This window comes from Coturnix japonica, chromosome 2, assembly GCF_054131305.1.
Source record: "Coturnix japonica strain WE chromosome 2, WE-NBRP24, whole genome shotgun sequence".
Lineage (NCBI taxonomy): Eukaryota > Metazoa > Chordata > Aves > Galliformes > Phasianidae > Coturnix > Coturnix japonica.
The window spans coordinates 32,896,820-33,185,177 of NC_140664.1; the positions used below are offsets into that span (position 1 = coordinate 32,896,820).

At 42.0% G+C, this 288,358-nt stretch overlaps 2 protein-coding genes and 1 long non-coding RNA gene across 15 annotated transcripts; all 3 read right to left on the reverse strand.

Annotated features, from left to right (window-relative positions):
* Positions 1 to 28,740: 28,740 nt before the first annotated feature.
* LOC146761761 (uncharacterized) lies at positions 28,741 to 48,192 on the reverse strand. Its single transcript, XR_014942522.1, has 2 exons — positions 48,013 to 48,192; positions 28,741 to 33,225 (listed from the first exon to the last, which is right to left on the reverse strand). It is a non-coding gene; the product is annotated as an uncharacterized LOC146761761 (long non-coding RNA).
* Positions 48,193 to 78,326: 30,134 nt separating this feature from the next.
* Positions 78,327 to 201,341, reverse strand: CHD7 (chromodomain helicase DNA binding protein 7). Of its 13 annotated transcripts, none has more exons than XM_085539533.1 (39): positions 199,567 to 200,009; positions 197,921 to 198,025; positions 161,614 to 163,468; positions 134,733 to 135,154; positions 126,523 to 126,661; positions 123,889 to 124,026; positions 122,776 to 122,841; positions 117,490 to 117,545; positions 115,965 to 116,079; positions 114,110 to 114,193; positions 113,063 to 113,200; positions 112,845 to 112,966; positions 112,180 to 112,423; positions 106,678 to 106,854; positions 105,700 to 105,843; positions 103,504 to 103,759; positions 99,087 to 99,297; positions 98,352 to 98,547; positions 97,982 to 98,149; positions 97,112 to 97,291; positions 96,724 to 96,834; positions 96,434 to 96,639; positions 95,288 to 95,487; positions 94,529 to 94,688; positions 91,056 to 91,145; positions 90,440 to 90,543; positions 88,891 to 89,020; positions 88,535 to 88,607; positions 88,270 to 88,324; positions 87,302 to 87,530; positions 86,929 to 87,137; positions 86,112 to 86,789; positions 85,495 to 85,652; positions 83,653 to 83,880; positions 82,980 to 83,423; positions 82,191 to 82,412; positions 81,721 to 81,858; positions 81,127 to 81,231; positions 78,327 to 80,338 (listed from the first exon to the last, which is right to left on the reverse strand). In XM_085539533.1, exons 3-39 carry the CDS (start codon positions 163,291 to 163,293, stop codon positions 79,385 to 79,387), a joined length of 9,030 nt encoding a protein of 3,009 aa, XP_085395659.1. In that variant the 5' UTR covers positions 163,294 to 163,468; positions 197,921 to 198,025; positions 199,567 to 200,009; the 3' UTR covers positions 78,327 to 79,384. The 13 variants fall into 13 exon arrangements, with proteins under 13 accessions (XP_085395659.1, XP_085395657.1, XP_085395660.1 ...); XM_085539531.1 differs by having other exon boundaries at positions 81,721 to 81,861; XM_085539534.1 differs by having other exon boundaries at positions 81,721 to 81,828; positions 85,495 to 85,655.
* A 12,222-nt stretch (positions 201,342 to 213,563) lies between these two features.
* RAB2A (RAB2A, member RAS oncogene family) lies at positions 213,564 to 253,666 on the reverse strand. Its single transcript, XM_015855618.2, has 8 exons — positions 253,334 to 253,666; positions 242,644 to 242,715; positions 239,734 to 239,801; positions 231,043 to 231,125; positions 229,556 to 229,648; positions 226,376 to 226,487; positions 217,393 to 217,461; positions 213,564 to 215,185 (listed from the first exon to the last, which is right to left on the reverse strand). Exons 1-8 carry the CDS (start codon positions 253,377 to 253,379, stop codon positions 215,090 to 215,092), a joined length of 639 nt encoding a protein of 212 aa, XP_015711104.1. The 5' UTR covers positions 253,380 to 253,666; the 3' UTR covers positions 213,564 to 215,089.
* Between the last annotated feature and the right edge of the window lie 34,692 nt (positions 253,667 to 288,358).

The following is a 288,358-nucleotide window of genomic DNA, read 5'->3' on the forward strand; positions in this document are numbered from 1 at the left end:
AGTTTACAGGCTGATGAAGGCAAACGAAACCATAAAGTTGGCCGGGTGAGCAGGGTGACAGATTGAATGGTAACTTCTGGGCTTGGGAGGAGCACATGTGTGTTGGGGAAGGTGTCCTTTAAAAAAAAAAAAGCACATCCTGCACTTATTCACAAAGAAAAAAATCCAAGGGGAAAGTTGCTGTGAGTGGAAATGAAAGCTCAATGAAGTAATTTTGGGGGCAAAGGGACGCCAGACAGATGGAGATAGGGAGATGGGTGGGTGGGGAATAGCTCAAATAGCTAATCAGTAAGGGGGCAAAGACACCCAGACACCCTGTGAAGATACTCTCATAAAGAACCAGAGACAGATGGAGCCAGAGCTGTGTACAGCCTTTGAAGGAGCAGATAAGCAGGTTGAATTTAATAGGGGAATGTGAGAGGTTGTAATTGAAGAGCTCAGGATACCAAGGATCATTAAGAATTTGCAAGGAGAATTGAGCACTGCATGAGGAGCTTGGAAAACCTCCACATTTGAAGGCTTTAAGAACAAGCAAGATAAACATCTGTTGGGAAGGCTGTAAGATGTAGCTGATCCTGCCCTCAGGCAAGTGATAGGTCCAATGACCTTTTGAGCCCCATTCCCATTTTCTGTGTGGGTGTGGTAAATGAGGAAGATGATCTGCCAGATGGCAAACACATTTTTGCCTGAAGTCGACTGACGAGCACAGATTCAAGGTACGGCAGGATCCCAGTCTGTACAATGCAAAGGTATCACAGCAACTGGGAGTGCACATGGAAGTGAAAAAGGAGGAGAAAGAATGAGGTTACTGCACTGTCTTTTCTGCTGAGCAGCAGCTGAGTGTGTTGATGGAAGGGAAAAAGAGAAAGAGGAGATGAAAAGTGGGTCAAAGATTGCCAGTGTAAATTCACAGTTGTGTTCGATATGATGAAATTGTTCCTATGAAAACTATTGTATCATTGAATCACAGTGTGTATTCACTCACAAGGCCATAAGTATGTCTTTCCCAGACTGGATATAATAGAGATCTTCATGTCTCTACTCTAAACAGACAATGCCAGTGGGGTCAGTAGAAGCAAGGAGAAGCACTTTCCTCCAACTAGTCTACAGGTGAAGTGGGAAGGAAAGAAGAGCTAGCAGCAAAACAAAAGAATCAGGTATTGGAACACATACACTGGAGATACTCACAGAGATGGCAGAGAGAGAGGGTTTAAAGTAAGATAAAGGAAGAAAAAGACATTCTTTTGTTATAGAAAGACCCTCTTTTCTGACAGGGCCAACTATACTAAACTGAACTGAATGAAACTTTTGCTTAAAAAGATAATTCAGTATTGAAAGAAAAATATTTTGTATGTTCTTAAATAGCTCTGACTACAGCCTAAAGACTGTATCCAGAATGAGGAGAATATCAAGGCAGGGCATGGACAAAATGTGCGATGGCTTTATGACTTCATAAACTTTACCTAGACTTATGTGCTTTTTGTATTATTTAGACAAGATCAATCAAGTTTTAGACTCTTAAATGTATGCACACATTTTTTTCTTTTTACGTGCAACTATCATGTGCCCTTGAAGAAATGTGCAAACCAGATGAAGGCAGATATTCCTTTAGAGGGATAAGAGGATACATAACAACTGAGGAGTAAACTTGTCCAGAGAAGGAACAAGTTCCAGAGTTAGACTATTAGACTGAGTAATTCCTCTTGTTCACTCTGGTGTCAGGCTTGCTCCTCAAATGCGGGTTAGATGCTGAAGGCCACAGACATTTTCTAGCCTCTTCTCAGTCCCAGTAAGATAAGGACATTTAGGCTACAGAGTATGGACACAATTAGGACCATCTGCTAAGAGTCCAGTCATGTATTTTACCAGTTCTTTCCCAAGGAGCCACGGCAATGGAGAAAAAAGTAAAATAAAAGGTAAAAATATGATCCAGATGACATAAAGCTGAGTTTTAATTGCTGAAAACATCATAATAATGTCTGGTCCATGGAAGAAGACATGAGGCATAACTACTAGGCAGTAGGTATAGGCAAGGAGATGGTCATCATGTGAGCTATGTACGTAGACAGGGAAGTGGGCTGCCAAGGTCCCAAATAATGAAAAGACAACATGCTAAACATAGAGCCAAAACAACAGGGGATTGCTGAAGGACTGGTCCTAAAAGGAAGGCTGAGAATTGGGAAAGTGCTCAAGGAGAGAGTAATCAATGAGTAATTGATTATTTGAGTTATCATTGGTAACTCGATAGTCACAGACAGCCTGGGGAAGATGAAAATAGAAAGGTGCTTTGGGCAGCAGCCAGGAAAAGGTCATGATAGCCTTGACAAACACCTTGTTAGTGGATGAAGGTGCCCTATTTCAGCCCTATGACAGAGTAATATATGGGAGATGTAATGGAAGTCAAGTTGTGACAGTAGGAGGTACTTTCATGATTTGAAGGAAGACAGCAGTTGCTGAGAAAGGAAAAGTCTAGAGTAGATTTTAAAAGACTAAGGAGAATGAAGAGATGAGTTGTGGGTCAGATGAGAGTGGGACAAGAAATGTAAATGTTGGAAAAGTAAAGTATCAGTGTCTTGGAGGACAGGGAGAAGACCCACACTTTCAGGTCTTTGATTATGGCTATGCATGCTGCCTATTAGCATTTCTAAAACCAAGAGCCCACTCACACAAGGTAATGAAGAATGATGGATGGATGGATGGATGGATGGATGGATGGATGGATGGATGGATGGATGGATGGATGGATGGATGGAAAGAAAACATGGGGCTCCTGAGATGACCAACTCATCACACCAGACTCACACTTCTTGAGCATGTTTGTGTGCCCAGCTTCCACATCTCATCTGCACACCCTCAGAAAAACATATGGAGTCAATCCAGGGCAACCCTGAAACTACATGAAAGCCATGGCCCTGCTTCTACACCAGTATCCTCTATCACACAAGAAGGAAAGATCATAACAACAGTGACTCACCACCCCCACCTGGATGTTATTTCAGCCAGTTTCTCTGCCTCCATTTTGCCAGGTGGTAGTTGTAATACAGCACTATGCAAACTGAACAGCAGTAGGAAGTCTGTCACAGAGAGCTAAAAAACATGATCTCACTCTTCTGTGCGACAGCAGAAAATTTGCCATCCACTGTGTGTACGAATGTCTCTGCGTGTATGTACATTATATATAAGTACACATATATATGCATGAATCATAAATGATCTATCATCATTAATTCATTAGATATTCATAGTAATTACCCTACTTGTGATGAATTCATTCGGTATTAATTTAGATGTCATATGTACGGTACTTTTGTAAGGATTGCCATATGATTCAGCCTTAATTAATCCATCTTTAAAGCAAAATGCTAACAATCAATTCACATTACTGGGATGCTTAGGCTGTTGGCAGGAGCATGTTTATTATGATTATTATTATTTATGGACACGAGGAAGAAGACGTAACAATATCTGCAATCGTTTATGTGCTATATACAGTAGGATATTTTAGTCCTAATACAGCTATATATCTGTGTGGCCTTGCTTAACTGATTTGTCTAATCGATTTGTGAATGTCCTTATCTTTAAAGATGTCACCTTGTATTTACAATCATTGGCAGGTCATTATCCATAAAGATCTCTCAACTCATTTTTTCCTTCAGCAATGAACCCTATTAGATATCAACAATATACCAAAATCATTTTTCACTCCCAAGCTTCTTTCTGAGGTAGAGAAATTTTTAAGTAGACATCAGAAGTTTAAAAACAATTCATGAGTCACTTGTATTCCAGAATGTAATGAAGTGACATTCCATCTACAGCAGGTTTTATTAGAAAAAAAAAAAGAAAATTTTATTTTAATCACATCTTGTTTCAGTTCAAGTCCGGTATTCAAACTATGAATTCTGTTTAAATTAAAGGTAAATAACTAAAACCAAAGTAAAATTGTAATATGTAAGTAATGAACTGTAGGGGAAAAAAAAATCAATTAAATGTATACTTCCATATTATTCTTACAGTGATTTTGGATACATGATTTTGGAGGCCTTTCTTTCTATTTCCAAGTCCTGGGAACAGGCTACTTATGCCTGCTATTTTTTCAAAGTTTTGTTTTCATTCTCCTCTGATGCAATGTTGCATTTTGTGTAGAGACAGTGAATAGCTTATTGTAAAATAGAGGATTAATATTAATGCACATTCTTAGCAGCTTTTATCAGGAATACAGTGTGAACCTCCTTGAAAGATTTTTTTTGTCCTTTTCTTGGGGTATGACAGTATGATGTATATGATCTATCATGCTCATTTCCTTCACGCATTCTTAGCCCTACTAGAGCAGCCCTGGAGTGATGGTAATCTTATGAAAACTCAGAATGATTTGTTTATTACTGAAGGTTTATTTAAGGCTGTCACCATGACCTATATCCATTAGTAACCTCAAGAATTCTTAAAGGGACACCGGTCCCATTACCTGCTATTTTCAGCCATAGTCCACGATAGTAGAAAGCTAAAGCTGTTGCTTCTAAGAGCTTTTTATAAATTATATTGCTATCCTTTCCTCCCCATCAACCTTCTTTGTTCTATCTCTCGCCTGGAAAAATGTTTAATTCGTCCCATATCACTCAAGCAGCGCATATAAGCACATTGAAAGGAGGGAAATGAGGTGGCTACATCCATGTAGTGTATTGACTTGCAGCAATTTGCATCTAGTGGCAAATCATTTTGAATAAAAAAAGAACATGAGCCCAGATTCACTGGAAGGACACAATGACCTAACAGTGGAAGCAGGGACACGTAACCTGGTAAGAATTCAGAGATGCTATCCAGATCTACCACGCAGAAATGGGATCAGAAAATCCAAGGCACATATGGAACTGAACTTGGTGAGGGATGTGAAAATTAACAAGAAGGGATTCTACAGATACTTTGGGCAGAAAAGACAGGCAAAGAAGAGCATACCCCGTATGATAAAGGAAAAAAGAGAACTGGGCTCAACAGACATGGAAAAGGCTGAGGTTCTCAGTGAATTCTTTGCCTTGATCTTCACTGGCAATCAGGCTTCCCATGACTCTTTTGTCCCTGAATTTCTGAGCAAGGATCAGGGGAACAAAATCACTCTGAGTGTAAGAGCAGATCAAGTCAGAAAATGCCTCATGAGACTGAATGTGTACAAGTCTATGGGGCCAAAAGACATACATCCCAAGGTTCTGACCGATGTGGTTGTTGGGCCACTCCCTATCATATTTGAAAAGTCATGGCTGTCAGATGAATTCCCCTGTGATTGGAAGAAGGGAAACATCACTCTCATTTATAAGAAAGGGAGAAAAGAAGAGTCGGGGGACTAAAAGCCTTTGAGCCTCACCTCTGTGTCTAGGAAGATCATAGCGCAGGTCTTCATGGAAGATATGTTAAGGCACATGCAAGATGAGGAGGTGATCCAAAACAGCCAGAACATCTGTGCTTAAACAAATCATGCCTGACACCAATGTAGTCTACTAAGAGATGGTCTCAGTGGACAAAGAAAGGGCAACTGACGCCATCTACCTGGACTCTCTACCAGGGGTTTTGACGTGGTACCACACCACATCCTTATTCCTAAATCTGAGAAATGTGGGTTTGAAGACTGAACTATAAAAAGTTGGTTGGAAGGTCACAACCAGGGGGTTGTGGTCAATGGTTCTATGTCCAGGTGGAAGCCAGTGAAGAGCAGTGATTCCTAGGGGTCTATCTTGGTACCAGTGCTGTTCAACATCTGTATAAACAACATAGTGGGACTGAGTGTATCCTCAGCAAGTTTGATAATGACACTGAGTGGTGCAGCTGAAGGAAGGGATGACATCCAGAGGGATCCAGACACATTCAAAAACTGGGCTCACAAGAATCTAATGAGGTTCAACAAGGATAAGTGCAAGGTATTGCACTTGGGTCAGGGTAATCCCAGGTGTGTATACAGACTGAGTGAAGAGCTCATGGAGAGCAGCTTTGCATAGAAGGACTTAGGGGATGAAAAGCTGAACATGAGCTGGAAGACCAGCTGTATCCTGCGCTGCATCAAAAGAGAGGTGGCCATCAGGGAGAGGGAGGAGACTGTCCCTCTCTGCCCTGCCCTCAAGAGACTCTACCTAGAGTACTGCAGCCAGGCCTGGGGCCCTCAGCATGAAAAAGATGCAGAGCTGTTGGAGAGCATCCAGAGGAGCACCTTTCCTATGAAGAATGGTTGAGGGAGCTGGTCTTGTTTAGTGTGGGGAAAAGGTCTCTCGGGAGACCTCATTGAGGCCTTCCAGTACTTAAGGGATCTTATAAAGAGGAGAGTGACCAACTTTTTACATGGTCTGATGTAAATGATGTCTTACAGGACAACCGGGGAGACGGCTTTAAACTTAAAAGCAGAGTTTATGTTTTATGTTAGAAAGAAATTATTTATTCAGAGGTAAGGCAATGGCACATATTGCCCAGAAAAGTTGCGGATGCCCTGTCCCTGGAGGTGTTTGAGGCCAGGTTGGATCGGTCCCAGACAGCCTGATCTAAGTGGGTGGCAATGGTAGGTGGATTGGAACTAGATGATTTTTAGTATCCCTTCTAACCTATGCTATTTTATAATTCTATGAACTCATAACAGTGATTTACTTCCTATATAGCTTTCACATTTACAAGTTTCCACCCTACATTGCTTGCAGATAATTCATCTAAGGTACACCCATTTTTTTTTTCAAGAGGAGCCAGGATCTCATTCTGGCTAGCTTCTATACAGTCCGTCTGATAACAATACACTTAGGCTGGATTTACTGTTTCACTCCCCAGTATAAGAGGTGTAAGTGAGCTGTTTAATTCCTGAAAGAAAAGGGCAAGAGATAATCCTGGAGATTACATCATCTGAACTTCTCTTACTTCAGCATATGCCCACCACTTTTCACCTTCTGTGTGCACACCTCTGTAAAGAGACTGCCTCTGTCTTAATAACATCCTGATAGGTACTGGCAGGCTGCTAGGAAAGACAGTTTTGCTCCTTCTGTCCAGGTCTCGGCTGCAGTAGACAGGTTCCCTTGAAGCAACTCCACATCCCCCAGTCTCACACCACAAGGTAGGAGCTCCAAACCCCAACCATCTTGGTGGCCTTCAACTCATTCCATTTTAGTATCTTCTATGAGGCTTCCTGAAAGTATTCTAGGTGCCATGAGAGGAGTGGGGAGAAAGGGTTATGATCATTTCCTTCTACATACTAGCCATGCTGCTGTTAATAAAGCCCAGGACACTGTTGGCTTTCTTTGTTGCTGGAGCATACGACAGGCTCTTGTTCAGCTTGCTGTATGCTACAGTCTTAACAGAGTTGTTCCCCAGACAGAGCAACACTAACCTGCATCACTGAAAGGTCAGCAGGCATCACCAAAGATAGTCAGCCTTAGGTATGCCTAGCTGTTCAGGATTCCCCAATGATTCCTAAATGAAGTTCACAGTCCTGTCTGCTCTACATCTGGACCAGGCTGGAGCTTGCACTTCTTTCTATAGAAAGGTGAACACCTCCAGAGAACAATCACTTCTGAGCACATAGGGAAATCAAAAAACTTCCAGGTAAAGTACAGGCAGGATCTACCAGCATTTCACATAAATTCACCCCTACAGCTTCCTGCTCTGGATGCTGCTTTCTGTATTTCCTTTTGTCAGGCATCTAATGTTTCTGCACTAAATACAGGAACATGTAATCTAATTTGGGCTATGAATTCCTCATAGGATGTAAAAATGTGAAGGTTCACTTTATCAGTTCACCTTTTGTTCAGAATTACAGGGTTTACCTCCATAATCCAGGCTACCTCAACTAATACATCTGTTTTTCTTCCCTGGCTAAATCAATGTCGTTTCCTGTAACCTCCCTTCTTGCCAGTATGGCTTTTTCTTCTGAAACTTACCAGTGTATTTTATTTTACCAATGGAAAAGGATATGTTGAGTTCTGCACATAATCTGCTGAGGAATAAAAGAAGTGGTATTAACCTACAGGAGAAAGCAGAAACCTCATTCTCTTGTCAATGGAGAGAAAAATTTCTTGTCACCTCATTGATCAGCACCATACATGATGACCCTTAAGTCCTGGTCTGAATGTTCAGACCACTGGCCTAAATGATCCCTTTGCTCTGTACAGTGGTGTATTTCATACAAGACAAACATGACCAAGCTGTGACAAACTGCAAACTGCAGACAAGAGACTAGATCAGTTCAAGGCTGTAGGCCATAAAGCCAGTCATAAGGAAAGACCAGAGACACCTAAAACAGTGAATAAAATCTCTTCTCAGACTCAGTTGAGAATGGACAGGCTCAGCATAGCTCTTTGGGTCTGAAGCCATCCATCACTTCTGGTATCTGACTTAGGACAGTGTCCTTCCCTCCCTGTTTCCTCTTTCCATGCCTTCAACTGTAGCTGCTCACCTGGACCTGCTTCCTCCCACTGAAGCCATGTGCCCATCGATCATTTTTCTGTAGAGAGCAGCAGATAGCGTGGCTGGGCATAATTGTCCTCATTTGACAGTCTGCTCAGAGCAGCATCTCAAGTGGGAATGCACATCCTTTTCTGCCTTTGCTTTGGCTCTGGTGCACACCAGACAATCACTAAAGCCAAGTCCCTGACTTCAGAGGTGTCCTCCTGTCAAAACCAAGGACCCTACAAATGCCCAGCACTGCTTCAGCATGTGAAGCCACTACATCTCTACCCAGATGAAGTCTAGATGTTCACTGCACTTTTCTCCAAATCCCCAAGGGACCAGCATGCAGTGAGCCCACACTCCAGATATGAAAAGCACTGAGAGCCACACAAAATGTTTTCTCTGTAGGAAAAGGAATTGGAGTCATGAACAGAAAAGCTTTATTTGCTACAGCCTTCAACCAGAAGATGGGATTTCGAGTCCTGTGCATCCACATAGGATTCAAACTTACATCTTCTATACCCATAGACAGTGCCGTGAAGTGCTGAATGACACCCATGCATCAAGCATAAAGTACTGATGTGCATCCACATCATGAACATCATCTGACCTCAGGGTGCCCCAGGGAGAGGTCCATACTGCAGAATTCACTTCAGTTGGTCCACCTGGGAAAAACTACACAAGTATCATGAAGGATCAGTGTGCCTGACTGACATTTCCCAAAGGTTTATGAGTGCCCAGAGTATGGACACAACCTATAGAACACCTTTGTGCACTGAGGTCACTGGAATAAGATGTTAAGCAAAATATGTTGCAGGTCTTTAGGTCTACAGAACAGTAATAGTGTTCTATAGACAAGTAGAGTTCTATCCCATCTACAAGAGCTGGTCCAAATAATTTCATATGTGATCATAAACTTTATTTAAACCCTCAGAAATATTTTGTATTCTCCCACAACATGGAACCGTTTGCAAAACTTGAGGAATAATTAAAGCAAAGTCTTTTAGAGAGCATTTTTTATTCCAATCCTTTTTTTATGCCAAGATACAAAACTTTTGGCTCATGTAATATCTGTGCTCCTAAGATGTATCTCTACAACATACAACTGAAGTTGGACTCTACAAATGCTTAAGCGTGCCAGTGATGTCAATAAATAATTAGTGGAGAGGATGCCTTTAAATGAGTTATTACGTCTGCCATGCCAAGTTCAGGATCCATAGGCACAGAGACAATAAATAAATAAATAAATAAATAAATAAATAAATAAGAGGAATTAGTTGTACTGGACCTACAAAAGCTCCATTCTCTATGACTGTAGGTGTATGCTAATCCTTATGGTGAAAGATGATTTTTAAAGTTTGCAGATTTCACCCTTCGACTGTTGGCAAACATATGTTTTCTTTTGTAGCGAGGAAAATGGAGCACTTATGTGGATTTCTTTCTGGGCAAGGAAACTTAGGCTCATTTTTAGCTATAAGAAAGTGTCCCAAAGAAGGACACTACAATTCCAATCAAAGCAAATGACCTGCAAGGACCATCTGTTGCTCTGCTGAAATGCCTGAATAAGAGGGTGAACTGAGAGGAGAGAGATGATAAATCAGAACTCTCTGGAAACATCCACATGCATAGATGTTACATAAAACAGTGCATTCAAGGGGAAACAAGGAACTCTGCTGATAAGGAGGGGGAGGACTTCTAATTGGATGCCAGATTTTGAAGAAAATTTCAAATCTGGATTGGCATTTTGGAGTGTTACACAGGGCTGTGTGCTTTTTTTATGCTTTCTGTAAGCTATGATTTAGCTCAGCTGCAAATTGCCCTCGTAGATGAAGAAATCACAGTGTGAAATTGTATGCCCTGTGTTGTGCAGAAGGTCAGAGCAGAGGAGCAAAACGGGCTCCTGTGGTCTGAGAATCCAAGGAGTCTGTTAGGTCTTGGAGAAGGTAATATTTGTGCAGACAAGAAACACAGGTACAATGCATTTTAAATGGAGATCTAAATTTAAACATGGTAAATTAGTCAGAGGGGTGGGGGGGGGGTTATTTATTTATTTACTGAAGCACTTCTATTGTTCATGTAAATGATTTGTAGCTTAAATCACTTGCCGTACGTGCCCAGATGACAGACATTCTTCTATTGAAACACTGTATATTTCCATATTGGTGGTTATTAACACGGAAAGACCTTCTCATATCACTTGCATCTGCCCCTAAAGGCCCTCTGCCTTGCTGACATCCGACGGGCACGGAGGAAGGGCTGTGCAATCAGAGCGCCCAGCTCCGTCGGCCACCCGTTGCTGCGGCCATCCCCACCCGGCACGGCACGGCCCGACAGGAGCCCCGCGGAGGCAGCCTGGGGTCTGCAACCGGTAGGTGGAGCACAAGGCCAGGGCTGGGCTGCGGAACCGGCGTGTTTTGATTCATAAAATGCATCAATCCTCCGGGATGAATAATAACAGGAAAGCGCAGAGACTGCGCGCTTCCTCCGAGCTGAAAATTCTCAGTGTCCCAGCGCTCGCCTGGTTGCGCTGTGGGTGTTTGTGGTCTCCCTGGGATTTGGCGGGAGGAGGAGATCTGTGCACCTTCTGAAGGTCTCTGTCTGGGTTTCACTCACCTTCGTGCTCCCAGAAATGTGCTTCCACCCCCGTCCTGCACCTGAGCAGTTTGCAATGGCTGCTGTCTGGCACTGTCAGGCTTAGAGTGCATTGTATGGGGAGGAGATTGTAAATGCTGAGAAGCAGAATAGTTCCATTTCTAAAAGTCTATTAGGAAAGAAAAGGGAGGAGAAAAAAAAAAAAAAGAAAAGAAAGAAAAAAGAAAAACGATGAAAAACAAAAAGCACACTCAAGAGCACTTTAAAAAGTTTTCAGCTAAATGAGCCTTAAGCAGAGAGAAAGGCCTGTATTTCAAGGTCCTGTGAGTCTTGGAGGAGCTCCATCATCATTGTCACAGCTTACGTACAACATTGATTTTTGTGTTATTATCCAGAGCAGACAGGACATAATGTGTGAACATCTACCATCTATTTTTCTGCTGGCTTTTATTTCTAATGTGCCTCAGTCTCTGAGCAAATGCGAATCTGAGCCCCTTCGTTCAGTAGAATTTATTATCCTTCGGGGAGGGGGACCGAAATCACAATTGTAAGTGCTCCCTCCACTCACACACGCATGCACGCACACACACACTAGATGTGCTGTCTGTGCACCACTCCCCTATTGTTTTCACTGTAACTGATTTTGGCATCAGCTCTTTAGCACTTTGGAAGGGCCTTCATTAGCACTGGGACACTGTCCAAAAGGAATCCAGAAAAATCAACACATGGCTGCTCTTGTTCTCATGATAAATGACAGCTTTGGCTGAAAAACAACAACAGTAAGGAAGCAAAACAAAACCCAAAAAGCAACAAGGGTAGCCATAATGTGAATAGGAGAAGTCAGACATGACTAACTCAGCCTGGATGGGGAATGGGGTTGACTGGGAGGGGGCAGGGGGATTCCTCCCTTGGTACAGGATTTTAAAAGTGGTTTGGCCTTTCTGCTGACATGGGGGGAGGCTCATTCTCATAGGGGAGAGATAGAGGGACGTGGGGAGGGGCAATGAGCAGACACCACAGCTTTGGTGGCACGAATGAAAGGGCAGTGGTTTAAGGACAATAAAATGTCTGCCATCCTCACGGGTAAGAGGGATCCACGTCCCTTCTATACAGAACAGCTTACGAATGCAGGGAATGTATTCGGCTGCTGTATTAACCCATTTATTCCCCAATGGCTGTGTTTACACTCGAAACCTGAAGTGCTTACTCAGGCAAAACTCCCAGTTGACCTAGTCCTGAAGGCTTTAATCAGGAAGTATGCCCAGTGACTTCAATGGGAGCTTTGTCTCAATAACTATTCAGGATAAGGCCCATAGGGATCTTGAAACTAGAACTAATTGAATTTTTTGCACGGCATGCCTTTTCACTTGAAAAGAACTCCTTTTACCCCAAAAACAATTCTTCACAAAATATGTCAGTCATTTTTTCTTTATTATTTGAAAATTTCTATCATATTTTGCCAGGATGCTCACAGACTTCTTACTTTGTACAGGAATCAAAACATAACAAAATCATTACCGAGATCTTGATTCTTTTCCTAAGGGGGGAAGGAAAAAAGAAGAGAACTAATTTTGAAACAGTGTTGGTAAAAACTTTGGAAAAGACCTATAGAATGTCAGAAAATTAGTAAATGTCTTTATAAAAGCAATAAAAATGGGTTTGCTGAGATTTTTTTGGTGATGGTTTGTTATATACTTTCCTTGCATTCTGATGTTTTTCCATTAAGAATGGTGGCATACTATCAGAGTATACACAAGCTTGTATATCATTGTTTTTAATCACCACAACCAATGTTTAAATTCACTGTGGAGCCTCTAAAGAATTTTTAAAAGTCAGCCCTGACCTTCAGACTTTTCTGTATACTAAAATGGGTGAGTTCTGAGGAATCCTTCAACTTCAATAAATGTTTACGGCTCACTTTCCACATGGAGGACAAATATGGAAAGAAACACCTGAAAGAAATATGCCCAAATCTGTGAAAAGGTGTACAAAGCCATGACAACAGCAGCAAAGATGTCCTGGGACTGTTTACAAAGTGGGGATTGTGCCTTTATTTTCATGCCTTAATCATAGAATCATGGAATCATAGAATTACCCAGGTTGGAAAAGACCTTGAAGATCATCAAGTCCAACCGCAGCCTAACCAGAACCCTAACTCTAAAAACCCTCTGCTAAATCATATCCCTGAGCACCACATCCAAACGGCTCTAAAATGTATTTCAGAGAGTCTGGAGTCCAATCCAGGAGAGCTATGTTTTTAAAACATGTTTTAAATCTATCTTTTCAAATGAGAATGTGTATTGAAATTCATGGAAGGGGGAAATAAATACAAACTCTGAGTGCAAATCTGCTGTAATTAAACAGAAGCAATGTTTCCCGCAAATTGTTGGTGAGCTTTGCACACTGTGTGCCTCATCCCAACTTGGCACATATCAGATGGCTGGTCAACAGCGACCCATGAGAATACACACAGGGCCCTTACACATCAGCTGCATTACAACTTGTTCATTACCACGCACAGCATCCCACATTGATCATGAATACATATCATTAGAAAACAGCCTGTACGCTGATGAGGAGTTTGGAAATTCTCCTGCTTGAAATTCACGTAAGGTGTGCAGCTTTGATAGATTTTTGGACTGCTCACTTAATAGGTTTAAAACACAGAAGAGTAATTCATTGGAATTTGTACTATCCATGCAAAAACATTTAGAAAATGCCCTATACGCTGACTTTGTTTTTGCTACAGCAGAGGCCTGATGAGGCTTGCTGACTGATCCTCTCTGGTCTCTGAATTTGTTTCAAGGCTTTAACAAACTTGGGTCAGGCCACTGTTCTGAACCCACATGAACTCACACCTCCCAGAGCTTTCAGATGAGCTTCATGTAAAGCTGGATCTTTTCAGAGCTGCCGTTCAACAGAAATTCAGGGTCACTATTGGATTAGAGCTGATCCTTTCCCATACCGCCCTTGCAAAGCTAAATCACTGAGAAGAATCAGTTGAGAGATTTCTAAATTCCCCTTCACACCCACCCAATTAAACTTTTATCATATGGGTTGATCCTGTGATATAAAACACAAGTGCGTCTTAATGCAATTTGAAGTCACAGGCAGCCTTCTGGGAGAAGGGCAGATGCCTGATGTACCTTAAGCTGATGTATTAGATGCTGTTTTTTCCTGCTTTATGCCATTAGTACACTTGTTCACCATCTCCCCTACCACACTGCCATCAGGGAGATCTAAGCTTGGCAGCAGGCTGGGATCCCTGCCTCTGAGCTGAAAGAGGTTGAGCTATTTGCAGAAATAATGCTTTCCAGACGTACTAAACAGCACTCATCTTTCCAGATGGAGGGGCATTAGTGTTGCTTCCAGCCATCTCTTCACCTTCTGGTGTACTTGCCACTCCTCCCTTATGCACCACGAGCCTTATGCTTCAGATACCTCTCTGCATGCTGAGAAACTCTGCGATCCACCTGCACCTTGCAGCTTTGCAGCCAGCTGGAGCAGGGATAAATCTCATCCTATTTTAGTAAGGGACTCTTCTAATAGGAAATGGGGCTCTGGAAGGAGCAAGACATTCAAGGACCTTTTTTTTCCTCCCACATTCTGTATTTCTAACAAAAGGTTTGAAAAAGGAGAGGATTTAGTGGGTAGAGAGTCTGCTGAAGATAAACTCTGATGGCAGCCAATCTAAGGGGGAAGAGAAAGTCAGTGATGAAGAGGTAACGGCCTCAGTGCTTAAGCAAAGCTTTTAGTGGTCCCAGAAGACCTGCAGGCTGCCTGGTCCAACGACTAAGGGCTAAGAGCCAAGCCTTCAACATGGAGATCTTGGGTCTGTGGCACACCAGGCTACATCAACTCTGACGAGGTCGTCTGGATCACATGAATGCTTCAAGTCAAGCAACTGAAAAAAAAAAAAAAAAAAAAAAAATTATTATGTTTTTCTTTCTCTTCTTTTTTCCCCCCTTTTTTGTTCTTCGTGTGAATCCCCAGTGGAAGAAATCCACCGAACAAGCATGTTGATTTTGGCAAAGGCACACACAGTCACTCTGTTCTAAAGATGAGCTGACACGTGCAGATTCACAGATTAGCCATTTCTAAAGGTTAATTAAATATTGCCATTGTTTTCCAAGCTATTAATGTATGTTATTCTATTTTTCTCTGTTTAAGAACATCTGGGTTTTGGAGTTAAAAAATATGCAACCCTCTGCCCCCCTTCGAAAAAGGTCTTAAAAAACACACACAAGGGTGTCCCCTTTACAAATAAGGAACGGTCATCCTCAGAGTCACATTACATTGTTGAGGGGAAAAAAATCTTAGAAAAATATTAAGAAAAATGTTCTTCCATAAATCAAAACATTTGATGTGCATTCTCGTCTGCTGAGGGTGTCTCAGGACTAACTCACAGCAAATGAGCTGTAAGAGAGACTCCTGGTGTTAGTCAGCCCTTCTTTATTTGCTGAAGTTACAGAAACTTATTACATGTAGACATGTTCCTCGCTCCATCCTCAGTGCCAGGATGTATGACAGCCAGTTTTGTTTGCAGTGCTGGCAACTGCTGGGTAAATGGACTGGATCTGCACAGCTCTCTTTGTTTCTGTCCTGTGTTCCTTCTCAGCATTTTGGACTCAGCTTATAGACAGATGTGAGGTGGAAGAAAGAATGAGTAGGATTAAAAGAGTGCATCCCTGTTTACAAACTGGGGGTGCAGAAACCTAACCCCTTGACCTGGCAGAAGCAGGGAAGTAAATGCCTACAAAATGTTCAAGGCAGTCTTAGCGCCAGTAACGGGATTTGGCAGCAGGAGCCAAGGAAAGGTTGGCTTTGCCTGCAGCTTTTCTGCACCACCGCTGTAATACCTGCAACAAAGCAGCTTCACTCCTTGCATGAAATCTCCTTCTCCAGACCCAGCACGTAGGTGGTACAAAATCCCAACCTGATAACATTTGTCTCCCCTTTGCACAGATGAAAATAACTGTTCAAGATACACAGGAAAAAAAAATAGGAATCTAATCCAGAATCTCCCATGCCTTCATTTACCCTTCTGTCAAGTGGTGTTATACAGCTAAATTTCAGCTGTGTTACATTACTAGTACAAAAAAAATGCTTGGAAATTCTTAGATTAAGGAACATAGAAACATAAAATATTGTCCTAAGACTCAAAATGTGGTTTTGCATATTAGATGGTTCTTCCACAGCAGCCAGACACTGAGCTTCAGGACCATGCAAATTCCACAGACATTCACCTTCCACAGTGCAAATTCTGGCCCCAGCACATTTCAGGCCCAGCCATCAGCTAGTGTGTAGTTCTGCCAATGCAGTGGAACTGAATTAAATAAACCTACTCAAGAAGTGTCTAAATAATGTTCTCAGACGTATAGTCTGATTTTTGAGTAGTGCTTTATGGAGCTGAGAGCTGGACTCTATGATTCTTATGGGTCCCTTCCAACTTCGGATACTCTATGATTCTATGATTCTACTCATGGATGAGCTAGACCAGTGGTGGACTAACTTATGTCTTTCTGCCTCACCCTGCCATCTCTGCAGCCACACTGCAGTTGTCACTGATCCCTTTCTCACCTCTGATCTAGGATGGCAAGCCATGGTGTGTCACTTCCCTTATTTTACCAGCTCATACTAGCAGAGGTGAAGAGAGCTCTGCACGGACTTCTGCATCCCTCTATAATGCATCCAAGGGCAAAAAATGAAGGGTGCTACACTGCTGTTATAGGTAAGGTCTGGTGTGGATCAATACCAACCAGCTTTGGAGTGCCTACCATGTCCTGCGCTGCCTTGCACTCAACTATTTCTGCCCTATACTGCCATATGCAATGTGTTTCACCAGTGTACTCCTTAATGCTACTGTACTCAGCCCTTCCTGATTCTGCTGGGACCCCAACTGTCACTTGAAATGAGGAAAACTGTTTTTTATTTCTGTCATGTTCCACACAGATGGTTTGATGATTCCTCCTAGCAAGCATTTCACTAGTAGACAAAAAGTTACCATATCACAGTGCCTGTTCTGGCCTGCAGGTTAGCAAACAATAAATCTTAATTACACTTAAGTGCCAAAAATCTGAAAAGAGTGAGGCAATGTTAGTCAGCTGTGCATTGGTCCTGACTCCTGTCTCTGCTTTGGCTGGAGATGCAGCTACATGAACACATAAACTAGTTTTTGATTTGCTTGTTCCAGTACAATCAAGGGTAGCTGCTCTTTAAGTGCATTTCCAGTATTAGCGGGCTTACTGGAATTCATCCTATTAGCATCTCAGATGCAGGTGGCATCTGGAAAGTTTTATTTTAAAAGACTTTTAGAACTGTACTTTGGTTAATAAGAAGCACTATTTTGGAATATCTCGACAGTTTTCCAGAGAGTCAGAGACCCTAAGTCTCATGACATCTGCTCAGTGGATACTTGTTACCTTTGGGTTTATTGAAAGAAACCCTCTGAATAAAGTTTTTGTTAGCAATCTGCTTTATAGACCCTGCAACAGAATAATGCTGCACTGAAAATGGAGTTGCTAGCAGAGAGGATTTTCTATGCTGTGACAAACTGGATCTGTAATTCTGGAACTTGCATGTCATAGCATTCAATAACTGCCTGGTTTTCCTTGTTTCCTTCTTTGAGAAGTTCTACCGTTTTTATTCAAGCACTGGGGCTGCAGATCTCAGCTCAGTGTGGTGCAGTAAGGTTTCCACTTTGGAATGGGATATCTGCTCTGGTGAGGGTTTTACCACAGAGGTGCAGGCAGCTCCAGCACATACAGTTGGGTTTGCACTTCTTTCCATCTTGCACACTGAAGTGAGCCAATCTTAAGCAACTGCTCCCACTGTTCAGGAGTGCTGAGAAATTATGCTGGTTGAGTAATGGCTCATTCATTATACATAAAAGGAATCAACAGTTCATCTTCCGAATTTCACCTATTCCAATATTTAGTGTTCAACAGGAAAATGATTGAATGGAAGTCCTGCTAGTGAACAAGAGGATTTCATTTATAAGGAGCAAAGTAAGTCCTATTGCCAGAAAAAAAACAACATACCTTTAATGAAATTCACCTTTATTAACAGCTGTCAGAGCATAACTGGTAAACCAAACCAGCTATTCAGCAGCTCCCATAAATTAAACCAAAGCAGAAACTGCTTTTACAAAAGGATCAGCTGCAGCTTGGGCTCCTGTTTGGTGACATCACTCAAGCCAGGTTTTGCCGATTAAAGTTCAATAAAACTACAAATGTAAGCCAAGAAAAAAGGAATTGAAATGAGGTTTATCCTATGAAATGCAAGCATAAGAACTGAGCATCACTCTGAAGATGCAGCTGGGACCAAAACTCTGGCTGAGTTGGTCCTGTGTGGCTCCACTGAAATCAAAGTAGCAAAACTGCAAGCAGAGACTGAGCTGATTCACAACCCCTACATATTTCAAGGTTCTGCATGGTTTCTGTTCCACCTTAAGGCCTGGATCTCCCTTTCATAAGAAGGCAGATCACTCATTTAAAAAAATAACAAAATTATATTTACAGAAGTTCTGTCATATCTTCTGCAAGTGCCAGGAAAACACAACCATTCTCTTCAACATCGTAGAATCACAGAATCATAGAATAGCTCGGGTTGGAAGGGACCTCAAGGATCATCAAGTTCCAGCCCCCCTGCCACATGCAGGGCCACCAACCTCTAAATCTAGTACAAGACCAGGTTGCCCAGGGCCCCATCCAACCTGGCCTTGAACACCTCCAGGGACAGGGCATCCACAGCCTCTCTGGGCAGCCTGTGCCAGCATCTCACCACTCTATGAAGAACTTCCCCCTGACATCCAATCTAAACCTTCCCCCCCAAACGTAAAACCATTTCCCCTTGTCCTATCACTGCCTATTACCTGAGTAAAAAGTTGACTCCCCAGTAAAAAGTTGTTTCCCCATCCAACATCCAAACTGGTAAATTCAGATTTGTGAGGGTGTTTCTAGCAAACAAACTGCAGAAATCAGTCAAAGTCGTAGAGGCTCATAAATGTGTGCAACCTTCATTGAAATATCAGAATAACACAGGAGACAATTAGGTGTTGGTCAGAGCTCTAAAATAATTAGATTCTGCTTCACTGAAGTATGCAGACTAAACTCAGAAAAGCTACTTTTGGAAATAACACTCAGTAGTTTCTGACCAAATCATGGACTTCAGTTCATTCCTAAATTAAATACAGTTATTAAACCTTGGAAGAAGAACTTCACCAGCACACTGACGCTACTGTGATGGTGCCTTTTTTTCTCTTCTTTTTTTTTCTTTTTTTTTTTTTTTTTACCATGAATTTTGGGACACAGATGTGGAGTTGAAACAAGTGGAACTCCAGAACAATTAAGTTGCAACCATATGAAAAAGCACACGTCTTGATACCATTACCTTGTAGGGACCTTTTTGTGGTGTCAAACCTGGCTTCAAGAATGTTTTAGATGACAGAGAGTGTTTAGAAGAGAGAGTTGAGATCACCCCAGAGGTTTAGGTGACAGCTGCTATAAAGATGGACTTGAAAATGAAGTAGTATATAAGATATTCAGTAAGTATTCCAAGAGGTATTTTAGGAGTCCTGGGAACATTAATTCCAGATACAAATCAAAAGTTTTGTCCCTGTCCGCTGGGCAAGAGCTCTTAGAAAAGACTGAGAGTAATTAAATAAGCAGGCAGCATGTGCAAATCAGTTCAAACCAATATGAACAATGGCAACTTGTTTTAAATATAGACAAATGCCTTTGATAACAAGGTCAGATTAAAAACAAAAAATAAAAAACATAAAAATTGGACTGCTTATAAAGAGAACTTTCTCCACTTTGACAAATATATTTCCTCCTACGTTTCTCTGCACTGTGTCAGGATCCCTGCATGCAGATGTAGGGAACTGTTGTCTCTGGGTGCTGTTCAGCCAAGCAACAGCAGCATCATCAGGTGCAGTGGTGCTGGGTCTGTGCAGCATATCTGGCTGCAGGGATGAGATCAGGTCCAGACAGTCCAGGAGCTGGATCAGAGTCTGATGACCATCTGCACTGAGTCTGTCAGCCAAAACTGTCTTGGCCAGTACAGTCCTGGGGAATGATCGTGTCTTTGTCTCTTTTTGATCTTTCAGATTACCCTGGGAATCAGAGGAGCTACTGGAAAGGCATAACACAGGGCTCAGCAGGAGAATAACTGTCCTGGACCTGGGCCTTCTTGGAGCAGGAACTCTTATTCTTGGAGGTGAGCACATTTATTTTGGAGTCTTTGCAGTGTTGCCTCCATATACTAGGTGTGCATTTACTACTGATAGATTGCCTCGATGGGGAGCTGTTGCATTTTCCCCAGGCTCTTGGAGATGGATGACAATTTGGATTCCCTAGGCACATGACAACCAGATTAGAGTGCAAAGCACTCATGGAGATAGTCTTTGTTGGTGTAAATCCATCATTACGACTCTGACGAGTCATCCTCTTGATGTTCAAAGTACAGATCAGAATGCTGCTCAGGCCACTTCCCTATCTTCCACCTCCAAGATATTTGTATGTAATTTTGTAACACAGTTCCTGGGCCAGTGTTCCCTGACTACAAAGGTGGTAAAAAAAAATCCGTTCCCGATGTGTTAGTGATGCAGCTGTGATTAAATTCTTTATCAGGGGAAGCTTTCTCATGTTTTTGTGTGTTCAAGCCACCAAGCCAGTTCTGCAACAAGATGTGGCACCAAGATTTTCCTGTCCATCCAATGTCTTATCTGTGAAGAGACCAACTTGACTCACAGCTAATGAGGTTGCAGACTAAATCCATAAGGCAAATTCACATGTATTAGGCTGACAAGAGATCTAATTATGGGGTGTCGGAATCATTTTGATACCCACAGGAATAGAAGCACTTGTAATAAAAGGAAATCTGCCAACAGGGAGCTAAGATTTTACTGATCAGGAGTTAGTGATTAGCCCCATAGGCTGAGAAAGAATTAGCAACAACTAATGGGATGCAATGAGATGTGCATATTTATACAATCTGAATGCCATGCATTCTTAGATGGCTAACAGCCACTGCTGAACTTTTTATGAAGATCATCTTGCTCATGAGGGGGCAAACGGTAGGATTTTGTGCTTGATGTTTTTGATCCTGTTTGATCCAAACTGCCTTCAGTCTACTCTACTCATCACTTTTTTTTTTTGTGCCACATGCTCAAGAACTGACAAAAGTTCAGTACAAACAGTAGAAGAGGCAATCTCTAGTTTTTGTTTTCATGTCACCAATAGCCACTGAAGGTGAAGAAACCAAGAAAGAGCCACAAACATCCCTAACATTTTTAACCATGGATAGCTAGAAAGGGAAGCAGCCTAGAACTGTTGCTTTCTTGGAAAAAACTTGCAGGTGGATGTATGTAACTTTAGTGAGATTCACTCAGAGATTCATTCAATACAGACCTGAAGAACAGCACACTTAAAACTGCTCCTCCTGCTTCCCGAAGGAGGAGAAATGAGAGGCAGCATGTTCTGACCTGCTCTAGGAGCAGAAGCTGGAGGCAGTTCACAAAGATACCAACAGGGCAAATTGGAAAGGTGGAAAGGAGCATACCCATGTATTTCCTAATGCAGAGCAGCTTCTCCCAAAAGCAAATCCTTTGAAGAAAATGTGCAGGTAAGAACCATTAAACACTCCTGGGAGAGAAAAGGTTGACATCATGTTTTTTCTCTACATAAAAATGTATTCCTACATACCTTACTTTGTAAAGCATGCCTAGGAGTCCAGCTCTCTTATTATCCTCTAGTGTTATTTCCCTCTTTTCTTATGCTAAGTCACTTCTGGGGGGAAAAAAATAACAGCAAAGCACTCTATTAATGGAAAACCACTTCAATGGAGCCAAGAAATGCAAGAAATGCACACTGTCCCTGAATTCAGCTCAAGGGACTGAAGAATGGAAGTAATTCACAGCCATCTTATACCCGTCTAAGTCTCTCTCTCTCCATCTCATCCTACAGGCTTTCATCTTTAGTCTCAGTGGCACAGTGGCAGATGTCACTTTGGCACTGCTTCTGAGCTGTTCTCTGTGAATTAACAGTGGAATTCAATACAGGATCAGGTTCGAACAACCTCACTCAGCGACCCAGTGCCATCTAACTACCAGAAATACTGTCAAAATTAAGGGCTCCCACAAGCTGTTACTGGTGATCCTACCAGTGTGTCAGCTGGAGTCCCCACCATCTCCTCTGACCACAGATTTGCAAGCACATCTCTGGGTGTGGCTGGAATATACTCTCAAAAAATATCAGGTAGGCACTTGGCCTTAGGAGACTGCACACAAGGTGGCTATGGAGATAGCAGGTGGGTACAGTACAGCATGGGCCATGTTTATGGCAGCATAGATATTTTTCACAGTCCTCTGATACCGTCTAGTCCAAAGGAAGGCTGTGAACATTCACCTCAAAGCAAGAAGGTAGCACTAAGTCTCTGTTTAACTCTTCATCTGCAAGTCTGGTACAACACACCACCTAAATCATTTCTTTTTTCTTTTGCGCTTTATTTCCTATGCTGATTTCCAGATAGATTGTGGAAACTGTAACAAAGGAACACTACTGCACTCACCCACTGTCTGCTGCTGGTGAGTCTCGCTGGTGTACTGAAGGCTTGACCCCTATCTCTCTTATACAGCTGCCCCCAGCAAGTGCCATGCCCGTTGTATAGATGTGCTGCTCATCAAGATAAAAGGCATAAGGATCTCTCTCAAAGCACTTAGGTATGATTAAATAAAGGAGGCCATTTCCTGTGCTGCTAATCTGGTTCCTTTCAAAATCACTAACTTCACTTTTTGAAAAGTTACCATCTTTTAATTCTCATGGGTCTCCTCTGCAGTTCTCCTCCTCCTTCCTGAGAAGGGGTGATCCACTTCATGATACAACAGGAGCTCACAGGACTGATTAAAGTGAACTCCATGCAACACAAACAGTGATTTTTCATGTACAAAATGAAAGAATTGAACTGCTCTCTCTTTTGAGTTTTGTCTGGGTCAGGATACCCAATTAACCTGCAGGTTCCTGTACTGGCAGTTACCTGCTCTTCACTTTGAAATCAAGTCACTCTCCTGTTTTGGGAGCTTGCCTGCTCTGAAAGCCTTCCTGTTCTTTAATATGATAGAATAAAGCAGAAGCAGCTACTATGAAAAAAAAAAAGAAAAAAAGAAAAAAAGAAAGAAAGAAAGAAAGAAAGAAAGAAAGAAAGAAAGAAAGAAAGAAAGAAAGAAAGAAAGAAAGAAAGAAAGAAAGAAAGAAAGAAAGAAAGAAAGAAAGAAAGAAAAGAAAGAAAGAAAAGAAAGAAAGGAAGAAAGGAAGGAAGAAAGGAAGGAAGAAAGGAAGGAAGAAAGGAAGGAAGAAAGGAAAGAAAGAAAGGGAAGAAAGAAAGGGAAGAAAGAAAGGGAAGAAAGAAAGGGAAGAAAGAAAGGGAAGAAAGAAAGGGAAGAAAGAAAGGGAAGAAAGGAAGGGAAGAAAGGAAGGGAAGAAAGGAAGGGAAGAAAGGAAGGGAAGAAAGGAAGGGAAGAAAGGAAGGGAAGAAAGGAAGGGAAGAAAGGAAGGGAAGAAAGGAAGGGAAGAAAGGAAGGGAAGAAAGGAAGGGAAGAAAGGAAGGGAAGAAAGGAAGGGAAGAAAGGAAGGGAAGAAAGGAAGGAAGAAAGGAAGGAAGAAAGGAAGGAAGAAAGGAAGGAAGAAAGGAAGGAAGAAAGGAAGGAAGGAAGGAAGGAAGGAAGGAAGGAAGGAAGAAAGGAAGGAAGGAAGAAAGGAAGGAAGGAAGAAAGGAAGGAAGGAAGAAAGGAAGGAAGAAAGAAAGGAAGGAAGAAAGAAAGAAAGAAAGAAAGAAAGAAAGAAAGAAAGAAAGAAAGAAAGAAAGAAAGAAAGAAAGAAAGAAAGAAAGAAAGAAAGAAAGAAAGAAAGAAAGAAAGAAAGAAAGAAAGAAAGAAAGAAAGAAAGAAAGAAAGAAAGAAAGAAAGAAAGAAAGAAAGAAAGAAAGAAAGAAAGAAAGAAAAAACAGGCTCATTCCATATGGCCTCTTACTATACGTTTTGAGTATGACTGTCGAAAGTTCAATAACATCTTAACTGCTTGGCTACTAAGAGGCAAGCTATTTTAGGACTTTAATATTTGGTGCTTATGTATGAAGTCAAGTAAGGCTCTAGGTTATACATTCCCACCTATAGCACTTTAGACTGCACAACCTCTCTGTGTGTGTTTTCTCGTGCTATTCTTATTTGCAGAAGCCCAGTCAGATTACATACCTCTGTGCTTTCCAGATTAGGCACTACATGCAACACAGCTTCATGCAAAATGCTCTAATTTTCAGTAGTCCAACTTTTTCTTCACTACTTTTTTGGCTTGCAGGTTTTGTGCTGAAGTAGAAAAACAGAGGACTTTGTATACTTATTGACATAAGTTCAAGCATGTGAGAGTGAAGCTGAGAGTGTGACTAAGCAGGCTCTTACCTGCAATAACCATTCAAAATGTCTATTGAACATATGAGGAAAGACTGCGTAGGCAGTGAAGCCAAATCTCTTCTAGGCACAATGAAACTCCAAGGCTGCGACCATGGTGCTTGACACGTGAAGTGCAACGCACATCTGACCACACTGAATGCATCACATGCCTCTACTTTAGACAGCTGCTCTATGAAAGTGTGTGTTGAGCAAAGCCATAGGCAGAAATGAGTTGGATGTTTCTCACACAGGGGCATGTGCTGCATAAATCACAACCTGTATCTCTGCTTCAGCCTATCTGGGAATGTGACTGCCGTGACATGTCAGAGCCCATCTCTGCTCACACTGCCTAGGTTCATCGATAGTATGCTAGTAATAAAAATCTGCAGAGAGCCATATACAACTGATGTCTCTCTGCTGCACAGTGTAGCATTTAGAGAAGTAAGTTATTTATACACTGAGCCTGACTTTCCTTTATCCTATGTCATGGACAGAATTTCATGTTTGTGCAAAAGGATTACAAAGTCAGCATGGTAATAGAAGGTGTAAGAAAATGGAAAATAGAGTTTGTGGCACAAAAGGATCTACATATTTTTTTCTGTAAATACAGGCTTTGGTCAGATCTCACTGGGCTATGATTTTAAACTGAATGTTTTGGAATTGATAAAAATCAGTGAAAATAGTATTTTTAACTTTCTCTCCATAAGATTTTCCTCAAGGTGATCTTATAAAGTATTTATTTGCACTGTTTTGGAGTGGACCTTTTTGCTCCAACTTTAATTTCACATATGTGCCACAGATTGTTAGGCACTACCACATCAAAAAATTAAATGGTGTGTGAGAGAAAGTCTTGTGCTAACCACATGGATTTTTACCACTATATCTTCAGAAAAGTTAGATTTTCTGCATCTCGTCATTACATTTCTGCTTCTTACCATTACAGTTCCCTTGGTGCCCACCTCCTTCCTTGACAGTCATTTGACCTGTCCAGCCTCCAGCTTCAGTCAGGCTTCCCTCACCACTTACACTTGATCTTTTGACTCTGAGCACCTGAAACAATTCTCACACAATCTACTAAGCAATATAAAATGAGATATTCTACAAAGCTTTTCCAAAAACTATGAACAAACTGCCCACTTGAAAACCACCACTCCCTTTCCGCAGTACCTTGGGTAGTATGAAAATCATATGAGAAAACTGAACAGGGCAAGAAAGTGCAGGGACATTTCAAAATTGCAGTGCATCCTGATGGAATAGTGTTTATAAACATGTGTGTCTTTGTCAGTTGGTTGGTTGGTTGGTTGGTTTTGTTTGGTTGGTTTTTTATGCTTCCTGTTGGTATATTTGGATGAATAAGTCAAGAATTGCCTCCCATCAGTTGACAGGTTAGAGATGAATACAAAGTTGAAGATGGCATCATCTCTGAAGGGCAGAGTAGGAAGGGAGAGCAGCATGAGTAGTGCTCAAGTGGAGGGCATGGGGTGCTTACAGACTGTCACTAGAGATGGAACATAAGGCATAGGAAGGTGCTTCTGAGCCTATCTTGGTCCATCCATTGCAACAGCCATGCTATAGCACTGACCCTTTTTTCCCCTCTTGTTTTCTCTTTCTATCTTTTTCAAACAAAATTCTGGGTCGAATATTTTGTCCACAGAACATCTGAAAAAAAAATCAACACCAAAACCTCTTCCTTTACATATGCCTTCTCAAGATCTTCCATACAGTAGTCATTTGTTGCTTTTGTTATGTTAGAAGAAACCATTCAATACCAGCGGGAAGTCTGCTATGGGACAGATGCCAGCATGTTTGCAAGAGATGGTAAACCTCAAAAAGCTTGAGATTTGGTTTGGTTTCCATGAAGCTGAACCTCTGGGAATCATGGCTTCCTGTCTGAGGATCTGCTTTTAGAAGCAACCAGATAGGAATTATTATTGTTTTAATGTCATTTTCTGCTGCTGGTTTTAGGCCAAATCTGGGAGCACAGAGGTGCTCAATTACTGTAATGAGCAAATACAACAGTTTTGCTGCCTGGAAATACATTTGTTTGTGGTTTGTGTTCTGTATTCGATTTTTATTTTATTATTGAACACAGTGGCCTACCTCTAGACCTCTGTTCCAATAGGTATACCTACTGGAGCTTTCTAATTCATGAAAATATGCCTGCTGTACTACTTTTGTTCCTCCCCAGCAACCACAGAAATATACTTTGTGTTAATAATTTTTTGTACTTCTCATTAACAACCAAAGTCTGCTCCTGATCCCTGCTAGACTGCCATTGACTTCCATGGAGCAAATCCAGATTTACATTGATCATCATTAAGAGTTGTTTTACCACCAGGCTCATAGCAGTAACTTAATTAAAATTAGTTTTGCTGATGTTACTCCTCGATTTTCCAGTCAAGGGAAACAAATCATCAAGGAGATTTCTTCACTGGTCAGCCTCAGAGCCTGCAAATGCAGCTCACATCCTTCCCCCCTCTACCTCCTGCCCAGTCTCACCAGACCCCTCTTGCACGCACTGTTTGATAGCAACGGGGTCAGTAGCAAACGTAGAGTTCAGCACTATAGAAGTGGAAACAGAAAGCAGCCATGGGCAATTAACCAGGGCTGTGACTGCTTATGTTTGGTTCCTGCTTCCATTTCTGTTTCCATGGAAATGGACATCAGATCATTGGAAATAAAGTAAATTTTCTACTTCCCCTCACCTTAATATCAGTTGGGCTATACAATCCAAATAAATCTGAACTTATCTAATTAAATGTGATTATGCAGATCTTTTCGTCTCATTGAAATAAACTGACAAAAGCAACATTTCTTTTGAAGTACTTGGAGGCTATTGGCTGTCCTTTGGGAAAGGAGTAGGTAAGCTTGCCCACCCCTTTTTGCTTTGTAAGGTATCGAAACATGCAAACATCCATCCTACCCCTTGCTCTGTGTTCTTGCCTGCCCATTAATATTGCGGTTCTGAACAGAACTCATCACTTGCCCATTAGGGGTCATCTAAGCATAAATGACCTCCCTTACAGAGCCTGTGTGGGTTAAAGACCTCTTCTTTGTCTGGCTGCTGAGGCTTTGAGGTTCATTTGTATTGCAGAACAGCTGCATAAAAAAAGGTTCAAGCCCACCTTTAAAGGTCATATGGTCTCAGAGGAGGAGCTTTGACCTAGAAGGGCTTCCCAGGTGAAAAGCTCAGGGTTTGGGAACAAAGGGAAAAGTGTTTTTTTAAGCTTTTGCATTCCTGTGAGAGACTGAGAAAGATGAAACTTCTGTCTTTTGTAAATGAACGCATTATAGACTGAACACTTGATTTCTCCCTCTAGATGTCAAGCTGATCTGCAAAACTGTTAGACCTGTAGAAGAGTAACAGTAATTTTTGTTTTGGCTTATGACACAACAGATCAGGCAAACAGAACCACAAGGGCTGATTTCAATAAAAAATATCCCATGCCATGAGTCAACACTCTTCCAGTTGTAGAAGCAGCCTTTGCTTCAGCACATAAAGGCAAAACTGGAAATGACCTGTTAGTCCAGATATGTACACCACCCACCAGAAGATGCTGGGTAGTTTTTCCGCACAGCACCCCTCTAATTCTGTTAAACCAAAGTGCTAATAAAAAATTCCCTTCAAAATAGCACCAAATAATATCTCTGCATGAATTGTCGTTGCACTTTGCAATTCAGAGTTATTGAAAGAATAAATACCATTGTTGTATTAATGTAAATTCAATGCCAATAAGCAGTTTGTTTTCTAACGGGGCCCATTTTATAGTAGAAAGTTGAGGAAAACACAGCCTGGCTTTCCCTGGATCTACCGAAGTGTTCATTTCTGGTGCCCACAGATGAGAAGGGTAAGAAAGAAAGCAATCAAAGTGGATCTATACAGGATGGAAGGTTTAAACCATTTAATTACTGTAGCTGTAGCACATTTTTGCTAATGCATGGATCACAAAAGCTTCACTCCTGTGGAAATCAGTCATGCGTGGGAGATCAGGAATTACAGATACTTCACTAGTGTGAGGGATTTGCTTTGGTTATTTAAGGAGGTTTCCTCCAGTGACAAAAGCTTTGCACCTGACGCTAATGCACAGTATATAACAAATTTACTTTAAAATGACCTATAACCTAATCATATACTGTCCCAAAATATTCTTCTTTAAATGATTCACATCAAATTCTTCTGTCATAACACAGATCTCTCTCTTTTTTTCCTCTCTATCCTAACAACAAGCTTCAAGCTCTCTTTTTCTGCTACATCCCATTATGCTGGTCACTATCACAAGCATGAACACATGAACACAATCTCCAAGACAAATCTATATATGAGTTTATTTCCCCAGAAGCTATTATACATGCATTTAAAGCTAAGGACAAACACATCAGCCACTGAAACTGCTCAGGTGATCACCTACAAATAAGGGTGGATCAGGATCTCAGTTCATGGTACTGGAACCATTCACAAAATACCTGGAAATTAGTGTACTAGAAAAGTGAATAAGGCAGAAGCCTATTAAGTATCATCATTCAGACAGCAGTACAAACAAAGGGCAGGAATCAATGTGCAGGATACTTAAGGGGCATATAAAATAAAGTATCTGGAATTGTAGATTGAGGTCTAGTCTACAGTGGAATCACAGTTTTCCTAGATTTCCTACACTGGATGTAACATCAAGAAACATGTAGATGTGATACATGTGGAACATGGTTTAGTGAGCAACACTAGTGATAGGTAGATGGTTGGACTAGATCTTTGACTCTGCCTCCCACAGTATTCTTCTGGCAAAGCTGGCAGACCACAGCTTGGGCAGATACATTCTTTGCTGGGTAAAGAACAGGCTGGATGTCCAGGCCCAAAGAGTGCTAAATGGCTATCAGTCATGAGTGGTGCTCCTTGGGGATCACTATCAGGGCCTGTACTGTTCAGTATCTTTACTGGATGTGGGCACTGCGTGCACCATCAATAAGTTTGCAGGTGACACCATGGCTGGAAGCATCAATCTGCCTGGGGGTAGGAAAAACCTACGGAGGAATCTGTACAGGCTGGATCACTGGGCTGAGTCCAAAGGGAAGAAGTTCAACAAGACCAATTGCCAGGTCCTGGACTTCGGCCACAACGACCCCAGGTAATCCTACAGACTTGGGGCAGAGTGGCTGGAAGATTGTGGAGAGGAAACAGACCTGGAGGTGTTGGTTGACACTCAGCTAAGCATAAGCCAGCAGTTTTCTCAGGTGGCCCTGGTTTGTATCATAAATAGCGTTGCCAGCAGGAGCAATGAAGTAATCAAACATCTGTACTCAGCACTGGTGAGACTACAACTCGAGTATTGTGTTCAATTTTGAGCACCTCAATACAAGAAAGACATTGAAGCCCTGGAGTGTATCCAGAGAAGAGCAACAAAGCTGTGAAGGGTCTGGAGCACAGGTCTTAGGGGGAGCAGCTGAGGGAGCTGGGATTGTTTACTCTGGAGAAGTCTCAGGGCAGATCTCATTCTTCCCTACAGCTACCTGAAGAGAGATTGTGGCAAGGTGTGCAACAGCCTCTTCTCCCACGTAGCGACAGGACTAGAGGGAATGGCCTCAAGTTGCAGCAGGGGAGATTCAGGTTGGATGTTAGGAAATACTTCTCTGAAAGAGTGGTCAGGTGCTGGAACAGGCTGCCCAGGGAGGTGGTGGAGTCACTGTCCCTGGAGGTATTCAGAAATGTTTAGATGTACTGAGGGACATGGTTTAGTGGGAAATGTGGTGATAGGTGGACAGTTGAAATGCATGATCTTGGAGGTCTTTTCCAACCCTGTTGGTTCTATGATTCTATGCTCTTAGATGTCTTTTCCTACCTTAGTGATTCTATGATAAGCTGATAAATAGGTTAATATGCTGGTACAGCCTCTATTTACTCTCTAATTCTTATAAAACTATAAAAGGCAAAATATACATTTTAGATAAAACTGCACCAATGTTTTAGCTTTTATTTCAATAAAAGTACTATTTCAAAGAAATAATCATATCCTCAGCCTATGTTAGAAGCAAGCTCCTAGTTTAGATCTTGTCTAATTGTCATTTTGTAGAATAGATCCCCAGAGCCTCTTCTGCTGTTCATATTGGTTTTGGTCATATCTCAGTAGACTTTTTTCAAGTACTCAGAAAGATTTAAAGTGAATGAATCTTAAAGGCTAATAAATACCAGATGAAGAATGAGGAAATACATTAAAGTTGAATTACAATTTTTTCCCTTTTACTCTCCAGATTCCACTGAAATCAATGAACTTACTTACAGTTACTTAAAGCTGTAGTATTATATGGGTGAATCAGATACATCATGTTGCAATAAATGACCAGGACTTGCTGGCAGACTTTCTCAAAATCAAACATGCACCCTTAAATTTCACACTATTTTCACAATCTTGTAACAGCAAAGCAAAACAAGAAGTTCAATGTGCAGTCAGAACAAGATCTTCTTTCTCCGGTCTAAGTATTTAGCCAATACAGTATCACAGAAACATTGATTTCTGTTCTCAGCCTAAGAATCCTCCTGATAGTCTCATGCAGAACCAAAGACCCAACACAATCTCTTCTTTTATGGCTAAGAAAATGCTAGGAGAATCATTATCCCTGGGAAAGATTTCTCTGATAGACGAGGAAGGACTGTTCATTAGTGTCATGAATGATGCTGCCTCTTTTTTATGCAACTTGCATTCACTGATGCTGGCACTGTCAGAGCCTCCAACTGTGTGCACAATTCAGTTCATCGAACAAGGCAGCATCCTTTCCAGATACACTCAACGTGCGGTATTATGGTTTGGAAATTCATTCCACAGAAGAGAAACACAAATTATTTCAGTTCTCAAAAAAGAAAGGAAGAAAGGCACAGTCTGTGCCTTCTTTTTCCATGCTATGAGAGAGATTATCAGGAAAAAATAAACACAGCAGTTGCTCATACCCACAGAAGCAAAACAAGGGCTTCAGGCCACTCCATACATAGCATGGAGCCATTGCTCTGTTTACTTACAAGATGTAAAATAAAACATTTTTCAATTCTTCCTTTGAAATAATTATTCAGTGATGGCAGATAGATTTTACAAAATTTTAAATGGGAGAAAAGCCCTAAACCTGCACAGTTTTCAGTCCTCTCTGCTCTGAAGCCATTTCTTTTTGGTGCATTTAGCACAGCAGCGCATCAATGTCTGCAGGGAATGGCTGTCTCTCAGTGATGCTGAACGGAAGCAGAGGTCAGCTCCACACTCTTGATTCACCTGCAGAGCTCGAGGTGCATCAACAAATGGCATGTTATCCCCGAACAGTAAGGACCAGGTCCAAGAAAGAAGCTGTGCCGGGTGCACGTATGTGCCTTGGTGCTTGCCATATGAGAGAGCCTCGAGCTAACAGCAGGAGTGCAGATACATCTACTTGGAGAAGTAGAGAGCCCTGTGGAGATAAAAGCTCATGGCCCAGGAGATGGGTAGGCGCTTTACATCAACAAATCTGACACAGGGATGAAAGCCCAGTCTTCTCATGGGTCTGGTACAAGCAGGGATCATCTGTGAAGGGTATGTAGGACTTGGGGCTGCTCTGATTCCTGTGCTTCGTTCTTCCTCACCTCATCAAGCAGACAAGGGAAATGTACAGCTGGGCCCACAGTTTTTAAGATCATGGCATTCGTCCCTAACCCACACACACCTCTGAGCTGCAAAAACCAGTGTGCTGAGCAAGCGGCCATATGGAGCCTGCACATGGGAAAATCCTGAGGATGGAGCATAGGGGTGCATTTAAAATCCCTCTTCTCTCCAGAGCTTGGATATTTTACATTGAGCTTTTTTTCACTTTGCATGCTTCTTTCTGGCAGAACTGAGCATGGTTCCATTTTTGTTCCTTGAAAAAGGAGATGCATCTCTGAAATCATTCATTTTTCATATCAGCTAAGGAGTCTCACCCAAAGTGCTCTCTCCCCATTTGTGCCTGAGGAGATTTGCTACTCCATGCAGAAGGCTCTTGGTCACCCTCTCTGTAAGGCATATGAGTTGGAAATATCACTCTTCACTTCTCTTTACAATCCAGTCCTGTTTTCCAGGAAAAAAAATAAGATAAAAGTATATATTTATTGAATGAGAAAGAAGAATCCTAACTCTAAGGCCTGGTGGTCTAAGAGGTGACTCCCATGTAGATATCTCTGGCACTGGTTTGTACATTTTGCCTTTGGAAACAGAGGAGGCTGTGGGAGCAGGGACCCTTGAGCCAGTCCAGGGCAAGTCCAAGACACAGAGCTGCTCCTTCTAGCTCCATGAGCTGCAAACATAACAATTTCTCCCCACTTGAGTGAGGCAGTAGAGCAAGGGGCTGGTCTCTCAGGCAGGACCTTATAAGAAGGCGATTGTCACCACAGCCATTCTTGTGGGGTTGGATCTGGCAGAGCAGCAGGTAATTTGGAAGTGTCCTTGTGAGGCTGAGCCCTGAAAGAAGATAAGTAGATGAACACATAGTTCGTGGTTTCTAATCCAGCTTAAATGTCAGATAAGTACGCCCTTGCACAGCTTGGTCAAGGCAGGAACACTGGTTAGCATACTCCAAAACAGTGTTAGATGCCTTGGGAGCTTTAATATCAAAGGCTGAAGGATCTGCATAGTCTAAGTGCCAGTAAGACCAGACGGGAGCTTTACACTTAGGCATATGATTTCCTTCCAGTTACATTTAACACGCGTGATTTTTTTCTCTTTCAGCTGGTGTGAGATGCAGCTTCATTTGGGATGCAGATCTTGACACAGGCCATGTCCCCCAGTCCTTTCTCACAGGGAGTCCTAAAGAAAAAAAGAGGAACCTCTGATAAACCAGAAGGGAATCACTTGAAAAGGCGTTGTGTGGGTCCTCTGAGATAATTGCCAGCTTTAAAACAAACAGACAATCCAATAAACATGCAAACAATCCATGGTAGAAACAGAGCATTTCATTATCAGCCATCAAGGTAAAGGGAAAGAAGGGAATAAAGTCTATGCCTGAAATATTTGTATGGAAACACTTTTCAGGCTGGATATAAAGAGCTATTATTTATTACTTCAGGAAGTACTCCAGTATCAAGCAATGACCCCGGGTTGGTGTCAATGCTTATCCAACAGGATTACTGTTCAGAAAGCTTTATGGTTACCACATAATGTTTAATCAGCACATTAAAAATAAATTAAAGATTTGCTAATTGTAATGTAATTAGCTTAATTTAATTACATTGCTCAGTGACTGAGAATTTTATTGTTATTGTGAGATCTTTTCTCATTTGGGGCCTGAAGTTAAGTGGTGCAGTATTGACAGCCATTTCCTCCCTTAATATTCTGCTTCAGGAATGAGTGGTGAAATTTTTACCTGAATATTGCAATTTATCACAATCAGTATCATCACAAATTACACAAAGCATCCAGTAACATGATAACTTCTAAATGAAGTGTCTGTAACCAGGGCAGTAGCAGCCTTGGCTGTTAATTTGTCATATTTCATAGCCAGCCTGACACCCTGTCCAATTTGCTTGTAAGCTTTATCACAAAGACAGCTATGTGAGCTGCCTCTGACTATAAGCAGAATGGAGGAGATAGACAGAAATTCACTGAAGGCAGCTTGGCTCTTCAGGTTCCCTGATTTTGCACACAATCCTGCTAAAAATCAACAGCCTCATGTCTTGGTGATGTTTGTTTTCTCCATTAAAATCCCCCTCCCTCTTCCTCCTCCTCCCTGCTTCCTCATTAAGGCAACCAATATCTTTTTCTTCAAGACTCCCTGCTGACCATAATCCAATGGTCAACATAATTTATCAGCGGTTACAGAAGTTAAAGGAAACAAGAAGTACAACAGCATCAAGGAATCACCATTACTTATCTTACACAGGCTCTCAATTTCAAGGCAAAACATGTCACCTACTCCAACGACCTGTGGGTTTTCCCTTTGGGGAAGAAGTTGTGTGGCAACTATAAAAATGACCATGAATATCCCTTTAGGAAATTTGTCTCTCTTCTGCAGTTATCTTCCAGATGCTCTGAGGCCCTCAATCAATTTGCATTGATTTAAGCCACGTCATTCAATACATATTATCATTCTGATTTAACAGGAATTGTGTGAAGAGTAAGTCTCCCTTTCTGTTTTTGACTTGCCAAGCACAAGATGCTATAAAATCTATAAAACGGTCAAGATCAACAGGTGTCGAAAGATGCCCTGACTTAAAAAATGCAGGGGACTGATATTTTATCTTGCCTAAAACACTAGAATCAGGTTGGTGTTTTGTTTTGTTGTTGTTGTTATTGTTGCTAAAAAGAAAAACAAGCCTCTCCAATGAGGCAGGAAGTGTGGTGCTCCCTTCTATTACCTGCCCCAGAGGATCAGCCCCCAACAAAAGAAAGACACAGAGCTTTTAAAACAGGTCTGAAGGAGGGCCACTAAGATGATCAGAGGGCTGGAGCACCTCTCCTGTGAGAGGGTGAGGAACTGGGCTTGTTTAGCTTGGAGAAGAGAAGGCTCCAGGGAGACCTTCCAGTACTTAAAGGGAATACATAAATAGGAGGGGGAACGACTGTTTACATGGGTAGACAGTGACAGGACAAGTGGGAATGGTTTTAAACTGAGACAGGGGAATTTAGGTTAGATATTAGGATGAAGTTTTTCACACAGAGGGTGGTGGAACAATGGAACAGGTTGCCTAGAGAGTTTGTGGATGCCACGTCCCTGGAGGCGTTTGAGGCCAGGCTAAATGTGGCTCTGGGCAGCCAGTGGTTGGCAACCCTGCACATAGCAGATGATTGAAACTAGATGATCTTTGAGGTACTTTCAACCCAAGCCATTCTGTGATTCTATGATGATTCTATGATCAGCCCAAACCCCCACACTTCTCCAGGCTTGCTGCCTGCCCAGGCACTACTCACCGGCTGTAAACTCCACCAGAAGACCCAACAGCTGGCCTCTGCAGCTTCTAAGTGGTTTTGCAGACCTGTGCCTTATTACACCAACAACCAAGAAAGTAACCATAAAGAAAGGAACAGAGAGCATTCCAGTCTTTACAGCCAAGCTTCCAAGGGGGCTATAAAACCTCAGATACTGCTGGAGAGTCAAGAGAAAACAGAGAGCTTGTGGAGCCTGCTACTAACAGGAAAGAGGAATTTGAGAATGGGGACTGACCGAGAGTTTGAACACACTGAGATGAATGGAGGTAGAAGAAAGAGAGGACAGAGAAGAACAAAATAAATGGTAGGAACTGGACAAGAAGCGCTACAATTGTCAAAACAACAGAAAGAAAGAGGAAGAGAATTTAGACAAAGGCTAGATTTATTTTCAAGTCTGAAGGAGCTTATTTGAGCCAAGTGACCATATGTCAGTCTCCTGAGGTTTTGCCTGTCATGTTAAACTCCAGGCCCACTGATTCTGTAGGATGCAATCTTCAGCACACGGCTACCACTGTGAGTGAGTCATTTGGTACAGTTCCTGTGGCAGAAATCCCAAATGTGTCAGGCCTGGACTAAAAAGCAAGATGGAGAGTGAATACACCTGAAGGCACATTTGGCACTTTAATTCTGAGCAGATATCACTTCTAATTATAGCCAGCCTCATGCCAGCTTACTACCGTTCAAGCGCTTGTGGGTTCACGCATCGAGTGCCAGATTTAATCCATTCAAGGTAAAGTGCAAGAGAACCGACTGCATTTTGCATGCCTTCTACCTGAATGATTTGCTTTGTTGTTCCCAATTTGCAGTTTGACTGGAAGATTTGCACCCCTCTGGTTAGTTCTGGTTGGCTTCTTTGCAGCCACATGGGTATATTTTTCAGCTGAATGAAGCCCAGCTGGCAGGCTCAATTTGCCCCACAAATGAGTCATATCTTTCTCTCTCTAATTTCACCTGCACAAGAGAATTGTGGGTTCCTCTCATAATTCTTTTAGTTCAAAAATCTTAATGCCAAATGGTGGCTCATGCCTGCCCTAGCACTTGGAGCCTTCACCTTGCTTGCCTTGAAGACAGCAGCAAAGCTCAAGAGAAAGCCATTAGTGAGCATTACTTAAATAGCAAATTTAGTTAAGAAAAGCATTTCCATGTCTGATTGTGTCAGATCTTGATCTTATATGAAGCCTAGTGCTGCATAAGGACTAGTAGTTACAACATGTTGTTTTCCAGTATGACCTAGGGCCTGGAGTGGAAGGAAGGTTTACCATAATTATGCATCCGTTTCCTTTCAAAACAGAACTGTAAAACACAGAACAGAAGGAGGATTTGCCTCTTCACCCCTTAAATCCATTTAATCTTGGATTATGAGCCATATTCACCCAATTTTTGCTGGGAGCTTAAGGCAGTACCATGCTGCCTTTGGAGCTCCGGGGTGCTGGGTAGCTAGAGCAGGATCTGAGAGTCTTTCACCTTCTATAAGCAAAACAGGAGCGTTCTGACATGTGTAGAACCAAATAGTGCAGGTCTGTGATCAGCCACACTCTACGTCTATGTATGGAAGTACCTGAAGTATACACACAGTGCAGCCAGAAAGAGTTTGCTTTAATAACTCCTCTCGTGCTAGTAGCTTCCACAGCATGTTTTTTGCAGCAGTTCTGCCACACTGAGTTGACAAAGAAATAAAAGGAACACTTCCCCCCACACAAATCTCTATTGATCCGAATATGGATCTTATTTCAAGATAGAGAACAACTAGCACCGACACTGTCAAATACAGCCTTCTGCCTTCTGGAATTAGTTCAGAACCTCCATTTTCCACCCATATGCCTTTTTCTTGTTCTGCTAATATGGAGAAAGAAAGGGACACAGGGTGTGGGGAAAGAAGGAGGGGGAAAAGAAGGAGGAAAGAAGAGAGAAAGTAAGAGAAGCTAACAAGAATGAAAGAGAGCAAGTGAGGAGAGAGTATGAGAGGGCATGAGAAAGGGAGAAAGGAAGAGAGGAAGGAAGAAAAGAAAAAGAGAAAAAGAAAGAAAGAGAGAAAGAGAGAGAGAAAAGGAGAAAGAGGGAGAAAGGGAGAAAGACAGAACCAGCATGGTCACTGGCAGGCTGCACATTGCACATCACCTGCTCCCAGCATCGTCCTTCCCATCCCCATCCCTGATGAGCTGGCTCAGTTGTGCAAGGTAGCTCCTAATTACCTCTCTCTTGGTTTCCCCCTTCCCCCAAGGACGGCCTTTCCAAGAAATAGCGCACGTGCACACACCTGACTCTGCGAGATAGGGAACCTCACCATGGATACCAGGCTCCCATTCCCAGCGCAACCCATGCTCCTGGGATTTGAACAACCATCTTCAGGATGCTGCGAGCTCCAGATGTGCCTTACCTACTGCCTGGAGACACTGCGAGCAAAAGCTGCCTTCAACGGTTATTCTGCACACACACACACACAAGTTCTGGTTATGCATATCAAGCTTTGAGAAACAAAATAAAGCAAAAGAGTAATCTTAATCTTCCTTTTAATATGCTAACCCATGCCAGATAAGAGCAGCTGGGCTCACACAATGTGTCCAACCGGACATGATAAATAGCTAGGGAGACAGAGAAATGCACACACACACACACACACACACACACACACACACAAATACATACGTACATGCAAGCTCTAAGGAATTTCAAATATGTTTGTTTTCAGAAGTGGTGGCCTTCGACTCACACCTTCCCTGATTAATAAAAGTGTTGATTAGAGATAAATACAGCCTTCCAGGGTTGGGATTATTAATAAAATCCTAGGGTAAATATCTGCAAGGGTAGCCCAAAGGGTTAACCTTACAAAGGCACAAATGCTGTCTCTCCTCCTGTTACAGTGTAAATGCTGATTGGAAGGAAGAGATCATTCTAGGTCAGTATGTCCTTTACATTGTGAATAGCCTGACAGGGGCTAATAAACTCCACCGCCTATGGCACTGATAATGCATTATATATTCCTAGGCATCACATGCGGCTTTTTACTTATATATGTATGGTTTGTTGCTTTGCTTTTGAAAAGGTGAAGCAAAGCAATGCAGGTCATGAAATACGCTTAAGCCAGAGGATGCACCACAGCTCTGGGAGGAGGGTCAGAGCCCAGCGGCCCAATGCTCCTCACACAGACCCCACAAAGAGCATGGCCAGCACGGGACACGCACCTCACAGCACGGAGCTGGCGGAAACCCCACACACACCCCCATGCCACACAGCTGATTTATGTGGAACCTCTTGCGTTGAGATAATTACAACACTAACAGATATCCAGTTTGCTTCCTGCACAGCCAGGAAGGCCAGCTCCTCCGCAGCTCACTAACAAGGGAGCCATATCCCAGAGGGCTGCCTGCCCTGCTCCTGCCTTGCACTCGCCGCATTTCATACTGATGAGGTAATCCGGCTGCCGATGAGGTAACCCTGTGAGTTGCCCATGAGCTGGAAGAGGTTACCACATGATCACTCATGTAAACACATGGCTTCATCCCCCCTCTACGCTGGCTGACAGCTGGCCTCTGCCACCCAGGGGACAAACATAAAACCTGGGCTTTCATGGGACAAGGACATCATCCGCTTATTGGTTTTCTGCTCAGGAGGTCCTCACCCACTTCCCAGACAGCCCACCCCACCCACAGCCTCTCATCCTGCACCCTGTACCAGGGCCACAGCCTGGCCACTCCATGGCCACGAACTCATGTACTTCTCACATTTAGGTGTGACATGCTACTTCCTTGCCAAGCACTGGGGAATGACTTCCTCCTGCGGCTGGAGGTGTGAGCCATGGGGCAACCCCTCTGTTCAGGGTGCAGGACTGAGAGGGAAGGTCCCATCGCTTCACCACACCAGCACTGATGCTGTTTATCTGAGCTTTGCACAGGTGCTGTTCTTAGAAAGTCTAATTTGCAAGCAGTGAGAAAACCGACTTTTGTGGTTAGACAGCACTGCACCCTTCTCCCATCTGTTTCTGCAGGCTCAGGTGGTCCCGTCAACTCAGGGCCAGACTTTTCCCCAAAACCCCCTGCAATTAGTGGAGCAGCCAGGGTTGAATCACATTGCTTCTCTCCAGAACTTCCTGTACCTCCATAGGCTCACTTTAGCCTCATAACACGAATCTGAGAATTTTGTTTTACTGAGCCTCATCTCAGCATCTATGGCCACTGAGCTGGAAATCTGTTCTGGGCAGACTTCAGCCCAGACAGCATGTGACAAGTGGCCCAGGAGGACCCAAGGGCTGATGTGACATTAGGTGTGGGAAAGCCTACAGCTCGAGCAGCTCTGCCCAGCTCCCAGGTCTCAAAGCCAGGCTGCTCTGCAGCAGATCCAACTAGGTGAGATGGAGCCTGTGTCAAGCACCCAGTGGAAGCAATTCCCCTGGTCCCAGGGCGCAAGAATCAAAAGGCTCCCAGAGGGAGGGAAAGGCTTTCCATCACCCTCTGGTGAGTTTATTTGGTAGAAAATGAGCAAAGCCCAGAGGAAGTCGTATCCTTCCTTCCCCCACCTCTGGGAACAGCTTGTACAAAGAACAGGTCAAAATGGATGATTGTTATAATTCGAGGATCTCAAGAGATGCACATCTCTGCTGTCAGCACTGAGCTCACCTCACTGGGCAAGGATTGAAGACAGGACTCTTCTCGTAGCTCCTTCCTTCTCCATTTATCTGGGCTCTACCTTGGCAGCCCAAGCAAGGCCATAGTCGTAGCCAAGCAGCCAGCCCGGGAATTCATCAGTACAGAGCTCCAGACACTGCAGATAGATTTTTAAAAGATGTGACTAATTTTGTAAGCTTTAGCAGTTGCTGTCAGGTGTAATGAGGTGCCATTAATCACGTCCATGCCTCATGCTATGGATGGCTCATCTGTGCAGTCTCTTCTCCACATGTGATGGTCACTGTTCAGTGGAACACTATGTGGGGGGCAGGGGAACTCAGCCTCTTGTCCACGCGCCCTTAAATCATGCTCTGGGCAGGGGGCAATGCAGGGCTGTGTTGATACAGCCCTGAGCAGTGTGAGCAGCTTGGGTGGAACACACCTTTCTAAAACCTGTGTGCAATGTGAACATGAACATCTGAGCTGATCACTTATTTCACAGTTCATGGGGACAAACAAGTCATGTTTGAGATGGATAGTTACGGCCTGGGAGGAGTCCTCTGAAGGTGCCATTTCCTTCCTGGTGGTCATAAAGAGTCTCTAATGTTGTTAGACACCTACTCTAAAGAAGAGTATGCTTGTTCAGTCCCACCATTGGAACAGGATCCCTTGGGTAACAGGTCCCCACCCCCGGAAGCAGAGCTGAAGCCACACTCCCATTACTGTCGTGTCCTGGGACACAGCTTCTGCCCCACAGTACAGTCTAAGGACTGGAAAGCAAAACCAGAGAGGTGAAAGCAATTCAGGCAGGGCACTAATTACTGCAGGAGTTGATGGAGAGCCAGCAGCAAAAGAGTTAAGGGAACCAGATCTCACTGCTCTCCAGGAACCTGTGCTTCCTCACCTCCAAGGATAACAATCAGCCAGCCCTTTCTCCAGCATTTTTTGGCACACTGTGTTGTCAGAAAACCACCTGTTACTTGGGAGGGATTCAAATGCATAATGAATTAAAAGAACATATTGTGCGGTACTATCTAACCCCCCAGACAGATGTGTTATTTAAGTGTGGTTATGATCTGTGCTGTTAATTTTAAACAACATATGATCAAAGATCGCGTCTGGCTTTGTGCTTTGCTTTCTTTCAAATTCTGGCTTGTGTGTCCATGCCAGACAGTTGTGGTTTGTGTCATATGGCAGGAAAAGCTTATTTTATGTGCTGCCTAAATTTGTGTTTTATAGCACACTAAAGGACCATAGTCAACCCATCAGAATTAAGTTATCACATTGTTTATAATGGGGAGTGAATTGCAGCTGTGGAAAATAGGGCACAACACGAAGGGATTTTTTAGGCACCCGTGCTCCCTGTGCTAAGGACTTTGAACCATTAAAGTCAGCAGCAGGCTGAAAAACAGCCTGAGACGTATCTGCCACCGCACCACTCCTGTGGGAAGGCTGGAAAGCTGTTAGAAATGGCAGCACTGCCAACCAATCAGTCCAGAAGCACCAGTCAGGCCTCCTGCAGACAGGGAGACATGCTTTGCAGATCATGAGATGTATTTTATTTTCTTTTTAAATAATAGAGTTGGAGTTCCTTTTGTTTGCTCCCTGGCCTGAGTCTTCAAGCTTTGCTGCCCAGCTAGAACAGCTAGAAGACATCTGCTCTAAACAAGTAGGTAAGTAAATAAACAGAAGAAAAAAGGAATAACAGCCTCTTGTGTCTGCATGGCTGAGAGGTGAGGTTCTGATTTAGTGACAACACACACTTGAAGATTTCAGGTAAAGCTGGAGGTGATTTGTCACTTTCCAGTTGTTAGGGGGGCAAATCCTCACGTGTTGCATATTGACTTCCAACAAGTTATGCGCTTCACGTCAGTTGCACAGCAAGCGTCAGCCCTCCTTTAGGCATTGCTTCTGCTCTGCCATCTTCAGGTTTGGGGGAGGATTCCTGCTCTCTGCCTGCTCCCTGTATTGTAACACAAGGCAAGCTGCAATGGAAACAGTTTGGGGAGCACCACATCCTTCATATCTGTGATAGTTGGGATACTCAGAGATGTTCCGACACCTCTGGGCATGGAACGGGGGCAGCTGTGGGAGATGTCTGCCACTGTCGGGGTGCTGCTTCAGGAAAACCTGAGAACACACACACACGCACACACGCACGCACACGTACTGTGTTGAGTAGGAGACAATGAGTGGTAAGGGGCGATGTCTGAGAGACAAGACCAGAGCTAAAGAGAGCACATTAAGGAGTACAAACTCATTTCATGTGCCTGAGCACCAGCAACACTCAAAGAAATTCAATGGATTGTGTTGCACCAGGGGTCAGAATGTAATTGTCCCTCCCGGCCTTTAAAACCTGTGAATCTATAGGGGAACCTTGAAATGACCAGATGCCTCAGGAGTGGGATTCCTATGGTTTGTTTTTCTCTTCTTTTTTTATTGCCAGCTACTGGCCCTAATGTGCCCCCAGACCAACAAGGAGGTGGCAACCAAGGAGTTCAAGTGCTGGCAGTGCTAAGCCCTGCCAGGGCTTCCCAGTAGAATTTCCATCTCCCCCAGAGGAGGCGGAGTTAAAGGATGTAAGGCAGTTTCATCTGGAAAGAGAAAAAAAAAAGAAAAAAAGAAAAAACGGGCTATTTCAGAGGTGAATAGACACAGAACTAAGCAATTTAGTGCATTAGTGTTTTCCTAGCAGATTTTTTAAATCAGTGCTTTCCCAACCCCATATTAGGTAGTTCTCTGTTGTCCTTGCAAAGGACCAAAGAGCTAAAGATAGCTCCACTAATTGCTACTTCTCTCAGTCAATTAGATCCAGAGATTCCCATCTTCTGTATTATTACTTCATCATTTTAATTGTGCAAGAAGCTTTTATGCATCATGGTGTTAATTAGGATAAAATAATAAATAAAATAATGTAAAATCCAAAAAAAGAAATGATCATCAGTATGTCACTTCAATTGGTACTTTTGCACAAGCAAGTCAGACAACCTTCTCTCTGCATGTGCTTGTGATGTGTAGCCTCATTCTGCAAACTGGAAACCACCCTGTGACCCGGGCCAGCACGAAGGGACTATATGCAACAGCTGCTCCCTCCTGAGATGTGAACTGGGGAAAGTGGGCAGAAGTAAGTCACTGGTGCTGCTCCAGCTCTGGCACAGCCAAAAATATTAAAGGTGGCTGAGAACCACCACCTTCCTCTTTATGCCCCAAGAGGGGCAAGAGTCTATAACTAATATTCTCATGGGGATCCAGCTAGGAAACATCTGGCCCTCTAATAGTACGCACAGACAGTCAAGCAGACCAAATTAGTAGCGTCATTCATTTGCACTTTTCAACTTAATGATACCTTACAGGGAAGAAAAATTCAAATTAAAAATTGAAGCTATTAATATATCTTTGAAAATGGTAAGGGAACAAGATTAAGACCAATAGGAGGCTACTAATCTTGGCGTGCTAACTTGTACCCTTTAAATCACTGTAATGCCTTGCTTAAATTCAAACACGGATAGGATTTTTTATAAGGATGTTAGCACTTCTGCTGCGTCAAAAGCCATATTATATTTTGCAGTTCCAAGAGCTGAGAATACCTGAGCCCAAAAGAGAAGGCCTCCTCACCAGGTGACAAAATAACATATTGAAAAATACAGATGTAGAAAGTGAAATGCAAAGGCAGAAGTAGAACATTTCTCCCACAGCGCTGGGCAGGGCTCAAGGGGCTCACAGTGTAGGTGCAACTTTCTAGCGGAGATGCAGTACACTGCAGAGTAACCACATCCTCTTTGTTCAGCTGCTTCTCCCTTCCTGGCACCTAGCTGCAGCTCACACGTATGTGACAAGAGATAGACAGGCAGCACAAGGGAGCTGCTCCCAGCCAACTAACTGCATTTCTAAAGCTCTGTTTTTCCCCCTCTCCATCTTTCCTCACATCATTTGTCTCTCCCTCAGTGAACGCCAGATTCCCTGGAAAGGATTCACGGGACCCAAACAAACACTGCAATCCCAGATTTCATGAGTAGGGCAAAAAAATATTCTGCAGAGGCCAAACCTCGAGTGAATCATTTTCCACCATTCTGACATGTCAAATACTCCAGTGATTCACCCGTCGTGGAGCTCTGACTCACCCGCAGCAAACAGGGATGACTGCCTCCCAGCAGCACCGGTGTGTGCAGTGCCGGTGAAGGGCTTCTCTTCCTGCAAACCATCAAAACAGCAGCAGCAAGGGCAGCAATAAAGGGCAAAAAAGCTGCAGTTTGGGGGGTTCTGGTTCTAGCTGCAAGGGGCTGAGAGGAAGAGCAACCACGGTACTTGATAAATAGATGGTGAGAAGTTAGGGAGGCTCATGGATCCTCCTTCCTCCTGTTCAAGCAAGGAAAAGGAAAGGACAGACAAGAAAAGGCAGGAGGTGCTTGGTGTTTATTTGTGACTCTCAGGTTCACCTCCCTGCCAGCGCAGGATGCAGTTTCTCCAAGAGGGAGTGTCAGAAATAGAACTGACATTACATCTAATGAGCTTTTTTTGGTGGCATATTCATTAAGCTCATAGAAAGGGTAAAGAAACGCAGGAAGCTTAGTCTTGGACAGACTCCAACTGGACCCCTTTGACTCATTAAAGAAGAGAGTAAAATGAACCGTGCCTCAGGGCGACCGCACAAGGACAAGCAGGAAAGCAGGAAAGGGTCAATTCATTACGAACCAGGGGACCGGCAGCCCGGCTGGGCAGCACAGCATGGGGCCAGGAGCACTGCATGGCTGGTGGCATGCTGGAGCCCTGAGTGCACTGATAGAACCATCTGTGCTTTGCTCTGGCAGAGCCCCCCAAAAGCAGCAGGCAACACCCCAGCATTGCTAGGAACCCTTGTTTTAGTATAAGAGGTACCATTCACCTCCTGAAATTGCTGTGAGTCCACCACCAGCAAACACAAGCATCCCCATCTCCATCCAGGGCAAGCTGGCCTTCCTCACCACTGTGAGGAGGGGGAAAGGGGAAGTCAGAGAGTCACTGCTGAGCCTGGCAAGGGCAGGGAGGGGAGGCTGACCCCATTGAGCAGACTTGCAGGGGGGCTGCTCTGCACAGCCCAGTCACGCCAGCTGCAGCGATAAGAAAGGAAGGGAGATGGCATGGTAACAGCTCCCACTGTCCCCAGGGAGGAGGAGGGAGGCCTGGGCTGTGAAGCTGACACCAGGCAAAAGTTGGCCACGTTTTCCCCAAGCCACGGAGGAGCAGCAGCGGCAAGTCAGATGTGACTGTGCGATGGAAGTCCTGAGAAAATAAAACCAAGTGACAGCTGACTCTGGAGGACTTTTGCAGGGGGTGGAGGAAGAGGCAGTGAAGAGGGAGGGGGAGGTGTACAAATAAGGGGGGAAGGGCAGTGCACAGCCCAGGAGCCTTCTGCAGTGGCAGATGGAGAGGGGAGCGACCGCTGATTCCTGCAGAGTCAGGGAAGGAGAGAGACGGCATCGCACCGAGGTGATCACATGAATAGGGAATGAAGCGCAGAACAAAGGAGAGGTTTTGGGGAGACGGGGCCCATGGGCAGATCCCCGACAGCCCCACTATCCAGGAGCAGTGACATGGAGTGCCACAGCCTCCAGCCAGCCTGCATGGATCCTGAACATAGCCAGCCCCGGCTGCCCCAGGAAAGGTCAGGGGCAAAATGGAGGAAACATTTGCTTGCTTGTTAGCTGCCAAACACAGGAAGGGTTTGTCACCGATGCCACAGAGTAGCTAACTCCTCAGAGAAGTGCCGGAGCACATGGTGGGAAGGGAATGTGCCAATTCCATGTCTGCAGGCTGAGGGCTTCCCCCGCCTGCTGCAGGAAGGCTGCAGGAGGCCGCACGCAGCACTGCTGCCTTGATGCGGGCCCGCGGCCCCCAGCGTGTTGGCTGTGATGGCTGTGACAGTCATTCCGGCTGTGATTGGCACTTCCCGGTTAGACCAAGGTCACTGCTGGAACACGGCTTTTCATTAAAATGGCCGAGAGCCTGTCAGCCACCGCAGGCCGGGGCTAATTAAGGGAGGACCCAGCGCTCCCGTGCGGATCAGTGGCTGGGGCTGATGCTGAGCCGCCCGCCCTGTGGGGCAGCAAAGGGACCGATCCTGTACCACAGTGCCTTCCTGCTACAAACAATCACAATTCTCCTTCAAAAGGGACATCGTGGAAATGAGCCCACAATGCTTGCATAAATTAGCAGTTCAAGCCCCCATACAGGTGCGATGCAATTACACTAACCCAGGAATTCTTGGCACCAAACACTGATGTAAAACAACATGCTGCCAGGAACCCCAGCAAATATGAGTGTCCCTGTTTTACACATTTTGGATAAATCTCTCTTGAAAAATAAGGAAATCAGCATTTATTAAGAAAAACAGCATTATTCCAAATGCTACTTGTGTCCCTCTGCCCTGTAGCCTCACTGTTATCCAGATCCTTTCCAGCACTCCCTTATCTAATTTCTCACTGCTGAACGATAGAGCAGGAGCTCCTTGCATTCGTCATGGAAAGTGATCCTCCAGGCTGCCTCCAGACCACCACGGATGTCATCAGCTGATTTCGGCCATCCAGGCACCTTCCCCTGCTCACACTGCGCTGTGTGACTAAGCTCCACCCAGCTCAACACTGATTACCCTCACTGGCCGGCTGTGTATCTCCCAGGAGCATTACACAAGCCTTCAGTAAAAAAGAAAAACAACAAAAACCTCAGCTCTCTTTTGTTTATTCTCCCCTATTTTTTGCCAAAGATTTTCCAGAATGAAAAGACACGCTGGCTCATCTGGCAGCTCCCTCATTCTTCCCTTGGTTTGCACCAGTGCAGGCTTGGTCCTTACTGAGTGTTTGATAATACAGACATGAAGGACCACGTACAGCTTTCTTCCAGTCAATATGGAAAAGCAATCTGAATCTCTAAAAGTCCTCTGATATACCAAACAATTTTAGTGAATTCCCAGTCTAGAAGGAGGGTAGCAGGAGCCCCATGCAAGGGTCACTTGTTCCCGGCCTTCACAGATGCTTTGCTCCCTTTCCATCAGTTTCTCCCAATAGCTGTGGTTTCTATCTTACATTTTAGGCCTTTAGGCTTGAAGATAATATTGCAGAATATCCGGTGCAACTGGAGGCTGGCCTTACAGAGGTTTCTTGGCACCAGGTAATTAAATAATATCAGTAATAGCATTTACTCTTGTCTGTGACTGTGAACAAATAAGCAGACAGGGATCTAACAGCAGCTTACTGCCTCACACACTGACAGCATTGGCCAATGCAAATGATTAAAGACATGCTTCGAAGGATACAGACTTTTTTTTTCAGAATTGCTATGACAAAAGGTAAGCTGCCTGTAGTGCACTCAGCATCTCGCTGTGGTCTGTGGCTGCTAATCCAGGCCAGGACTTAGAAAAACCCATTAGAGTGACACTAGGCACCCACTGTGAGAGTCAGTCTGGGAGCTAGACAGCAAGGAAAAACCACAGCTTTGGTCTGTGTCCAGCAGTCTAAATAAAAAGTTTCCTTTGCATTCTTTGCATTCATCACAAATGAGGGCTCTCTCTTTTGCACAGTAAATATGCACAGTCATAGAAACATGTCCCATTAAAGTCACTTTGGTAAGAGCTCGAACACAGGACATGAGAAATAAGGTATTGTAATAATGTCATCTCAGATGAATTCCTCCTTTTTATGACTCATGTTGTTCACGCAGAAACGTCAGTCCCAAGCATACAAAGAGCACGTGTTTCTTTCCCCCCTTCCCAGCAAAACATCGCACAGTTGGATTAAAAAATGACAATTCAGGTATAGATGGATACAATTATGTATATAGGTATATGCATGAAACTGTGTTTCTTTATTTTACCTTTTCTTTTGCACTTTGGTGATGCCCAGTGTGCTTTATCCAAACCTCAAGGTGCTAAAACGAACTTTTCTGTTATTCACAGGCCTCCCAAGGCTTGGGCTTAAGTAACATATCAAATGTTATGATTTCATGATGAATCTCAAGAACTGCCACCATTAACATCTTGCAGTTTAAGCGATACATGCTAAACCAGAAGAAAATTGAACTTGAAAACACAACTTACCTCAAATATCTCTGCTCTAGTATGGCTAGGGATCTAAAGGCTGCATTTCCTGACTTCGGCACTAACAGTGCTTTTCTAATAGCTGCCTATGCATTCAGTCTTCTCGGTGCTGTTTAAAAAGGGAGAGGGAAAGAGAGAGAGAAAATTTAATGCTGTAGTTCAGCACTCTCAGAGGGGAATACAGTGGGGAGCAGTGAATTTCTAGCACTGCTAATTCCCATGCTGCTAATTGGACAGAGGCCATTTCCTGCGTGATAAAGTCAAACAGGACAGGAGCATATGGGCTTTCAGAGAGATAGCTAGGTCTTTGCAATGGAAAAGAAAACACACATTAAAAACAAGCTGTAGAATCCCTGCAGAATAGTGGTGATTGCAGAGAAATTACAGACAAATCACACTTAAAAGTTGCAAGCACAGACGCTGTTCCTATTACTTCTGTGAGAACTGCACCTTTGAAAAGCTGGAGCTTGCTCCTGGGGGAGATGCCATTTGCAGCTCCCAGTATTTTCCCCTGACCCTACTGTTCAAAAAGGAAAAGGTTTTATTTATTTTCTGATGTTATTTACTTATTGTTTTTTGCTTTTTTTATTTTTTTTCTGTGAACATATGCATTTCAGTGGCAGGATCAGAGCTTCCTTTGGACTCTGAGAGTGGCTCAGGTGCTGCTCAGACTGAAATGAGGGCTGCATACTCTGAACATCAGAGCAGGGACAGAGCTTCCCTCCAAGACTGAAAGCCTTAGCAGCCCACATCAGCCAGCCACAGAGACCTTTTTCAGCTGATTCAAATGAAGCCAAAGAAAACATTTGTAGTCAAAGAAAATCCTATCAGGGCACATTTTAAACATCACCTGCTTTCCTTCAGACATGTTCATTTCAGCCCTGAGAGCACAGGAGACTCAACACTTCCCAGAGTTTGGGATGGGAGTAGTCAAGTCATGCTACCAGGACCTGGCTAAGCCGTGCTGCTCAGATTGAGAAGGGTGCTGCTAGAAATGCCATTAGCCCACTTCCTTGCATTTGCCTGCAAAGAGATCGGTATGGGACAGGGTCAAAACCAGGGCACTGATAGAGCATCGTTCTGATCCAGTGTGGCAAGGTTGATGATGGTCCCAAAAGAGTTGATTTTCCCCTATTAGCTGCTAATCAAAGTTGTCTCTTTTACTTTGTTTGCCAGTTTATTCTCCCTACAGCAATCTCTCTCACACAACCCCCTGCCAAAAATGGATAGAGGGAGGGAGTTGTGTGGGGACCGAGTGTGGAAAATCACAGCTGCCAAAGTGAGTGGTTTATCAAGTCTTGTCCACGTCAGGCCAGAAGGACACAGTGGCTCTCCCGAGCACTGTGGTCACACCAGGCAGCACAAGCAGCCATAGCATCTTCAGAGCTGCTGCATTCATCCTCCACTCTCAGCTCTCAGCCTCCAGCTGCTGGCTGAGCACCTGGTTTTGCCTGTGCTCGGCTCCCTGGGTGCTGTCACACCTGCTCTGCCCACCCCTCGGAAAGCTGCCAGAGGAGAGAGCAGACAAAGGACGAGCACACAGCTGGAGCCTCTGGAAGCTGCACGCTATCCGGGTGCTGGGTTTTCTCCCACACTCCGACTGCCGCCTCATATCCCTCTCCATGGGAGGCGCCTCTCCTGCTGCCTCACAGCTGCACCACTTTGGGCTTCGCTGTGTTTGTGCCATCATTATTAAGGCCTCATTGCAGAATTCCTTTTTTTTCTTTTTTTTTTTTTTAAGCACTATTTTCCCTTTTTCAGCCACCAGAGTCCTTATGTTGTCATTGCTGGGTATGCTGCCAAGCACAAAGAGCACCTTGATGTATCCACTTGCATGGATGCCCCAGGGCACTGGAGCCCTATCGCGGAGCCCATGGATACCAGAGCAGAAGAGAAGAGGTTAACAAAGGATTTCCCAGCAAGAGGCCAGCGGCAAAACCCAGGTTAAGGCCGCCTGCACCCCTCCCCCGGCCTTCCCCTGCGGCAGGAGCCCTGGCCATGCCACTCAAGTGCTTCTGTCCCCACCAGCTCCTGTCCCACTTGTGTGATGTAAAGCAATCCTTTTGTTTCCAATTTAAGACATGAGCCTCGGGGGCCATTATAGGGAAGAAAGGTAGCTGGGGCCCTTTTATCTGAAGGAATCCATTAGGAGTGGGGGGTGCTTTCCTTCCTCCCTGCCTAGGGATCTGCCCTGCTCCTTGGCTGTCTCCTCCCTGCTCCAGGGCCACATCCCTCTGCTCCAAGGCCATCTCCTGAGTGCTCCAGGGACAGCTCCTCACTGACACATGGCCACCTCCTTGCTGCTCTTGGCCATTACAACCCAAAAAGTGGGTAAATGCAGCATCGCCACCAGACAGAAGCATACAGAAAGCCTGAGTCGGCTGCTCACCTCCCAGTGAAGTGAAAAAGATAGCATGTGGTTTTAGCACACCTCAGACTAACACAGTGGCTTTCTCCTTGCTGACAACTGGGACTGCTGAGGGATCTGTCATGTCAGTGACTGAAGACTCACTCTTGCTTTGTTTATTCTTGCCTTGAAAACAGCAGTTCCCATCATCCGCATGACTCCAGGACGTGAAACTTTAAATAATGACCCCAAATGTTATGAGATTTTTGAAAGCACCAGAATAAAAATAAAGAACTGGACAAAAACAAAAAACCCCAAAACAGAAAAACAACATTGACAACAACAGGAAAACCAATGGAGTTGTGGAGGGGAGGGGCTCTTTCTGAACATACAGTTTGCACTTTCCCCAACTGTGAATCACAAGACAAACATTTGCTCTGTACAGTGCATGCCACCGAGACCAGCAAGGACATATCGTAGGCTCATAGAAGTTGCCTAGGTTGCAGTGAGACATTAGCAGCAGATAGAAGCTCACCAGGGACGAAGCGCGCCTGCGGTTAGCGGAGCAGAGCCAAGCAGGCGAGCCGTGCTGAAGGGCAGGGAGTATTTACCTGGGCTGGGTGCTAACTGGTAACAGCACACCGTGGCTCTGCCATAGATAGGAGCTGGCTTGCACATCAGTGACTCAGAAGGCAAAGCAGGGTGAGTGTACTGAAATAATCTCTGCATAAATACAGCGTTCAGCACAAAAGATGCAGATGGGAGTGAAAAGGTGCCAGCGTGCCTTGCTCCCATTGAAGTTGGGAGGGATGTGGTAAAAGTCGTACTCAGCAGCTACCCACTTCCCTCCATGGGGAAACCCCACTAAAACCCCACCACAGCCCCAAGAGAGATAGGGCACGGCAGCCTAGCCTAACACAGAGGGGATAAACAGGAGCTACTGCTGTGTGTGTGTAAAGGAGAGGGAATAACTGAGAGGATCAGAGACAACAAAAGGAATCCTTTAAAACTTTACACTTTTTAGGCAGTTTTGCACAACACATATGAGGAAACAGTGGACAGACATGAAGCAAATCATCAGCAAGTAATCTAATGCCTATTAATTATTTAGCTCGGGGCTACATAAATCCCCGGGGGGCAGGCTGTTCCCTGGAGAGGTGCTGGGCTCTCCTTGCAGAGAGTGCCCACATGGCCATGAGGAATGCCATAAACCTGCCCAGCACTCCCCAGGGTGACCCTGTGCTCTGTCGCGGTGCTGAGGACATGCTGCCCTGTGCTACACGACCCTCCCACGGACCCGCTGACACAGTTATGCTGGGCCTCGGGCAAGGGGAAGCGGGGGCCCGGCCTGCACAGTGGTGGGGGAGGTGGCAGCCATGGCTGGGGGACAATGTCACTTTTCCTGCAGTCTCCAGCCTCTGTCGATCACTAGGGAGATAATTGACCTCCAGCTACTCCACATAGCCAATAGAGAGCTGGAGTGGGGATGTATCCAGCTGTCCTGGGTGTTGTGCTGGTAAAGTACACTTCACAAGGGAAAAGCCAGGCAAATCTGTGTTTGAGAAGGTTGTCCTCTGGAGAGAAAGCCTTGTGCCGAGCTGAATACACTGTTTCAGGGACATTCTGTGTTCCCTGTCACACCCCGACGGCCTCATCTCCCAGCTCTGCACTCGCAATGATTCACAAAGTGCAATTCAATTTTCAGCCCCAGGCTGGATTCTGGTTTTCTTTTTTCAGATGCGGTGATGAGCATGCATGGATGGCAGGCTGATGTGGTGCCTGATTTGCAGGACGTGGCCTTGGAAAGGAAAACTAGGGGGGGGAAATGAGAATGCCCTGTGTCAAATCCCATGGAGGGATTATACAGTCAGGAGAGGCTTTGCAAAATGTCTGTCTTGCTGCAGACCATCACCCTTTGGTGTGATGGCTTCACTACATTATAAGTTAGTCTGCTGCTGATATAATGATGGAACACAAACACCAACCTCAGCAGCCTCACAGCTTGGGCTTAGGCATCAAAATCCACAGATGATAGAATCAAAAGAGAGATCCACCAGCAAAATGCCTGGAAAACTTCAGAGCAGCAGAAGTGGCCGTCTGCTGGCATGGAGATATGCTGGCAGGATTCCCCAGGAGCTGCACTGGTGATGTACGTGGAAAAGATGCCTTGCTCATCCCAGCTCATGATCCTAGCAGGGCTAGTCAGCAAGGAGAGGCTATTGCCTACCGTAAGTGAGGATGGCTCTGCACAGCTTCCTGCCCAGCCATGTAGGCATGTGCTCCTCAGCCCATACAATGCTAAGAGTCAGAAACAACTGCAAGGGACTACATTTTGCATCCAGGCAATGCAAATAAAAAGAGTCATCTTTACAGGTACTGCAAATGAGGCTCATCCTCCCCTGCTCCCCTACTGCAATCTCTGAGAAAGAGTCCTAACAAAGATTTCCTATTAAGTGGTGGAGGGAAGTGATGGAAACCCCATGATTTAAGATGTGATTGACTGGACAAAACATTGAAAATATGATGGCTATTGAGCTGCCAGAAAAATAGACCAGAGCGGATCTCATCCATGACAAGTGTATTATGTACTTACAGATGGGTCTATACAAAACCCCACATCTGACCTGGGGTCGCAGGCATAAAACAGTGGGAGTCACTGCAAACACACTTATAATTATTTGGGAACTTCCCTCCCCGCTGTTCATTAAAGGAAATTATTTAGTTCCTACTTCCACTTCTTTACTCCTGAAGAACTTGAACTGCATCCTATTGATGTTTGCAGGACTTTTCTGGGGTTTGGATCAGACTTTAAAATTCAGGCCAATTGTTGTCAGCCAGCTCTGCCAAGATGTGGAGAAAATATAATCCTTATCCTTGGTAATTGCTCCTCTATCTCATTGGTATGCAGACAATACACAAATAACAGTGATGTTTCTGACAGCTCACTTATGCCAGGTGCCTGTTACACATTGCCATCCCAATCCTACTGCTACACGTGCAAGTACTCAATCTTGGTACACAGCAGTAGTGTTTTTGTTGAGAGCAGCTCTTAAAAGAGCCAGTGCTACATGAAGAGGATGCTGGTGAAGGCCACTGAGGTGTGTCAGATGCCCCCTGTCCCAGTTACAAGTAGGGCAGGGATGAGCCACTTGGTGAAAAAGGGCTTATGCAGCCTTGATGGGATCTGAACAAGAAACAGACACTGGCAGGGCAAAAAATGGATGTTCCCCAGGCTGAGAATCTAACATTCTCCTTGGACTGTCACATGTTTGCAAAGAGACAAAAAATAGCACTCAGAATAAGTTAACGCAATATATTCTGACCTGCTTGGGTATCTATGCAGAGATCCCTCTGTCTGTAGGGAAAGTGGTACCCTCAGAAGCAAGTGCTCAAGCCTCAGGGGATGTGTGGCAGGCAGATTAGCACCCCTCAGACCTTCACTCTCACAGAGTTTGATGTTCAGCCTGATCTCTGGGCACTAGGCTGGGTTGGAGCACCTTGACATAGACTTTCTGTCATTCATTTCTCCTCCACTGCAAAAAGGCTCTCCAAGGCCCTGGACATCTGCATCTGCTCACCTGGGCTGCAATGCTGGTAATGGAGTTGGCACTGGTTCAAGAGTACAATATTTTATTGTTGTATCACTAGTGGAGAAGGAGGAGAGGATATCTTTCTTGTCTCTAGAGCCAGCACTGAAGGCTGGGACAATCACATCCTCCTGTTCCATCTAGACAACCCCTCTATCCTTGCCTACACAGTTTCCCACTATCTCCCAAAAATGCACCTATAATCAATTGCCTGATCATGGTGAAGAGTGAGCAAAGCCTCAAAATGGTGGTAAGGTAACACTGTGCTATAGAAAGGGAAAGGGGAACTTCACAGAAACCAAGACAAAGGGTAACTGTACATTTAAAAGTGCAGGGAAAGGGGGAATTACAGACACTTAGTCAAAATAAAGCCAGAGAAGAGGGCAATAAAGATAAGAAGAAACTGTCCGGAGACCTCTGACAAGAAGGATTAGATCCCCCCCCCCCGGGCAAGATGATGCCAACATGGGAGAACAATAACAGCAGATAACACCAAGAAGAAAACAGAAGAAGAATTTCACCCCAAAACATCGGCAAGGGTCACGGGGAATGGTGTCAGGGGGAATGAGGGAATGGGGTCGCAGGGAACGGGGCCATAGGGAATGTAATGAATATGTAATCAAACTGAGGAGGAGACTATTGATTATGTATTAGCTTAACCTATATCTGTAACACACTTTTCTCTTTACGGTGTGCAAGTTTGGAGGAGCTATCCCCCTTGCACCCGGCGCTGCGCAACGCTGGAATAAACATACCTGCTTTATAACCCATCTCTGGATTATAGAGTTTGATTCCGCAAGTCAATGGAATTCCATCAAAACTGTCCATCATAACCTCTGTTTGGTAGGAGAGTGTGAATAACAGATGAACATTTTCCTCACTTTAAGAGAAGGGACAAATGAGCCCTTAGAAGGAAGGAAAGGCTTTGGGGGCTCACCTGGGTGCAACCTGGTGCCGGAGGGCCGGACACAGAAGTGGGAAGAAACTTTCCAGGCAGGCAAAAGAGCAGGAAGATAAGCAGGAAAGTTCAAGCAAGAGTGTAGTATCAACAGTTAAATACAATCAACATAATAGAGGGCACCTGTTGGAAAGGTTCCAGGAAATCTCTGAGTCATCTGGGGAATCAAGAATTTGCTGAGTCAAAGTGCATTGTGAAATAAATCTGGTGGGTGGAGGTGGAGGTGTCCGCATGTATCTCACCCTCAGAAATACTTTAGTAAGTGCCAGATAGTGATTACCTTGAAAGGTCAAGAAATGAGCTCCTAGAAACTTATTCCAAATTGCTGTATGACACCCAGGGTAGGGACTCCTCAGCCAGGAATGGTTTATCAGTGTGGAGACAGCGATGGCTGTTACAAGGGGCCACAGATGCCCCCAAACCCAAGCAGGGAGGTTTTTCCCAGAAGGGTCTTGATAGCCCCCAGAGCAAAATGACTAGTACAGGGCTAGGGATGTGATCATTTGCCCCATGAGTGCCACAGCACCAAAGAACAGAGTTTTCCCAGCATTTACAGTCTCTAGCATAAGACTGTGCAGTGGGGTGAAGCTCAGTCACGTGGGAGCAAAGTTGTGGTGCCAATGCTCATCTGCTTGGTCATTTTTCAACCCGCACTGTGCTAGAAGAAAGTAAACGTTCTCTCAGATGAGGTTTAAGTGCAGTATGACCAAAGAAACATGAATACAACAAGAGGTGGAGATGGATCCATCAGTGTTACTGAGCCTTCTTGTGCCCCGGGGGTTGCTCTGCACAAAAAGACAATAAATAATAATAACAGATAGCAGTAACAGCATGCCTTTCCAGAGGGCTCTGTCAGAGAATGCCAGTAAGATATGGAAAGCAAAGGTTCCTGCAGGCAAGACCCCAGTTTGGGGCATCCAAGTGGTGAAGGATATCGGTACCCAGCTCCACATTCAGCAGGCAGACCCCACAGCCTGCAACCACAGCAAATTAATGTCCTTTCTCACTCCCTCCCTCCTCCCTCTTACCCGCCTCTCACACTGTGGTGGTGGTCACTGGGGAGGGGACCAGGGCGCACACCCGGTGGGGGGACGCAGGTGCCCATCACCTGCTCTCTCCTGCATCAGCTGGGGAGAGAGAAGGCTGGGGAAGGGCGGCCTTGTCCTAACCCTGCTTGAATGTGGGAGGGCTGGGACCCAGCAGAAGGGGAAGTGTGTTTCTGAAAACCACAGCCATTTGCAAGGCGAATCAAGCAGGGTCCTTGAAATCCTTTTTAAAAATAAAGCATCCAGCAGAGCTGTGCAGCGGTCCAGGTGGAAAGCAGCAGGAGATTGGTCTTGGTGGTCGCTAAACTACGGTGGCAGGAGACAGATCGACCTGCCAGAGCCCTGCGGCAGACACAGCCACACCAGCTGATACCCACTGAGAGCCTTTCCCACCCTCTGGCAGCTCCCACCTCCTGAAAGCTCCCTAATTTCATCCAGTGCCTTATTTAAGGCACTGAGCTGGGAGTAAATAGGGCTTTCCCCACACACCCACATCTTTGCTCTGCGACAGAAAGAACACATCGATTTCAAATAAAATCCTTTTTGTTGCTCCTCAGTCCATGCCTCCCTTTCCAATTTCAGGCCCCTTTTTCTTTCGGATATAAACCCATTCTGAAATCAAGTTACAGGAGGCCTGGGCTTTTCCTTTTTAAACAGATGAAGTGGGATGTGTGGGGGGGGGGGATGCTATAATTGGATCACTTACTGTGTGACTAATCACAGCCACCGGTAACCACAGTGACTGTGGTTTTAACCTTACTTGGTCATATGCAAACCACCCGGCTGACCCAGCCATCTGCAGCAAGGCGGGGGGCTGCCGTGCCGGGCGCTGGCACTGCACAGCAGGTCTGTCCCCATCCCCGTCCTTGAGGTCGGGAGCGTGGCTGCACAGCGGGCAGGACTGATGGCTGCAGCCAGAAATCCGGATCTGAAATTAGGGTCTGAGGATTGGCCTGCCGGAAAAAAAAAACACCAAGCCCTGCCCGTCCATGTGTGGCTTCCTCTGATGGCACCCACACTGCGGTGCATCTATTCCTGGCCAGGGAGCTCTGTGACAAGGGATCAAGCAGATTAAGAGTGGATTCCTTGTTTATTTGAGGAAGGACCATCCCTAAAAGCCATTATTAACCTCCTTGCCTCCATGCAGCCTGCACCAGCTGACCCACCTGCTCAGGACTGCAGCCAGCATGGTGGGTCAGGGAGCTCAGGCAGGGCAAGAGGTGCCAGCTTCTTTCTGTGCAATGAATTAAAAGCAGCACAGTAAGGCCAGAGAACCCCACCTGCCCTGTGCAAGCTCAGACACCCGCACAGTTCAGGCTCATTGTGAGTCCAGGTTTCTTTTTCACAGAGCAAGGACGGAAGGAAGCAACAAATGGGAAGGAAACCGTCCTGCTTGTGAAATCCAAAACCGGATCGGTAAGAAAAACATCATAAATTATGGATCCCTTGGAGCCGCCGGCAGCCTGTCGCTGCGCGCCATCCATCTCCATTGTACTTTTCTGTGAGGGCGAAACTGTTGCCAACTATCAGTGGGCAGGCTGCTCCCGTCGGGATCCCCGCAGCCTTCAGCCCCATAGCCCCTCACCACCCCAGCGCTTCATGTGGTGACAGCAAGGCCTTCAGCAGGGCCACCAGCTGAGGGGCAGGGCCGCACAAGGCCACCCATTGTTCACCAATGGCTGTTGATGAAGAGCCACGCGTGGGGCCGAGGGGCTGCTCCTGTGGCTGAGCGCACCACATGGGTTAAGGGCCACAGGGAGGGGGCTAAGTCCCCTGCTAGCCCTCAATAGATGGCAGATGTAGCAGGGCAGGGGAAGGAGAGGGGAGGGAGGGGCAGAGGGAACAAACTGAAGGTCAGCGGGGAGGAGCGGGGGAGGCAGCAGGGGAGGAAGGTGTCCGCAGCACCGCGCAGAACCGCTCCTCATCACCGTCCTTCTACTGCCCACACACAGCCCCTCCTCGGGGTGTTTGTGAACACGCGTACAAATGGGAAGCTGACAGAGTGGTGTGGGGGGTGGAGAGGGAGAAAAGAAACACAACACCCTATTTTCCTATTTTGTTCCTTCTCTGTCTTCAAAGAGCAGATGTGCCGCGGCCTGCAAACTGAGAAGGACACTCCCTCGCTGTCAGCTAATTTAGGCTGACAGAATAGGTTTTGTGGTTTAAAAGGAGAAGTTTGGCGATTGGCCACAAACATGAAGCAGCACACCTTCCACTCAGCTGCTCTCACCGGGCTCCCCGCAACCAAAAAATGAGAGCTGGGGGTTTCTCACTAAAAGGAAAAGCCTGGGTGGTGGGGAGAAATGCGTCATAGCCAGCACGGCATCGTCACAGTGCCTGCAAGCCCCCAGCACACCTGTGTGGTGTGCAAAATGTCTCTAGCAGGACTGTATGATTTATAAGGGCCTCCCTTTTGTCTTTAAGCCGCTTTCCCTCATATTCTCTCTCTTTTTCTGGCACTCTCTCAGCAGCCCATCAGAAGGTGGGCCAGTCCCTCATTGCGGATTCAGGCACAACTCCACCAAATTGACCTGCTGTTATCCCCCCTTTCAGCTACTGTAACCAACACCACACAAACAATGAATTATGAGATTAGAGTTACAGAAAAATGGCCTCATTCCGCAGATGTTGTGTCTGGGAGCGGGCTCACTCATGGTGTGTCATCTCCCTCCCTCCCCACCCCATCCCAACACCAACTTTGCTGGCTGCAATGTGTGCCAGCAGCCTATTTAGGGAGGGGTAATTAGCCGCTTCCAACCCCCCTCCCTCCCCCCCCCTCCCCTCAAGAAAAGGATAAGGGAGGGAACAGAGAGAGAAAAACCCTCCGTGATAAGAGAATAGCCATTGTATAGGCAGAAAAATACTAACATGCAGAATAATTGATTTGTAGTAAAACCAGAGGTGACAGAATTATTTTAGAACTATAAATATGCTTTCATGGATAATGGGATTTGGGTGCAGGGGCTGCAGGGTGAGGCAATGGGGTGCTCTGAAAGGAGCTCCAGTGGAGCAGTGGCCTCAGAGAGGGTATGAGGCTACTTTGCTGTGTGTGGGGGGAGCGTATGGGTCTGTACATATGTGTGTGTGTGTGTGTGTGTGTGTACTCCTCTGCATACACTGGAGCTTACTGTCAGCAGGCAGCTCCTGGTACCTGCAGGTGAAGTTCTGTGCTCAAAGCAGCAGCAACATTGGATGGCAGCCTTCAGAATGCACAGGCTCACTGAGGAGCTTTGAGACACCAAGGAGTTATTTTAGAATCATTGAATCATAGAGTCATTAAGGTTTGAAAGACCACTAAGATCATCTAGTTCAACCATCAACATATCAAATACCAAAAGGGAAGACACCAAAAGCATCTTCCAGGCTGGATGTGGCTCTGAGCAGCCTGGTCTGATGGTTGGCAACCCTGCCCATGGCAGGGGGGTTGAAACTAGATGATCTTTGAAGTCCTTTTCAACCCAAGCCATTCTATGATTCTATGATCTCAGATACCTCCCTTGGAGGAGGCGGATGATCACCCTGGGGTGATTCCACACCTAGGGACTAGGACTGGGGCTGGTGGCATTTTCATGCTTTTAGCTGGTGGGTGCAGAGCTTCCTCTTGCCCCAGCTCCAAGGTGAGTGTTCCAGAGGGAGCTCAGCCTGAACTGGATCCCCACTGCCTCTCCAGGAGGAGCCTGCAGGCCACCTTGAAGGGGTAAGCTGGAAGTCTCTGTATCTAGGAACAGATGGCTCCATGCCCCTAAGTGGGGCAGTCCCCTGTCCTCCAAGGCAAACACAAGTGTGTCTTTGAATTCCCTCAGGTTGCATCCATCTTCCCTGCTCTGGCGTGCTGCGGTGCTGTCATGTGCTGTTTTAGGAACCGGGACTGCTGCGTCGCTCCAGAGGAGACAGCACAAGACCCAAACAGGAAGGGGGTTGCCAGAAGAAGCCCCACGGAGATGCAGCATCTGTTCCATCTTTTTCTCTTTTTGCTCTTGTTTTAATCCTTCAGCTGAAACACTTGGGCAGCGAGATGCAGAATTCAGCTCAGTCTGTAATGTTTTCTGCAAATCCTCAACCTAACATCGTACCCTGAAACACTTCAGGCAGCATATATATTTCGTAGATTTTGCTTGACACCAGGCTGTAGTCAGAAAGTATAGATTTAAAAGTAAAATATAGGTAGTATATAGGCAGTATATTTGATATATTAAAGTATTTAATGCATTAAGAATACTTAGAATTCCCTGAGAAACACAGCTTTCTGAGCTGCAGTCCTGGTGGGCAGCAGCAAGCTCATTTTTCCCTCAGTGTCAGGCCTCAACTTCTCATCAGCAGCCTGTTCCCACTATATGTTTCTCTGCATGGTTCCTTACTTCCATTTTTTAAATGATGTCACATTGGAATTCTTATCCTCACCACATGCTTGTTATAAACATCATTTTCCCTAGCAGAAAATCAAGCTAACAATAAGACAAAGCAATATTTGATAAATATCAGTTAGTAAGATTCATCAGTTGGCACAAAAGGCCATAAAACCTCAGCCTGTGCTCCTTGCCCTCCATTTAATTAATTTGGCCATGTATACAGCAGGCGTCCTCTACTGTGATATTAAGAAGTTTGGTATCCTCCAAACCCATTTCCACAGCTTACGCTTCTGCAGGTTGGTGAGCTTCATCCTGCTGGGAGATGCTCCAGAAGAAGTTGGGGACAAAATTAGGAAGGTCCTCAGGAGTAGAGTAAATGCACAGCTGTATGTCGCCTACTCTCTGGCCTATTAATTCAGTCATGCCATGCCTATACAAGAGAGTTACTTCAGTGTCCTTAGTACTTGGATTGATCCACCAAGATCTGTGAGCTTGTGCTATGGCTGAACAGAAATGGTTTGATGTTTTGGGGAATACTAAGGTATAATGGTTTTGTGTGATTAAAACCCTCCGTAAGAATCAAAAAGGAGAGCTGACTTCTGGTTGCATTTCTGCCTTCTTCCCTCTTCCTTCCCTTCAAACAACAAGTCGTCCCTCATGAGAAAAGCTCCAGCAAGGAAACCCGGAATTAATTTGAGAAACATACGGGGAATGAGAAAAAGGCCTAGTAATGGATATCGCATTAACCTGAGTGCTCAGCTCTACCATTACTGCAGTCATGATGTTAAGAAGCCATCAGCTGGTGCTGCTGTGCTCCCAGCAGTACCCTCTGGCAGGTGGGGGTTGGGGGTCATTTCCAGCATGGGAATGGTTGGGGGCAGCAAGCACTGTGTGCAGACAGTGCCATTATCCTCACCCACTTTGTTGCTTTGCCATTCTGGACAGAGCATGTTTTCCCTCTTTTTGGTGGCATTCAAGAAATGAGGCACCTGAGCACAGAGCACATCCATCGCTTTATTTTAACTCCATACAAATGTGACACCCCTGCTGTTTGGTATTCGCTCTCTCTGTTGCTACACTTCTTAGTCTCTCTGCTCGTGTTGTCCTTATATTGATGCTGCACTGAACTCCTCCCCATCAACTACAGCAGTGAACACCTGTTCTCACATTAACTTTACGTGCTTGAATTCTTTGTGAGCATCTCTCCTGCCCTACAGCCCTGCTGTGTGCTGAGCCCTGATAGATAATACCTATGAAACCCGCAAAATAGCTTTGGGGATGAAATACAGAGGATGCTTCATCCAGATTTACTTGCTGTTCCCACCTGTCCCATCTGAATTATTAAATATGTGCTTGTCTGTTGGGGAATACATTTATTAACCATCTGGGGGATCAAAACCAAAAAACAACAAAACACACACGAAAAAAAAACCCCAAGCCTGCTTTATTCATCCATTATTCTTCTGGCTTCAACTGGTGGTAAATCAACAATCCTAAGAAAGAGTTGCATTTCACTAAGTGAACAAAAATCCCTCTTGGGCATCGGCAACAGCAGAGTTACCCATCCTCCTGCAGCCCCATTCAGCTGGTGCTGACCAGCTCCAGCACCCTCAGCCCTCTGGTTTTTCCTCTCATGCAGTAACTGGCGGAGAACACCTGCACTTGCAGCCCGCCCCTCACCTGCCCTATCCGCTCCCTGCCAGCAGCGCTGCACCAGCTGGGCGCCGCCTCCCCCCAGATGACTGCAGGAGGTTCTGGGGAGCAGCTGCGCTCCTGCTCCCCCTGCCGCAGCTGCAGCCCGTCCTGCCAACAAAGGGCGAGCAGCAAACTTGTCGTGGCATATGCTGCTGCGGTCGGTTTTGCTGCGGCTTTTGTTTGGATTTGTTTCCTGCAGAACAGCTCAGGTCCCTTTGCTTTCTCAGCGTTCAGTGAGCACTCTGCATTTAGCCGGCAGACACATTCGTATTTTGTCTCCGTAAGCACTCACGGTGATGCTAAGAGTCCTTGGGCTTGGGACACAGCAGCCCTGTCTCTGATGCAGATACCGCTTTGGTCCCACCCATCTTCCTGCCTGCCCATCCTTCACAGTGCAAGCAAACATCCCAGAGATGGCCACATCCCCCCTCTGCAGCTTCACCCCAAACATCACAGTGTCCCTGTTCAGCCTGGCTGGGTGCAGCTGTATATTTCATATAAGTGCATGCCCAGTGACTTGAGAGCCTCCCCTTCTAATTTTCTTCTAAACTTTGCCCTCACTGCTCAGCAAAGGCACACACACACATACAGAATCACAGAATCACAGAATGACCCAGGTTGGAAGGGACCTCAAGGATCATGTAGTTCCAACCCCCCTGCCTGGCAGGGCCACCAAACATACACCTTTACTAGATCAGGTTGCCCAGGGCCCCGTCCAACCTGGTCTTGAACACCTCCAAGGACGGGGCATCCACAACCTCACTGGGCAGCCTGTTCCCATTCCTGTTTGTAACTGTGTGATCCCTTTAAAGGCACAGTAAGCCGTGTCTGGGAACTACTTAGGAATCCCTTTTTTTCGGAATTACTTGGGAGCTCCATATTCGGGTCTCATAGGCACATCTCCACTCTTCCCTGGGACATGGAAACCACTTCGTAGGTGCTCCCAGTTCACTCCCTGCACTCATGGTGCCCTTAGGCACATGGCTGTCCCTACACCAGGCAGGACATGCTTTGCAAGCAGAGCGCCAGCCCAATTAACTCCAGGGTGTTGGGAGGCTCACGTGGTGGTAAAGCTCCCTGTGACTGCAGGTGAGAGCATCTGAAAGTATAGCCTCAAACCTTCCCACGTGCACGAGTATTTTTTAAAGCACACAACCTCTTTTTCTAAACACACACAGTATTCAGAATGCAGATTATTGCTTCTTTCACATCTCTCTCCAAGCCCAAAGCGGGCGGGAGCACTTCCTTATTTCCGCAGATAAACGTGGCTCGTGCGTAGGAGCAGAACAGCACGGAAACACCTCGCACGGTGCTGTCACATGCAAGAATGCAAACGCAGCTTTGGTGCAAAACTCCTTTGTGCTGTGAGTGTGGAGGTAGCTGGTGTAGATGAGTGAGTTTCACAGGCAGCTAAACGCACGTATATTAGGTGAGAACTTGTATGCTCAGGAGAGCGTTGCAGCGCTGCACTGCACACATCAGCAGCTGCAAAAATCGTAGATAATCATTTAAAAGCAGGAATTGGAGATAATTATGTCCTTTTCTTAGGCTTTCTTACAGGGAAGTGAGCATTTTTCCTGCAAACTTTTCACTCTGTGCCTTTTATTTGGCGTATTCTGTGCATGACACCGGTCTTATTAACCTCTGCCTCCCGCACTTGCCCATCAAGTGCAATAAAATGGCTCCTCAACGTCCTTGGTCTGCAGGGAGTTTCCAGAAATGGCATCTGTGCTGACACTGAAATAATCTGCTGGCCGAGGCCAGTGTGCATTTATTGACGGGGCTGCCTGGCAGCAGTTCTGCGAGCCGCTCAGATCTTGTTTACTTAAATCCTTTTCCTTCCTCTCTTTATTTGAGAACACAGCACACCATGCAATGATGCTATCTGGTCGTGGTTTCACACACATGAGCTGGCTGGGGCCAGGGTGTGGAGGAGTCAGGGTACTCAGCACTGCCGGCACTCACTGCCTCCAAATGTAGCTTTCTTATTCTTCCTTCCTGGCTCTGGGCCCACAGCAGGGTCACCATGAGAGCAGTTCTGCCCACCGCATGACTTCCATCAGCTTGCTGCTAATTACACTGGTTGAGGTTCTGCCCCTTTCTCCTGGCACAAGAGTGGTGACACACTGGCACAGGCTGCCCAGGGAGGCGATGGAATCACCACCCTTGGAGTTGTTCAAGAAACAAACAGATGTGGCACTGATGGGCATGGCTAGTGGGCGTGGTGGGGATGGGTTGGCAGTTGGACTAGATAATCTTAGTGGTCTTTTCTAACATTAATGATTCTGTAATTCTATGAGAGGGAGAGAGGGTCCTGTGGCAGATCTGGTGGCTCTTGCACAAGGAGAGGGACACAGCTGGTCTGCAGGGCAGGGATGAGATGAGAAGAAAATACAGTGAGTTATGGGCTGGCATATAGAATCATAAAATCATCAAGGTTGAAAAAGATCTCTAAGTTCAACCTAGTCCAACCATCGGCCCATGCCCACCATGCCCATTAACCTTGTCCTCCAGTGCCACATCTACCCTCTTCTTAAACATCCCGAGGAACAGTGACTCCACCACCTCCCCGGGCAGCCTGTTCCAGTGTCTCACCACTCTTCTGAGAGAAATTTTTCCTAATATGTAACCAGAGCCTCCTGTGGCACAACTTGAGGCCAACTTGAGGCCATTACCTCTCGTCCTATCTCTGTCATCTGGGAGAAGAGGCCAAGCTCCACCACACCATAGACTCCTTTCAGGTGGTTGTAGAGAGTGATAAGGTCTTCTCCCCTCAGCCTCCTCCATACTGAACAATCCAAGTTCCCTCAGCTGCTCCACACAAGCAATTGAGGGACACACAGGTAGTGTGAGGATGCAGCCCTAGGAAGGGCAGCACTGCCTGTTAGTAACACCCTGCACTCAAAACAGGAGCACTGATAAATGTGTCCATGCATTGGTACCAGTGTGAGAGAAGAGTGAGCAGTGCGCAGCCTTCCTATTTGAGTCCGTTGAGCTGGGAAACACAGAGTGCTCAATTTTACCCCACAAACCTCACCCCAGCCTGAAGAACACATTTCCAAACACCACTGTCTGCCCCTGAGTTATCCCATACAGAAATCAATGCAAACATGGGACAGAAAGCAGAGTTTGCCCAGATCCCACACAGACACTGCTAAGCTGTGAAACTCCCTGGCTCAGACACAACACATTGAGATAAATGTGGAGCTCTGGCTTTGAGTCTTTGATCTTCAGTTTGTTGAAGAGAGAAAAAGTTTAATAACAAACAGAAAAAGGTTAATAGCAAACAGCTGAAGGAGAAGCCACTGAGATAAATGTGGATCTGACCAGCATCAGCTTCTCTGGGGTGCAGGAACTGCCCTGCAGGTATTTTTGTGGGCAGATGGCACAGGCTTTCCACCTAACGCAGGCACATATTTTTCAGGGATGCTGAGGAAGGAGGCACAAAATGACCCGATGGGTACAGTGGGTGCTTGTGCTGCATGAAGAGGATTTTTCCATCTTACCCACAGTTTGAGCTTATACCCTGAGAAGTTACGTGGGACAGTGAGAAATGTACAAATATAACATGTGTACTTTCCCCCTCTGCTCTCACACCCTTTCTGTGTCTTCTTAGGGCTCAAATGAAACCTGTGTTCCTGCCACGGCCTACTGCCCATCAGTGTATCTGGGAGAAGGCAACCATCAGGTTTCAGTGCCCCCCAACACACAGAAACAGCAGGAAAGGCTTAGGGCTGAGGACGTGGTGGGGGACAGGAGACAGAGCTGCCCTGTTCTGGGCCTGGCACTCCCCACTGGTCCTGCTGGGGTGGAACAGGGCTGGGATCTGCGTTGTGCTCTGGGTCTTGTGCCCCCATCTCTGTTAGTCACCAGATAGGCAGCACTGGCTGAAACAAAGAGGGAGTAAGAGCAGCTGCTGGAGGCTTTTCCAGAGAATAAATATTTCTATTATTTCCTATGCTGACTGGGAGCATTCACAGGCTGCGGAGGATGGGTCCTCCCTCAGCTGCCTCACTTATCTCAACCGCTCTAGGTGGTGGCTGTGGCAAGCGGCACGCTCGCCAGATAACAGAGGCTCGGAGGGCTGCTGTCTTGAAGAGAAAGGGAGATGCTGACTCAGCTGCTGGAAAAATGAAGCAAAACATGCAAAAGGCACAAAAGTTTGCTCTCAGCCCGCTCTTGCCCAAAGAGGAGAAAATAAGGGAGGGTTTCTGCAAATAGGAAGACATTGAATTAACGGCGCATCCGCTGCTGAGGCAGGGGGAGAGGCTGGGTGCGCCAACAATGGAGCAAAACAAAACAACACAAAGGCAGGAAATGCACAAGTTCAGGTTCACACAGCACAGCTGAGGCAGGTGCGGGAAGCCCTACCCGCACAGTGCTGCTGCTCACCGGGCTTAGTCCATCAGGACCTTACGCTGCGTTAACAGGAGGGTCTTCACAGGCTCATTCCCTGGCAGAAACTGGTGTCATTAGATGCTGAGCAAGACGATGGAGAAACAACTGAGGGCACGAAGGAGAAAGCTGTGTAAAGCTTGGCTTGGTTAGCACATGTTTATAGACTCAAAGATGAGATGATTCATATAGACTTCAAATCAAAATATATTTGGGAACCCAACTTCTCTCTGGTGACAGAGACAGGACCCAAGGGAATGGCATGGAGATGCGTCAGGGCAGGGTCACGTGAGGGTTAGGAAAAGATTCTTCACCAGAGGGCAGTGACATGGAACAGACTGCCCAGGACAGCGGACGTGGCCTCAAGCTGCTAGAGCTCAAGGAGCATTTGAACAGTGCTCTCAGACATAGGGTTTGGGTTTTGGATGGTCCTGTGTGGACACTGGAGTTGGACTTGATGATCCATGTGGGTTCCTTCCAACACGGAATATTCAACGATTCTGTGACCCAACCCAGCCACACGACCCAGCTACACAACCTGGAACCAAGATTTTCCTAAGTGCTGGGCTGAGGGGGGAAGCAGCACCACCAGCCTTCCCATGTCACTGAGCAAACCATGCTGATCTTTCTCCACAGTGTTTCCTGGGGACACAGGCTCACAGTTGGCAGGGTGGGGAGGACAGGATGGTTGCTGAATATCCCGAACCCATCAGGATCTGCTCCAGCAAAGTGGCATCTCCCTTGCTACCATGGAGGAGGACTGCAGCTTGCAGAGGCGAGCAAGGAAGGGCTGTGCTCCACCAGCCAGGCTCTTTTCCATTCTCTTGGCAAGGCCACTCCCGGTGTTTTGGATGGAGCTCACCACACAGCTTTTCTGCTGCCAGAGCAGCTGCGCTCATTAGCATGTAAAGGACAAGGAAACTGCAACTCCCAGTCTGCTTTAGGTGCAAAGCAGGAGATCAGAAAGCCACACGGAAGATGCACAAATCCCCTTGCATCCCAGACCCTTGCAGAGAGGCAGAAGGCAGCAATAATTTTTGACGCGCTGGCACTGTTTGCTGACGGTACCTTGACAGAAGGGAGCTGCCTGGCTCCCATTTGGCTCACGAGATGCTGTCTCAGGGAGAGATGAGAAGGAGCAGTCTGCAGACTGCTGGGCAGCCACGATGCCTTATCTATCTAGTGGCAGTAAATCTCCTCGCAAATTTATAGTGCTATATAAAAGTTGAGAAAGAAGGAAGAGGCCACTGCTCTGTAAGGATAGGAAGTGGTGGGGAAAGGAGAAGAAGCGGGAGTAATTTGTGCAGTAGCCTGGAAAGAGTCCATGGGGAGTTTAAAAAGCAATTTTATTTTGGATGCTGAAATGAAGCAGTGAGCCACTGGCTGTTTGGCCGAGGGTGAAGCGGTCAAATGTCACAGCCCGGGAGGGGAGACAGCAGCTCTTCATCCCTCAGCCCTGGAGCGAGGTGTTCAGTGGAGGAGGGGAGATTACTACACTAGAGGAACACACAAACACAAAAGCAAACCAAACCAACAACAATAAAAAGAAAACAGGAAAGGAAAGCATGGACGGAAATTTCAGCATAAGGCCAAAGAGTGTGGCAGCAGTAACACACAGAGGCTGTAGTGTGGCTGGAGAGGGGAAGAGGATGCACAGGGGTGGAGGTGAGAGGAAAAGAGGGACGGGGATTATAAACCATTGTCAGCTTAATTTCATTTCCCAGGAAAATAAAACAAAAACTATTTGTAGGCACAAGGATGAGAACAAGGAGATGAGATTCAGCCAAGACTGGTTTGTCAAGAATATATTGCAGCAAAACAAATGAATTTCCTTGTGTGGTAAAGCAATAGTTTTCATGGATATACTTGAGGTTAGCAGGGCTTTTGACAAAGCCTTCCATAACATCCTCCTAAGTAAATTGGGGAAGCAAGCTCTAGCTTGAAGTTCTGCAATACAACTGAAAATCGGATTGGAAACTGTACAAAAGGATTTAGTTTATGGCTAAAATCAGATTCCACAAGGCCTCCCAGGACCTGATGTGAGCAGTACTTAGTGGGGAGCAGGGATCAAACCTTGAAATCTATTGAACGGCAGCATTCATGCTTAAGAAGACCTTGACTTGACGTGATGAAGAATTGCTCAAAGAGCCCAGTGGGATGCAGCACGGTGCTCACGGACCAGACCAGACCAACAAGCACAGCCAGTGCAGGACTGATGGGGCCAGTCTGAAAGGCACAAACCTCAGGGAATGGCCAAACCACAAATCAGTCTGAAGACCAAAGGACTGAGGGGGAACACAATTGTTGGCTTCCAGTGTGGAAAACTTTGCTGCAAAGGAGAAGGTATTATTGGGTTCATGGAGCATGGTAGTAACACCAATAGGCAAAAATTACAGCAAACAAGAATAAGTCAAAATGCAAGTAAAGAACGACATGGTTTGTGGGATTGTCGTCTCCCAAGATCCTTAGGAACAGTCAAACAAATAAAATCAGAAGAGTGCTTCACTCCCTTTTAGGGTGATGGACTTGTTAGATGTCCAAATGCTGCTGTCAGGCCAAGGTCTTCTCTTTCAGTGGAACAGGAGAGAGAAGGATGAAGACAAAGACAGAGCTCTGGGCAGCAGGGCCTGCGGAAGGTGCCCATCTGAAAGGCTTTTCCGTGTGTCACTAATTATTCAAATTTTTTAATGCAATCTGTCACAGCTGTCTGGCCCCCACCAGCCTAGTGCATATCGGAGGCACACAGCCAAAGTCTGTGGATATAATTTGGAGCTATGAAAAAAAGCAGGCCTTCTGTTTTCGCCCAAATATATTGTGCTTTGCAAGGGTGACAATCCGCACAGCTTTCTCTGTATGCCCATCACTCTGTATTCACAAATGGCCGGAGGTTTGTGTCTTCACAAAGAGGCAAACATGCACTGATAAACTGGTGAAATACAGTGCTTGAGGATCGACCCCTCAGTTGTAACTCAGGGCACACAATCCAATAGTTTTAGAGGATAATGTAGGTTATTTTGTTTAGGGCCTCGACTCTCTAAGTTCAGAACCCAATGCAGGGATAACTTTTACTATTGGCTTGGATGTGGCCAACTTTCTGCCCTGAGATTCCAACACCAAACACAGCCTCTATTAATGATATTTATGACACCCACTTTTACTAGCTGTTCCTCCACCAATGGTTCTATGAAATGCCTAAGCCATAGCCTGGCCTTTAAAAATTGCACACAAACACGTGCAGGCTCTGGCATCCTTTCTGTGTACCCACAGGCTGTGCTGCCTACACACAGGCCAACGTGCTCTGTTATCTTCACGTTTTGCTTTGCTGACATTTATGAATGCCACTGCTGAGTTAAAGAAAATTTTATTGGGCTAAGAGAGCAGGAGATGGTGATGTTCATTACTGGTGTAACTCCTCATTTCATTCATCTAAGCCATAATTAATTTTCTAGCGCAGGTATAGACTGAGATTTAAAGCCATCCTCATGAAATAAATTAGCCCCTTTCCTCATCATATTTGGAGCTCCCTATTGTGAATGCACTCCAGGTGTAATAGAGAGGCAATTTATGAGAATGAAATCTCATCTGCGTGCTATTCCTTGCCCTCTCTCTGGTGATTTTATTATGCCAGGGCACCTCTTCCCATTTGTTTAGAGGGCAGGCTGCTTTTGTTATCCTAAGTTCAACAGGTTGTTTAGCATAAACTGATGCATGGTGGGGCTGGAATGCATAGTTACCAACAACCAGAGTGTGCAGTTGAGGTCTGCGGTTGAGGGATGTTTCAGCACATAGCATCTCAACACCAAGGAAATCCTTAAAGCAGGGCACACCATGGTCAAGGACTCAAATCTAAACCCCAGATCAGTCCTGGTGGGAAGCTGGGCGCAGCAAGTTGGGTGCGTGAAGTGTGGTCTCATCCAGGTGCCAGCACAGCTCCCTGCACCTCAAGACCAGAGGGCGTCACAGATGGAAGCATGAAGAGGGGATGGATCGATCACTTTCACCCAAACTGCTGTGGCTGAACTCATTCAGATGCAAAGCCATCCCTGTGAAATGAATCTGCCCCTTTTCTCATCTTAGTTGGAGCTCCCTATGGTGGATATAATCATGGCAATGTGTGAAGAAAGCTGCAGACTTCTGGGGATGAGCATTCAGCTTTGAGGGAGCTCGGGAAAGCAGAAAGGAAGAGGAAAGGTTTTTACAAAGTATTGCAATGCAATGGCAATACACGGAAGCCCTGTGTGGGGACAGCCCATAGGAGAAAAGTTCCCACCTTTTGGTTGTGTCGGAAAACTCCAGTTCTGAACAGATCCCTGTTGGAGGGACAGAAGAGTTTTTTGCACACCACTGGTCCCAAAGACTTTCATTCTGGGAGGGCTCTGTTCTGGGAAAACCTCCACCCGCATCAGTGCCGAATCTATGATGCACAGTGACCACTGGGGCAGTTGCACACAGACCTCAGATGAGACAAGGAAGACGTTCTGCTCTTTCAGTTTCAACTGAGTTGAAAATACAAAACGACGCAGGTTTTCCCTTTGGAAAGGGGAACTGCTTTTGGTTTTCCAGCAAGAGGGGACGTAGCTAATTAAAACAGTGCCTATCATCCTCACATCACATCCTCACCGCTGAACTTCTAACCTGACATAAATACATTGCATACTGTAACGTGTTTCTCCCAATTATTAACCTTGAACATGGCAACCTATAAATCATCAGCGAAACAGCTGGTGCTCAGCATCGCCCCAAAGGTGTACGATTACGATCACTTTATATATATCTTGGTATGCAGACATGAAAAATTCATTGAAGAGCTCGGTATCGTAAGGCTTATTGTAATGAATTTTCATAAAAACATAGATCATGCTTAAAATAGGTGTCCGCTCATTATCACGTCGCCATTTATATCTTCCTGAATTACGTGCGCGTGGCTTGGCTGATTTCTTAGAGTCAAATATGATTCCTAAGCCAATTTAGAGCAGTTTGCCGGTACTTCAGGGTGAGATTTTCATCTTTTGCTTTATGCCTTTCATTTCCATGAGGACCGGGACTCCAACTTGCGGAATATCAGATGGATTAAGGATTGTTCCCAGCTGGAGATCTCACCACAACACTTGGTGTTGCATCCGTCGCTGCCAGGATTTCAGCAACTGCCTTCAGCACTTAAGCTGTGGGGAAGATAACTGCAGTCACATGAGATCGGTGCCAGCAAACAAAGGAATGGTGTGACTGTAAACCAGTAACAAAAGCAAGGGGAATAAACATACCAGCAAACAGGATGTAAATCAGACCTTGAAAATGAGCTTGCACAAATCAATGGAGTAAAACTGTCAGGACGGGACTTTTAGGAACACAGGAGGCAGGAGGTCACCTGGAAACATTTTGGTCTTCAGGACAACATCCTCACCTTCCCAGCAGCCAAGCACATGCATGCAGTCTGCACCAGCTGGGCACACACTCTGATTTAAAGCTAAGCAGCACCTGTCCAGTGAGCACCAGAAGGTGACACATTCTCACCCTACCCACACCTTGCAGGGATGCTCCAGCTGCCCGTGTGCGAGGCTGAGTGGCTGATAGCAGGTCATGTCCCATCATGAGGGAGAGGCCCCACATTTTGCTACCAGTTCACACCATGAAACCATTGTTTCCTTATTGGCTACAGGAGGCTTTTGTCACTTTGGCTCCCTTCCCACCCTCCTCTGTCAGAAGACATCAATTTTGCCTGTGGTGGGACAGGGAGAGCTTTGTACCAGCACATTCAGCACCCTCTGGATTACAGGGAAGCAGACAGGGAAGCTTCTCCCACCACTGCTGCAGGCACCCAGGCACCAGTGCAGCAGGCACAATGCACTGGTGCAAGCAGGGCTCCACCAGGCCTTCTTGCATCAGCCCTGTGCCAGAAGGGCACCATGGCCACCTGGAATGAGGGTGGTACATCACGGGATTCCTATGCAAATCTGGTTCTGTTTTCCTCCATGGTGACTTTTGTTTGCTGCAAGCAGCAGACACAATGACTTCTGCACGCAACCCCATTGCTCATTGGTCATCAGTGAGATCAGTGCAGATTTAATTTGCTTTAGCCTGCTTACGCATATTCTGCATCACCTATCAGGAAGAGTGAAGATAAAGGAAATATCTTGCTCCACAATAGCTTTCAGATTATTTCTGTAGTGCAAACAGCAAAGGCTCAGCAAGAAAATCAAGTGATCACTGCATGCAAACACTGCTTGGGTCACCACAGGCACTAAGGAGGGATCTACAGTGTGACCTCTATGTGAGGAATAACTGAAGCACATAGCAGAGACACACAGTTTGTTCCAATTTAGTTGAGATTCTCTTGGCACGTCAGCTTGAAACTGCCTTAGGAAGACTTTATTGAATGGCGTGCAAGAGAACCCACTCATCTTCCAGCCTGTATACAACCAAAGCTGCTGATGTAACTGCTTCCCAATTCCCATCCCAAGCCAGGTAAGAAAACACCCACCTAGGAAATAGCTGCAGTCAAATGCCACACATACTCAGATGCTGTCGCTGCATCGCATGATCCCTGCTCACCCCAACAGAGGAGCTGATCCAAATTCACTAGAAGCTGTTCTGGGGAAAGGATGCCAGGAGGAGCTGACAAACATGAGCTATTGAGCAGCGTGTGCTGAGGAAAGGTGGAAAGCTGTTTTGGTGTTTGCGCCTCTCGCAGCTTCCCGAAAATTGCTGTTACTCTCCGGGTTAAATATAAATATAGGTAAGAAATGATGGCAGCTCTTCACGTAGCAAGGAATGCTAACAGAGCAATGGGAAAGCTCACTCAAGTGAAACACTGAGTGGTTTAAAGCCAGCAGATGCCTTTTTTCTTTTTCCGAATGCTCCTTTTTAGTGCTGCTGTACGGAGCCAACAACAGAAGGTGCTCCTTGGTAGCAACTGGTGCTCAGAAGGCTGGAGGGAAGATCTTTTATTAAAAGAAGTGATAAATAAATGAAACAAATCCTGCCACTCCACACCAGCACCTGAGCTTCGGCACCTGATTTGGGTGCAGAGCCTTTGTGTCTGACCCAGGCATGATCAAAGGAGCACTGAGAAGCAGCGATGATGATCAAATCCAGGGCCTGGGTTTACCCAGGGGCAGCGGGTGGCACCCAGCACCTGTACCCAGGGAACTGGGAGTGCTCGAGGCACGCTTGCCCAGGCTTCGGGGAGCTCTGCAGCCTCACAAAGCGGGCACAAAAGAGCAAGCATTGCTTGCAAAACAAAGCGCATACCCCACTGGTCACTGGAGTGCTACAAGCTGGAATCAATGCGAGGATTGTGACAGCTGAGAACAAATTCAGCTATGTTTGACAACTTCCAGAAAATATTGGCAGAGGACGGGGAGCCTGCACTGCCCAGCAGCACCTTTGTGAATTGATTAGCCATATAGCAGATGGCAAGCCTGCTGCAGACTGAGACAGCAGAAGATGGCCAGTCTGGCCGAGGAGAACTTGAAGAAGGCTGGGAGGAAAAGCACGTCCTTGTGCTGACAGCCCCCACCGTACCTCACAAGCGTCAGATGCGCGGCAGATGAGGAACAGGACTGATTTTCAGCATTTTCTTCTGTTCTGACTATTCATCACGAGCACCTGCCCGGCGTATAAAACAGAATTACGCAGCTCAATTTAAACCCTTCACTCTTTCCATTACAAAAATCCTTCAAGAGAAAACACTTATTTTAATATATCCTTCCGAGCAGTGTTTGTGCAGGTCCGTTTGGAATCAGCTGGTACGTGTGGCAGAACTTGTTACACGCTCTCTGACAGTGCGCGCTTGCCTCAAAAGTTTGAATATAGAAAAGAAGTTCTAGACAAAGAGCAAAGGTTTTGCTTCCCTCCTTCTGCTACATGTTTTTGGGAGGGATTTGGCACACGTTTGGGGCAAATTCATAATTCTAATGGTTTTAGGAAATGCCTGGGGCTATTCAGAGCCTGCACAGCTGCTCATCAGTAGCCAGCCATGGCTGAAGGAGCAGAAACTATGGATGGTAGAAATATGCCATCTTTGTCTGGTGCAGAACAATGCCTCTGCAGTGAGATACAATGGATGGCTCTTATTTTCCACTAGCCCTTAGGAAAAAAAAAAAATAAAAAAGTGGGGGGAGGGAGAGAAAAAGGGGAAATGAAGGATCCCAGTTTCCTTGCAGGGCCTCAGAGCTAAGGGATCTCCATTGGCTTTGTAGGCAGGGAAATGCAAATCCTGCTTGGGCCCACAGCAGCTGGAGCCCAAGGGAGGGAGCTGACAGTGCAGAGATCCCTCACTGCCCTACAGGTGCCCATGGGCACCTCCACCCAAAGGGATGGGGAAGCACCGAGAGCAGAGCTGGTCACTCCTCACTCACAGCGTGCATTGCCTCCAGCACCAGAGGGGTTAACCTCATGGCCTGCTGCATTCAGCTTACAGATGTGAATGCCCAAAAAACCAACAAAGCCAAAGCTTGAAGTCTGTACACTGCTTGGGCCAGTAGACTCACATAGAAAAAGTGGGAAATATGAACAAGATAACATAAATGTACCTTGCAGAGCAAGTTGCCCCAATACACTCTTGTATCTCCATGCTCTTAGCAAGGATCCTAAATGGGTGGTTTGTGTTCTAAAGAGGGCTGCAGTTAATGGGATTTGAATGAATTCTCTGACTCGTGACTATCACTGGTGCCTAAGTTCTAAGCAGACTGACTGCAAGTAACAGACTGCAAACTACTGGCGTTAAGCTACTGCAACACCAATGGCTCCAGCGATTAAGATCTGACGGTTTTACCAATGTCAACAGCAATTTTATGCAAGGTGAAAAACCTAAACTAATCATTGATATGGACTTATCCTCCTTTAGAAAACATGTTTCTGTAGTATGTTATGTTATCCTAAATATTTGCTAGTTTGCATCAAATCTTTATCAAATGACCCAAGGTTGCAGGCAGACAGCATTGGATGTTTACTTCCCATTTGAAAGTGTTTCGATTGCTTCCAAAACACTCATCAAACCTCTCTCACATCAACTGCCAATCCATAACAATCCATTTCCTTTGGGAATTTTAATCAGAGCAGCTGACTCAAGCTGGTGATTAGAATATCTGCCCCAAATGCCACATTTCAAGGCCTCTTGAAGCCATCGCTTCTGGGTAAAGCCAGCATTCCCCCATCCAATGCAGCCAGAAGTGGTGACAGAGCTGCAGCTCCCAGCCCTGGGAAGATCATGGGGATACCAGGGGCTCAGAGCTCTGGGTGCCTCCTGCTGACACCAGAACCAGTCCCAGCACCAAGGGGAGAGCTGAAGCTTGTGACGTGGGGCAGCTGGGGAGCTCTGCACTCACAAGCAGTTTGGTAGGCAAGATGAAACTCAGTGGGAAGCTCAGCACAGGAAATACAATTGATTACCTCTCCCCATCCCCCGAACTCCTGTCTCTCAAATGAAAGAGTGCTTATTTTGCTGTACTGAATTGGAAAGGCCCTCGACAGAAGAAAACTACGTGCTGTTCCAATCAGAGATACACTTGTACATGGCACAGTTTTTGACATTGACATGAAACAAGAGACCAAAGCCAACAGAAGATACTTTGGAGTAGTTTAGGAACTTGTCTGCTACGTCATCAGTAAATTTTCAACCAGTTCTCAGCAGCCTAGGTTTACAAGTAGGATCATAAGATTTCTCTTGTAAATTCTGAGAAAATACGTCCTTAGAAGCCTGAGCAGATTTGTTGCTGTTTTGCTGTTTCTCTTGGCAGGGCTGCACGCCACGTACCCAAGAAAGGCTGCGTCAGCATGCAGATCATTCTATACTTTGCCACAGATACATGCTCATCCAAAGTCTCTTGTACTCCTTGACATTCCCCATTAGCAATTCTTTGACCACAAGGGAGGGGTCCAGCAACACAGGGGTACTGGCAGGAGGCTTCTGAATGAGATGGGCAGGAAGGTGCTCCGCTGTGAATCAATTTGAGAATAGCATGTTCTAATCATCTTAACGCACGTAAGCTTTTATTCATTTAGACACACTTTAAAACTTTGTGAGAATCACTGCAATAATTAACATATTAAAAACTCTGTCTTATCAAAGAAAAACCTTCATATTTTCATGTAATACATTTCTTGGACATTAGATGGCAATCCCCCCACTTCATTTTTCATGCCAGGGGCCCATATTCCTTCCAAAACCAAACACCACCTTCTATCCAACAGGTGAGCAGTCTGCTTAACCCGAAGGAGGCGCGGCTGTTGGAAAGCAAGCGGAGGGCCCAGAGACTCCCCCACCATCACAGCATCCATGCTGCTACAGCAGTTCTCCAGTTTCAGTTTTTGCTTTGAACAGGAAACACAGATGAGTAATAGCTGCATTGAGGAATGCTTCTAATAGGGAGAAGATATACTTACTATGTCCCTCGGATAACCTATGTTATGACTTGGATGTTTCAGTGCCAAAAACCTGCAGGCAGAAGTAGGCAGTTACCTGAATTTCCCCCTCATTTTGTCAGAGGAAGAGTTACGAGAATGAAAAGGGTTCGTGTGGCATTTAACAATATAATTTCTATTCTTGCCAATTAAGAAGGGGCCTCCCAAGGGATATCATTAGTCTGTTTAAATCTTTGCTGGGAATTATAAAACTGAATTTAGAAAAGGGCTATTTTGTATCAGTACATGAAACACACACAACAGGAAGCACCTAGCCACTTTGAGAGGGGAAGTTCTAGAGACAGGAGACAAAATAAGACACCAGTCATTTAAACAACATAAATAACAGATAGAATGGATTCAAAACACCAGATCGAGTTAATATACCTTGGCCTTCAGCCTCTCATTTGTTGTCATGGTCTATGTGCATTGTTTTAGAAAGAAGCAGGAATAACACACCTCAACAACTGTCCAGTGATGGACACGGCGGGAGGAAATCCTTCCTGACCTTCATTAACTCCATGTGATCTATTTTAGCGGCAGTACAAGACATTCTGCCACCTATTCATTTCTGCAGTGCACGTCTGTGATTCATTCACACCAAATTCACTTCCTAAGCTTTCATTTCTCATCTACTTTCACTGTTCGTTGAACGCTCCTTTCAGGGCAAGCTCACCCCTTGTAACAAGTCCTCCTCACGGCTGAGTTCTGGCCTTGCAGTACTCCTTACTTCCAGCTCTTGTGCAAATTCACAGGGGATGTGAGAGGGCTGCAGCTCTCCAAAAGCACAGGTAAAATTAATCATAAGACAGGGGTCCACCCACAGCTGGCGACTCAAATTGCTAATTTTTCATGTACTCTACTGCAGGCCTAACCTTTTATCCTCTCTATTGAGACGGTTGTGTACGTGTGTGTCAAGGTGACAACACTGTGAAAACAGAAGTTCTCAGATGGTACATTATCTCCAATATCAAAGGTCACAAAAGGGTACACGTCGGTAGCTCTCCAGAAGAGACGCTGGTTTTTATGAAAAGTGGGTCAGTTTTAGTTTCATGTAGGTTGTTTGACACAGTGGTTTCTGGCATCACAAGCTCTGGTCTACAGGATACCACAGAGCCTTTGTATCCCTTGCTGTCACTACAGCATTGTGTTTTTCTACCCATTAACCAAGGATAAATGACCTAGATATTGTGCCTATTAAAGCCTCATTTTTCTTTTGCCCTTTTGTTCTTTAGTGTACCATATTATCACATGCTGAACACATTTTAAAGTATTCTCAGTCTCTCGTGCCCCTTTTGAAGGAGTAAAGTAGGCTTTTTAGTGTGCTTTTCTGCAGAGTTACTTAGAGTGGAAAATATGAAGGTAATTCAGGGTTTCTCTTCCTGCCTAGTCCCATGAAGACAATCAGTTCAGCATTTACAGCTGCTAATCTATTGGGGAGCATAGCAGAAAACGCTGCAAAAAGCCACAATGCAAATATAAAACATGAACACCAGTTGTGACGTCCCTAAACGCTACGTTTTATAATTACATCTCTGCATATCATGGGTCACTTTTATTAAAAGCATCATTACTACAGTTGGCAGCAATTTACATCTTATCTTACATGATAGCAGTTTCCAAAGGGAAAAAAAAAACAAAAAACAAAAAACAATAATAATAAAAAGACATCACAACAAAGAAAAACAATACATTTACAAAGTCATGTCTGTAAACTTCAAGGCTAGTTTAGAGTTGAGGTAATGCTGTTTAGCTTTGTGGCTAAAGTAACAAAGTCCTTTAATTTAAAAAAGGTACCTGATTTTTATTTTATTTTTTATCTTTTTTTTGTTTCTACCAGTGCATTACAAAGATCACGAGACGATTAAACTGTAGCTTTATCCTGTAAGGACCTTCTCCGCGGGTAAATTTCCAAAAGGTACTCTTCACATTCAACAGCTGCCTTATTATTGCTGCGTCTCAAGACAGAGACATTCACACTATCATGAAGATTGTCAGAGAGAGAGTGTGTGTGGGTGTGTGCGCGCATGTGAGCGGGTGAACTCCCATACAGTCAAAATGAAGCACGAGTACGATATGTATGGTAGATTTCATCTTGACCTTCACAGCAAGAAAAAAAAAAAAAAAAAAGAAAGGAAAAAAAAAATTAAAAATTAAATATATAACTTCATCCTTCCTTGAAGCAGCACTTCCTTCTATTAGTGCCACTTGATTACAAATTGCTGCTTTTCATAATACCAATGGTACCAAAAGAAAAAAAAACAACAAAAAAAAACCCAAAAAAACCAAAAAAAGAAAGCAGAGCATTATGTCGATTTCCTTAAAAAGACATGATCACCTCTCAAATTTCATCTCTCCTAGGGATAATAAATAATGCACTGCACAATACTTAATGACCAAGATACCTTTTGACACATCTGTATAACATGACTTGAACTTTTTTTTCTCTTTTCTTTTTTTTTTTTTCTTTTTTTTTGCTACACTATGTTACAGAACAGCTTATAAAAACTAAGTATGGACATTAACTGTGAGTGTAAACAGTAGGACTACCACTTGTCAAAAGTTTAAAACACTTCAACTGTAACTGGTACTGGTTATTCATCATTTTCATTGTTTTCTATTTCTTCTCCCCCATCAAGTGAGTCTAATTCTTCACCCTGTGCTATTTCATCTTCTAAAACAGAGGAATCTGCAGTTTTATCAAGGCTCTCCTCTGCATCGCTGCCTTCCAGGTTTTCTTCATCTTTAAAGGCAGTTCCTTCAGTTTTCTCAGTAGCCTTCTCTTCGTTGGAGCCCACTGCATTCTGAAGTCCTGCTAGTGCTGGGAAACCAGGCAGAGTCAATCCTCCCAGTCCCGGAGGTAGAAACATAGATGGATAGAACAGGCCAGGAGCCATGGTAGACAGCAGGAAAGGATTGAAGGCCAGAGGGTTTGTGGGCAATCCAGTGTTGGTGGTGGTGGTAGTGGTGGCAGTGGCGGTAGTCGCCGCAGTAGCAGCACTGACGGATCCATTCGCAGAGTCAGTAGCAGAAACAGTGTCTGTGCTTTTCTCAGAGTCTTTGTTCTCCTCTTCATTCTCCTTCTTCTTCTCTTCAGCTTTTGAAGCGCCATCCTCAGTCTCTCCTTGACCGGAAGCAGTAGTGGCATTTCCAGTAGTAGCCGTTATTGGGTTATTCAACAATCCGCTTAGTCCAAACATATTGGGCAATCCTGCCATCCCTGGCAACATCAGAGGCAACATGGCAGCCGGATTTTTAGCATCCCCCCCAGCAGCAGCAGCTGTTGCTAACCCTGGCGGAAAGCCCATGAGGCCTGCGAGCTGGAGAGACTGCAGGTTCTGTAGATTCTGGAGGCTGGTGAGGTCCATTCCAGCAAACAGACTGTTCATTAGTAGTGGGTTGATTCCCGAAGTTGATGCTACAGCAGCAGCTGCTGCAGCTGCTTTGGCAATTTCACTTTTTGGCCTTCTTCCTCTTCTGCTTGCTCCTTCCTCCCTCACAACAGGTCCAGTGAGAAGACGGTCAAACATAGACTCTGGAACAAAACCCTGAGAAAGGGATGCAGAAAAATAGAGATTTATTCTCTATTAGCTTTTGTAGTTTTTAGCAGCTAACTAGCTACAATGGAAGAAACTGAAGGGATTTTATCACATTATTTTTTTAATTCGAAAAGAAGTTTGTTTTTCAGCCCTGGTAGATCATGAGCAGCTAGCTACTGAAGTGACAACACTAGAACACATAAGAAAAACTGAAGAAAAAGTCACATGTATTGCCTATTTAAACAGGGCAGAAGAACAAATAAACGCTGAATCACAGTAGCTTGTACTTCCCAGTGAACTCCAGTATAGGGAGTGGTATTTTAAAAAGTATTTGTTGAACTGCACACTCTATTTCAAATAACAGTTATAAAATAAAAGGCAGCACAGCTAATTCTTTGATGCTACAAACTACCAAGGTGATTACTGTTTCTGCTGTGCACATGAAAAATACTTAGTTTAGTAGTTATATAATATGCTACCACCTGTATTTATTGAGAATTGCTGCTTACTAAATGAAAGAAATACAAAATAATCAACAGAAACATAACTAATGTTGAAGGTTACTTTACTGTACCTGATTTTTCCAGTGTACTGCAATCCCACTCTAGAGAAACCTTCTATCACCTTTGCCCTTAGCTGGATAACACCCATCCTGACACTACAATTTCCTCAGCTCAGAACTACTAGCAATGAGATAAAGAATTTAATCATCAGTGCTTGCCTGCAAAAATTTACGCAACCTTCAACCTTCCTGTGCTGTAATCTAGAGAGAAGCATGGAATTAAAGTTTCACTTACAGACTGTTTAACAATGTCAGTCCAATCTGGAGCAACAGCAAATTCAGGATTTTCTTCTAACCATCTTGGCAAGTCCTTCATTGGAGGGGCCATAGCTCCACCCATCTAATGCAAAAGGTAAGGTAATACTTAAAAACACAAACAAAAAACAACTGACCAAACAACCCAAACCAAACTGCTACTGTTCATTTGTACATTTTCTATCTGTGCGCTTTCATCTATGAAGGATGACAGTAAAGAATTTCAGTTCACAAGGTGGAAAAATGAACTAAAACTACCTAATGATACAAGAATTGAAAAGACCATGTTTAAAAAACACAGCAAAATGTCGCAGTCCAGGCAGTGCTAGTAATTAATTTCATACCTAATGTAAGGAAATAACACGCTAGACAGTTTCAAAAAATAGGAGTTACACAACTTAAATGACTAATATGTGCATACCATTAGTAAAGGAGGACTTATGGGTTCTGAGTGATAGTAAGAATAAATGTCAGTATGAAATTAAACTTTTTAAAGAAGAAAGTTTGGAACAGAAAGCCTCATGCAAAGGCATTATTACACAATTTAAACAACTCTATTGAATGAAGTTTTTACCTTCTTCCCATTTCGCTTATTTACAACAGGTACCCTTTCTTCTCCCGTCAAGGTGTTTATATCCAGTTTATTAGGGTTTCGACATCTGTGTCGCTTTTGTTTCGGCTTCTGAAATGAGGAAAACAGCACATCTGCACTCTTCTGGAAAGAAGAGAAACGTGTTGCTTTTTAGTTTTTTCATTCACTTGACCAAAATCAAGAATTATGACACCTCTTCTAACAAAAATTTTAAGAAGGGGCCAATTACTCTACCCTCAAAAAATGTTTTTCCTGAACATACATAGAAATCCCAGTGCCTCCTGAGTGTTTAGATATTGCAGTAAATGTAGCTAGGATGGAAAGTTCCGCTGAAACCCAGACAGCTGAAAATCCAATGACTACACCCAATATGAAGAAAGTTATTTCCATGTCTGTAAAATTAACTTCTATACTATTCTAATACAACTACACTTTTAAAATCACATACTTACTGGTACATAACTTGGCATATCTACAGTGTAAGTAGGATGCAATTTAAGCCATTCAACTAAATCCTTGTTTTTGGGAGCATCTTCTCCCACCAGCCTGGTCCCATCCTCTAGACTGATTACAGGGATGCGAGTGTCTGGGTCCAGTTGACCAGGAGATGGAATGTTCCTTGCTGGTAGGGCTTCCATATCTTCTTCAAAAGCTTTGGTCACTTCTGCATCCTCCTGAAAACATGAACACCAGTATTAATTCTCACTCTGAGGCAGCAGTTTCCTGGGGAAAATTATTTCAGGGACTAAAGTTAAAGGCTCAAGGCATTAGTTAATAAGACATAAATGTTTCCATTATGTAAAGCAGTCAAGTTAGGGGATTTTTAAATTTACACTCTTTGAACATTAAAGAACAGACAGAGCAGTTTTCATGCATTATCAGTTAATGGTCCCTAAGACCATTCCTTCCTTCACTTCTGCCAGAACAGAGAGCATAAACTTAAGCCTGGTATGGTATACCACATATATATACATATAACTTATGTTATACCATACTATATTTCAAAGGAAAAAATGTCTTTTTGAAATTACATACTAGTTAAAAGCAAGTCACAATCTGCTATAGTAAAAACTTGATATAAACAACATTTTATTGGGTTCAAAATTAAATTCAAAGCAAAAGCTGGCTGGGTAAGAACCATACATTATCATTTACTATAGGATAACAACACTGTAAACTCACATTCAGAAAGTACTAGACACAGAAGAACAAATAGGAGACAAAAAAGGTTGCTGTCTTACTACAGTCAATGATGTCCGTTTGTTGCTCATAAATAACAGATCAAGCCCTTCTACATTTTTCCTCCTTCCTCTCCTCCTCTTCATGGGTGGTTCTCCATCTATTAAAGAGCCATTTAGTAGATGCCTTGTGGGTGTGCGTGAAAGACCTGCTTGCAGCAGCTCCATTTGAGTTTTAAAGGCATCGGACACGGGTGTGGAGACATTAGGCAAGATAAACTTTGAAGTAACAGATGAAAAATTTGAGGTAGAACTTGTTGCCTCTCGTGAGGCCTTTGATAAATCTACAACCTTTTCTTGTCCATTTTCTGAGACCACCTGAGACTCACGTAACTGGGCAACCATTTCCATAAGATTTCTCCTTTTGGCAGCTCTCTCAGCCTCTATTTCAATCTTTCTTCGTCTTCGCCTCCTCTGACGTGGAACCGATAAATTGAGTGCATCTTCCTAATGAAATATTAAGATTTCCAAACATTAACACAGCTCTGTTAACTACACTGATTTTACAGCAGAACAAACATGTAATTTGAGAAAACAAAGCCTTTACTGTACACAAGGTAACACTGCCTTTTATTTTTCCTGTTTTATTCAAAGGAATGCTATTTTTTTCATATTATGCAAAATAAGTGCACAAAAGACAAAGTTTTCTGTAAGAGTAAGAAAGATGCAGCCTTGCCTTTGACAACTGAGGAGAAGCAGTGATGTCTTCACTGCCACTGATGCTGGCTTGACCAATCATGGAGAGCTCTGCAAAGCTTCTTTTTTGCAGAGGGCTGTCCACAGCTGTTGGAGTATACCCAGGTATGAGTCCCTGGAAATCAAACATCTGGCGCCTATTTACTGGCCACTTCCCTTTCAGCACTGCTTCACAGATGTTGTCTAATCGGTTGATCATTACTCGATCCTGTGTAAAGGAAAAGTACATAATGAACCTTTAGCACAGAGGTTGCCTGTTAATCTCAAATGAGTATAACTACTCTGTCTAGTTCGGCACAGCTTAAGAAAGACATGAAAAAACTATTCTTCCAGGCCAGGATAAACTGATTGCCTGAACAAAGCTAACATATGGGGAATTTTGTAAAATAGAGCTAGAGTTTAAAAACAGAATTTATATTGAGGTGAAGGAAGAAGACAGATCAAATTTTCTGTTGGGCAGTGCACCAACAGACAGATTGTAGCAGAAACTCACAATTATTTTACACTTCTGACTTGAGCAGTTAGCAAAATCAACAGTTTGGAAGGGAAAAAAAATCAAAACATCTGCAATGAGTATTTTAAAACTGCAGTTCTTGAGATCCAAGACGCTGGATCTGCAATTCTGTCGTAGGAAGTGGATCCTCATTAGCGTCACTATTAATAAAGTTCAACATTATGAAACAAGCACCAACCTAGGGACATCTAATGAATGTCAATTTTCATTCCACACCCATTATCACTTCAAATTTCACTGAAGCGTGTACACTAAAAATCTCTGATTATGTGTATTAGTCTACTTATGCTGAACCTACATAGATTAGGGATTTGTTTTTACTCTATGACCAAAATAAGATTTTAGTTCATGTTTCCAAAATACATACTGAAAGCAAAGAAGATGAGTATAATTCTTTTCCGTTTCAGTATTCAAGTACATTCCACGCTAGCCTGTCTGAAGTAGTAGAAACTTCAGAACTATGAGAAATACTGCTGATTAGGGAATATGAGCATCAGTTAGCTTCCTGAACAGCATAACAGCGCAAAGGCCACTAGCAAATCTCAGCAGCTGCAACAGACTGCTTGCTTTCTCCAGGAATAAGCCTATTAAGAGCAAGGTCCCCCCGCCCTACCCCGCCCCCTCCCAAACCAGATGGCCCTGTTATGGTGATTAGTAAGCTTAAGACTATTACTACTTTATTTCTCTTCACTGCCCTCACTGCAAAAGACAGTACTAAATTATGCATGGATTTATTATGATGTTACAGTTCGATATTTTTCCAAAAAAATTGTGTTTGATATATTTCTGCACTGTTCCCAAATTAAGATACAGCTTTTATCCTATGTAAAACTGCTGCTTGTATATGCAGGACACCTTAATACAATTACATCTGTCAACATTACATAATGGCTTAGATCATGTAGGTCACCAGTACCCTTTTCCCCATCCCAAACCGAAAAGGTGATCTTACAGAATATGTCTGCTCTCCTTGCAGACTGCTCTGCAGCTGAAATCTAAAATTCAAAGTCATAAATTTGCTTCAATCAATGACGGTGTAAGAGGTGTGATCCTACATTCAGAAAGTTACAAGGCCTATAAGGAACTCACATCTGTCAGCAGTTTGCTGTTTTACAGTAAAGCAATTCTGTTCATTTCCTCCACTAATCTGTACACAATTGAACAATAAAAAGCCATTTCAAAAATCATTCTCAGAATAAAGTCTCATGTTCACTATAAGCACAGAACTGTACAAAGCTCTCTTTGCAGCACACTTCTCAGACATTATCTGTATTGAAAACAACACATCCCATCCTACCCCCAACCAACCTTAGGCCAGAAAGAAAAGGCAAAAGTTCTCTCATGAAGCAGCTGGACCACAGAAGGATCCCCATCTTCCATGTAGAATCCATCGCGTGTTTCATCCCTTGCGGTACTCATAGAGGCATTGCTTTCTTCATCAAAATTCTTACCCTGAGAAACTGCTCCTGCTGAGTAATAACCATGACCAAGAATTAACTGCAAAACTTCGGAACCATCCAATGTCAGCCTCAATAGATAGATTAAGACAAGAACATTTGATACCATACTTTTAACTCTGATGTTCCATTATTACTACAACAGAGCCTTAGTCTTCTGCACTTGGCACAGAAATTGTACTTTTTAGATCAATAAATTATCCGGGAAATCATTCCTCACAGGGACAAAAAGACCTGTTAAAGCTGGATTGTTTTAGCTTCTATGGTTTGGTGGTGGTTTTTTTTTTTGGAAAGTTTATCTACCCACCTGATACCTGGAAAAGGTGAGCAACTGCTAAATGCAGCCTATCCATGCTCCAAAACAGCTCCTTGTGTGCTTGTGTGCCACTTACCAGCTGGCACAAGTCAGAACAACTATGGGACTCATGCTAAACTAAGTGCATAGGACTGACCTGACCAAAGCGTTACCTTCAGGTTGGGAGGACTCTTCTGATTTGTCATCATCATCCAGTTTCTCCTCTTCATCTTCTTCTGAACCTTTTTCCGAAATAGATTTTGGGTCTACATCTGTACTCATTTCTATGTCTTTCAATTCACATTTAACAGAGCCAGTCTCAGCCTCAGCATCGCAGTCCTGTTTAGTGTCTTTATCTGCAATATCCGTCTCTTCCTTGACATCGGACTTTTCTTTGGCTGCTGGATTTTCAGATCCTTCAACTTTAGATTCCGTTTGTTCTGTACTTTTTTCTTCTTGTACTGGTGTGGATGGGACAATAGGTGGTGTTTGACTGCAGCCAGCACCCACAGGGTGTAGAGAAGAGACAGTATTTGCATTACCCACCCCTCTGTTTTGAGCAAAGTTTTTGTGTGCCTCAAGAAAAGACAGTTCAGGATCATTCAGAATGTGATAATCTGTCCTACTGACTCCATGTTTAGCAGCACCAATCAGTAAGTCTTTGTCATGTTTACCACACTCCCACCACTCCGGCAGATCCAAGCTCGGTTGGCAAAGTTTTAGCCTCTCTCCCAGCTGTGGGTGATGAAGAACCTGTTCACGGATTTTCCGTAACAGCTCTATGCGATATAAAGTTCTGGAAGCACGTTCTTCTGTGATCGGTTCAATCATAGTAGAAAGATCAGGTGGCTCTGCAATGACATTGGTTTGTACTGTTTAACACTGAATAGATGTATGCCCATCTCTAAATCATTGCACCTAGGAATTAAGTTTCAACAACGAAACTGTCTATTAATAGTCAAGTCCATTTCTGCAGTCAGTAAAACTTACCATCATCTGGCTTGACTGGCATTCGGCACACTCGTCTACACATATTCACAAAGCCATTAAAATACTTCTCCAAGCTTTCATCGGACTTTTTATCAAGCCTGGCAAACGCTCTGAATTGATTCCAGTCAAATTGATGTTTTATAGGATCAAAAATAATTCCAAAAGTAGACACTACACGATAAAAATCGGCTTCTTCTCTTCTTGTCCATCTATTCAAGAAGAAGGGGAAAAAAAAAAAAAAAGAGGCCACTGAGTAAAGGCGAGCTCAAACAGTTTGGATACCCCCAGGCCCCAGTTTATACTCTCAAAGCAGAGTACTGGCAACACACAAACTTAATTGAGATTTAAAGGAAAACATCATTGAGAAACTCACTTTTGTCGTTTTTCAGTTATTATAGCCTCCCTTTCTGCTTCTAGTGCCCTCACTTCTTCCCGAGGCCGACGTCTCCTGCGGTCAGTCTTCATTAGTGCCTCTTGCCTCATTTGTTGCCTTTTATAGCTGCGCTGATAGGCAGTAATGAGGCGACGCAGACGGGTAGTCAGGGTTGAAGTGTTGGGCCAGTAGAGTTGGCCTAACTCAGAATTGCTTTCACTGTGCTTGTCTAGAGAATAGAGAAGTATTTGTGCACTGCAAAACCAGCACTAAGCATTTCAAAGTTTCTAAGGCTAAAACTGGATTCCTGTCTGATCAGATAAGAACATACGCTTCATTAATATTGGTGCAGAACAAATTAGAAACAGGATAACTACACTGGTAGGAAATAAAAAATAGAATAAAACCATCTGACTCCACAAACTCAAATGACTGTGAAGCATTTAGAGATAGCTATCAGGTATTATTATTCAATGTTATGAATGCAAACATATTATGAATACCTTTAAGTATTTAAATTAATGCAGTAGAGCTTTAAATATGTTACTAAGAAGATCATTCCATCTCAGTGAAAACACCTATGCTTATGATTTCCCACTTCATTATTTTCACTTAAACTTGGCACTTTTCCTCCATACCAAGGAACTTATCTACAGCAACTTCAAGATTATCTCGGCAAAAGCATCAACAGCAGCATAATGAAACATCTAGTTTTTATCATCACAATTTCTACCATGTAATTAGAAACCCAGAAAGCCTTAATGTGGGATTATTCAAACATGGTAAATAATTGTTTTGAAACACGTGAAGCATGAAGAGATTTGGCACCAAGAAGTTTACCGTGATGTTTTCCCAAAACACAGCCCATTTTTTCATGTGCTAATAAAAACAGTCCACCTTTTCCTAAATGGTCTATTTTTGCCTTAATTTTTTTTTTTTTTTTTTTTTTTTTTTTGGTATAATCTTACTTGGGTGGATTTCAATGGACTCTTCTTTGTCTTCCGGAGGTGAGTTTGCAAATTCCTTTGGGAGAAGACAGAAGTTATTTTAGTTTTCAGCTTTGACCATATGTTATTGTTTGCAGAAAAAAAGATGTTATCTTTCAAATACAGGAGAAAAGTATCTTTGTAAGGCGAGTTTATCTGGTGGCTCACAAACTACACATTAGGATAAACATGGTGTGTCAGTTATGTTTACAAATACTTGTAATTACAGAAACTTGGAAGTTCTTACATCAATTTCATCCTTGAAAGGAATTCTGGTTGGCTTATATTCTGGATCTTCATCTTCTCTGTCGAATTCACCTCTAAAAATATTTAAAATAAGCAATTTAAATCAATACTGTTTTTGAAAGGTTATTTTTCTGGAAAGAAAAGCAAAAACAAAAAGCTACAAAAGCCGCCAGAACGGTGTACCAAGCTACACATTTATATTTCATGCTCAACTGTGTAAGCAATTTTACATACTTTTTACATTATGTGATCACTTCAGATCCTCAGGCAAGAGATGTAAGCAGAATATGACACATGAACTCATGCCAACATATACAATGCTGATAAAGTTTATTAATTTTTTCATGTCGTCCTTACCCATCACCGCCATCTGCTAACATGTCTGTCCCTCTCTGTTCAGCAGCTATGGCCTTTGCATCAGGCATGCCAACTCGTTCCAGAAAGCACAGTGTTGAATCAGCTCTCATGGAATTGTACTTCTCATAACCTGGGAAATATTAAAAAAAAAAAAAAAGCTATGATCAACTGTAAAAAGAACAGTTCAGGTAGTGAAATACAGTTTTCTGGGTTCATTTATTTATTTTTAAATAAAATTAAGGAGCTGTATCTGTGATTTTAAAGGAATTATTTACTAAAAAATTATGCATTTTTTACTATTTTCCCCCGTAGTTTTCATTTGTGGAATAACAAATTTTTTTCATACTGGAAAATCTCATCAGCACAGAAACATCTAAACATCAGTAGCATTATCAAACAGTAAAAACTGAATAGTTTTTTTCAACATAATCTCTTTATAAAGCGACAATCTTTCACCAAAACTAACCTCACTCTTCTCTAAAGATTCCTACGTAACTTTTGCAGTAGTTCCCCATATCCAGCACTCCCTTACTGCAAACATGCAGATGTGAATGGAAACACACACACACACAGTAGCTCTGCTCTAGCCTTGCTGGAACCCTCAGTGTAGGCTGCGAAAATGCTGTATACATGGGTTATACGTAAGGCCAACGAACCTGTCTTATTAGGTTTAGGATGATGCATGTCAGTAAGATGACACTGTTCCCTCTATGGTTTTCAAACTGCTGTTTGCTTTTTTTACTGCCCAAGTTGACTAGATGGAAAATGGCAGATCCCAACAGTGCACTGCAGGAAAATGATTTTTAGACTAGACTTGCCTCAGCTGAGCCCACAAAACAGAGCTGCTGTACATAGGCAGAACAGCACAATTCAATTAGGATTTGTACTACAACACACTGCTCCTAACTGCTGTAGAGCCTCAAGCCAAACTGTAATCATGAAAGGTTTTATAAGCCATCATTCTCCCCTTTAGTCAGGCTGGGCTGCTGAGAATACCTCTGCGACCTCCAGAGAATTGGGATTATAATCAGGAATCGCTCACTGTATATATCATGCCAGCTCTGCATCCCCAGCCTTTCAAAGTTAACAAGGCTGCATCCCACTCAAGGGAGCCGGGAGTTCTCAACACTGACATTTGTGAAATATTGCTTGGAACAAAGCCCAGGAGGCACTTGTACAGATTAATAGCAGAGGTTAAGCCCACCGTCCACTTTGACACTGGTTGGCAGAGTTAGCAAGTGAAGCAGTGCTGGAAGCAAAGTTTATGGAGATCTATCTTACTATTTGGCTATTATTTAAACAAATATGGCTTTGTTTTATTTACAGCCAAGAAAGTAATGTTTTCTTCTCAAATGTTCTGCAAACATTTAAAAACAGCATCTGATATTTACAGCTCATATTAGGTTTTTAATGCAGGCAAGAAAAAAAAAAAAAAGGGAGATACAAGCCAACAGTTCTTTGGAACAATACTTGTTAATATTATGACTGCACAGTCCTACACACAGAAAGCGTTACAACTGAGTTTTGTTCAGAGTGAGACACCACTTACCGTGTTTGAATACTCCAATTAAAAGGGATTTATCCGCCTCCTTATCCCACCAGTCTGCAGGAACTTCAGCGTGGAACGGCTCAGGTATCCATACATCTACTTCACTATAAAGACAGCATTATGAACATTCACAAAGATGATCGGACAAAAACGTTAGGAAAAAAAAAAGAAGTGGTTCACACCATTTTGTAAATAAGCTTCTTGAGGGGGAAAAAACAACACAAATTAGAACACGTGGAAAATTAATTAGGATTGTTTAAAAGGAAATAATGAAAAAATATTAGTCTATTTTAGGAGCCAAATGCCAGTGGTTACCCAAACGTACTCATTTACAGTCTTAGTATTTAAAAAAAGAAAAAAAGAAAAAAAGAAAAATTAAAATGGAGTTACAATAATCCTTCAATATTAACAATACTGAAAAAACATTTCTGTTATTTCCCATACTGTTCCCTCCTCCAAGAAAACTACCCACCTCATTTGATAAAATAATAATGTGGCTTGGGAGCACATTTAACAGAAAGCACAACAACCTTTAACTGCTGAAATTATTATAATACATGTGCTTTACATAAGCCAGCATCATAAAGCAAAAAAATAAACCTGCGCTTGCACTAACCTTGAGTCAGCACCCTCTAAGATCCTGTCTGCTTGGTCCCCTATAACTTCTTGTCGTAGATAGTACAGCATGCGGACACGCAGCAGGACCCTGGAGAGGAAGGCAGAGGGGGGAAAAAGTTCTTAACTTCAGGACTGTTTGCCAACAGTGGCTTTTGGCAGCTGCTGCTGTTCATCCATCATCCTGCCAAGGCTGATTAGCCATGCTGTATGGTAGGCTTGAAGCGTGACAGATGGTGGCACATAATCACCTCTGTGTGGTGCTTTCTGCTGGCTTCCAACAGGCCTGCCTGGCAACCGCTTACACTGCACAGAGAGGGACCGAGAGCAGCCCGGCCCCGGCGCATTTCATTTAGTTCTACCTAGTGCAGCTTGTGAAGTTTAGACACGTACTCTACCACTGCCTCTGAAGTATTGAAGCAAGTTTGTAAACAACTGAGCAGATGGCTTTCAGTAACTGTTCTGCTTCATTATCTCATAAAATTTCCTCAGCTGCTGCCTTAATACCATTTTTGGAAGCACATCAGAAGTTGTAGGAATAAACGAGATATAAAATCTGGTTTTACTACCTTACAATAAACCCTCAATATGGAATGTCAGGTTTTTCAGATTATACAACTTTTTGCTTCCGAGAATGGGAGGGAAAAAAAAATAATCCCCCATTTCCCCTAGGAGATATTAACTATTTTTAATCTCTATAGCTCAAATTGCTATTTAATTTTACCTGTACACAACATAAGCACCATAAGGAAGTGAAGTCTTCCTTGCCTGTGTTTATTTTTTCCCATCCCTGCAACACTACGGTCGTTTTTGGGACTGCTGTCAGGTGTTGCAGCAGCAGCTTAAGCTGGCAGGAGAGAGAATGGCAGACTCTGGATTTTCAAGGAGACTAGAAAAGAGGTCATCGCTACAGAAAAAAATGTCTCCCTGGAAATAATCAAGCTCTTCCATGTTTACCCAATTCAGGGCACCCCCTGCTGCCTAGTTCATGAAGTAGAATCAGCACCAGATAAAATGGAGACTCTTCTCTCTGCCTTCTCCCTGTATCCAAATCCATTTCAGCTACAGTTGAATTGCTGCTCTCTTGGAACAGAGTAAGGGTAACTGGGGAGGCAGTAATCTGATCACCCAGTTGCATGAAAAATTTAGACCACCACCAGTTTTGAGAGCTCCTTGTTAGGGATCTGATGCAATAGGAGTGATTTCCAGTTTTACATGTGTTACCCGAGCAGTCCTTGGATGAATAGGGATTTGAATCAAGGTCATTTCTACATTTCAAAACATGTCAGACATGCTTTTTTTGTGTGCTTGGTAACCGGGACCAGTAAGGGACACCTTTTCTCTATGTGGCTATAGAAATAAGCTGTGGAGGGTCTCTATCATCTTTGGATTAAGTAATACCAGATACTACATCAAGCCAAAAGAAGAGAAAAAGATAAAACTAAACCAAAATGCAGAGGTCCTTTACACCTTTCAGGAGCCCTCCACATTAAAGCAGCATGCACGTTACACATGAGAAGAGGACACCCTGCTCTTATTTATCCAATAGATATGGCTATCTGATGAAGGAGATTACTCATGCTTCCAGTTGTCTTCTACCTCAGCTTGATTTTACCTGGGCTGAACATGTTGTTTCTACAATTCACTTAGCCCTGGTGGGTCTAGGAAGTGAAGGAAAAAGCCAGCAACTGAAAATACTCTTGTACAGTGATACATCAGGCTTTCCAATCCTTCTAATTGTTCTGCTGTATTATTTCAGCAGCAGTATTTTAAAAATGAGTTTAAGGCTGATCTGCAAACTGATATAACAAGTAATGAGGACATGTTACCTGGGAGAGCAGAATAATGTTACAAGGAAAACTTTAATTACTTTATGAGGAAGTGAAAAGTAATAACCAGACTCAGTAACAGTTTAGGAAAAAAGCAAAAACCAGTTCACTTGCATGTACACTTGCCAACATAATTCTCTAAATATCCGTTCTCATCAGCTAAGTATTAAGCTTCATTAGCATCTAGAAATGAACTAATAAACCTTTTAAATGTCTTTTCTCCTTCACACCCCCTGTTGACAGGCCACAGATACTTTTGAAATCAATAATTTCTTTCTAAGAAACAGTTCTAATAAGACACAGTACATATTAAAAGCACAAAGTAATGACAGCTTTTCAGCAACACCACTTTACACATGTACGCTATATAGCCAATGAAGAACACTGTTGAAAGAAGCTGACACAAAAATAAATCAGATATTACATACTAAAAGCAAAGAAGAGATGCACTTCAGAGACATTCATTCAATAATTAAGCAAAGTAACACACAAAACAGAATGATCTTTATCCCCTTAGGTTTTCATTTTAGTAAGATGTTCAAAATTGCAAACATCCAGTCAAGGCAATGATTAAGTTTAGAGAATATGGTGAGAAATTCAGACAAAGGAGAACAGGAGAAGAAACATTCAGTATCATGTGGACAGCAGAAGAGGAAGGAAGAAAAAGAACGAACAGATATATCCATGCAGAGGTGAACTACTACATGCAATTCAGGGTAACTAAGATTTAGAAATCTGAATTTAAGATCTATGGGAGAAAAAACTCTACAGATATTTGCCTGATAGACCTCACAAGAAGATAGTATTAACAAATAGCTTTTGTTTAAAAAGATCACAGAATATCCCAAGTTGGAAGGGACTTACAAGGATCACTGAGTCCAACCCCTGGCTCCCACACGGGACCACCCAAAATTCAAACTCTATGTATAAGAATCATTTGGACAGTGGTCTCAAGCTCTAGCAGCTTGGGGCAGTGACCACTGCCCTGGGCAGGCTGTCCCAAGGCCTGACCACCTGCTGGTAAAGAACTTTTTCCTAACACCCAACTTGACTGTTACCAGAGTGCAGAGATCTGAGCTGCCCCACTGCTCCCCTCATGAGGAGCTATAGGCTGCTACAAGGCCTCCTCCTCTCAGCCTTCTCCTCTAGGCCAAACAAACCAACAGACCCAGCAACTCCTCCTGCACTTTGCACTCTAGACTCCTCACCATCTTCACAGCCCTCTTTTGGGGCTTCTAATAATTTCATTTTCATCTTATATTGTGGTACTCAAAATAGCTCACAGTGCTCAAGGTAAAGCCACACTAGTGCAGAGCAGAGCAGGATGTTCAGTTGTCAAGAGAAACAGATTTAAGTGAGGGTATATTCTTTCCCTTATGCTAATAGGAATAATCACAGATTTGATTTCATTCTTATTTACCAAATAGAAAACACATTTCTTCATAAATGTTTTAAGAATGGATCGATCATAAAGAGCTTACAGAAATATCCAGATATCTGTTAAGATGATTATACCCCAAAATTAGAAGTAATAATGTTCTTTACATCCTATTAAATAGCCCCATGTTCTATTAAAAACATTCCAAAGTCACAGACTTTCAAAAAAAACATAATAAAAAGCATTAAATGTAATAATAATACTTACTTATTACAATGATGTTTGAGATGTTTTCTATAGCTGTCTTCTTGAAATAATACATCCGGATTACAGGTGGTGAGCCAATCAGCATCTTGAAGCATTGGCTGTGAACTCTGGGCTTTTACTTTCTTGCCCTTCCTCCCTCTGGGCACTGGCGCAGACAGGCCTACACAAATCCCCAATTACTTCTCATACAGTCTGAATAGAAAAGCTCTCACACCAAACTGCATTACAAACACACATTTACAGCTAAGTATCACTGCTGTATTAATTCCACTGTGGGCAACGAGACAACCAAAAACTGAACAGCAACATAATTCATCTGGAAATTGTGAATAACAAAATCAACCAAAACTTCCATGCTAATTTAGGTGTGAAGATTTCAAAAATTCAGAGAACTAGCCAGAAAATGGTGTTATACAAATATTTCTTCTACAAATGTTCATGAATCTGAACAGCCATAAAGAAACAAGCTTTATGGTTTACAGTCATTTGAAAGAGATTAACTCTAGCAGTAGGCGACACTAAAAATTATATTAGAAAATTTGTTCAAACTGCTTTATGAGCAAGAGCACTGCATTCTACAAAGCATCTAAGGGTGACTTCCCCTTTAAGTACTGACCCAGTCAAAGCCCACCTTACTCATAAAATCTGACAAGATCCTACAACATGTCAGAACAGCTATAGTTTAAACTAAAGACATAGCATGACTGAAGCAATTCTTTCCTATTTACTAGCATCATTATTTGATTGTGGTAGACATACCGGAATGATTAACCAGAGCTCGAGTTTGCCCATCTGCAGTTGGAGTGATCAGATCCCAGATGAAACTTTTGATATTTTCATCCCCTTTGTAATGATTAAGGCAATATACCAGGATAGTCCGGCAGATGGTTTCCACATCTTGTTCTGTTAGCTGACGTTTATAGCGCCCATGTGAGAGGATGTCAGTCCAACGACCCCAGCTACAAGAAAAATATGTTCAATACAATAACCAGGGCACTGGTAGTTTAATTTGTGACTTTCAATTTAACTCCTGGTGCCACGCAAGTTGGGACCTCCTGTACTACTATCAATGCATTTTGCGTTTGTGTGCAGGTTACATCGGGGAATCCTGCTTACAGCACCAAAGAGTTAAGAATGTTTATTTTACAGAACAGGCAATAAGTTCACTGCTCGTAAAGCTGCAATTGAACTACATTCAAAATAATAAAGTACATATGTTTAACTCTAATGGTCCCAGTAAACTACGAACAGGAAATTCAGCCAATTCCTACAGTCATAGGATTTGGGGAATCAGTTTTATTTTGATCCTGAAATTCACTGTTAGCGGCTGTCGTACATAGCTTTCTAGAAGTATAGCCAGTCCTTCTGAAGCCTATTGGAATAGTACTTAAATACAGCTAACTTGCTTGCAAAAAGAAAAAAATTCAGACTGGTATATCCAATGGGAAAAATTATAAGGCATCAATTAGTTGAAATCAAGTAGTATCAAAGCACGAGAATTATGCTAAAAAGCTCTGAATTGACCTGATTTCACAATCACACCAGTCTTTATAAATGCACTTTGTTATTCTTCACAATACTTAGAAAAGAGAGACTAAGTCTCAATAATTATGGTATTCTTTATAACACAAAATGCGTGGTATTTGTTTCTGGTTTCCTATGTGTGAGCTCATACCCATCTGTGGCACACTGGATGCTTTAAGCTAAGTAAGAAATACATATATACGGAACCCACAATATAAAGCAATTTAAAATCTCACTGTTAAGTATATACAGAAATGAAGTAAAAATCACACAGAGTGCATGTGAACATGAAAAAGAGAGGAAAGAGTATTTACTATATCCTATTTACATATATTTTCAGTTTTTATCCACAGTCACTCTATTTAATCTATATATCCTTACCCATAAACCAACAAGTTCTTCTCTACCCTGAAACATTCACTTCTTGCATAACCCTGTGATTTGTCCTGAGGTCTACGGGGCTTTGTGCTGGGTTTTTCTTCGGAATCACTTTCCAGGTCTGAAAACTCCATCAGTTCATCTTCTTTGACTGCACTGTAGAGTCTGGTTTGCTTCCTTACTCTTGGTGTATCGATAACTAAGTTATTCTAAAATGAAAGTGAAAATGTAGAAATTAAGGAGGAGAAAAATCTTCAATTTAAATGAACTGAGTACCGTCATAAAGATCTCACCCTTCCATTTAAAGCATCAATATCCAGTTCAGCCTTCTTTGCCCACTTCTGCCAAAAATTAGGGTCATCCAAGGAAATGTCCGTCCTGTTCCCAGATGCAACAAAACTAGCCTAGAAGACATGAAAACACATGCATTGGTTTCTTAACTATATATCTATTTTCGTTGGTAAGTACAGTGTCTAGGACTTACGAAACAGCATTGTCAAGGAACGAAAAAAGGAAGCCTATGAACTGTCTAACTGGAAATACAGACGTCCCAACAGTTTTGAGGAAGAAAACTGAGAAAAGTATACTCAAAAACTAAATTGACACTGAAGGTAATTCAGTATTACTTCCATCTATTCTGGTCACAACTCTGTTATTTTTCCTCTGAATGTCAATGCGCACCTTTGCAAATGTAGAGCCTTTTCCTTCAGATTCAATAGTAATTGTGTGTGTTCGCCTTAAGAGAATTTGATCAATATCTTCTTCACAAAACTTAGACCCTTCATCTTCCTCATCCATCAGAGCACCGTATGCTCCCTTTCGAAGAAGATCTTCTATTTCTTTTTTAGAAAGCTGTTGCACCTGTAACATGCAAAAGAGGTAGTTGTTTTGTTGTTTTTAACACTAGCCAATGTTTATATCTGACAACATAATGACATCAATTGCCTTTTTACTTAGCATTTTAAGAACTGTACTCCTAACATAATGTGGTGCTGGTCAATTAAACATTCATGTTAAAGTCACCTTTAAAAGAAGAATGCAAACAACAACATTCTTAGGGTGAAGTTATATGAGTGGTTTAAACGATTTAATAATTCACTGTCACTGAATCCCCTTACTTTAGCTCCGACTACTGCTAAACTCCTCCCAGGAGCATACTTAACTTACTAACCTGAGAAAAGGCCCAAACAAAGAAGTCCAAAGGAGAAAAGGCTAAAGCACACAAACGTGCACACAGAAAACCTAAAGGTGTATGGGCAGCCTGCAAGAAGCTTGAAAACTGTAAGAATCAACACTATGTAAAGGGCAGAATAATGAGAATGAATGAGGACTGAGGAAACATGATTCTACCTGTGAGCTTTTGGCAATTAATGATGCATGAGATAGGCTGAGCCAGTTCATGTAGCCTTGCCCTTAATTAACCCCACTTTAAAATACATGCCATATTCTACCTGAAAACCATCTTTCTCCAGCTGAGCTATAAGCCAGAAACAAAAATATTATACATTCATATAATTTGCTGATCATGTATCACAATATATTAATTCTTACCCCATTTGTAGCATTTTCTCTTCCACTCATAGACTGTAGCACAGCCTTATCAAGGCCAAGCTTCAGGCTAGCTTTGTCAAACATTTCCCTTTCATAAGAATTCCTTGTAATCAACCTGTAAATTTTCACTGATTTGCTCTGTCCTATTCTGTGACATCGTGCTTGAGCCTGATGAAACAGGACAGATATTCAGTTAAAAGAAAAAAAAAATAAATATAGAAAACTTACTTTAAATGTTACTGCTTTCAATATAAATAATAATCTTTATGTTTTTTACTGAGTGGACAACAGTAATTTCTCTTGCAAGTCAACAGAATTTCACAGGAAATAAGCAAGAAGCTTTCAACTGAATCATTTCTTGTAATATTACCTGGAGGTCATTTTGAGGGTTCCAGTCTGAATCAAAAATGATGCAGGTATCAGCAGCAGTAAGATTAATGCCCAAGCCTCCTGCCCTTGTACACAGCAGGAAAACAAACCTATCAGAATCAGGTCTTGAAAACCTGTCAATAGCTGCCTGACGCAAGTTGCCTCTTACTCGGCCATCAATTCGTTCATAAGGGTACCTGAAATAAAGATGCATTGTAAGGAGAATTTTACTGCAAATATTCTTACTTTTGGCATTGTTTCTTTCAAAAATATACAATTAAAAATTACAAAAAAATAAAGCAGGGGGGGAGGAAATATACCACTCTACTTTCAAAGTAGCTGCAACGAACAGAGTGACTGCTGTTGTATCCAACAATTTCATCAGTGGAAGATTGTGGAACCTTGTCTCCTGCTTTGTACTCTTCAGTTAAAACCAGGTTCTCACTCCAAGGAATTAAATAAATACTTGGGATTAAGCAAAAAAACTCCAGAGTAACTGAAACATTTACCTAACTAGAGTAAACTAGGAGGACCTATTAAGGCCCTTCTGAGGTCATTTTGCACTCATCTGAAAGAAAAACTTCAGCACTTGCAACTTGCAGTCAGCTGACACCAGAAAATACAGTAACACGTTTGAATTTCATCCCATTACAATAAAGATCACTCACAGGTTAAATACTGTGGCCACTGAGGAACGCACTGTTTATTTAGAATTGCATTATATTGTTGCTCTCACCGTCTTTGAATGAGGTAGTCTTCCAGTATGTCCAAGCAGCGCACCATCTGGGAAAAGATAAGCACCCTGTGGCCACCAGCCTTCAGTTTTGGCAGCAGCTTGTCAATCAGTACTAGCTTGCCAGCAGCCTGGATCATTGCCTGGAGCTGAAAATCTGGAGAGTCGGCATTGTGTGTTTCTTTAAACTCTTCCAAAATTTTCTCTTCAGCACCTGCAAAGATTGGACAGCAATACATGAACACAGCAGAGGATTTTATCAATAAACAATGAGCCTGCCTTCAATACCCTATAGAAAGCACAGGAATGTTTTAAACACTATGTGAATAAACACTTATAAAAAAAAATACTAGTCTTAAATTTAATGCAAACATATACACAAACACAGTATAATTAAAAAGCCACTTCGAGTATTCATTCGATTTCTTTTTTTAAGGGAGCAAAATCTTTCCTAAATAATTTCATAAAATCATTTAATGAGCACAATTTAATGAGATATTAAGAAAAAAAGACATGAAGGTAAAAACCATTCCAACTGTTAAATGGACTCTGTCCTCTTTGAAATTCAACATGGAAGAAAATTCTTGTTTTCACAGAAAAACGCAAGGAACACAAACCACATTTGATGTCCAAAATGAAAGTCAATCACAAGCATGACTTGGACCTACCCCTTCCATTACTATCTAGAGAATCAAAATCCAAACAGTGAAAAAGCTAATTTCCTTGGGGGGGGGAGGGGGAAAAAGCAGTATGAAATTGTATTTTATTGTCTGTGTAGATTTATTCCCTCACTGAACACCTCATTTCTCCTCAGATAATGAATCTATTCAATGTATATATTCTTTCGAGAACTAGTCAAAATTTCCTTCTTGCCCTTCCCTTTTCAAGTGAAGTAAAAGCATAGAAACAAATATTCCTTGTGCTGCACATTACCTGATAAATACAGAACAAGTTTATGCTTTTCTTGTGCTCATATGCTTTAAACCTATTTTAGTGACACTTCTACACAGAACATATTATTCAAACATTATCAGATAAATATTCTTGGCTACACAGAAGTCTGGGAACCTTCATCCCTAAACTTATTTCATATGTAGATAAACCTTTTGAGAGGCTGTCTTTTTCAGGTCCTCTGATTTTTATTTTTTATTTTCTTAAACAAAATGTAGCTCATAACAACCAACTTCAACATTACTTTTGAGTAACACAAAGAAAGGTGGGAGGGCAGAGAGGAAGAAAAACATATTGCCAGGCTTCCATTGAAGATATCTCCATTTCTAGATGCCTGTAAGCAAACAGGCAAATGCATCCTCACTGTGTGATCACTGGTTCCCTGCCTACTGTAACGTGGTGTCTTAACTAGATGCCACCCTATGCAGGCTGACAACTTCATATTACTTGCACTGCTCACTTCTGCAAGATTTAATGCTTTCACCTAAAGGTACTTTTACAACAAGGATTCCCTATGCCCCAAGTATTACTACTCGTAATAGTTTGCACGTAAGAAAAAGAAACCCATATGAAAACAGATTTAAACAATCCTTCAAGCTATTCTTATTCATATTACTGCCCATTTCGCAAAACAGGAGAAATTAAGGTAGCAATCTCAGGTAGCTTAGTCAATGTCAGAATATAATAGGCTGTCAAGTAGCTTGTATACATTGCATACTCAGTATCTTCAGAAGCAAACCAACTAATCCAACCACACCACAACAAACCAACCAATAAGTCTTATGAATGACAAATTTTCAGTTTCAGCATTTTTTCCCGGCAATATTCCCTTCCATAACAGACCACAATCTCCAAAAATCTGCTAGTTCAATCATCCTATCCCAGCTAAGACCCATAAAAGCCTGCCTTTTCCTTTTCACTCCTACTTCAATTGCAACTACGAGATGAACATGTAGTACCTGTTACCCAAGACACTATGCCTGTAACACTTCTATTCTTTTTGATTTTTATTAGTGAATGAAAAGAAGTCTGAATGTGTGCTTTCCTGATATCAGGAAATCTTCTAGTTAAGATAGACTCCTTGGGCTCAAGAGAGCATAAGGAACAGAGCAAGAAACCTTTCCAGTGTTTACCAGAGTACTCTGTAGCATGTGCAAGTACAGAGGCACTCCCTGCTGTTGCGTCTTGGAGTCAGAGAAAGAAGTATGATGTATAAATACTTGAGTGGTTGCTAGGGGGGTAACAAGGAGTCCCAGCTCTTAGAAAACCAAACGGACAATGCTTTGCCCATGTTGGCTGGAGAATACACAAAATGCAGCAGCTCCTTCTAGAAGTCTGGGTCAAGGACAGTTCCAGCAGACAGCCATTCTCCTCTCAGCACCACAAAACTACTGATCAGGAAACAAAGAACCACATTCAACCCCTGTCATACTACTTCCATGACACAAACTGCTGTGTCTTAACTGAAGATTACCTAGTTTTATGTGAAACACAACAGTCTTCTACTTGGTCTACATATGCAAATACACATATACTGCTGCTTGCTTACAAAACCTGTAGACGTAGAAGAAAATGAGAAGGATTCCAAGACCTTATTTATAAAAGCCTTAAGTCTCCAGAGCTTGCTACAGGAAAATACCATTCAACGTTATTCCACTACAAGGCTTCCTGTCAGAAATAAACTTGTGTCATCATAGTAAATACAAAGATGTTAATTACTGATCAACAAGATAAAACCTAGGGCTCAGACAACTACAGGACATAAGAGTATTTTCTCTCCTGGAATTAAAAAGAACTTAGTTGCTTAGATCCATCCTTCACTCTAATAATAGTTGGGATTTATTTACTTCTCCCTTGCAACAGATCTTAAGGCTTGACCCACCTGCTGTTTTGCTGCATCCCACTAAGCAAGTCCAAATGTTCAGAAGTCACAAAAACATTAAAAAGAAAAAAGCTCAAGAGACACCTCCACCTCCCTTTATTAGGGTTAAGAAGCAGTCATTCAAAAATACTTGAAATTTTCCATACAGCTACCTGAATTTAAGCAGTCTCTAACAGACATTAAATGATACAAGAGGAGGAAAAAAAAAAATCATTGTTGTAAGCAATGCTGCAAATGCTACTCGTGAACTCTATTTAACAAAACAAAATAGGAGAAAAGCATTCACTTTATTCCTCATAACATGAGGCAAGGAAGAACAATCACTAAGTTAAAATAAGCTGAAAACCAAGGAGCATTAAATGCATTAAGTTCAGAAGCTCATAACCTGACCATTCTGAACTGCTTTCTGGTAAACCCACTTATGTAATAAATTAACTTTGAAGCAAAGAACTAACAAACAAATTCTAACAGAACCACAAAGCTTATTTAATTGTATGTTCATCTGAATTTAGAAACTGAGCAGCCCACCAGCATGGTTGAGTTCAGGTACTTTGGAGCAACTCTATATTGTGCCTCTGGAATAATTACTTGCAGATGAAATATAATGAGATATCATTTGGTGAATCAGTTTAAGCATAACAAAAAATGTCAGAAAAATAAAAAAATAAAAAAGCAAGCACTGCAATATGGGAGTCACACAATAAAAACTGCAATCACATATGGCTCATGATAAAACAGTCTTTCACCATGAAACTGGTAACAAGCATGAAACCAGTGACAGCATAAATCACATACAGTTACAAAGAGGAGTTGGAAAACGAGGAACTAGTAGCATGCAACTATGTACAGAGGCTTATGTTACATCTCCAAAGGGAAGATTTGATTTGGCCAACACATACAGTTCAGCATGCTTCAGAGAGATAACTACAGTTAGCTGGTTCATCACCTAGTGCTTGCCATAGATAATCCTGATTGAAAACCAATAGCATCACAATGAAACAGAGTATTCACTGTTCAAATCTAATATGACATTCATATAGATCTTTTTTCTAGTCCAATTAAATTACGAAAATGAACTGAATACACATGTCCATAAAAGCACATCTCAGTCACTTCCTGACCCACAACTTTTATTCAGAAATGTTTAGTACTATCTCATAATACTCTGCAGCAAGAAAACAAGTAGTAGCTAACTAATTGTGAAGAAGCAGAACCCACATCATAACTGAAGTATTGTTTGTAAAAATAACAGAAAGAAAAAGCTCAATACTAACACAATACCAATACTAACTCTGACAGGACTAGCAAGCCTTGACAAAAGCAGTGCAGATGTTTTCAGAAGCAATGCAGCCCTGACTAGCAGATTCTAAACAAGGGAACCTAAAAGGTTATGTCACTATTCTACTTTAAAAATACATAAATAAAAAGACACATAGTATATTCACTCGGTCACTTACTCTGCTTTCAGCATATGAATTTTACGTAAAGAAGAATTAACAACTAACCCTCTGGAGAAACTAGAACAGAATTTTTAACACACTGAGCAGTCTTAAAAATACTTCTTGTAAAGAAGATGATGTGACTTACCATTAATAAGGTACGGATGATTGCAGCATTTCCTTAGTTCCATCATAGTGTTTAAAAGATTAGGTACATTTGCCTGACCTCCACCCTTTGAGAGAAATGCAAAATTCTTCTCAAGTATAGCACGATAGTATTTCTTCTGAATATTCGTCAGCTCAACTTCAATGATGGTTTCCTCTTTGGGGGCCAGGTTCTTTTCCACATCCTCCTTGAGACGTCTCAGCATCATCGGTTTCAAAATAGCTTGCAGTTTCTGCACCTAGGAGACATTAAATGAACAATAATCAAAGCTCTGAGTCTTCACATATTTATTTTTTTACTTCTAATGTTTGCTTAATTCTAAGGTCTCCCTCTGTCACAAATAGACAGGTTCCTCAAGGACCTAGAAACTGAAATTTCCTTGTTAACATTATGATATAAATTTCTGAAGCCAACTTTTAGTGTGTACCACTTCTGTTTAATGCATGTCATTAAATGATTTCCCTTAGAACCATCCCTCTAGACAATGGTAATACCGCACACCAACTGTGCAGAGCTAACTCTAAGTAGTCACAACACAGCTATATGAGTAAGTCTGACTGTGAGATCAAGTTTTAGAGCAACTTCTATCTAACCGCTATTTCACTAAATACAGTGAATTACGCTATTTTCCCCTACAAATGTCTGTTCCTAATTCTTTTCTTACTTTCTTAATTTTGATATTTGCCAAAGCAGAAAGCTATTGAGATATGTTCTCAAAATGAAAATCCCATATTTCGATATGTTCTCAAAATGAAAATCCCATATTTCTGTGAATTATTTAATTTTATTTATTTATTTATTTTTTTTTTTTGTGGTCTCCGGGTTTGGCAATATATGCTTTATTGAGGCAGAGGGAAAGCATCTGTTTTTTCCTTCTAAAAAGTTTGCTGAGTTTGGTCAAGTGTTTATGATGGCCCTTATACAAAAACCTCAAGCATACTCCATACACATATAACGAGCTGGCATTAAGGTTATTTTTGAAGTTCCATCTCTCATCAAACTACAAACCAGCTCTGATCTAAAGAACTGACAATTTACCCTGAAATTGGTCATTGCCTCCTAGTAGGGTGCTGTGTAACAGACACAAGAACAAAAGCAGCTTTCTCCTGAATTCACATCATTTCTACAGTAATAGCGTAACTTTAAGAGAAAGGAGATAAATTAGTCTAGAGAGATGAACAATGAAAAAATTACATGGAATAGGACTGCAAGGAATGAAGGAGAAAACTTAAGTCACTAACATATCATCTCTTCCACCATTTGAAATAAAAATCAAATTTCAGAAATGATGTATTCACAAAGACAACATATCTTCCAAAACTTGCTGCCCAAGCAGTCCAGGTTCCAAATCTGCTGATGAATGATGGCATTATTTTAGTTATATTTCCACACAGAGCATCAAAAATTTCCAGTTTTGCCCCGCTGACATTTTGAGCTGGCCAGACAGAAGCTATGTTGAGAGTTAGGATATATTAACTCCCTCTCAAACACTATATTAACACGATCACAGTTGGCTCACTTCCAATCAGGTCAGAGTCCAGGCTGACATGCAACTGCCTGCACAATCTGTGGAAACATACCCTATGATTCCCGCAGGACACACAGCGGTTGTGCAGACGGTAAGGGGCTGGGAGAGAATTGGGGTTTTTTTTTGTTTCTTTGTTTTATATTTAGACAATTACCTATAGTAAAGATAATATCAAAGGAAGTAAACCACTTCAAGCACTCAAAAGTCAGAAATTCAAGAAATTGGGGAATTTTCAGACAGAGTCAAGACAAAGTTGTACAAAAAAAAAGCACGTAGTCGTGAAGTTAGATTACCACAAGGTGCAAAGAGCCACAATAAGGTGCCTAAATTAAGATGTCATGCCTCAGCTAAATCTTATGTGTAATTTTACAGTAGTTTCACTTTAAAGTTCGTTTTGTCAAAGAAGACAAACAACTCATTTCTGTATGACCAATTGTCAAAGCAGCAAAAACAGTTACACAAGTTAAAACAAATTTTGATGAAAAGCAAATAGAACTCAAAATGTACTTCAACAAAACAAAAACTCCACTGTGGTCACCTGGGAAGAAAACAGGTATTACTTGTAAAAACAAGTAATAAAGTTCAGATACAAAAGAATGGTTAAATTCACAATATCTGAACAGAGAACTAAGTATGCAAGGGCAGTTTACCTGTTCTTCAGTTTTCAGATCCCCAAATTCTTGCATGAATGTCGTTTCGGATGGGAAGCGTCCTGGTTCCAAAAAATGAAGCAAGCTAAATAGCTCTTCTACCGTATTCTGCAAAGGAGTTCCAGTAAGCAGCACTTTATGTTCCTGAAAGATTAAGAAAGATTTGCCTTGAAATCCATTTAAATCCATTCTTTTTTTTCATACATATGTATTATCTCTGTTTGCTTCAATTTATGTATAGTTCTTTTCCAGACATCTATAAACTAGTATTTTGGTCTTCCTTCAGTTAGCCCAGAAGAATACTTCACCTCTTAAGGTGCTCACAAAGCAGAGTACAAAACTACAGAGATTAAAAGAGAAGTTTCATGCTGCTTTACAGGAGGTACGCAGAGAGGTTAAGCAACAAGCCCAAGATCAAACATGAATTTAGTAGCTGAGAAAGAACTGAAGTGAGAAGTCCTCCCTGGCTACATCTATAGCCATAAATGTAAGCTCAGCTCCTCTTTAATGGTAACAACACAAAGAAATTCTATGCAATATTTTTACAAACTTTCTTTCATAAAGCTTCGAGACTACTTCAAGAAAAGTATTATTTAACAATGAGGAAAACATAATCTAAAAGCAATCACTAGTCACTAGTGCTTGTGTAAGATAATGCTGATGCCACTATTTTTACCAGGAGTTTTTGAACTCCAGGTATAAGCTTAGCTTGACTGCATTCCAATTACAGTTTTTAAAGAATATTCGGACCAATAAAACTGTAAATAGCTTTAAATTCCAGGTAATTTAAAGATTCTAAAGATGCAGTCTTTCTTCTTGACATTTAATACTTTTACTTAAGAAGCAATACTTTTACTTTGTGGTGAAACTGCAAAATGGGATGAAATACCAAACAAATACTAAAAAAATAAATAAAATAAAAACAAACGAAAATGCAGATCTATTTCTTTATTTATTTTAAAAGATGTACACACTTACCAGATCCATCATCTTTAGTCCTTCCAAAAGCTTACAATTCCTGTTTTTCAGCCTATGTGCCTCATCAATTACCACACAACGCCATGGAATGTTTCGAAGCTCGGGGCAGTCAGTCAAAATCATTTCAAATGTTGTGATAATAGCATGGAACTTGTAGGACCCCTTTATCACACGACCCTAGAAAGAACAGAAGGTGTTAGAGCTAACTGACTGTCCAAGAAAAAAAGGTAGATTTGCCTCATCTTCAGAATTCACTATTTAAAGAAAATCCAGAACAGTACAATGGGCAAATTATTTTAAGTAAATGAAGTCATTATTGCTGACTCATGGAAGAAGAACAAATGTTTAAGTTCACTACTGGTATCAAGCTAGCTACATTGTTTTTTCCTGCAAAAAGGCTCACAGAATCACTGCATATTCATTATACAGCTAAGACCAAGGGGATGAAGTTCTTCAAGACCAAGTGCCTGGTCCTACACTTTGGCTACGACATCCTCAAGCAATGCTACAGCTGGAAGACTGTGTGATGATTACATGATTACAAGTATTTCAGCTAGAATCTGAATGAATTATACTAATGTCTGGAAGCAATAATGTATTTCTACAAAACTCAAAATAAGTTTTGTCAAGATAACTCTCTTCTTCATTAAAACTAAGGAAATACATCACAGTTCTCCCAAGCAATACAAATAACCTTTAAGTACGCTAAAGACTCATCATCCTGACCATTAGAATATTCAGCTATCAACAGCATTTTTTTTCCGATGGACGTCAAGTTTCACCTACAATTACAGCAAGCAGATTTGAAAAGAAGAAAAATGCTGAACTTATAAACATTTCCTCAATACTTTTGAGAACTTGTTTTAAGGAAAGTTCAACACTATGATTTGTCTGATGCCTGGCATCTTCTTCATTAATTATTGCTAGTTAAAGGTCTTATTACGGCTAATATTACATTTCAGAAAGACGCTGAACAATCTTCAGAAAAGATCACAAAATGAACACTGTACTGACATTGTATCGTATCTCTTCCTAATCTTGTTCAAAGAAATACATAACCAGATATCTCAAGTGACACATGGTCTGCACAGGACACCTGTTTCTGAAAAGACTGGCATCATACAAGTTCAAAGCCCGTCCTGCTTTGAACACTGTAGGTTGTACATCCAGTACATTTCAAAAGAAACTGATATTTTACAGTGAGATGGCCAGTGACCTGCATATAATCCTCTCCAAGCTGCAGTGATCAGAATTGGCTACAGACTCTTTGAAAGGACTAGAAACCTGGTATCTTGAACTCAACATTCTATCTGAGTATGCATATCAAGAGTACCTCGGAGGTAGAAATGATCTGTTCAACAATGCTTTTGTGTGGCATATTCCAGAAACATTTACCTTCTCGAGGGAAAAACAGTTGTAATCTAACAAACAACAGATGAAGATACACCAAGCAGACTACTTAGAAAGCCACAAAAGTGAAATATTGTGATCTTTTCAAGAACCAAGTATAACAGCAAGGACATGAAAATGCAGCCCAGGAGATTCTTTCCAAGTAGTGGGAAAGACTGCCATAGGCAACCTCATGACTGGCAGAGTGTGCTACAAAAATCATCCTATATAATGCAATAAGAGGGACCCCAATTACATATTTAGAACTCAAAGAGACAGCAAAATGCTGTACCGAAGTGAGTGATTATAAGAGTCAGCTACATAGAAACAGATCCTCAGAAGGTGAATTTTACTGTTTGGGGACTCTAAGACTTAGGATTCTTTTTCCTTACTTTCCCAAGTAATGCTATTCCTGCCGCATTTGAGAAATGTAAATGTAGAAGTTATCAGGCAGGTGACCTACAGCTTTTTGACTTCTTAGACAACGAAGAAGTCGGTTTACCCTGTTTCAATCTGGCACCCAAAAAAAGTCTTCTAACAGCAGAAACAAAGGAATTTCACACCAATTTACACAGAGAACATATTCCACTTGAGGAAGTCAGTCCTCTTAACAGGAAATAGTTTACTGTTCTGAATGGAAAACTCTAGAATTAACTAAAGCAACAGAGGCAGCCCAGACATGCAACAAGTAGATGTGAATATAAAAGTTGGGTTATGCTTTGGTTGTATTACCTCTTTGAGGACACAAATAGAGAAGTATCAATGGCTGTGTATAAGAACACAACTACTAAAAAGATGCACATTCCACTAGAAGTAACACTAAAAGATTAACATGGACTTTTCTCACTAACCTCAGACTCCCATGTTGATGAACTGCAGAACAGATGCGAGGAACATGCATATTTACTAATTATAGCAGTGAGGCATCTGGAAAAAAGTCTCACTCATTCCATAAAACACACTTTGACATCTTCAGTAAAAGACCCTGTAGGTGAAATATCACCTTACACTGCTGTCTGCTAACCATAGATCTGTAGCTTCTCAGCAAGGAAGAAAACAATGCAGGCAAGAAAACACTCTGTTAAATCAACACACGCCAAGTCCAAAAGGAATAAATCACATAAGCTAGAAAAAGTTCTGAACGTCAGTAGCACTATTTCAAGTAAAATGAACCACAGACATGGTATCCTGTCTCCACAAATGAGCCAAATGCTTTTCAGCCCTCATTACACTGCAAAGCAAAATCCTCTCAAAAACACCTCAAACTCTATTGCAGGGCTCTGCCCTTAACTCTATTTGGCATACGTAGTTTTCCCAACCTTACAACAGAACTTTCAGAGGTACCACAGAATAAGAATTCCTTCTTTCAGTATTTCAGGAAGGCCTCCAGTTGGACCTGTCAGTTTTACTGCTCAAGAATATCAGAATAGGCTTCTCTCCATCAGTGTCACAAAAAATAAAGCAGGAATTAAGAAAGTATTTCTAGTCACATGATGTTCTTAGCATCGAAATAACACCACTGAAAAAAAATTTGTTATCAACTGCTCTATAGGTTTTCACAACATCTTGATTGGCTATCGGTGCTGATTCCGAAATCCAAACTACTGCAGATAGGGTAGGGGCTTCTCATGCATGCAGGCTTTTATTACTGTCCTTCAAAGTCATTCAGATTTTCAAAATATTCAGCTGCCTTTTTGAAAATCTGCTCAGCTTGAGAGGCCTCTTTTCACGCTAAGACCTAAAAAGCCAAAGATGCTGAAGTTTGAGTTGATGCACTTGGCAAAAGGACCAGAAATGATACTGCCAAAGCCTGCCTGCCTTCTCTCTCTCCTCATCCCCCATCAAATGCCCACTGGTAGTGCCTTAGAGGATGCCAAACTGAGCACTTCATGTGGATTCCTTTTGTCAGGATGCAGAGAGACATTTTTCTCCTCATAATTCAGTTTCTGCTGTGCATTTCACAGCTGATGGAGTCTTACAGAGAATGGAACACAGAGTATTATTTTATAATACATTTAAGCTAACTGCCACCAAAAGGAAGAGTTCATTTCTGCCCCATCCCCAACCATGGCAATTGTTTGACTCTCAACTTAAACCAGTAAATAGAGCAAAGGTAGCAGAAATACATTCAATTCTTTGTGCCATGAGTGCTTTGACATAGTACTTGACACGAGGTCAAATGACTTCCATGGTCATCACAGGAAGAGTAACTGCAATATGGAAAACATTCTGGCATAATAGAGACAGCTGTAATTGAATAAAAACAATTTAAAAATGATCTAAAATATCATGTTTGCTATGAAATATTTTTAGACAGATAAAATACAAAATAATTAATTTCAATTAATTTGTATATAATATATCTAGGTAAGAAACTAAGTGTGATTATTATCCTCAACTTCAGGGCAGCAACTGCTATTGAAATTAATCATCTTTTACAACAATGTATCTGATTTTGATTTGGAACTTTCTTTGATAAACTGCTGAAAGAACGGCTATTTCCTAAGCCAAATGGATCCAACTTTTAGTTCCTATGATTTACAGTGCTTCTGCACTAGATTTGAGTACCTGTTTGCCCTGATGCTATGTCAAGTTGTGCCACAGTTTTGTCTTCAAAATAGAAAACATACTTCAGAGGAGCCAAGTAAAAACTATCTTGCAACGATCCTCATAGTTTAAGGATATCAGTTTCTCAACACTTACTGAGGAAAAGACAAGAGAACTAGGCAGAACTGGACTACATGCTACATTAAGAACAAACAGAAGAACGTTATAAGATGTTTACTCTTAATAAAGATTTCTTTCCTCCCACACACTTTTCACTTGCCCTTTCAACTACTGCCCCACAGTAAGAACTCATGTTTAACTGGTTGTGTGTCAAGACACTAAAGGATGTGCATTTGTCTTACACTCAGGACAGAGCTCTCCCTACTATAAGAATGAACTCTGTTCTCAGACCATAGATAACCGTATATTTAGCTGTTCTGAATATTGTTAATTTGAATCCAGTAACACAGCTTACTCTATATCCTTGAACTGCCTTATTTATTTACCCCTGTTGCTATCTTTGTGTCATTTGAAAATTTCTTCAGTAATGATTTTATGTTTTCTTTAAGATCATTGTTAAAAGTGGACAAAAGCCAATCCCTGAAGAACTACACCCGAAATGCAAATAATTTCTCATTTACAATTACATTGATAAACATCAGTTAGCCAGTTTTAAATCCACTTAATGTGTGCCATATTGATTTTATATCATTCTAGTTTATTAATCAAAATATCTGGTGGCATAAAATCAAATGCTTTACCGAAAATCTAAATATATGAATTCACCACTATCATTTTTTAAGTTCTGTTGGAAATAATACTCCACAATATTTCAAATAGGGTTGAACTTCCACTTTTTTTTTTCTTCTTAAGTGAGGAGACTTGTTTTGCAATAAGACTGTAGGAACGCACAGTTTTCCCTCATCCTTTTTACTTAACACTGAGCAAAGCCATGTGTTTAAATGTAGAGAACTGCTGTTCTTTATAGCTTCACTTTCCCACATAATTGCTTGTTTTCACCCTCCTTTTCAAATTTGTTCTTCTTATACCACAAGGACGATTCAACAGGAATGTGATAACACAGATTCAAAAAACATCTGACTTATACAATTCGATAAACAAGCATCAACAAGTTTGTTTCTACACCTCTGCATGCTGGTCTTCCCCTGGAATGGTAGGCACAGATGGGACATTTAAGCTTAGTTTGGGTAAAGCAGTTTCTCTGTTAAGAATCTTTTCTGCCAGTTTTTTCTTAGGAGTACAAAACAATGAAACCCTTGCATGTAACAATAAAAAAATAAAATCTGAAGAAGTCTTACGCTATCCCAGTAACTCCAGTCCTACTCTAATTTCAACTGATCTACTGGCTGCTACTAAATGTCTCTTCACACACATACACACTATTATTAATTGAAACCTACTACACAGAACCAAAAAACCTAATTGGTGTTTGTAACCTAAGATTAATTAGCTATAGTAAAGCATATATCAAAAAAAAACAACAACAACAAAGTCAACCAAAAAGAAACAAACAAAACCCAGAATAACTGCATAAAGAGCTCTTACCTGTGGATCTTTGAAATACATTTCATACAACTGAATGGTCCGCCGGCTTGCTTGACTCCCATGATACACAACCACATTCAACTCTGTCCAGGTGCGGAACTCCCTTTCCCAGTTGGGAATTGTGGACAATGGTGCAATAACCAAGAAAGGACCATGGATTCCTTTCAAATATATCTCATAGAGAAACGTAATGGACTGGATAGTCTTTCCCAACCCCATTTCATCTGCTAAAATGCAGTTTCGTCTGAAAATGATAACAAAACCAAGGTCTTACATTAAAACACAGACAAATCACTACATAATTAGCTAAAGTGAACAAAACATTTCTAAAATGATAAACTTACACTGAAAGCACACCACAATGTTTTTGGATACACATAAGTACTACAATCTGTGAAGCACTAAACAGGTACCTCCCAGGCTACAGAGAGACAGTGTGGATATACATGAACGCCACAGGAACCTATCCAAAATTCTTTGTGTTTTATGAAATGTTATGTTACATCCCCATAAGTAGTTTATATACAGTTGCTGCAGTAGAAAATGAAAGACATAAATAATTCTATATTCTCACTTTAGAAGGGTACTTTAAAAGGTTATAATTGCATATAAACTATAAAAGCTTTTCTAAAGGAAGATTGAGTAATAAGCAGTATTTTACGTACGTGTTGTACCAATTGAAAAGAAGCCAGTTTACTCCCTCCAACTGGTATTCCCTGAGTTTGTTATTGTTTTTATACTCCCTGGAACTCTCCGATTTCTTCCAGTCATCGGCAGGAGGTCGCTCCTGTTTCAAATACAGCAAATCCCATTAGTGGTTTCTGAAAGACCACATTACTTTACTATTTTCAAATAAAACCCTCTATATGCAGCCAATTCTTACCACACGCTCCATTTCTGGCTCTCTAGACATCAGTTTCTCAAATTCTTCAATCTTAGCTTGGTCGATGTCTTGCTTGAGCTCCCAAGTGCTGTCTTCATAAGGAAGTGAACACCACTTCACCAAATAATGCGTTACAGGCTTCAACAAGATAAAAAAAGATCAGATCACAATACAAAATAATAGAACTTTTTTTCTTTTTTTTTTCTTTTTTTTTTTCTTTCTTTTTTTTTTTTTCCCCCTTTAAATGAACAGGAGATCTGCAAGCTAGATAAAATTCAAAAAGCATTTCAGGACCTAAATGTATGAACCAGCCCAAATGACAAGCAAACAACAGGTTGATACCTTGACAAGTTAACAAAGTCATATCAGAACGGAGGAAATTCAGGTTCACCACCAAAAGGAACGTAACACTTTCTTTGACATCATTTGCATTAAACCCATATTTTAAAGTAAAACAGTACTAGTTTTCCAACTTTTACACTCACAGATCAAGCAACCCAACAACCACCAGTCATAGATCACCAGTATAAAGACACTGACTCTGTCAGTGACTCCGACTGCTTTATATTTTCTCAGGATCAAAAAGGAATCTCCTGGGAAAAAAAAGCCATATTGTTCTGCAGAACAGATCATATAAAGTAAGAAACAGTAAATTCAGAACCTCATCTGCGAAACAATGTCTAAACAATCATTGCATTGTTAATGTCCGTTTTGGTAGGGCTGTTGCAATTTTCATTTCAGTTCTGTTTTGCTTGCATGGACATCATATTCCTAGCTACAAATCAGGGTTAGTTTGTTGGCTTTGTATTGTGTTGGGTAATTTTGCTCTATTTTTAAATATAAGTAACATAGAAGTTTGATTTCCCACTTAAACTCCTTTATTCTAGGGAAACTGCCACATTAGCCAATGCTTTTTCAAGTGCCTTCACATTTTCTGCAGAAATACAGAATGGTAGCTTCAAAACTGTTTATATATTCAAATTTATAAAGAATACACTCTAAGCACAACATCCAAATAGCCACAAATACACTAGAAGTTCTATTTACCTCTCCATTATCATCTGTGCTACGTGAAAAATCCAAGATTCGATCGATTTCCACATAATCTGGATTAAAAAGCTCATCATCAATCTGTTCAAGGAGAGAAGCAGAAAAATATATAAGATATCTTTATTAGTCCTTCCTGAGAGGAGAAATTATTATATATTTCACCAGGCAATAATATTTTGGGTCACGGTGACACAGAATTTATATTTGGCAAACTTCAACATGTTAATTGAAATGCTACAATTCAGCAAGATCATTCCCCATGAGGGAATCAGACTTCTCAGACTTTGTTAACTGGGCCTCTTAATTACTGTGTGAAACCTTTTACTGTGAGAGAATGTTTAAGAATATTTTAAATGAAGTGTGAAATTACAATTCACTAATGAGCAATCGAAAAGGCTTATGGCATGCAATGCATTTAGCATTCTTGAAAACTACAGCTCGCAATAAAGAAATGAGAGCCTTGTACAATAAGTGCCTTTGGATTATTTTAACTACAGGAATTGTCTAACTGCTTTATAACGTTCCAAAATCATTTCAAAAACAGAAAAAGCACTTCATGTGTGCACATATTGTCCAAAAAATCACATTTTGTTATATTCTCTCTTATCCCACCAGAACTTAAGGAGTTCACTATAGTACAGAAGTGCTATGGTTCATTCCACACTTTTAAGATCCCCTCCAATGGAAAAAACAGACAACAGAGGTAAAAACCATGCTTATTTTCATAGTTAGGAAAAAAAAAAAAACACACACACACACACAAAAAAGCCCACAAAAAAACCAAAACCCAAACAAAGCAGATTCCAAGTACTTAGAATAATCTGTGACACACTTGGAAACATTTAAAACAAAAACAGTTTACAAAGAAGCAATTGCGGGCTCCTACACTTAAAAAAGATGTTAAGTCTCACAATTATGTTGCTCAATATATTGTATTGACCTTTTTCGTTTGTTTGTTTTTTTAAATTTTCATGTATTTACTGACTTCTTAAAATATATATCAGGAATCTTGAGAGTCTATTTAATCCAGTTCCTCAGGTATTAGCGTTATACAATGTTTTTAATTCCTCACAGTTGCCACCACATTTTATAATAATCTCAAAGCATTCTTTGGATGTTCTGACAGCGCTGAGAGTTGCCCTCTATTCTGCCCTAAAAGCATATTGCATCAATTCCTCCTCCCGTAAATTCCTTCAAACTTTATAAGAATATATCAACCAGGCACACAATCAGAAACCTGCAGTGACTTTATGAAAGGTTTCCATTTCCAACAGATTTTGTTCAACTTGAACTACATAGTAACAGTAAATACAAATAAATAAACAGGGTACCATATAAACCTGTTTTTCCCTTAAAAAGAAAAAAAAAACCACAAAAAACACAACAGTGTTTCACTGAAAGATAAGCTTTCAGAAACAAATCAGCAGATTTGGTTGTTTATTGACAGGACCTCTACCACATTATTGCTTGCGGCTCTAAGTGAAATTAAATTGACGATAAAAAGCTTAGAATCCCTAGTGAGCAGCAGTTCGTAACAGAGAAAAACGTGATGCATTTTTCTGGCATATTCAGCTCCTGACAAGAAAGACCTTGTACTGATTCAGTAAGAGACAAGCTTACATGACGAACAACTAAGTGTTCACTTTAAGCAACAAATATATGGTAAAAAGTATCAAGTCAGAATGGATCACTTGAATTTCATACACTTGCAAGACTTGGATCACTCGTGGGTGTATCTCATATCAGAAGAAATGCTGATATATTACAGCCGTCAAGTCTTCTGCTCATATAAAGAAAAATAATTCATTAGAATATTCCTTAATCATCTAAAGGAAATAAAAAATCATCATACTTCTGAAAGGAATTTGTTCTGGCCCTGCTTTGCCTTAAACCGCTTAATCTTCTGCTGAATTCTCTTGTCTTTGTCCAGCTCTTCCACAGATGCCCACTGACAATGAAGGTAAGAACTAGAAGACAAAACAGAAAATCTTAACTCACAGCTGCATTTTATTGCACGCTCCAACATATCCTACCAGTGCAACTAAACTTTCCAGCACAATGCCATGCTATACTTGGAAAACAGAACACTATCAACTCCCCCATACAAGACACAAACAAATCTCCTTTACTGGAAGTAACTTTACTTACTAATGGAGTAACTGATCAGTAAAACAACTCCTTCTCAAATAAAGCATATGTACATAACACATGTATTTAGTGTTTCGCAGTAAGATAACGTTTATGGGGCATAATCAAATATAATTACTGCAAAATGTTTTAATATCATACAATAGAAAATAGTGGGATATTTAAGTTAATGAGAATATGTAACATTTTCAAATGCTAACATGCTGTACACTACATTTTTGGGAACAGCGCTATAATTGGAAACGGCACGCTGGTCACTGAAGTTTCAGCATTTATAAAACAGAAAAGGCCTTGTAAGCGCAGTTCTGTAATATTCCATCTTTAAGAACACACACAGTTTCAACTAAGAAACAGCATATCTCCTAAACGATTAGTCCCACGTCATACTTTTAGCTGTGTAACTTTTGACAGACTAAGAAGTGTAAGACAATATAAAAAATCTGCCAAAGTAATAGCACTAACCAAAGCATAGTCAGACTATTAAATATCATGCAATAATCAATATAGTGCAAAGGGTGCAAAGGTGGTAGCATATTTAAAGTGAAGTCAACTAGCTGCAAGAAACTCAGTTCAAGTAAATTTCTGTCCTCCAGGCCAAAAAGTTGGTAAAATTAAACAAGATAAGCTATTTTTCTTGAAGAAAAATGAACTTATCCAGTTGTGAAATATTTTATATTAAATACTGATGGCACTGTGGTTTCAGAACGCAGAAGTAAAACACTGTGCTCTTCTCATTCCTACCACACCTGTGTAATGGAGGGGCAGCTACCTTCTGGAATTCTGGAAACCATCTCATCGTTATCATAGCAAGTCATTTTGTTGAACACAAATCTTGTTTTTGAGGCAATGTTATGGGTTATTTTTGATTAGTCTGCAGGCACATTAGAAGATTAAAACACTATGGTTGCAGTTAGATCTATAGAGATAAGTGTGTGTGCTCATGAATTTGCGTGTATAATTGGGCCTTAAATTAAAGTTTAATAGCAGAGCAATTTGACCTATGTATTTCATTTTGGAGAGAATACAAATTAAGGAGACATTATCAGGCCCTGCTACCACCAAGACAAAGTACTTCCTCATTTAGTTGCCACTGGTCTGGGTTAAACATTAGTAATATTTAAAGTTGATTTAAAGTTGGATAGTATTGTAGACAAATGCTATAATGTAACCATTACGTGAGATTAAGTGAACTTAAAAGATATGAACCAAACCGGTAACGGGTTACTTACAAGTTTTTGTACTTTACATAGAATTCCTCTATTTCTACCTCCTCTCCATTCTCCATCTATAAGAAAGGCATCATTGAAATATGAATTGAAAGACTGAGCAAGCTGATTTATTTACCGGCAACAGAAATGCAGAATATGGCGCCTATGTACAGAGCAGCAGGGACGAGCAGAGGGGCAGGAAGGTGTAGGTGGGGGGAGGACACGGGTAAGGAGTTTCCTCCAGCAGCTTACCCAAGTACATACTGCAGTGCTTACTACAACTTCCAAGACATGAATCACTTGAACTCCTCCCTAACCACATGCAGCTTCATTCACAACCTCACCCCAAATCTGGCTTTCTGCCAAACCCACAGTGTTAAGTAGAAGCCAAGTGTACCATTTTCTCAGGCAGCAGCCAATTAGCAACTGCACTCCTGAATGCCATATGTATTATTTTTGGCTGGCTCATGGCAACTCTACATTGTGGGTTTTGTAATGTTTTAAAAAAGAGTTTTAAAAGGGGTTTATTCCTCCATATAGTTAATAACTCCAAACAAGAAGCCATATAAAACTAAACCTTATACCACTGCTAGAATTTTAGTGCATCGGTGTTCATGGCTTTAGTTTTACTCAATGGTGCAATTAAATTCACTCAGGCAAGATGTCTCACATACAGAGCAGCCAAATTAAATTAACACCCAAAAACTACATTTAAAGCAAGGTTAAAGTTGTGATATAAACCAGAAAAACCAAGGGCATTCAGTGCGAAGGGTTCAGACTACCTTTAACTCATCCCTAGTGCCAAAGTATTGCATAACATATGGCATGTAATTCAACAAAGTATTACTCCTGAACCTTGCCATAGGACAAACTAAGGACAGTGCACCAGGCACACGTTTAGAATTCAGTTTATGTCACAACATTAACGGTATGTTTGCTAACGAACTTTGGAACCGTTTTAAAGCAAAGAGGGTTTTCTGTTTTATGTGCTTCATCAGGGACAACAGCACCGGCAACAGCAACACCTGCAATACTGTACGTAGCACAAACAAGATGAAAACATTGACCCCCTGTTTAAATCAACATCTTCCATTTTATTTATATATATTTATATTGATTAAAAAAATAAAAATTAAAAATAAATTTTTAAAAAGTGAAAAGATTACTCTAAAGATAGAGAATAAATTAGAATCTTTCAGCATCTTTCCCAAAAGAAAGTTAATAGGTAGATATTACTTCCACAGCAGCACAGCTGAAAGGCAACACTAGTAGCTGCACCAAACTCTGTTCTAAAGAAAAATTTAAATAATTCCTAGTCTCTGGAAGGCCGATGGTATCCCGAGGTGCATTAAAATGAGAATGACCAGCAGGGTCAAGGAAGGTTATCCTCCCCTTCTACTCTGCCCTGGTGGGGCCACATTTAGACTACTGTGTCCAGTTCTGGGCTCTCCAGTTCAAAGACAACAGGAAATCCCCCAGAAGGAGTCTGACCAAGGACCACAGAGATGATGCAGGGTCTGAAGTATCTCACTTATGAAGAAAGGCTGAATAATCTGGGTCTGTTCAGCCTGGTGAAAGGGAAACTGAGAGGTGATCTGATAAATCTTTATAAATATTTAAAGGGAGGTGGGAGGCAAATGGATGAGGCCAGGCTCCTCTGGGTTGTACATAGTGATAGAATGAGGAGTAATGGCCTTAAACTTTAACACTGGAGCGGGTTGCCCAGAGAGGTTGTGGACTCTCCTGTGAAGATACTCAAGACCTGTTTGGACGCTGACCTGTACGACCTATTGTAGGGTATCTGATTTAGCAGGTGGGTAGAACTCAGTCTCCTGAGGTCCCTTCCAACCACTGCAATTTTGTGATTCTGTAAGTAATCACCTTCAAGGCTATCAAGGGACCTTATCGTTTTAAGGTTTATGTCTGGTACAGTTTGCTTACATTCCTCTCTAAGAGACCGTGGACACCAGCTTCCACGTAGGTCTCTCTGGACAAATGGAAAATGACAAACTATTCCTGGAGCTACTTCTTGATGTTCTTGAACCCTCTGCTGAAGAAGATAAACTATTCTTTAACCCTAAAAAAATCAGGGAGGAACCTTTCAGTCACTTACAAAAAAAAAATTGGCAGAAGAAGGAATCTGAAGACCATAACTTTTAAATATAAACAAATGAGAGTATACCTGACAAAGATATTCATTTGAGGTCAAAAGGGAATAATATACATATATTTAGAGACCCCACTGTTCGAACTCTGTTCACTTACTGAAGCAAAATTATTCTTTAAGAAGTTTTCTCTAATCTTAAGAATCTACCTTTTTATTTTTTAAGCACACTGTGGCCAAGTCCTTTTGATTAGTTTTAAATCAAAAACTTTGAGATGTATCAGTCTTATAAAGACAATGTGGTTAAACACCTTCTTATAGAGATTTTGTATTAATCAATTTAACTCCTTTTTGCAGCATTTCAGCCAAGTATACTTTCTGTCACCTGCCAATGTCAGAACAATAATTCGTGAAGAAAATCTTGATAAATCCTATACATCTCTTAAGTAGAATGCATTACTGTGTTGTTTAATAGGCAGTAATATAGACCACTTATTATACGTTTTATGAGTGTGCATCAGAGATTCAACTAAAATATTTCAGGAAGAAAAAAAAAGAAATTCTGGTACTCATGTTTCTGGCGAAAATAAATAAATAAATAAATTCAAGTCAAGTTACAATTCCAGCACTCACATAGAGTATATTTGTACATCAGTTAAGGACAAATGATGTAGAAGCTTATGTGCTCTGTGTTACCATCCAGCCCCCAGCACACATGCTTACAATAACCAGAGAACAGACTGCCCAAGGAGGGTGTGGATGCCCCATCCCTGGAGGCATTCAAGGCCAGGCTGCATGTAGCTCTAGGTAGCCTGGTCTGGTCATTGGTGACCCTGCACATAGCAGGAGGGTTGAAGAAATAAATGATCACTTCCTTAAAGCAAATACAATTTTGCACTGCTTTTGCCACAGAAGTGATACAGTAATACCTCCTAGAACAAAAGTTATTTAAGCAAAGTGCTGAAGTGTAGAGAAAAGTCAGAGCTTTAAAAATAAAAACTAACAGGAAGATCACCTGCTAGAAAAATTTCAAACAGCTGGCTGGATTTTAATCTAACCAGTTTGTGGAATAGATGTAAGCAGTTGTACACAGTTCTCCAAGATATAATTCTTGTTGGGCATTGGTAGGCAGAAAGAGAAATTCAGATATGCAATACATAGAGTGTTCTGCAGACTCCACAGAACTTCCCTGATACACGTGATTGTGCTAAATAGCATCTTTAGTTCAATCCAGGCTTTTTCAAAGCTAAGTATAAGGAATGAAAAGGGAGCTGAAGTTGGTTAAGAAACGAATTACAGAAATGAAAGACGTGAACATACAAACTGTAGGCATCGGGACAGTGAGAGTTTAAAAAGAGAACATGTAATTAGCACTTTCAGCAAGGGTATTAACCAGAAATAAAAATTCCATGTTAAAAACAACAGGGAAAAACATTGTCTGTTGTACTTGAAATGTTCACATCTGTAGTTCTGTATCTGATCTATCTAGTAACTCCAAAACTAGACTAAGGCTGTATTTCAGAAAAACCAGCATAATGTTAGGAATACTGTTTCAAAAGTGTACTCATTACCTAATGTCCTTTACTCAAACTAAACATCTTCATAACAACCTAATTCACTGAAAGGTTTCCCAGTGAAGCCTTTGCTCATGTTTATTTTATATGCAGGTCCTGATTGCAGCAATTTTACTTTGATTAGTAATCTAACAACCAGTGTTTTGATGACGTTAGTAAGAGTGTAAAAGACCTTTAATAAAAGCACAGTTGGATACTTCAGATGTTAAATATTAACATCCTGAAATCCATTTTTGGGGGATAGAGAGGAGCATTGGGAGGAAGAGCAGGAAACAAGAGACACCCCTCCAACCTGCAAATACAATCCATAAAAAACATTAAAGAGCAGGCTCAAAATAGAGCTTGCCTCCAGCAGAGCTTGCAATCAAAGACACGTAGGCAGCAGACCAACCACTTCCCACAAACTGCAGTAAAATACACACTCCCCATGAGTAATCACACCTTTATTTGCAGGAGAGAAGAAGAAGAGAAGAAGAGTTGGTGAAAAACAGCTTCAAATGTAAAGACATTTATGAATAGATCACTTTCTCCTCTCCTCTCTGGTAGACCATCAGGACAACTAATTATTAGGTTTATACTACAAGAAGTAGTATTTGTTCTCAGATAAAAGCTACAGCTTTAGACTTAAATAAAAGAACACCACAGTAACCCTAGAGATCTTGTACCATATAAACTGGAGAATCAAACTCAACCAAAGCTAGTCATGACATTGCATGGATTTAGGTTTACAAAGCTATTAATGATGTTATGCCAGTAGCAGTAAAATAAAAACAAACCAAAACAAAAACCCACAGCAAACAAATCCATGGGTAAGCACAACTTTCTTCATTAGATATGAAAAATTAACTCTTTGAGGGAAATATTTCTGCTCAACTAAGTTCAACGTGAGTTTTGTGCCTATGTTAAATAAGACAGGCTTTTCTAACTGTAAGATGAGTGAGAGAATTACACAAAAGAGTCTTTAAAATATAATGCCCTTTTAGGATAAAGTTCTTGTTAGCTTCCTACTCAAAGTATAATAGTTTGGAAGTGCGAGGGCCGATCAAGTTCTAAAGTATATTAAGGGAAACTGCAGCAAAATATGAGCATAGCTGGCAACAGGGAAGAACTAAAAGAGAACCACACTTCACCAAGCAGAATGCTTTTTTCACTGTCTCAGCATAGCAACAAGAAGCTCTCTGACCACCTCTATATATAACTTCCTGGATCACAAGTAAACGTGTATGGGCTGCTAAGAACACCCACTGTCACAAGATGTAAAAATTACGGGCAAGGATCTTTCTTTACTACAAATAAGGCAGAAACCTAGGATGTAGGAGAGGTCTCACTCCTCAAACCTCCCCTAAAACATCACTCTGAAGCAAAAGACACCACAAATATATTTGCAAAATTCTCATTTGAAGAAATGCAAGAAAAGACCTGAGCACTAAACAAACAGCATGTTTTGTACGTTCCTATACAAAAGAAAGTTTCATGTTCTCTAAAGACATTCTTAGGGAAGCTCCTATATTCAGCAAAATATTTTTCAATTAAAAACATCCAAGCATTTTTTTGAGAACTTAATAGGGGTCTTAACAGAAACATGCTTGGCTTGTTTAAAAATACGGAGGGAAGAAGTTTCGTTTTTACCTTTTTCTTGACTGAGCGGCTACTCATGATTTTCTCCACAACAGGACCTTCAGCATCAGCCGATTCCTGCACCACAAATATAACACAAGAGTTATGGCTGTGCAAATAGTAATTTTATTTCTTTCTTCATTAGAAAGCTTCAAATATTTTTTTCCTAGTAAGAGTTTAATACAAAAGATGTTTTTTTCCCCCTCAGCATGAGAACTGACCAGATTCAAATGTATATAATGCCATAATAAAAAATTGAAAGATACTTGTTTAAACACATTTTTAAGAGCTAATGGAACTCCAGCTTTCCTACAAAGGCTGACAGTACACACACAGATGAGTTCACCTCTCCTAAAATTATACATGCTTTCAGCAACGTACAATCGAGACATTAGAAAACATTCAAGAACTCTGGTTGGCTCTGTAAACATCCACATGATAGCTATCAAAATTACATGTGATTCCCCATATTACAACGGCAGGCAAACATAGAAAATTCCCCTTCTGATAAAACACAATTAACAATGGAGAACACATACAGTATTTCATAAGGCTTAACAAATTGCCGGATGAAATACCAAAGAACACGTCTACGTTTTCCAATAGGTTATCAGTTAGTTAAGAGAAGTAGTACTCTGAAAAAGCACTACAAAACAATGAGATTGTTACAACAGTCATTCCTACATTATTACCCCTCATCTTATTCAAACTATTTTATCCGTCATTTACATTGCACAGAGAATAAAGTGTACCCTGCTGGGTACTACAAGGCAGTAATTTCATAAAGGGGTTCTTATGGTGCCTAGCAGCAGGGGACAAGCTTGAGTGGTTTATTAAAGTCACAGAAGCCAGATCACTGAATTCAGAGAAGTAAATCCGGACTCCTAGCAGTCAAGTTTAGGTTTCCCTTATGTAGAAGCCACTAATTTCAAAGAACTGTGTCAAAATACATATCATCAGCTTGTAAACAAAGTCATGAATTAATATTTTCTTTAAGAAGGTAAAAAGCTAATTCCTTCTGGCACACTGTGCCAATGAGGGTTTAATATCACTGAGCAAAAAGGCCCATATTTGAACTTTGAATTTTGCTGTTGCATCCACCTTTCCATTCCATTCAAATCTGACCTGTTGCTCTGACTGAGAAGTGTTTGAAGGAGAGTCTCTTCCAGCAGCATCAGCATCATCCGCCTCCTCATCTGAAATCTTGAACTCCAGGTCTTCTGTGTAACGCTTCCTCTTCACCTGCCTGCTGGAGCGTCTCTTCTAAACAGAAAATTAAAGTAAAAACTGTATCTCAGAGCAATTCAAAAATCAGAAGCTGCCCCTCCCTCTCAACCCACGTGTACTAGGAACATTGATAGACAGCTTCTGTAAGAACCAAATACCACCTTTCCACAGCATGGCTATAATGCTGCTAAGCACAACACACTTTCATGGTCTTCCCATCTCTCCAGATTATCTTGTAAGAGAAATACAGCGAAACATGATTTCCTCACTCCACCGACACAACATTGTTCAAAAACGCATCCTGGAGCACAGCATAGGAAAAGACCCAAAACTTCAATAGAGAATGAAAAACCTGAACCATCCACAGACAAGAAACATAATTCCTGTATCTCCCACACCCTCTACACCGGGGTGAGAGAAAATTTCAGAGAAGATGCAGAAAACAACCTGTAAAATACACAAGCACTCATTTGACAGAACTCGAAACATATCATTCAGTGTGAGTTATTTTCCACAACAATAAAATTCAAGTTCCCAGACATTCCGCATCACATAATACACTTCCAAAAGCTGACAGCATACACTGTTGAAGGAAACTGTAAAGTCATCATTAAATGTCTCAATGGGCTCACGCAGATATTTATTTTTAAGATGCTGAATTTCAACTGACAAAACATATTTTTATGAGTTGATACATTGCTTATTTTTCTGTCTTTCTCAGCTCAACACACACTGTCTCTGGTACATGAAATAACTTACAGAGCTTGTTCAACAGATCTATAAACCCAAGTCTCTAAATGTGCATAAATGAAGTGAAAATTGTATTTTTAGACACTTTCTAAGCACAAACATCTGAGGCGCTTCACAAAATAGGAAATTGCCTTTAACTGCAATTGAAATTTTTCAGCAGTGCCACCCCTTCTAAACAACTCTGATGCTATTTAACATGTAGAAGCCACAGCTTATAGGAGTTCCCATGAAACTGTAACATAATATCAATATTGTTACAGCTGAAAATAGATGCTACTTGGCAAATATACACCCTCATTTCCATAATCACTGATGGGAAAATATCCATCTTCTTTTGGCTCAGTAGGTAAGCCTTACCACTATTCTTGGTGCCAAAAGTCTTATATTTCTCTAATGGAAAGGAAGCCTAAAACGTAATGGTAGACATCCCTCTGATGTTTATCAGCTTGGTTAACTTCCCATTTCTTCTGATATCCACAAGAGGCTTTGCAAATATTATGCATTGTCAGAAACTGTGCATACGTTTACTGGCATTAGATTATCCTTTACTCTTTAGTTAATCTATATGTGAGAAGGCTTGATAACACAATGCAAAAAAATCTGTACGATAACACAAAATTAAGTGTCTCTAAAGAGAGCAATGCATCATTTCCTGCATTACAAGACCTTTTTAGGTGAATCGGTACCATGGAGTTTTAGCCAACTGCATATGAATGTCAGCATAACGAGTTCATTAATCCTAAATGTCCCAGTATATACAGACACAGCCCTCTATATAAACCTTCCTTAAGTTTATATGAAGATGCATGGAGTTGGCAAAATATGCAGTATGTGAAGAAAAAAAAGTATTAAGAAAGCAAAATTAACACAAATACATTAAATTTAAAAAGCATAAATTGTGTATGCGTTAGGATATCACTCTTTGCCAACATTCTTACCAGGCTAATTTGACTACTGATCACTGAGTTCAACAGCTCTGATAACCAGAAGCAAGATATGCAAGCTGACACACAATAGTCAAATGCAATAGACTTCAGTAATATCAGCATGACAATTTAGGAGTGTCATACTTCCTCCATCACAATTTGCTTATATCCTTTAATAAGGGAATGATTATTTCTAATGCCCACTCTGAGCACTGCCAGCAGAAGGAAGCCAGGAGCTGGCCACTTTTTAATACGATAAGCAGCAGGACACACAATAATTCTCATATGCACTCACTCCTGTGCCAGATTTTCTTTATGTTAAAGGAAATTTAGAGATATATTAATAGGTGAGCAGTGCGGAAGAAAAACGAGCTGATAGCTGGCAGTTCTGAAGAAAGGCCTGTCATACATTAAAGTGGTACAGTTACAAGCCTCCGACATGCAAATTTCCCTCATCCTGCTCTGTCACGTTTTATGCTTGATTTCAGAAGGCTTCTAAAGCCGATGCCAAGAAGAAACAAGATGCTCATAAGAAAAACCTCATAATGCCACGTAGAGTTGAGTGATCAGAAAGTGAAGTGTCCTAACTGCAAGTAGTAATGGGAGGAAACATATGAAAGCTCAGCAGTGCCGTGCATACATCTAAGGATAACAAGACTGTAAAGCAAAATCATGAAGAACGACACTTGTTTCAGTAAAATATTCACCACAGCAACTTCCAGGTTTCACCTTCTTGGTATGTCATTCTAATCAACACACTTAATACTTACATATCTCCACTACACGGAGTGAGAGAACTATCATTTCATGCAACTCAATTGCCAAAGTCTAAGTTTGAACTTGAGAGATGTATTACCTGAACTCCTGCATCATCTTCATCTTCAGGATGAGGCGAAGGTGGTGGGGTTTTATCCAAATCTGAGTTTTCAGAACCTTCCTTTCCCTTGTTAACCTTTTTCTTCGCAGCACTAGTTTCTGAATCTGTTTTCTTGTTACTAGAACAAAGGTATTTTCAATCAATAGTTGTATTAAAAAGTAAGTTAAAAGCGCTTAACAGAACAGTTAATCAGTGAGATATTTATTTTCAGTGACTTTATTATTGTCAACTGCCGCCTTGCCTTATTAAAGTATTTAAATATAACTGTAAAACCCAATGATGCAGGGGCTACAGCTGTATTTTTCCCTCTCCTTAACAGCAGAATAAGGAATCGCCCTTCCTTCAGAATCTTAGTGACAATGTCTTGAACAAGAAACAAGAGATGAAAAGGTAAAGGAAGGGTTGCTCTGTTGAAAACCTGCAACCTCTGAAAACAGCACTGACACACGTGGATACAAACAGGGTTACACTTGCACTTTTTTTTGCCATTCCTCACATCAACTTGGCAAGCTGAGCCAGGGGAAGCGGTACCATCACTAATGGCAAGAATTCTGCACTTGAGCCTATAGTTCCAAGCAGTGGAACAGCACGTGAGATTTAGTGCCAACCCTCAAGGCGTGCATGAGGATGTGGGGCATGTGAAGGCTGCGTGTAGCAACAGAGTGAGGTGTACACAGAGGGTTCAAGGCACTTGTCTGATAAGCCTCATTGCCATCAGCTGCAGCTACCTGGACTGGTCACCTTAACACAGGTTTTCTATCTTTCTCTGGTGAGGGGGAAAAAACAAACAACAAACTGATATCTCAGCATCTGCAAGCTACATCCACCGCTGACAAGGAGAGGTTTAGAGTCCATTCCTGTCACCCTTTGTGAAATCATTCACCACCAGAGGAGCTGGGACTACATCTTTCTGACCACACCACAACCTTAAGAAGCTCCGGATGCCCATATCACAGCCCAGCTTCTAACACACTGCCACCAAAACAAGCAGTGAGGTGATCTCCAGCAACAGAGACACAACGTTTAGATAGCAAAGGATAAGAAGTGATGCTGGAAGTTAAACATCACCAGCACATTCAGTTCCAGAGGCTGGGTGGGTTTCTGCAGTCCCTTCAGGCCCAGCACTGCCCTGACAGCTGCTGCTTGCAGAGTTGCTGACATGTTGAAAGAAAAGCTGCTGGTGTACAGTTGTGCACTACTACCTGGTGACCGGGAAGTGCCAGCCCCAAACATTATTTCAGCCACTACAATGCAGCTTCTCATCCCCTCCTGTATCACTTCCACATCCTGGACACGCTCTGCAGTTTGTTTCCCCCGCACATTGGTCAACCAGAGGCACGCTCTGGAGTGGTAATTTGAAGTTTCTTAATATAGTTTTATATGTCTATGTACTTGTGTGCATATATGGGGGTGGGGAGGGGGTGACAGTGTTTCAATGGACACTGTCAATAGAAGAGTGGACACAGTTCAATAGAAGAGTAAACATAAAAATGGGAATTTCGAAAAGAAATTCTTACTACAGTGCAATTACAGGGTGCTGAAGGTTTCCTTTTAAGAAGGAAACACCTCAAAATGTGAGTTTTCTACCCAAAAATAAAGGGGGAATGGAGTGGGAAGGGATAAGTTTGACACCGCCACCCAGAGCGTTGCCGTCAGCGCAAAGCACAGCCCACAGCTCCTGCCTCCCGCGGCCGCCCAGCGTAGGCCGCACATGGCCGGGAGTCTCCCCTGCTACGCGGCTCCATTTCCAGCGTTTATTTCCGCTCTAACTGCCACAAATTACACAATGCTACAGCTGAAGCGGGGCCCCCGGCCTTTCATCTGCGCGCCGAGAGCGCTCGCATCGCCCTGGCAACCCGCATCCACGTGACCAGCACCTGCTCCGCTGGCTGGCGGCCACCGACTGCAGCCATCTGCTTCTCTCAATCAGCGCCCAACGCTCCGACACCTGCGCGGCCGCGGGTTTTTGGGGTTGGCTTTTTTTTTTTCCCCTTTTATTTATTTTTTTTTTGTTGTTGTTGTTGGTTCTGCTTGCTTTTTTTTTTTTTTAATGTGTGTGTGTATATTCCCCTTTTATGAAATCACGGCCGAGCTGCTTCCAAAAGGAAAACAACCAAAAAAACAACCAAAAAACCCTAAATAAAACGAAGGAAATCACCCAAACACAACCTGACAAACCCCCACGATCGAACTTTCCACGTTTCTCACATGTACTCAAACCAAAGGTGGGCCTGCCAGGGGGTTGGAGGGCTGTTGGGTTGAAGCGAGCTGACAGCCTGGTGCTTTTTTGCAGGCGACCTCCATAAATCAGAGCAAAGCGCACAATGAAGTTCAGTGGTAGTTGCCATGCCCTGGGTGCGCCAGCACCTATGAATAACAGGCTTAAAGCCTGGCAGAATAGCATGGCCCAGGTTGGATAAGACATCCTCCCTGCTGCACACCGGCAGCGCTCGGCTGGCACAGCCCGGCACGGCCCAGACAAAGGCCCTGCCGCAGGCTGGAGCGCTTGGGCAGATCCACCCCGACAAAGATTGCTTTCTAATGCCTGTCAGACCTTCCCCCGCTCCTGGTGGCAGAGCTGAACGCCTTCCCGCGAGCATTCCGTGACCTATATATACCCACGGGTCGTGCCTCGGCAGACTGAGTCACACTCGTAAGGGAGCTGCGCGCTAAGTCATCCGGACACCATTTCGCATCGCCCCTGACAGGCCGGCTAACAGCACACACACACACACACACCAGCCGCCAACTTGGGAGAACAAAGCCCGGCCCCACTGAGAAATGTAAGCTCTGAACTCGGGAGAATTGCCGATGTTAAATACACAGCCACAGCTTCTGTCATGAAAAGTAGGGAAGGCGAAGAAGAAATAAAACAGAGAAAAAGAGTGCTGTCCTTGTGGGTGAGGTGAGGCTTCACCTGGCCGGCAGGATCTGCTCCTACCAGCCACGCTGACTTGGCCCACCTAACCTCCCAAGCAGGGCACACACTCCTGCCTTCAGGGACGCTGTTCAGCTGGGCCAGAATTACCCATCCACATCCAAGTGCAGGCAAGTGGAAAGCGTTTTTTAGCATTACCATTAGCCTGTGTCTCAGTGTGCTAGGGATGCACATCAATAGAACTTTACAGATGTGGTACTGCGGACAGCAAAATATCATAGGTGCATTTAGACAACTATATTTAATATGTGTTTTCACACAACTGAACACAGGATTTAACTAACTCCCACTAGAGACAAGTCTACAAACTCCAAACAAGAACTCAAAATCTGGGAGAAACTGAGGAATTATTTGTATCCATACAAAACACAAAACACCAACAATTTCAGTTAGCCAAAACTAGACCTTCTATTCATAATTAAAATGCAGAGACATTTCAGATTAGAAGTCTCACAACCAAGCTGTCCAAGTACTATTCTCTGCTTTTATCCTCTTATCCTTGAGGACTGTACAGCATACTGACCAAAGGGGATCAGCGAGAAGAAAACCCACAGAAGGTCAGATGAGAAAACACCATTAAGGAAAACAAGGTCTGAAGAGGAAAACTTAAGTAGGATAACAGAGAAGAAAGCATGAATTACAACTTGAGAATGAGCACACCAACTCTGACAAACTGTGCTTTGTGTCACTTAGTCAGCAGCCACCTACAGAGTGAGGTCAGACAACAGGATCTTAGAGGGCTGAACCATCTGACCCCAACACACCCCAAAAAGCATGGGATGTTTCACAGGATTAAGAGGAAGTAATTAACCCTTTTCTGTAATCTAAATATCCAAGGTAAGTCAGACACACTACTGATCCCTATTTTTCCATTTGGGAACACTATCCCATGACAGATTCCTGACTAGAACCTGGATTAGAAAGACATTGTACGTCCACTGTGGAGCAACAAAACCACAAACCCTTAAACACTCCCAAAATGTTAGGACTGACAGACTTTCTTCACTATCTTACCTAACATTAAAACGCCCTTTATATAACGCTTTCACACATGACAGAAGTAGGAAAAACAACAATGGGAAGGTTTATTCTAGCCTGACCACTCCACTGAATCATTATAAAGTGAGTTTTGGTAATGGTGAAGCGCACGAGGCCTGTCTGCAGGGAAGACAAAGGTAAATATTTGGCAGCTGGGATAGTTCAAAAAGAGAGAAGAGGACAGGTGTGAAGAGGAACTGCCTCGGTGGACACGTGCATGGAAATCTTGCATTATTTCCTGTCCTTTCCCACAGGCAGCCCAGCCCCCTTCCTGCCTTTCGCAGAATGATCTGAGCTTTGGAGTGGAAACAACCCGTACCACCTAGGGACCTCTCTCTTCCTGTCCCCTATCTCCCTAAGGTACTGCATCCTGCTGCTCACACCACTCCCTCTTTGCAGCAGCCTATTCCCACTTCCGCAGCCAAAAGCCATCCCCTTTCCTACACAACAGATAGCTCATTTGCACGCCAAATAAATCAGTCTCCACCTCTCTCTAAAAGAGGTAGCTATGCTAGTGCTCTGCTAGCAGCAGCCTGCCCACCCACTCGCACCCTAACCTCCATCCCAGGCGGGTGCTGCACGTGTGGGAAGGACAAGAGCTTCTCCTGCTGCAGGGTGGGGAGGAAGCAGATGAGAGAAGCCCTGCAAAGAACAGCGCACTGTTTGGGGATGGGAAAAGGGACAAGCTCTCACAAGAAGCTGCCTTCTGGCCCTTTCAAATTGTTTCCTTCTTCTCCCACCTTAGTAGGTGGTCACTCTCTAGGGTTTCACAGGAAGCAGCAGGAGAGCTATCAGCTGTGCTGCAGCATGATCTTCTCAAACAGGTGCTCCACATCTTCTCCAGGGACAGGCCCAGGAGGAACAGACATCTGAGCCATGACTTTGCAATTTAGACAGGGAAAGGCAAGTAGTCCTACTATCTACCACTGCAAATAACCTGCATGCTTTGCACGTGCCTGAAGCTGGCTCAATAACATGAAAAGGCCACATAATACTCTGCACTGAGCAATTTAATGAAAACCCTTCATTGGTGATTTCAGGTATACCTGCATTTTTCTTTGATCTTTACTAGTTTTGTCTACAGAAGATTCGTAGTTCTTTTTTGTTCGTTTGTTTTAAACCAGCCATTGCTTTTTCTGGCTTTCAGCATTGGCAGGATTGGGCTCATAGCAACAAATTAATGTGATCTTTCTTTCCAAATCGCCAAATAGACAGTACAACATAGTAGCCTCCAATTTTAGTGCTCACTTTCTTTTTAAGATGTCATAGGACTCACAGTTCAAACAAGCATGCAATTAATCAGCTTCTTCTGTTCCTCCCATCTGACCTGTCCATCACATGAAGCTGCTTTTCAGTGAGACAGGCTGCTCATTTTGTCACAACTTACACCAAATATAAAAGAGAAACGAAGGACAAAGTTTCTCTCCGATTCTTGTTTGTTTAATGAAAGGATTATACAGTTAGTCAAAATTTAAACTGAAATGACAGACGGGGCTAAGTTATAAGCTGTACTGCATTACAAAATGGTTAAGATGCAGCCTGTGTCAAATAAGTTACCTGGGGCTTACAAGTCTCTATCCAAAAGAAAAATAACACTCTTTGATAAATACACGCATATAGCTGACTTTATTTATCTGAATTTTATATGAGCGCAATTCTGTTCTTCCATTTAAACTCATTAGCTTATTCAGGAAGGAAAATCATTTGGTTTTGCACAGCACTTAGAAATCTAAAATAATAATAATAATAATTTTAAAAAATTACACTATTCTTTTCAGTGCTTTAAAGTATAAAATACTGAGCGATATTATTAGTAACTATTAGCAAACTAATGCCAGACATTATTAACTTTCATCATCATATTTCACTCGTAATATAATCATACCATAATCTATGCTAAGTTGCATGAATCTTACTCAGCTACTGTAGAGAGCACTGCTGAAATATTGCAGCTCAGACGATTAATCTTTTGGGCTGTTGATTTGTTTAAAAATTGGATACGATGATCTGTCACTTTGACTCTCTGGTCTGTGATACTGCCAAAGCAAGCAAATTTCCTTTCACTGCATTAAAACACTACAAAAGCAGCACAGCATCCCAACACAGCATCAAGAGTTCTCTGAAGAAGTTTGATACTGAAGCCGACAAAACGAGAACAACCTTGTTTTCAAAAGAGCAGTTGGTAACACCAAGACAAGTCCATTAAGAGAGAAAGTAAACTTTCTCAACACCTTTGAGCAAGCATAAGGAACAACACATGTTCTTCAGTGCTGCTCCAAACACATTTCTCTCACAGGTAAAAACAGGGCTTAGCAAATAGCAGAAGACTGTAGTCTCCTAGCTGCTCACATACAAGAGTTATTGCATGGGAAAGAAGATAAAGCCTTTCTGCAGACACAACTAAGAAAGCAGTGATTTGTTCCATCAAAGGAAATACTGCTCCTTTAATCTGCACAGCGTGTCCCAGGACTTAGAGTAGGCGTGCAAAGAGATGTGAAGATTGAGTGGAGAGGACAGACAAGTTCTGAGGTCTGATATCCAGCAGAGCCATAGGAACCCAGGCATGTTTCTGAGCTACTCTTTCTAACCGTTGCTTATTAAACAAAGCTTCATTGCAGGCAGGTCCTTGTAAAAGTACACTAATTGAGCAGTCCTGCAGTAAATGTTTTTCTACTTCCTGGTGCAAAAAATTGCTAGGAGATGCTCAATACCATACATTAATACATGGCCTGTTCAGTCTTTAAACCTATGAATATCTGGAAATGGAGCACAAAGGTTATTTTACCTGATGCAGTATTTTGGTTTCAAAAACATACACTGACAGAAACAGTTTGAAGCATTCTTTCTAAGCTGTGACTTAGGCTGTATATAAAACCCATCCGTAGGACAGGCTGGAACGTAGTCTATAGGACTTGTGCAATAGGATAGGGTAATCAACTGTAATTTATTGAACAGTCCACAAAGCCAGTTCAGGAGCACATCATTTGATTTTACAAGCCAGTATTTCTAAATTCTTCAGGAAACTTTGTCTCCACCAAGAAAAACAGTTCATTCTTGCCAAAGGAGCAAGTAGTTTCATACTATCTGTACCTCATTTAGCTGCATCAGAACTAACCACTGACAGTCAGTCTTGCAGAATATATGCAAAGCTGATTCATTAACTGCAATTTTAAAGCCCTGATACAAATGGATTTTGCAAACTGATTCGGATTAACCAAGCCTGGCTGTGCTTCCATCTGGAAGTTATATTTTATAACACTAGCCACATCTTGAAAAACAGATTCAGATGTTTGGAACAAATTCAGAACAGTTGTAAGAAATTCTAGATACAAATGAAAAAAAAATTGAGCTTTAATGTCTTTTTCCTCTCAGTTTTCTTTCAAGTGAGCATTTATAATCATGGCGTTTAGGGAGTTGAGGGGTAAGGAAAGAATCTTTGTTATTATCTATGACGTATTTACTCATGTGTAACAGCAGTTTGTTCTCTCATACTACTCAGTAGTACTTTAAGCCCATTCTCGTAAAGGGACACGATGCTGAGTGAAAACAGTGGAGAAACAGGGCTGAAGAATCTGGTCTCTCTACAGAGACTTTCTGCTAGAAAAGCTGCCTTTGCATGAAACAGTAAAATGAGTATAGCCTCTAGAGTGAGGGACATATTCAATCATCTGAATATCCATACAAAAACAGTTCTTTTTTTAAACAGTAATCTTCTAGCCCATGGCTTGTGTCAGTATGAAATAAGTGTTGTACAGCTTGCAACAAGTGCTGAACTTCCTTATTTAGACAAAAACAAACTTTTTTTTTTCCTCTAGGCCCCTCATCTCTGGATTTTGGTCAAACCTAAATTACTGTTGAAACATCTCTTAATACACAAACCACACGGAAGAATAGATCAGCATCAGAAGCAAATGAGTTAATTTTGAAACCTAACAGACCCAGAAATGTTTATGCCTTGAAAAGAAAAACTGACATTGCTTGGTATGGCAAATACTTCTCCCTTTCCTATGTGTTTAGAGAAATTGCATAGCCATAAACAGGAAAGCCAAACAAGAGAAATGTGCCTGACGTTTTCTCCAAAAACATGATACTGCAGATGACTGAGGACAAAAGACAAAACAAGATTTCTTCTCCACTTACTCCATTTAGTGCAGATCATCTAGAAATCCCACAAACACCGTTCTCCATAACATACAGAATTTTCCTGACTTACCTTGTCTTTTTGCTGGTCTTGGGTTTTGGCGTGGTGTTTTTTGCTTTCTTTTCCTTTGGCTCTTTAGGGGTCTTAGGGACTTTGGGGGTCTTGGGTTCCTTCTTTTCCTTGGGCTCTTTAGGATCCTTCGGTTCTTTTTTTGCCTTGGGCTTTTTCTTTTTCTTTTTATCTTCTTGGGAGCAATCCACTGAGTTCCTGCTTAAATTCTGGCTGTCAAGTCCCCCAGGAAAGTCTTCCTTACCAAAACTTTTACTGGGACCTTCTGCAGCGATGTGATTGTTTTTCTTTTTCTTTTTCTTTTGCTGTGGCTGCGGCTCAACTGATGGCAGATAATCATCACTTTTCACTAGCTGGGTATTCGGTCCACTAACCTGAGTCATATCCGGCACTGGTTTCTCTAAAAAAGGTTCCGATGGAGAATGCTGAGAGAAACAAACAGAAATAAAATTGTAGATTTGCAACTTTGATTTCTAAAACTTTGCTCTTTTGGAGCAAGAGGGAACAGTGGGAGAAAATACTAAGCAGGAGGTTACATTAGTAGCACATCTGAAATACTGCACAGCAAATCAGTAAAACAAACAAACAAACACCAAAGCTTTCTGCAGTTAAAACGGTGACAAAGTGACCAGAAATTCTTGATGCAGCAAAGGTAAAATTATTCTGTAATCAAGCTTTTATATGAAGTGGAAGTACAGAAAACATTTAGGCTCTTCAACTCTTAGATGCAAAAGGACAGCAATTGTTATTTCAGACTCTTCTGCATTCAGAGCAGTTGTTAGTAGAATAACATGTTGCAAGTGATTCTGTAACACTGCGATCTTATCCTCCAGAAAAAAAAAAGAAAAAAAAAGTTGAAGTCTGATTCTAGATGTGCAGTAGAAAAATAAAGACATTCGCAGGCTATATTTATACAGCATTAATTTCCCTCAGTTCATGCTGTGACAGTAGGTATTTTGATCAGCGCACGCAGGTTTAAGTCACTTTAAAATGTAATATACGGTTTATTTTCCTATTGCATGTCAAGAACCACTGCTCCCTACTTGTAACTTAAACCTGCTACAGATTGGAGAGAGTATTACCTTAAATACTTGTGAAACTGCAAAAGCATTCTTTTTCAAAGTCCACATAGTGTATCACGCTTATATTAGACCTTCATAAAGTATAGGAAAACCTTTGCATAATTACACAAAGTGCCTAGACTAAGCATATTGGATACACTTGAAGTTCTCTCTTTAATAGTTCTATTCTACCCAAATATCCACAAGTCGGCAAAGAAAAAGCATCTAAGCTCTATCTTGACTTTGCAGCATATCCAAGCTCTGACCTTCTTCTCGCTGCCTTCCTGCTGCTATACATTCATGACCATGGTGATTTTCAAGAACAAAAAAAGAAGTAATAGCATGACAACGAAGCGATGCTTTTCTTAAAACTGCATATAGGATCAGACCATCTTCTCATCCTCTTTATCTGTTTCTCTTACTTTTCCCTAGAAATCAAGTCAGCGTAATTCTTAGTGTAAGAGTTCTCCATTAGCCATGGTCACTAAGTCTGGAGCAGAAAAGTCTATAGCAAATAAGAATGTTAATTCTAGGAATAGGACAGCCTGTTTGTAAGGTTATTTGTCACATTTTCTCTTTTCTTCCAAATGGTACTTGAGAACAGCAAGTATAAAATAATGGTTACAAATCCTGTCTCCTAAGATCTAGGAAAATAATATTCTTAATCATTGCATGAGAAAGCAAATGCATACATATTTTTTCTAGACTGTAGACAATTTTCAGCATTTTCTTCCAGTAGAAAGAAAAAGAAAACCACTATGCCCTTTGTATACCTGCACACTCAAAAACCACCCAAGCAGCAGAAGGAGCAGACCTACCAAGGAAGGGAGGACACACACCCCTTCTGCTGTCTGGGAGAGTTTGACTGGTATGAACTGGGCATTCTGGTTTGCTTTGGAGAAGACTCCAGGACAGAGGGAAAACCCAAGCAGCTGACCAAAGATATGGGTCTGCTTGGCTTACCCTAAATTGATTTTTGCAGGTTCCCATCCTCCTCTTGTTTATTAAGATACCATTGAGCTAAACAGGGTCTTAGTCACAGTGGAAGCTCAGCTACACTGCCAATCTGATGCACCCATTTAATTACTACCACATCTATCAGCTCCACCTCAAGGCAATCTCACATTAGGCATCCTGAATCAACACGTCTTCTAGAAAGCTGTGGTCACAGTAATACCTGGATAACTTCATTCTGGAGAGTTTATAAAATTGGGTATCAGTGATGCCAATGAGTTCTACAGCCCAGTTATGCACTGCAGAAAATACATATACTTTAGATTTCTTTTTTCAAATGGTCCATTTACTGAATTGAGTTGAATGCCTCCTCGGATTTGTTCCTTCTGTGACATAGAACAGAACTGTCTTCTCTGTACCTCATACCATTACGTGCTTGTACTGCTTAACATTTATTTTTATGTTGGAGAGGACAGGAATATCACACAAATCAACAATAACGTTTGTTATCAACAGGCTTTCAGAGCAGGATTTCTAACCTATATTTCCTAATGCACACGTCTGTCTCTTATTCATTTCATATCTCATGCATCCTCAGTTTTCCAGGTTTCACCACCACCTTCACTGAGCTGTCCGCTACAAACCTCAGTCCTCTTTTTGAATACTGCTCACTTGCTATGTCTAACATATGAGAAATGTTAAGTTTCCCATTACTTGTAAAAATTTGTATTTAATGTGTGTTTGCTGTTTGGTAATACACTATTTGTTTGCCACCTATAAGCTTATGCGTGGTACACTTTCTAGAATAAAATCAGTCAACTGTTTCAGCTTTTTTCTTCCTCTTTTGAAGCATGCAAAGCAGCCAAGCCAACAAATACTAAAACCTAAACGAAATCCATCAGTGCTGCCTAAATTTAGTTCTTTAAAACTTTCAAGATTTTACCTGCATCAGTAATAGGGCTGTGTCACCGAAAGCAGTATGAAGTTTTATATATGCTTGATAATTCTTGTTACCGTTTTAATATAACTCAAAAAAACATCACTGTCTCCTTTCCAGGCATGGTTTGAGCAACAGCTTCCACCCCGGTCACAGCCAAATTTGAACATGAGGTAGGGAGCTTTCCAAGGTTCCACAATAGCAACGACAACCCTTTATGATCTGACATTTGCAGTTCTATGGCAAGGTCCGTCCATAAGGTTACATAGCAGCAGCTGTTTCCATGCTGTAGTACTCAGCGCTCCACATAACTGTGTTCAGCGCACACCATGAAAACTCATATTCTTTCTGCCTCAAAAAATTTATCCACAAGGAGCCATTCTCAGACTCATAAAACTACATTATATTATGCGCAAACTTTACATGTGAAATAAATGCACAGTGCTCACAACCTTTTATTCACCATGCCAAGGAAGGTATATAAGTATACAAATTAAATCACTATGATTTTATTTTATATCACTCACGCCCCCCAGACATTATAGCTACAAACAGCCATCTCTAATAATGATTTGGTTACATTTCCTTTTACTTGAAAATACGGTGGTTCTGGTTCTTGCCGCTCCCTCCACAAGTTTGGCATGTTTTTTAACTCACTTATATGCGACCTTCTAAACCATAGCAGTCTTTCAAAGAAACGGGTGGGATAACTTCTCTTTTCTAGAAAGTCTGTGCCTGTGCTTTAGCAATATTCTAAAACAGCACATCCCTTACTGACAACCCCACATTGCTCCCTAGTGTGAAGCCGTGTAGGAGCAGCACAAGTCTGGTGAGCAGAGGAGAGGGGAAGCAGCTCAGGAGATGCGTTTGCACCCCAAACCAGTTGTCTGCTCTTTCTTAGAAGGGGAGGAATGGGAAGAAGAACAGGCTTTCACTAGTAAATATTAGTTTAAGCCTACCACAGGGAATTATTTCAAATAGTTCTCCCTTAGATCTGCAAAGGATTAATTTAGTTACAGGGTCATAATTTCTGATGAAAGAACACCATTTTCCATTTACAAATTAGGGAAAGATGCACATTGTGAATTTTTACCAAAAGATTGAAAAAAATCTGTGTATTTGACAGAAATCACTTCTCCTCATGCTTTTAACCATAACAAAGCCATAATTTAGCACGTTGGTACAGAATTTAATCTTCCACAGGAGAGAAATCAGTGAAGATTAAATATAAATAGGTATTAATCCTATTTGATATTGCAGCGGAATTTTGGGGGAGTATTATTTGAAATAAGGTGAAAAAGGTGCTCAAAAATATTGGTGTGTTTACTAGACCCACATCTCTTTAAATCTTTTAGAGAAAAGCTGTTTTTGTAAACATTTAACAAAGAACAGATGGCCTGTTTTAATCATGCGAAAAAACCTGGAGCTCGCATTAATACTCCTAGCGCAGCCTATTGGGTCTAGTCACCTCCCTAACCAGCAGCACGAAACAGGCTTCAGTAATACCATTTAATTCTTACAGTGGATATTTTCTCATCAATTCCCCACGCTTGACAGTCAATCAATGCTATTAATGTGCAATATCACAATGCAGGACACTACTAAGGATCACAGCTTATTAGAGCAAAACAGTGATTCTTCAACAGCTCTGAGCATTCAAACCGCCAGCAGCTCAACAGGTTACCAGGGCACTAATATACTCGTGCATTATCACTGAAAACCAACAACCTCAGAGCCAGTTTTAAAAGGAAACAGTATTTCAGGTATTGTTTCTGGAATACTAAACTTCCCTTTTCTGGACTGAAAACTTATTTTTAAACTATTTCCAAACATACACGACCCAAGATTTGGTAAGTTAAAAACTAAGCTGCCCGCATTTCACAGCCGCTCACATATTTAGATCTAAGCTCATTCTCTGCAGCCCAAAGAAGTGATAGATGTCTCTAACCAGGCCTGTTACGTAAAGTAGCAAGATGGACAGGATGGGGGGATTAACCCAGTGAGGGTTAGTGGCACTGAGGGAGGCTAAGGAGAATCTCTCTGTTGCTTGAACACGGATTGAACCACAATCAACTCTGCTTAAGTGCTGAAAGTAGATGAGTGGCAGCTCCCCAGTAGAGCAGCAACTTGAGCCAATATTGAGCTTGTAGGATGGTGAAACAAGAGCAGCAATGTATGCAACGTGACTCAGCAAACCTTGTGAAATTTAAACATCAGCATTAAACAACAGAAATCTCTCCCCGTTTTGTTTTGTTGTTGGCTTTTTTTTGTGCTTTTTTAGTTTGCATTTAAATCAGGACTGTTCCAATATCCACTGTCCTGATCTCCCCCATCATTTTTAAAAAGACTGCCTGTAATCAGATGGTGCTCATATTTTCTTAGAGTCTGGTTTATCAAGTGAGTGTTACAGCAGAATGAGCATCCAAACACTTCCCACTGGTTCCAAAATACAAGACTATCCAACACAGTACATACAACAGAAATGTTTCTGTTAGGTAAATTAGCACTGAGTATTCTCTTTTGCAGCAATTACAATTTAGTTTAAATTAGCACCTTCACTTGGGAAAAGTTAAACAGAAACCTGTGACCAAGAGAAGTTCTTTTAAAACAAAGGAAGAACTATAGCAGCACTTCTGGAAATAGCTCTGTGGAGAGCAAGAGGATTCACATCCTTCCTGATAACACTGTCCACAATGTTTAAAAGTCTCTGTATGTATCAATTGCCCCGTAATTCCTTCCTACAAAAATTAATGAAAGGACTCGTCATCCCTCTGGATTATTTAGAGCAAACTGCTCATCTCTAAACAAATCATCTGGAAAGTTTCCTCGTGTGTCTGTATGCATGACTCTGTCTCTGCAGTTCTCAACTTGCCCCCTCAGTGCCTCCAGCACCGGGCCTGCCCTGCTGCTCCCTCCAGCTTAAGCTTGCTTTGGCTCTTCTAGCCCAGCAGAAGCTTTTCAGACTCTGTCCTCCTGTGAAGTTCATGTGTCAGTACAAACTGCAGTGCATGCAGGTATCAACACAGCTTCAGAAATTTCCTTGTACAAATTCCCATAGTAGAAGTCCAGAAATATCCTCAAGAATATGCTTGCGCGTAATTCTTCTCAAGATCTGCTTTACCAGTTAATTTCTCCTCCTTTATTATGAGAATATTCCCTATTCTGTGAAATGCCTGTCTTGAACCAAAGTCATATTTATTTTTTTTTAATTTCTATTTAATTTATGGTATGAAAATACTTAGGAGAGACAACGTGATGCTGAAACCTGGTACATCGCTAGTTCAGAAACCCTTCTATGCAGTGTAGTTCTGAGGTGACAACTTGCATTTTTAAGCCTACCAGTGTTGTTGTCAGTAATCTTTTCTGCAATAAAAGAAAGACTCTATATTGGATGAAAATGGAATACATCTACTTTGCAAACAGAACAGGAATCTTCAGGTTTACTGAATTTCTTCCCATACTTCACAGAATCACAGAATGACCTGGGTTGGAAGGGACCTCAAGGATCATGAAGTTCCAACTCCCCTGCCTGGCAGGGCCACCAAACTTCCACATTTACTAGATCAGGTTGCCCAGGGCCCCGTCCAACCTGGCCTTGAACACCTCCAAGGATGGGCCATCCACAACCTCCCTGGGCATTTTGTTCCAGGACCTCACCACTCTCCTAATACATAACTTCTCCCTAACATCCAACCTAGATCTACCCTCTTTCAACTTAAATCCATTTCCCCTTGTCCTGCTATTATCAGCACTTTCAAAGTGTTTACTCCCCTCTTGGATATAGGTTCCCTTCAGGTACTGAATGGCTGCAATGAGGTCAGTGAGTCATACTTCTACAAGATATGGATGAAAACATACCAAAAAGAGGGTTCAGTTAATCCCTTGGCAAGAAATACTTAAAAATCATCTGTATTAAAAATATTCAGGTTTTGTTGCAGAAGCACTTCACTATCATTTGATTTCTTACGCAATCTTTCTACTCTGTTATTGCTACCAGGGAGTATTTTTAAACAGATGCAACTACTGACAAGTTAAAACTTACTGACCCAAAGTTTTCAGCAAATCTCTGAATGAAGACACCTACGACAGCAATGCCTGCAGCACCCTAACAGTAGATCGGAAATGTAAAAAACCAGTCTTAATGCTCTCAGCCACCACGGCAAGAGCACACTCATTGCTGATTTGGTGCAACTGACAATATCAACCAGTTACTCTGTAGGAGAATAAAGATATGCTATAGAAAATGCAACATTCTTAATTGAGTCTCAGCATAACTATAGCATTAGAATTCTTCATTTTCTGGTCGTGCCCTTTATAGAGTAATACAGATTACAAATGATGAATGACCTCTAACATAGCCATCCAAAAAGCAAACATTCCATCATATTTATCAGTAATCACATGTAGCAATGCTGTTTTGAGCTCAAGAAGTGAGAGATATTATTCATGCCATGATTGCTGATGAGTCCACAGCTCAAAAATGACTAATTTTTCCCAGAAGAGAGCTCTCTTTGTTGCTGACCATGGATCAAAATCACCAACATAGATAAGACAGTATCAGACAAGTGCCACTCCTAAGGCAATGAAACGCATTCTCCAGGTTGGCCTTTCATGTAAGAATCTACAAGAGCTACCACACTTATAGTATATAACTGTTAATGGAACGGGCTGAAAGATGAACATTTTTAATACTTTTATGTGACAGGTTACTCCTTAGTATATCCTAGCTTAGAAGTATAAGGCTGCTCCCACAGCAAGCAGGGCAGAAGCCGCATGTAATACAGAAATAGCTGCTAGCACAGGACCTACTATCCACTCTCCATCATCACAGTGTAAGACAGGTCAAAGGACATGGGACTTTTGTGTATTTTACTTATTTTTACTAGTTTTGACTGCAATGACACACAGCAAGAGTGGGACAATGAGGCACAGAATTCTAGCAGCAAAACTTACATTGCTGATGGTGGTAACTCACATTCTGCCTTAGCACTGCTTTCCCTAACCAGCCACACATTTGCATACACTCCATTAGCAAGCAGTAAACATGTCAGAAACATGGTGACGTGTGTTTAACCACACAAGTTCTGCAGAGTTATGTTATGCAAACTATGTTGCAGGTGGGAAAATGAGAGGCAAACCAGCAATGGTTCTGGAATACTACCAGAAAATGGCCCATAAACATCTTTTTCTTAACACCTTACCTCTGCCAAGTAAGAACTGTACTGAAAAACAGATTTTCATCATCAAGTTATGTCTGTTCACTACCCAAGCACAATCAACAGACTTAATGCTTACTAGAGAATTCTTTGGATTAAGATACCCCTAAGATTCATCACCTGTCTTTTCCAAGCCATCCAAAACAAGATGCTGTCTGTATAACTCCAAGCAAGAGAGGGAACTCACGCAGTAATGGGCAAGGCTGCCCCCCACCAGAGATCAGGCTGCCCAGGACCCCATCCAACCTGACCTTCAACTCCTTCAGGGATGGGGCATCTACAGTTTCTCTGGGCAACCCATTCCAATACCTCACCACACTGAATAATTTCTTCATGATACCTAATGTAAATCTCCCTTCTTTCAGTTTCAAACAGTTCCCCCTTGTCCTATCAATATCAGCTGTATTTAATAAAATACATCAGCCTTGGAAAGACAAACTTAGCCTAAAAGCATATATAGAGGCAGAAATGCAGTTCTTGGGCTCGCTTCCACATTCCAAAAAGATGTTCACTGTGAAAATGAAGCAGTTCCTCTGAACAGTTAACAAGCACATCTGCCCTCTCCAGGGCACATTTCACAGCTATGCTTTGAAATGCAGGTTCCTAAAGGAAGCCAGGAAGCATACCATCCTGCACACAAGCTCTCTCTTCCCTCTACCAGCAGATTTCCATCAAGGAAGTGACTGGATGCCACATATGCAGCCATTCGACCCTTCTTCTAAGTCACCAGTTTCTCCATCACACTGCATTCTCAATATCACAAGTAGCACCCCTATCTATCAATTGCAATTTCTACTTAACACCTCCTCCTCCAGAAAGAGAAAACCCACCGCCACAGTCCTGACTTGGTATGTAAGAATTTGCAGAATAGTGATAGTAATTAAAATAATAAATGTCCCCTACAATTTTGACATTCCACAAGAGAATTAGAATCACCGTTTTGGTTTTTAAGCAGGACCTTAATCACCTCCCAGTCCCTTCCATCAGGATGCCTCTGTAGAACTACCAAAACATGAACAAACACGCCATGAGCAAATGGCCTCAGGTTTATCACTAGGGGGAAAACCAGAGATCAGCCGATTAGGTATTTCACCTAACAGTAAAGGACAAACAAAGAAATTCTGTCCAGGTTCTCACTGTGGCAAGCAGCAAGAGCAACAAAAGCATTAACACATCACCCAAACAATGGAAATTTACATGAGAAAGTATTGAACAGGCTATATAGGTTACACACAGCCCAGGCACCAGAGCACTTTCCAGCCCCTCTTCCAAGGATCTCCAATGGGATTAGCCAATATCAAGAGATGCCTAGGTTTTGGGAGGCAAGCTAGGGTTCTCCACTGCCAACCTAAGCCTTCTCTTGCAGAAATAAATGAAGGCAGAAACCGAGTGGCTGAAGATATGATTGTTGCTGAAATGTTCATAAAACAGCATGATACTGCAGTCACAAACAAGATGGTTTTGTATTTACTTCTAGAAAACTGGTGTATGCAGTAAGACTTCGGGGTAAGATCTATCACTTTTCTAGCACCTTTCTTACATACCTAGAGGGGGGAAAAAAGACCAAATTCTGTGTTCTAAAGTTACTTTAAGCCTCCCTTCAGATAAATGTGCATTTAAGTCAACCTATTAAAATATATATATATATATAATTAAATTGTTGATCGATAGAATTCATAGGGAAGCTTTAGTGAGATCCTCATCCCTACTTCCACCTGTAAGCTCACATGACAAAAAGAGCAAGTTTTCCCTATAAGTATAAATATCATGTTCTACTAGCACGTGAAATGAGGGAAATGGCCTCACATGTTCAAGAGTTCAAACATGACAAAGGACTCAAGTCTGAGTTGTATTCCTGTACACAGAAAGGAAGTCCTATGTAAGTATACCATACACACAATACGCACAATAACATCCATAAGTACTTTCATTAAGTAGCAAACTACCCTGAATTCTCCTATTGTTTGCAGCAAGATTTTTCAATTTTGGCAGGGTGTCTTGTAAATATGGCTTACCAACTTAAGAAAAACGAGTTTAAAGCACCAAAGGAAACACTACCACCACACAAATGACAATTTGGGTCGTTTGGAGCTGAAACATTTCTTATTCATCAGTATTTGGATGACTTACAACAGACCCTACTAGACAAGTAAGAAAATATCCCTTTTCTTCCTTTTGCCATTTCACTTTTCCCCAAGGTGAAAGTGCATTGTATCCACAATCAAAAGACAAAATGTTCTAGATTCAGAACTTGAGCTAATGACTTCTTTTTTAGAGGAAAAAAATAGCGAAAAATCCCACAGCCGGCATGCAAGGCTTTTCTGCTACACATTAAAGGGAAAAAAAGACAACAAACAATAAAAACACTCATACAATTCATCCCATCCCATAGATTTGTAATACAGTAAAATCATACGGCATCACCAAGGCGACAGAAGTTAATCCTAGTAAAACTTTTTCCCTCCATTTTCCTACTTCAATTTACTGACATATCCTGATGAGAAGGTTCTGATCTCAGAATTTCCCAAAAAAGGCCATACTTGGTGAATGTTTTCTGATATACAGTGACATCCACAGTAACTCAATCATCCTGTCCCTATTGTTTATGTCTCCTCCAAGTTTCAAGATGTTTTACTTGCTGCTATTTCAATCTCACAGCACATGTGAGCATGCCTGCTACTAGGAGATTCACTGCTTAAAATGATCTAAAAGTTAACGTTTTGTTGTTCAAAATGCCATTTCCTCAGTTACAAAGAAGCTTCACCTCAGAAAAGAAAACCCAAAACCTCACTACGCCTTTTATTCCTGTTAGTTGTTCTGTATAACTTGGAATAACTTTTCCAACCCACTTTTATGTAGATATTCAAAGGTTTCTCCAACAACCAAACGAGTCACGCCACAAGCGTGAACATGCGCTGCTGTCTTGAAAAACCAATAAAGTTAACTCTAAGAAAAACAATTACAGTTTACAAACATGCTTCAAGTATTTTTTTAATGTATTTTAAATTTTTAATTAATTACTTCAAATCCTTCAGAACAAAGAACTACCCTAGTTAATGTACCTTATGGAACACGTTCTGCTTCTGAGTACGTTACTTTGACAGCAATATCTCAAAAATACAAACTTTTCCTTGCTATTTCTAGGCTTGCTGTTTTGTTCAGCACACAGGGTGGATGAGGCTCCTAGATTAAATCAGCTCTGAATGACTAAGATAATATCCTGAAGAGAAGACTGAGGTTACCTTGAAAACCTAAGTTCAGAAAAGGGAAAGACTGCAGAGATGGTTTGTGATCAAAGCAATGAACATCAGGGAAGATAACTTACTTTTTTTCTGCACCAGTCCCAACTCACAATGATACTTTTCTATTTCTTTCAAGAAAGGCTTCCTGGCTTATTACCGTTGTTGTTTTGTAAAACAACACTTTTCTTGCTAAACATGAGTCTGCAGCAAAGGGCTCACCATGGCCCCTCTTCTTGAAAAGTGCTCACCAATCATGGCCCCAAGCATCTATTCTATTTAGGTAACTAGTAGTTACAGCATCAGAGCTATACAGCCTGGCTGTGTGCTAAAAAGCCCCACATCCTACATCTATTGCTCTCTGGCCTCAGGGAACTCCCTTGTCTTTCTGTCTGGGCTTCCTCATGTAAAGTGAGGAAAAAATACTACAGGAGAGTTTAGAAGGTGAATTCACTAGTAGCTGTTGAGGTTTTTCTTATGATTAAAATTACCAGAAAAGAGCTCAGTTAGCAATTAATTCTTCAGCAAGATATGAAAAGAGAGAGTCTGTGGGAAGAGTTAGTCTTTTTTACGAGATAAAGTGATATTCACAACGTTTACTGGATATAGTAAAGAAATCATCAGGCGGTAGCTCAGACAACACGAGCAAGTAAGTTAAACAGCAATTTATATCACAGCAGATCTGAAAGAAGGGGAGCACAGAGAACATAGCTGCAGACTGCACTCTGCTTCACAGGCACAAGGAATGTGTTGTGACAGTTCTACTTCTGACCTTTCTGAACTCTCAGTTTTGCAGTTTGCCATCATTCAGCAAGCTCAATCAGCTGAAATACATATACTACAATCACACTGACATTCGTATTTCCTATAGCTTACTGTTGCTTCATGAAACTTACTTGCAGCAGACACTTAGAATACATGCAAACAAAACAAACTACTGCCATACAAACAAAGCATCATATATTAAATAAAGATGTCATATGCTAAGTATGCAGAAAGACAACAACAGATGAGTTAAAAGCTATCATTTTTAGAACAAAAAGATATATTTAGATACGAGCATTTAATTTTCACTGTGTTCCTTAAATTATCTCCCCTGACTTTTATTTCTCTTCCCAAAACAGAGTTGTAGAATCACTAAGATTGGAAAGGACCTCCAAGATCATCCAGTCCAACCAACCATCTACCATCAGTCTCTCCCCACTAAACCACGTCCCTCAGTACAACATCTAAATGTTTCTTGGACACACTGAGAGACGTTGACTCTATCAGCTCTCTGGGAATCCCATTCCAGCACCTGACCACTCTTCCAGAGAAGACATTTTTTCCTAACATCCAACCTGAGACTCCCCTGGTACAACTTGAGGCCATTTCCATGCTCACTTTCCAAAGCATGCAAAAGAGAAAACAACAGAAAAAATTCAACTGAATCACCCACAGTTCGTCAACTCACAGAAATGTGAATGCAAAAGGTACAATATATCTTCAGCAGCAATTCATTTTACACCAACGATACACATTTTATGAGAGGAAAAACTACTAAAGATTTAATGGTGCCAATTAAAAAGCCGAGAATTTGAATGGTTCGATGGCTGAGTCACAGACCTTTGCCTATAATAGGTTCCATTACAGCCCTGAGCTCAAGATGTGGGAAGCAGTTTTCAGATGAGTAAGAGGAATCTGTATTTCTAAATGTTATTGCAAAGGGAAGGTGTCCTTTAAGCATTGCACAGTTGTGACTGTATCAGTTTGAGCTTATCCAGATTCCTAGCTTTACTTCAGAAGTTCTGCAGTGTGCAGACACAACTGCAAATACTTTGATAGAAATTAAGCCCATCAGTGTGAAACCCTCACAAATTTAACTATGATTTCATAAACATGCCCAAATTTGAAACACTTGAATACTTATAATTTTTGTTACCAGCCCTGATTTTTGGTATTCATCTATGTTTACAGCTAACAGGATAAAACCAGATAGCTCAAGACTAAATAAGTTTGTACTTAACCACAGGATGTCTACAAACAACACGTGAGAAGAAAATTAAAGGTTAATATGTGTCTCACAATGACTTCCCCTAAAATCAGGGCAGTATTTGTCTAATGGCACAATATTGTATACAGCTCTGATAACTCACATGAACAACTATTATCCTTAAAACAGACATATGCGTGGATTATCTTAAAGGGGAAGAGTAGAAACGTCAGACGTTGCTCTTTAAGGAAACACCAGCTGATCCTACTATAGCAAAGAAAATGAATCAAGATGAAAGGTAAAACACAAAAACAAACTGAATATAAAACTAGTAATTAATATATCTAGCATAGTTAGTCTGATGCATGTTCCAAGGATCAGAGTAATCAGATTTGGATCAGGACCTCCAAAAGGGGCACTGAAAGCAAAAGCCAAGTGCTCTTTAAACTGAAGTTTGATAAGGTTATGGAAAGTACTTCATAAGATGGTAATGTGACAGGTGGAGGCACAGCTCAATGGCCCATGCAATCTTCACAAGTAACCTTCTTCGAAATACCAGTTATCGTTAACAAACAAACAAACAAACCAAAACAAGATCTTGTCTGGGTTTAAAAATTATGTTTGTTTATTTTAACAAACATAATTTGGAATGTGACAAATATTCATAAAATATGCTTTGAGTACCCATTTAATATTCTAGAGAAAGCACATCTTGATTAAGCAAACAAGGCGGATGGGTAAGCCGCGCTTACCAAATTCTACATTCAAACCTGAAAAAAGAGGCTGATTGCCCATAAAGGTTCCTATAGTTAGGCTGCGCAATATAGTCAGAAAGAAAGAGCCATTACCTCTTTTATAAGCCTTACTCGTCTCACATCCTTAAAGCCTCCCAGCTATAAATACAAGTACTCAAACACCATAAGGAAAACCCCTGCGATTTCAGATGTTTGTATTTAGTACATCTTCCTCTGACTAATAGTTGCCTTTGTTCATACGACAGCTGATGTACAAAATGCAATAGTGCTATATGACACAGGAAGGGTTACTTTTTAAAGGAAGGTACCACAGTTGCAAGGCTTGGGTACAATGGCTTTTCTATTCCTTATTTGAACAACTTTCTGAAAACATTGCAGAAGTCCTTTTTATTTTGAGGCATTCTAGACAGTAAGTTTCGAGAAAAGTAGAAGTAAGCAATTTATGAAATTACCAGAGAACAGTTTCTGATTTACACAGCTACAGTATTTTAGCATTAGCGATACACTTCTAAGGAGTGGGTGAATACAGGAGATGTTGGTATCCAACTGCTGCACATCTTTAATTCGCAAGAGGAATATAACCAAAAAGGCTCCTGAGAGAATCTCACTCCTTTCTTTTTCATGTTCTGTTGGAAACCTTGTTCCTCCTCAAGAGCATCCTGCACACAATGTCCCTAACAGACGAGATGTGAATCAATGAGTATAAAAGACGACAGAACAAACCCTTCCTTTAAAATTGCTTTCCAAAGAAACTGCACCAGGGCTCGCAGAGCAGAGCCCCCAGCCTGCCTCGATGGCTCCCAGACCTGTTAATCACCACCTAACCCCTATGCCCATCTCCACCCATGGAAGTAATTAAATGGTTCACAGCAGAGCCTTGGTTTTGGCTGAATTCCTACAAATGAGCGTAGAGATGCCCAAAAGAGATGGAGAAAAGCAAATTTTCATCTTTTGCACCTATATGTAGGTACATTAGAGCTAAACAGGTAAAGTGGCTGAAAGAGGAATACAATGTTCGGGTCAAGCTTAAACTACTCACAGCCCGGGTTTTTCTGTATAACTTATTTCTCCTCACAACTTTTTCTTTGCTTTTGAACACGAGCATCTGCTCCTTCAGCATCTGAAACTCAGAGGATGTGTACAGAAGCTAAAAGAAAACCATAATGATTGATTCTTCCACAGCTCTATGTCTGTGGCTTTCCAGTCATAAACTGGTGTTTTTGTGAGACTGACGTAAAGTAGATATTTTCACATGAATTGTGTCCTACAGTTCTGCATAAGAACCTTTTAATACCCAATCTAAACATACTAAAAAGTCCCTTAAGTGCAGAAAACTACATTCTGAAGCTTCATCATTAGAAAATAAAGCAGGATGCGAAACTACTGCCTCCAGCCTTTCGTCTTTTTAGGACACAAGCATGTAACAAGCCAACCTGGCATCCAAGCTCATGCAACTGCTAAGGACAGAGCCACGTGTGATCCTGCTGCTGCCGCCACAGGTGCCCCTCAGTCAGCCAATGGCTGAGCCCGGCTGCAGGCAGAAGAGGGCGGAGGAGCATGGCCTGCGTGACAGCAGGCATACCCAGAACAACCCGTTTCCACCCTGTCAAATGGAAACACTGATAGGGTTTGCTGGCCCTGTCAGCCTGTTCCAACTGACTCACGTTACTCATGTGCTCTCTGGTACAAGTCAGGAGAAGTGCAGGGGACACACTGCAGGCTACAGGCATTATACGCACTTACTAACACCGCCCTGTGAGACAATTCAGGTGGCAGCCTTCAGACTTCAGTCTAACCGTTGACACCAAGTCCATGCCGAAGTGAGGTTTAACTTGCAGCTCACAACATTCCATTGGCAGTTTCCCCTTCATCTTTATTATTATTATTATTTTTAATTTGTAAGCCTCCAGGAGTTTCCCTACAATAGTACCGCAACTCTATTTAGAAACCACCCCTACGTGTGCTGTTGTTTAGCACATAAACCTGCCTTCTGCCATCACCTGTCCCAGGCCACCAGGTCTCTGGAGTGTGTGGACAGCATGCTGGAATTGCCAACTTGAGGAGACCTTAATGGATGCCCATGAAATATAATGCCAGAAGAGACTGACAGGAATCAATTCTGTTTTTCTCTTGAGGTGGGAAGACAGAAGTTGTGCAAATGGCTTTCCCATTGCAGTATTTTATTAACCTTCAGCATGACAAAGTGGGCTTGAAATCATAAACTTCATTGAATGTAAATCCTTTGATGTTATGTATGCTGCCCAAGATCCATTTACGTCAAAGAGCCCAAGACTTCTCAAGCTTTCACTCTTTAGTCACAGCAACAAATAAAGAAAGTCTTTGAATGCATTATCTAATATGCATATGATGACATGTCATAGCCAGGCCTCTTTCCCGCTCCTGGAGTAATTGAACTAAAATAATAATTAAATCAGAAAATATCATTAAAACTAAACTTACCCCCTGCCTGCAAAAAAATACACTTCCTTCTCTGCAGACAAACACCTCATTTAGAGATACCAATTGAGATAACTCTTAATTATAGCATCTAAATCACATTTTAGTTATCCAGCCAGTTTGATTAACATTGTTCTATGAAACACTAAGCACCTTATCTTTACTAAAAGACCACCTAACAAGCTCCAGCTGTTCCTTATAAAACCTATAGTAAGATGTAAGAAACCTCATATAGTGGGTCTCAAATGCAATGCACCTATGCAATATTAGGTTTTAATTTTGTTTTATTTTACAACTGGAATTCTATCTAAAGCAACGCATTACAATCTGTCCCTCTCCGCCACCAAATCTGAGGCACAGCTTGGAACACAGCTCCCTACTTTTAGGATTGAGCCCATTAGGGTTACTCTCTGCAAGCCACAGCAGCCACATATTGATTACAGCCTCACCCCCAACTACACAACCTTTGCCATTCAGCAGCAGAATCTAGCAGCAGAAATAGCTGATGGTAAGCTGAGCTTTGGCCTTCAGTTTGTGGCCGTTGTGACAGTTTCTGGCTGCTACTGCATGTCTTCCTCCATTATCCTATCCAGATGCATATTTCTGACAAAGAGCAGCCAAGCAAAATATTTCTGTGTTACATGACATAGAAAAGAAGTTCTTGATCTGCATGGGGCTGTGTATTACAGACGGGAACTACAGAACTGTTCTGCAGCCTCATGCTTAGCACTGCTACGAAGCACAAGTGATCTATCTCGAATAGCAAGAACCCCATAGATCCCAAAGATCATGTCAATGTCAGAATTATCAGCTTTCCAACAAGTTTTCTTGAAGTATTCCAAGGGACAATAGCAGAGAAAAAGACCTAAGAGCTAAATGCTCTTCCAGTATTATAGGCATTTATCCATATTTCCACAAATGTCAGTCCTGGCCACCGTGAATACTTACAATATCCCATTAATAAACTGAGATATGAAAAAGAAATATAAAGCTCAAAATTTAGCATGGTTTTAGTAACTACTGTGCTTCACACACAGTTCTCTATGTAAAAGCAGAGATCAACACTTTACAATAAGCGCTGCTTTAAGTTCAAACATGCACTACATATTACAATCCTCCCACTATATTTAGCAACAATTGGCTGCTGGAGAAAGATTTCTTCCAAAAATAAAGGACTTCGTATCATTAAGTGCTCACATGTAAGGAAAATTACAGCATTATCACAGTTATCAGAGTCTTGCAGGGCCAAAAGAGATATGAAGTACCAGAATGCAAGTGGATAGAGGGCCATCTGGAGAGGGGGAGAGATGGAAAAGAGGAGTGTAAAGAATGGAGTTCATATTGACAACTTGATTTTGGGAAGTTAGCTATGAAGCTTGTTACTCACCCTCTCTAAGAGCATTAAATTCAAAATCTATGGAAAATTAAATTCTTAATTACAGTGATCATTATGTTCTTTGGCTGTAGCAGTTACATAAGACATAATAAAATACCATCTAAGAACAATTAAAATTTATTAATGTTTGTCTAATTCCACTGATCTGAGGCTGGCTTTCTCTAAAACATGCTGTATTAATGTAAGTAAAGAAACATTTTGCACTATATACTGAAACACTGCATTCTTGAAGCCCAACACTTTCAATTTCTTAAAATTAAAACATTCATAGTGTTTCATAAAAGCCTGCCAAGCTCCAAAAATTAAGATTTCTCAATGTTTAATTCCTACAAGGTTAATCCATACATTGTGAAGCCACTCCCAGAAGTGTAAGCCTGCTCAGGATGAGACAAGAGGTGCAGAAGTGGAAGAAACAACTGCTCCCAGACCATTGGTACTGACTCAGAGGTGCACAGGTGATGGAGCAACAGAAGCAAGAGAACAATTCCTACCAATAGCAGCAGATCTATCAGAGAATGATCCACTTGTCACTTGTTTGCCACTTTCTTCCACACCTTGTGCAACTTCTCAGCTCACAGGCCAGCCTCTACCACTGCTAATTTCCCACACAAGAGGCACTGACATTTTGTTGCCAGAGTTTACTCCCTACCACCTCACCTCTTAAAAGCCTATTTCTTCCATAGAAGTCCAAAGAAGAGAAGGGAACTGACATGTTTTAGAGTCCTGGATATCTGAATAAGAGCCTGAATCAGGAGTTTTAAGACTTTGCATTGTGAATAAATGATTTTTATACCATTCATCAGTATTTTTCTCTTTATAAGCAGGAACCACATTGTTACTAACCTTGTGCAGCATCTGAGAGAAATCTCACTGAATACTTTTTAAGATAATGTATCAAGATCAGTGAAAAGCAGTAAGAATGTTGATTCAGGAGTTTATAAATCAAACTCACGCTCAGATCACTAAGCCATCCCATCTATCACTTCTGTTTCACCATAAAGAAGTCTCAGAAATGAAGTTGAGTTTCATTTCTAAGTTTTATTGCTTCTAAATGATTACGTTGAAGGGAAAGAAAGCAAATGAGGCATTCGTGCTCAAGGAAAACAATTCACTGATAGATACTGGAAGCATCTTCCCTCATTCCAGTGCGCATGATTTACACATAACAAAACTGTGCACAGTCTCTTTGCTGGAAATTCTTTCATCTCTTCAGTAACAAAATAGCTGCAAATATCTCAGGTGGGAAAAGAGTTCATTATTAAAGAAATAAAATTCACTTCTGAAAACAAATCACATTTGCGTGAAAAGGTACAAAAGGGGAAAGCAAAAATAAACACGCACACACAAGTTCAGATCTGATCACTGCTGTAGTTCTATAAAACAGGACCAAGCTTTGGCTTCTAAGTTGTCTAAACTGAGGGGACACTAGAGCTGGTAAGTGAGAGCAAGTTCTCCAGAGCCCTGTGCTCATGTAAGGGTATTAAAGGACATTCAATTAAAACCCAGAGGAAGGGGCAGCCCCTGTCCTCTCATGCATTCCCACTCCTGCAGCACCAGCTGGGCAGTTCTGAGGTCAGCATGAGCAGATGCTGGAACATGACCCAGCCAGATGCAACCCGGCCAGAGTAGTATCCCTAAGAGCAGAAGGGCTCACTGAGCAATTGTGCGCGCTGACATAAAGAAGGAGTAAAGATTCTCCATCCCAAATTTCATCCAGCTTTTTGTGAATTTAGTTTTATTTCAGCCTTGACCAGCAAGGGCTCAGGAGGCAGGTGGCTCAAGCAGTGAGCACATGGAAATGTTCAGGGAGTCACCACCCATCTCTACTTTAGTACTGGCTGATGGCCATTTCCTCCCTGTCTCTCCTGCTTGGTGCTGCTGCACTGCTTCCTGTCCATGCTTCCTACCACACTCCCCAGAACCAGTTTGCTTCCAGCCCCTCCTGTGAGCCTCTGCATTAGTCAAAAGGAAGATCTGCACAAAGAGATGATGTAATTACAGAGGCTGGGGGGCGGGGGGGTAGAAATTCAAGGATGTTTCTCTCTCCTGAGCTGCTAATCTTTAAACTGTTGACAATACATGTATGTATATATATATATATATATATATATATATATCATCTCAAATGAAAAACCTGGAAGTTTGTACCCCAAACCCAGACCACAGCACCACTTGTAAAATGCATATCCATAGAATTAAAAGAATGTAGACGTCTAGAAAGATGAGAAACATAGGATCATAGAATGGCCTGGGTTAAGAAGGACCACAATGATCATCTGGTTTCAACCCTCCTGCTATGTGCAGGGTCACCAACCACCAGACCAGGCTGCCCAGAGCCACATCCAGCCTGGCCTTGAATGCCTCCAGGGATGGGGCATCCACAACCTCCTTGGGCAACCTGTTCCAGTGCATCACCACCCTCTGTGTGAAAAACTTCTTCCTATGAGCATAAAGAAAGCAATGGAAGGTACAAATACAACATATTTAATGTGATTCTGAAATGCTGTTCTTTCTTAAAAAAAATCTCATTCCAGTGTGTTAACTTCAAAACTAACTGAATTATCAGTTCTTTCATTACAGTTTGATTTAGAAAATTGTGAAGTCTAAAGCATTGTCCCTCTGAACTGAAGGAGGAAACAGTCTCTGAAGGCAAACATTAAAAATCCAACTTCAAAGGCAAGGTTTCCACCAGAGTGGAAACAGGTACATCTACTGTAGTCAGAGGATAGAAAGAGGGGGCACTTATGCCAGTAAAGGCTGGTAAGTGTAAAACCAATATGCCTCAAATTCCACGTGTGAAAGCAAGATGGATGAGCAGGAGGACCCATAATAAAATCACAGGAAATTACTAATTCAACTGCAACTTACTCCTTACTAGAATTGTCACTGCATTTAAAGAAAGAGAAGAAAGCCAAGTGTTTCTCCTTTCATTTACTCAAACTTTACAGTGTTTTACGTTATGTAAGCTGACAATGGTTCAGATAGGAGGGTTCTTTCTACAATATCAGCCTTCAATCATGAAGAAAGCTTCCCTGAAACAACAGCTTTAAATTTGTTCAAATAAATATAAAACATACGAACGTGTTCAGTCATGGAAAAAGAAGCTGATTGCCAAATCCCACTGGAAGCGACCACCAGCAGATGAAAATACAGTATTTAAGAAGTGAAGAGCAGCACAATTTAAAAATATTTCTAGTTAGGAGATTCCCCAGATAATCCAAATGATTCCAAATGAAAAACACATTCAAGTCACTGACATATCATAGAAAGTTTCAACCTAATCATGCTGAGGAACAAGTCTGGTAACTCTTACGCCTTCAAAATCAGTGTGCTGATGCAGACTTGTATTTTTATGCTAATGATGCAAACTAGCTCTACCCAAAACTCCAGAGCAGATAATTTCATGGCACAAATTATTCTCATTCCAGTCAAATCACGGCACCTGAGGGAACAGGTATTCCTGAAGCTGCTTGTACCTCCTTAACACTTATAAAAACAAAAAGAATCTGTAGCAAAACTATCTCAAAACTACAAATCTTTGGCCCAAAGGCCTACTTCACTCCAGAACCACTCTAACCTCCCACATCTGAAAACACACAAAGCCTTCTGAAGGCTGAGGAGAAAATAAAGTTTTTTTGATCTCTTTTGATCTCTTAATACCAATTATTAGACTGGAATATATCTATGGAGTTTCATAACACCAACTTTTGCATCTTGGCAAAAGCATTAGATAGCAGTTACTACAGACTTTGAGAAACCTGGATGTGAACCAGCTCACAGCTGAAGTAAGTTATCAGTGTTCCAAGATACCAACAACAAGTGAAAGAGCTTCTCTATCAAAATAAGAAGTGCCCATCCACAGGTTTTTCTTTTAAATATTTTGGAGCTGTTCTCCTTATTTACAGGAAAACAGTAAAAAGAAAATTCTGAGCATTCAATACCTGATCAAGTTTTCTCTGGAGAGGTGGGATATTGCTTATGAATATTCATTTATAGGAAAAAACCTAGACATCATTCTTTACTAAACAAAATTCCACAACACAGAGTGAAAGTTAATTAGCTATGCAAAGGCAATAAGGATATGAGGAGTCCTTCTCCTGACTATTCCCAGGCATTAGAAAAATGCAAGTACTCAGGAAAATCAACTTCATTTGAGCGTGCCAGTAGTACTGACTGAACATGTACTCTCTGCTGAGTTAGAATATCGCTTCAGATCACTCCAGTTGATAACAGTTTGCATTAATACCCCTCTCCATTCTGGTATATCCAAGTATACATTACGCTGAGGCAACGTAAGCACAAAGTTTTAATTGCAGAAAGGCCCTGTAACTGGGATGAGTCTGCTGATGACTCAGCTGGACTTTCCCTGCCTCCTCCCCTACAAGGAAGGGCAGGAAATGTCAAAAGAATGCATTTATGCTGAAGAGAGCCAAGAGTTATCACGGAAAGCCAAGTCACACGGCCACAGGTAAACAAGACAGAATGCATCTGGTAGTGAATGGGTAACACAAAACAAAAACCTTCTCCAGAAGAGGCCAGGCACCTTAACAGAGTATTCTTCAACCCTGGCAGTGCTGCTGTAGAGTCCTACCATTTAATCTAGTATCGAAGCTATTACCATAACTGTTTGTTGTTTAAGTATTCCTATGTTTGACTATAAATAACATAGATCACTTCATGTTTATGGTACGCACTTAATGAATAGGGCTCGAAACTCCAGCCTACACAGTAGCCAGCAGCTACTATAAATAAAAAGTTCCGTAGAACGAGACGCCCAACGTAGTTTATTCTTGGCAGAAAAAACTCTTACACTCAAATACTTACAACAGTGTTTGAAAATGTTGATGTTTAAGAGCAACTATGCATTATCAGAGTCCCCCTCCCCAAAGGCCTATCTAACCTAATATCCCATCTCTGATAAGTTTGTGGAAGAATAAAAGAACCAAATACACACATACAAGAGATGTATCCTGAGAATGAACTCTGTCACTCATTTATATCACAGGTATGAAGAGCCAAATGTGGCGTCTTCACATTTATCCAACCCTAATGCATTTTTCTACACAACACCTCTGAGATCAGCATCTTAATGCACTGTTTTGAGCTTGCCACCTGACAATTTGCTGAACACCCCTAAAGTATCCAGGAAACAAAGAACTTTCTCCATCCATCTATATTGCTCACGGTTTCAAAACTGTATCTTCCCTTCTCCCCAAACCATCAATCCCTTCGCATTAAGTGCTGCTTATTTTCTGAGGCCTAAGGAAGGGACCCAGAGATGCACAGCACTTGCCACATAGGCATACCATGCACATACGCACCAACACCACAGCAATCCATGTTTTGCTCTGTGCTACTTCTATAGCAATGCCTACTGCTCTGCTTCTTTGACTGTCAGAGCATTTTCAGACAGTCATCCAACAACCAGGATTCTGTTCCCAAGCAGAGATCTTTGTTAGACATTCAAATTGCCCAAGCATCATGCCTTGATTTGCACTGCTTACAGCCAAGCAATTGATGTTCCTGTCATATTTCCAATCATTTAGCTTCATTACTGCATGCTCCACTTCACTCCTGCACTTGGCACTCAGCTTTGAGCACGTTAAAGACAGCAGCAAATTTTGCATTTGACTTTCCACTCCTTTCCACGTCATTTATGAATGTTTTGGAGGGCAGAGGCTCACCAGCCCAACACAGATGCCTCCCCTGTGAAAACAAACAAGCTGCTCCTACCCTCTGCTTTGTACCTCGGCCAACTAACTGGCCATCACAGAACCTGTCTCCCCACCCCACAGCCTTTGCTCAAGTACATTTCCAAAACAGGACTTGAAAATCAAGCACATCTACTCAATATCCCAACACTGTGGTGGTGCATTTAAATACCTATAACTCAACTGAAGCCTGGAACTCACTGCTAACAAGGTCCTAATAACCACATCTAGCTGTCAGCTATTAATCTAGCCCTGCTGAGTTGTCAATCACCAACTGTACCTCTCAGCCAAAATAAGTAGCAGTTCTGTACACACAGAGAAATAAAGAACTCCAGAATCGACACAGCAATTCTTTTCAAGTTAAAAGCAAAAGAACTTCACTTTCCTTCCAACATATCTAAAAACAAAACAGTAATTTGGTTAACCACAAGTATTACAGCCTTCCCATGATAAGGCTAGCTTCAAATCACTGAAAAATAATTACTAAAGATGGCTTCTGTTGATTTAAAAATACACAGTGATTTTCATTTCACCACCTAAATTCATTTCGTTGATTCATTTTATACAAATGAAATCAAACCAGACATTTAAATAACTGTTGCTCACCAACAGTTCTCTGCCAGCTGACATGAAGGAGAAACCACGACAGAGGCAGGAGAGCTGCAGATTCCGCATTCAATCTTAAGAGCGGGGTTTTTACACATCTGCATTTCTTTTTTCCCCAGGGGGTGAGGAGGAGCCGGGTTTTCATTGACTTGAACAATTTATATTTGATCCAAACAGTTTTCCAGGGGGAAATGCCTGCCTGTCAAGTGTTTCATTACTACAGTCAGATCTCAAACTAATTACTTAATGGGAAGGTATGTTAACAATAACTTTTACCAAATGAAAACTTAACAGAAGTAGGCTAACAGAGAAGTTACTTGGCTGGCTACAACTGTTTGAATTACTGATTTTAATCAAGTAACTTGAGTTATAGTGTGGTTTTCCTCTAATTATTTAGTTTCAGCACTTACCTTCAAGTTATTCATCTGCAGTTCAAAACTCTGAAATAGTTTGCACAGCTCATTTAAGAGTCGAGCTGTCTGTATTTTACCCCGTCGGTTAAAAGGAAATGAATGCCCCAAGAACATTTAAAACACGTTCCCATTCTACAAGCAGACGTTCTCCTCCCAAACCATCTGCTGCTGCTAAAAAGAAGTTTACTGGATGATCAGATGAAATCACAGCATTAACTCCTCTGCTGAAGATGGCAGCTTTAGCGCACAGCCCTTATTACAGTCACCTTAAGTCTTCCCACTTCTCCCCCATCGCTAGTTGTGAAAGATACCAGTAATGCTGGGTTTTGTCCCCTTAGTTTTACAAGTCTTATATATTACCATTTCCACAATTTTCTTTCAAGTTTTTTTGTTTTGTTTTGTTTTGTTTTTTTTATTTTTATGCTGGACATATCAGCTCTCTTCAGGATAAAAAACCAAGCAGCCAATCTTGTACACCTTGTCCTGCACCCTAAGCTTTTTTATCATTATAATTATTATTTTTGCACAGATTTCTCCACATTGTCATGGATTCTTTTCAAAATTTCTGCTAGTTCTCTTGGATTTTTTGATGCAGTCTTGAGCACTATCCAGTTCTGGGTTGCTTAGCCTTGCAGTCAAGAGGAACCATTAAAAACTAACCAGCCAAGAACACATCAACCTATGACCATGCAAGAAGGGTTATTTACAATCTCCAAACAAAATGTGCACATGGAGAGGGGGAGGGTAGGGCAGGGGGGAAAAGGAAAGGCCACCATATGTACAACATTTCACACCTATTTTACGGGAGGCAGGGGAGAGAAAGACAACCATGAAGCCACTATGCCCCCTTTCAAGGGCAGATCTTCCTCCTCCTTCCAAAGAAGATTCTGTCCTTTCCCTCACCCCAGGGTACCGCTATCTCCCTCCCCAGGACTGGAACACCCTACAGCATGCCCTGTGCTACCCCCTTGGAGAATGTGGAAGCCTCTCCCAGCTGTTGAGCTGCTCCATCCACCACTCCTCGTCAGCTGCCTCTCCACAGCACATACATCTGATTCCCAGACCCACCTCATGCTGTGCAGAGCAGTGAACAGAAGCAGCCGGCAGGCAGCAGAGGAGGGGACTGCTGAGCAGCTGCCTCCCTCGCAGTCCTGGGACGCTGGCTAGGACAGCTGTTTTTATGATTTATTATATATTATTTATGGCCAATTGTAACATTGTATCATTATGACTGCATTCCAACAATTGTGTCCAAATATTTACGGGCAGAGCTACTTGGCATTAATTACTTAGTGGCTTTAAAAATAATTAAGCCTCTGATAACTTGGCCACCTTTTCATTCATTACCAAAACCTCTAGAATGATTGACTGACAGAGCCAAAGGCAAATCATGGCAAACCCAAGGATCCCAAAAGGCAGCTCAAGCTTAACGTACTAACATGCAGTCAAAACTCGCTAAGCTACAGAGGGATCAAGATGTTTTAATTTTTCTAGTTTTTAATTGAAAAATAACGTGGAAACAATATATTTTTCATCAAAACCTGACGGATCACAGCCTCAGTAAAACAGGACTTCTGTCTTACTTGTGATTTTATATAAGCCTCAGAAGATTTGATTTTAGACTGATTCACACCTGCTACGTAAACTGCTGCCCCATCACTTTTCAGCTGCATTACTTTGTGATGAAACTACTTCATCTTGAATGTTTTTACACATGTGAAAATTTCAGTTTAAAAACAAAAAATAAAATGAAAGAACACTTAGTACTTAAAGAAAATCCTCAGTTGGACCAAAACAAACCCCTTATAATGCACGCTCCTTTTAGCACGTTGCAAATATAGAAATATTACTAGCTTAAATTAGAGCACGCACACATGCTTTCCATTTCCCCCTCAAAAGAACCAACAAGAAATTAAAGAAGCAGTCCTCAGTCCTGTTGCTATATCATATTTCTGACTATCCATAAAGCCATCCTGTAATAATTACTGTAAAAACATTAGCAGGTTACAGGAACCTTATTTTACCTTTAGCTTCCGTGCACCAAGAAAGCCACATAATGAGCGAAAAAACAGTGTAGTCAAGCAAGAACAACTGCTTTGAAGCCACAGATCTCGTGCATACTCAAATGCATTTACAGTAATGCAAAACGCTTTTTTATTCATCTTACCTGAAGGACAGGCACTTTTTGCGGTGTGTTTTGTGGTGACTGGTGAAGCTGTGCCCAAGGCTGATGATGAGGATGTGGCGGTGGTGAAGACTGATGATGTATCCCTGGATGAGGCTGCATGGGAGGACAGGTTGGCATTTGCTGCTGAAAAGACTGTTGTTGACTAGGAAGCTGCTGGCCAGATATTAGTCGTTCTTGTATTGCTTGTGGATCCGCAAGGCCAACGCCTGGACAACCATTTGGTCTCATGTGCCCACCCATCTCCCGTGTTGTTGAAGACATACCCATAAAAGGACGATTCTGTTGCATGTTTCGGGGGCCCATATTCCTTTGTCCAATTCCCATGGCACCAGGGGGCTGATGTGATGGCTGAGGATGGGGTATATTTGGATAACTGCCGACTTCCATTGGTATTCCAGCACTACCGGGCCTAACCTGTGGAGGAGGCGTACCTGCTGGATTACTCATTGCTTTCATAGGTGACATGGGAGGTGGAGAGGCATAAGTTCCCTGAGGTTGTGAAGGGTGCATAGTTTGCGTGTTCATTTGGTTAAGTGAGCCACTAGGGTGGATGGGTTGCTGGTGCATTAGTCCTTGACCACTGTTTGATGGAAATCCTACAGCATTTGGGTATCTTGGTACAGACTGATTCATTGGAGTGTTATTTGTAAGGCCTAAATTCTGATTCATCCCTGTATTATTAACTAATCCCTGATTAAGGTTACTGTAAGGATATCGAGAATACTGCCCTGAGTTGTTTATAGTAGGTGAGGGTACCGTCTGGCTCCGAGAACTAAAATTAAGTGTTTGCGGCCTAACAGCACCCTGCTGGGGAGGATTAGGGGAGAATCTGGGGCTGTGGGCTACTGATTCTCCATGGAGAGCAGTGGGGGGATGGTGGTGAAATTGCTGGACTGAGTGTCGCAAAGAAGGTGCCATACTGGGATTCTGCTGGGGCACATGAGACAAGTGGCCAGGTCCTGAGGTGGCAATGAAAGGGTTTCCCTGATTGAGGCCTTCTTGGCCTTGAGAAAACTGGTTCATCCTCTGCTGTTGCGGCTGACCGTGCTGTTGCATTGAAAAATCACCACGAGCCATGTAATTTCCCATCTGCTGCATGTGCTGAGGATGGCCCTGCCCCGGGGGTCCAGAGGGTGCTTGTGGAGGCTGTGTCGGTTGCGGCTGTTGCTGCTGCTGCTGGTATGGTGCTCTTATCTGGTCTGGCACTTGAACTGCCCGCGGCCCCCACATCGAGCCACTGTCTACGAAGGGTTGCCCGTGTCTTTCGTTCTGCATGCTGGGATACACTCCCATCTGACCACTAGCACCACTGCCATGAGGAACCTGAGGAACGGGAGGGTTGTGATACTGTGAATGAGGAGATGCTATACCATTCCCAGGGGCACTGCTTATCATTCTGTTCGGCTGATCCATCAGGTGCATTTTCTGCTGTTCGTATTGATTATAGTGATCAAAATGGGTCAACTTGGCTTGATTTTGATTTGCAGGAGGATGATGAAGAGATGACTGTAAAGAGGGAAATCCTTGATCCATGGGCATTTGCTGCCCCATAGGATTGACTGTGTTTTCAGGATATCCACATTCTCCGAGACCTTCCAGCCCTTCACTGAAAATATTCCCATCTTCTCCAAACAGACTCATCATTCCTGGATCTGCCATCTTTCTGCAGCACACAGCTCCTTGGAGCTACAACTAGAACGCTAGTCTGTGCTTCACCTCGGCGAGGTGTTTTGTCCTCAAAGCCTTTAATCCTTAACTAATCTCCTTCATGTCATTCCATATTTCCTTAATTCTTTTGGACCACGCAGTGTCAGGCAAAGTCTGGTTACTGCTCCTAGAAGTGGGGGAAGGGAGAGAAAGAAAGGAAAATATTTCAATAAGCAACATCGGGCAACATAAAGAAAACACAGTTGACTGTTTTCTGTACAATGACAGCTAGTTTCAGCCCCCAAAACACAGCTTAAAAAAAAAAATCTATTTCACTTTAAGAAGCTCGCATCGTCTTTATCAGAAGCTTTATTGTGACATGGAGTTAGGAAGCAAGCAAAACACTACCCTTAACCTTAAATTAATCCATTCACTACACTTCCTAGCGTTCCTTTCTTGGGTGGAATAGAACAAAAGAACACAACGTGCAGCAGCAGCAGCTGCCACAGCAGGTAGGCAGATGCATGAATATAGCCAAGCAGCCCATCTGCCCAACTAAAGCCCTGAAAATGCTCTAGTTACCAACAGCATGTCCTTAACCTTATTCCCTTGAGCTGCGTAATCAGATGAGCAAGCAGAAGCACCGTGTCCTGCGACAGACTAAAGTTAGTCATACGGAGAACAGATTTTTCAACACGCAGAGGTGACCCTTGAAAATATACCAAACTCCAAGTCTCAACTTGATGTTTAGGGGAAAAATACATATACTTTACAGGGATTTTATTTATTATTATCTTATTATTATATTATAAACTTGAAGCTGGTAGCCAACAAAGCCCAACTATACCGCAAATAAAACCAAAATAACTACTGCTACTTTGTTGTCATTATTTAGTAGAGACTGTACTTGCAGATATTGACTTGCCCTTAATAATCAGCACTCACACAAAACAAGGTCTACCTACATGTACATTCACATCTCACATTTTGTCGCAGAGAAGAGATGCTTTCTGTCACTTCGGATGCAAAATGCCAAGCTGGACTATTTCAACTGGATGCAATTTGTCCCAAACGAGTTTTAGGGAGAAAATATCAACACATTCATTACACTTCTTGCAGTCATTGTCAAGAGGAGCTTCTACAGCATGAAGCAGAGGGCACAAGGAAAAGCACAAGCATTTATCACTCCTCTTAAAATAGCATTTGAATGTCACCTTTAAAACTACACTCTTAAATCTCTTTAGTGCTCAGCTGGGATATTAACACTTATATTTCTAAATCACTTGAGGGTAAATTCCTACGAGCCACCTTCATGTCTCTTAATAACTATTTCTTTTGATTTCATTTCCTTTATTAAGCAAAAGCCATCTGTAGCATTTCTCACCTCAAACAGTTTATTAAAGCACAGCATAAGAAAGCTCCAACAAAGCAAGGAAGAGCTTCCTTCACTGAAGTGAGCTTTTTGCACGAAGACTGCTGCAGAGCAAGGCATTTGGTCACGGAGAAAATCCCTGCAGTGATTCAGAAACACCCAAAGACCTGTGACACTACACACTGCAGTCAGGAGCTGGCAAAGCTGGGCAGTATCACATACTGTGGGTCTCTGCCTAACGAAGAAGGCTCTTTGCTTGGAGGGAAGGTTTAGATTAGATGTCAGGGAGAAGTTCTTTACTATGAGAGTGGTGAGGTGCTGGCACAGGCTGCCCAGAGAGGCAGTGGATGCCCCTGTCCCTGGAGGTGTTCAAGGCCAGGTTGGATGGGGCCCTGGGCAGCCTGGTCTACTATTAAACGTGGAGATTAATGGCCCTGCCTGTGCTGGGGGTGTTGGAGACTCATGATCCTTGAGGCCTCCTCCAACCCAGGCCATTCTGTGATACTGTGAAATACTAAGCAGCACAGTGCACTGCTCCTGTTACCTCCCAGCCTCTATTTGAGCAATATCAAACTTGAGATCAATCCCCCTAACAACTAAGCCTGCACGCATTCACAGAATTTTGGTCAGGTAAGAATCTGTAGGGATTTTGTTAGGTAAGCCACTAAAATGACCACTCTTAAAGGCAGACATGCTCTACCTTCCTGAAACTCTAATGAAGTTTCACAGTAAAACAAGTGAATTCCACAAGAAGAATTCTCACTTTGCTACTTGTCACAGATAAGCTACCAGCATCTCCAGAAACACAGATACACAAATAAGACACACATCTGAATTTGCTTTGCTTACTGTTTGTCAGTTGACAAGCTTCCAATAAAACTCAGGCGCTAGTCAGCCACCAACATCAGCAAACAGTAGTTAGGGCCGGCTACTCTACCCACAAAACTGAGTTAAAGTAGGGTAAGGGTTGTGTTTAAACAAACACACCTCAGCTCTGCCCAGCTGACTCCAACACAGCCTGCAGATCTGCGCTAGGACCTGTATGGAAGGAGATGTGTGTTGTGTTCCACAGCACATCTGCTTTCCTCAGCACTGAGTCTTTAGAAGAAAAGCAACTTTTTACAGTGTCGTTTGTATGCAAACAAATCCATCATCTAAACTAAGAGAGAAAACACTGTTTGCCACTATGATTTCAGCTCTGCATTTTTATCTGAAGTGTGAATTGGTTTCATGCTTGTGTTGTTAACGCTAAAGCTATTAGGTTTGGAACACAGCATGAGAACGCATCTGAGAAGTTGCCTCCAAGACATAGCAGTATTTCTTAAGTTTGGCTTTAGATTTACGGCTGCAGTCCTTTACAGTCAGCTGTGCTGTCACCAAAACTTATTCTACTTCTCCAAATAAAAACAGTCGTGCCTCTGATGTGATACAGCTAACAGTGCATGTTTAAGAACCAACAACAACAGCAGCTACAGTCTGATCAAAACAAGTTAAGCACCTTTTGGTAAGAAAACAGTCAACCTTAGAATTCCCTAGTAAGCTCTCAACCTTTTATCTTAACGGGATAAATGCCTTCTAGATAGTTAAGCAAGTCACAAGAGTCACAACCTTATCACAAGTTACGATCATTTCTTCTCTTTTTCCACTATAAGCAATGTTATTTTCCTGCTTAAATCCTCGAGGCTCATAAAAATAAAAAAACCAACCACACCACAGACGTACACAAAGGTTAGGTCCTCTACCAAGGTGTAATTCTAGCTCATATGTTCCCCAGGAAAAGCTTCAGGAGGAAGTTTTTCACACAGGGTGGTGACGCACTGTAACAGGTTGCCCAAGGAGGTTGTGGATGCCCCATCCCTGCAGGCATTCAAGGCCAGGCTGGATGTGGCTCTGGGCAGCCTGGTCTGGTGGTTGGTGACCCTGCACATAGCAGGGGGGTTAAAACTGGGTGATCATTGTGGTCCTTTTCAACCCAGGCCGTTCTATGATTCTACAATTCCATGCATTACAGTTCACTTTCCCATGAAGGTAAGCATACTAAAATCAAGACTGGATCAAGACTGACCACCACGTAAGCTCAGCCCAAAAGCGATGCGAGATTTTTTGTTTGTTTGGTGTGTTTTGTTGCTGTTGTTTTTAATTATACAGTTTAAAAATACAGATTTATGCATTATCTTCTTGACTATCCCATAAGTTAAAACTAACAGAAATTCACAAAACAACATCTATTTTCCACATACAAAGGAAAGATCATCTGAATCAGGTATACTGCCAAGTAAACATATGAATGTATAACACGATATTAAAAAAGAAAATCTTAACCAAACTCACAGATTTTGCTATGAAATTCTATAGCTTTTCTGTTCCTGAGCATGAGTTTGCATCAACCAGACCAAACTCAAAGAGTTCCTTATTTCCTTATATATTTCCTTAATGCTGCCCAGACAACCTACTTCTATTCAAAGCGATTATTATGATCCCAACCACCAAGACACAGCCGATTGCTTAACAACCCTGTTGTCTCAGCAGACAAAGCTTACATTTACTCTAGTCCACAGCATTCCAGTCCTAAACAGCCAGACTTCACATCTAAGTCATAGTTAACCATTGCTTGACTTAGTATTTCAGAGCCCAGCAGCCTTAGGCAGCTTCCCACTTTTATGAGTGGAACAAAACTGGCTGCTGCATAATCATAACCTGATCTAGTGCTGAGGACACTAAAACCTGAATTTCATTAGCCTTGTTCCCAAGGCAGAAAGCAGCAGGTCCCAGCTCTCAAGAACAGGAAAAGACAAGGGCAGCATACAGACATGCCTGCCTTCCACAACGCCATCTGCACATTCTGTTCAGGCTATTTGTAAATGGGCAGGTCCCTCTACATCCTTCTACACAAGAGATTCACAGCACCATTTCTTGATAGCCATAAAGCAAGTAAACAGAATGTGTAAAGGCAGCTTATACTGACTGCTCAAAGTTCCTCTTCCAAGTGAGACACGTCCTACAATGTCATACACAGCTGATACGTTTACAGCTATCAGTGGTATCTCACACAGAACTCTAAAGTACTTGACAGACACAGGATTTTTTTATACAATGCAACTACGTATGTAAGTTGTAAGTGCTCTGGTGAGGGTGACGGAGCACTGGAACAGGCTGCCCAGGGAGGTGGTGGAGTCTCCTTCTCTGGAGATATTCAAGACCCGCCTGGACGCCTACCTGTGTGACATGGTGTAGGGAGCCTGCTTTGGCAGGGGGGTTGGACTCCATGATCTCTAGAGGTCCCTTCCAACCTCTACAATTCTGTGATTCTGTGTCCATAATACAAGACAATAAATGCTGAAAAAAAACACGCTGTTTTGAAGAATTAGGCCAAAAAGACCTCTCAGGCTAAACACCAAAGCCATGGCAAAGGTCATTTTGAGACTGGAGCCTCAAAATGTAGGATTAAACATTAGGCTACTAAATCTGCATTTAAATATTTCATATTTAAACTGCTTTTCAAAACCACTAAGCTCCCACTGGCTGTCAGGGGTAGCAATCTAAGTATTTATTACGCAGGAGTAGGTGGCAGAAATAACAGTAAATAAGGAGATCAGCTTATGTTTGGAGGAAAGCATTCACCTAAAAATTCATAAACACACAAAACACCTTGATAACTCCACTAAAATTATGCTGAGAAATGACAGTTAAGGAAGACAGCTGATGAGACTTCTACCTTTCAGCTCATCTACCTACAAAGCAAGCAGCACTTCTGCCTGGACAGTTATGCAAGTGCTGAACCATGCACGTGGGAAGCACACCTGGTCTCCTGCTTGCTTCATGTTTGAGCGAATGTTTAGTTCTCACTCTATCACAGACAGCTCTCCACGCATGGTACATTCCTCTGGCATATAGATTAGACAAAAAATAGCAGATCTGTAAACTGATTACAATATGATTTTTGACTGTAACTTCCAAAGAAATCGTTATGACTGCCTAAAAGACTTTCTTTTTTCCCCCTTTATATAGTAAACACTTCAGAGAGTACAGCTGTGTTAAAAATCAAGTCCATATAGTTTGTATCAGATCAAAGGATGCCAGGAATCTCGTTCCTCCCCTGCCCCAGGAAAGAAAGAACGGACTCACAAGGATGAAAAGAATGAACTCAGGCGATTCAGAAACATTCTGTCTTCAGTGGGAAGAGCCAGCAAATACAGTATAAGCATTTCTGAGGAGTTTAATTTCACATCTGTCTTAGTAAAACCCAGTTAATTAGGTCTTCACAGAGAACACATCCACAGTGCCAAGTTTAAGGCAGTCAGTATCTCCTGTTAAAGCAGGAAGGGAGGGCAGGGAAGGTGGAATGAAAACTTCACGTGCCTCCCCTCAGAATCAGTTTTTGCATACACAGAGTCACCTAAACAACATGAATGTCACTCAGTAACATTTTGGGGTCAAGAAATCCATTAAATGTAAGTTTCCCATACAGCATTTAAGTAGAAAGTAGACTCTATTTTATTTCCTTAACGCATCACGTACTTTGGCAAAGAACATACTTTTACAGAGGCAACTGAGGGCACAACAGCCTTAGAATATTTGGCAGCTTGCTGCTGTCAAGCAGCTGATGCAGGAATGACCAGCGAGAGTTCAGCCTGTGCCACACATTTGGAAACAATATCCTACGTCATTCAAGTTCACAGCAGCTTTGATACAAGAACCACAACAGCATCATCGAGGAGGAGGATGATGCAAACCCGTCCGGCCTGGTGTTACAACACACACTGCCAGCGAGTTCTGCATTGCAACGCCAGTGGGGCTGCAAACGCTGCTCCCAACATGGGGCATTGCTAATTTTAAACCAGCACCCACAGCGTGAAGCAAGCAGCCACCAGCACACGCTTCTTTTTCAGTCTGGATAAGAAGAAAAAAAGGAAACGTGTTAAATACTTGTATTTAAAGTGTGCATCTGGGGGGTTTTAATGAGGCAACCAGGGCAGGGGGAAGAAATTGTTTTTACGTTTAAGTACACTACAAACACGAGGTGGGGGGAGGGGGGAGTAAACGAAGCCAGAAACACTTTGGTTTTAGCATGACGGGGGTTGGCACTTTTAAAGGACTTCTTCGGCCATCCAACCACCAACACAAGGTTGAAATACAGATGAAGGAGAAGGTGAAGGAGAATGAGAAGAAGGGAGAGGTTTATCTAAAAATAAGCCCCAAAAAGAAACAACTGCCGCCACAACAAACCATTCAGGAATACTTTCATAAACACTCGATAGCCGCGTTATCTACTAAATAACGCCGTTTAGAGGAGCAGCTTCACGTTAACACACGGTTTTCGGCGTGAACAACTGGAAGGAGAAGCGCTGAAACCGCTGTGGACAGCGAACAAAAAGCCCGAGCGGGACCCGGGGGGAAGCCTGATATTGCTGCCATCAGTCACCAGAAATCTCCTAGCAATTACGTCCCCTTATAAAGCTGACACTAACCCAGCCGAGGATCCGAGAGGTGGAGCCTGCGGCGACCCGCTGAGGCGCTGAAAAAACACCCGGCGCAACGGATGCCTCTTGTTAAGGGCCGCGCTTTTTGTGCGCCCACTGCAGTTGTCACTGATTAACCAACTGATCTGGCAATTTCCTACATTCTTTTGCATTTAAAAAGGATCAGAGAGGGGCTGTGAGCCGTCCCCTTTCATATTCCAGGAGAAGCTGAAGACGGCAACGGGCCGGCCAAGGCGCGGGGCAGCTCCGGCCGCCCTCCTCGCTCTCCTTCCACCCCCCCCCGCCCCGAGCCGGGGCCTGCAGCTGAAAATAATTTATCTGCCGGCTCGGCCGGAGCCCGGCATCTGCGATTGGGAGGGAAATGTATCCATCACGAGTAAACTTGAGCACAAAGACAGGCGGGGTGTCACAGGATACCGAGGGGCAGAGGTCACCGAGGCGAGCGGGAGGCTTAGAGCGGGCGGGCAGGCCGCAGCCATGGCTGCCCGGCGTCCCTGGCCTGCCCAGCCGGTCTCGGTGTGCTGCTGCCGGGGCTCCGCGGTCAGCCAAGCGGCCCGCACCGCCATAGAGGCGAAGAAGCGGCGGCTGGAGGAAGAGGGAGGCTCCCCGCGCTGCCCCTCGGCTGAACGGTCGGAATAGAGCGGTTGGAATTGGCTCCCCGTGTTGGGAAAGCTGGGAGCTGTAAAAATTCATGAGGTGGATACTTGAATGTTTCCCAGGGTTTCCGAACACGTGATTTTCACCCAAATGTATTTATTTCTCCTTTTCTTTTTTAATCACAGGCAGGTTTTAAGACTTAATCATTATCCCAAAAGGCTATTTCCAACTAGGGAATTATGAGCGCTTTAAAGTAGCCAGATCCCGTGTTTTACTTTACCTGTTATAAGGCCAATACAATCATGTTTCATTCATAGTTTATGAAGTCTGAAAAACCACTTGATGAAATTACAGTCTGCCCGTACCACACATGGTATATTTGTCCACGTATATTCTATAATCATTTCAATTTATGACTTGTACTTAAGAGTCATTTTCCTGTACATGTGTTCTTCATAAATACTGGGAGATCACAGCATGCATTTGTACAGGAACCACATATCCACACTCATTTCTGTGAAGATAAATACGCCTTATATATCCAAAGTGAAAAGCCACAGTTTGCACAGAACTAAAGGGAACATATTTCAGCATCACGGAACAAAACTGTAGTTCCCCTTTATCCTCTTTACTTGTAGCAAGATGAATCATCTTACATCTGAACTCAAGCCCTCATTCAGCTTCTAGCCCTGATGGTAATTTTTGCCCAATACATTCAGCATATTGCCTTTGAACCTTTCAGCAAATAGGAAAAATACATATTACATTGGTTAAGGACCACAAATCATCAATTTTTCCCCCCTAAATAACATCAATATTTTATAAACTAAACACTTAAAATGAAATCACATACGCTCTATTGGATTTTACAAATCTCCCTTTAAGATATTATCCAAATTTAAGCACAGGACAGTTCACAGAGTGCATATACACGTGGAAAAAGGTACCTACATAGCACAGGCAATCCTGGCAAGAAGTTACACAGCTAGAATGGAGACTGCCAGATCAGTGCCATCAGGTCTTGTATCCACTGTAATTTTTCTCTCTTTGCAGGACTGAAATACATTTCCTAGATATAACCTGAGGAGATTCCAAATGAAGAGAACCAAATCATCTCGTGTAGATCTCTAATAGGTCTCCAGTTTCTTCCTTATAAAGAACTGAGGTGCTTTTAAGTGCACTGTGTAAAATGATTCCAATGTATTTCTACTTTTAGAAATAGTCTTTTTGGGGAAAAAAGCCTGCCTTCTGTACTTTTAGAACCATGCTATCGAACTCCCATTTTCACCAAGACTAGGAAGTAGTTTGCAAGTCAAAGATAATTACTGACCCAGTCTCCAGAGCCACAGTCATTCAAGCTATTGCAAGGACTAGAAACAGCTGACATTCATCTGCCACAACCCCCAACAGGAAAGTTCTTGAGTTCTCCACAGGCTTTTCAGAGACTGACGACAATACATCAACAGTGCTACAAATCCAGTCATGGATAAGATGGTAAAGGAAGTTTTTACTCATCTGAAAACAAACATGGAAACTGGTTCTGTTTCTCGGCAGGTTCTTCCATCTTCTCTCAAAAAGCTAAACTCAATTTTAAAACTAAAAGCATCACCTTCACTGTTCCTAATAATTTCATTTAAATTAACCTTTCAAATTTATCAATCTTGCTGTTTCATTTGAAGATGATTATACGCTTATAAGACCTCTTAAAAATAAACCCATTCCCACAGTGCTCTCCCTTCAGCATGAGCAGATTTATTTCTACTCATTGAAAAACTTCTGTGAGATTCAGATTTAGTGCAGAGGGATTCTTTTTTGTTTCAGTTTGCTTGCTATGTGTTTTAAAGTAGGAAATGCAAGTGAATTAAAGGCTGCATTCCCATTTCTCTGAGAAACTATTCCACAAACATGAGAAATAAGAAGGCTTAATTTTTGATAGCGATAGATGTGGAAGAGGTTTGGGGATCAACTTTGCTGGACTAGCAATTCCTTTAGGGAAGAAGTCTGATTCATGAAATAGCCTCAATAAAGAAAAACAAGAGGAAAAACCACTTAAGCAGCACAGATCCTAAAACAAAAGGATTCAGGACTCAAACATGTAAACACGTATTCCTTTCCTCACAAGCTATTAAAAATTACAATTTGATTTTTTGGCCATCAAAAGACCAAAACTATGAGCCCTTACACTGTGTTTCCCTTAAGAAGCAAACAGTAAATGGCATTCTCATAGCATCCTTAGCACATCAGGAAGTGGCCTCTCTCTCTCTCAGCATGCAAAGACTTACATCACCTTGAACCCAATATACACTGCACAGCTGAGGAAATAAAATGGATGAGGCTCTGCTAGAAATCAATTGATTTAGGAATCACAGGCATTGGTGTCAGACAGAATGCTTGTGCTTGTATAAGTAGATGCTACTTGGATTTACAGCTGAGATTCAGGTAACTGTTCCATTAATGATGTTTACAGAACAAAATTTAGCTCCTTGTCCTCCCCATTATGTAACCCACACTAAATATTTTCATTTCATCATCAGTTTTAACCTAAGAGACAATAAACTGCCTGATGCCAATAATAAAGCCTCCACAGTGAGCTTTCCTGACCAACTTTTTACACCACCTTTTTAATTATTGTATCTAATCATGGAGTATTAACCAGAAACCTAAAGCACAGATGACTGCGATTCCTCCCTTCATTACCCTGCACCTGAAATCCTCATGTCCTGTCCGAGAACAATCATTTCTGTACTTAGGTCTTGAAATAGGAGAAGACCACCTCAGAAAAATCACGTTATATCCTCAACAGAAACTACACACTCAAAGCAAAGCAAGCAATGAAACATATATATATATATATATATATATATATATATATATATATATATATGACAGTGAAGTTTCTCAGATATACATATATATAGATAGACAGATAGATCTGAGAAACTTCAGTGTCTTATCACTCTAAACATACAATGACTTAACCAGACAAACTGACTTTATGCCACTTGGACATAGGTTCTGTAAAAGGGAGATGCTGTTGTTCAGCCCTCAAACCCAGCTCTCGTGTCACAGAGTAATGGGTGCTAATGGAGGACATATCACCAACTGCACCTACCATAACTTCACAGGACCCAATACATCTCACACAGTTTGCAAATTACTCCAGCTTGGTTCTGAGCATCCAGGTAAGACAGCTGCCACCTTCACTTTCTAAAGCATCCCTCATTAGTCAGCCAAGCCCCACTGCAAGCTTGAGTGACACCAGAAGCTGGATTCTCAACTTACTCAAAGGCTGCTGATAGCAAAAACTAAAAGTATTTCCTTAATATTAAGGTTGTTGGTAATTTTTTACTCCTCTGGGAAACTGTATTTGTGCTTCTGCCCAGAGAAGTTGTAGATGTCATATCCCTGGAGGCATTTAAGGCCAGACTTGATAGGTTTCGCAACAAAGACAAAACTGTGTTCTTCTCTCATCTTCTAAAGTACTAAATGAAGTAATGGCATCAAAACTGGAGCAAATTTACAGCTAAGGTCCAGAGCAGAACTGCAGAAGCCTTTTTTCCCCAGAGCTGAAGTCAAACAAAACAAGTTTTAAGGCAGGGTTTCGTTTGAGAGGAAAGGAGAAAATATACATCAACAAAGCACTGATGCAAGGAACATATATAAGATAGAAACCTATGTAGCACCTCTATTTCAAATCTATGACAGTAATATAGTCCAATCATTTATACTGCTGCTTTTTAATACTGTCAGAAAAGCAGCATCCATCTGTTATTTCACAAAAGACTTACCACCCTTTATGGCATCTGTTAGAAATGAAACCATGTTACAGAACACATTCTAGTACCTTTATAGTTTTGAGAACTAGGCTAGAGACGACAGAGCATACTTCAAACCTCAGATTTCATAGGAGCCCAGAGACTGCCCGGCTTCCCCTGCTTCTTTTTCTGACATCTGCATCTTTGACTGAATGCAAACCCAAATAACTACTAATTCAGTCATTTGAAGTAATTTCCCATTTCTGCTGTACCATACAATAGCTGATTAACCAAAGAGCCTGTTGGCTACAAAGACTAGCATACCAGATAATCCAACTCTCAAACCATCAGTAGATACACCACTGTTTGTTGTTCCCAAATATAGGAAAAAAAAAATAATCACAAGTTGGCTTCTCTTTGACCCTGACTGCATCTTTTCTAGTAATGCTCATAAGAGGCTAAAAAACATTGCAGAGCCCCTTACCTGATACCTCCATACCCACTGTCACTGCTTAGCTGAACTACGAGTCTATTAACAGCGTGAGAGTTGCTCGTGAGTGAGCGCCCAACTCAGATGGTGAGTCACGTAACTACTATCCATCAAGAAAAGCATTCCTGTGTCATCAAGTCCTCTCCTCCTTGGTTACCGTTTCATTCACTCCATATTTTTCAAGAAGGCGGCGCATTTCATGGGCACAGAGCTTCTCTTTGCACAGAACAATGTGTGACAACTGCATGGATGGTCATGCATTAGCACAGAAAACCATTCAGAACTGTATTACACCTCCAGTAACACAATACGCTCATTCTCCCAAAAAGCACAGTATTTATTTCTATATTACCCGTTTCCACCAACATCAAGCTAATAAACGCACGATCCCCAGCTAGAGAGAAACCTGCAACACAGTCACACACGCACGTAGCTGCTACCAGTGCTAATTTGAGGGATATGTGGAAATCTTGCTTTCTGGTGAACGAGCATTAGCACTTTTAACGTGCTCTGGGATTTCAAGTTGAACGTAGGAATCATTAAAAAAAAAAAACAACACACATCACTTTACAGTAATTTTCAACTGGTTGCCTAACACCCATCTCCTAAGTGACTATCATCAAAACACAACCATAACACCAGTGACAAATTAATATTAAAACCCTTCAGTGAGATCACAGAACTCCTCAAAACAAAACAGCCCAAGCTGTCAGAGCACACTTCTCCCATATGCGGTGTAGCAGCAAGGGTCTGGAAAACAAAAGCTTTGCTCAGTTACAGAAATGGGTAGTAGGTACATTCCTCGTTCACATGCAGCATTTTGAAATCCAAACCAATTTGCCAGCGTCTGAAGAGAAATCAAAGGCCAACAGAAAGTTCTTCCAAAGGAAAATCACCAGAAAAAGGGAAGCTGTTTGCACGCTTGGCCAACTTGACAAGCCAGGAATGCACTCTGATGTACATGGGCAGGGATAACTAACACAGTTTTGCTGCGTTTCCACACACCAGTGGGTCCGAGCGGACCCCAGCCCTCCTCCTGGGCAGGGGCAGCTGCTGTGCAGGACAGGCCTCCAGCACTGCTCACACAATGGAGATAAGGAAGCACGTTCATCTTATAGAAATGAAAATATACCTAACAAATATTCATCTATCAGACACGTGTGCCATGATTGTGGAGGCAAAGGAGAAGTACGTGAGCCATATTCTCAAAAGCCACAACCCCTAATTCCCCAAGGTCAGCATGGCGTCTGGTCCTTAAGCATGTTACTCAGCTCAGCAGATGAAGGAAACAGTTGCACCAGCAGGCCTCAGAACAGATGGAAAGCAGAGCAGCTGAGGAGAAGGGAAACGTCTGTGTGGGACGGAGGTGGGGCATGCGGCCCATTCCTTCTCCCAGCTCTCGAGCTGCATGCAGCCAATACTGAACTTCTAGCTGTGCTTGGGAGAAAGCTGAAAGGCAGCTGTAGGTGGCCGGGTGATTTACTGCTCCCTGCTTCCCCATTCAGAGGACAGGGATGGCAACAGAGCCACACAAGGAGGACCTGCAAGCACTGAGTGCGAGCTCCTCAAGGGTGGCAGAGGAAAACAAGCTTGATGATGGATTTAGATCAAAACAGATCAAAATTTGAGGGCTGTTTTTTTATTTTTAAAGAAGATGTATTAGAGTAGCAAAGCAGCACAGAAATACATACGCAGAAATAATGGAGGAAGAGGAAAAAACAAAGAAAGAGAGGAAGGATAAAAAAAATGAAGAAGAAAATCCTGACATATGGTACAATTATTCCACTACAGTTTAGATTCGCAGCTTTACAACACCTGCACAGTTAATAACCATATTAAGTCATACATGATGTCACCACTATTTCCTTTCTCAACTTAGTTAACTGTTAGGGGAAAGCATCTAACGTGGGTTTCCGCACTCTTGGAAAGATAAATGACTGTCCAAGATGAAGATGTGCGTCCCTGCTGTTGTCTGGAATGCAGCCTGCACCAAGTCCTCAGGAGAGACAAATGGACCAAGGACACAGAAACACTCCATAGATATGGTTTTACCATGCAGAAACAATAGGGTTTGGGTTCTTTTTCCCCCCCATTTGATTCTTTTAATCCTGGTCGGAAGCATCTCCTGCAACCCTTTATGCCTCCTCAAGTCAGGAGACAAGTAACTAAACTGATCTATGAGTAAGACGGAAGCCCTCATATCAGAGCAGCAGATTAGTGTTAACCTAGATAATGCAAACAAGGTCATTCAGTGCCTGCAGAAGGCACACATAAACACTCCATTATATTTATATAAATAACTGTTCTTCACCCGGCCTGCCATGTAGTTTTAGACTTTGAACACTGATTATCAGCAGCAAGTGCAGAACCAACAGGGCAGCGGAAAGTTTTTCATGACAGTTTTTCCTTCTCACTTATTTCTGTTCCTAACCACAAACAAGATGCCTTCTTTCTACTGCTTACCCCAAACATCTCAATATAACCATTAGAAGAATCTACATCACCCAGAAACCATAGCACAAGGAAGAAGCAAAAGCAGGACAGCTGCTTTCAAGCAGCACAACCCACTGGAGCAGCTTAAGTCTACACCACTCAAACAGTTCATGCTACAGTCAGGTAGGTGGTTCAATAATCCAACTTGAAAAGCACGGCCTTAAAATAAGCCAGGCATCTGCTGTGTGGAAACACGAGAAACCAGTGTCTGTGCTAAGACTTCCAGAGAAAAAAAAAAGGAATTCTAATTCAATCAAATACGTGGGAAAAAAATATTTTGCACAGAACTGGTTGGCCATGCAGTCAAGTCAATACTGAAATACTATTCCAGACATGGAAGGTTACCACTCTTGCTCGCTTGCAGGGAAAACCGCTGACTTGGAGTTGCTTCATACCAATGTAAAACTGCAGCAAAGGACGCACAGAGGTACCAGGATTTGACAGTAGGTTTTCTTTTAGACAAGGAGTGCTATACCTCAGTGCAGTCTAGGAAAACAAAGGTCATTTGTGAACGCTCAGGCTATTTGTCAGGAGAGTAAAAGAACAGGTTTTAGTTTAGGCCTTCCAAAAGCAGTTAATTCATGGTGCTCAGAGGACTGCCTCCAGCAGCTCAATCCAAGCGCACACACACACACACGCTCCCTCAATAAATGGCTGTTTTGGATAAACATGCTACTTGAGGGAAAAATACTTCATCGACATCAAGTTTATACCAAGGAAGCCTTCTGAACACAGAGAGGTAAAACTTTCTTAGATTTCTCATAACATTTCCCTTGATCACATTGTGCTTGTCTGCAGTCTTCCCTAAATCCTCCATATTAAAAGCCCGTTAGCAAAAGATTGGGTTTTATGTATTTCTTTCTAAAATAACATATTCACCCCAACATTTTTTAAAATATATCCCCCTGTTTGAAACACTTTTGTTCCAAGAGCTGACCATTACAGACTCTTTTCTAGATATGGCAGGACAAATTCCTTCCTGTCTGAGAGTTTCCATGGCAATAAAAGTCCCCTTTAAACACATTCACGGTGGTTTGGGCAGGCCAAACAGGCAGCCTTTGTACTGAAAAGCTCCCTCTTTGTACTCCTCTGTGCTGATCCTGCACAAACTACCGTAAAAGTGTATTTTAGTGGAGGCAGAGTAAAACTAAGGCTCACATCAGTTTCACACGACAACTGTTTATTCCACAGCACAGACACAACCCTCTAGAAGATTCCCTTCCCATAGAATTTCAAGTGGTTGAAGAAAGCAAGATACAGGCCAGTCTATGGCAGCCCTAACCCAAGCAATTTTGCCACTATTAGAAAAGAAAGAAACAAGGCAGAAGTGCAATGACAAACCTCCCTTTCTCTTCCCCGCTCCCCATCCTACAGCCTCATTTCTGCTTGGAGATGGCACATTTACACCAGTGCTAGCACCCCCTGTTAAAATGGGGCAGTCTTGACTGATAACTCTGCACTAGCGTGCCATGGAAAGGGACTGGGAGGATGACCTGAAAACGTGCTTTAAAAACACTATTCTGAGAGAGAAATAAACAGGAATACAAACTGTTTTAGGATGTCCAAAGAGGCTCCCTTTCTGCCTGTTCACATTTATACTTCAACACCTCTGAGTACTGGCACAACTTTTGACACAGCTAGATCTTGCAATTAAAGGAGCATTTTTTGTGCTTCAAGTGTACATTTCTGCAAGTGTCGTGGTATTTCAGATTTCAATTTCTTTTATCCCCCCCCGTATCAACACAGCAGCCCTCCTATAGAAGCTAGACCAATTCTACAGGCAATAGAGTTCTCTTAAAGAATCAAGTCATCCAGCATACATGTGCAACTTGAATTCACTAAGAAAAAGATTCCAGCTGTCCTTTCAATTTTCCTTTGTTAGCTTCTGAAAAGTCAGTATGCAGATTTCATTTTAGATAAAAAGCTTGTACTTCCTGATGAGTTTGTTCTCTAGATTTCAGATGGTGTATGTACCTTCAGACATCTCCTCAAAACTCTTAAGTGCAGCTCAGTTCCCAAGCTGATCTTTCACAGCTCGTGTTAAAATAAGGCAAACTGTAGGGATCTGAGTCACACAGTCAGTTTTTCCACCATTCTAGTTAAAACTGAGGCTTTTTCTTCCCCTCACCTTGCAGAAGTTTCAGCACAGCATATATACAGTCTCTAGTCTAGGATGTCGAGAAAACACATGAAGAAAGCAGCAAGATCACGTAGAGCAGCTCAGAGATCAACATACTGCTTCATCTCTCATCTTAGGTGCTCTAATATACTCACCACCCCCACACTCCTCTCCATCCTCTCTCCTGTTTAACCCATTTCCCCTGGGGTGCCTCCATCCCCAAGAGGTACAGCCTTGATTGAAGAGCCTCTTTGCTTCCCCAGAACTGAAGCGGTTTGTATGGAAAGCATTATACAGATGAGTGAAAAATCTGTCTCTGTAATCACTTTCACAAGAGTTAAGAATGAAAATACCCAATCTTTGTCAGATCTAATTTAGAGACATTTAACTTTCCTTTTTGGCAGTAGAGGAAACAGCCTTATAACAGCAAGTTTGAAATGATGGGAGGCAGTCCACTAACATTTAAGACAGACTGCAGAGAAAGGAGATGTTATGCAGAACTATATGGATCCCAGAAAAGCAAGCTATAGCTGTAACTGTCTAGAGAAGCTTTGGCTCAGGCAGGTTTTAAGAGGACGCTCATAGCAGGTACAGGACATTAGAAGTAGTCACGAAACCTCTTAAAAGAGGTCTAGTAGCTGAGCTCACTGACTACTTGCAATTGAAAACATATATATGTGTTTTTGCTTAAGCAATAGCCAACAGCCTTTTTTTTTTTCCAATAGAAAATTTCAGGAAAAGAAACCGAACAGAATTTGTTTTGGTTGCCAGCAAAACCCAGTCTATCGCTTTCGTTGAAACTAGTCCAATTTAAACAAACATCAATAGAACATCCCACATTTCTCATGCTAACAAATCTTATTAAGAATATTTCCACAAACACATGGCGTTGCTCAGTTATTAACAAATAACATTTCTTACGGGGTCCTTAAGGATTATTTATAGTAAATCCATGTACTTCAGCAACCCAGTTCGGAATCTATCTCCTTAACAGATGCAACTTGTTAGGTGATTCTCGCTGTAGGTTGCAATGTCTGTGAGTGTGTTTAAATTGCCCTCAGATTATGCTTTATCAAGCTATCGTGCTGATTGCAAGATAACTGAATATAATCAGAAAAAGGTAAACTGTAGCCTCTATTTCTTATGCATCCACTTCTTAGAATCAGTCGTCATACAACAGAGATTTCATTACCACCCTGTTCTGACAGAAACCAATATTAATTATTATTTGAATTAACCTTTGAGCCGTAGTTTTCATCAGTACTCAGTAAAGACATGGACAATTTCTAATTACATTCTACCCTCATTATAAGTCACCAGGCTGTAAAGCTGTATCTGACAAGACTACTATTACTTGGCCTTGAAATGCTTTGGACTTCACTATAAATCTTTCAGAAACACCTAAGAACTCATTGAATATAAGAACTATCACACAGGATGCTTCTCCAAGGAGTCAGGAGTGTTTTTAAAGAGATACCACCTATGAAAGCACAAATCTGCAACACTTTTGCTGAAGGAGAATGTGCTATTGTTGGCTCTATCATTTAACTTCATTAAATAGGGGATCTTTTACCTAAACTTAAGTGCAGTATATCCAGTCTGTCTACCAACCGCAATTAAGTAGCAATCATCAACTGAACCTAAATTATACTATGCAGGATAGCAAAAAAAATGAGGATTTAGCCTGCACTGTATGCTATACTTACTATAGGCCAGAGAGAGAAAATGTATTCAGAAGAGTTTGATCTCGAATAGGAAAGGTGGATTTTTCAAGGTCATAAATGGAAAATACCCATTAATCAATACACAGAGATTGGTGCAAGAGGATATTTTTTCTTCTGTAAGTTTTCTGCTTTTCCTCACACAATCATTTCACTACAGTCTGTTAGTTAGCCAAAATATACTGAAATATATACAGAGGGAAAGCAAATGCTGTTTGGAAAACCAGTTTCCACCCTTGGCTACACCAAATCACTTGAATGCATAAGTTAAACTTCCAAATGAGTTGCCTCATTTACGCAACTTCCACAAAGCTCACATTTATGACTAACTCCAAACGTTCCAACTCTGAGCAGAAGATGGCTTCATTTGAAAGAATCCCAGAGGCTGGGATCTATCAGGCTTCAAAAGCAGAGCTTGACTTAACCACTGACTCTAGACATGCTTCAAGATTCTGTTTTCAACCTTCCACTGCTGAAAATGCTTATATATTAAAACAGAAACCTTAACATAAAATTAGTTTAATTCCAGCGGATGACATTTCATGTTTCAGAAACCTAGAACTGGACTACATACCACAGATATGAGTTTTAATTCCGTTCATTTGCAAGCCACTTTGCAAACATGTTTAATCACACCAAGGACCTAAGTAACATAAACATTTTAAAAGAGAAATTACAAGCCATAAGGAAATCCAATGTAAAATCTGGAATTACATAAAAGCACATTTAATTGCACGCACAACTAATTACTGACTTCATATCAGTTAATGCCCAGCAATCTTGTAATCATGTAGGGCAAGTGATGGTCCAGGACAAGAATAGTTACGCACTATAGGGCTTGTCACTAGGCAGAACAAACTAGCAGATTTTAGATCTCTTGGTATTGAGAAAGGCCAAGGACTACGGATGGGACTTCAGTCAATGAAAATGCACAGTGTTTGTAAGGTTGCTGTTACTAGTATTGCCAGTTCTAAAAACGCATCTCTTTTAACACAGGAATTGCGTTTTTCTTTCCAAGCCGGGTTACCAGGATCACTATCTTCAGCTGTGCCCACAAATTCTCAAACTACCCATATCATTTACCTTAAAGCCCCAAGTTGTCCATTCAAAAGCACAAGAACTGACCATAGTGATTGTGTTGCTTGGTTTTTTTGCCCTTGACGTTACTTGTTTTCCAGAAGTTACTGCAAGTTCATAGCATCTCTGTGTTACAGCAGTACCTGGCTGAATATTCAGATAAATATCTTTATTAATCCTGTCACTTAATATATAGCAAAAGAAAGAGATGTTATTACAATTATAATTCTGCTCCTTCAGCTAAAAACACATAAGTAGTACCTTGGCTATTTATTTTCTAGATGTAAAAAGGAGGAAGGGAAAAGAGAGGAACTGCAGCTTTTTCAACCATGAGAAACCATGCCTATTCAGGGACAAATTATCTGTGTCCTTTCACTAATCCTCACCTATCCTGTTAATAGGAAAGTGAGGCTGAGTGATGGGCAAATGTAAATCAATTCACACTCCAATCACATATGCCTGACTCATATTGATAATTATATGGGGGGAAAGGAAGCGTGAGAAGCACTGTAGGATATTCAGCCTCCATGAACATTTTAAAGTACTTTCCATGTCAGATTTCCAAGAGCTTGTTGTTTTAGCTGACTCAGAAAAGCTCTGCACCCCATTAAATTTCAGGGTACACCAAAAGGGACAAATATGTATATAGACCTACAAAAAAAGCAAGGAAAATCAACAACTTGCTGTCAAAGAGCCAGTTTCGATTTTATCCTACAACAAAGCCAACGTTGGGATACTATTGTGCTATCACGTAACTGTTCTGCAATCCTCTAATGCACGGATATGAAACTTACAGCACATGATTTCATCCTACCCATTGCCACATAGTTCTTTTTTTATTAAGAATGAGATACCGTGCTAACACCACCAAACTTATCTGGAAGACTTTTCTGGCCCACAGAAAGGCTCTCCTGCCTTTTAGTTTGATCCCTTATTCATACTTCACCCTTATGAAGCTGAACTTCTAGCGTAGCAAAGAATAAAGCAACCGACCATCCAACTGCCTCAGTTTTCAGCAATTCAGAGTTATAATTCAATAAGTCATTGCCAGTAATTGCCACCCATCTACTCTGTTAGGAACATACCTGGTGGAACACAGACTATTAAAAGCTTGATCCCAACCCAAAAAGATGCTGCCCTATTGATGGCAGGGGCAAACAAAAGCCATACACATGCCTTGAACAAGCATTACAGAAGCAGCAGCAGGTACCTGCAATCTATAGCCTTGCTCATGGTACCAGATTTAAGGGCGACTTCCTCCTCCCAATGCCACTTTCAAGATCCCATGTGTGTGGGGGGATGGGGAGGTGAGTAGAGGAAATGACAGAGCTGCAGCACCTCGTTTTGTTTATCAGCTATTCATAGACCATGACGAAATCTCCTTGAACTGTCATGTCATTTTTTTCTTAACAAATATGCTTCTGCCACTTTTAAACAAGCCTGCAAGCAGCGTCTTCTAATAAATCAGCCCATAAAAGCCTCGATTCCACTTTAAACACGGGCAACAGGTGACTGATAGCTTGTGATCTTCCACTAGAAGGGCTGCACTGTACTAATGTGGAACAACCATACAGCTTTTGGATGAACAAATTTCAGATTTTCCTTCTACTCATGAAGGTTACTCAGGAGGAAGATCTCAAAATGCATTGGTTTTGGAAGGGGCACAAAAAAAACCATCAAGAACACCCCCATTAAACATCATCTCACAACCCACTTTTTCCAGTCATGCCTTGTGTGGATTCATTTCAACCCCTGTTACTTCAAATCGTGCTATCAGCCTACACTGCCATCAGACGTAACAGCACCCCTCCACTTTGTGCTAAGGGCTTTGCCGGCGCTATTTTAACCACAGAACAACCCCAATCTAAAATTCTTACAAGTTATTTCGTAAACCAAAAAACCTGTAGTCCTATACAAAATTTATTTCCTGCTTCCCCCCAACAAATCCAAATGACCTACAAGCCCATTCATTTCAGCTTCACTTCAGAATTGAACAAAAGCAGCCAGTGAGCATATTTTATACATCTAGCAGGAGATGAACAAGGTTTCATAAGAAAGCTTAAAAATTAACTTATCAAAGTACAACCATAACTCCTCAACACCTGGAATGAGCACAAGCCCTTCATGACACCTGTGTTCTTGGCAGGAAGAGCCAGAACAACTCCATAGGCTCTCTCTAAAACCTCCACCTCTTTGTTAACTTCTGTGATCCCACAATTGCTGTCTTCCAAAGCATCCATTTTGCTGCTCCTTCACAAAATCAGCGAGTCCACTCTCATGAATAAGCAGTCCCAAACAGCTCGCGATCTTTGCAGAATAAACTTTTAGTTCCATTACTACAGAGCAGAACTCCCAAAATTCAGTTGCTTATGCAGAAATACTGCATGAATATCAATTTCAGACTACTTTGGGAGTCTCCGTCACTTTCAAGGTAGCCTTTTCTCTCACAGAAATTATCACATGAAACACCAAATAAATCACAGAATCATGACATGGGTTGGAAGGGACCTCAAGGATCATGTAGTTCCAACCCCCTGCCAGGCAGGGCCAACAAACTTCCACAATTACTAGACCAGGTTGCTCAGGCCCCCATCCAACCTGGCCTTGAACACCTCCAAGGACAGGGCATCCACAACCTCCCTGGTTGTGACTTTATGTTCTCAGTTTAATCCTACAACTTCTCAAGCATACGTCAGCTAAGCAAAGCAACATAATTCTCAAAGGCCCCCACAAAGAAGATATTATTTCTGCAAACCTTTTTTTTTTTAAAGGCACCAGTCACATCTATACTCGAATAAACTCTTACTGTTCCACCACGGTTTGAAGCACCAAAGGTTTTTATACAGAGTGGTACTGTAACATGTCACATACTATGATAAAACAGAGAGACTTCAGTGCTAAACAATTAAATACTATACTACACTAGAGGTTTTCACATAGGAAGCAAAGAAGAAAAACCAAAGTTATGGGTCCCATGATAACTACAGCTAGATTATAATGCTGCTTTATACTGCATATTTGGACAAATGCATCAATTTACAATTGATGGGGAATTATCATCCAAGGACACAGTCACATACTTTGTCTCATTCTTAAATCCATGGCATTCAATTCAGGTTTCCGTGCTACTTGTACAAATTGGCAAGGTAACTGATTTGCTGGCAAGAATAAAACAGGTTATTAAAGCAAATTAAACCATCCTTCCCCAACACTTGTCTGAAGTTATGTTGAAGCACGCATTGTTACACTGTTGCTTTTTTAAAAAGACTATGGGCTATTTCAACACCCAGCAAATTATATTACATTCACAATTTCTTCTTGGAATTTTTCCTCACAGAAAGCCTCAAAGGTAGTTTTGGGTCAAGCTAAAGCAAAGAGTGACAAGTTCCCAAAACAAGATGGTACTCAGCCAAGAGTTCTGACAAGCTCAATGATAAAACAGCTTATCTATTCACCATACCACTGGTGTCAAATACTGCTTTCATGTCCTGAAAGGCAGTCACACATTTAGGCTGCAAAGAACCACAGGCCAGCAAGTCAAGCTTCTCAATGAGGTGAATAAGGAGAAGATGCAAGGAGTGACTTCCATGGGAATATGGGTAAACACAGACCACAGAAGTGATGATGTTGGTGCCTTCCTATAGAAGAGTCCTGTGCTACTAATACATACAAATTCCTTGAAGCAATTGATAAGAGGTCAAAGTCTGAGCTGACTTGTATGTTCAAAATACATCCCAACTTCTGACCAAAGGTCCTTCACCACAGGTTCTTAAACTACACCATAACTGCAAAAGAGGGAAGGTGTGCCCATGGGTAAGTAGGCTTGTTCTAAAACAAGAGAAAAGCACTAGGAAAGATCAGTTGAGCGTTCTCAGGTCTATGACAAGACCCGTGTTGTTTAGCATGCACATAAATCATCAACAGGAGATGAGCCTTAAAGTAACCTTGCTGGTAATAGCAGAGTTCATGTTGTTAACAGTGAAAATCAAAAGCAGGGAGTGACAGATCTTCACCATACCCAGCAAAGGTGAAATAAAATGGCGATGAGAGTCAGCGTGGGTAAATACAATGCAACGCATCTGGAAAAAAATGGAGTAAAATGCCTGAAGGACCACAGACGAGTGATGGGCACTGGATACCTTCCAGAGTCTTCGGCCCAGATAAAGGACAAGTGAGGAGAGAACCAGAGAGAACCTACAGAACCACCAGCAGCACGGGGCAGGTAAGTAGGGAGCCATTGTTCCCCCTCTCTTAACAAGGAAACTAGAGAACATCAAACAAAACTAGCAGGTGGTAGGTTCAAAATAAAACAAATAAAAGGAAGCAGTTCTTCATACAATGTGTACTTAAGCTGCAGAATTCATTGCCATGGTCTCAATGGAAGCTAAGAGTTTACATAGACTGAGAAAGGACTGGACGAATTCATGCAAGCAAAATTCATTAAGCGTTACCGATCTCTTTTTCCAAGAAAATTCTGAGCTGCAAAGTTGCAGAGGCTGAAGGGCTCACTCTGCACCTGGACAGCCTCCACCAGGGCACTCTACCCCCAGCAGGGCTGGGGATAACAGGGATCCTTGGGACAGCCCCTCTACCACTAAAAGAAGCAAGATTGTAACACAACTAACATCGCTCTTGACAAATATGCTACTTTGATAACAGGCAACTTTCAGTATGTCGTTTTGCTTTCCTCACGCAAAGAAGTTGTATTTCAGTGCCTGTTATTGCCACTTAAGTGTGATCACAACATTTGGGAGCTCACAGCATTAATAAGACAAAGACACCCAAAATAATGAGTATCAGACTAAGCTGAAAGGCTGCCATTTTCTCTCATCATTAAAGACCATTCCTATAAGAAAAAAAATAAATAAAAGCAAGTTTATAATCTGGTTTTATCCACCTTGGAACAGAGGTGAAGGAAAACACTGGATGAAGGGAGTAACAAAAATGCTGGCATTACTAAACACTGCAGCACAAGCAGTGCTTCTCTATATACTACCCAATGGATCCTAAGTTCAGTTTCAGAATAAATCAAAGGCAAATTGTGTTACATGTTGAAATTTCAGAACACTGGACTTAAATATATTTTTTTTCAAATCTGAAGAGGAAAGATTTAAGACAATATAAAGTGCTAAAAAAATTAAAATGTTCACATTTTTTCCCCCTGTTTTAAACAGCAGCTGTAAGAGATAATATCAAGTCAAAGCACTGGCTTGAAGTTTTACTACCCTTATAAAAAGGTACTTAAAATAACTACAACATATTTAGGTTAAGCACTTAAAGGAATTACTGAAAGACTGAATTCAATCTTCAGCTCCAAGCCACAAGTCATTGTGCAACACCTTAGCTGCTGAAAACAAAACATCTCTGTTACCTATTAAGCAGGAACTCTGCTCATCGTTCTAAACCTGGGATGTGGATTCCCCCCCCCCCCGAGAAATGCAGAAGATGCAACCATCACCGCAACAAGCTCTTAAGGGTTGTGCCTCTCCACAGCTTCCAGCCTTTGCCACTGCAGGAAGAAGTGCAGCGCTGTGTGCCCCATACAGAATATCAAGCCTTCTGCTAAACCTCCACCCAACACAAGGCAGCTTAAGCCAGTGACTGATTTCTCCAAGGCTCATAACAATCAAGGGTTTCACAAGTACAAGAAAAATGACCGTAAGCCCCATATTCAGATCATATCCAACACACTTGTGTTCAAAAAGATTGGTTGGTTCCTGTTTGGTTTAGTCAAGGCCTGACTTGAGATGGAAGAAAACCCTTGCAGAAAACATGAGAGAAACTGGCTAATAATATAGCGTATGATAGAAACTACGTTCCTTCTACTTCTAAACTTCACAAGGGATTTCTAAACACACTTAAAACTAGACCAACTCTGCTCTTAAGGACAGTCTTCACCTGCTTCAAAAGAGCAGCATCAAGACAAAATGAACACTGTGTAAATAACCACGATCACATGATGAGAGCTGGTGCATACACAGCAACTATTACCAAGCCCAGCATGGCAGACCTCAAAAAGCATCACTACAAGCCCAACATACCTGTTGGGAACATCATTGGAGTCCCTGGCTCACAGCTGCCTGCTGAGCCCACCAGCACTAAACACAAGGAAAAGAACAAATGGCACCCAAACACCCAGAGGGGCAAGTGCTGAGCAGGTACGTTGCCTTATAGCTTGTTGATGTATATACATCAACATACATCAGCAAACAGTGCCAAATTCACTCATTAGAAATGAATATACTTAGAACACAGCAGAATCATGTCCACAAAACCCCCCCAGCCTTAAGTAAGTCCCACACTGCTGCATGGACCATACATTAGCAACATCCATCCACTGTCAGCATCAGCGAGTAGGAAAATACCACCTCCTTCGTTTTGGGGGCTTTTTGAGGCTACACGGTTTTTTAGTTCCTCTTAAGCACTTCCTGTAGCAATGCCCACCACTCAGACACCTCCAAATTTGATCCAGTGGAATAAGTAGCCTTTAAATTAAGGTGTTATAAGGTCATATAGCAAGCAAGATGATCGGATTAAAGAGGAAGTGGAGTTAAGTTAATACTGAGTCACTATTTTAAGTTCTGTGTTCAGGACAACAGCACGATAGCTTTTCAAGTGTAACCCAGTCTTCAAGCAGGAAGTCTAAGAACTTTCCTACCAAAAAAAGGTTTATTTTTTAAATCTGAACGTGAAATACGGGACAAAAATTCATCAGACAGGCAAGACCTGGTCCCAGAGACAGATGTTTTACAGCTGTGCTTTGGGCTTCCTAAAGCCCATTAGAGCCAGCACACACAATTCCTAAAGTAAACAAGCTGCTTTTAGTAACTGCAGTATTCGCTCTGAACACACACAATGTGAGTCAGAGCTGCCACTCCTCAGAGCTTTCCCCAAAAGCAGTGTGTAACATCCTCAGGTCCCAACTTACAAGTCCCCTCTGCTGCTCTACTGCCATCCCTACAGCTCCTGAAAGGGCACTTTCAGATTTAGAATGCGCAAAAAGGATCCATCTACAAGGCACTACCTTCCTTCCTACGGAGTAACATGGCAAGCTTTCACCTTCCACTAAACACACACGGTCAGCCGTATACTGAGAAAAATGGAAAGGAGAATCCACTCTTTCACTTGTGTGGTACCTTTCTGTCATATAGAAGGTAGCTTACACAGATAACTACGAAATAACCGTGGCTCTTCAGAAGCAAGCAGCTTCTCCTAATGTATTCCTGCTGCTCTGAAAGTCACCTAAGATTGCTAGGAAGCCTGAGCATGAGCTCCTGAGACAGAGCTGCCAATTTGCTGTGACATGTCTGCTCCTCATGAGAGCTACACAGTGTCAAACGCCCATTTGTCTCTGAAGGGCAGCAGAATCATTGTGAAACAAGTACCTAAGCAACATGCTATTTTACTTGCAATATATTTTTCACCCATTTCAAACAACTAAGCACAGTGTGATTGCAAATAACCACACGTTCATTTCACTGTGGGAAAGCTTCAGACCACCATCTGAACAGCACAGCCATCTACTGAAGACCAAGAAATCTCGCACTACCTCAAACTAATGTAAGAGTAATCCAGATACTTGGGATAAAGTTCCGAGTAACCAAACCCTCCGAATTAAACATTGATTTGATACAATTTGAGACATACAATTTAGCTCCGTAGGTTTATGAACCTAATGGAGAACTTCAAGATTGGAACAGAGAATCAAACATGCAAAACCAACACAAAGTGAGGAGAATATGTAGAACAACGCACTTTCTTGTGAATCGAGTGTTTTGAAGGTGAAATCCTCCAAGTGCGAGATCTCCAACAAGCCATTCATACATCAGTAAATCTCCTCAGCTTTTGTTCTTCTACCTCAAAAGGAAAAAATCGACTTCTGGACAGTGGTTTATTAATTCTAACAAACACTTTAGAACACGCAGTCCATACCATTGCTAGAATAAACAGATTTCAATATCAGTTTGAACTCAAGCCAGCACATTTTCCTTTCGGTGTTCTTTGCTTCGCAAATGATTATTCCATCCCTGTTTCACCCAGGAAGGTTCCCAGGCAACTGATCCAATCCACTTGCTCACTGCCACCAAAATGAAAAGATGAAAAGGGCTTGCTGCTCTCCAAGACACAGGCCCCCCTCGTCCTTAGTACCAGCTCTGGTGTTCATCAGATCCTTTTATGAGCCAGTCTGATTCATTACAACAGCAAACTGCTCTCCATTTTCCCGGGTTATTTTTCTGCCATTTCAGTGAACTAAAGTGGTTCCCAGAAGGACCTGACAAGCGCAGCTGCTATAGAGCTGGGCGCCTGGGAAGAAGGGTGCAGGGGGACAAAGGCAGAGTGGAAACTTCTCCTCTCAGAACAATATCCTGCTAAATTAGCTCACTGCGTTCCCCAGCTCACACCCTGACTTATATGTGATTAGATGGACCGCAAGGCGACACTCAATACTTTCCAGCTGTCCTAAGAGCTACCAAGTAATTTATTGTACAGGAACTATTACATGCATTCTCTACACAGATTTACATACAACACTCCAGCAGAGAAAAAAAAGCGCTCTCACAGAGATAAAAGATGATGAGCAGAACTCAGATAGAAGAAGATACGTGAAGAAAGCTGTGGAGATTCTACTTCAGTTTAAAAACAACCCACTGGAAAGTGACCACCAATCTCAAGAAGTCATCTGACAGAGAAAAGCTACAAGAATTTATGTTAAGGAGAAAACAGCAAGAACTTGGCCTTCTCTTCTGGGGCTGTCACCAGGGCTCAAGAAGACCTATTACAGAAGGCTGGCATCCCTGTTTCCTTAATATCCAGGGGGGAAAAAAAGGCCCTGAGGGAGGCAGTCCAGCCAACAAGGCGTTTCACCACATGCCAGCAGGCTTTTGGAGCAATGCTTTTTTCCTGTGGGTTGACTGACCTCATTCTTTCTGTGTCTGCCTTGCCTGTGCCACCTTACCCAAATGGTGTACGTTGAATCAGTCACAGCACCCCAATACTAAGAGCCCAGCCGTGCCCCCCAGCCCCACACCAACCTCAAGACAAGAGGTTGGCCACTCCATCCAGAGAGACAGACAGCCTCGTCTTCTTTCCTCAGAGACAGAGGGCAGCGAAAGGAGCAAAACGTCTCAGGAAGAGGGACTAGAACATCCCTGTTGTGGTAGGGGAGTTTCTTCTGAGAAGAGAGGTTGGAGCAACACCCTCCATCTGCCATTTTTTGGGAGCTGAGGTGGTCATTTTCAGTACCCCAAAGCCAAGCAATCATTTGCTGGTGGCTGCAGGGAGAGTGGGGGCATGAGGCGTCCTCTTTTTTCCTTGAGAAGGAGCCGTTTTAGAACTCGGTCACTTTAAACATAGCACTTCTTTAAACCTAACCATGATTAAGTGAAAAGGCACAAACCACTTCCCCCCCTTCCACTTTTCTTTTCTTAAGCTTCAATGCAACCATCTCACACGCATGACTTTTAAGACCGTCATCTGCTACACCAATGATCAGAGCCAGGCTGAGAACTGCTCCTGCACTGCCCTCAACCAATTCTACCAAACAACTTTTTTTTACCTCTGCACAACTGTCACAGAGCTCCAGTCCTGACAGCAATAAGGTAAGTGCAATCCCCAACAGCTGCTTGGGCCTGACCATTGCTGCACAGCTGTAGTACAGCTACAGTACTGTAGTGGTAGGTGATGCCAAGTTTTCCAGTAGCCTCTCTGAAGATATGATGGTATTAAGGAATTGCATAGCTGCTGCCTGTTCTTACTTCTGTGCAAACGAATGGCCCACAACAAAGCACACCTCTGCACAGATCACTTCCCCCTTGCTTGAGGCTGAAGCCTGCTCGTTCACTTCCCCTCCCAAGAAAGGATGATGACAGCAGGGATGAGTAAGGCTGCACCCCATTCACAGAGCTAAGCAAATGCAAAGCGTGGCAGACACCTCATAACAGCACCGATAAATGCAGTGAATTACTTAGCAGGTCTTTCCCAGACTTGCCTCCTCAGGCATGTAAGAAGCCCCTATTTAACTCACTTCCTGAATGATTCCTTCCTAAATCAAGAGATTAAATTGCTTGCTGTAAGCTCTCAGTTTAATTCTTCATGGTTAGAACAACTCAAGGCAAGAATTACACTGTAACAAGAGTCCCCTACTGGAGTTCAAAGGACCTCTGAGCTCAGGTAAGCGGTGGCTCGAATGGCACAGGGCCTGCGCTGAATCTATTCTGACATACCTCCCTGTGACCTCTACCAGAAATCTGGACCTGAACCATTCCAGGGAGCTCACAGCACAGCCCAAGTACCTCCCAAACACACAGAGACCAGGACCTATCTGCCTTCTGCCTGCCAGCAAATAGCATCAACAAGCAGCCACTGCAGACCTAAGGTAGCAGAACTCAGCACACAGCCTCAAAACACCACAGGATTTGCACCTCAATGCATGCCAGGCAGTTCATCGTAACATCATCTTACACCTTACTTCAACCTAATAACCACAGTTACAGAGCTATTTCTGATCCCATATAAACACCATACATTCAAATATGAAACTAAAAGGCTCAAGTTACCAGGAACACCAGATTTCTGGATTTGATGCTCTCCTCTCCACTAACACACAGGTACAAGATGCTGAAAACTGGCACATCCCAACTACTAATTAAGACGCATCCCTGAAACTTACCAGTCTCTCACCTACATGCAATGCCATCTCAGCCTTATCAGAGCAGTTTTCGAACATCTGTTAGCCTCACCATTACCTTCCTTTCTTTAATCCTCCTTCTATCGAGCATTAAAAACAAAGTCAGATATCCACTCAGGTTGTCTTATTTCCAACTCTACGATTAAATACTAAACTGCTGCTCTCTACAGTCCAAGCTGACAAGTAGCATTTCAGCCTTGGATTTCTATCTCGGCAGCTCTCTAAGCAAGGAATACGCTGATACAGTACGTCACCACCGGCACGGCCTCCCCACTCACCAGCCCACACAAGTTGCCAGAGATCAAATCCTGAACTGAGTTTCCCGTTCCTCTCCCGCAGGGGTTTGTTCCACGTCCCACTGGGACAGCGCTGCCCCAACACTTTCTCTGAGGAAAACCTTTTCTCCTTTTTCTCCTGACACTGATCTCTAAACTTCTAAAGTTACAGATTTCCTTCTGTTTCTCTTTAGTTCTCTCTTAAACCACTACCCCTTAGCACCCAGAACCTACGTATTTAGCAAATACTGTTCACTCTCTGAATAATCAACCTACAGGCTTCCTTCTTATACAGAGATTCAGGACAAAAATGTGCCTTTACTAAGTCTTGACTTGATTCGGGTTCAGATCCACACCACACCATCACAGCCTTCTGTGCTGCTCTAAGCAGTGTCCAGCCCCCCACGCTCCTCCACACACACCCCAGATTTCACCATCTGGATAGAGCTGATCTATAGCTTTCGGGTTATCCAGCGCACAGAACAGGTGAGAGGACCAGGCTTCTCACCCACACACATCCCACATCGTGGAGCAAGAAGAACACACCTTACAGCTGTTTGCTAACTACTGAACCATGCAAGAAAGCAGTTTCCACAAACACAAAAGCTGAAGTGACAGAACTACATGGGGCTCAGGGCAGCTCCCCAGCTCCTTCCATATTGGCAGCAGCATCACCTGCACTGCGGGCAAAGAGCAGCCCTATTAGAGCTGAAATGCTGTTTATTCTGCAATGTGTCCTAATAATCTGGGGCTAGCAAGGAAAACGCAACTCCGCTAAGCAAACAAAGAGCAACATCAATTGGAAAGAAGATTAAAAAGGAAGTAGGAAAGGCACAGGCTGAAAAAAAAGGTTATGGGAAAGCTGGGAACGAACAGGGGGAAGAAACACAAAGAAATAATGTTTATATATCAGAGCAAGACTGGCTTTCCGACTTAAAAGAAATGATGCTTTGTGCATCTGATGTGCACCTCTACAAAGTGCTCTGAGAAAGAAGGCTGACAGAAATCAGGACAAACTGCAGGGTGGGCCTGCAAAACCACAAAGAAGAAATTCTGAAGCCAACGACCTGTGGAAGTTATAGCAGCAAACTGAAAGCTCAAGTGAAGAGCTCAAGTGGCTCAGTCATTAAAATTAAGGTGCTTCTAAAACCATTTGGTGCAACTTCCAGCATGCTGCCCAGGCAGGCAAAGTCCTCATGCTGCAATGACCAAAGGGAGCCCGAGCAAAACAACCCCCTAGGATCAGGCCTTATGATGTGAAATCCAATTTTCCTCCTAGAACCAACAGGAAAAAGGCAGATGTGTTGGCTGCAACTTTTTCCACACAACTGTTTCCCCAAGTTATTTATCCCCCACCATTCCCCTCAATGCCCTCTCGTCACAGCAGCCGCCCATGGCACAGGCAGGTTGCAGGCAGCCCAGTGGAAGCCCAGCAGCACCACACCCCACTGCTATATAGGTCATCACAGAGCCCTGTGCCACGCCAGCCAGGCCTCTCGGGTTAGCTCCTATTTGCCAATAAGCTTGCAATGTCACGTGCTACGGCACCGCGCTAACACGGCGGCTTATGCGATAATTAGCAATCTTCTGCCAAGCTGAACTTTTAGATTAGGATGGTTACATTGAGTGGTATCACTTCTTGCTCTTCAGGCCGGAGCTGCCCCAGCAGCAGGATGCGCAGAGCAGCGGTGGCTGCACAGGAGGGTCTGGCAGCACAGAGCAGGCCGGGCTCCTTCAAGGTGCGTGTTTACATCTCCGAAAAGTCACAACGTTGGAAGCTCGCGGTTAATCAGCTTTTGTATACTTAAGAATATCCTTAAGAGCTTTGTTGTCATATTCAGGCGCTCGGAATGTGTCCTTTAGGTCACAGAGGCTTTTTTTTTTTTTTTCCCTTCTAACGTGTCTCTCGATTTTATCTTCCAAGTATTTTTAAAGCTGAACCATGGGGTGGTATTTCCACAGCCCCAGAGAAGCCACGGAGAGCAGGTCCCAGAGATGGGAAGGAACCAACAGGGGGAAACTCTGTCAGCATCCCAGCAGAACCCTAGTAACAACATGGGATGTTTCTGCACGCCGTGCCTTGCCCTGTGCTCTGAGAGACTTCTCAAATAATAATAATAACTGCATTGGAGTTTTCCTTTGCCTTTTCATTCATACACAAACAATACCCCAGACTTCCCTCCATCAAAGCCCAGCGGGCTGTAACCGAGCAAACAAGCCGTTTGCATAAATAGGGAACGATGGGAAGGGAGAAAGTTAAAGTCTGTCCTAACAACTAAGCTAAATCAACGCACTACATTAATCTAATAACTTTTCTACCTGAAAAGTGAGATCTAAGGCTTATCCTGCACACAGAAGACTCATTTGTAAAAAAGATGGTTTAATTGCTTACCAGCACGTGCTATTTTCTCACGCAGACAAGGAACATAAAAATAAGATAAAGGTATTTATGATGCTTATGGGCACCAGCAAGCCAGACCCCGACCCAGTTGCTCAGCAACCTGCTTAACACAGACACACAAAGAGGTCAGGATTAGGGGAGCGGAAAGTACCAGGCAGGTGCCAGAAGCCTGGTCTGAATAACACCGGGTTCCCCATGGCCAACACCACCCAGCAGGCCCTCAAGGCTTCCCAACCAAGAATTAATATCAAAGTAAGATGAAAAGGAAACAAGGGGCGGAGGTAAGGCACACAATTTAAGGTGACTCACGTGTTTATTTCTGCCCTCTTCTTTTCCTTCCCAGCTACTTTTCCCCCTCCTCCCAGCTGAGCGACCTTTACGCGCCACACCATACGCTGGAAACCAAACAAAACCAAGCAGCCAGATGCTCCAGGATGCTCAGGATATGGCAACCTGCAGAGCCTCGGCACAAGGTTATAAGAAGCACTGGTAAACCCGCAAAGTTCCTGCAACTTCGGCCTCGCACCTCAGCAGGAAAAAACAAAAATCCCATCTAGAGGTTCAGTTTGTCCTTGCTTTAAAGCCATGCTGCTCCCTGGCACCAAGGGCCACCTCCAGACATAGGGTCAAGCCCTGGTGCAGCACCTGGGCGAAGCTTCTCTGTGCCACCCTCGTTGGCACTCTGCTTGCTTCACACGTCACCAAGCCCCAGTATTATCTGAACGTTAATGAGAAATACCACAGACATTAATCAAAAGCTTCTCAGTGGCCCAACAGTAAACAGCTCACCAAAAGAGCCCAGGCTCAGCCCTATGCACAGAGCCGGAACTGTGATGCTCCTGAGAGCTGGAACCTCCCCAGTGTCTACATCAACCACATTCAGAAGAGAGTGGTTACAGCACCCACGTCCCACCAGCATGCCCAGTTCTGAGCGCAGAGTGCTGCTATATCCCATTCTGGTCAATATTTTCACACCATCGCATCCTTAAAAATTATTACTTTCCCCAAAAGGACCTTCCCTTTTCACAACTTCTTTAATTATGGAAGAGGCAATGAAACCACTGTACACTTCTATCTGAGCAAGTTTAAAAAGCCCAGCCAGAATTGATAAGAAGAAATATCATTACGCTGCTAAATATTTAGTGAGATACTTGGCCCAATACGGTGATCCAATTAGTATCAGGGAAGCACTAATTCAGTTAAACTCACAGCCACGAGCATTTAACACTCTGCCGTGCAGCTTTCAAAATGATCTTTGATCTATTTCTTATCAAAAGAAACAAACTTAAGAATCCTGGAGATAAGCAGGTTGGGTTAAGAGAAGAGCAGGACAGACACTGTGCCAACCTCGGGCATTCTGCACTGCTCACACGGGGGAAATTTTGTTTCATGCAACTGTTCCAAACTTCCAAGGGTGCCCAATACTGAACACAATGACTTTTCCCAGGCAGTTGTGGGTTTCTCCCAAAGGAAAAGTGCCCACAGACCCCACACACCCATAACCCCAGCGAGAGGGAACGGGCAGCGCTCCCAGTTCCAGCAGCAGGAGATGGGAAAGTGTTGAGCACGTCATTGTTCTCATCACCTGTTACGGACCCCAGGAGCAAACGGTGAACGTTCTCAGGACCCCATCTGACGTTAGAAGGCATCATGAGAATGTTTCTGCTGCTGTTACAGAGGCAGAGCCCTCAGAAGCAGCCCCCTGACAACCCGAGCGCTGCCAAGTTTACCAGTAAGCCCGATGCCTAGCAGGGGCTGTAAGCACAGCACCACGGTTTTTTGTTCTTTCTTTCTTTCCAAATAAAATAAGATAAGCACAAAAAATGCACTGGAAACTTTCAGGACGGAGCAGGAGAGCTGTGAAGTTGCTCCCAGTGCAACGCCCGGCAATGGAGGGGGCTCTGCAGGCTCGCTCCCAGCACCCGGCCACATTTAGCTTTCAGCCTTTTTATTATCACTGTCAATGAATGGGCCCCAGTCAAATTAAAGCTGCCATTTTAGGTTAAAGACTGGAGAGCCTCTGTTGTGCAACAGCGAGACAAAAACACTCCGAGCGACAGATGCGGCATTCTCATTGGGAAAAGACGGATTTCAACTTTCATTAAAAAAAATAATAATAATAATAATAATTACGGATCATGCTTTTAGTATGAATTATATATTGATACTCACACATTACCGCAAACTAACGGGATTTATAATTGGGGGAAATCAGCTCCCCATGCTGCTAAGGTCATAGTCATTAAGATTTTTTTTGCCGTCGTTAGAATGGATGATCTGTGAGGAAATGAACAGAAACATGTTTTGTTCAACTTGTTTGTGCCTCGCCAGTCCCGTATAGCACGAGAGAGAGAAAAAAAATAAGGGGGAGTGTGAAGGGAGGGGGGAGGGGGGGGAGAGGAGGGCGAACACATTCTCCCGAAAGCCATCTTCCGTATAAACACAGCCCCACCGCCACGGGAGCAACAAAAACCGGGGCGCACATCGGCACGGAAACAAAGTTATCGCGCTGAGGTTACGCCGATATTCCCCGAACCGGGAACCCGCGGAAAGGCGAGCGGCCGCGGATGGAAAATGGCCCTTCCCGAGGAGTCGGAGGGCACGCTCGGCTCTTTCCCAAACGAAAACAAAGGCGGAAAGTGGGCAAGTGCGGGGCGAGTTGCGCGGCGCATCCAGCGGCCCCGCGGCGGTGCCGAGGGAACTCCCCGAGCGCTGCTACTTTTCTTTTGTCCATTGTCTGTTTAAAAAAAGAACTCCTTCGGACCGGGGACGAGAGTGACCGAGCCGGGGAGGGAATAGATAAATAACAAGAACAATAAAAAATAAACAAAGGGAAAAAAATAAAACGCAAATTAAAAAGGAGGGGGTGGAGGGTGTAGGGGGGGGGAAGGTCGGGGGGGGCGTCCCAGCGTGGGAGCGCGTCCGCTTCCCTAAGGCTACCGGGCCGCACGCCCGCGGTGGAATGATGGCTGCTCGCTGCCTGCACGGACGGACACACGGACGGACGGACGCGCGCCCCGTCCGCTTCCCACTTCCAGGCGCACGCAGCCGCTCCGCCGCCGCCTCGGAACAGCCGTGCAAAGGGCTCCCGGCGGGGCGGCGGCGGTGCCGCTGCGTGCGCTCCCCCCGCGCTCCCCACCGCCCCCGTTCCACGACCCCACAGCGCGGCCTCCGGTAACCTCCCCCCCCCCCCCCACCAGCAGCACCACCACCCACCCCCGAGCCCCGCGCTTCTTTCTTTCCCGCCGCCCCCTCCCCGCTGCCCGCCTGCCACCGGAGCAGGACAATCGCGCACCGGCACCGCGTGCTCCTTCCTCCTCCTCCTCCTCCTCCCTCCGCCCGCCTTCCTGCCTCCCTCCGCTGGGGGCTGAGCCCCATGTGCGGGGCCGAGCCGGGCCGGGCCGGGCCAGGGCAGCGCCCTCACTTTGTTACAGCGCTTCCCGTGCCGCCGGCAGCGTGGTCAAGCGGAGGGGGGGGGGAGGGGGGGAGCGCTGGGGGGGGAGAGCTCCCGCCGCCCCCACCGAGCACTTTGCGCTTAACTTTTCCCGCAAACTTAACGAGAGGAACCGGGGCGAGTGGGTGGGGGGGGTGACGGGGGGGGAGGGAAAGGGGAAGGGGCGCCGCCGCTCCGGCTCCCCACTGCCCTCCCCTCCCCCGAGGCGGCCGCAGCACAACAAAAAGCCATTTACACCGGGGGAAGCGCCCCGCTGGGACCCCCCCCCGGCCCCGCCCGCGGCCGCGCAGCGTCCCCCTGCCCAGCCCCGGCCCCGCCGCCGCCGCTCCGCGCCCTCCCGCCCGCCCCCTCCTCGGGCACTCACCGGGGCCGCCGCGGGGCCGTCGGGGGCCGGCGCCCCCCGCTCGCTGCTCGCTGCCCTCCGCCGAGGGCCGGGCGGGAGGGGGGCACCCGGCGCGGAGTTGGTGCCGCCGGCCGGGGGGGAGCGCGGAGCTCGCACACGGAGTTGCTCGCTCGCCCCGGGGCCGGGCTAAGAGGGGAGGAGGGGGCTCCTCGACCGGGGCGGGAGGGAGAGGGGAGGGAGAGAGGAAGGGTCAGCGCGGAGCTCGGTCAGTTTCGGGCTCTCCGCCGGGTCCCGGCTCCGCTCCGCTCCTTTGTGTAATTTCACTCGATTCAAGTTTAATCCGATAGTTCCCGAGCGAGCGAGCGAGCGCGCCCGCAGGAGCCGAGCCGAGCGAGACACCAGCCAGCCAGGCGGCTGCCGCGGCCGCCCCCTCCTCCTCCTCCTTCCCCTCCCTCCGCCGCCACAAGGCGCGCCCCCGACACCGCCCCCTCCCCGGGGGCGAGCGCGGCCGCGCGCTCCGCCCCACCGCGACGTCACGGCCCCGCCCGGCATAATTTATGCAACAACAAAAAAAAAATAGAAAGAAAAGGAAAAAAAAAAAAGGAAAGGGGAAAAAAAAAAAAAACACAAGAAGAAGAAGCGGCGGTGGCGGTGGTGAAGAACCGGCCCCGAGCGGGGGAGGGGCGCGGGGTCACTAACCGCCCCCCGGCCTCGGCCTCGGCCCCGGAAGCGCGGCGGGGCACGGAGCCGGAGCGAAGCGGCGTCCCCCATGCAAGTACCCCGGGCGCTCCGCCCTGTCCGCCAGCGGGGCCGAGGGGATCGGGCCCGCAGCCCCGCGGGGGTCGGTTCCGCGTCCCGGGACGCCCCCCGCGGCCGTTCGGGGGCCGGACCCGGAGCTTGGAGCGGCTCCGCGCCGCATCCCTCGGACCGGACCCGGGGTCACCCCGCCGCGCCCGGCGGACTTTGTCCCGGCGGCCATCGGGCGCTGCCCGCCGAGCTCGGCCTCGCCTCGTGGGCACGGCGGCGGGCGGGCGGCTCCGCGCGGAACGGGCTCCGTGCGGGGGAACAGAGCGAGTGTCGTCGGAGCGCGCGGTACTCAGTCAGAGCCGCTCTGCCAACTGAGCGAGTCCGAAAAGTGCGAGGGGCTGAGCTGTAAAGTAGCGCCGGGACGCCGTGTGCCGCTCTGCGGGAGCTGCGAGGCGGTGCTCGGTGAAGCGCTGCCTTCTCCTCGCTGCTTTGGGGCAGGTTGAGAGGGAAACCGAAGCCCCCGCCAACGGAGCGCACGAAGCTCCGCTCGCTCCCGTCCCGCACGCCCGGCTCAGCGCTGCACCGAGCCGAGGCGGCAGCGCCTGGCCCGCTCCTGGGCCCGGTGGCCGCATAATCACATAATGCCTCCCCTGTTCCTCACAGTGGTCGTCCGTAAAGTTAAAAATAGCGAGTGGAAACGGGGTTGAAAATCACTTGAAAGCAGCACACGCCCGGAGTACGGCTCCACCAAATCTGCTCGGTTTACGACGCTGCTATTTTTAAAACGCTTCTCTCTTGCTGTGTGAAAACAACTGCACCAGAAGCGTCCTCCCAAACTGAATGCAACCGGTTTCAGTTTACTCGGTTTTCAGCTGAGAGCAAACAGTGCTTCCTTACCTGGCAGCCCGTGTTGCTGCGTTGCATCCCCACCCCGGCACTTTGGCACGGCTCAGGAGCTGCCCCTGCGTTCACATTGGAGTTCCCCAGGAGTCAGGGCCGGGAGAAGCTCACTGTGAGATGACCGGCAGCAGCCCCGCGGCTCCCCCTAGAAGCTTGTTTCAGTTTCTTGTTGAGCAGAAATCAGATTGCAGAGCTTCCGAGCATAGAAAATGCCTGAAAAGCCGTGTGGTGACAGGATCAGGCAATAGCAGGAGTGCGGCCGTTCTTCAAAGCGTGTCACTGTGTCACCGCAGTGAGAGGGAACGCGGGTGGCAACCTGGTTCAGTAGTGCCTTGCAAGGTAAGAGAAAATACCCGCAGCCCTCGTGCATATCTCCTTACGAAAGGAACTCCTTCTGAAAGGAACAGAGCCAGATTCTCTCACCCGTATAAGGCAGACCTTCAGCCAGACCTTCAGGTCATGCGTGTGGAAAGCGTCCCCAGACCTTCCTCAGAGCCAGAAGGAAGAGCTGTGGGCGCTACTTTGACAGAGCAGGTGGAAGCGGGGAAGTCACCACCAGTAAGACATGGAGAGTTGGGGAAAGCACTCGAAGGTGTGAGTCAGCCCTCACGAGGCAGGCGTTAAGGCACCATGTGCGCTACCACAGCAAGACACAGACGAAATACATCACTGCATTGCTGCTATGGAGGAAAAGTTTTGAAACTGACTCATCCATCGGCCTGTCCCCAAAGAGAAAGCCAGAACGCCCCCGGCTGCCAACACACACCGTGAGGCACCGTAGGAGAGCGAAGAGACGGCGAGGTGGAAGTCTTGGTGATTAACCTTATTGGTAAGAGCTCATTAAAGTATCCAGGAGATGACAGGGATGAAAATTCCCTTGTAGTCACCCAGCCCTTTGTGTGCTGGCGAGCAGGGTAATCCACATGATGCAGGCAGCCATTTGGCTAGCAGATTAGACAGAATTTGCATTAATGGCTGAGAATTTCGACAGCAGTTGCCAAGCGAGGCTGTGTGCACTGACAGAGCCTGAACTCAGTGCTGCATTCACCTCACTGGGTAAGGCTTCCAGGTGGGGACACGGTGTGCACAGCCGGGCGAGTCACTGGCTGAGGCAGGCATCGTGACGCAGAGATAAGGTAATGTGCTCTGCAAGAAGGGAGGCGCTGAGATTACGAGGCAGAATTTACATGTGTTCTGAAACGCGGCTCTCACGACATGCAAACGATTCTGCGTCACCTGGAAATACCAAGGAAGGTTATTTATCCGGAGGACTTTGAAGAACCAGCATCTGTTTTAAAAGGCAGCTATAGTGAAATGAAGATCTGAAGCCCGGGTATGGTTGTTCAGAAGGCAGGACATCTGGCAGTGCCAAGTCCCCAGATGTGACTCCTTCCTAAAAATTCCCTTGATGAAGGAACCTGCAGTTCCCAAGGAAGCTCTGTACTGAGGTATCCAGCTTTTGGCGCCTTCTTATTCCACAGCCTTTTACTTTTCTCTCTGTGAATCTGCAATGGGAGCTGGAGCACCCAGAGCAGGAGCCCTGTGCCAACCAGACAGTGTTTGAGGTGCAGCCTAAAGCACCGCGCTTTGTCCTGCAGTGTGTGGGGGGGAGCATCTCCTCAATTGCACAACCCTTACGCTCACTCATGCTTTATTCCTCTCTGGGTATTGCTGCAGAGAAGTGGAGAAGTTAAAAAAAAAAAGACAAGCGCTTTCTCTTTCTTTCACAACTGAAAGTTTTACTCAGAGCTTCTCAGAAATTGGGCAGCAATGGAGGAACAGGAGGCTGAGGGGGTTAAAGGCACAGATGGTAATGATGTGCCATACACTAAAAGAAAACAAAATCCCTTTCTCTAGAAGAAATTGCTCACCGATGTACCGCAGGCTGACATGCCGCATGCACCCAGAGCTCGGTTAGTGGCAGGAAGTGGCAGGCTCGTACCAGAGTAAACTCCGTGAACATCTCAGGGCATCAGGAGCGCGGTGCTGCACAGAGCCACCCTGTGGCACCAGCAAGTTAAAGGAGCGAGGGCTGTCAGGGGACAGACACCGCGGTGGCTTTTTGTTCGTGAGGAAAGCCAGGCAGGCAGGAGTGGCACGGGCTGGCACCAGCCCAGCAGCCACAGCTACGTGGGGAGCTCCTCATCTGGGGAACGGGCACTGTGTGCCACTGGCCCCAGGACACAAGCCTCACACCAGGAGTCCTGCAACAGCAAGCAGCATCACTCTCACTATTTGCTCTACTCTCTGCAAGTTTTCTGGTATAGCAACACCAGTTGGGGTGCAGCACCTCGTGTGCTCCCACTACAGAGGTGATAAACCCGCTCTCCTTCTCCAATAGGCTTAAAGTTGTCAAAATCAAGATTTCCTCTTATCTTTCCATGAGGCTCTCACTGCCTCTGAACACCTTTGGTGGCAGGAGGGGATTCCACGGGAGCTGCTCTCTCGAGCTGTGTGCTCATGGGCTGTGCTGCTCTCTGCCATCACAGCCGCTCTCTGCCATCACGGCCAGCTCTGATCTCAGCGTGGTAAAGGCTCCCACTTCCATCTCTGCTGGCTCAGAACACGCCTCGTCTTATATGGCGAGCCACAGCTACCACTGTGTTGACGGCTTCTGACCTTTGTCCTTAATAAATGGAACGCATCATATCTCAGAATGAAGTCACACACCTGACACATGCATCAGCTGACAGAAAAACACAGCGGCCTGCCTGCTTAGCAACACACTGCTGCCGCCACTTCCTCCTCCGAGCAGGGTGCAGCACAAGGGCCGGCTCAGGGCACCCATGTCCTGCCGCGGGGTCACGTCCCCTGGCTGTGGGCAGCACATCCTGTGGCAGCCACGTTTCACTGTGGTGGGCAGGGAGCTGCTGGTGTGGGGACACTGTGCAGTCACTGAGCTCGCCTGTGTTAAAGGGAGAGGCTCGTGTGCTTCCTTCAGCTTTCCTTACACAGTTTTCAGTGAGCAACTTGTGCTGGGTTGGACTTGTCACCATTATTTTCTGGCTTGAAGCATTCCAGAAACACCTGGGTGCTAAATTCCGGGCTATGGTCAGAAATACCCACAGAAGCTGTGGTCAGTACAGCACGATGTGATTTAGAAACCTATCCAAACACCCTTCATAATAGCCTTGAGAAATAATTGTTAACTTGTTACTTTCGCTACTTATGTTCATTGAGGAAAAGATACATTTTAAATGGTTTCTTGAAATGCCCGAGGGACAGCTTAAATGTGTTACATGTAACATCTTTTCCATCTATTTTTTTTTGTAAGCGCTTCATAAAATTGCAAGCCAACAGCAACAATAACCAAATCAATTCCTTTCAACAGATAAGTGAGATGTGCTTTCCTCGGATTCTTTTTCTATCCCGAAAGAGGATCAGCTAAATCAGATGACACCGCCTTCTCACTAAACTCAGGCCCAGTCCACTCCCTGCTCGCTCAACTTCCAGAAAGAAGACAGTAAGGATCCGGGGAGACCATCTGGTCACAGCGGCTGCACAGAGATAGGATCAAGTGTGCAGACAATCCCCAGCAGATGTTTGTCTAACCTGTTCCTGGAAGCCCTCAAGGAAGGAGATGCCCCGACTTCCTAAGCTGTTTGTTCTGGTATTTTACTGGGCCAACCTAAAAGTTACTGCTGCATCCCCTCCCACTCTCCTAACATCCCACCTAAACCATCCTCCCACCCTTCCCATACCCAATCTAAAGCATTTTCCTTCTATACAGATTAGTTTAACTCAGCTTTCCCCCAGCACTCAAAGACCTCTCTTCTTGCCTTTTGCACTCTGGGAGAATTTACCCAAATCCCTCTAATGCTCTACATACTTATTTCCTTCACCATGTACTTCTATACTCTACAACACTTACTTCTTTTTGCCCTGAGCTGTACTTATTTTTCACCAGAGAAGACTAAACCAAAGGCAGTGCTATAGCTGAGGCCTCGCCAGCACTTTGTGGAGTCATCCCTACATCTCACTCTGTGACTTACATATGCCACCTATTGATAAATCCTAAGAGAGCATTGGATTTTACAGAAGCAAAGTAGTTGTCAGTTGCCGTTTAGTTAGCGATCCTCTCCGCACCCACGTAACCATCCAGCTTGTTTTCTGCATTAAACTGGTGATTGTTTTAAGTGAATTTCACTTCTCCGTTGTTAAGTTCATTTTGATTTCTGAGCTGATCATCCATAGTGGTCACCATCCGCCCAGCTTGGTGTAATTCAGACATTTCATAGGCACGCTCTGCATTACGGCAATCCATATTATCCTTTGTGTTTTCTCACACTGCACTTATCACAGCAGTATGTCAGTGCCTTACAGCAGAGCAATCCGTGACATCTCTTCTGTCTCTTTCCCTCCCTATCTCGTCCTTTCCCTCTCAAGAAGGGCGGGCATGGAAATATTGTTTCAGAAAGTTATCAGACACAGATGTAAAAGCTCCGTACACTTGTAAGGAGGAGATAAAAGACATTGTTCCGTCCCCTGTTTCAGACTTGTCCCTGAGCATAAAGTCTCAAACACAGTTATGTTTAAAGTTTATCACAGTTCTGCTGTGAGGGAGTAGCAGAGTTGTCAGCTGTGATCTCCAGACCATTGGCTCAGGATGGTCCCAAACAGAATACGAATCAGCACCGTATGGAGGACAGGGATAACGTGCACACACACCACAGCCTGCATCAGTTACAGTGGCCACTGGGACCATAAAGAAATAAATCCAGAGTCACTGGTGAGCATATAAAGCACCGCACCCTTCCAACATCTCACTTTGTGTCCCTCCATTCTGCTTCTTTTCTGTTTCTGTCGTGAATCCAAAGCTTGCTCTGTGTTTAAATACCCCAGCTTTGCAGCACTGCAAACCAGCCAGAAATTCACCTTTTGCATTTGTGCTTGTTTATACTATGTGTATTACCAGAAACTTGCACAATCATCATCATATTGCTTGTGGGTTCTCAGCAGATGGACAGAAATTGCTGAAATGCAAAGGCAACCAGACTTCGTGACTTCATCCTGTGGTTGCAGAAGAGGGAGGAGATGTGCATTGCATGGGTAATGCCACAGGTCACACTTGGTGAGCTGCGCAGTATCGCTGCACCGGATGACACAACATGTAAGCAACGGACCTATTGTTTTCTCTCTTAAAAACTGCAAGCCAGAACATGCTGTGTAATTAGCAGTGAGAGCATGGAATACTCCATTACTTCTGAGCAAGCAGGATTTGACTTGAAGTTCTCGTACGACTTATTAGTAAAGCAGTGGCTGGAAGATAGAGGCACAAGATACAACATCGGCACAAGTGATAATATACAATAATAAGACAAGGGGGAATGGTTTAAAACTGAGACAGGGGAGGTTTAGGTTAGATATTAGGAGGAAGTTTCTCACACAGGGGATGGTGACACACTGGAACAGGTTGCCCAAGGAGGCTGTGGATGCCCCATCCCTGGAGGCATTCAAGGCCAGGCTGGATGTGGCTCTGGGCAGCCTGGTCTGGTGGATGGTGACCCTGCACATAGCAGGGGGTTGAAACCAGATGATCATTGTGGTCCTTTTCAACCCAGGCCATTCAGTGATTCATTCTATGAGCTCAGATAAAGGCAGATGTACCTCAGTCAGGTGGCCATGGCTTTCACAGAATCACAGAATTATCAAGGTTGGAAAAGACCTAGAAGATCATCCAGCCCAACCATTTGTACTGGACTTTCTCACACTTGCAGCTCAATCTCAGTTCACAGGGACACAGTGACTGTGGGTTGCAGCAGATCAGAGGGAGGAGCAGGAGAAGGCCTGCTTCCACCTGGAGTTGCTGTTCATAAGCTTCCTGCCATCAGACAGGCAATCCCAGTGCTTACAGGGACTGCCCATGGGAGGCTTCCTGTTAAAGGCACATTAGTTTATTCCTGATCTTGAGATAGAAAAGAAAAAGGGAACTGGGCTGGCTTGGGGAAGAGCTGGCTTGTTCAGCCTGGAGAAGAGAAGGCTGCGGGGTAACCTCGTTGCAGCCTTTCAATACCTGAAGGAAACCTACACCCAGGAGGGGAGTAAACTCTTCAAAAGGGCTGACAATAGCAGGACACGGGGAAATGGTTTTAAGTTAAAAGAGGGAAGATTTAGGTTGGATGTTAGGGGGAAGTTCTTCACTAGGAGAGTGGTTAGGCCCTGGAACAGGCTGCCCAGGGAGGTTGTGAATGCCCCGTCCTTGGTGGTGTTCAAGGCCAGGTTGGACGGGGCCCTGGGCAACCTGATCTAGTAAATGTGTATGTTTGGTGGCCCTGCCAGGCAGGGGGGTTGGAACTTCATGATCCTTGAGGTCCCTTCCAACCCAGGTCATTCTGTGATTCTATGATTCTGTGGGAACCTTCAGAGAAATAAAGAGAGGGAGCATAATTATTACAACGTGCTGAAAAGGATTTTACTGTTACAAGTCTTCTCAGAGGTCTAAGGCCAGCAGGCTGCAGATTTCCCAGTGCAAGGAGTAGCAGTCAGCACAAGGAAAGGGTCGGTGTAGGTGGGGCCTTGGGTCACTGTCAGGCAGAAAACAGTTACACTCCGAATTTCTCCAGCACCAAAGACAGCCACACATCAGATGCCTTATACTGCCCTAGGTCTTTTTTATTACTTTTTCATGCAAAGGCACAACGGCATCATAAAAGTTACCATCAAAGGCAGTAAGTCCTTAAACTTTCATACCAAGCCCTAGAAACAATTCTTTGAAATACACAGACCTCCAGTACACAAGGGAAAAAAGAAGAGGTGTAAAACTTACAGGCAGTAAGTATTTATTTGAAATCCTTGCTGTTATCTCTCCAAGTCTAAGTGCCATAAAACTCCAAGAGCTGAAACTACTTGTGGGGGTTTCAAACGCATCCCTTACCTCATACGTTTCACTACACGGTTTTACCTCTTTTAAAAGCGAAACCCCAGATCTTGTGTTGGGCAGAATTGAGACGATCGCTTCACCAGGGTCAGAGACAGCAAAGCAAAACAAACAAGCCAACTCGGGGCCGAGTGCTGTCAGCATCGGTTCCATCCACAGCGCTCCATTCAGTGCCGCCCAGCAGTCACACACATGGTAGTTTTTGCAAGATCATGGCCTTGTTTTGGTATAACACAATCAAGATAATTTTTACAAGGTCAGAAAGTTGGAATAAGAGGAAACAAAATCCAGGCCGGTTGGGTCTGGAATCAATTAGGCCTATGTGCTTCTCAAATGCTGCTGCTTGTCTCGCCGTCAGGGAGTTTTCCAATGCATAAATACTATCAGCGAGTACCTAGAAACACACCTGAGCCGGGATGTCGGGAGGTGATGGAGAGTTGTTCAGCTGTGTGCATTCACTCCAGGCTCTCAGGTGCAGTGCTCTGGAGCCCGGTGTCTCAGCATGCCCCCATGGTCTTGTCTTGCCTGCTACAAGAGCACTCCCCAGGCCAGTGCTGCTTCACCTGCCCTCAGCTCTAAGCACCTCCTCAGGTTTAAAGCTGCAGACCAACAAGGAAAGGTCAGCTCATCTCTGTGAGATGCAGCCCCGCTGCTCTCAGCTTCATGGTTAGCAATGAATGGTCCATGATTCACCTTTCACTGAAGGTGACTTGATGGGAAATTCCCATTTCCTCCGCATTTTTCCCCTCTATAAGAGGCCACTCTGAGAGAAGTCAGTGTCAGTATCACAGAATCACAGAATTGTAGGAGCTGGAAGGGACCTCTAGAGATCATCGAGTCCAACCCCCCTGCCAAAGCAGGCTCCCTACACCATGTCACACAGGTAGGCGTCCAGGCGGGTCTTGAATATCTCCAGAGAAGGAGACTCCACCACCTCCCTGGGCAGCCTGTTCCACTGCTCCATCACCCTCACTGTAAAGAAGTTCTTCCGCACATTCATGCGGAACTTCCTATGCTGTACTTTCCATTCCATTACCCCTAGTCCTATCCCCACGCACTACTGAAAAGAGACCAGCCTCACCACTATGGCTCCCACACCTCAGGTATTTGTAAACCTGGATCAAGTCCCCTCTCAGCCTTCTTTTTTCAAGGCTAAACAAACCCAGTTCACTTAGTCTCTCCTCACAGGGGAGATGTTTCAGGCCCTTCACCATCTTAGTGGCCCTCCACTGGACTCTTTCAAGGAGATCCCTGTCTTTTTTGTACTGGGGACCCCAGAACTGGACACACTATTCCAGAAATTCCATGTATTCCAGTACAGAGCCTGTGCAGGGGGGTATGATCCTGACAGGCCTTTGGTGCGTTCACAAGCAAAGTGTTGGCTGGTTAACACATGTATTCATATTTACGGGCATAACACTGGGCTGCCCAGCAGCTTCAGGATCACAACGTTTAACTTGGCCGCTTCTGTTCCCGCACTCATCTCCAAGACGAACTGAAGCCAGAGATGGGCACCACGAAGCCCCGCAGCCGCTCCGCGGTGCCGCCGGGAGGCGCCATTTTGCGGCCGCTGAACGCGCGTTGAGGGGGCTGCGGGCAGCGCCGGGCCGAGCAGGTGGGAGCGGCGGGGCTCCCTTATGACTGCCCGGAGGAGAAGCGGAGGCCGACCCGCTGCGGGGGGACCGGCATCAGGTGCCTCGTTCCGCCTCAGCGCCTCCCGGTGCGGCCGCCGAACCACAGCCCGCCTCAGGCGGCCCCGCCCCGCCGTCCCCAACGGCCACTCCGCGCTCGACGTCACCCCGTCACACCCGCCCGTAGCCGAGCAACCCGTAGACGTATTTATTTGTCTCTAATAGGTGTTTATGGTACGCGGGGCAGGAGCTGTTCCCAATCAATTGGAGGTAAAGCAAAATAAATCAGGGAGGAGGAATTACCTCGTGGCGTCGCAAGCTCTTTCCAAGCAGAGGTGGAGTCTGTGTGATTTGTTCGCATCTGTTCTGATGTGAACCCGACCACCACGCCTTGAATAAGGTCTATCCATCCTTACAAAACAAGTAGAAAATACACGGTAGAAGGCTTTTACTTCCAAATACACCCATGACAGAGCTGTGCTGTATACAACTATCTGGGGACAGGACTAGGGGTATGGGATGAAACTTCAGCATAGGAAGGTCTGCACGTATGTGCGCAAGAACTTCTTTACAGTGAGGGTGACGGAGCACTGGAACAGGCTGCCCATATCTTCTCTGGAGATATTCAAGACCCACCTGGACGCCTACCTGTGTGACGTGGTGTAGGGAGCCTGCATTGGCAGGGGGGTTGGACTCGATGATCTCTAGAGGTCCCTTCCAACCCCTACAATTCTGTGATACAACAATCCCAGACACGTGCTCTCCATAGATTAAGTTTTTTGAGCCAGTTCTTTGTGGGTTAACTTGCCCAGCTCTCCCTTCTCCACAAGCTTGACTTCACATCAGGGGTTTTCCCTCCCTTGGTCCCACTGTTACCAAGCATTGCTTGCTCCTTGGGCCACCTTGATCCCATTGCCATAGCAGCCCCATGCCGCAGATACACAGAAGCAACACTTGCAACACTGGTGGTAGTGCCCAATTAACCAATGTTAATTGGGAGCCTCCCTTCCTCTCCCTCTGCCAGCCTTACTGGGAAAACAGTGAGGTGCTCCATGCACATGTTTTGCCATGAAAACCCCTGGCATCTAACCATCATGTAAATGATGTTACTTCAAATGTTTCCTGCATCTAGAAATATCTTCCCAAGTCACGATCAGAAAGTGTGATGTTCCCTTAAGTATTGCAACTGGGGCAGCTCTACATCCCAGTTTACCACTGTTAGAGGCGCTCTGGTCTCTTTAGATCGGGATCAAACTGCCCACTGCAGCTGGGACTGCCTGCAGTGAGTGCTGCGCTAACAGTCCCTTTCCTCAAACCACTCCTAATGCCGGAGCACATTTCCCCCCAGATGCTAAAGCAAAGAATAAACTTTTGGTTTAGCTCCTCCTTTATTGGAAGGGGGATACGGTAATACGCTGTAATTGGTTTTCCATGTTTGCCAAGAGTCTGTTTCCTCTTGTCATCTACAATATTTAACACAGGTCTTGTCATAGTTCCAAAAATAATAAAATCTGTCCCAAGAATAAAAATGATAGATCCAAAACATGCTGCTTTGCTTTCTTTTTTTTTGTCATGGTCTTGGTTTTGTAACATTCTGTTAGTAGTTTTTATTGCCTAATGTTGTGGTTTCTTTCATACGCAGCAGACCCAGTAAAGACATTTCATCAGCTACTTACACAGCAGCAGACTGGATTATTTACAAATGGAGATTTCAGTACCATATTAAAATAAATCACCACTGTATACGCCGTTAAAAGTTACACTGCAGTAATATGGCAGAAAAAGAGCAGCAGACACAAGGGGAAGGAGCATTAAGAATATACAGATCCTAAGCATGGCATCAGCAAGCAAATGTATTGAGATCTCCAAATAAAACCCCTTAGCCTGACTCTTTCTCCTCCCACTCAATAGTAGAAAAGGAATGGGCAAATTATTTCCTTCCCATGAAAAACAGTACACAAGGAACGTGTGCAATGTACTAGAGAGCCTATGCAATACTTTCCTCATGGTTTCAAGTCATGCAGAAGCTGAGCATATCCCTTATCCCCCCCAGAAAACTCCACATTTGGGGTAAATTCCCTAAAGGATGCAGAGCAGCAAACACGGCGAGCAGCACTTTACTCACTGGATTCCAATATGGATGGAAGAGTATCCAAAGACGACAAAACAGATAAGACAAAAAGAAGCAAACACAAGAGAAACTCTGCTGAGGAGAGAAAAGCAAGAAAGCTGTTGGACAAAAGCAACATCCTATTGATAACAACAGTGGCAAGTGATGTTGGGATGCTGTCATTCACAATTAAGTCTTCGAATGCCAAAACTTGAATTTATTTTGAATACACATCTTTCTCATTCAAAATCAATTTAACCGTAGCTTAAAACCTGGTTAGAGTTTGTCTCCCTCTCCTCTCAACCCAAGAACAGGTTTAGCTTTATAACACACGGACTCCTAAGGCAGAAACCATTCTCTCCAATTAAACATACACCCTTTAGCTTAAACTGCAGCTCTCCGAAAAACCCCACAAAATAAAAGTATTGCAGTCAAAGGCTCTCCAACTGCTCAACAAACCAAGTATCACAAAGAACACAACGTAGCAGAAGGGAGATGTTGCTGGAGTGCTGCTGGCTGGGGCCTTTGGACAGCTCCTCATTACTTAGCGGTATTTTGGCAGTCATTTACTTTAAGTCAGTACTGAGTCTGATTTTGCACAACAATAAATCAGAATGATTGGAATTGATGGAAACACAGAGGTAGAAGATTGAAGGGGAGTTGAATCACTCTTAAAACCACCGCCAAAATTCCCAGAGCTTCTCATTTTAAGTAGAAATAGGGAAGATGAGTCTCAGGTCATGCTTACAGGATGCGTCACTCCAGATTTACTCTTAAGTTAACACTGTATGGTAAACTGTGAGTACAGGGAAAGTGCGCCTTGCTATGTTTTTTTCAGTGCTGATAGCAGTCCTGTGTTACAAGTTGCTGGGGAGCAATGAAATATTTCATTTCTTGGTTATGAAAATGCAGTCAATGAAAGAACTGATACGTCACATGAAAGCTAGTTATCAGTCACTCACCTACAAGCAAAACTGAAACCTGCAGTAGTGACTTTGTAAAGCATGGGCTGTGCAACTAAATCTTGCTCAATTCTGTGCTACATAATTTTTAAGATCTACTATGATGAAACAGGATCAACGGCTTCACAGACCTCACAGAAGTACACAGATATCTGATAGGAAACAGAAGGGTTGTCTGGGCACAAAGCTTGGGACAAAAAGCCAGCCAGAGTGCAAGGAACCTTCAAGTTTTGTTCTAAGATGATTCCTGGTCAGTTCTATGCCTTTTATACATCCATTAATGAGTAGGTGGAATCAGCTTTGGTTTAACATCCCAGCTTTAAGTCATCGTCACTTAAAAACAGTAAGCATTTTTGTTCTTGATTATGGTACTAATTCTCCTACTTTGCTTTCTTTACAGTGACAGTTCTTAAGTCTGTAAGAAATTTATTGCCATTTGTCACGCAGCTGAGGCTGCTACGGAAGAGAATACTCTTCTCCCAAGTTCTCTTAAGTAACTGAGTTCTGAAGTGCTGCCAGCTCCCCAAATCCTCCCTCAAGCATGTAATTCAAGCAAGTATTCTCATTTGTTCACGTTTCCTTGTGAGGACCTACCCAGCCTTAGTCTCATGCGATACTTTGCAAACTTAACTGAAGCAGTGTTCACGTTTTATGAATCCAAATCAATAATAAATAGCTGACGGCTGATGGTGCAGAGAACAAACACAACTATACATGCAAGAAATACTTGAGTCAGTAACTACCAAGTCCTTATAGCAGGCGTCCCTTCCCCCCAGCATACAAACAAAAGGTTCCACACATTGTTTAAACTTTATTTAATCTCAGAACCATTGCTGTGTTACACCTATCAGACTGGAATTTGTTCATTTTGATGTTATCACAATTAGAACAGATGACGTGAGGATCCATGTCCCCCAGTGTTGTGGTGCAGTCAGAATTGGTCCAGTAAGACAAAAGTTCTGCGGTCATTTTATTTTCCTTTAGATACATGAAGCATGGCCTACCGTTACTGTCACCCTTTCACCTGCAATTTATATAAACAGGATGAGGCGGAAACTGTTGCTCCATCATTTGTAGGAAAGGTGACATGAATATTCTGTACTTCAACAAAGAAACAATTAAACACAGGATTTTGTTTCGTACTGTTGCAACCCTTTCATTTGAGGCAAAACACCCCCCCTGCTCCTCCCCACCATAGCAAGTGCCAAAGCATTTCCAGATTTGATTTTCATCAAGATTTCCAAACCGGCAGATTTTATTTCACACCCTCTTCACAATAGACAAGATGCTTACCATATATTTAGGATTACAAGTTGTCACTAAAAGAAAACTTTACACAACCACTGTACATTTAGGTTGAAAAAACTGTCCTTGCATGAAAAATATACCTAGAAATCAAGTGGTAAACAAGAGAAAGCATTAAGAAAAGATTAACCTTTTTATAATGTGCCATTTTCCGTTTATCAACTCCTCCTCTACTTTTCATTCACACTCTGTTTTTACCTATTGTATTTGTTAAGGCAAACAGCTAATCCATTTCTGAAGAGGTGCTGTGGAAATTGTGGGCAAACAGCAAACATTTGGCATTAAAATAGATAGCACGTATGTAGCCTCTAGTAATATACATTAAGCATTTTTCTTGGACTTCAGGATAATGACAGGGGAGGATGAACATGCTAACAATGTCAAAAAGGCTTAAAATTTAGCGTCCAAGCAATTTCTATTAATGCTTCTGTAGTTTCCAAGCTCTAAGTAGTATAGAATTTATGCAAATGCATTAAAGAATTCTAGCTTGGCAAGTACACCCAAGCAGGTTATTAAACTATATATACAGAAAGTGATAAATACAGAATTAAAAGAGTCCTTCTGCTTCTCTTTATAGCCTTGAAAATCGACAAAAAAACTTGAGGACAGCTCTACAATATTAAACATTAGGTAACCGCAGGAACTGGGAAACCTAACTACACAAATCGATTAAAATACTCAGATGACTTCGTAGTGTTTAATACAATTCAGTTCGTAGTCAAGGGCACAAGACAACATTTAACAAAAATAATCACATCAATTGACCTAGAAATTAAATGGAAATAGATATGAATACAATCTCCAAAATCTGTCTTTAAGTGAACATTAACCATTTATTCAAAGTTATACAAGAGTTTGAAGGATAAAGTCTTCTTCTGCAACAGGAAACCAACTTACAAGTTTCATGTCTCAGTTGAATTGCAGTGGAGGCGAGCGGGGCAGGGGGAGGGAAGGAAGGGTGAACAAACAAGTTAGTAGGCCCCATCTAGGCAGCTAGAAAGTAAAAACGGGCTCAACAGCAGCCTCCACCAGCTTGTTGTCCTCCCTGATTGCCTGCAAGTGTTGCGTTAGTAGCAGCATGTTGAGGGCCAATTTTTATTCCGTTTGCCTGAAATGAAGTTTAATACACAGAGTAATTACTGCACAACACCAAATATACCTGAAAAGTTTCTTTCCTAACACACGCAGTAAATACAGCAGTTTTTTTTGGTTTTTTTTTTGCTTAACAACAATTAAATATAATTTAAAGGAAGTTTATTTCCTTCTCATTTAAATTTTATAACCCTGTTAGACTCTGTACCTTAAGCTCCTACTACGAAAACACAGTAAGAATCACATGTGAATACTGCATGGCGTAAGGCTTTAAAAATACCTAGCGTTTGCCAGGAACACGTAACCTCCCCCCTCTCACCGAAACCTCCATTAGTTTAATAGTTCAGTATAAAACTTTTCCTCTCTAGACAGCATTTCCTTCTGTGTTGAATCAGCTGTACAGGCTAAGGGCATACGAGTGTTCTGTGTCATCAATAATTTCTATGATCCCGAAAGACGTGGCTACTTGCCAAGAACCCACACACAGCGCAGCTCTTTCATTCATCAAAATCACACTTATATCTTAACCCTCACTCCCTCAAGTGGATTTTACCTAAAAATACAGCACTTTGAGCAAAGTAATACAGTAGCTTCAGAAATTAAGCTCTTAAGGAAACTTTGCGTCACAGTAAATCTCAGATTTATAGTGCTTGGCAGTTGTTCTGCAACAGTAGTAGCCTTGGGGTTTCTGGCACTAGCTCAGTATTGACAGCAGCTGATGTGGTTTCTTTTCGCTCTTTGACTCCTCTTTAATAAAAAGCATGCCCTATGGCTCATTGGTTTTGCCCCCTCTGGGCTGGTAGCAACTTCTTGAGGAATCAAGGAGCCAGACCTGGCATAAAGCCAGAGAAATAGCACGGACTGTTGGCTCTTGACAGCATATTGCAATCAAAGCTCCATAAAGCACAGTAAAGCAATCAGCTACTATATGAAACTCGACAGATAGAACGAGCGTGCTTTTTCAGACACCGATTACTGTCCAATTTATATTGTACTGTGTGCATTTTCCTTATAAAACGTTAAAGACTATTTTAACTTTTTCATCACTAAACTGAACTTAAGGGGTGTTCTGCCCAAACGCCGTATGTGCACAACCACGTTTTTCAGTCAGCAATAGTGTCTGAATGATTACTGCTGAAGTCTTACTTAGCTACAAGTTTCTCAAGGCAAACACTTCACACTACTGAAGTTTCTTGTCACTCCTGTAAAATCAGAAGGACAATATTTTTAGTGGTCTAAGTTGTCTTACTACACTGAGCAGAAAGAGGTGAGTTTAATTGAGTCCTGACAGTTCCTTCACTGCTCTTTGAACACTTCTGCAAGGACCATCAGGCTAGAGAGAAGTGTCAGACTGACAGTCCAGGACAGAGAATGCACCGGACAGAGAAGCAGTAGAGATTTCCACATGTGCTTTTACTAAGCATCTTAGCAATGACATTTAGAGACTCGAGGTAAAAAAACACTTGTGCACCAGAGATGACTGATCACACAGCGCTGCCAAAGCTGAACTGTTCTATGTGGTGCTCCTTTTCATGCAGATTCTATCTGGGAATTTGTATGATCCTAATGGATACTTATTTCCACTGACTCTGAATTTCAGCTTGCTTTTTCTACAGGCACGAGCCTATCTTGTGGCTGCTCAGCATTTTCAACAGCACCGCCATTTCTACATTTAAGGGAGATTATAGGGCTTTCCTAGTTCTTGCATTACAGAAATGTTCCCTGCTCCATGCCACAGCCCCCGCAAAACATGCCAAAGAGACCAGCCCTGATAATCTGTAATTTCAGTAATGTGCACAGACAAAATGGCTAATCTTTTATTCCCTACAGAATCCAGCCACCTAAACCAGGAACATTTCAAAAGTCTTTTATGTAACTCTCAAAGCAATCCCTCCCCTACACTGGACAGCTCATGGAGTGCATCTGGCATATCAACATGGTCCTCCATTTACATAGTGGAAAATTATCTTTGAAAACAGATGACACCATATGGAGAAGTGGATGAAAGTGGATTTTCTTCTCTTTTGGGGATTTATATTATTTTGTGATGCTTCATGGATGGATAGGGTCACTTATTTTAATCCATTTTTTTATCACAATAGCAGACAATTCTATACCCAAATGGAACAGACAAATATTTTACTGTCCAGAATTCTAAGGAAGGTGAATTTTGTACCTTAAAAAAGAAAATAAAGTCACACGTTTGGAGTATTTAAAAGTTACCTCATTATTTATGTCAAAAACTCCTTCCTGGATTTTCTCGTAGATCTCCTTTGCAGTGTTAATAAATGCCTACAACAGAAAGGAAAAACAATAGCAGACCAGTGAATGTGATATCCTGGCATAAGATATACTAACTGCAGTCCATCTCATGTATAGTTTATTCAGCAAGACCTTTCCTTCTGACCTGAGGAGAACAGGTATGCCAACAGCATCCTGTAACCTACACTGAAGTAGCAACAGATCATATGCTGTTTACAAAAACAGTAGCCAGTTCATAACAACTGTATTCTACAATCTGTTGTCCAGTAATTACAGGGGGGGGAAAAAAAGATACACAAATTACTTTTAAATTATTTATTTCTGACCCTTATGGATAGATTGTGTGGCAGATGGTTTCCCCTACCCTTAATATCTTTGTAATAGGCCACTCTAGATTAGAGTGCTTAGCAACATAAAACCACAGGGTACTTACAATGATGATGTAAGGATGCTGTCTGCTGGATGAAACCTTATGCTATCATTTAATATTCACCTAATTTTAAGAACGTATTCTCTTTAATTAATCTTGCACATGGTGGGCAATGTTCATCTTTGAAATAGAAAGGAAAGACCCTGAATTTTATTATGATTTCTGAAAATCTGTTATGTTAATTCAGAGAACAGACTTGGATACTGGGTCTGAAAGATTGAATGATATAGATGGTTATGGTTGAAGTTTAAGATCAACGATCCCATTTTTCATCCCACGTTTAACTTTATAGGTCAAATAATGCCTAAGACAATGTATAATTTAAGAGGTGATTAACAGCAGCTAATAATGGCAAGCAATACCAAATATACAGTTATTTTTCCTTTAAAATACCATCCCTATCCAATCACACAAGGTACGCTATCTTCTGCACAGGCCCGTTACAGCAAATACAGATCTAATTCAAATATAAAAAAGTAAACAGGGTTCACGGAGAGGAACAAATCATACCTTTCCTCATTTCTACACTGGAAGCATTTGACTGCTGAACTTGCCACCAGAGCTTTGTTTCCTAATTAACAGGACTGATATGTTTTCACCTTTAAAGGCCTTACAGCTCCCCAGAGTAATCAATCTACTGCAGCTCAATTACTGCACCAAGCACACACCACAGCCAGTGAAGGAGACTTGAACGACTGCGGCAGGAGCGGAAAGATATGAATATGCATAAACTCTAAGTGGGTGATCGAATCATCACAGAGGGTCATGAGAATTTGCAGCAAAATAATGAAAAGAATTAATCATTGCAGATTCACAAGGCACTTAGGAAGTGAGTTCGTTTTTCAAACACGCGTTAAGAGTTGAGGAGAAAAATTGGCTTCCAGCCAGCTACGAATTGATTCAAATTTCTCAGAAACTGAAGTTTTCAATGTGAGAGGAAAAAAAATTCAACCTTATCTTGGCTTCTGATAACGCACTAATTATTGTAACAGCCTCATACGCAGGCCTGTCGAAAGGCATATGCCAAGAACTTTGGGAACTCACAGCTGGGATCTGAGGATGCTTGTTCACTGCCGATTAAAAAAGGGCATTAAGCACAACTTGGAGTCTTAAAAACATGTTATGATAACTTCATGTAAACAAGCACTTAACAATTGGCACATCTAACAATTACAGAACTAGTGCTGGCTGAGTATACTTAGGCTCTTGGAATTTATTTCTCAAGACTTAAATGACATCTAGAAAAGCTGCTTTAGACCCTCCACCTAGAAATGTATCAGAGTACAAACTCCAAACCAACAATAGAAAACAAGGTATTTTCTGGGGACTACGTTGAAGAACGCATCATTGCAACAGCCCACCTTTCCTCACAAAAATGGTAAAGCTGACAGGGAAAGGCAGCGTGATTTAACAACACTTGGGCCACCCAGGTCACCCCCCATTCAACACAGTTATTACACAAGAACTCTACAAAGCAAAAAGAAGTAAGCACACTGAGTCCAGTACAGGTGGTGGATTTTAACATTTAAATGTATTTCCTGAGAAAGACTTGGTCTGGATGAACAATGTATATATATATAACTATTCCATTTACCTCAGTTCTTTCATTTCAATCATCTGGGAAAGATATCATTTGACTACCAAATTTCTGGCCGTGACTCATGTTTGCCAAACATTAGTGTTAAAGCAGCATGTAGCAGTACCTGCTGGGCAAAGTGCCCAGCTACACTGGGCCAAATATAAGCGATTCCTATTTGATAACAATGGTTTCACAAGACTATAGCAACTAATAAATTACTTCTTGGGTTTTTTTCCAGTTAGCATGGATTCTGAAAAATTACTAATCAGTTATGAAAAGACTGGCATCCTCTGGGAAATCCCAGAGGATTTTGTAACCATGTATTTTTGTAACCATGTATTTTATGGAAGCTTATGCTTCAAAGTAAAAGTGGACTTGAAGTAACCACCTGACAACCCAGCTAAAAAAGCACTCCGGTCACTTTAAGAATATTCTATCAGATGCTGGCACTGTGTGCTAGTGTCCCAATTAGCAAGGACAAGAAGGTGAACTCTGTCTAATTGGCTTCTTCTAAAAATCTCTTTTTATATTGCATGTTTTAACTCTTATTTGGAACATACAGTATACTGTAAACTCCCCATTATTTAGCCGTCAGTTTATCCTGTTTGCAGATTAACTGAGCCACAAACACATAAAGACAGAGCGGTTTCCCCTCAAATCCAGTTTGGATTTATTAGACTACATGCAGTGAACTGCAGGAACACAGCTGTAGCACTTCATATGCCAACTTGGATCCAGGTGCAGTTGAGTACTTCTACACAACACAAGACTTCAACCAATAAGCTTGCATGGATGCAGGCTGGCTGCCTATAAAGCCTACTGCAGTTCTGCTGCACATTCTGGTAACGCCACTGCCACTAAAGCACAGTACAAAGACACACAAGCCCCTCCACCTTAGAAGAGCTTAGGTCAATTGAGGTTTATTCCCACCACTTTGGTTGGGTAGTACTGGATTCATTCGGGCTTTGTATGCTATCACTTGTAAAGACGGCAAGCCCCTACACTATGCTTACATTGCTCATGAAAGAAGAGTTGAGTTCTGTAAACAGAGTATGAAAGACTTGCACATATTAATGTGCAAGCAGGGAAAAGAGAGTCCTGTAAGATGTGGTCAGCCTGCTGTGTCACCTACACCTTGTGCAAAGCAAATGAAGGATGGTTTCAGCTTATGCTACATGAGTATATTCTCACCTAAAAAAACACTGATTAAAATTAAATCAAATTTAACATCTATTTTACCAAACAAAGTAAACAAGTAACGTAGGTTTGCTACCCTTGAGACAAAAACCAGAATGAGTTTATTGCTGGTAAAAACAAAAACACACACAACAGTGCTGAAAGCAAAGGGAGTTCTTGCTCCTTTTTGTCACACCTAAGATACAATTAAGAATAACATTACGATAAAGGCAGCAGAATGCATGTCATGGAACAGTTAGATTCAGTTTCACCTGGCAGATGTGACAAGATGTGCAAATAATGTCTTAAAGAGATGTATTTTCCACATCTGTAAAGTGCGATGTCACACTCTTTCTCAGAAATCTATTCCCATGATGAGTATTTGATGACCCATCTGCAGGCTGAACATACAAAAAACCTATACACGAATAACTGATGCTTTTCAAAGCTCACATTTTCAAGCGTTTTGCTTATAATAAATATATACTGGGTTCTGCGTTTCCAGTTCATGTAATATGCTGCCCCCTGGTGGCTATATTAAAGTTTAATTTAGCACTTTTAAAGACGAATCAGTTTTAATTTATTATTAATAGTAAGAAAACATTCAATAACAAAAAGCAAGAACACTGAACTGCTGCACACTTCACCAATTCTAAAGCATGACCTTCACCTCTGTGGTCAGCCAACAGCTGTTCCTCTTCCCCAGTTTCCTTCCTTCAGTGGTAAGATACAATATAACATCATTACCCCCAGTACTGAAGGAAGCATTTGGAACGTGCAACAGTATGGACTGCAAATGGATTTACTCAGTAGGGCATTCTATATCCCAGAGTGTAAGTGGTGCTAGATGGCTGCTTTATAGAATGGGATCCCAAAGCTCTGAGCAGCTGTTTTACACACAGTAAGGCAGCGCTTTTCACAAGTAAATGATCTTCAGAAGAAAGCCTGGGACTCAGAAACGGTTACAGAGGAGTAACCATCAGGCAGTAGGGAACTACATAGTGAAGCCCTATAGAGTGCCCTAGCATGTCTGTAGCTTTAAAGTGAAGGTGCACAGACCCAAAACAGCAATTTGCCTGTTGCAACCTCTGGCAAACTTATTGGAAAGAAGCATATTAACTAGATCCTGAAGTGTCTCAGGAAGCGCTGCAGTTGCTCTTGAACAAAGGATGGAGTATCTGAGGAAAAAGAATACAAACCCGATAACTAAGGATGGCCTTACGCAGGGAGCCCTACAATACTTTGCATGCTCTTCTGTAAGGTCTAGAAACCTCAGCTGAGAGTTCTGAGATTCTGATGATGCCTCACTATGTCCCGAAGTCCTAAGAACTGTGGCAGATCCACTGTTACTTACAGAAGAGTTGGGACATGGTCCTGACCAGCTTCTCACAGCTGAAGTGTCACAGAACGCAGGCTTCAAGGAACTCAAAGAAATACTGGTTTTGATAGAACTTAAATGAAACCTAATTTAAACTAAAATCTTTCACAAACTAGAAAACACTTTTCAAGTTCTGATTACGTTTTATGAGTCACTTTTCTATTATAGCTCCTAACACCTCAAATTTTATTAACTAAATCCCTGCTAACCAGATCACCAGGTCAAACAGCTGGTGTGTACCAGCAGCTGTATTTAAAGAGAGGAAAAACTAGGAAACATCAGTTCTAATTTCGAAGCCTGTAATAATCATTTCATCTTTCTGTGGGATTTTCATTGTTAGTCTATAGACTATTACAAAGGCTTTCTTTCTTCCTTTATCTGTGACTGAGCAGTACCCCTGCTGAAAATACAGGGGGTTTGAATATTCATTTTCCATTAAGCAAGAGTATGAAAGAAACTGTCTGAAGAGAAAATTAAGTTACAGCTGGAACAAAATTGTGCAAGGACCATCCAGCTGTACGGAGCTGAAATACTCAATTGCTGAGCTGACATGGTTAGTCCATTCGGTTTTAATCCTAAATAATTAATACATTAAAGCATTTTATTTATGTGCAGACAACTTGGAAGAACAAATACAATAGTCAAAGATGAAAGCTTGGCATAGGGCTACATAATCCCACCAACAGGGGAAACAACTTGTTGAAACCAGTTCTCACACCAGGAGTCAGTGATAAGCAAACTGAATTGAAATGAGATCAGCCTCTGAACAGCAATGGTGTCTGGTGCTGGCTTGATCAGTATCCAGAAAACTCTTCTGCTCAACATTGATTGTGTTAGTCATTACTGAACTAGCAGGACAAAATGCAAGAGGAAGGCATAAAGTCATTCCAGCTTTCCAAATACAGCTAGGAATCTTTAGTTCTTCACAATTAAGCATATGTAAATGGATTCAAATAAATGATATTTCAGAGATGAAAAGATAACCAAGTGCTACTGTCACTGGACAGTTACTCTGAGTTCATGCAGTAGTTATGAACACGATGGAGGAGAAGTATAAGAGATACTGTAACTAAACCTAAAGGTTAACACTAGATTACTTTCTGCATAAAAGAAAAAAGGTTTCATGTTCCACATCAGATTTCACGATGTATCCTGGTCTAAGAAAGCCAACAGGCACGTTCAGAGCATACATTACAAAACAACTTCAAAACGTTTAAAAAATTATTCCAACAGAATTGTAAAGAAAGAAACGCCCAATGTAGACAGCTCAGAAAACACTGAAGAAAAAGAGTGCCCCCAAAAACTTACATTACGTTGATAGCTCTTTATCTAGTTTGATGGCTATAGGGAGAAACTAAAAAGAAGCAGCAAAAACCAAAAGAACTTCCCACAAATACAGTATGGCTGAAAAGGCTACCATAACTGGTCTTCCGACAGCAGTCAAACAATAGACAGTCCAATAGTAACTTCCCTCCAGCCCTTCTATCCTCTTAATGATTCGGAAACTTCCACCCCATCACGCTCCATATGCAACAAGATTCAACTCTGTGGCCATGTTGATTTCTTAGAAACCTCCAGAGAAGCTATAAAGGGAAAGTCTGTCTACTTTGCACTTAATGGCCTATTGTGCATACAGGGTATCAGCCTCCCGTAACAGCCCTGCACTAGATGAACAGCTAACAGGATATTATTCATATTCTCCATTGCTAAACATTTCCATCTATGATACAGGTTAACTGATAATAATTCTGAAGAATCACAGAACAGTTTGTGTTGGAAAAGACCTTGTACTCTAGTACAAAACTACTCCTGTAGTTCCAACTCCCACCTCTCACTAGACCAGGCTGCTCAAAGCCCACCCAGCTTGGCCTTCAACACCTCCAGAAGCGGCACCCACAACCTATCAGAACACAATGAACATTTTAAAATTGCCTTAAGATCCAAGCACCAAACAAGGACATGGTACTGTTGTTGTGGCTAGATATTGACTAGGGCACTACACAGTGGCAGAAATAAGGATTAGCAAAGAAAAAAAAACAAAACAAAACACAAAAACCAAAGATACAAACTCACAATGACAGAAACAGATTTGTTTATTTTAAGATATAGTCAGACTGGCACCATTATCCTGAACAGATCTGTGGACACATGGCCATGGTTTTTTTTCTGCTTAAAATTTCAGCTAGGTAAGTTCAGCTGACATATCACAAATTTTCTTTCTGTTTAACTTCTACATCCTCAGCTAGTCACAACACTATGATTTCCTTCTAGTCCAGAAGTCACATACTGGAAGCTTTCTATGTCTGCCTCAGTTCTGAATACCTCTTATTCTTTCCTCCAATGTTGTCCATTTCACATTATTTATTCCCTTGTTCCCCTCTATTTTTCTGATACCGAACAGTTCAGAATAAGCACACTGACCTAAAAAATTAAATGGCCTCTTCCTTCATCCATGAAGTGGCACCTTCCGCTTCTTACACCTACTATTTCTTCACATTTATTTTTATTAAGTCAGAGGTTAATATCTTGCTCTTTCAGTTGTTACCATTCTAGAACATGCAACCTCTTTTAGTGCTGATTGAGAATATCATTTAAGGAATGTAATTGACTGGCACTACAAAAAATTATATCTTAAGGCTCTTCCATCAGAGTAAGAAAATGAGTACAATTGCACAATCATTCATTTATCTCATAATGAAGAGAGGATTCAATTCCAACTTATTTGAGAGAGAACCTTATGCTTCTCTTCCTCCTGATAATCAAAGATGCATTAGATACTGGCCAATGCATTCACTGGAAAGCATCTTTTTATCATGGAAAAAGGTGCTAATGTCAGAATCATATAATAACAAAACAGAATGAAGAAAATGAAAGCAGTATGCTTTTTGTAACTTAAAAAAAATACAATATTGCAAGATGAGAATGTTTTACTACTTAAAATGTAACAAAGACAGTTTGTCCACCATCCTGCATTCAGAATGACTTTGGATATGAGTAGCAACAGATTAGGTAGCATGAAAAACAGAACTATATTATGCTACTGTAAACTAGGAAACTGGGATGCAGGAATTGAGGGCCAGAAAGTCAAGTGAAGAAATCTTTCTGCTCTGCATAGCACCAAAAGCTCATCAGGAGCTCTTTGTCCAGTGGGTCTGGCTGGGATGGAGTTAATTTCCTTCACAGCTGCCTGCGTGCTGCTGTGTTTTAGATTTGTGACAAAAACAGAGATGATAACACACTAATGTTTTAGCTACTGCTGAACATCTCACATGTAACATCAAGCTTTCGTTTATCCCTCTGCCGCAGCAATTAGGCCTCGGGTAGGGAGACACAGACCGACAGCTGACCAGAACGGGCCAAAGGTATATTTCCTATCACATAACAATCATGCTCAGCAATAAAAAACACAGGGTGGCCTTTCAAAAGTAGCTGTTGCTCAGAGACTCAGCAAGTCCCTGGGCAACGATCTCTTTGCTCAGAGACTCAATTTGTTTATGGGAAGCTGGGAGTGACTGGCTTCCTAACAACCTTCTCACTCCTCCTCCATGCCCCTGCCTTCACTTGTTGAACTGTTTTCTTCAACTCAAGCCCTTAGTTTTCCCCCGCTTCAGTTTCTTTGATTCTCTCTCCCAGCCTACTGGGCAGAGTAGGAAAGAGAGTAAGCAGCTGAGTGGGTGCTTAGTTTTTGGCTGATGTCAACCATAATCAATGTTCAAGAGAAATTTTTAGTAAATCAAGGTGAGATATATAAAAACACCTATATCCAGAAACATGAATTATGTGTTACATTTCAAGGACTTAACTTGTTTACTCTAGAACAGCAAAAGAATGGAACACCTAACATTATTCAAATACTGCAGACTGCAGAAACTAAGACAATGATCTCTTCAGCAACTCTCCAGAGGACAGATAAAAATTCTATGCGTGCATTGCAGCAAAGAAGGTTCCTGCTACGTAGTGGAGGGGAACAATGAAAACTGTTCTACAGTAGAGATATCGAAGCATCACAACAGCTTGCACTGAAGAGTATGTGAAATATTAAAGGTCTTTAAGAACAGGTTAGATCTATAAAGGACACTGAGAGTTTGTCTTGATTTGGGCTGGCAAATCTACTCTAGTATCAATTTTAAGATTTCAAGACAGACTGGTGCACCCATTTCACTATTATTAAGAAGTATACTGGGAAAAGGAATATCAACAATATAATTGCTGCTGTGCAATCAGATATAATTTAGACCATGTCTTTCTCATACTATAAATTAAGAAGTAGTTAATTCAAGTTAATAAGTCCAAACTCTAAAGGAATAGCATCTGTACGAACTACAAGAACACAACTCAAAACGACTGCTTTACTAAAATACTGGTGGTTAAGCAAAGTTACCTCCTCTACATTGGAAGCAGTTTTGGCAGATGTCTCCATAAAGATAAGCCCATGCTCTCGTGCAAATGCTTCACCTTCTTCTTTCTTGACTTCTCGTCTAGACTCTAAATCACTAAGATAGAATAAAAAAAAGTTACTCGCGTAGTCTGTCCATGCAAATAACTTGTTAAGAGACAAGTTTAAAGTGAACAGCCCCCATCAGAACTTACGTACATACAATAATATATTCAAGCCTTCATACAAAGTAGAATTACTATAAACTTTGAACTTACACTACACAGAATAGCCAAAGCTATCACACCTGAGTCATTAATTCCAGCTGACAGATCTTATCAAAGTTAGTGGAATGCCTTACAAAAGGATTCAAATACACTTATTTAGACATTCCTTGGAATGATAACTTTATACATTGTCATTTTAGGTAATGATCACTTTTCTAGTTTCTACCAAACCATATTACAAAGCTGAAACGATAAAGGACTTTTATAAAACATTTATTAAGAGAACCAAACCCTCTAGTTCTTTTTTTTTTTTTTTTTTTCCTACCCAGGAAAACTTCATATTTAGGTCTTTTCAAGAGGGCAAAACCTAAGAATGAAAATAAGTTATTTTGATCTAAATTACTTGTTACCTCCTGACAAACCCAGCATTACGGCTTTCACCAATCCCTTTAACAGCTGAACTTAAAGTCACTGTAACACAATTTCTTGTTTCTTGCTTTCCAAGTAGCCTATAAAAAAGTTAACTATCACAAAAATAACAAAGGATGCCTTATTGGACAGGACAACTAATACCAAATTCCCCTCTCTAGGTCACATGGACGCATCAGGATTTCACTCTTCTTTTTTAAAGCTTCTTTAGCAACAAGGACATTGAGAGTTTCTGTCCCTCTAAATATATTAAATCCTGAGCAGCAACAATGCTGTATTTCTTGATATATAAATAGTATTTTATATATATAAGCAAAGCTGCCTTTAAATTACACATATAAAATCACTGTTAGATACTTAATCTCAAATTAAACTGTTTGCAAATACATAGATTTTATCTGCAGCTAGAACACTAGTAAAAAATACCGTACTGGGCTACCACTCTTCTAATGACACACACATTGAACCTATGTTACACTCAATGTGGTATCTATTCTGCAGCAAAGCAAGCTCTTGTTATTTTTACAACTACTTGTTAGCTCAGATAAATTTTAGAGTAAAGACAATTCAACACATCACTTAAACATGGAGCATTCAAAGATAAGGATAGAAGAATTGTTTTCTCAAAACAAAAAATTAAAGTTGATGCTCACAGACTGTAAGCATTTCTAGTATCTCAGCTCCAGGCTTAAGATAAGCTAAAAAAGATTATTCTCATGTGCCTGAGATAGCCATTCAACATGATATTCTTGAACAAGAATAATGTATTCATTGCTACTACCATGCTACCCTCAAAAATATCTTATTTAAAACCCAATTCACTACAGTGCTATCTCCATGCTAAAATAGAAATAAACAACTATTTAATTTGAAATAATGCCATTGCATTGAAAACTGCAGTGATAACCCAATAATTCCCAGTAACTAAAGATATCCATTTAAGAGCTTTAACTGCTTCTACTAACCACAGTTGTCTTCCTCTCTGCATACATCCCATTCCAATAATTCGAAGCATTTGGTCTTACTAGATCAATCTAGCTATGCTTTGTTCTGGAAAGGAGATTAAGTATAGCATTTGTCACGTTTAATACCAATATTTGTAATGTTTTCAAAAAACAGCTATTGTATTTCAGCTTAAATTCTCAACTCCCCTCAAATTTAGTAGTAAGTCAGTGAACAAATCTAAGTGCATTCTTGGGATTCTTAACAATGAAGTTTGTTCTAAAAATATTTTGCTAGTATACGTGTTCTTCCACATCCCCAGCAGTATGCTCTACTACAAGAACTGTAACATGCTGTTAGTACAGTGCAGGAAGGAAATGTTCTTCCCATTCTTCTCTTTGAGGCTTGAAAATAATCCCCTTTTTTTTCCATAGTGCGTCATGCAAGTAAATAGCACACACTTTTTCTCTCAGTGCCACCTGCACAAAAACTGCTGGTCACTGACATCATGGGCTTATCAAAGTTTCATTAATAAACAATTTGTGAAGACTGATTCTCACATTCCTTTAATAAAAAGAGCCTTCCTGGTCATTTTTCAGATTACATATAAAAATGTGGGCAAGCTTCATAATTACTTACTGATTAGCATGGTTTTTTTGTTTTTGTTTTTTGAGGGGGAGAAAGGTAGAAGGACAGAGAGAAGAAAACAGAAGGGGATGGAAAGGGGAAGAAAAAGAAAACAAGAGGTGAACAGGCCAGACTAGCCAAACTAGACCATATTCACTACAAAGTTATTTCTCAATAGCATCTAAGAAATGATCCAGCTGTTCATTAAATTTTAAGTGACAAACATACACAGTTACTTCAGCTGGCATCTTTACCTTCAAAACTACTTAGGCATGGAGACAAGGAGACAAATCAATTAGGTAAAGACCTGTATCTAATGGGTCATTAAATTCTGATTTAATATTTTGATGTTCAAAAAACCACTAACATTCAGTAACGATCTAGAGCTGATGTTACAGTTCAGTAGATTAAGAACCAGAAAAACTACAGATAAACCTAATGTATTCTGTAAAAAATTTTTAAGAAAACTTTCAACACAGAGTCTAAGCATCAAAAGGGAACCATTTCAGAACTCTGGACAGTCTTGTTGATGAAAAAAACAAGCAGATAACTGTTTCCAAATTAACAAACTTACAAATCTTCTAAATTATTAGGACATGGCTAAAAAGCTTCTGACCCCACTCCCAGTTGAAATGTACAGAACATGAAGCAAGCCTCAAATTCAGAAGCACCTCGTAATTTCTGAGGCATGCATTTTTTTGTATTTGATAAATGTTTTTCAAGTGAATCTGATAGCATGGATTTCATTTTGCTCAGTGACATTTCCTCTACTGTGACTCTTTAACTGGAATAGCAACCCATTTTAAAACGCCCAAATAAGAAGCCATATTCCCTTTAAAAGGGACAGATCTATGCGCTTACAGGTGGTGTCATTACCACTTAGGATGAAAAAAACCAAACAGGTAATGAGAAAAGTTTTAAATTTCCACCATCTACAAAGTCATAATTCATTAAGTTTTACCTTTTATTTCCAATAAGCATTATAACCATGTTGGAATTGGAATGCTGACGAGCATCTTCTAACCAAGTTGTCAAGTGATTGAAAGTATCCCTCCTGGATACGGAAGAGAAGGAAAATCAAAGGCAGTACTTAAAAATATATATACACAAATATTTTTCTCCTCTCTTAGTTAGCCTCTCTACCTGAGCAACCAACTTATTTATTAGTATATACGCTTCAGGGATAAAAGCCAGTAATCCCTTTGTGAGAGGAAAACAAGCCTACAAAAATGTAGTAGACATGGAGCATTAATGAACTCTGACTAAAGAGTAACTGGAAACATTTACTACAGAGAGTATTCTTATGGTCATGAAAATCTGCATTGTTATACACAGATAAGTCTGCTGACAGCAGTTTTAGAAGTCTGTAACATCCTCAAATGAATTCAAACAACAATACAGAGAGTCGTTTATTCATAAAGTAATATTTATCCTACTGGCAAATGAAAAAGTTGACAATCGTTTTCTCTGAATTTATAAATTTAATAATGAATTTAGCAGTAAAGTATTTTATAGTAAGATAGGTACAAGATGACAATGTTACAGATCTCACAGAAAATGTACACTAAATATTTAATAACGTGAACGTGTATTTAATATTTCACAAGCAGAAAGCCACCTACTTACAAATCAAAGACTGATTTGTTGGAAGTCAACTGGAAAGAACAGATTGCTTTCTGACATTTAAAAATAAGCAGGGAACAAAAGGAAAACTAAGAAATCTCATTGCTTAATGCAGCAATGAGACCCAAGATCCACAAAAAGGAATCACACAACGTAATAATGCCTTGGAGCCCGTATATTTTCACAATTGAGTTGTAATAAATTTTTTGGTTGAAAATCACACCATGGTATTGCAGACAAGAGTTACAGACACTTTATTCAAGACTGCAGGAATATCTCAGTTACTTCTGAACATCAGCTACTGAAATCACACCTTGAGAACTATATTCCCCAGCTTGATAAAAGACAGCATAGGTAGAAGTTTCCTGGTATTTCTATGTAATCAGACTCTGATATTTTGCTACTTTTGACTCATTTATTTCAAGAATTGCAGCTAAGTAAAAAGTTTGCTATAGCAAAAGAAAAATTATAGTTCACGGTAATAAAAACACAAAAAAAGGAATTAATGAAATATTTTAATGCCATTCGTAATAAAGGGAATCCAGAGGTTCATGGTCAAATACTTTATATAAATACTTTGATTCCTCCCAAGAGTTTATACTTACTTTTTCTCAACCAGTATACTGATAAAACCAGAAGCATATATACTGACCTTGGATTTTATTTGATACTGATTACTTAACAAATACGATAGAACATTAGATTGTATGTATTTCTACAATAAACCATGCTGAATTAGACATTTTTAACATTGCTATATATCACAATACAAGTCTATAAAGACACATAATTTTAGTACAGTTGTAACTTCCTCCATATCCTCACCTTGTAATGTCATACACTAGTAAAGCCCCTGCTGCCCCTCTGTAGTATGACCTCGTAATGGAACGGAAGGACTCCTGCCCTGCCTGCAGAAGACAAAGTTTCATTATTTCATGTCTCAAATTTGTGTTTCATTGCTGAAAACCATAAACTTACTACTTTTGTGAGGGCAAGGAAGTATAAGGAGGGGAAATCAGAGAGGGAACAACTGGGCACAAAGTCTCTAACACTGGTAAAGAAGGCACATAAGGAGGAGACACCAACTACAGCACTGTGCAGTTAAAAAAAGAAAGAAGAAGAAAAAAAAACGGAACAAGACCTCTAAACCTTTTTTGGCAATCCCTGACAACCCAATTTACTGAATGGCTTCACAATACATGAATCATTATTAGAGCACAGAATGGACTCCTAGCAACTAAGCTCTGAAGACAAATTTGAAAGGAAGCAAATAACCCAGAGCTTCACATTTGAATTCAATAACCCGCTCCCTGGGGCAGCTGTTGACACTAGAATAAATAAAGCCCATTGTAAATAAATGATGAATGACATCTTTACGCCCACCATCTGCTGGTGTAGAGGTTGTTGGAAGGCCAAGGATGCAGATTTTATCCGTTATATCATAAACTGCAGCCAGCTTTCAACAGTCTTCAGATGGAATTCTTTCAGTAATCATTTTATTATGAAAAAACAGAAAATGGTTTTGAATTTAATTCTACACAATTCTGCTCCACAGCTAATCAATTTCCCCTGTACTTGATAAATAACACGTGTCAAAGAACCACAGAATGCAACAGTCGTCTCCATATCCACTGGTGAAAAACTTGTGAGATACTACAGAAATTAGACAGTTCTTACAGAAAAGCGTTCTGTAAAAATCTCAGCTCTTAGAAGAACATTCTTATCAGTTTACATTTTAATCACCTTCCAACAATTCACAGCTGCTTTGAGTTTTCTTTCTAAGATATCCCTCGCTAACATGCAATAGTCAACCCAAAACCTTGTCTGCATTTATGAAAACTATTTTAAGGAGCACAGGTTGAACAGTTAGTGTGGAAAAAGCTAAAAGACAAAGGTATAACCCTTTTCCCTCCTGTATTAAAAATCAAAGCCCTGAAAGATAAATATTTGTAGTTGCAAATCTTGAGCTCCCATGCTTGTGTTTTTCAGAAGTTGCTATCCAGCAATTAACAGTTACTAGAAAAAAAGATTTTTAGTATTAAAAGCTTTAGCTTAATTCAAAGATAGCACAGAACATAATTAAGAAACACAAATGTTAACAGTGAAAAATGACACATGCAGTAAGATAGTTATCCTTACGACTACAGGAAATTATTCTGATTTAAAGCTATTGAAAATGAGAATGAAATATTTATCAAAGTTTGTGCTATGTACAAGCTATGATTCAGCCAGACCTACAGAATCTTCTCACAATAACTGTACTTCCATAACATATGGTTCTCTTGAATTTCAAGAACACTTGGGCTAGACTCCACCACTCAATGAGAACATACAGTAGCAGAATCTAGAGCACAGCGTTTTTATGTGGACTAGGACAAGAGTCCAATCCAAGCCCATCTTCATACAGACAAAGGTAACAAAATATAGGCAAGCTACTAGAGTACACTAAGGAATAGTAAAAGAAAACAGGCATTTAGCTCAGTACTGGATGTCTTGCCAAGGAGCTCCAAAAAAGTCAAGAGTTTCATCTTAGTGTGATGACTTGCTCAAGTGCATATAGTAGACGCATAAAATATTTTCCTCCTTACTAGTCATTAAACCAGTTACTGTTAATAATATATTCTAAGCATTGCTAAAAAAATGTGCATTACTGACGCAAAGCCTACCACATCTAAGACTGCCTGTTTCACCCTCATCAATTCAACTGTGTCACGTTAAATAATTTGCTGTGGAAGACGAACAAGTTAAAGTCAAGCACAATTGCCAGAGATTCTACCAGTTCTACAAGAATGTAAGAATTTGAAGCTCTAACAAGAATCACTTGGTATTTCAATTCTGATATTTCTGTAGCATTTTCAACTGTTTATTACTTGCCCATGATGATATCTCTTAAATACCATTGCTTCCTGAAGGAAAAACTGAGAAGAGGGTGGAAAACATTACCATCTTCTCCAGAGATACAGTTCTCCATTTAGCAATAATGAACTTGTGTTTGCTTACACAAAAACAACAGAAACCAAACCATCTTTTATCTTCTAACCAGGAAAAAATTGAGTTTCTGTAGAGAAACTCCACAAAATACAATATATGAAGGTATACATCTATGTGTAATACATAAAAATGCATCTCTACATGTAGAGATTTACCTACTATACATAGAAGAATAAGAAGCATTTATTTGAAGTCTATTTCAACAAAAGAAATCTAAATGAAAGAACTGTAAGGTCAGATTAACATGGATTAGGCATGTAAAAGATTCTCCATTTATATTTATTTTTATCATTATTACTTGAAGCACTTTTCATCTGACAACTTGCTCTTTTTCTTCCAACCCCTTTATTTCAAGAGGAGAGGAAAACAAAATACAGAAGCATATGTTTATACCCCAAAATACAGTAATTATTACTATAATAGCGTATTTTAAAATACAAATTTCTTATGATTTTAATACTTCATCTAACTTGCAAAGAGGGACAAATTAAAGTTCAGCTACTTGCTTCGAGAAGCAATGGATAGATCTAGTAGTAAAGAAGCTCAGTATAAAACCAAACCAGGTTTTCATACAAGAGTAGAGCCCTCCATCTTGTCAAGTGAAATTAACATCATGCATATAATCTTTTCCATACTCTCCTAAAATGTAACACTTTTCTCCACTTCTATATTCAAGGGAATTTCCAAATTTTCAGTTTCCTCACAGAACAACTGAGATCAGAAGGGATCTCTGGGTCCCCTGCTCAAACAGTGACACCCACAGCTGGGTGCTCAGGGCCATGTTCAGGCAGCTTCTGAACATCTCCAAAACAGAGACCATGACCTTTCTAGGGAACCTGTGGCAGCAGACAGTCATTCACAGATTTTCTTTCCCAAAGAAGTGTTCCCTGGTGTTGAAAGGGAACCCCCTGTGTTCCAGTTTGTACCCACAACATCTGGTCCTGCCACTGGGCTCCATCTTCACTGTATACCCCCTTCTGGTATTTACAGACCCTGGTAAGAATCCTCCCTCATGACTCCTTCAGGTTGAAGGGTCCCAACTCTCTGAACATCAATTCAAATAAAGGTGCTCCAGTCCCTTCATCATCTTACTGGACTCTCCAGTATGCCCAGGTCTCTTGTATTGGGAGCCCAGAACAGGACACTGGGAGGTGTGGCCTCCCCACCAACTGAGCAGAAGGGAAGGAGCACTTCCCCCAGCCAAGCACTCTGCCTGACACAGCTGTTTAATTTTTCAGCAACATATGCTGGAGATTGAATGAGGGAATAAGGAGCAGGGGAGTTAGTAGTTAGCGGCAGTAGACACTAAATGAAGACCTAATTACATCTGGTAGAAACAACACAGGCCTTTGCTCTGAGGCAATGTCAGGTTACACCCACTTTCAGAGTGGCACAGTAGAAGAAGGTAGAAGTAGAAAAAGCAAGCCTCTGATAAGCAACTGATTCTTTGTTAAATAACACCTGCTTTGGTTGTCTTTTGGACTATGAGCTTTTAGAGCTCATACCATATCAGCTAATGAAGATAAACTTTCTAAAACGAGTGACTAAAGTAATCAAAGTTTGAGTTACAAGTCTTCAAAATAATACTAGAAGCCTTAATGCCTACGTGAACTGCTCAACTGTGGGGACATACATTCCCACACTTCTCTAAATATAAATCTGTGTATAGATCAAGGTGCAACTTCAAAGTAATGGTACTATCAGAACGTAAAGCATTGCCCATCACATTAGGTGCACAGAAATACAGACTGAGCTCAAGTTTTCTAGGCCATGCAACTGCATTACAGATAACACACCTGCGGCACATGAGAGAAAAAAACTTCAAGTATTACATTCCGAAAGGAAATCTCAGCAGCATTTCCAAGGATGCAGTGTAGTTATGGAGGTTTCAGTTGTGAAACGTACAGACAAGTCTCTGTTATTAAAAAGGGTACTTCAAAAGATCCTGCTGTGTATTTTTGGACCGCTTCTCATAGATCCAGAAGTAATGTCACCTGTATTATTACACTGGCACACGACATCAGAGACAGATGGCGATGGTGGTATGGCAGTAGAGACTGAATCTTCCTGCCAGTATTCCATTACATTTTGCTGCCACGTGACAGATGGAAGCAGAGGGGCAGTCTGATCAAATAGTGTCTGACATGGAAGTGCATATGAAGCAAAGGGGTGGAAGCGAATTCCTCCATGTGGAAAAAATTGCACCACTGACACTCATCAATGCTTGCAGTGGGTGGTGCATTTCAGCAGTGGCAACAGCAGGTCAACTCTGTTGGTGGAGACTTTTTATGTGCACAGCATGCAGGCACTTGTTCACTCCTGGTGAAAATGCAAACCTAATTATGGTGACTATGTTGAAAACTAGTGTTTTGTAGCCAAAATTTTACTCTATCAAACAGTGTTATTGCACTCTTTGCACCTGTTGTCATCTCCATGGAAATAAATAGCAGGCATTACTTTTGGAGCAAACTGGGGGGAAAAAAATTAACCAGAAACAAACAATGGTGCCTTCCAGCAAAAATGTTCTTTACTAAGATCCACATCTTGCAGAAGAGATGAAACAAAAAGACACAGGTGAATATGAATTCATTAGAACTTTTAAAGATGTCAGACTTGCGTGAATTATTCGGCCAAGTTACAAACTACTTCAAAAGTAACTCTGTCAGCATCCTGATAAGAACTGAAATTTCCTGAGGAATAAGAATACCCAAGGGTGGAACTGTACACATGCCTTTCTTTCCTGATGCTGAATGCATGCAATTTAAACACACAAAGCAATTCCCAACACACTTACAGAACCAGAAAGCTTCAGCTCTCCACTATTAGAAGTAATAACTAGGGCCACTTGAACTCAAGTTTCACTGCAGACAGAAGGAAGACTAGCTCTCCTATCTCAGGCCTTATCCTAAGTAAGATCTTTCTTTGTTATTATGAAATAAATATTTTTAATCATTGATTTCCTTGAAATGAAGGAGAAATATTAACAATTGTCTTCAAACACAGAAAAAACAATTCTCATTCACATCAATTTAATCTGTAAAACACAAACAGTATTACTTAGACTCAACCCTCCATAGCATCTGAGAGGACTTTAATTCCCTCTTTCAACTGCTGCTTATTTTTGCTCATCAACAATGATGTAAGTACCAATAAATACAATACAGAACAACCCCTGTCAAAAACAAAAAGGAGGATACTGACTCAGCCTGGTAACAAGCCCAGCAGCATTCTGCAACAATGAAGTTTTCTTCTGAGGAGAAATGATTTTTATATTTCTCAGTGTTGTACTGCCACAAGACAAGCAACCTTCATCTACACAGCACATTTAACCCTGTGAAGCTAAACAGCTCCCAGAACAAACACGGTAGCTGATCCTTACCAGCTTCTACAGGCCACTTCCACTTCTAGGTCCCCAGACAGAAAGGGGATGCTGGTAACTGATGCTAGATCAACTACCACACTCTACCAAAAAACAGCATCCAAACTTCTCATACTAGTGAACTACCAGATAACTATTTTTGGCAAAACTACTCTTCAATCTTTCCAACTAATGAAAATCTTTCATAAGATAAAGATCAGAGGAAATGAAATAATCCAGGGGCAGACAAAATAATAATTTTGTAATTAATTGATAATAATTAATACTTGCATCCCCCTTGACTGATCTAAAAGCTTTAGGAACTAGAAATGAAATCCAAGGACTTTCAGACCTAAACACCTTGAGATGCTGCAGCGCACACTGCAACGAGCTTCTGGAGCTGGACAGCAGAGAGAACTTATCCAGAAGCATGCTCCACTGCTGGGAGATGATGAGGGCATGCTCTGGCTGCTGGTGTCTATGTATGAAAAGAAGCAGTCTCGAGACTGCAACAATGAACACAAGTACACAATGCTCACACCAAGCATTGTTTATTCAAGTTTTCTTTGTCCAACATTTTGCTTTCATTTCACTTCAGACTAGTTTTACTAGACATCAGCTCACAGGAACAAATACCGTACTACAATTGCTAATGGGCACACATGCATTCCTTGAGCATATCTTCCAGTGCAGCCTCATCCAAAAGGAATCCAGCTTGTGTACTCCCACACGAAACCCAAAGTGCAGTAAGCAGCCCCTGTTTCTACAGCCCACTCCTGAATCGAACTAAGATGCTAATGAAGTGAAATATTCTTGAGTTATGGCACGAAAAAGAATAATAAAAGAAATCCAACAGAAACCACACAAACGGATCTCACTGACACACAGTGCTGTTCACTTCAGCTGCCTCAAGTTAATTGACTCCTGCAGTAAGCTGTGCTGCAGCTTCCACGCACTGCCCTTTTACTAAGGAATGCACCTTTCCTTGGAGCTGCACTGATCTGCTGAAGAAAACAAACTGATCACCACAGCACTGAAGTATCAGGTAAGAAAAATTTGCTTAAGAAAGCCAAAGTCCTTATTTACTTTTAACCAGGGAAAACAACTTTTTATCTGGTTTTCCATTTCTCATGCATCTGCTCAAGATGCTCCTTGCTCAGTAACAGATCAAAAGTAGGCATGTAAGAACAGCATTAAATCAGAGAAGTGGTGGTGCTGCGTGTGACTCAGTGTATCAAGTTCTCTTAGCCACACGCCTTTCTTTTGTCTAACAGAAATTGTTACAGCTTAATAAATATCAGGATAGCACCAGCAACAATTAGCAGCTTTTGTTAACAAGAAAAGAAATGCAGGCAATGTTCAGCCCAAACAAACAACAGAGACACAGTAACTTTAGTCATTATGGACATATATGTGTACCTTGGCATTCGTACATTTGAAATGTGCCTCACTGCATTTCTTATCTCACCATTTCTTTAACACCTTTGCAGCCAAGCCCAAAACTGAGCCACTGGAACGTAGATATGCTTATAAGACTTGATTACAATACATTTATCCTGTACTTTAAAAAGTCTGCATGCAGTTTATGTTTTAACTCCAGGCAACATACTAAGCCATTCAGTGCTTACAATTGATAAATTATTAACCATGATTACCCAATCTATTCAGAGAATATGAAAGCTTTCAATGAGTATTTTTAGTATATTTATGTTACCAGTTAAGAAACTTGCCAAATAAAATCCCTGCCAAAAAAACAGCTTATAATTTACAATCATGAGCAACTCCATTGAATTCGTGGCTATCGGACACTTTGCAAGCATGTAAGTAGCCAAACAGACAGAAGAGCTACTCAATTCGAGGCACAAAGGAAAACAATCTACTAAAAAAATAGGTAAAGCTCACACATATCCAGGCAACAGGTAATAGCACGTGAATAAAATCAGTCTGAAAGATATTGAAATGCAATGACTATATAGGTAGTAAAAAAGGTAATTCTGTCTGCAGACAATCTGTCCCAATTTCAGGAAACCAGGATTAATTTGTCATCACACGGTTATGTCATATACTAAAAGTCTGCACCTGAAACTTCTCTTTATGCTGCCCTCTGATTGTCTATTGAACTTATGAAGTCTCAGCTACTTTGGTAGGTTACAGATCCACAGCTGTAGCTGTAAAAATGTCCAGGCTTAGAAAAAGCCTGATGTACAACCTGAGCATAATTCATTTACACCATGGAGAATATGTAAGGAGGCACAGGTTTTAGACATGAATTTAAATGATGATCTTGTAAAATAAATAAGGCACATTTGATTTTAGTTATGTAGTTATCTAAAGTACTGCTTTTGCTTATATTTTTTATATGCACGTGTATATCTAACGTATCTTCCCTTACTGATTTGCAATGCCAGAAAGAGCACAAACATGAATATACATCTGTTGGTTCCTACAGGTATCTTAAAATGCTTTTGGAAAAGGACATAAAACTGTGACTAAACAGCTAAACACACAAAATAAGTTATTAATATGGGTGTCTTCAAGATGTTGAATCACAATGAGAACACTGAGGCCAACAGCTCTGTGTGCTACAGCAACCAACAAGAATATATCTGACCTCGCTAATACATGTTTTAATCTGAACTCCCCCTGAAAGTCAAGGTCTATGGGTTTGTTTGCTTTTACCACCCCTTCTTAACCGTTCAAGTATTATGATGACTATAGTAGAGTTCTTGACGTTTTCTGTGAAAACAGAGAGCAGTAACTTTTACATCCCACATTGCAAATGCAAAAATCTACTCTAGACAGCTCTTGAGCAAAACTCTTGAACAAAACACATGTCAACAGAAAGTGACATTAGCCAAACTTAGCATGAGCACAAAGAGAGAACTACACAAAGGAATCTAAGTTCTGAATAACACAGCAAGTTTTGGAAAAAAAGAAGAAAAAAAGTGAAGAGTCTCATATGGCGTAAACAGCAGAAACTTGCAAAGTTTTAAGAGCACAACACATCAAAAAAGAATTATTTTTCAGCTCATTTTTCATGTTTAGAGAAGTCATAGAAAGCTGCAAGACTTAGGCTAACACGGTCTAGGTCATGGAGAGCTTAATCATAATGACAAAATAAAAAGCTGGTGGAGCCACATGTTTAAGTAATTTGTTTTATTACTTACCGTATCCCATATCTGAAGCTTTATCTGTTTTCCATCAATAGTGATCATTCGAGCCCCAAATTCTACACCTGGATAGATTTCATAGAAGGTTACATTATTAGAAGACATCAGAAAGAAGAATGTTTCCTAGAAATACAGTACTGAGTTAACTTATGTTCCTGCATTCACAGTAGTTGAATAATCTATTTCTCCTCCTGCTTTACTTAATTATTGAGCTGCTTTAAAGAGCTTGAACGTTTTCCAGAAGGAAGAAAACTGTACCTTTCCAACTGCCTTATAAATACATTGATTAGAGAGCAACTGCCAAGGAGATATTTCCTACCAAGTTATCAAAATGATTTAATGGCTGTTTCTCAGAGCAGAAAAAAACATGTGCTTGGGTACAAATAGAAAACTGAATAGAGTCACAGTCATTTTTAACATTCTACTAATGTTTTATTACTGCAGACAGTTCAAAAGAAATTAAATCTACAATTCATTATCAACTGAACAGTCAAAACAATCAGAATAATGTCACCTTCAACAAGATAATTCTATTACTGTATTCGTTAGAATTCATCTGTCTTTATGAAAAAAAAAAAATGCTTCCAAAATCCCATCTAGTTAAAGATCAAATCTGGTAAGTAACAGAGGAAAGTAACAGAGGGGAAAAAAAATCCAATCAATAAATTAATTTCTTTAGTGAAAAAATCCAGCATTTTCTATCAGTCTTTTAAAGAAATTCTGAGATCAGTAAATGAAGCATAAATTTGAGGCTATTACTACAGTATTTAAAACATGAAAAATACCTGGAGTTAGTGGGCATAACCATAAGACAACAAAGTTTCCATTAAGCTATGATTCACACATCTACCATTTCATCAAAAAAACCCCAAGATTTAAAAGCATAAGCTTCATTTTAAAATTGTCTAGATTTGTATCTTCAATCCTTATCTTGAAAGACTTCAAACACCTCTTCAAAAACTTGCTGAGAACATTTTAGGGCACAGCTACTTTCTGCAGAAGTATTATTACTTTTGGGAAGGGAGAGGCAGGAAGGAAACCACTCTCCCTCCCACAGGATACTGGAGCCAAATAGAACCCAGCAGTCAAAGAATGACATGCTCTACCATCTGAATAACCTGCAGTAATTACATGCAAAATAAAAAGAAGGGGAAAGGTGTGCTAATGAGGGCGCAAGTGAAAGGCAATGCTCTGATGTTGAGTGCAAAGCCAGAGGAAGATGCTTAAGACTACCAGAAGCATCAACACTTACTACTTGATCTCAAAAATGCAGATACTGAACAGCTGATTGAAACTCAGCAACCTTCCTAAATGTTTGGTTCTACACTCAACCTCACAGGAGATTCAGAAATATTTACTCTGTGACATCAAAACATTTGCTAAGAGAAAAACCTCTATTTGAAACAACCCAGTCTGAAAATATGTTCTCTTCAAAGAGGGAACAAAAGCTTTCCAGGTTTGCAGCTGAGGGTAAATCCTGAGCACAATAGGCAGGGCTAACAAAACCTTACAGTAGTTTTTGCCACCCATTCCATCTACAAAATCATAACCTAGTTTTGTCTGTCTGCTAACTACATCACGCAGCTTCTCCTTGCTTCAATTACTTTAATACCAGTTACTTTCATTTTCAAGTGAAAACTATACGGGTAGTTGTTGCATTTTAAGTTCTTAAGTTTGAGTATTCGATTACAGTTACACACAACTCTGCATGTAGCTATAACACAGGCTGTACAGAAGCAGATATTTTTGTCATTTTCCTGATTTTCATTGAAGTTTATCTCTGAATTTAAGAACCAATATGCTAGGCTACTTATACTAACATTTCAGGTAGAATTTTACACGCTTGAAGTAACTTTCTTCCCCATGTCTACTTTCAATTTCCATTCTCTTCTGAGTTGCCCACGGTAGAAATAGAAACTGCACTCCCACTTTGTAAAACTGTTGTACTATACTGATAGTAGTACTGTGTTGATATGAAAGTGCTTGCATTACATAGACCTTTCAAAATCCTCAGGTTCTCTGGAGTTTTATCATCATCAGCTGGAAGCACATTAGATAATAACCCATCCTATCTCGCCCTGCATGGGCATTTGTATCAGTTTGAACTCATGCTCTCTATCTCTGTCTTCCTAAATCTGTTGGGGTAAATGAGAGAAGTACTCTAGTCAAAACAGAAACATGCCCTATCAGTAGCAATGAAGGAAGCTTCCAGCCAATATTCCTTTCTTCTTTTCCAAGCAGCTTCCCATGCTCCATTCCCACACCACTCACTATGCTGCTACCTGGGCTCACTTCCTCATGCCACTAGTTTCTGCACCTGCTCTTAGATGTCAGCTGTACATGAAGAAGCTCGGGCTTTTTATTCAGCTAGCCTACCTCCTGCCAAGACATCAGAGGTATCTGAAAACTGAATTACTCTAAAAGTTTGAATTGTATCAGATGGCCACAGCATACATTCTGTTACATGAAAAACACTTGTTTATGTTTCAAGTGTCTATTTTAGTACCTCCAAACACAGGAAGTCTACCTATTCCAGGACACAAACTAAAAATAGAGACTAGGGATACATTCTGTACAATGCTCAGCATGAGTAGGAGAGCTTAATAGGTTCTTTGAAATAACATGAAAAAGTTCAAAGGTTCTGCAAATGTCCTAGAGGCTTGCATTTGTTATACAGTTAATATGTTATATGTCATATGTTAACAGTGAAACTGATCTGAAGACTAAGTTTGTCCACAGAAAAATTTATTCCCACACAAAATTCCATCATTAGCTTAGCACACTCATAAACACGTGCTGAGACACCTCACTTGCTTAAAACCCTTAAAAAAAAAGCCCCAATCCAACCAATCTTAAATATGTTTCAAAACAGCACATTAGTATTGTGGGGGAACCAAAGAGACATACCAATAGTGAGATCATGGACTGGCTGAAAACGCTTATCTGTGAACTGTAACAATAAACATGATTTCCCAACACCTAAAAAGAAAAAGAGAAAAAAGTATTAAGTAAATTTTGAAATGATCTTTCAAGAGTCAATATAAATCAACTGTGGTGAATGCTGTATATTGGTTAAAAATTCATCACTAGATTCTGAAATACTGAGTTTCAAACATGCGTAGAAACACAACTCCCTCATAACAGTTTTTAAAGTTTCCTGTGTAATAAAATAGTTAATTATTTTGAAGAAGTAGTTCTGTCTTCAAAACCAAGGTGTTTCACAGCAGGCTTTCAAAGCACTATTCCGTATCTTCTCACCACTCTAACTACAGGGCCTGCTGCTCCTCACTACCTCTCTCCCAGTGGTTTCAACTTTCTCTCAAGCTAACATGATCCTCAATAACACCTCATTGCCACATCTCCTAATGTATCAGCTGAGGTAACAACAGGTATTTGTGGGCTGTTTATGACCATTACGTCTTACTGCTCACTAGCTCCCAACAGGCCAAGAAGCAGTCTGTGCAGAATAGGCAACAAGTGAGCTCACATTACAACCGAGCAGGATAACACAGTCACCCTGATCTCAGACCCACATGGTTTAACTACTTCACACTACGCAGACACTGGTCAGCAAACAGGCAATTTCTTCCATACATAAAAGCAGTACATAAAAGCAGATATAGTTGATAGGAATACTCAAACTGCCTGCATTTGTAAACACTGACTATTCACAGGTAGTTTATTCTTGTTCTTTTACCTAGAAGGTGTCATTCTGTCAGTTCTGCTCTGTCACATTTCATATTTTTAGCCTTATACAACTTGAGAATCACACATTTCCCAAACATTGCCCAGGGAGGTGGTGGAGTCTCCTTCTCTGGAGATATTCAAGACCCGCCTGGACGCCTACCTGTGTGACATGGTGTAGGGAGCCTGCTTTGGCAGGGGGGTTGGACTCGATGATCCCTAGAGGTCCCTTCCAACCCCTACAATTCTGTGATTGTGTGATTTCATTTTCATACACTTAGACTTTGCACTACCAAAAAGGAATACTGTAGCACCCATCCTCCTGCTGGACTTTCTTTAAACTGTCCAGGGAGGTAAGGCTAGTTTAGCCACATATCAGAGGTCAACAGCTGATCAAGAGCAACATGCCTGACAAGGAAAGATAGCAGAAAGAAAGAAAAAGAGGGACAAGTAGAACCACATTTCAAGACACAAGATATATACACCAGAGGTTTGCAGATAGTGGCATTTATCTTTCTGCTGCTAACTTCAACATTCCCAGAGTTTTTTAGGATAGTTCCACAAAAAAACAAAGCCTACTCCATCAAATTCACTGTCCGCCTGTCTGTTTAGCCTTAAAAGCTAAGACCAGTTTCAATTAAAGCTCACAGAAATAGGAGACTTGCATTTCAGCACTAAGAGTTAACTAACAATTGAGGCAGCAATTCCAGCCAGCTAAGCCAGACCCTCGTGCTGCTGTCCCTACTCTTCCCTGCAGCATGTTCATGCTCCCTTCTCCACACCACATCAGAACTCACTGGACTAAGCCATTCCCGTTTTGTGCTGGGTTAGCGTGCTAACCTGACAAGAAAAGTGACAAAGCAAACAGAAATGGCTTAATGCAAGGTCAGACAAGAATGAGAGTGAGTTTAAGTGAGGGAGGAGAAATGCAGTAGCCAGCAGATGAACAGTTTAGAGTAGCACGGAACTACAGCCCAAGGCAAAGTTTACAGCATTGGCCTTAACACATTGTTGTTTTTTTTTTTCCTGTAGCTCTCTGGCTTATGATAGCAAGCTGCCAGGACTGGGAACTTAGAGGTTATGTCACAATCAGCCTCCAATAGAGTTAGCAGACATAACAGAAGAGGAAGAAGAATGGGCAAGCGCTAGACATAAGAAACAGATTGAAGGACAGGCAGAATACTGGAGCTGCAGAGACAGAGAACACAGATCTCTAAGGAGTCTTAAAATAACAGCCATTATAGTACTCCCAGAGCAGTGTTTACATACACAGATAAGTTTTATACCACCACTACTGAAATACAGCTGCCCCACATAGAACATAATCGCCATCTCGCTTACGAAAACAACCTATAAATCAATCCAGAAATAGCACACAGGAAAGCTTCTGCCATTAACCTGAAAAAGTAATTTCAAGTATCACTGAATAAACCAGAGCCTCAGAAATCTTACTATCATTACCGTCACTACAGAAATGTATCAAAATTCAATCAACAAAACAACATTTGATTCAGTGTCCCAGCCCCAGTTCAGATGCAGCAATCTGATCTTTCTTCTTGGAAGACTGATGAGCAGCTTGTTGGTTCAGATGAACAGACAAACACTACGGTCAGCACAGTTCAGATGATGGACAAGCGCAGCCCTCTGACACATGCAAGGTCTGTAGTGAGCACAAAATGACCATGATGCCTGCACCTCTATGTTCTTAAAGCAAGGCTTCCATGATACGTTCACTCAACAGAAACAGAAGAAATTAACCAGTTTTTAATCAATGCTGCTACTTCCACAACCTCCAGCAAAAGCCTGCAGAAGTCCATGAGTGTTGCACTGAGTTTTACAAGAAGTTGCAAACAAAGCTGCAACTCCTCTTAAATTTACATTGTAATTCATCTTTAGATAATGCTTATAAATATTGTAATACCTCCATCTAATAGCAACATTTTTGTTTCATTTTATAGTTCTAATACACTACAAATCTGTAACAGGACATTTTTTATTACATCTTATTATTATATTACAGCTTATTATATCAGCCTGTGACCCATACATTTCTAGAGCATGAGCAGACTGTGCTCTCATAGACAGCCAGGAACCTTCGTCAGGAACAGGAGTCACAGAATCACAGAATGACCTGGGTTGGAAGGGACCTCAAGGATCATGTAGTTCCAACCCCCCTGCCTGGCAGGGCCACCAAACATACACCTTTACTAGATCAGGTTGCCCAGGGCCCCGTCCAACCTGGTCTTGAACACCTCCAAGGACGGGGCATCCACAACCTCCCTGGGCAGCCTGTTCCAGGGCCTAACCACTCTCCTAGTGAAGAACTTCCCCCTAACATCCAACCTAAATCTTCCCTCTTTCAACTTAAAACCATTTCCCCGTGTCCTGCTATTGTCAGCCCTTTCAAAGAGTTTACTCCCCTCCTGGGTGTAGGTTTCCTTCAGGTACTGAAAGGCTGCAATGAGGTCACCCCGCAACCTTCTCTTCTCTAGGCTGAACAAACCCAACTCCCTCAGCCTGTCCTCATAGGGGAGGTGCTCCAGCCCCCGATCATCTTCATGATCCTCTTCTGGACCCTTTCCAAAATCTCCATGTCTTTTTTGTACTGAGGGCTCCACACCTGGACACAGTACAACAGATGGGGCCTCACAAGAGCCGAGCAGACTCTCTATGATCACGTCTCACACTAGTCAGCTGCACAACACAGAAGGGACAGATTTAGTTATTTATTAACTCATTCTCTGTTTTACTGCAACAATTATTTCAGACAAACCATCCCCAGAGGAGAAAAAACCCTTTAACATCTTAAAACGGGATACAAACAGATCTTGGATACATTTCACCAACAAATGGCAAACAAAAGCTTTTCCTTAGGAACAAATTCAAGCAACAGATACGTGCTCAAAAGAGAGCAGTGTGCTTCTTTGCAAGACCCTGTTGCAGAATCACTTCATTTCTTAGTGCTCAAGCAGCAATAGAAAGTGATGTGGAACTTGCGCCACAGTACTGCTTTACTCTTCCATCTCTGTATTCCAAACCAGCAGCCTGTGGAGTCTCCAAAGCTCCCTGCCTTCCATAACAGCTCCCTCCTTATCCAGGTGTTGCTCTGCAGTCAATTTCCCTAGGCAAAACATTACCACAACTTTGCTATTGTCCCTACTGACCCAGAGATGCTTCAATATCTCCTAACTCCAGCACCAGCATTCATTTCACTACTCAGCAAGACAGAGCAGCAAAGCTAACCTCTCCCTTCTCACTCACAAGATTACACAGTGAGCTAAAACAAGAAACTGACCCAACAGAAAACTACAGACACCCAGAATATTGGAACATGCATGAGACGAGGGGTACAAAATAAACAGTGAAGAGTTGATCCCTCCAGCAGCAGACCCTGCTTGTAGCAATTTAGAAAGCAGCTCTGTAACCACAGCAGTTGTGATGATACAGATAAACCAGTTCAATTGCTTTTGACAAGAAAGCAGACTTGGTTCCTTCTTCCCTTCCAGCTTCCGAGTTTCTGTGAAAAACTCAAGAAAAGGCAAAGAAATATACATTTTTATGCTTGACCAACTGTCAACTACAAAGTCGGAGGTGCACTGCTGTCTTCATAGAGGAGCCGCTTTGCAACACCGGAGGCCCAGGTTCGAATCCCCCCTGTGGCGCAAGTGGTAGAAGTGCCGCTCTGCTACACAGAGGCTCGAATCCTGGGGGTTGGACTCAATGATCTCTAAGGTCCCTTCCAACCCGCACGAGACTATGAGACTGTGAACTTCCAGGCTTTTATTACCACTAGACTAAACTCACCTACTCACAGATTACGGCCAGAAGACAGGGAGCCACAACAATTCAACCCAGCCTAAGTGTACTGAATTCTGAAGGCAAATCCCTCTAGTTAAACTGCTCACCACATCCGACAGGCAGACTCACACCTTCCTATGCAGTTCTGCCTCTTTATTCAGAATGGCTCTTATACTTTCCTGATCACACCTGCTATTTGCCTGGTCTTGTTTCTTTAAAGCACTTTTGTGAACTGAACTGTCTTTCTGAAGGATTGATAAGTACTGATGCTGATAGCTCAGAAGTTTGTAGCTAGGATAAGAGGTAACCAGGACCTCCCACTTTGGCAGCAGATAAGCACTGGATTAGCTCAAGCATCACAGACCACTTTTTCTTGTTGCTTCACAAGACAGGGTGACCAATCAGCTCACCACCCACAGAGGCAAAAACTGACTCCTGCGATATGTCACTCTCACCAATTCTCCTAGGTCCATTTTCCACTCTTGAAAGCACTCCAGACCTTGGCAGGCAATCCCCTGGGCCAACTCAACTACTTACTGGGTGGGTAAACCAGCTAATGCAAGATGTAGGGACTTTTCTACAGCATTTTTGAGTTAAATCAGCTCATACTGACCAGCTCATTGCTGGTCTCTTTTCAGTAGTGCATGGGGACAGGACTAGGGGTAATGGGCTGAAACTTCAGCATAGGAAGTTCCACATGAATGTGCGCAAGAACTTCTTTACGGTGAGGTGACGGAGCACTGGAACAGGCTGCCCAGGGAGGTGGTGGAGTCTCCTTCTCTGGAGCTATTCAAGACCCGCCTGGACGCCTACCTGTGTGGTGTAGGGAACCTGCTTTGGCAGGGGGGTTGGACTCGATGATCTCTAGAGGTCCCTTCCAACCCCTACAATTCTGTGATTCTGTGATACTAGAATGCAAAGATTCCCACGAGATTATGAGGAGCCAGACCTCTCCCTTTTACCTGTCATCAACTGTGTCACTTGGGCATCCAAGCAACCAAAGCCACAATACTGAAACAAGCTTCCTGCTTCTCCTACTTCTATTAAGAAAACAAACAAATCTTTAAATAGACTCAAGCCTGCCTCAACAGACAAGTCTCAAATAACAGACTTTAAAACTAAATCAGATTTAAACCAGATAATTAAATAGTAAAGATGTCACAAGATACAGACTTCTAATCTGGCTTATGAGCTACTTCTGATTCCTTACAGTAGGCTGCACTATTCTAGATTGCTTCCAGATGTTTCATGAACCCCTGTCTCATCACAGGCTGCAGCTCATTCGTTCTCTCCTTCCTTTCCAAATACAGCATATTTTTCCAACTCAGCTAAGTAGAGTTACATATGACTCTTCCAAAGGGCTAAGCATAATACGACATTAACTTAAAGCAAAGATTATCCTTAAACTCTCATCAGACAGATGTCTGTCAGACAACTCTGTCATTAACAGATTTTTTTTCTTTTAAATAAAACCAACAGGAAGGAGAGATTGCACAGTTTCAAACTGCTATAAGTGTGCTTACAGTTTGCTATTTCTAGTTAGCCACTTGTAAGAATCTAAGATGTACTTACACAACACCTAATATCTACACTAGCAGGATCAAAGTGTCATCAAAAGCATCTCAAGGCAAGATATAAGTAGCATAGGTTCAGTTTCCTGATTTGCAGCACGAAGAAGTTCTTGAACTACCATGAATTGTTCACATCAGCTCTAGGGAGATAAAACCTGTTTAGTTAAGAACTATTGTAACATACCTGTAGAAATGAAGGGCGAGAGGCTTTTGCCTTGTGTAATGCCATGAAAGTAACGGCTACCCTAGAATAAAGTGCAGTGACACTGGAAACACTTGACAAAGAGATGAGAAAATAAAGCCAATTCAATCACTTCAACACTTGAGAATCTCCTGGACAAGTGAAACAGCAGACATTCTAGAGTAGAGTAAGCTAAGTAAGGAGTAAGTAAGGTAAGGAAAGAGAGGTCATAAAGCAATCCTGCTTTCTCTCATCTTTGCCTAGTAAGAACAACTGAGATACCCTTGGTTTATAGGTAGCAATTATTTACTGAATTTGGAAGGCAAGTCAAAGCTCATTACACAAGAAACTCTGAGGATTGCTGAACTAACCCATCAAAGGAAAGAGGAAGACAGAGACACTCATGGAAGATGCAGTAACACTGATCATACACAGACGGAATACAACTGACAGGTTATGTTGGCGGCAAGAAATCTGACCATTGCAAAACTGATATTTCAGGCATACTAAAGTTTTGTAAGAGTCTTTAATGGAAACTACTAAACATACTCTAATACCAGAAAATCCTACTTAGGTGGCAGGGGGGAAATCCAGCCCTACTATTTACAGACATCTTATGTATCATTTTCTTCCCATATGGTAAGAAAGACATGTAAGCTGTAAAGGAGACCTCACTGTCATTCAGAAGAACTTCTGAGAAGAACAGGAAGGCTTTCAGTAAATAGCTGCAAAAATTGGCAACCTTTGTGTGCTAAGAGAGTTCACCCTGACTCAGATCAAAGTCCACCTAAACTTCAGCTGATGGCCAAAACCAGATGTATAGGAAAGTGCAGAGGAACACACCACCTCCTGCTGGCAGCCAAACCAAAAAATACCCCATCAGTCGCAATACAAAGGTCTCAAGAGCAAGGCCCAAGCAGAATACTCCACATATGCTCTTAAGCGCACCAGCCTGGTCTGGTGGTTGGTGACCCTGCACATAGCAGGGGGGCTGAAACCAGATCATCATTGCGATCCTTTTCAACCCAGGCCATTTTATGGTTCTATGAATAACAAGGTAAGCAAAGTGACAAGATCTGTTGAGCAAAAGGCAGTGTTGCACAGTCAGTTCCTGTGGCTGTCATTTTAAGAGGCTGAGATCATACTGAATTCCTGTGTTTAAGTAGATGAAAGCACCAGGAATCACAATCTGGAGAAGACACAAGCAGGTGTCTTGTATAACTGCAGGTTTTTTCGTTGTTTTGTTTTTGACTTGCATAACCCACTTTGCTTTGTAGTGCTGAAAAAGAATATGAGCTAAATGTTAAAATCTGTCCTTGGTTGCTGCTGTCTTACTTTTCTCCTACAGTTTGTTTACAACCAATTGCTGAGTCACCAAGCAGTTGATCCACTTCCAAAGACACTCGAGTCTCAGAGATAAATTTCCATACTGCTGTGAAAATTGCATGGCACGCAAGGCCCTTGGTGCTAATGCTGTGATGAAACACCACTGGAACAGATCGAGATAGCCCCCATCCATTGTTAATCTCTATAATGGGATCCTGGGCTCCATCAGGAGAGGGGTGGTCAGCAGGGATAGGGAGGCGATTATCCCTCTCTACTCTGCTCTTGTGAGGCCCCATCTGGAGTACTGTGTCCAGGTGTGGAGCCCTCAGTACAAAAAAGACATGGAGATTTTGGAAAGGGTCCAGAAGAGGATCATGAAGATGATCGGGGGCTGGAGCACCTCCCCTATGAGGACAGGCTGAGGGAGCTGGGTTTGTTCAGCCTAGAGAAGAGAAGGTTGCGGGGTGACCTCATTGCAGCCTTTCAATACCTGAAGGAAACCTACACCCAGGAGGGGAGTAAACTCTTTGAAAGGGCTGACAATAGCAGGACACGGGGAAATGGTTTTAAGTTAAAAGAGGGAAGATTTAGGTTGGATGTTAGGGGGAAGTTGTTCACTAGGAGAGTGGTTAGGCCCTGGAACTGCCCAGGGAGGTTGTGGATGCCCCGTCCTTGGAGGTGTTCAAGACCAGGTTGGACGGGGCCCTGGGCAACCTGATCTAGAAAATGTGTATGTTTGGTGGCCCTGCCAGGAAGGGGGGTTGGAACTACATGATCCTTGAGGTCCCTTCCAACCCGGGTCATTCTGTGATTCTGTGATAATCAGAGCTACCAGATCAACTGTCTTTGACTGAGTTTACAGTAGCAATAGCACAGTGTTTTTGACAAGAAACAACTGTACAGCATGAATTATCTCTTCTAACTAGCTGTGTTAGAATTCTAAAAGACTCATAGGAGATCTGAATGAAAGCAAAAGCAACTTTCTGCTACTGCCATATTTCATTTTCTTCAAAAATGATCACTGCATTGTTTTTAATTAGCTTCCTGGAGCACAGAATCATAGAATTACCCACGTTGGAAAAGACCTTGAAGATCATCAAGTCCAACTCCAGCCTAACCATAGTACCCTAACTCTAAAAACCCTCCACTAAATCATATCCCTGAGCACCACATCCAAACGGCTCTTAAACACATCCAGGGATGGCGATTCAACTACCTCCCTGGGGAGCCTATTCCAGTACATAACTACCCTTTCTGTAAAGAAGTTCTTCCTAATATCCAACCTAAACTTGCCCTGGCACAACTTGAGGCCATTTCCCCTCGTCCTGTCACTTGTCACTAGAGCAACTCTGAATAAAAACCAAAGAAACTAAAAAAAAACACACCAAAACCAAATAAACCACAAACCCAACAACAAAACAAACAAAAGATAAATTTCTGACATGTTTTCTTTCCCATATCTCCCTTCTCTATCTTACTATACCCATAACTGGCTCTCAAGAAGCTGAAACAGAGACAGGAGTGACACACATCAATTCTGCATTTCTCATTTCATGCAACTGAATTGCAGCACGGACTGCTGCACTATAGAAAGTTCATTCTAAAAATTTAATCAGCATACAATCAATATAGCAAAGCAGTTGTTTGCTGTCTTCCCTACCACTTCAGCGATCACAGCTTTAGAAATGCAGCACAATTGATCACCTGTTCTGAGGCGCCATCACTCTGAACTCGGCATTACTATTCTGCATTCTCCTGGGAAGATAAACTTGCTTCTTCACCTGAAGCTGCCCAGGTGTTCTCCTGTCCTTTGGGTTAATGAACTGTCACTCACTTAAACAGTCAAGAAAAAACAACTGGATTTTCACTTATCTCAAACCTAACGTTTCCAAAATGGTAGTTAAAACTGGGATACCTCACTTAACAGATATTTGTACTACAGCTTCTACTGCACCAGCCTAAAAAATGCCTGCAGAGTTCAAAAACAGACTTAAAAAAAATGGAAAAAGACCTCTAAAAATGTAGTAATTGAAACCAGTATATTTAGTAACCTCACATGTAACACATCTGCCATGTTTAATTACACTCTACCTACAACATGGCTCATGAAGTACAATTATGGAAGTATCCCTGCAAGAGTATCTAAGATGATGCCTGCGTCATGCAAGGTATGTACTACAGGAGGCATTTACTCAGGTATGAGGAAAACAACAAGGAAGATGTATGATGCATAGGCACAATAGCTAACTACGTTAGTTACCTCCCCCTGACAACAGCTGGAATGGAAACACGCTACCTACATCCACCCTGTGCCAAGGGCACAGAATCACAGAATGACCCGGGTTGGAAGGGACCTCAAGGATCATGTAGTTCCAACTCCCCTGCCTGGCAGGGCCACCAAACATACACATTTACTAGATCAGGTTGCCCAGGGCCCCATCCAACCTGGTCTTGAACACCTCCAAGGACGGGGCAAGGAATATGGCACATTGGGTAAGAAGCATCAGACAGCAGTTTCAATCAGTGTACGGTTATGCCCGCAGCAATAGTACGCGGGGTTATTTGCTACGTGGCACTGACAACCATCACACCGCAAGTTTCTACGAAGGAAAATAAGAGACGGGATGAGACCGACTCAACACACAGCACCAGCGGTCCGAAAAATAAAAATCGCATACATCGAAAAAGAGACAAAGCTTTCCGCTTCCCTCCGGCAGCACGCTGTGACACTGTAACAGGCCTCCCAGCATCTGCAGCCGGGCCCTCACGGAAGGCACTGCACAGCACAGCGGCCTGCGGGCGGGGACAGCCGCTCTCCAGCCCGCCGGATGCCGCAGGCAACGCCGGAGAGACGGCGGCGGGCCCCGAGGCCCCGAGGCCGCGCGGCGGGCGGAGGCCCCGGGCGGGGCCGGGCGCAGGGGCGGGGAGCCGCCTCCCCGCTCGCAGCCACCACGTCGGCGACGCCAGCACTGCGGAAATGGGGACGGGGAGCCGGGCCCCGCGCTCGCTCCGCCCGCCCCCGGCTCCGTCCGCTTACCCGTGTCCCCGATGATGATGTACTTGAAGAGATACGCGTAGGCCATGGCCGCCCGCTGCCGCCTCTCGCTCGCTCCTTCGTGACGTGCGCGCTCTTCCCCCCCCGCCCCCGCTGGCCGGGATCGCGCTGCGGAGAGTTCGATACGGTTATAACGGCCGCTCCCTCCGACCTCCGCCCCGCCGCCTCCCGCCCCTATCGGCCTCTCTCCGTCTCGCTCCTCTCCCGAGGAGCCCGGGAAGGACGCGGCGGCGTTCGGAAGCGCGGGGCGAGAACAATAACAGGCGCCGAGCGGCCCGGAGCCTCCGGCAACGTCACGCACCAACCTCCGAGCCCGGCCCCGCCCCCGACCCGGATGTGCTGAGGTAGCCGCGGCGCCTCACGACGGCGTGAAGGGAGGAGCTCGGCGGTGCGCACCGCCCCCTCCGCTCTGTAGTAAACTGGAACCCTAATGTGTAACTCCACACTTTTTTTCCTTATATATCATGTTTGAGTTCTGGCTTGAGAAAGGCTCTTTTGTCTTTCCTCATCAAGCTGTAGGCAGTCAGCCGGCAAGGTATCCCTAATTGTGAACAGCTTTTACAGGCTCGGGGTTACTGAGGCCCAATGAGTTGAAATAAACTTCAAGGTCTTCATAATTCAGCGCTGCTCTATGGAGCAATCTGTGTACCCAGGACTTTGGCCCCTGAGCTGGCACGTTGGCTTGGCACCTGGGCTGGTTCCACGCACATCAGGTGCTGAGGGAAGGGCTGTTGTCTGTAGATAAGGCTGATGAAACTTGGGTTGGTTAATTGGTGTGAATTGGTGGAACTGTTGAAGAGCCAATTTCTTCTCATAGACTCACAGATCGACCTTCCTGGCTGTACCAGTCTGGTAGCTTTTAACTTTATAAAGACTTTAACTTGTGATGAGTCAGGTCAGGAAGTTGGACAGCACTGATTTCCGTCGCTTCTATGAGCGTGTGACTAACTTACTCTTAAAAACCTTGAATAAAGCTGATTGTTCAGTGTCCCAAATCCTGTTTCCATATTGAGTGATACTGATTTTCCACACAAAGAAGTAGTAGTAGTTGGTAGAAGCACCGCTCTGCTACACAGAGGCTCGAATCCCGGGGGTTGGACTCGATGATCTCTAAGGTCCCTTCCAACCCGCACGAGACTGTGATACTGTGATACAATTAAGCTTTTTTCTTCTAGTCTTCCCTTTACACACAAATTATATCTACTTCACTGCATGAAAAACGTATTCCTTTGCCAGACTTTTTTCTTGCTGTTTTTTTCCTCCTCTGTACTTATGTTCTTTTTCCAATACTATCAGCAATGTAGAGTCCCAAAGAGGCATTCTCAGTCATTGATAACACCAGCCTCCTCACCTCAAAACAAAGTGTTATCTCCTGTCTATTTCCTCTCTGAATGTAGTTTGGTTTTATTGCAGCATCATATAAATTTAATTTTTCATCCTGGATCTCTTCAATCCAGTTACTACACAAATATAGCTACATATTTGATATCTTCTTATAAAACACTACTTTTCCTTTCACTTAATTTTAGTAGTTTTGGTCACTTGCTTACTTTGTCACACATTCTATGAAAATTAGTCTCTGCTTTCATGTATTTTGTGTCTAAAGGGTCTGTTTTCTTTCCCAATAATTTTCATGATAGGGGCCTTAGCTGAAGGAAAAGTTGCATCTGGGATCATTTATTGCATCCAATACAGAATTCAGACTGGAACAAGTATTTCTAAGTGCTTGCTTGACCTCTGTAAGAACTTCAGTTGGTGTTCATGCTCTTCTCACTGGTTTGTATGGCAGATAAGATGCCATCTCATCTGGTGTAACAAGGGCTGCTGCTGATAGAGCTGGTGCAGCTGTGTCTGGTGCAGACCCTCTCTTGGACCCTCCCCTTTTAAAACCGCCTGCTCAGTCGGGGAACCAGACTGGGTAAGCATTAATTTTTCACCGTAAGCTTTCAGTCAGACTCATTCTTGGTCCCAACAACAGCCATACATGCTGTAGTGCATTGGCAACTTTGTCACATGGAACCCAACTCTCCTCAGCAGTCGTCACTTCTCGTAGAGCCCTCTGGTTGGAAGAGTAAAGCCCTTTCTAGATATCAGCCATGCAGGTGGATTTTGAGTCTGAGTGTGAGCCCTCTTCTGCCAGAGCCTCTCCCTTGGCTGACAGGATTAAGGAGACCTGGGTGTCTTGTGGCATCTTCACTGTCTCCTCCAGAGTCTTGTCCACTCATGACAGCTCCAAGCCTCCTTTTGCATCAGGGATTTCTGCATTGCTGAACTTCAAGAAGTATTTATTACTCAAAGGATTGGTCAAGCCTTGGCAATCACCTCTACATCCCCGTGTTGTATTATTTAAGAATATTTACCTCACTCATTAGATCTGGTCTCAATATCCCGTTTCTGTGATCTTCTGGTTTGATGCAAGGTGACACTGACTTGAACTGACTAAACAAAATCTCATCAGAAAATGGGATTACCATTCTATAGAACTGCAGATTGCTGATGGGCAGAAAATGCAGTGACTACAGGATTTCTAGTGAAACACTCTTGCTTAGACATTTTAGAGTGAGGCCTCCCTTCCTGTTTCTGCTTTGGCAGCTGGTAAGCCAGAGAGGTAACCACCCGGAATGCAACCCATGGGACCTAATTGCTGTTTGGCTCTGTTCAGCAGCTGCACAACAACTAGACAGACAGATCACTTATGGTTGTCCAGTCACCTGAAATGCTTTAAAAGTTTCACATGTGCACATTCACAAAATGTTTCAGTCACTTACAGTGCTGCTGGTGTCATACTGATGGGATCAGTTTTAGGTAGAGGCTTGAAAGGATCATAGAATCACAGAATCATAGAATGGTTTGGGTTGGAAGGGACCTTTAAGATCATGTAGTTCCAACCCCCTGCTATAGGCAGGGATATCTCCCTCTAGACCAGGTTGCTCACAGTCCCATCCAGCCTGGCCTTGTGCTTCCAGGGAGGAGCATTCACAACCTCGCTGGGCAACCTGTTCCACTGTCTCACCACCCTCACAGTAAAGAATTTCTTCCTAATATATATTCTAAACCTATGCTCCTGCAGTTTGAAGTCTTTGTCCTGTTGCTACATGCCCTTATAAAAAGCCCCTCCCGGCTTTCTTGTAGGCCCCTTCAGGTGCTGCAATGCTGCTATAAGGTCTCCTTGGAACCTTCTCCAAACTGAAGAGCCCCAGTCAGTTTTACACTGAATTTATGTCATTCTCTGCTTGCTATCTGATTTACCTTAATTTTTAAAAGTTATTTATTTTTGGTGTGCAAGTGCTGAGTAGAAAATGTTATTTTCCAGTGTCTGGAGTTTATCTGTATGTACTTTTTCTAAATCTCAGCTTCATGCTATTTTCTATCTTATTTGTGATATTTACTCATTAATTTTTGGAGGATTCTGTTTGTATTTTGTGTAATTAACATGGCAATATGTAGCACGCTTTACATATTATAAATGCTGAGGATGGGACCACACCTCATATGGAACTCTATAGAGCAGATCCTGTGGGAAGTCAATCAAAGTGATATAAATTTCAAAGAAAATCTGCCTTTGAAAGATATAATTTTCTACCTGTTAAGAATTAAAAGTGAGCAGAAGCTTGTTAGCCATCAAATTTTTACTTTGATTTGTGGAAGATATGGTTTCAGATCCTTTAAATTCTAATATAGAAACACTTTTAGACATTGTTTAGATAAGGCACTGTAGAGATGATCTGGCCTATTGATAAATGCTTTGAAACTGTTGTAAGATTATCATTAATTTAATGACATAGAGAAAGGTTTATCAGCTGACCACTGTAGTACTTTTTCCTTCCAATTTAAGGTTTTGAGATTCTATTACTGTGTCAGATTAGTAACATTTTTCTCTGTTCAAACCTGTAAACTGAAGTAATGGCAGGGGACACCTCAATGCCTTTGACGTACAGCACAAAGCAGTAGCATTTACTGATTTGTTGCTGTCTCTGAAATTATAAGCGATTTACTGTCATAGTGGATTTTCACAACAACAGGTTAGATTTCTCAAATATGTTTGTCTATAATATCTTTAGCTGGGTTTGATAGTACAAGCATTTTGTATGCTCAGGTATGTTCCTGAGATGTGGGATCAGTTCTCATTTGCGGCCAGAGAGTTGCTGTAGTTGCTTAGTATTTTTTCTATTTTTATTTTTTCCTTAACATTGAAATCTTTTGGAGGAAGAAATCATCTTTCTGAAGTCACCTTTAGATTTCTGATCCATTCGCTGCTGATTGAGTGTTCTTTACCTGAAACACTTCACAGAAATAATGTAGAAATCAAGCTACATCCTTGAATTCACATAGCTGAGTCCAATGATCAAATTTCATTTCATTTTCCCCTCCCATTGCGAGGATACGGTAGTGAGAGCTTCTCATTTGTTGTTTGTATTTGGTTTCATTTAATGAGATGGCCTCAGCAGCTTCAGCAAGGGTTCACATACTCAGACTCTTCAAGTCCTGCAGACTGAACTCTGTGTTCCCCTTGTTAGGTCAATCCAACAGGTTGTTGTGTGTCTTGAATATGCGGTTTTATGCAGATTTCTTGTATGCGCTGAAAGAATGAAGCAAAGTAGTCTCTTAATATCCTCCATCCCTCAGGTTTCACAGTACAATCCTCACTTCTGGAACTGCAATATAACATTATCTTTCACAGCTTTTCTGATTTTTGCTTTTGAGGAACTGAGAATGGATTAACAGTTAAACGATGCAAATTTGCACTCTGACTGGCTTGCTAGGTATGTAACGTAGAAAACACAACACTAGAATCTCTAATTTTTACACCATTTAGACGCAAAGCACAGGAGGAAGCAGAGACCATACACAGAGAGCAGTAGGTAGAGGAAGGGCAGAGCAGCAGGCATCTGCTGTGCTCTGGGACGGGTGGTCTGGAGCAAATAAATGGGTTGTTTTGACATTCTTAATCAGGTATGAGGAAGGTGAGTGCAGGAAATAGAAAGAGCAGAGATATCTGGACTGAGAATCATAGAATCATTAAAGCTGGAAAAGACCTCTAAGATCACCTAATTGAACCACCAACCCACCACCACCATATCCATTAAACTGTGTCTCTCCACATCACATCTAGGGACAGTGACTCCACCACCTCCCTGAATTTGGGCTTTGGAATGAAAGAGGTTTTGGTGCAATGTAACATCTTTAGATAATGCAACGAAAGGGAAGAGTGCAGTTCTTCAATTTTGCAGCTGCATTCACATTTTGGGTTTTCAAACATACGTATGGAAATATTTACATGAGCTCTTCTTTATCCCTGTGTATTTACAAATGGCCTTTGCCACTGTTATCATTACACCCTGCTTTTCCTTGTGAATAACCTTGTTTTCTGCTGCCTTAATACAAACTGTTTGATAAAACAGCACTTTTCCCATAAAAAGTAGGAAAACAAAAGGATCCTTGAAATAACCTTGAGTGGCTAACAAACGAACTGAGAAAATACGCTGATTCTTTTTTTCTGTTCTTATGAGCTTTAACGAATGTGTGCTCACAACAAAATTCATGAGGGCATCAAGTATTAGGGCTGCACAGACAATATCAGATCCATGCAGAAGTCTACATGAACGGACATCTTCAAAGATTTTCTGACTTCAGAGACATATTTGTTTCTTAATTTCCTTTAGATCTCTATAAGCATTTGTTTTGGCAGTGGTTAAATCCAAAGAAAGCAGAAGGTATTAAAGAGATGTCGCACATGCTCACAGGAACCTTCCTGTGTACTAATGGTGACAACTGAGACAACTTTATTGAGTTTCATTCAAAAGGAATAGGATCAAACAAGTTCAGTCATATTTTGTTTTTCAAACTGAAAACATCATTTTGTTCTGAAACCCTTAAAAAGAAGGGCTTTTTTGTGTTTGTTTGTGGTCTGCTTTCGTTTTTTTCTTACCCCTCAAAACATGAATTATTTTCTTTTTCTGTAGCTATGATACTGTATGATGATGCTAAAAGGTTGAAAGTTCCTAATGAAATTGTTTAAAACTTGACAAGCCAAAATAATATGAGTAACAAACAGAATTGCTTTTCTTATTTATCATGTATTTCACCAATGAGGCGTTTCTCTTAAGTATTTTAAACCAGGAGATATTTTCCTTTAACAAATACATGCATAGGCTCTTTTTGCATTCAGCCCTTATTGATGTGGATGGCAGCACATGCTTCTGCATGTATTTTCCTTCATTGGACTGACTCTGTGTTTTAGAATTTGAGCTGTTTTAAGGTCACTTTAGCTCAGCTTCCCTTCCTTGTCTCAGGTTGTGAAGGTCACACCTACCTAAGCTGTTATTGCCCACATGTGCTCTGTGATTGTAGCCTTACATTGTGAGCTAGAGAGTCTTTCATTTCACAGAGCAGACAATAGTCAAATATCATTTTTTTTTGGTATTTGTTAAGGTTCCTGTATCACTGTCTATTCATATGCTGACTGAGAGAGGTAAACAGTATATCCTACAATTGCAAAACCAAACAAAACAAAGACCAGCGACCCAATAAAATGAATCTTATTGGGACAAAAAAACTCAGAACACTTTACTTTGCATTCATTTCAGATGGTGAATTATTAGGTGTTAAATATATAATTTTGGATTAGTAAATGCATGACTTCTCTCTGTGGCAAATATTTGCTCATTTGTCTTGTTGCTGTGATCACGAGATGCCAAGTAGTACAAAAATTTGTCTAGGATTCTACATTATGTTTCATGTCAGTAACTGTAGATGGAAAGTAATTCTCCCAGCATCAAGACCTGGTTTATTTCCATGAGATTTCTCTATGATTATGAATTTTTTCCTTTATCGCTCTTTAATTTACTTCCATTCCACTTTAAAAAGAGATTCTTCAAGTTTTCATTTCTAGTCCAAAAACATGAAGTATTGTGTCACATCTTCACTTAAAGAAGCTCATATGATAAAAATAAGTTCAGACAATATATCTAGCCACCGTAATTATATCTTTTAAGACTTGTTTTGTTTTTACAGCCTTTGTCTCATCATAATTAACTTGTGTAGACAATACTTGCAGATTGTGGCCATGTAAGCCCTTATCACTGTAAGACTCGCTCAATGGTATGTTGCAGTCTTCCTTTTCAAACACAGCTCTAATATGTAGCAGTTTTTTTCCTGGTAGGTTTCTCACTCCTATATGTATTTTATATTTACATGTATTTTATGTTTTCTTCAGTGATCTTCTTTTCTTGATATGGTAAAAAAGGAAAAGAAGAAAGTAAGATAATTGGCAAAATGGCTATTCTCATGTTTTCAAATGGTAAGAGGACTTACCATTACTGGATGAACTCCTTGGTGCTGTAGGGGTAGAAAAGACAGTGTGTAGTACTCCCCAGTATGAACCCCAGTATGAAAGTGATCTGCAAACTATGTGAATTAATTTTGTATTTCAAAAACATATCTACCACAAAGTTGCTAATCTTAGAAAATCAGTGTCCAGCTTGCTTCTTCTAGGAAATGGTCAGCCTTGTAACAGCTGGCTATGGCCAGCAAGTCAGGCAGTTCATATGAACATATATAGTTATTCAGAGAACAGGGTGCTTGCATGGTGCATCTGACTTCCTATGCTGACAATACACCATAAAATTCTGCAGTGTGTTAGGTGTGTGATTTGTCTTGGCACAGAGAGAAACTATGCAGGCAACCTACCCAGAAAGGTGTGGTGGCACTTAGTGAATTCATCTGTGATAGGCAAATAGAGATCAACATATTTTTGTATCTTGATGACTCAAAGAAAGATATTAAAAATTTTCCTGCAAGTGAAAGCTATGAAAGTTTCCAGTTCAGCTAGTTTTCATGTCAGTTGAGATAAAGAGAGCACAAAGAACAGCTTATACTGATAGTAATGTTTATGGCCGATCAAAATGGAGGCAACAACGCAATCTCCAGTTTATGTACTACAGTGTCTTGTATGGAATGAAATAAAAAAGTATTTTTGGAAGAGTATGTTGAATGCTGTAGGCAAGGAAAAGAAAAAAAAAGAAAAAGAAAAGATAGATACAGACCAAATATACAGATGGACTGATATTCATCAGGCTTGTTCACATGTCTCAGTAAAGTAGTTCCTACTTTGTCTGAATTAAGCCTGGTTAGCTGGTTTGTTTGTTTTTTTCATACAATGGCTTGGATTGAAAAGGACCACACTGATCACCCAGTTTCAACCCCCTGCTATGGGCAGCGTTGCCAACCAGCTGACCAGGCTGCCCAGAGCCACATCCAGCCTGGCCTTGAATGCCTCCAGGGATGGGGCATCCACAACCTCACCTTGTGGTGAGGCATGAACTGTGTCTGTGACATTCCTTCCAACTGGTGGCTTATTCCTTTAGGTTTCATCTTAGCAAGTTGAACTTTCTGACAAGAATCAGCATTTACATTGTGAAAAAGCAAAGCAAAACAAAAACCACGATGATTTCATTATACTTTTTTACAAGAAAATTTTTCTGTAATGACAAGAGGCCTATTTATCTGGTCTATTTGGCACTTGGAATTGTCCCATCATTCAGTAGTTCATCTTTATGAGTTTATGAGCGTCTCTTAAAAGACAAAAACTTACTTATGCCATGCAAACATTTTATCTTACACCTCAGATAAAGATCAAATAGGTTTAAATACCATTCTTAGAGTAAGCAGATGTTTGACCTTGTGTTCTGAGGTGAGCAAATTCCGTGCATTTTTGTATATATTGTCCCTGGCTTTTTCACCAATGAGAATTAAAGGTCTAACTGATACTTAGTAATGCATGTGATCTAACTGAGCTTGAATAATGCAGACTTGAGCTGAAACTAAGCAGTAAGCAGTAGTATTTTGCTCAGCTTTATTGTAAAGTAATTATCTTGATCAGAATTGAAGTTCCATCTGAACCCCTCTATTGAATGAAAATGAATTACAAATTACAGTTCCGCAGGGCATAAAACACATACATGTTATATGTTATTTCTAACAATATGTTTAGTATCTCATTTGATAAAGATAAGTTATTCCAATCTAGGAGAAACTGTGACACAGTGTATGTATACTGGTTTCTGTTTAGGGGAAATGTGGAGCAAAATTATTCGCTTGAGAGAGAAAAAGTGGCATTAAAAGCACTTTTGAAATGCACATTATGTATTAGGAATAGATGGGAATAGATAACATTACTTCACAAGTTTGGTACACTTCAAACTGATACAAAGAGAGATATTTTAATCATATACCAAATATACTTCCTATTATGGGCACGAAACACAAGATGTTACTGTTAAAAGAGCAATCATGGTTAACAGAAAGTAACCACAGATGTCTGCACTGAAGGGTCCTTAACATGATTTTGTCATTATATTTTGTGCATTATATTTTTTAAATCTGAATAAATCTTTTGTCAGAAAAAAGAAATATGTTCTTCATATCGCTCTTTTTAAAATGCTCATTTAACTGTATCTGATGTTTCATTTTATATTGCTTTAACTTTCAATCCTATACAAGAAGAAGCACTGTTAGTATTACTTCAGTACTTCTCATACACTATTACCTTTTTGTGGAGTTCATAGTGGATGGTGCAGCAAAGATAAATGGAACATCAAAGAGAATATTTTACAGAAAACACATTCTGGAGGAAGAGCCCCAAAAAGTAGCCAGGAAGCATCAACTTGAGGGCTTCAAATTGTAGTTACAGCTGGTGAACTTGGCTAAGACTGTGTTTAGCAGGCCTTGAACTGAGACCATTGAGTAAGAAGCTGAATCTTGAGGGTAAATCAAGTAGCACCTGACTCTTTTCCCCAGATGTTGAAACAAGACTAGATTTTAGACATCATTTGAAATGTACGGGTTAAATTGTCTGTCAAACATGAATGGTCTTTACATCTGACCGTGAGCCTCTGTTGAAAGGCAGAGCAAGGACAAGCATAATCCTTTAGGGAAACTCATGGGGGAAGAGGAAAAGGGCACTACAGAGTAGTCTTCTAATGATGGAACTAGGCCAGCAGGGCTTCTCAGTCGTTTTTCCACCAAGACTGAGTTGTGGAAAGGAAATGGAAGCCTGGCACAGTATTCTTGTCACTGAGATGCATAGAATAAGAAAGAAAGAAGACCTTAAAAATCACTGAAGTTCATAAAAAAATGTGAATCTAATAAGCAATTTTTTTTCTTTTTAGTTACCAGTAACCATAGAAAAAAGAAGCTACTGGAATCAGAGTGTGATGTTCCCTTCTAGTGAAGCGAGCCTTCATCAACATAGAAGGCTTTGCCAAGATTTGGAGGTTGGAAAAGATACTTCACTGAATAATTTATCTCCTTTAACTGCATGGACTGTGGTGGAATACAAGTATTTCCTAGAGCTGCAATTACTCTGGGAAGGCTAAGAATAGGCTGAGGAGTAGTTTATATGATAGCAGACGCCAGTAAGAAATGAAGGAAAGGATCTATTTGAAATGTGCTTATAAAGTCTTCCTTAACTGGACTAAATTTACCCTCAAAACTTCACAGATGCATAAGATTTAAATGTCACCTAGAATCTAATGGCATAAGTGTAGACTCTACATGTATGAACAGCCAATCATGCAGATGCAATCGAACATCCCAGAAGATGCATTTTGGCTCGTGTACTTTTCCTGGTGTGTTACTTGATATAGGAGCTTTAGATGAGGAACTGCTGAGGTTTTAAATAACTAGAAACCTATCTGTGAATATCAAGAGAATAAAACCAGCCTTGGCCTGGCACAAACTAAGCAGTGATGACTGTCTTGCACTAACAGACTGAGGGTTGATGGTTTTTTTTCACCCATTTGCAGTGGTTTCTAAATGCAGTTAAATAATTATTAAAAATTGCATGCATGTACTCTCACAGATATCCTGCCAGGAATTTAAATTAAAAGAGATGAGAAACTGACAGCTTAGATTTATATAACTGGTTGAGGGTTAAGCAGTGCAACTCCAGCTCTCTTGAGTAGCCTACATGTTTGAGATGAACATATGTATGAATAATAACTACATAAAATCTTTTCAGGTTCTGCTTCTGCAAACAACAACTATAGTAACCCTTATAGTTTAATTTTTGGTGGAGCTCATTCCATGCTTTACCATAATTGTTTTATTATCAAAGAAATTGATATGAATAACAGGATTGGATTTTAGAATCTAAATGCACTACAGTTGTTTCCTATAGAGTAACATCTCAGTGTTTGGATGCTCTCACTCACTGCAGAAAGAAACTGTGACATAACCATTAAAAACCTCCATAGCACTACTACTGTTAAACAACTATAATAATTTTATATGTTAGAACAGAGCTGCTTTCCCCAGACCATGATTTATGGCTAACAAGTACATCCAACATTGTCAATATCTCAGATACTAAATATTAAAACTGAAACTGTTGGTGATTAATGTGATACACCATTGGTTTTTCATTGTTTACATGGGCCAGTGCTCAGTGCTGACCACTGAATTTAATCAGCCATATGTTTGTGTCCTCCTCCCCAAACTCATGGAAATTATCAAGGTTATCTTAGTGCAGTTGCTTCAGTGAATGTAAAGATTGATATGCATTTCAGAACAACAACATCCAATCTCGGGGTTAATTTAATTTAGTCATACATGTTGGCAGTTATTTTGAAGCACAGTGATTTGACATTGCTTTTCTTCTAGATATTTGGAGAGTTTGCTTTGACTCATTTGGAAGAAACCTTGAGGAAGGTCAGCAGTCATAGCTGAAACATCACTTTCTTGAGACACTGTCAAAATAAACAGTTTAGGCTAGCATAGGTTATTGAAGTCAGTGTTTCTTTTGCAATATTCTATGTTAGTAGAGGATTGCATTATAATATTTACTTTTACTATACACAAAGAATTTTCAGGGTCAATTTTACCATTCCTCTAGTCATAACTCATGGTAAAACAATGTGGAAACAGTCAAGAAGGTTATTGCTGTCATTATTATCTCTCCAAAGCTTTACTTCAAAGTGGAAGCAGGATATTTTTAGGATGCAAAGTTTATATTTACTTTGGCAATATCATAGGAAGTTGGTTTAAGAAGTGGGACATGATCTTGTGGCTTGAATTTGTTGGTCTGCCACAGATTTACTGTTGCCCTAGTAAAAATTCTGGTTCTAATGTTACAGAAGATGAAGATCAAGAAATACTGAAGAGCTCAGGTATCACAATAATAGTAGCAATGCAAGCATACTAGGTATGTAGTCCACTGAAAATGGACAATTCATCAGAAAGGACGTGCCACTAATTATGAATAGAGAAGGAAAAAGCCACCATCATCTACTATGTTTCCATAGCTGAAGAGACCTGAAATGTCTTTATGTTTGGACAGTGTCAGAAATGATGTTTTGATTATTATTAGATGACTTAAGATCATTTAGATTTTCAGTAAGGTATCTTACTCGAATGTTGGAAAATATTACACCAGAGAATGAATGTTATGTATTTATAGAAACATTTTCAGGGTTTGGGACTGTCTGTATAAATCCCTTCAATGTGTGTATCTGATACAGCTATTTTAACAACTCTTTTCTGAATTAACTATGAAATGTAACTAGAAACTCTGTAATGGTAATGAATTCTTTCTTTGATTTATAGCTGATTAATTGCTCTCTGGTATTTTATCACTCTTGTAATAAATAATGAATTCCTAACAACGTAGAAGTAATTACTAATTATTTCGAGTTAATCATTGAAAGTGTTTTCCTCAAGAAATTTAGCACACTGTACCAGCCTCTTATCTAGAAAGATCCTCTGTATGAAGTAATTCTTGAGGTAACCAATAACAGTGGGTAATTTTCAAAGGAATCAATTTTAAGGAATCATAGAATGATTTGGGTTTGAAGGGACAGAATCACAGAATCACTAAGGTTGGAAAAGACCTATAGGATCATCCAGTCCAACCATCTACCCATCACCAATAGTTCTCACTAAACCACGTCCCTCAACACAATGTCCAAACGTTCCTTGAACACCTCCAGGGCTGGTGACTCCACCACCTCGCTGGGCAGCCCATTCCAGTGCCTGACCACTCTCTCAGAGAAGCAGTGTTTCCTAATGTCCAGCCTGAACCTCCCCTGGCACAGCTTGAAGCCATTCCATCTAGTCCTATCACCAGTTACATGAGAGAAGAGGTCAACCCCCAGCTCACTACAATCTCCCTTCAGGTAGTTACAGGGAGCAATGAGGTCTCCCCTGAGCCTCCCCTTCTCCAGACTGAACAATCACAGCTCCCTCAGCCGCTCCTCTTAAGGCCTGTGCTCCAGACCACTCACCAGCTTTGTTGCCCTTCTCTGAACACATTCCAGGGCCTCAGTGTCTTACAGTGAGGGGCTCAAAACTGGACACAGTACTTGAGGTGTGGCCTCATCAGAGCTGAGTACTGGGGGACAATCACTGCCCTGCTCCTGCTGGCAGCACTGTTTCTGATGCAAGCCAGGATGCTATTGGCCTTCCTGGCCACCTGGGCACGCTGCTGGCTCATATTCAGCCGAGCATCAATCAATACCCCCAGGTCCATTCCCTCTACAGTCTTCCAGCCACTCTGCCCCAAGCCTGTAGTGCTGCCTGGGGTTGTGGTGGCCAAAGTGCAGGACTCAGCATTTGGTCTTGTTGAACCTCATCCCACTGGCTTCAGCCCAGCTCTTCAGCCTGTCCAGATCCCTCTGTAGGGCCTCGCTACCACCAGGCGGATCTAAACTTCCATCCAACTTGTTGTCATCTGCAAACTTACTGAAGGTGCACTCAATGCCCTCATCCAGGTCATCAAATAAAGATATTGAAGAGGACAGGCCCCAGCACCAACCCCTGGGGAACACCACTCATGACCAGTCATCAGTTGGATTTAACTCCACTCACCACCACTCTCCAGCCAGTTCCTTACCCAGCTAAGGGTGTACCTGTCCGAGCCATGGGTTGCCAGCTTTTGCAGGAGAATGCTGCAGGAGACAGTGTCAAAGGCTTTGCTGAAGTCTAGGTAGACCACATCAACAGCCTTTCCCTTGTCCACCAGATGGGTCACTACATCATAGAAGGAGACCAGGTTGGTCAAGCAGGACCTGCCCTTCGTGAACCCATGCTGGCTAGACTTGATTCCCTGGTTGTCCCGCACATGCTGTTTAATCTCCTTCAAGATAATCTGCTCCATAACCTTTCCTGGTTCTGAGGTCAGGCTAACAGGCCTGTAGTTCCTCGAGTCCTCCTTACAACCTTTCTTGTAGGTGGGAGTCACACTGGAAAGCCTCCAGTCTTTTGGGACCTCACCAGTCAACAAGGAGTGTTCATAGATGATGGAAAGTGGCTCGGCTGTTACCTCTGCCAGTTCCCTCAGCACTCTCAGGTGAATCTCATCCGGCCCCATGGGCTTGAGGCAGTCCAGTTGGAAGAGGACCTTACAGATCATTTAGTTCCAACCACTCTGCCATGGACAGAGGTGCTTCCCACTAGAACAAGCTGCCCCCAAAACCCATCCAACCTGACCTTGAACACCTCCAGGGATGGGGCATCCTCAGCTTCTTAGAGCAACCTGTTTCAGTGCCTTATCACCCCAGTGATCAAGAGTTTCTTCCTTCTGCTAATCTAAACCTGCCTTCCTTTAGTCTGATACCATTATTCCTCATCCTGTTACTACATACCCTGATAAAACATCTCTCCTTATCATTATTGTAGGCCCCTTTTAAATACTGAAAGGCAACTATAAGGTCCCCTTGTGAGACTTCTTTAAGCTAAATAACCCCAGCTCTCTCAGTCTTTCCAATCATCCTCAAGGGCCTCCTCTGGGCCCACTCCAACAGGTCCATGTCCTTATGCTCAACACAGTGCTTCAGGTAGGATGTCGTAAGAGCAAAGTAGATGTGGACAATCACCTCCCTTGGCTGTCTAGTTACACTTCTTTTGATGCAGCCTAAAGGTATGCTTGGCCTTCCGGGCTGCAGTTGCATACTGTTCATCCATCTGTACCTTAAATTCATTCTTCTCAGGGCTACTCTCTGTCCACTCATCACCCAGCACGCATTTGTACTTAAGTTTGCCCTAACCTAGGTGCAGCAGCTTGCACTTGGTCGTGTTGAACTTCACAAAGCTTGCAAAGGCCCACTTCTTAAGTCTGTCAAGGTCCCTCTGGGTGGTAACTCTTCCCCTGAGTGTGTTGATCAGACCACACAGGTGAATGCCACTGGCAATCTTGCTGAAGGTTTACTCAGTCCTGCTGTCCACCAACAAATAATGTTGATTCTAACACAACATATAAGAGAAACCATTTGTCACTGGTCTCTACCTGGACATCCTGCCATTAACTGAGGTTCCTTGTGTGCAATCATCCAGCCACTTTCTTATCCACTGAGTGATCCATTCATCAAATCCATGTATCTACAATTTGGGAACAAGGATGCAATGTGGGGCAGTGTCACATTTTCCACAATTCAGGTAGGTGATACCTTTTGTTCTTTCCTTATCCAACAGCGCTATAATCCATCACAGAAGATCACCAGATTTGTTAGGCATAGATTGCCCTTAATGAGGCTGTATTGGCTGTCACCAGTCACCTCTCTGTTCTGAGTGCCTTCACATAGTGTCTAGCAGGGTCTACTCCATGATCTTGCCCAGCACAGAGATGAGTTTGACTAACCTGAATTTCCTGAACTAGTGGATGTTTTTCCTTTCTCTGTAACTGAGCATTACTGACTAAAATTAACAACCATCATTAGAAAAAGAAAAAAGAATCAAGAATTATTTGCTTCCAAAACAAGCTACTTTGAGTTATACGTTTTTTATTAACATGTATTGTAACAGAGCCAAGATTTACAAAAATCTTAGGTAGCTTAGGAAAATAGCCACTTAATTACGCTTCTATAGAATCTCAACCTTTTAAGAGCTTACTGAGCCATAATCAACTCAACAGCTGTGTTGTTTGCCACTCTCAGTAGTTCTGACCATAAATCTCATTATTAAAAAGTTAGCCAAATATGTCTATCTTCTGTGTGGTGAAATGTTTCCTCACACAGCAGACTTTAAATCAAGCAAAAGCTTTCTTCTGTGAAGAGAGAAGTAACATTTAACCAAGATACCTTCCCATTTCTTTTCCTGACTACTTATGGCAAAATAGAGCCGTCATTTTTCATAATTTATGTAGCTTCTTGTCACTTTCTTGTAATCAGAAACAATACAATGAAAGTATTTGTCTCATCACTAGGTGGATGCATATCCCCTTTTAACTTCCAAGCCGGCTACTTGAGCACTGAATTTTGGCCTTGTAGAACAGAAGACACAGGTTAAGGAGCTGCTATCACTGCAGTTTGTGAAGGAATCTGTTTTCAAGAGAGCTGCAACACTTGCCATCTACAGCTTAATTTAGAGTGCCATAGCTTTCATTAAAGAAAGTAATAATAGCTTTCAGCTGTACTCAGTGGTCCATTATCATTCACTGAGTTTGCCCTCTAAAATTTGGTACAAATCAGCACTTGGTTCCATTACTGAAAAGTCAGAAGAGCAAAAAACAAAACAACAACAAAACAATAACAGCAAAAGAAGGTAATTTTTGATAGTATAGATCTTTTTTCTCTCTTCTTTCCTTTAGTGCTTATGTATGTATTGGTACTTGAAAAGGGTTGCAAATATAATTCTAAAAGCAGATGAGAAAGTTTAGCAACTTGTATCAGTAAACCTCAAATTCTTTTCAAGAATGTTTATTTTGACCCAATTTTAATCAAGCAATGAGGTTTCTTTGTGGGCTTACCAATTTCCAGATGTTCCTGTGATTGCTGCAACATTTTTCTTACACTTCAGCAGTGATGTGATGGCAATAAGGCTGTTCCACATTTGGAGTATGTACTTCACCTTGAAATTATACATGATATATTTCTCCACTGCTACAAGATTCATGTGTCAACCAAATAGGATTTTCCTGCCTGCACAAGACTGTGCTTTGTTCAACTGTTAACCATTAATGGTAGGCTTTTTCTTGCTCTAAAAATGATTTAGTGAGATTTACATGCTGAAAGGCTTGAGTTTCACAGGTCAGTTGTATACTAGCATGTTTTTCTCCCCTTCCTCAGAGCCTGATTTTTTCTGGATTTTGTCATTCTTTTTGTTTCACTGGATCATTTTGTATATTAGACATCTGTAAGTCTTGTCTACGGGCTACTTCTCATATTCCTGCATATAGACTGGGGATCCACTCTAAATCTTCCTAAATGCTTGAATACTCTTCTTTGAGTATTTTGTAGGTTATTTTCCTGTACTCTGATGTGCAGTTTCCTGCTGATTCAAAGAGCCATTTCTTTCTGATGATCCAAGACATGAACCCTTTCATAAACGCATTCCACCTATACATGATAAATATCCATTTCATAACTGTAAACTTACCACTTGCCATGGGTTTATAAAACAATCCCAATATGAATAATACTCTGGTTAGTATTTTTATATTCTCCTTTAGAGTTTCTGAGCAGGATTCTCCTTCCAAAGTAGCACTGTTAAAATTTCATTAGCCAGGTCCACAATGAGTACAACATACGCTACATTAAGGCCTTTCTCTGGGGAGAAAATTAATTGTCTTTCCTTTTCAGTCTTCCTAAATTATAGGAATGTAATGATGCCCACAAGCTGGCCTGACAAAGTAGGTACTCCACGCTCTTAGCAAGTCAGATTTGATAGCACAGCACTGAACTGCAGCCATATCTCTGTACTGCTCTGCTTATAATTTCAGGAACACTGTTGCCACTGATCAAGTACCCAGTTTAGTTGAGAACCACTAACGAACAACTCTTTTTACTTAATTAAAAAAGAAGATTTCTTTCCATCCTTTCTAATAAATTTTTGTTCACTGACAGCCAGTCACAGTTTCCTTACCCTTCAAACTTTCTAAGGCATATCCTCAGGTATCTGCCCATGGACTTCAGTGTTCCACAAAACCTCATCTTCACTTTCCAACTAAATTAGTAATACTGCTTTATTCACAGTGTTTTAGGTGGCAGTGCTTCTCGCTTTATCTCTTTTCACTTGTTATTCTTCCATGTAATGCTTAAGAAGACGCTACTGAGCAATCGTGCATTGCAGCTACTGGTCCCAAATACTACTATTCACAGAATTAACACTTCCATTTTTCAGTTGTGCAGGATACTCTGATCAAATCCCACTTTCACTATGATAAACCAGAATGTTTAAAGCTGGCTTATCTATCCATTTGCAGGGAGCTGTGACTTTAAACTGTTTTCTTTTACATGCCCCAGCTTTAGTTGCTGACAGTAACAGATTATCCACTAGCACATCATTTCCCTCATGCTTTCTTGGAACACTATGTCAATTTTAATTTTTCATTATACTCCTTCTGAATTCTCCCTCCCACTTTTTTTCCCCTTGTTGTAGTTCATTTTTATCCTTCTGTCTCTTCTCTAAGTACTTTAGTATTTGATTCAGTTAGAATGGATTTTTGATGTAATTCTTTTTTTTTTTTTCTTTTTTTTTTTCCCCCTAAAATAGTACTCAGACACTTCTCTTAGGTATTCTTTCTTCTTCTGGAGTATAACCCCTCCTATCCCAATACAAAAATCTTTCTACTATTCATTACATAACACTTCTGAGTAACTAAATCTTCTGCAGCATCTTCTGCTTGAGCAATCTATATCAAGCAAGTGAGACTCTTAACAGATAAACTTCTCTTGCCAGGCCAGTTACTCATGAGGCAATTTTAACATGAGAGCTCTATTAAACTTATGTGTAGCTTGCAGGGGAGCCTGTCTTGTCTGTTAAGTTTCTGAAAAACCTAAATCCTGAAAGAAATAGAACATCTGTAAGTGTACTTTGTCTTACCCTTTGATGGCCTGTGGGTATCTCACAGATCTCTGACAGTGCAGGACTTCTGAAATATAAGTGAATGTTAGTATTTCAGAAGATCTTCTGCACCAGTTGGACCTTCACACCCAGATGACTGATTTAGAAACAAGTTCCAAAGCCAGACACCTAGAGGGACTTAACCCCAAAGAGTCAGTTTAGTGACCAATAGTTTGCTGAAATTATAGTTCAGACACTAAAAATATAAATAAATTAGAAGTTGCGATCCAAATGGCATCTTCCTTTTCCTGCTTGCTCTAATTCCCTTAACTATTAAAGCCAAGCATAAAAGGGAAGGACTGAATCAGGCTTTGTGTTATTTTCTGGAAAGATACCCACGATTGCCTGAGTTATGTGGGGCAAAGTGACAGCAACAGTGACATCTGCAGAGCTGATGCTGTCACTATCAGCAGCACAAATGTGTTCTTGCATCTTTTATGTGTTTAATTCAGCTGAGGATAGAATGGATCTTTTGACAAATCCTGTCTTACAATTACAAGTCTGTTGCTCAAAGAGAAGGCTGTTTCTCAACTGAGGAATCAGAGACTTTAGTCATCTGTAGGCTGAGCTGCTACAGTAATTTAACACAGAGGCAAGGAACGTATAATCCAATTATGGAAGTAATATCTAAATCACTCTGATTTCTTTTTTAATGGTTTGCTTTGGAAACCATTAGGACAAAAGGACCTTTATGTGTGTGAAATATTAATAAAGTGAAAAATTGGAATAATCGTACTTGGTTGTAAGAGAAAAAAGTGCATTCATTTATGTTCCTTGTAAGTCCTGTCTTTCAGACATTGACGGTCCATAATATGCTGTTGTAGTATCCAATATGGCCAAAAAAAGAAGTAATAACAAATGATGGAAGTTAGGGATATGTAGCAGACTGCTTTTCCAGTGAGATACCTGAAGCTGCCTTGAACAGAAAAAAAGACAAAGATCTGTTTCAGTCTTAGTGGTGACTATATCCTGAGGTTAAATTGATAGAAGTTATGTGGCCAGATTATGTGAACCAAGATTCTTAGCCCTTGATATTAAGACAGCCTTCAGGTAAGACCTTAATTGTGTTTGAGGTAAAAAATATCTCTTTAGCCCATGACCAGAAACAGGCTGCTAACAGTTTGCCAAGAAGCAAAAGTATACTGCTTTAGTTTCAAATGTTATATTGCATTGGGTTAGTTGAGACTGTCATGAAGGAAATGTTTATCAGTTTCCTGGTCTTTTTCTGGCCCAAGACTCAAGACCAAACATTCTTGTCAATATTAAGGATGCATATGAGTAGCATGAATGGAGAGATTAGTTGTCTTGAAATAATTTTTCTGTGACACGCCTTAGCATTGTTTTCCAGGGTACTGGGAAATGAGTGGCTCATCCAAAAGCATGACAAAGGAACAGTTATAAATATACTTCTCCTTCCAATCCCTGCAGAAAAGATGGCAAGATTAACACATATGCAGCTGCATAATCTTTTTCTTCTGTCAGTCACCCTTAATCTCTTCCTATCTTTGGCAGGCAGGCAAACACAAGCATTTGAAGGGCCAGTTCAGAGAGCGGGGTGGTGATCCATTTTGCTTAACTGTAAGACAGAAGCTGTGAATGGGAAGAATACTCCAAACTCTTCAAGTCACAATTGTTATGTGATGACAACAGCAACACCTTCTTGTCCATATAAGCCTTGCACTGGTGTTTTCTTAAGAAAGATGTTTTCAGCCTTGCAGATAGAAAAGTTAATCTGTTCTTTCCTGAATAACATAGCCTAACATAGTTACTTCTTTTGAGGCTATCCTAATTTACACCAAAGTCTTCACCCCAAACATTAGGACTTTTCCTTGTCTAGGCTTAGGCATCAGACATTTCTTCTCCAGTCAGCAGAGAAAGAGAGACACCTCCAGAAGGCAATTCTGAGAGCTCCTTCAAATATGTTTGCCCTGTCTTGCTCTGCGAACTATATACAGAGCCATGGCTGTTACTGTGGGCAATATGAACTTATCCTCTTTATGTTCTGGGCTTTACTGTAGTGGGTAATAAGGAAGTGATGAATTTCTTGTGCTGTATGCCAAAAGTGGAAATTTTCAGTTCCTAAAAGTTCTTTTGTAAATCTTCAGTCAAAGAATGGTACAGATCAGAGGGAAAAAAACAAGTCGTGTATACATAAATAGCCTCCATGTCTCCCACAATATCCACAATCATAACTGAATATAACCCCTGCCATTAAACAATGTTCATCTGTTAAAGCTGTTTGAGAATTTCTGTAGTAAATGGTCAATTCATAAAAAGAACAACGTGGCAGATTTTGTCCTTGTACCCTATATAAAAAAGGGACAACTGCTACTTAAAATGGTTTGCATTTATCATCTTTAGGAAATAAAAAAGAATTTGGTATTGCTACCCAATCCCAAGAGATCATTACTCAGTGTCTGATGTGACTTGAATTATAATGATAATGTCATGAAGAAAAGTTCCCTCTTTTTTTCCTGTAGCTGTATGTTGGCAATGTGCAGAAAATTGCCCTCTGCTGTAGGTATACAAACACGTTCTTGAACAGTGAGCTGTGTTCTCACAACAGCCCACACTTTTTAAGGGATATTTCATGAACAGTGATTAGGAAAGGAGAATCTTTCATGCTACTGGAAAGCACCAAGTAGCCCAGAGTCGTAAAAAAAGAGACTGTTTGTATGGTCTGACTTAGTAACCGTGTCAGATCCTTCCTTGTTTTTGTGCGGGGCTTGGCGCTCTGGTAACATGACAGGCTTATTAAGCCATGAAGATGCCTACTGTACCACATTAAGGGCTGTAAGGCTGGCTGAGGGTACCTGCAGCAGCCAGCTCACTAAACTGCATGCAGTTGGGCAGCCCTCTGTAGTAAGACGTCTTACAGCACTCACCCCATACACACTGACCACTACGTGAGAGGTTATAGCAAAGGTTGTTTGAGGAAGTGAGGGCCTTTCTTAGGAGGGTCATCTGGGTCCTGCTAACTACAGCGCTGAGACTTTGCTATACACTTGTGTTCCTGACAGGCTTCAGGACAGGGCAAGACGCTGAGTGTGCTGTTGAGCTGACATCCAGAGGTTTCCTTCAGCTCCACCTCCACAGAACCCATCCAGCTCCAGCAGTTCTGTGGTTGCATGACAAGTGGGAGCTCTGTGGCCAAGGTCAGCCCTGTTGTATCTGCAAGGCTTCAGGCCTGGCAGAATCAGCCAGAATGAAGCCGAAAGTTTAGCAGCAACTTCCATCAACTGGGAGCAGTATAATCTCCAGTAATGGCAAAATGAATCAAGATATCTTTTCAAAGCTTGTGCTAAATGTTACCACATTTATATGCCCATCTGTATCAAGTGAGGACATGAGACCTTTAGAAGTTCCGCATGAATGTGCAGAAGAACTTCTTTACAGTGAGGGTGATGGAGCACTGGAACAGGCTGCCCAGGGTGGTGGTGGAGTCTCCTTCTCTGGAGATATTCAAGACCCGCCTGGACACCTAACTGTGTGACGTGGTGTAGGGAGCCTGCTTTGGCAGGGGGGTTGGACTCGATGATCTCTAGAGGTCCCTTCCAACCCCTACAATTCTGTGATTCTGATGCAGGCACTCTGCTACAACCTATACATCTGTTAACTCCAGCGTAGGAACACTGTAACCCTGTGCTCTATCTTGAGTCACAGTAGAATGCTACTGCAGGTGCTCTGCAACAGGGCTGCATGGTGACAAAGCCCAGAACACCCTTCATTGCATCCACTGCCTTGGGAGTAACTGCTTGAGTGAAAGCCTTGGGGAACTCATGTCCTCTGGCCTGGCCTTTGTCACCCTGAGTGGCCTGGGGCCAAATCTAATGAGGGGACATTGGTATATCCATGCTCTGTGCTACTCATGTGATTATAAGTGCAGGAACAGAGTTAAACCAAGGAGTGATGTGCCAGCTTAATTTTAAGCAGATCTGAGATGTAACCTGTGTTTTTGGCATGAACTCTCCTTACCTTTGTGTGTTTCTCCAAGATGCTGTAGTTTGCAAGGAGGGATATTGTGACGATGCATACATTTAAACAGGATGGAGGATTCTGATTGCCTTGCCTGACTTTCAGCATTCTGATAATCCCTCCTTTCTACTGCAGTCTCTGTGTGAAGTATGTAGGTACGCTGTCAGAGCTATGAGCAGTACTTTGCCTGCTGTAAAATGCTGTGTAAAACGTGATTGTTGTTAACATTTGCTGAGCACATGGGACTTCCAAAGAATAGAATTTTATCCAACTACCGAAATCAAAGTGAAAAACAGCTTTCAAATTACTGGCTTGCTCAGGGCGATGAGGATTTCTGTTATAGTTCCCTTGGCCCTTCTGTTTTCCAAAGGTATTATGAATATTTCAGCTGCTATGTGAAACGAATTTTAATTTTGGAAGAACTTGCTACTTAACTTAAATATTTATGAAACATCTTGTAAGGAAACTGTTGCTATTACTCCTGAAGTGAATCAGAAATAAAAATGGCAGGTGAGGAGCTGCAATCATTTCGCAGAGCATTAATTACTCCACTAGGTGGGGAACTTGCATCAAAGATTGAACTGAACTGGAGGCGCTGAAACCTCAGCTGCTGCTGCTGTGGAAAACAAACTGCCAACTGTGGAATGAATTTTGCTTAATATTTTCTTTTTATCAGCTTTGACAAATGGAATGGCCTGAAGTTGCACCTGGGGAGGTTCAGGTTGGATGTTAGGAAAAGCTTCTTCTCAGAAGAAGTGCTGAGGCATTGGCACAGGCTGCCCATGGGAGTGGTGGAGTCACCGTCCCTGGAGGTGTTTAAGAACCACGTAGATGCGGCACTGAGTGACGTGGTCAGTGGGCACAGTGGGGATGGGCTGACGGTTGGACTGGATGACTTTAGAGATCTTTTCCAACCTTAATGATGGTATGATTCATTGAAATGATACATACAATGATCATTGTATGATTCATTGCTCTTTTAGAACATGGTGTTGATTTGTGTTAAAAAATATATGTTTCTTGGAATTTCAGCTGGAGACATTGATTTTGGTTGTTATCAACTTTTCTGTGAAGCTCACTTGCTTGAAATATTTTTCTTCCCCATCCAGCCCATTCTGATGGGGTGTTCACTGCACAGACTCTCCAGAGGAATGACTGGGGAAAAAAAAGTTTGCCAAAAAAAATTAAATCATTCTCAACTAAATCCCAGTTAAACTTGGGAAGAGCAGTACTTTATCATTTTCAGTGTTTCTGTAAACACTGCCAATATTTAACTATCAAGTCCTCAGAACTGAGAAGAAGGCAAATGCTGACTAAAGGGAGTATTTGAAAGGGTCTTTTTAGGTGCTTTTACATAGGATATAGATCTCAGCCACTGTGTAGGATCAGTGCTGGGATTAACTGTGGAGTGTCTACAGATCCAGCAGCCAGGCATGTTGCAATATTTTGTAGGCCCCATATAGGTGGGAGGAAAATGAAGATTGATGGGGCCATTTTTTCTTAATTTGCTGGGATTAATTTGTGGAAACAAATCTGCTGGGGATTTGTGGTCTGCGCATTTGTCTATTGGAAATAACTGAAGGGTGGGATAAGGTTTTGTAAGAGTCTGAGCATAAAGCTTCTGAGGCCCGCAGAAGGCTCAAGAAGGGGCAGTTCACAAAGGGCAGCGCTATCTAACACTAAGCATCAAGGCACATTTTGAGCTGGAGTTTGGGAACATAAGAGAAACTCTGGAAAAAAAAAAGAGGTGTTTTTCTTTGTTTCCTTGGGGTTGTGGAGCATCAGGAAGAGGGCAGCATCTGAAAGGAGTGAATATTCTATATCCACATCTACTATCTGCTTGTTCACTTATTGCAAGTGTTAGAGCTGGGCTTTGGGAATTCATGTGTTAAGGGCATTTGCTGAATTCTTTATTCTGTTGGCCTAAGTTAGGAATAGGGCAAGTGATGATAAGGAAGAAATTGGATGTTTCTATTGTTACATGATTAAATCTGAAAATAATTACAGCCAGAGATGGGGTTTGGAGCCACACTTCCATGACTACAGCTTTTGATGTGTTATCCACGTTTTGCAGAGCTCAGAAGACAGGACAACAGGGGTTGGTAAAGGCAAAAGTGTTGTTGTTGATATGCACACATTATTGAGGTTAGGTGTAGTGGTGGTCTATAGATTTGGTTAAAGCTCTGCCTTACTTTGAGCTTGTTACCCGAATTAGGTTTTAGGTTAAGAGGCATGCTGAGAGCCCAAGCCATGGCTGTATTTCGTTATTCCTAAGGACTTGGAAGTGAGCAGCTTTTGGAAAGATCAAGACTCTACATCGTCTTGCAAAGCCTTGATTCATACAAGTGTGCTGGCCTGGGGTAGTGTTAGGAATTGGGAACCTGAAGTCTACTGTCTCCAACTTATTGTTGGATTCTCCAGGGACTAGGAAAATGTGGGGATAACATGTTTCTCTATGGAAATAAGCTCTTAGTTTTTCTTGCTGCATCCACTGCTGGCATTAATGTTAACATTAGGTTTGGAGCTAGGGTTAAAGTTTTGTGTTTAAAATTCAAAGGAACCATCTTTATCTAATTAAAAATTAGATAAATATCTCATTACAAATAGGGAAGAAGATTGGACTGGTCAGAGTTTTATTTTCTCATTTACTTCTGTATTTCCTTCAGTTCATTAATATAGTTAGATTTTGTGTTAGGATGCACACTTTGTATGCCTCACAGACAGCAATAAGCAATAATATGTATTTTTTTTATATTAGTAATTACTATAAAAGAATGGCTTTAAAATTATTAAATAATTCAAGGGAATTTTTTTCCTATACTTTGTTATACTAAAATGTGCTCCTACTAATAATTAAGCTTAGGTTCAGAGCTGGAAGCAAATCTAGGGCTAGAAATGTAAAGCTTAAAAACTACAGTAAGCACTAATACTTACAATATTAGTAGTAGTACTAATACTTACAGTATTGGTAAGGTCTACTGCAGTGTGGAAGGGGGAATTTTTAAAAAGATGTGATGGTAATTAGAGACCAGATCCAACTAAGCATAATTAAGATTGAGTTTAGGAGTTGTAATTTGGAAAGACAATATATCAAGAGCCCAGTTGGGTATGGTGTCTCATAGGGCCCATTGAGGTAGAAAGAGGGAATCCATCTTTTTTGGTCAACATGCTGTTTTCCTTCCATGGATGAAAGGGAACTCCTGCCATTAATTAAAGCCAGAGTCAGAGTGAGGGTTTGATGGCCTTATGAGTCCAGTTTATTGCTGGCCTCTGTTTTGCCTAGAGAGATACAAGAAGTGTGGGAACATGAATGCATGTGCTATAGGGCGATAGAGCAACCTTTATTTCACTTGCCCTGCAATGCTCACAGAATAAGAGATGCTGCAAATATGGGGATAGCTGACATTTCTGTCATTTGCCAGGTGAATGAATGGATTTCTCTGGCCATTTAACACTCAGCTTCCTTTTTAGCTTATAACATCCTTTAATTATTTGTCTTATTTCCTGTAATGCTTTTCTCTTTTTTTCCAGTACAAGTTGAAAAATACTGACAGAGAGCAGTGGACCATTATGGACTGTCTGCCTGTTTTGTTTGCTTGTTGCTTGCACATGGGGTTAAAGGTAAAAGTGTACTGCAGTCAGAGTGATTTCCTGGAGGAGGAGGAAGATGGATCCTTCCTGTGGAAACATCTGGGCACAGCTGGAGAGCAACAGTTCCAGCAACTGGAGCATGGGGGAGAGGAGCAGGGAATCTCAGGCAGAGACAGTCAAGAGGGGCAGGGAACATCTGCAGGTAGGAAAAAAGACATCTCTTGGGATTCACAGGAGACCAAGAAGTTTTCTTCAGTCCAGAAAGCTGGCTGTCACTGAGCCTGGTTGCAAGGAGGTCCTTCTGCACTGAACCAGCTTTGCAACTTCTGGTTCATCGATGTGGAAATGCAGACCTACAGCTTTTCTTTTTTCTTTTTTTTAAATTTTTTTATTTTTGAGAAAATATACCCTACTTGTTTTCACAAGTGCTTAAGAGCATTCACGAGTGTTCAAATGAGGCACATGTCTGTACCAAATAAATGCAACATGCTTGGGGAATGCCCTTCTTGGTCCCTGGAGCTATGCTCTGTGCATAAGAGTGCTCTTCACAGTTCTTCACTGAGAGTTTTGCTCTACCAGCTCTTGTAACCCCTGTAGCAGACGGTGTGTGCCAGTGCAGGTAACGCTACACGAGGCTGTTGTACCCCTGAGTTTGGTGTGATGGGCAGGGAACAGAAAATAATTCAACACAGTTGTGCCTTGAAGCAACAGAAACGAGAGCCAGGCTGAAGGAAAAACTCCCGTTTTCAGATCTCTGTATGGAAACTTTCCAGATAACCAGCTCCTCTGAGTAATTGTTTCCCATTTAATTAAGGTACAAAGAGAAGATCAAGAGCCAAGATGTCCACAGCCAGAGATAAAATCGTGGGACACAAAGTTCAGGTGTAATGAAGGAGATTTTCAGCTTAAAGTGTTACATCTGTAGAACAAATAAAAACTCATGAAGAGGAAGACTGTGCGTTCCTTCCTCTGACTGTGAGACAGCTGTGTGAAAGTGATCTCAGCACTGCAAATGCATAACACAGTGAAATGAGAAAACCAGTATCTGCTCACATGAAACTGAAAGCCTTTTATTGTGTTCAGAAGACAACAAACACAAGCATCTTTTACCTTAACTTGTCAGTTCAAACAAGTTTCCCAGCTGACATATTTTGCTTGTTTTGCATCTGGCTAAGAGAGACTGTATGACTTATTCTGTGTATGGGAAATACTGATTTTCAGTCCAAAATACTTCCTCCACTCCATGTTTTTTTGAATGCAAAACATTTATGCAAGTCCCAGAAGTGTAACTTTCCCAGAAAAATACTTCAACTGTCCAGTTTCGCACTGGCATTATTACATCCCATTAGATCAGTAAGACTGATAATTTTAGAGGTAAGGAAGGAAATCTATTTTCTTTAATTTTTCTATTCTCTTTTATTCTCTGTGCCTGAGTCATAGAATTGTATCATAAAATCATAGAATGGCCCGGGTTGAAAAGGACCATAATGATCATCTAGTTTTGACTCCCCTGCTAACCACTAAGCTGGGCTTCCCAGAGCCACATCCAGACTGGCCTTAAATGCCTCCAGGGATGGGGCATCCACGACCTCTTTGGGCAACCTGTTCCAGCATGTCACCATGCTCCGGGAGTCCACCATCAACTGAAGAATTTCCAGGGATCATTTTTCCAATGGAGAGACTTAAATAGGCAGTTGTGCTATGTATATGCAGAATGAAGCATGCAAGAGTGGGGTCTATGGGACCCACCTATCAACACGCAGTGAGAGTAAGAAATCCCAAGTAAGCACGAACCTCACTCATTAAGGTTCTCCAATATCAGTACCTCTCTCCTGAAACTGGAGTCCTTTTCGCACAAATCCCTAATGAAGGCAAGAGGAAGAGCCAGTGCAACTTAGTGATGTGGAGCATTCACTGTTGTATTCAAACTCGTTTGTTTCATCTTCAGAGGTGGCAGTGCTGGGAGAGTTGAGTCCTGGTTTTGTAGTTTCTTCTACCACATTTTCTGCATACTGTATAAAACAGCTGAATGGACTTAGGACTGTTCAGATCTTTCCAGGCTTTGAACTCCTCTTGAATTACCATATGCAAAGTGGAGACAGTTAAGAGGGCTAATTGAGGTTCACTCTGACTTGTTTGATACACGGTGATAATAAATTCCCTTGATAATGGTGTGGAGGTTGATCAAATCTTCTTGAGATTTGACTTCAGATCTCACATATCCCAGATGAGAAATGTTAAAATTTTGCATAAAAGCTGAGAGCATTAAAGGGTAAGGAGAAAGGATGCTTTTTTTTTTTCTTCTTTTTTCTTTTTTTTTTTTTTTTTTTTTTTCGGTCTGTGAACCTCAGTCTTATAAAGCCTCATAAAGAAAAAAATACAACGGTAGTTCCATTGTTTTGCAATTCTGTTTGAAGGTGTAAGAAATAGAAATTCTGGGTACATCCTAGAATAGGCACATAGTAGGTACCTGAAAACTTTGAGCCTTCTGGAGTGAAGAGTCGCTATGTGAAGTCTTCAGGTTTCAGGCTCAGTGTGCAAATCCTGGACCATTTGTATGAACCTAGCTTTAGAATCCCATCCTTGCTCTTATGCTTCTATGGCTCCGTGAGGAAAGCCTGAAGGAGTGGGAACCCCTTCTTTCGACAGTTGCAGGGTGAAATCCCAAACAAATGGCAGAGTATCCATCAACTACAGTCATGTCAGGAGGAATTGACACATGGTTAAAAGGAAACTGGTTTTGTTTTTATCACGTCTTTCCCCTTTGCGGATGAGTGCTGGCTGTGAACCTAACATAATGAGATTTACAGAGCTTCCTGGGACAATATCATTAAAAAAAAAAAAAAAAGAACAGAAAAGAAAAAGGAAGCTGTCTGATGTATCTAGTAATAACTGAATGATGGCAAACTATTCATGTGGTTGTCTCAGTCAGCAGGGAATGTACTTAGTGACTGGAGGAGGACTTCCAGTCTTATATTCCTATGAAATATGCAAAAATCTGAGCAATGAGGGATGGCTTAAAATATGCATATCTGTGTCAAACAATGAAAATAACATGTCGTAAGAACCATTCTGAAATACTCAGCTACAATTCCAAATGAGTACTTGATGCAATTACTGAACGAGTTAACAACTGACTTCTTTTCCAGCCACTTCCAATCGTGGCCCTTATTTATATCCCCATAATGTTTTAATGATAAAAGGCATAAATCAGATTTTTTTTTTGTGACCTAAGAATACTGTGTTTCAGCCCAAACATTTTTTTCCGTCCTTCTACACACAAAAAGATTTGTGTTGCCCAACTGGACGAAAAAAAATGTTTCTGCCAATATTCAGTTTTGTTTTCACACCACCAAATATTTCAAAGTAAGCGTTGCAAGTGCTATGACTAATACTTTCTGCTTTTCACTTACTCCCGCTCAAGCTGTAAGGCCAGGATTTGTTCTTCTTGTCTGTAGTTACGCCTTTCACATAAGTTATTACAGACCTTTGGTTTGTTACTAATTAAAATGTAATTGTAACCAAACTGCTCCTGCCAGTTAGAATACAGCATATATGGCAACTGTTCTAGCACCTGACTATCTCCTGGGATATTTTAAGCTGCAGTTTTACTTCAGATTAACTGATTTTAAATTGATTTCAATATAGTTATTTGTTTTGTGAAATTGTTCTACACATGGCGCATGCATTTGCTTGGCTGTAAGCACTCCTCTGCTACTGAACTCAAATTGGTTGTTTTGGGCAAGCATTTGTGTAATGTCCAAAGTGGTCCTCACAAGAGCATTAACAAGTAAGTAATTGATTTACAAATTGCTCTGAAATCTGTCTATTTTGGATAGTTCTTTGTGAGTATGTAATACAGGATAGCACAAATGTGGTCCTTTATTAGAGAATACTTTGGCTATTGAGTTCTACTATGCGTTGTACACTTTTTCTTCCACTTCTTTACCCTTTCACTTGGTAAGACACTTCACAGTGGACACTTATGAAGGAGGTATTTCAGTCTGGAAGCCATATGAAAAAGCTACACCAGTTCTATTTGTATGTTTAGCCAGTTCTAGTTTAGTTTTGTGTTTTTTTTTCACTGCTGAATCCCAATTATTGCTATACTATTTAAACTAGAAATTTTCCTTTTTGCCTAAAGCTTCATATATGTTAGTTGAATGCGTTTAAATTCCCACTCACTACAAAATGCTCCCTTTCATTTGTGTGCCACTGTCTTCTGCAGGCACCGCTTTCAGGATCCCATTTGTTGTCCTTCAACAGTGTCACAGAATCCTAGAATCACAGAATCAGAGATTCAGAGAAAGGCTTGAGTTAGAAGGGACCTAAAATGACCATCCATTGCCACGCCCCTGACTAGATCAGGCTACCCAGGGCCCCATCCAACTGGCCTTGAACACCTCCAGGGATGGGGCACCCACAAAATCTATCATTTCTCTCCCTTTGGCAGTGAATAAGGCTTTCCTCAGGTCAGGGGAGTGGAAGTACATGCCATCAAAAGCCCTTTCTGTGTTGGTCATCTCCGGGAAGGTGATTATAGCTTCTGGATGATGCTACTGTTATACCGGGGAGCCCTGGCAGAGCAGGGAGCTGTCCAGGCAAGGCACAGAAGGCAGCTGCCTTTGTGCTGCTTTTTCCCCAGGGTACTATGCCAACTCAGTCTCAGCATGGGCTGGAGTTTTGTGTACAGATCCAGATATATGTAAATGTGTGGTACTCAGTGTCAGAAATGGGATTCCAAACAGCCATTAAAACTTCACATGCTGAAATGTTCATATTTTGTAATTAAGAATATTACACAGAAATCATGCTGTTATGCTATGTGTAATTTTTCTCGTTTGTCAAATTTCAGATGTTATTTTGCATGATTTTTTGGATGCTTTTAGGTGTTTTTCATCCAACTCTGTTGAATAATTACGTATCTGTCATCTGTTAACGCCTGCTTGATAGCTGAACAGCCACATCCTGGCAACATAGCCAGGGATATTTGCTGATTTACTGCTGTTGTTTTCATGTTCATTGTTTGTTTTCTAATGGCACTCGAACATTTCCCATGCATATTTGGGCTGGAATGATTCTTTACATAATGCCTTAGAGGAAAACAAAGTTCTTCTAATAGCAATTAAAATTAGCAATGATATTAGGCTAAGAATTTAAAATCACATCTCACTCCTGTGCTGGTTCTCTTTTCATCATTAACAAAAATCAATTTTCAACAGCACTGTATACCTCATTCATAATACACAGCCTTGGTGATGTACTTCTTGTTTTGGCTCAGTCAGAGATAAATGATATAAGAGGCTTTCTTTTTATAGTTTATATTGTCTGCATGATGAGTCCTATCTGAGCTTTAGTGGGAGATTTACACTCTTCACACACTTCTGTTTGTACAGAATTTCCTGTCTGTTCTCTTAGAGAAATTCCTCCTGTCCTCAGATCTTCATGTGAGTACTGGGGAGAGACAAATCTGTAGACTTGAGTTTTCTTGTGAAGGTGGTTGTCACAATATGCATGCAGGAAATGGGGGAATAAAATTAGGAGATGGGAATCTTGAGATAAAAGAATCATGAATGGCACTGCAAGGCGCTCCCAGCCATGCTACAATTTTTGTGCCATTGCCACATTCACAGTGGATTACATGAGGAATAACGCCATATTTGGAGAGATATTCAAGGAAGAAGAGGTGTTTTCTTCATGTTTTTTTTTGTTTTTTGTTTTTTGTTTTTTGTTTTTTTTTTTTTTTTGTATTCATGAAACACAGATTCGTCAGCTGCATAATGTGTGTAGAAAAATAAAGAAGTTCAACTCTTACAGTTCAGTCCGTTCTCCCAGGTGGGATTCCTACAAGCTGACCTGCAGTGAATACCAGCTGGAAATGAGAGAATAAAAGGAGGGCAAATGTTCTCTGGGGACTCCAGTATTCCACAGACACTTCAAGGACGTCTCACAGGAGCTGAAGGCCACCGTTAGTTGGTAAAGATACATTACTACACTGACTGAAAAAAGTCAAGAGTATTGATATAGGTTAGGTGCTGCCTTGCAGTGCTCACACATTTCTGTAAATCCCTGCCAGCTGTATCTTCCAAACTAAGCAGATTCCAGCTATGAGAATAAAATGATGCAAAGAGAAAGGAAAATGAGCTGGTGATAGAATCGTAGAATCATTTGAGTTGGAAGGGACCCTTAAAGGTCACCTGGTCCAACTCTCTGCAGTGAACAGAGACATACCTACAGCTACAACAGTGTGCTCAAAGCCACATCCAGCCTGACCATGAGTGTCTCAAGAAGCATGGCATCCACCACCTTCTGGGGCAAGCTGTGCCAGTGCCTCAGCACCCTTATTGTAAAAAACCTTTTCCTTATATCCAGTCTAAATAATCCCTCTTTTAATTAGAAGACATTTCCTCTTGTCCTATCACAACAGACCCTGCTAAGGAGTCTGTCCCCTTTTTTCTTATAGCCCACCCATAGATACTTGAAAGACTGCTCTCAGCTTTCCCTGGAGCCTTCTCTTCTCCAGGCTGAACAGCCCCAGCTCCCTCAGCTTGTCCCCATAGGAGAGGTGCTCTGCCCCTTAGATTGTTTCTGTGGCCTTCCTCAGGACGAGCTCCAACAGGTCTGTATCTCTCTTTACTGAGGACACCTGATTCGTGTGAGCCATTCATGTGTCTCCTAAGCACTCTGTGAGGATAAACACCAATCTGATGCATTTTGGCGAATGCAGTGAGAGTGGTGCTGTTGTGATGAGGCTTCTGCCAGAGACATGAGGTTGAAGTTCCTGTGTGTCAAATCCCACCACCTAAGCATGCATCTTTTTGTACTATGGGAAGATAGTTATTTTCTGTTCATAATGGTGGTCTCAGGGCATGTAGCAAAAAATGGAGCAGATAAGTTTGAGAGGACAAATATTTATTTCTTCTCTTTTACTCAGGTAAAACTTTTAAAAGTCAAAGGGATTTTTTCTTGCATATGTGCAAGATACAAATATGCAGATATTTGAATTGTGGGACTGGAGGAAAATAGTTTTTTATATGCTCTCGTCAACTATAGAAATTGCTCCTGACCTTGTTCCTGGACTATTCTGTCCTTCAGAATTTGCTGGGAAGTGCTTCTACTTTCCTTACTTTTCAGTAGTTGAAAGAAGGGATGGAAATCAAGGATGAAGTATGGGTCAGTCTTTGTGTGAGAATTACTGGGTATGGGCTTGGAAGGAATGTTAAGGAACATGTCGCTTTGGATACCTGAAGTGAGATATCGGGCTCATGTTCATTCCTACAAATAAGAACAGAAGTTATACACTGAAATAAATATCTGAAAGTGAATTATGCCACTTTAAGGTTACTTCCTTGACTAACATTTTGGTGAAGTTATGGCACGTTACATTGCATCACCCTGAATTACAGTGTGGTGATGTTTTTTTATATAGAAGCTCAACAGGAAGAAGAATATCTCTTCCCAGATCTTTCCAACACAAAAAACACGGATATTTCTCTACCTTAGCAAGAAACAGCTTGGTAATTACATTGTGAGAACATATTATCCATGTTAGCTAAAGGAACTACAGCAACTAAAACTTGACTTGGCAGCCTATGGTAATACAGGCATGTTTTCTCTGGACGCTGTGTAAGAAAAGTGTGCAGCTGGCACAGAGGCTGCACTTTGCTATCTGTTAGCTTGCAAGAAGTCATAAAGCAAGAAGTCATTCTGATAGAAAGAAATGTAAGTTCTCACAGAGCTCCTGGTCTGTCCAAGCTTATAAACAAGCACAACACAACACCACAAAAAACAAAACAAAACAAAACAAAACAAACAGGCATTCTGTAGTATTTGCTGAATATGTAACTTGGATATGTTCCATTCTTCTTTATAATAGCACCTCTGTATTCCTCTCACATAAGAAATGTGCGCTCATGACATAAAATTCCCCAGTGTCGTGGTTCAATAAACAGTCTCAGAAAATAGTCCTCTGAATATTCCTATTCACTTAGCAAAGATGCAAACGAGCCATATGAACAACTAAGCAAAAACATATGTCAAGTACTGTATTAGTTGCTATATATACTCTAAAGGTCAATGTAATGAATTACAATAAATCTAGGACCACCTTCAAACAAGTTAATCTGCAGTTAAGATTTTGCTGTCTCTGAGGGCTTTGGGCTGGCCAATAGGAGGCAACAGACTCAGGGATTTAGATGCTATTTAGGTCAAATGAATTATCTTTAAGGCATATTTCAGAAAATGTTCTAAAAATTAAATCCAATTGTAGTGCAAGCAGCAGAACATGAGAAAGTCATCTGAAGAACAATCATTTTTGTTTAGAGGAGAAAAGAATATATACAGTCTGAGGATTTGGGGAAGTATATATTGGAACTTTCCAAAGACTTTTTGATTAACTTATTACAATAAGCAAACAGTAGTTAAGAGTGGTATTAAAAACATGATATCAATTTGTTGTTGTTGTTATTTAAAAGTTATCATAGCAAAATATCCTGCTTTCAGATTAAGAAATTTCATTGAAAACAAAAACACGGAACTTAAACATTGTGGCTTTTTTTATTTGCAACACTCTCTGTTTCTGGTTGAACTTATGAGTGGATATTACTC

Excerpts from the sequence above, each read along its gene's own strand:
- CHD7 (XM_085539529.1), bottom strand. The coding sequence starts at position 163,293 with ATGGCAGATCCAGGAATGATGAGTCTGTTTGGAGAAGATGGGAATATT. Across the intron at positions 114,194-115,964 it reads AGAACAAATTCCTTTCAGAA|ATTGATGATGAGCTTTTTAA; the intron begins GTATGATGATTT and ends CTCCTTGAACAG. Across the intron at positions 81,862-82,190 it reads ATATGCCAAGTTATGTACCA|AAGAGTGCAGATGTGCTGTT; the intron begins GTAAGTATGTGA and ends TCTTCTTTCCAG.
- RAB2A (XM_015855618.2), bottom strand. The coding sequence starts at position 253,379 with ATGGCCTACGCGTATCTCTTCAAGTACATCATCATCGGGGACACGG. Across the intron at positions 242,716-253,333 it reads CATCATCATCGGGGACACGG|GTGTTGGGAAATCATGTTTA; the intron begins GTAAGCGGACGG and ends TTTTCTTTTTAG. Across the intron at positions 231,126-239,733 it reads AGCTTCAGATATGGGATACG|GCAGGGCAGGAGTCCTTCCG; the intron begins GTAAGTAATAAA and ends TGTCTTCTGCAG.